The sequence below is a fragment of the Felis catus genome, chromosome B3, assembly GCF_018350175.1.
Source record: "Felis catus isolate Fca126 chromosome B3, F.catus_Fca126_mat1.0, whole genome shotgun sequence".
Taxonomy (NCBI): domain Eukaryota; kingdom Metazoa; phylum Chordata; class Mammalia; order Carnivora; family Felidae; genus Felis; species Felis catus.
The window spans coordinates 125409430-125659148 of record NC_058373.1 but is presented as its reverse complement, the minus strand read 5'-3'; the positions used below and the strand labels follow the sequence as shown (position 1 = coordinate 125659148).

Genomic DNA, 249719 nt, shown 5'->3' with positions numbered 1-249719 from the left:
CAGTGTTATTGGCTATGTCCCCTATGCTGAAGGTTACATCCTCATGACTTATTTAGAACTGGAAGTTTTACCTATTTTGCCCTATTACCACTTTTTAAGTAGCCTCTACTCCCATCATGGGGCTTGAACTCATGACCCTGAGATCAAGAGTCACATGCTCTACTGACACAGCCAGGTGCCCCCTCCATTACCACTTTTTAAATCTCTGAGATCTTTGACCTGAACCAGCCTGTGATACATAGTGAAATGTATCTAAAGTGTATTTTATGCATTGCCCTGTCCCAGAAAGTTTTTGAGAGCTTACAGAGCCTCGCACAGTGATAAAATTTACATAGATTAAGGTGATCTGAGTAAAGAGGAAGTAAAGAGGAGTCACTTGGTACCCAAAATGCATGTTAGAAATGAACTATGCAAATCTGGCCCTAATTTTGTAGCAGCCAACTCAAACAGTAAATTGAGCCAAAATGTACCAGTTTAGGGGCATCGGATCCTTGGATAAAATGTCTGGATGATGCAAATTGTGGCAAGTGAGAAATTGGATCTCAAATTTTGCTTCTGGGAATGCAATCAGCCACCCAACATGACCTTGACTGACCTTGGCTATAATTAACGTGGGGATGTTGGACGTCAGAGCTGTAACATCAGGGGTTTGACCATGCAACTTGGGGGTGATGCTTATTTAGTGCCTATTCTCTCTCACAAGTCGTTAAAATGGGTCCTTGGTCTGCAACTGGGTGAAAACAGCCTCGCTCCTTTAACTTCCTTTATGATACTATACTAATTTTGATTGGTTATACTAGCCCTGACATTTGCCAACACTATGTAATAGCATATACATGAATATATGCAAGTAAATAATTAGAAGCAACTTCTTTAGTAGAAACTCAAAAAAAAACATGATTTTTTTTACTTTTTGGATATTTTTAGGCAAGTAACAAAGAGGTTTAGAATCTGTCCGTTCAAAAGGAGGTGCTGTGGTGTTACAGGTTTCCTATTTTTCTTCCTGCGTCATTTCTGCCACTACTTGGAAAGTCATCGGGTTAACCTTATGATTGAATCCTGAAAATTCTACCAACCTTATAACTTACTGTTAGTATTACATTTTGAGCAAAATTCTTGATCTTCCTAGTGTCCACATATTTTTTTTTTGGATTAATTTTTTAAACATGATCTAGTGTTAATGCTGAATTGTGTATTAAACTTTTAAAACCCCACATACTTTTTTCTCATATAATGTGAGTGGAATGTGGCCAGTTACTTGACTTCAGAACATTCGTATAAATTTCTTCTGTTGCTGCTGAATGCATTTTCCCTTTGCCTTCTTCCTACCTCTCATTAGAACTCTGTTAATTAGCCTGACAGGATTGAAAAGAATGTCTCAGAAGTAAGTGCTAGGTATGAAGTTCAAGTATCATAAATAAGGATTCTTAACTTTGAACATAAAGCCGTCATTGATGTTTTGCATGATTCAAGATTTAAATGTGAACAACAGAAACTTCCGTTCTTGGAAGCAGATTTATTTCAAGATCTGACAGCACAGCTGTGGGTTTCAGAGTCGGCACATCTGGGTTTCCCCACTTGCCTCCCATGCCCTTGCCTGTAATCTTTTTTCCTTAGAAAAATTTCATTCATTAGTTTTTTTGTTCTAAATGAAATCTTTTGAAACGAGTAGAAACTAATCCTGCTTGTGCAAGGGAAGAGAGGGAGGGGAGGTCAGGGAATCACCCAGCCCCTCGCTTCCCTTAGGTCCTCATAAAGAATTTACTTGAATTTTTCCAACCTATACAAATATGTTATTTTCTTTTCCATACTATTTGGAAAATGTTCTTTGGTGACATCTTAGATGATGCCCAGAAGTTTGCTGCCAGAACACAGAGGTGAAAACAGTGCACTGTTTGTCTACGGTCCCTATTTTGACTCTCGGTGGAATAAGTGTGGTAAGTGGAACTGTCTACACTGGAGCAGTGAGCCGTAGCCTCTAGTATTTCAAAGGCAAAGGGGAAAAAAAGTAATTGAAGAAGCCTTAAGTTTGTTTAATTGGTATCTGTATCTCCTCACTCATTTGAAACGTAAAAGCAATTAAAACTACATAACTAATTTACCTGATGCTTTGTGTCCTCAGGTTTGCTAAACCGAAGATGAATCTAGTAGGTCTCACAGACACAGGAAAGCAGGTTAGAAACGGGACGTTTATGCCGTAAAGCAGTGAAATAAGAGAAGGAAGGCCTAAGAGCTAGGATGAAACCCCAATCTTAATTACAGAAAAATTAAGTTGCATCCCAGAAGACTTATTACTATGACTAATAAAGGGACTTCTTGTGAGTCATTGTTCTGGTGCAAGTCATGATGATGAGTGGGGACAGATGCAGAAAGGAAGGGTTCCCCACACAACCTGCATGGCCTGCAGGTGGGGCCTTGCATTCCTGATAGGTTCTCCCATTGGGTCTCCCCAGGTGCCCAATCCCTTCAAAGAAGAGATTAGTGATCAGTCCTGACCGCACTGAATGGCCCTGAAATGCCAGGGAAGAGGGTAAGGATGCCGTCACCATCACCAGCATAAGGGGGAAGGAGACTACAGGGAGCTCTTGCGTCCACAGCTAGTGGGTGGCCTGGGGCAAGCCACTCACTTTACATATGCACCGTGAGAGGGGGCGCCAGGGATGGTCCCTAAGGTCCCATCCAGCCTTTGGAGGTCTTAAATGCCAAAAGTAATTGAATTGACTTATTTTTCCACTGACACCCAGCTCTTACAGGACTTCTCAGTAGAAATGACATATTTCACTGACCTAAAGGGTTTGGCTCCAGAGAATTTATGGGCAAAGTTATCCTTTATGTTAAGAAGATCAGTCTTCCCTCCCCGCTCACTCTCTCTCTCTCTCTCTCTCTAAAATAAACAAACATTAACAAAATTTATTAAAAAAAGATCAATCTCAAAGTTTATAACATAGGATTTTGTTTTGTCATTCATGCAACACCCTTTATTAACCACTATTTCAGGCACTGAAATGTACATTGAATTTAAAGATGAGTAAGAGAAGGGGCACCTGGGTGGCTCAGTTGTTTGAGCGACGACTCTTGATTTAGGCTCGGGTCATGATCTCATGGTCGTGGGATCAAGCTCTGTGTCAGGCTCTGCGCTGACAACGCAGAGCCTACTTGGGATTTCTCTCCCTTTTTCTCTGCCTATCTCTCTTTCTCTCTCTCTCTCAATGAATAAACAAACAAACTTACAAAAAAACAGTAAGATCAGGCTCTTGTGCTCTGGGGATCACTCCCAATCACCATTGATTAACTGACCACAAAATGTGAATACATAACAGGCCCTGAGTGCTTTACATGCACTATTAATCTCAAATACTCCACGATGTTGCGACTATTTGTATCATTCCCATTTAACAGATGAGGAAACTGAAGTCCAGGCTAAGCAGTTTGCTCAAGGCTGCTGAGCTAGTGTAAGTTATAAAACTGGAATTCAAATGAGAGACTGTCTTAGCTATCAAATTCAAGCTCTTGAGTAGTGTGCTATGCTGTCTCCTCAGTGCAGCATGGGGGGGTGTATAGTGGAGATGTGAACACGCTGCTGGGTGGGGGGTGGGGGGACAGGAAAAAGTAACAACAAGACGCACAACGTTCTTCAGTGCGCCTCAGCCTTGTTCTGGTTCCTGCTAACATGCTGTTCTATTTTCAGCATGTGTTGCTAAAGCAGTGTTTGCAGGCATCTACTGCTGCTTTACAAATGTAAAGGCACAAAAAAACATCTAGAGCACATGGAGGTTGGCTCATGCCTGTTCCACCTGTCTGGGGCTTCTGCTGGGGTGGCTTGAATAGCTTCTGTTTGACATATTCCAGAGCCAGCACATCCAAGACTGCTCCTTCACTCACACCTGGTGCCTGGGCTAGGATGGCCAGAACAGCTGGGCTCTGGCTGGCCTCACCCACTCTGTGTGTGGGGGTCTCAGGGTCACGAGCATCCCAAGAGCCCGGGGGGAACTGTAAGGCTTCTTAGGACCTGGCCTTGGAAGTCCCAGACAGCATTTCCACTGCATCCTATGGGTCAGTGAGTCACCCAGGCCAGCCCAGATCTATCGGGTGTGGTGCAGAGGAGAAGATGCCACCTCCTAGCGGAGAATCAGCTGGGCGGAGAGAGAGGGAAGGAAACGATGGCAGCCATCTTGGAGACAGGCGTCCACAGTCACACATTTGTTCTTCGAGGCATCAGCAGCCTTTGAATTTAATAAATAGTCTGTTATGGAAATACCAGAAGGTGACCTGCTTCTAGATAACTTCTCTGTATAAAACTCCTGCTATTAATTATGGGAAAACGAGGGGACACGATAAATCAGACATCAGGCCCATCCTCAAGGACTGCATTTAAAAATGGCCTCCAAGGGGCACCTGGGTAGCTCAGTCAGTTAAGCATCTGACTTCTCTCAGGTCATGATCTCACGGTTTGTGAGTTCAAGCCCGGCGTCTGGCTCTGTGCTGACAGCTTGGAGCCTGGAGCCTGCTTTGGATTCTGTGTCTCCTTCTCTCTCTGTCCCTCCCCCACTTGTGCTCTGTCTCTCTCTCAAAAATAAGTGAATGTGATTTTTAAAAAATGGCACCTTGGGGCGCCTGGGTGGCGCAGTCCATTAAGCGTCCGACTTCAGCCAGGTCACGATCTCGCGGTCTGTGAGTTCGAGCCCCTCGTCGGGCTCTGGGCTGATGGCTCAGAGCCTGGAGCCTGTTTCTGATTCTGTGTCTCCCTCTCTCTCTGCCCCTCCCCCGTTCATGCTCTCTCTCTCTCTCTGTCCTAAAAAAATAAACGTTGAAAAAAAAAGTTTAAAAAAAATAAAATAAAATAAAAATAAAAAATGGCACCTGGATGACTCCATCCGTTGAGTCTCCGGCTCTTGATTTCAGCTCAGGCCATGATCTCATGGTTCATGAGTTCAATCCCTATGTCCGGCTCTGTGCTGAGAGCACTAAGACTGCTTGGGATTCTCTCTCTCTCCTTCTCTCTCTGCCCCCCGACCGGCGCTGCCTCCCAAAATAAATTTAAAACCAATATTTTAATGGCTTCCAAGAGCTTCTCACAACCAAAGCTTCTTTCCCCAATTCCAATTTTTAAGAGCTTCTAATGTAATTGTAGATGCTCCCACCTGATTTGTCTACAAATTTAGCACAAGACCTCCCACATCTACTTTCCTGAACAGCTGAACTGGTGAAAACAATTAACAGAGCCAGTGTGGATGAGTGTGTTCCTGTGCAGCGTTCAGACCAGGCTTGGTTCAATTCCTTGCCTATCTCCCCGTTAATTTGGGTACGCCTGTTATGCATCCCCCCGTATTTTCCCTTTACAGCACTTCTTATCATTGATTATTCGCAGAGGTTGTCCATTCTAGGTCTCCCTGCTGGTAAATCCGAGGAAGACAGACACCATTTCCCTCGTATTCACCAATGTGTGCCCAGAGCTTGGCATGATGCCAGACACACAAATCAATTCAGTTAATGTTGGAATTCGTGGATGGACTTAAAAATAACATTGTAAAAGATGATGAAGATCCAGAGTCAGCTCTTGAGAACACTTGCTTAAATGCCGATGTACTTGAAGGGTTTATTAGTGTGTGATTTACTCACTTGGAGTAAGATTCCCCTGTTCCCCCTGCTCTGTTCTCCCAATTGCCACCCAAGGAGGAGAAATCCCTACTAGAAAGCCGCCCTTAGGGGAGGGAAAGCAGTGGGTGCTTTCACGGGCTGTGGAGGCCCCACAGAGGGGTGGCTGTGCTCCAGACAGAGGGCTGGAGGACGCAGCACTGAAGGCAGCCCTTTGAAGTGATGGAGCCCTTTGCGAATTGAAAAGCAGAAAACATTAGTACAAAAGCCACAGCGCAGCCCGTGTCCTCTGCCTGGGACCGGTGCTCCGAGGGTGTACAGTAAGTTGTGTTGGGTTATAATGTAACAGCTCCAAGTCTCTTCCGCTGTGGTTTAATTGGTATTCTACGGCTCTCACAGCTAATCATTTAAAATCGGATTCTTTTCCTTGGAAAATTAAGACTTCGTTGTTACCACAAGATCCACTAGAGGGCGCCCAAGGGCCACACCAGAGGAAAGGGGGCAGAAGTCTTCTCTGGGGAAAGTCTGAGGGGTCTATCCTCCTGGCTTCCCCCAATAAAATCAGAACTTTAATAATCGCACCAGACCAGCACTGTGAGTTGTGAAGTGTTCACAAAGCTTTCTTGCTTCTGCCACCTAAAATATTTTACTGTAGCAGGTTCAGTGGTGCTTCCCAAAAAGACATTTTCATATCTTCACCCTGGCACCTGTCAATATGGCCTTTTCTGGAAAAAGTTAAGAACCTCGAAATGAGATTATGGATTATCAGGGTGGGCCCTGAGTCCAGTGACAGGTGTCCTTCTGAAAGACAGGAGATTTGACGCAGATAGAAGAGGGTAAGACAGAGGAGTGAGTCCATGGGAACTCAAGGCAGAGATTGGAGTAATGCAGATACAAGCCAGCAAGCGCCTGGAGCCACCAGAAGCTAGAAGAAGCCACAGAAGAATTCTCCCCTAGAGCCTTGGCGGGAGCACAGCCCTGCTGACACCTTGATTTTGGACCCCTGGGCTCCAGAACAGTCAGACAATAGATTTCTGCTGTCTTAAGCCGCCATGTTCGTGGCAATTTGTTACAACAGTCCAAAGAAACCATTACAATCACCCTATACCATGTATTCTCAGTGAGGATGACATGGCCCCCAAAGGGGAGACAATTTTTTTAAGTTTATTTATTTATTTTTGAAAGCACATGAGAGGTGGAGAGAAAGAACCCAAGGTGGGCTCTCCACTGACAGTTGGAGCCCAATGCAGAGCTCGAACTCGCAAACCATGAGGTCATGACCTGAGCAGAAATCTAGAGTCGAGAGCTTAACTGACTGAGCGACTCAAGTGCCCCCAATTTTTTTTTAATTGGGGGAGGGAGTATGTGAAAAAAATCTTAGATATTACAATGGGTTGTCACCTCCATAGGACCACAGTGCATACACAGAGTGTGTGTGTGGCATTAAGATTGTATTCATGGGGAGCTGGGAGGAAGACGATTAGGAGAAAAATAACCTAAAAAAAGTTCCACTGGGGAATGATAGTTTTTGAAAAGTTGAGAATCCTACCCTAACCCCTATGCTGCATATACATCAGTACTGCTTTTACTTGCTAAGATGACATCTGGAAAAATTAATGTAACAAAACAAAAAGAAAGAAAATTAAAAAAACAAAACAAAACAAAACTAGAACCTATGAGGTTTTCCCCCCTCAGAAAAAAGGATTTTATTGTATTTTTTAAAATGTGTATTTATTTATTTCGAGGAGAGAAGGGCACTGAGAGAGGGAGAGAGAGAGTCCCAAGCAGGCTCCACACTCAGCGTGGAGCCCCATGTGGGGCTTGGTCCACGACTGTGAAATCATGACCTGAGCTGATATCAAGAGTTGGACACTTAACTGACTGAGTCACCCAGGCACCCCTATTTTATTTTTTTAAAGTAGGCTCCACACCCAATGTGGGGCTTGAACTCATGACTCTGAGATAAGAGGTGTGTGTTCTTAGAATCTCCTGCTAACTAGAGTAATGTCTCCCATCTTCTCCAATGGATGATATTTCTTTTGTATGAGCCAGGCAGCCATCCCATAAAAAGTGTTTTAGACTCTTCCCTGTTTTCTAGCTCCATAAGTACACATAATCTGCAGGTTAGGCACCCAACGTAACACTGAAAAATCAAGCTCACTGTCCTTGAGAGAGACACACAGTCCAGAGAGGGGACAGACCAGGCCATACTTCCAACTCAGTGAGTAAGGGGGGTGATGGAGGTGTGGCCCCGCCGCTCCTGGTTGGCGGAGGGAGGTGGTAGTTAGGGGGCTTTCTGAAAGAAGAGCTGCCGTGTAGAGGACAGTTTGGAGTCAGCCAGGAAAGGGGGAGCTAGGGGCTGCAGGCGGAGGAGACACCCCTGTCTGAAAACAGATGCTTCCTCCGCCACCCTCTTCATTCCTGCTGTTACCGTGTTGGTTAAGACCTTCCAATCTACCATTTAGCATCTCCATGCCATCTCTGCTCCTCTCCCCTTCGATCTCCGCTGTATACCAGACTAATTCCTCAAACAATTTACAACACACATTTTATCTGCTCAAGAACCCTCCATGGCTCCCCATTACAGGCTAAAGCCCTCCCCGCACTTGCTGCCAGAATCCCAACAATTTGGCCCTTCTTACCTCACCTGTCTCCCATCTAACCAATCCTGTGTTTTCACAGACACAGGCACGCTAGAGGTAAAAATATTTTCATATTGACACTATTTCTTTGGCTCCAGCTCCCCCCTCACTGTGAGAACCCTGGACCCATCGCAAATTCCTTCCATTTAGTCTTAAGAGTCTCCAGGCAGGCTCAGACATGGTCTTGGAATCTCCTGCTAACTAGATGATGACTCCTGTCTTCTCTGGTGGGTGCTACGTCTTTTGTATGATGTGGGCCCCTGCCCCCAGGTGCTCTGAGTTAGTCCCCGGGGAGAATGTGTCCCTCAGCCCCATCCATTCACTGGCTCCAAAGCAGCTTCACAGTGTGCTCCCACCGTGAAGAGAGATGTTCAAGAAGCATTTCGGGCAGTTTTATAGTCACCCTTCAGACTCTCGCAGGAAGCTGGGACACAGAGACACAGACTAAGGTCCAGACCCTAGGCTGTACTTAGATTTGTCTTCTCCTCCATCTCTAGTCCGTTGTCCTTGGTACATATGTTTATTTTTCCAATGTTTATTTATTTTAAAAAGAGAGAGAGAGTGGGGAAGGGGCAGGCAGAGAAGGAGACATAGAATCTGAAGCAGGCTCCAGGCTCCAAAATGTCAGCACAGACTCCGATGCAGGGCTCAAACTCACGAACCGGGAGATCATGACCTGAGCCAAAGTCGGATGCTTAACCAACTGAGCCACCAGACACCCCTCCCTGGTACATATCTTCATGCTTCAACAGCTCTCAGTGAGTTCTTTCCCATGAAGATCCTGACACAGGCAGGATCCTTAGCAAACACAGCTTAGATTCTTAATCTGAGGCCCCCCTGCCTCTGCACATCTGGCTCTCAAGGCGCGCAGGTTGAAGACTTCCTTTACCTCCACCCACAGGTATTTTTCCGCCCTCCAAATTCCTTGCCTTTATCGTCTGGGCTTCTCTTTGTCATTAGTGCTGTCTCCTTGCCCCTCTTGTGTCGTTTTCTTTTGTTTTTTAAATGAATTTTTTTTTAGCGTTTATTCATTTTTGAGAGAGAGAGAGAGAGACAGAGGACGAGCAGGGGAGGGGCAGAGAGAGAGAGGGAGACACAGAATCTGAAGCAGGCTCCAGGCTCGGAGCTGTCAGCACAGAGCCCGACCCCGACGTGGAGCTTGAACTCACAAGCCATGAGATCATGACCTGAGCTGAAGTCGGACGTCTAATCGACCAAGCCACCCAGGCGTCCCTGTTGTGTTTTGTTTTAAAAAACACTGAGGTAGCAGAGGACAGAGGCTGTCTGACATCAACTGGACAAGTCGTCCTGTCTACCTGGCTTTGAATACAAGGACACAGGACACAAAGACCAGCTCCCAGGGGCCCAAACATTACGCCGCTTCCTGAGACCTCCTTGTCCTCTGTCTTTCGTTCAGTCTTGTTCCTTCCACGCCCTCGAGAAGCTGAGAAGCAGATAGAACCAGGCACTTGTGGGTGTAAAAGAATTTCTATCTAAAATAGAACCGGAAGAAACAAAATGAGAAAAGGTCCCACGTGTGCCCTCAGGAAGACAAAACTTGAGGACTAAGAGACAGATTTCCCAGAGGTGCCCGATTTACAGAAAAGTGATAGTGTTGGAATTTTCTTGGATGATAAGTTGATCAAGGGTTGTCTCCCATCAACCCTGGCAAGCTTTGCCAGACGTGTGAGCAGGAGCTGACCAGGTCGGGTTGCTCCCACAAAGCATGCTGACTTGAGCCTTGTTTGTGTGACTGCACTAGTTTTGTCTGCTCAGGAAGCTTTCAAAGCTGGTTTCCATTTTTTTTTTTTTTTTTTTTACTTGAACTGAGCTCTCCTTTCTTTCCATACCCTTCCCACAAACACGGCTAGCCCAAACTCTCAGCAGACTCACCCACAGTTCACTTGTCCCAAATTGCAATTCCTCTGCTCTTCCTGAATAAACTCATCTTTCTAAGGTTGCCTCAGTTTACCTCTTTGTGCACAGGAAGTGAGTCTCGCTACAGGTAACTCACAATGGGCGGGGAGAATGTCTGCCATTTAAGATGTTCTCATTTTCCCAGTAAGAATCTCCAGAGCCTCCCAGAGCCTCTCAGTGTTGTTTTAGCTTGCATTCCTGTTATTTCTTTTTTTAATGTTTATTCATTTTTGAAAGAGAGAGAGAGGGAGGGAGAGGAGGGGCAGAGAGAGGGGGAGACACAGAATCTGAAGCAGGCTCCAGGCTCCAAGCTGTCAGCACAGAGCCCGATGCAAGGCTCGAACCTACGAACCTTGAGATCATGACCTGAGCTGAAGTCGGACGCTTAACCAACTGAGTCACCCAGGGGCCCCAGCTTGCATTTCTTTTATGAGTGAGACTGACCATCACCATGTATCGGAGGTCACATGCAACTCTCTGTGAACCATTACTTATTTCATTTGCTTGCTTTTTCTAGTGGGATTGTTGATCCTCATTGATTTCTATGAGCTTTCTATATATTAAGCAAGTTAACCTCTTGCTGTAAAATGAATTCATTTAGAGAATAGGCTGGATGGTGGAGAGAGCGAAGGTGGGAGGCAGCTCAGCCTCCCCATACTGTCCTGAGCAGTTCTCGCCCTGAATGTGCATACCTCACTCAGGAAACATGCTCTATGTCAATGAGACCCTCCTCCCTGGAAGGCAGCTGGCGGCCACCAGGTCTCCTGGAGCAGGTGTCATGGGCAAGGTAGGGGTCCTCCCCCTCCCTCCAGATGTACCCTCCCTGAGAGGAATTCTTCATCTGGTTGCATTTCATGGGTGTTTTTAGCATTTTGGTGACATTTACTTGCCCCTTGTGACCTGAGGGATTCCCCCCCCCCCCCCCACCGCCACCCTCTGGCCAACCCTCCAACCTGGCTCTGCTCCTGATGAACAAAAAGAATAGACACAGGTCAGAAGCAGGAAGCTGGTTCAGCTCCAGGAAGGCTGGGCAAGGGTTGGCAATCATTTGTGAGGAGAAAAACAAGTGTGATGGACTGAGAAAGGAAACAGCTGGGTGTGGTGAGGGAAATGCCCCCTTCCCCCCATATGTGCCACAGAAAGGGAATCCAAAACAAACAAGGAGGCTCACATATGTGTGAGCCCCGTATGTCTTCAGGGGATAAATGCTGTGTTAACCAGCCCTGAAGTGGAAAAGGACTCACAAGATATTTTTTTTCAATTTGAGCTTTGTTGAGGTAAATTGCCATATAAAATTCCAAGATATTTCGGGGCTCCTGGGTGGCTCAATGGGTCGAGCATCCGACTCTTGATTTTGGCTCAGGTCATGATCCCAGGGTTGTGGGATGGATCCCCACATCGAGGTCTGTGCTGAGTGTGGGGCCTGCTTAAGATTCTCTCTCTCCCTCTACCCCTCCCCTGCTCATGCTTTCTCTCTCTCTCTCTCTCTAAAATAAATAAAATGGAAAAAAAAAAGTTAAAAATCTGAATGCAACAGCATTTATACTTTTTGGTGGATCTTCTTTAAACATTAGTGCTTGCAAAATTAGTAGGGTTCCACTTTTGCATCACCAAATGAAGGATTCTCTCAGTAGCTAGATTTAAGGACCCAGCAGAACAGCAAGTGGCTTTTGTCTCCATTTTCTATTCCTACAATGTAGGAGTAAGATTTTATCATCGCAGGGTTTTCCATCACACGTCCACACCACAGAGAAAACTCTGTGTGGAGCCGCAAATGGAGCTCCCCAGACTTCTATTTTCATCTCTTTGCCCAAGCACACAGGTAACTCCCAATGGCCAGATGTGGCTTGTCCCCATTGTTGTTGACACAATGACTTTTCACACTTGCCACAGTAAACTCTGGGTAAAGAGTCCCTGCATGATTTGGTGAATATTCTGCAGTCAAAATTCCCCCCAAACACTCCTGCCTTCAATGACTCGGTTTCTAGGCATGGAAAATCGTAAGCCAATGAAGAGTTCCTTACACGTTCAATTTGCTGGATCCTTCCCCTTTCTGTCATTAAGGTTGTCACCCATCTGGATGAAGCTTCACTAAGCTCTTCTCTAAATTTAGTCACCAGGTTGCCATCAACAGGTATTGAGTATTAAGTATGGATTCATGAACTGAGTACTGGTTCCACTCTTAATAGAACCCATGGCTTAGTCAAAAAGCCACTACTAGAGCATTTTGTTGACAATTATATAAAATCATGAGCAAAATCCAAAAATCCCATGGAGATCGCTGACATTCTTTTCAGAGGGCATGGAAGCACTATGAATATGGTAGCTTGTCTACAGCTATTAGCAGTCAGCAGTGGTGACATCATTGTGTTGGTATTGTTGTCTTACCACCTTGAATTTGTCAATGTTCGATTTTTTTTTAATACTTAAGAATATGGTCTTCAACAATATCTCCGAGCTGCCACCTTAGCTTTGGTGGAAGGACCCAGATCTTTCTCTGGTCAATGGAGCCTGGCCAAAAGTGGGGACAGAATCTGAGGATCTGTGGGTGGAGGTCAGGATGTGGTCCTTCCTGCTGAGGTGTTAAGGTTAGTGGAGGTTGTGGTGGGTCAGGAGCATGGGTCCAGTAGGGAGGGAGAGGTCATAAGGGGTGGGTGGGACCCATAGGGTTAGCAGAGAAGCTGACCTCGGTGGATCTCTTTTGAGTGATGGAGGACCTAGTTCCCCAAGTCAGCCTGCTGCAATCATGGTTAATGAAAAAAGGGGGTGCAATGTGGCTCCGTCACCAGGAGCCTAAACTTCTAGTCTTCCAACTTCAATAGGTACCAGTCTGAAGCCATACCACTTTCTTCACAAGGGGTCTCTCATTTTCATCATCCAATAGGTCTGGCTGGTGCCCCAAACCCTTAGAGACTATCAAACTGTAGTCTAACATTTTTATTTTTTTAATTTTTTAATGTTTTTATTCATTTTTGAGAGAGAGAGAGCACAAGCAGGGATGTGGCAGAGAGAGGGAGACACAGAATACGAAGCAGGCTCCAGACTCTGAGCTCTCAGCACAGAGACCGACATGGGGCTCAAACCCACGAACCATGAGATCATGCCCTGAGCCGAAGTCATACACTCAACCGACTGAGCCACCCAGGCGCCCCTAACATTTTTTTTAAAGTAGGCTTCATACCCAGTGCAGAACCCAACACAGGTCTTGAAGTCACAACCCTGAGATCAGGACCTGAGCTGAGATCAAGAGCTGGACGCTGAACCAACTGAGCCACCCCAGTGCCCCTACGAGACAATTCTTATCAAATTAGTTGTCAGTTATCATTTTGATCTCCAGAGAAAAACAGCTAGCTGTATACTTGACAACTGGAAATCTTCCATTCCTTTGCCGCTTATGAGAACTTGCTCAAATCTCCAAATGGAAGCAGAATTAGATTGAAATGTAATATATTATATTTTAGATTTATTCTGTAAATAATGAAAAATAAATTTATCATTAGGCTGTGGAGTAGGTCTCAGAATCCTACTACAAAAAACTGACCCATCAGACAGCTCTAAAAGTCTAGCTAATTGAAATAGCCCAGCTGTTGAATATGAAGTATTGCCCCTGTCACTCTGTAAAGATCAAAGCTCTAGGCCCACCTGTCAACTAGGAGAAGCAGGGTATTGATTGACAGCCTCACTAGGGGCTGTGCAGTTGTGGGGGGTTTGGGGGGGAGGTAAGGAAAGGATTTTCAGCGGGAGAAATCAATAGATTCCATTACAAATGCCATATTTATTTTGTGCTCTTAAACCATCTTTTCCCCAGGCAATCTACAATATTTTTTCAAGTGCCCAGAGTGTCCAGAGCCATAAACTAAGACTTCAAGTCTTTCCCCTAAGGAGTTGACAGCCTAGCTGGAGTATAGGCACATTAACACACCCATTAGTGAACTTAAAAACTGATAAATGACCAAGTACAATCACACACGCTTTAAATTTAAAAAAGAAGACATATCTGAGGCAAAACCTGCAACTATTCACTGTTTGTGACTGTCCCTCTGATAGTCTGAGACAAAAAGAATCTATTTCAATGATTCCCAACTTCTCCCAGTATGAGGAATAATTTTTTTTAATTTCCATGACCTTTATGTAATAGTCATATTTTTGTATTTTCGGTTCATGAACTAGGAAGGCCCTCACAGGCGTATCTAGCGGCTTGCAATAACTCTGACTTCCACCAGGAGGCATCAGCACACATGTTTTTAAACACCAGTCTACCGAACGGCTTACTGTTCAGATTCCATTGAGGATGCAACTTCTAATAATTCACTTAATTTGTTACCAGGTCTCTCTTCACCATTAATGTAAGAATTGACTTTGAATAACTGTCATCGAGAGATCTGTGGGATTAAAAAAAAACATAGGCCCTGAAATCTGAAGACACAATTCTCGTTCCACCCCTGTGTTGGTGGCTCTGTGATCTACACAAGTTATCGACCTCAAGATGAAACACTGGGCATCATAGTAACCATGCCCTGCCTTCTTCATAGGGTTGTTATGAAGAGACAATGTCTTTAAATTGTTCTTTTAAATGTTTATTCATTTCCTGAAAAGGAGAGAAAAATAGAGCAGGGGAGGGGTAGAGACAAGGAGACACAGAATCCAAAGCAGGATCCAGGCACTGAGCTGTCAGCACAGAGCCTGATGCCGGGCTCGAACTCACGAGCTCAGAGATCATGACCTGAGCCAAAGTCGGATGCTTAACCAACTGAGCCACCCAGGCACCCCTGAAGAGACAATGTCTCTAACTTGAAATATTATTCAGCTTACTCTTCTGCAGAAACCTCACCCCTCAGTTAACAATAATGAATGTTAAGTGCCCCTTCATGGATAAGTAGATTGTGGCTGCTATATAATTGTTTGTTTCTTGTCCCCTGTAATTATCCCCCCAGTAAAATAAAAGATCTAGATCTGCACTTTACAATAGCCATTTGCCCCATGTGACTGCTGAACACTTGAAATGTGACTAGTTTGAGGTGAGGTGAGGTGTGTTGTCAAGTGTAAAATTCAGACCAATTTTCAAAGATTTAACATATCAGCTTAAATAAAAGATATTATTAAAATGAGCGTGGGTACTGAAAATTTAATTTTATTTATTTAATATAATTTGTTGTCAAATTGGCTTCCCTACAATACCCAGTGCTCATTCCAACAAGTGCCCTCCTCCATGCCCATCACTCACTTTCCCCTCTCTCCCAACCCCCCACGTTACTGAAAATCTTAAATGATATATGTAACTCACATTATATTTTCATTAGACAGTGCTGGTCTTGACTATGCAGGTTTTCAGTTTCTCTCCTGCTATGAGGTTCCATGTTTCAAACATAAACACTCTGAGATGGGAAGAGAAGTTCCAGGGAAGCTTGGTACTTAGGTATTCTGCTCCTGGGAAACTATCCTTCAGAAACACATGCGTAGGTGCCTGTACAATATGCAGATGTTTGTAGTATTGTGTACAGCTTGAAGAAAATACTGGAAACAACCTAAATGTTCAATGATTGAGGATTGGCAAATAAACAATGGTACATCCTTATGTCAGACATGTGCAACTATTAGAAAGACAAGACATTTTGAACCATAAGAACCACCTGAAATGTTGCACCTAAAACCAATACAATGTTATGTATCAATTATATCTCAACGTAAAAAAATTAAAAATGAAGTAATCTCTACACCCAACAGGGGTCTCAAACTCATGACCCTGAGATCAAGAGTCGCATGGTCTTCCAACTGAGCCAGCCAGGCACCTCTAAAATTTTAAAAATTAAAAAAAAAAAAAAAAAAAAGGTCCGCCTTGGTGGCTCAGTCAGTTAAGCATCTGACTCTCGGTTTTCGGCTCAGATCATGATGTCACAGCTCGTGATTTCGAGCCCTGCATCAGGCTCCATGCTGTCAGTGCAGAGCCTGCTTGGGATTCTGTCGCTCGCTCGCTCGCTCGCTCTCTGGCCTTCCCCTGCTCATGCTCTCTCTCTCTCTCTTTCAAAATAAAAAAATAAACTTAAAAAAAATTTTTTTTAAAGAACCACCTGAGACACTTATTAAAACTACAAATCTGTAAGAACTTCTCAGGCCTCTTTCTGAGAAATTCTGACTCAGCAAGTCTGGGGTGAGACTCTGTTTAAAAAGTGTCCCCAAGATATTCTGATTTCCAGACAAGTTGGAGACGCACTAAAATAATTTGTGTGTGTATATGTGTATGTATGGAAAATATAACCCAAGATAGTGTTGGAAAAATATCACATGATGATTTCTGTTTATAAAACAATATTACGTGTGTGTGTAAATATATACATTTTATGCACAGCAAAAGGTCTGGATGGATATGAGCCCAATGGCTACCTGTGGTCGCCTTTGGGAAGCATAAAGGGGAGAGGAGAGTACTTTCCATTTTCATTTGTGTGCTCCAACTTTGGTTTGTTTATACATCATTTAAAGGGAGGAGGAGAACTTGTGATTTCATCAATTCCCAAGTGATGAGGAGGGAGGCAAGGGCGAGGCTGCCAGCTGTGCTCACAGATGGGCCAGCTGGGGTCCCGGTGCAGCAGAATCCTTCCCAGGAGCCGCAGCCCCCCCCCCCCCCCCCCCCCCCCCCCCCCCGCTCCGCCCGCCCCAGCCCTACGGCTCCCGCCTCGTGGGGGCTCTTCTCCCTCCGCTGCCCGGCCGCAAGGGGGAGCCCGAAGTCGACTAGAAGGAACGACTGGGGGAGGAGGGCTTCCCAGATCGCAGCTCCGCCAGAAGCAGAGCCAGGGTGGTGAGGTCACCAGCACAGCTGCGAACTATTTCAAGGAAACAGGTGGCGGCTCAGGGCTGGTTCTAGGCTGGGAGTTTGCTGAGAGAGGCCTCTGGAAGGGCGACCTCAAAGCCCAGCCATAGAGCCTCTGTTGCTGGGAAAGGGGAGCGCCAGGTGACCCGGGAGCCTCAGGACCCTGCAGCTATCCCCCACCCCAGGGAAGGGCTGTCTCAGCCCTGGTGGCACACGCAGTCACTAGGGAGTTTTGGCAGTCCTGTGCGGAGTTGTACCCCGTCAAATTGGAATCTCTAGGACCGGGCCTTGGCATCAGCATTTCAAGAGCTCCCAGGCGATCCCAATGTGCACCCGAGGTGAGAGACCACTGGCCTTACCCTTACAGTTAAAGTCCCTGGATATGCAGCACCCCCAGGAAGTCTGTTAGAGATGCAAAGTCTCGGACCCTATTCTGGACCTAGTGATTCAGAACTTTGCACTTCCCCAAGATCCCAGGACATCTGTGCACTCTTTAGGGTTTGGTGAGGCTAGGAGATTGAACACACGGGCTCTGGGGGGCTTGCAGAAAGGTGTGGAATGCTACCAAAGCCCTTGACTCCCGTGTGCCCCTCTCCGAGCCTCCTTCTCCTCACAGATACAATGACAATAAACACTCTTAGATCCTTGTAATGATTAAGCTTGACAATGCCTGTAAAGTGCCTGGTCCTCAGCACTGGGTAAATACGAGCTCCTAGTTAGGATCGTACCGTTTTTCATCCTGAAACAGAACCCGTTCAGTTGGCCAGCCTGGGGTGAGCATGTTCTGGCCATGCTTCTTGTCCAGTTCATCCCCCCTCCCACCCCAGCATCAGATGTCTTTTCTCTCTAGGGACTCAGACTCGGAGACCAGAAAGTCTGTGGCTCAATCCAGACGGTTGGTCTCTGATTCCAGAGTTGTTTTTCCTGTTGAAACCATGTGATTGCTCCATCATTAGAAAAAGAAAAACAATAAAAGGGAGTAGGTTCTTGTAATTGCCATGGAAGCTGCAAATGTGAAGCTTTTCTGGGCCAGCCGGAGAGGGGAAGGGTTTGGGGAAGGTGTTTGCCAAATGTCCGCCTGCCTGGGCTTCTTGATTGCAGATTAACCCCAGACTGAGAGTCTGAGAAGCTGTGTGAAGGCCTCCCTGATGGTTTGGGGAACGACATGCTGATAAGGACAAGTCGTGGACAATATCAAACAATGCTGTGCTTTCGGGAGTAACACAGTTTCATCCAACGATGGTACTGATGTTTTGGGTTTGTTTTTTGGTTTTTTTTTAAGAACTGTTCGTTCACGTAACAAACATTAATTAAGCACTTTATGTTTGCCAGGCATTGCACTATCTCATTTTATCATCGAAATTACCCCCTCGAGGCTGGTATTACTCTAATTTCATAGGTAAGAAAATAGGCTCAGATGTTTTGCATGAAGGCCAACCAGCCGCTGAATGACAGATCGTGGATTCAGATGAAAGCTCTCCTGGGTCCATAGCCCACTCAGGTTCACTTTAGGTGACGGTTGCGGCTCTGGGAGCTGGAACTCCTTCCAGTTCAAGGTGGGATTGTTTGTTATTCTTAGCATGTTTCCCTCCGGGTGTTTAGAGGCACCGTCTCCTGCAGTCCTCTGCCAGTCCCTTCATCCGCTGAGAGGAAGGGGGTCCATTCCACTCTGAACCACAATTCTGTATTTGTCTGCAAAATACAAGAGTTTCTAAAGCACTCCCCTTAGTCTCTTTCACCTTTCCATTGAAGAAACACTTACCGAGAGCGTCAGGAAATACACAGATGACTGAAAAGAAGACTTGAGTCCTGTTTGAGAGACGGGAGCAGGAGGGAATGAGCTCTGGCCTGGGGGCAGTGGAGACCAGCAGCAGTTTCATGGGGCCAGAGGAGACACTTCAAGGGGGACGGCACAGTAATGGCACAAAGACAGGGCTTGTGTCTCTGTGCTTTTTTTTTTTTTTTCCTCAGTCGCCAAAATGCAGGCCCCTTGAAAATAAAAGCCAGTTGGGATTTTTAAGAACATACTTTATTTTGAATTTTAGATGGATTCAAAATTACAATGTTAATAGCATTGAATAACTTCTAACACATGTGCCAGCCATGATCCTAAACACTTGATGTACCTTAACTCATTCACTCCTCACAAGGACTCATTTTACAGATGAAGAAATGGAGGCACAGTGAGAGGCTAAGCAACTTGCCAAGCATGACAACTTGTATCTGTGACACGAGTGAGCCAGGATTCCAACCCAAGCCTCCTGGCTCCCAGCTCTGTGCTCCTACCCACCTGCTGCTATCTTGTCTCTCAAATGCCAGATACCCTAACATATCAGTGCAGTCCCTGTCAGTCTCCTTTTGAAAATGCCTTCTTGTAACTTATTCCTCGTGCAGAGCAGGGCCGTCATCCAGGAGATCTGTAGCTCTGCGACAAGTATCTGTGTAGTAAAATAGGAATAATAGTTACTATTTATCAGGTACCCACTATGCGTCAGGAACAATGTTAAGTATCTTCTCATTTAATGCTTATCCAAATCCTCTGATGTAGGTATATTATTACCCCACTTTATAAATGTGGAACTGAGGCCCAGAAACCAAACTAGCATCCCACAGCAGGGAGAAGGCAGAGCTGAATGTCAATACCAGGTCATCTGAAATCAGAATACTCCCTCTCAAAAATACTCCCATGTTGCCTCTTCATCTTGGTGGAGGTGGTGAGGGGTGGGGGGAGTGTCACTTAATTTTCTTCCTTTTTAGTTTTCTTATATTTCAAGTGAAAGTATTAAAAATAACTAATATCTGTGTGCACTTATATAGGCCACAAAGGAGTCTCAGGGGCTCAATTTCATTTGACCCTCCCAGCAACCATATCAAGGTAGGTTCTTCCAGCCAGGTCTTCCCTTGAACCCCATAGAATTCCTAGAATGTGATCGCTTTCAGTGTGCACCACACTCCTACCTGCACACACTGCCCCCCAATGGGGAGGAGGGGGTGGATGAGAAGAGCCCAAGGAACATCCATCGCCTGCTACATGGCTGAAGACTGACCAGGGAGGGCATGATGTCACCACATTGGTCAGAGGCAAGACAGGACCCCACCCAGAAGGGTGTGCTGGCGTCGTGGAGCAATGGGTTGGAAATCTCCAGGAGGACATAGGTGTGAGCACTCCTGGAAACCTGGCGGGAAGCCCATGGAGAGGCTGGGGTAACTGCCCTGGGTGCCAGCACAGAGTGAAGGATGCCTGCCCCCGCCCCAGCTGCCCTCGGGTAGAGCAGAGGCAGCACTGCAGTTGGAATATGGCCAGTCAAGACCAGCGTGTGGGCCCACATACACAGCTCAAGCCAACATGTGCAGCCCAGAGCCCTGAATTCATCTTGTGTATGATGTGAGAGTCGTCCCAAATCGGCAGGCCAGCACCATTCTGGCAGCCCAGTCTTGTGCGATCCTGCAAATTAAGTGACACACAGGCCAGTGAGGCAGTCTGTGCTACAGGTCACCCTCCAGCCACATGCAACTAAAAAGATCCCATGGGTGTGAATCTAAGTAGCTCTTCAGGGTCTCTGGTCAAGTCCATGTGCAGAATAGAGGGTCCAGGAGTGCCCACACCAAGAAGTGGTAATGAGGGGAAGAGGCACATCCAGGTCCTAGCCTCGGCTCAGAAAACCCCACCTAGATAGTGCTGTTAGCCCCAGCCAGTCTGGGGGACAGAGAAGAAAATTGTGGGGACGGCCAGGGCCCTGGTTGTCTGCCTAAGGGTGTCACTGCCAGTAGTGGTACATGGCAATGTCCTCCTCACAGTTATGGCTGGCAGAGTCCCAGACTGTGCTAGTTCCTCCAGCCTCTCTTGCAGCCAGGTATGGTCACGAGCTCATTTCCAGCCAATGGGATATAAAGAGAACTTCACCAGATGGGGAGGAAGGGCTGTTTGAGAAAGGTTTTCCTCCCCGACAAAGGAAAATTTCTTTCCCAGCTCAGTCCACTTCCTTTTTTCCTTGTACATGCTTTCCTAAAGATGAGAAACCTGGAGTTGTGGGAACCATGTTGCATTTACAAGACAGCCAGCCTAAGATAAAGCCAAAAAGCCAAGGATGGAAGAGCAGAAAGAGCCTAGGTCCTTTAGATGTCATGGAACACTCAACCTTGGGGCTGCCAGCATCCAGAATGTTCGTGTCCAATAATTACTTGTCTTTACTGCTTGAACCATTATAACTGGTTATTCTGATACTTGCAGCTGGGAAGCATTCCTAACTTAAATACAGACTATAAGCATCAAAGTTCAACTCGAGACTGGGCTAGATGCGGATGCCCAGCATGCCAAGATTGAAAGAATCTCTTTTGAAAAGGAGCTTCCAGTCCAGAAATGAGATAAATATACAGATATGACCCCAGGCTGCCTCTTAACACTTGAAAGAGTGTGTAGGCCCAATCAACTACCTACAAGAAGTTAATCTTATTTAGCCAAATATGATCACAGATGGAAGTTCATGGATGGTGGAAACCATTTCTTTAAGGGGCTGCCTTTTCATTCACAGAGATTCAGTGACAAATGGGACTCCTAAGGTTCCTTCTTTCCCAGACCTCCCTTTTTCATCTGACCCTCCCCTCCATGTGTTCCTCAGTCCTTCCTGCTGCATATCCAGATGCCACCTCCCCCTCGGTGGTTGTTATTTATGGAGTGTATTTCTAGTTCCATCCTGGTGGGGCAGCAGAGGAGCGGAGCGTTCTTGTAGTTGGCACATTTTTAAAGTTCTTCTTAGGATTAAATTTGGTTAAAAAAAATCTTCATACTGGAGCAGCTAAAACTTAAGAGATTTTTCCCCCTCAATATTGACTTTACTTCTGGCACAATGTCAATAGGTTGCTATGTTCTAAGTTTCCCTTCCCATCAGGTGGTAAATGGAATAATCAAAACTGGCAAAGAGGACAGAACACACTATTTCTCACACCAAAATGTCAAGATTACAAAGATACTTGCTGGTCATGGGTCCAGTGTTACAAGATGCAGGAAGTTATACGAGAAGAGGCACCTTTGTAGGCCTGGAAGAGTCAGGGAGGGCTTCACAAAGGAATATATTTGTGTTAGGGCTTCAAGGGTGATTAGGACTCTATTAGGAAGCTTGGTTGTAAGTAATAAACTCAACTCAGAGTAGCTTAGGAAAAAGAGACTTAACTGGGTCTCTTTCACAAAATAAAAGGAAAAGGTGAATGACCTTAAAGAAGGAGGGACAAGGAAATGGCTGGTCTGCTGCACAAATGGAGTGGAGACTCTGACTCATACTTTGCTTGCCTCTGTTTCTCTCTGCATCTTAAAACAGAGAAAGAGTGACTCCAACTTTTTGCTCCTGGTAGGAAATTATCAGCTGGGACTTCACCTTCGTTCTATTGCTCACCTATAGGCCAATCAGTTGTAATAAGGGGTGCAGAGTGGTTTGAGAACTTGTCGGTGCCTTGTAGAGACACATGGGTGAGGCAGTGGAGGAAGATCCCCCAGAAGAAAGAGGCAGGTGGTTTTGGAAGGAATCCTGTTATAGTGTGTGTGTGTGTGTGTGTGTGTGTGTGTGTGTGTGTGTGTGTGTGCAGGGCACTAAGCAGATAAGTAGAATGAGCAGAGAAGGGAAATGGAAGATAAGGTGCATGTAGTAGGGGAACAGCATACCTGGCAGAGGGAACAGCACAGAGGCATGAGAATATATGGTACATTCTGAGAACTACAAAGAGTTCAGCATTGGTGGCATAGAGTTAAAGAGTAAGATGACAAAAGTTGAAGGTGGAGAGGTAGGCTAAGCCTGATCCAGGAGGACCTTGTATCCCATGGTAAGGAACTCAGATTTCTTCCCTTAGGTAATGAAGAGCTATTGAAGGATTTTGAGTAGGAGGGAGAAAGTTAGATCATTCTGATAGGGATGGATCAGAGCAGTGTTTACAAGTGTGTGGTACCCAGGATGAGCACAGACTTTTTTTGGTGCTGAAGCTGGTTTTAAAAGGAATGCAAGAGGGACATTAAATTTCATTGGCTCATGTGAAGAGAGAGTTATTCTTTTTTCTTTTTTTTTTTAATTTTTAAAAGTTGATTTACTTTGAGAGGGAGGTAGAGAGAATGAATGGGGGAGGGGAAGAGAGAGAGGGAGAGACAGAATCCCAAGCAGGCTCCACATGGTCAGCGTGGAGCCCGATGCAGGGCTCGAACCCACACACTGTGAAATCATGACCTGAGCCCAAACCAGAATCAGACACTTAACCGAATGAGACACTCAAACACCCTGGGAGTTATTCTTTTTTCAATTCTCTTTCAGTCAATTTGATTGGACCAAGGAGAAATGTTTGGTGCTGATATGTCTTTAATACTCTTTAAGTCTTGATAATCTTTTTCTTTATGAAAGAAATTGCAGGGCCTCAAACTCAGAACTTTTGGCAGCCAACAGTATCCAGCTAAGATGAGATAATGTGGTTTTACTTTCATTGTATTATTTTTGTGGTTAACATTCTATTTATGGCAAGTGATACTAGTTTTTCACTGATGATAACGAGATACAAATTCCTTTTCAATGAAGTTGAGCAAGATGAGAGCCAATGTAAAGAAACAAGTACATGATGGTGCAGATGATACATGGATATGGAAAGGCTGGTGACAGTAGGGCATGGTGACAGTAGGGCACAAACAACTGATATTTGGGATAACTGGAAAAGAAGAAAATAAGGTTAAACACAAGAGACTATTAAGAAGGATACTGCAATAGTAGAGGTGAGATATTTTAAATTCCTTGAGATCAGAGAGCCTACATATATTCACTCAGGAATAAGCCTTGAGAGCAGTAAGAATAACTGTCCAGTTAGTACCCTTGTTAGCAATGCAAAACGTTGTCACAGATATTGAGCTGGATCTTGTTGCTAATTTATTCTTTCAAACACTGTTCTCTAAAACTTCTAACATACTACCTCAAATCCAATTTTGGAAAGTGAACAGTATAAATGAATTAAATTTAAAAAAACGTTTTAAAAACTCTTACTCATCCTTCAAGTTCCTTTAGCTTAAATGTCACCTCCACTGAGAAGCCTTCCCTGATTTCTCTGTGTACACCCACCTGCTGCTTGTCCTGTGCTTTTAGTGAACTTCCTACACATTTAGGCCAAACTTCACAGAACAATTTCTTTGTGTGCCTCTGCATAAGGCTCTAAACTTCCCAGAGACCCTGTCTTTGTTTTTATCCACAGCTCCTAGGACTGTTTGGTACAAAAATAAGCAGGAGCTCAATAAACATTTGTGCAACAAATGAATCTTGCTGTGGGGACACCACATTAAGGAAAAACACTTAGAAAGTCATTACATTCTATCGATTTCAAATTCAGTGAAAGTTCAAAGAAGGGAAAGATCAACATAAAGTGAAAGGGGTATTGAAGGAGTTAAGGATGTTACAAGGCTTAAATTGGAAACAGGAAATCCAAATAAAGATTCTTCAACATCACTTCAGCATCTTAATAGCAAGATTTCCCACTTGAAAGAGTATGTGTATGTGTTGTTAATGGGGGATGTTGGAGGGAAGGAAGTAAGGAGCCAGGTCCCTATAATGGATTTATCTTGTCCCTTCTCCATGTCTGCCTTCTCAAGACCAACCCTTTGGAATTTGGCTGACCTTGTCTACAATCCTTCCTCTTCTCAGACTTCCACATAGTGCTTGTTCCATAAATATTTTTGGAATGGAAGTTTTGCCATAAAGACAAAACTAAATGCTGTATTATTGACTGAAGTTCATTAAAAGTTCATAGAAGGGAGAAGGGTGGGAGCAGTGAGATCCTATTGAAGGATTTCTAGTGGATACAGGCTTGAGTCAGGCTATGGAACATATAGACATTAACTCTCCCACTCTCCAGTATTATCCCAAACTGCCAGTTAAGATGGCTCCAGTCCTCTAACCAGCAAAAGCTATACTGCCAGTAGAGTAGCCTCTAGCCACATGTGGCAATTTAAATTTAAACACAATTAAAATTCAGTTCTTCAGTTGCACTAACCATATTAGTGGCTTCCATATTGAATAGCTCAGATAAAGATTTCCATTATCATAGAATATTCAATTGGACAATGCAGATCTAAGGAGTAAATCGCCTCTAAGTTACTGAAGGTGGGAGCATGAGGGAGAGACAAGCCAACTTTTTAACTATGTTTTACTGGCTTTTCTGTTCCTCTACACTTTTACACTGTTAGCTACTAAACACTTTATGATTTAACTAACATTTCCTTCATTGATGGTTTCTAAACTTTCTGAATGCCTGCTGTGTGTATTTTGTTTTGTTTTTAATAACTCAACCATTTTTAGTATATTCACCAAGTTGTGTGCCCATAACCACCATTCAATTCCAGAACATTTTCATCAACCCAAAAGGAAACCCAATATCCACTAAGCAATCACTCTCCATTCCTCCTTCCCTGACCCCTTGGCAACCACTAATCTACTTTCAGTCTATATATATTTGCCTACTCTGGATATTTCTTCTAAATGGAATCATACAATATGTGGCTTTTTGTGTCTGGCTTCCTTCATTTAGCATTATGTTTCCCAGGTCCCCCCATGTTGTAGCATGTATCAGTATTCATTCCTTCTTATGGCTGAATAATAATATTCCACTGTATGGATGTACCACATTTTGTTTATCTATTCACCAGTTAATGGATATTTGGGTTGTTTACATTTTTCAGCTATTATAAATAATATTTCTATGAATATTCATGAATTTTTTTTTCTGTATGGGTATATGTTTTAAATTCTCTTGAGTATGTACCTAGGAATAGAATTACTGGGTCTTATGGTAACTCTGTGTTTAACTCTTTGAGGAATTGCCAAACTATTTTCTAAACCAGCTGCATCATTTCATCCTGTGTACACTTAAGAGAGACATTATTCTTTTTACCTGACAGTGCCTCACATACAGAAACTACCTATTCCCTATTTGAGTGGATAGATGATCACTTTGACTCACATCAAACACCCATCCAGCCTGGAACTGGAGGATGCCCTGTTGAATAGCAGAGTGGTGTGGCCCCAGTCTCCTTAATGCCACCCTATTAGCCTGTAAGGGATTTTAGTCAATCAGTTCAAGTTTATTGAGTACTTACTACTGAGTTCTATGAACTAGGCCAGGCGTTGGTAACAATTAGTTGGAGGGATGGCCATGTAAATGGATCACTAGAATACTGTTGCTTTGTGCCGTACTGAGAATATAACATGGGCACAGGGATCACTATTGTTGCCTGGAAGAGTTAGCGAAAGCCTCACAGAGGAAAGGACATTTTAGTTGAGTTTTGAGTGATAAATAGGATTTGCCACAGAAGACATGCAACACAGGAGGCACAACTAAGCAAAGCATTTTTGGGGGGATGAAATGGGGATAGGAGCACCTTGGGGGGGGGCTTGGTTAAGAGTCCAACTCATGGTTTGTGAGTTCAAGCCCCACACCCCGCTCTCTGCTGTCAACACAGAGCTCACTTGGGACCCTCTGTCTCCCTCTTTCTCTGCCCCTCTCCTGCTCTGTCTTTCTCTTTCAAAAATAAATATACATTAAAAAGGTTTAAAAAGAAATAAATTAGGCATAGACAGATACATAACTAGTTCCTGCCCACAAGACCATTCCAGAGGGACATGGTGGAATCCAGATTCTTCTTTCACTTCTCATCCTTCAGAAAGCTGAGTTTAGTGTGATCCAACCAGGGCTATGAATTTAAGAAATCATCTTGGGTCAAGCTAGTTCTCCAGCTAAAATAACCTTTCTTCTTTGGAGAGATATGGTGACCAATCCAAATGGAACTTCTGCTTTGGCAAAAGCCACCACAATGGAAAGTGAGCAACTGGAAAGATAGGCTGATGTCTTCATGTGTTTCTGAAGCTTGGAGATGGATGCTGGTATAGGAACCATTCTCACAGTCTATTTTGCTGTGGTGTTCCTACCAGGTAAGGCTCTACTCATGCCAGGCCATCTTTTCAATACAGAATGAACTACTTGCTTGTCCGTTGATATAAATTGGGAACAGTGAGCTAATTTCCTCCAAGGGTCTTGGGATCCTCAAAATAAGTCACTTTAAGCTTACACGAAGGTAAAAATCAGGCTGTTCAGAGTAGGTCAAGCTGGTTTTCACTCAGGTGTTTATTTCTCTACCAACCCAAATTTCTCCCTCTAGGTTCTGTCAACATAGGAGAATACAACGAGGGGAGATACTTGTGGAAAATGGCTCCATACTTACTTCCAAGGTATGAATACACCTGGAGTCATAAGTGCTAGAATATAACATGTGCTGATTATTTCTACTCACTGTTACCTGAATGCTTAGAGAGGGCTCCTTTTATGAGTGGCAAAACAAAGTTCTGGTGGCACCCTGATTTATAGTGATTGTTTTTATTCTTTAGAAAGGCCCAGTGTAGTTGAGAAAAAATGTTCGGAGGGCTACAGAACTGTGGGAGAAGAAATCGAAGATGGAACAATTTTATTCATTTTATTTTATTTTATTTATTTTAAATATGAAATTTATTGTCAAATTAGTTTCCATACAACACACAGTACTCATCCCAACAGGTGCCCTCCTCAATACGCATCACCCACCCTCCCCTCCCTCCCACCCGGCATCAACCCTCAGTTCTCAGTTTTTAAGAGTCTCTTGTGTTTTAGCTTCCTCCCTCTCTGACCTCTTTTTTTTTCTTCCCCTCCCCCATGGTCTTCTGTTAAGTTTCTCAGGATCCACATAAGAGTGAAAACATATGGTATCTGTCTTTCTCTGTATGACTTATTTCACTTAGCATAACACTCTCCAGCTCCGAAGATGGAACAATTTTAAATCCCAATGCTCTCTTTCCGTTCTAACTTGTGCCTTTGCACTGCGGTGTGGAATGACTGCTGGGGTGTCTTCCAGATAAAAACCTCTCACACTCAGAACTTATATCACTTGTCCACACGTTTCACAGGACATGTGAACATCCTTATGTCAGCTGTTTCCTGTATTTCTGTATTAATATATGTAAAGCACTTAGAAAAGTGCCCGGCAAATAATAAGAGCCATGAAAACGTTAGGGTCATCATTATTATTATAATTACTATTACCATTATTATTCAGCCCCATCTCCTTAGTTAGGTATTAAGTTCCTTGTAAGTGAAGATCTATGTCACCATTTTTCTCGCTCTTACTAATTTGTTGACAAGACGAGGACCTCGCACAAGTTGCTTCCCTTTCGCAAACTCTAGTTGGACCACATAAAGATTATGCATCAAGCCCAACCTAAGACCACAAACACATTTTGGCGCCCACTGTTTACAAGCCACTGTCTTGCGTCCTATGGCCTTTTTATAGTAAAAACTGTAAGAGTAAACACGCGGTCAAAACCGCATGTAGGAGTCCAGCCTTGGCAGGGGGTGTAGGAAAGACTCCAAGGCGATACCCGCTCCCCGCCACCCCCCTGCTACTCGTGCCACTTTCCGCTCCGCCCGGTGCCTGGACAACCGACACCACTCGGCGCAGAGGGCAGGATCCCGGGTTCGGCGCCTGGATCGCGGCCGCGAGGTGCTGCGGGAACGCGAAGCAGTGGCGCCGGGGGCACCCAGAGCAGGTCCAGGCGGCGCCGGGTCCGTCCCCCCGCCCCGGCTCCCGGCTGCCCAATCAGGGCGCGGCTCGGGCGCGCGCCGCGGCCAATCAGGAGCTGCGGGAGAGGGGCCAGGAGCCGGCGGGCGCGGAGAGAGCCTAGAGAGTCGGGAGCCGGCGGCGGCGCTGCAGCCGCGAGGGAGGGCAGCGGGAGCAGTGGGGCTGGGCGAGGATCCCCGGGCCAGCCCAGCGGGCTCTGCCGTGGCGACGTTCCGGCCGACACTTGGGACCCTGAGGGGGGCGTCGCAGGTAACCGCGCCCGCGCCCCGCGGTGGAGGGCCAGCGTGCCCTGCCGGAGGGGCTCCGCAGGTGGAGCCGGCGAGGGGTGGGGGTGGGGGCGGGCCGGCCGCGAGGTCCTAGCGCCGCGGGGGCTGCCCCTCGCCCCGTGTGTCCCCACGCCTCCGCGCGTGCCTCGGCCGGAGCCCCGCGGAGGCGCGACATTTCCACTGGCTGCCGGCGTCCAGGGGTGGGAGGGGGTGAGGTGAGCCCCCCTAAGGCGGAGAAGGGGCGGTGGGGGTGGGGGAAGATACTTGCGACCCCCGCTCCCGTACGCGGACACTGCAGACGGGTGTCCTCCCTGAGATGTGAGTCCCCGCGACGTCTTCGTTGGCCCAAGGCGACAACAGGTGTCCCTGGGGACGGTGCCTTTCCCACCCCTCCCCCCCACCGCTCGAAATCCCGGCCTTGGCGTTCCGCCCCACCTTCGGGGTGTCGGAGACAGGACCCCAGCCTGGTCACTCAGGCGCGCTGCCCGCTGGACAGCGCCCAGAGGCGGCCTGGACCCAGCAGACCCGGGCTTTGGATGGAGTTTCCTCTGTGTATTGCCAAGCAATTTGCTGGACACCCGCCTCTCGCTGGGTGAGGAAGAGTTGAAGATGAGAGATAGAGATAGAGACAGAGACACCGAGAGAATGTGCCTGTGTTGCCCTTACTGAAAGGAGCTCCCCGAGGGCTGTGGGTGAATCATTAACTGTCGTCTTGTGCAGCTACTGACCTCTGAAAGGGAGAGACACCCTTTCTCTCAGGCAGGTCCTTCATGCTCTTATGTGCCTCACTCTCTTAATCTGCAAAGTGGCCATAAATGGTTGCACCTGCTTGATAGTCTTGTTTTGAGGATTAAATAAACCAGTGCCTCAAAAACACTGAGCACAACACTAAGTACCCAGTAAATGCTGGCTCTTATTATTTGTTATACGGAGTGGATGGTTTTTTAAAGAGTAAGTCAGACGTGTTCTCACTGGCCCAGTGACCATTTGGAGCTCTGAACAGCTTTCTAAACTCGAAGGGGAAAAATGCTATTATTAATGTTACCGATGGTATCATTTAAATGTAATAATGTCCTTTGAGGGAATTAAAAAAAACACAAAACTCCATTGGAATGGTGAGAGAGATAAATGGATTCCAACAAGTAACTGAGAAAAGCTTTGCAAACCCTGAAAAAGTTGTTATGAATGTTGTGTGAGAAGAATATCTTGGTGTTTTGTTCAATGCTTATCTTTCACTAATATGGCTGATGGGGGAGGACTTGAAGGTTCTTATACTTTCCAAACTCCTCCCTGAAACAACTTTAAAGAGAGGGGGAAGATGAGAAAAACAAATAAAAAGCTCAACCACACAACAAAACGCCAGCAGCTCACAGAAACCTAAAATTGCAGTTCCTACTTTAGGCAGTTATTTTGGTGTCTGACTTGGGTGGTCTGGTTCAATTCTTTGCCACTGTGTCACTTTATTATCCTCATTTTCTTTTCCTTGTTCATTTACTTAAAATATCTATATGTAGCCAACTTGCTTGGAATTCTGAACCCTCTGCTACTTAACCTCCTACCTTGTGGCAAACCCAAAAGGGCCTTCCCACAGGTTCCCAAGGGCAATGTCAGTGGGAATCTACCTGTCTTAACACACCACACTACCTGGGAAAGGTACAGACAGAATGCCCCAGTTCTCCAAAGGCTCCAGTGCATTTACTTGCCAGGAGCCTTCGAATAAATCCATCCACTTAGAGAAAGTGATTATCTTCTCAGGGGGTAAGAAGCCCACTTCCAGATGCAAGTCTTTCAAGTGTCAAATTAATTCCACAACCTTTTAGTTGTGGATAAGGAGACTTTTACTCTCACAACCACAGTGGGAGGATATGAAAGCTTGCTGATAGAGGAGGGAGGGAGGTGAGTGGGGCACAGGAAAGATTGCTACGATCAGAGCCATACCCACACTTGGTGAAAACTCTGTCTCTGTGGCTGATGGCTGGGAAACCTGGACAAGTCGCTTTGCTTTTCTGTGCCAGAGTCTCCCACTCTGTAAAATGAGGGCTTATTTATTTATTTATTTTGAGAGGAGTTGTTGTAAGGATAGTGCTAATAAATGGAAAGTCCCCAGCAAAGTTCCAAGGACATAGTTACTGGTCTGTAGCATTCAAAAGGGATCCTACAGGTGAGAGTCGATCGGTTATGTCTGGGAATAAAAAAGACTTGATTGAGGAGATGACACCTGAGCTGAGTGAAGAATGATGAGCAGGTCTCTTATGCAGATAGGATTGAGGTGGGATTGGAAGGAAAGGTAGAGCAGAGGAGAGAGACATTCCAGGCAGAGGGGATATGGGAGATCCAATGTGCTATAATGGTCAGCTTAGGCAAAATAACAAATAATTCCCAAATCTCAGTGGCTTACGACTGAGGTGTATTTGTCACGATTGCTGCATGTCCAGTGTAGGTTAGTTGTGGTTCTGCTCCTTATCTGGTTCCTTCTGAGATCCCCAGAGGCTTAAGAAACAGCCTCTTCCTGGGGCAATACTGATCTCGTTTATGGGAAGGGGGAAAAAGAGAATGTGATAAAACAAAAATATGGCACTTAATACCTGCTCAGAGATAGCAGACATCACTTCAACTCTCATGCTGTTGGCCAAGGTAAGTCACACAGGCAGACCCAATGTCAGTGGTAAGGGGGAGTCTAAGCCTCCTGCAGACAGTGAAGAATGGCTGAGTAGGAGGGAAAGTGCAGAAGGAAACAGGGCAAGGGAGGTGGCCCAGAGGCAGGTGATGAAGGGCCCTGGATCATGTGCTGGGACTTTATCCTATGGGCAGGGAGCAGCCATTGAGGGTTTTAAGTTGGGGTTTGACATGGTCAGATTTTTCAGGCCAAACACATGTCTCTAGTGGCAATGTGGGGAGAAGACCAAAATAGGTGGGATTAAAAGGTAAAGATGGTGAGTGCCCCAACGAATTCAGCAGCCTCAAATCTCCTTCACTATCTTTCACATGACTCGAGATTCAACTGTTAGAAAATTATTCCCTGGGCACTTGAATGATTCTCCTTTGTCCTCTCTTAAAATGTATATGCTCCTTCATCCTAAAGTATTTTATGGTATCATCTAAAGCAGCAGTTTTCAAACTTTAGTGTGCCTCAGAATCACCTAGAGCCCTTGAGAAAACAGATTTGTGGGTTGCACCGCCAGAGTTTCTTAATAGATCTGGGGTAGTACCTGGGAGTTAGCATTTCTGACAAGTGTTCAGGTGATGCTGATGCTGCCAGTCCAAAAACCACTGAACTAAAGGGAGAAATTAAGATGTGGTTGAGGAGGGCACCTTGTGGCTCAGTTGTTAAGCATCTGACTTTTGCTCAGGTCATGATCTCACAGTTTGTGAGTCCCATAGTGGGTGAGCTCACCCACTTCAGGGGAGCACGAGCCCCACTACTTTCTCTCTTTCTCTCTCTGCCCCTTGTGGGATTCTCTCTTTGCTCCTTGCTCACTTGAGCACCCCCCACCCCCAAATGTGGTTGAGGGAAAGGCCTGAATAGAGGGGCCTAATGGAAAGGGGAAGAAGTCTGGAAGGTCTCAGCATTCTCCATTTGGCAGATTTGCTGAAGGCTGGCAGTGGCATTGGGGTCTGTAAGAGTGACTGAGTCTCTAGGTTTATATTAAATTGCAGATATAATTCTCACAGTAAGGACATGAAAGGAGCTTGGATTCATAGAAGAAACATACAAGTGCTACTTTATCCCCTCCTTTTGTAATTCTGCCCCACCCCCCACCATCCGGCATGTCCTTGAGCACACACCCTTTTGTCTGGCTCCAGCCCTCTCACTTAAGTCTGTCAGCTCAGCGTATTCCAGTCTCTGATCCATCACACTTCTTGTCCTCCCAGTTTTAATTTCTTTTGGAACTGGGGTTTGCCCACTGGGTGGATGTTTGGCTGAATTGTAAAATAGACCGAGAAATTTCTTGCTTTACTTGAGGTCATCTTCATGAATACACATCTGTACCATATGATCATGCAAATTGTGATCAACCCTCCCAAGATAACTAACCCCCTGAGAACTCAAGATGTCCATAGTTTAGCTTATGCTAATGGGTGGAGCGAGTCCCATCAATTCCTTTCACTGTGACTCACCACTCCTGTAATGAGAGAACATTCCAAGAATGGACGTTAAGGAGAAAATATGTTGGCGTGTACAACATGACACAAGAAATAGAACATAGTGAGCGTTTGTTTTCTTTTTACTATTTTTTTCTCAATTCTAGATGTGGAAAAAGTTTTGACTCTACCGGGTCCAGATAATCAGTGATATGCCTGCCCACACTGTATGAATACATGAAATACTTTCAGAGTCAACATTTTGAGTGCTGGCCAGCAGGTTACAGTATTTGTTTCTAGGTGGTGTGAGTCTAAAATGATCCATTGAGACGTGGATACACTATCTTAGAAATACGCATAGGAAATTTGTATAAAACAAGAAATGTCATGGTAGGCCCAAGCTATAAAATGAAATGAGTAATATTTGAAAAGACCCTTTTTCCTAATTGAGATTTGACAATTCACACCTAAAAGGTGTGCTTTTTGAAACAAGAGAATTCCCTAGGGTTCTGCATACCTCCAGAGGTGGATGAGAAAATTTGGAACCATGACCTCTGGCCAGGAGGCCTGAGGCCATCTCTGTTGGTCTGATTCCCTCTCCAGGTAATTTTGGAAAATCAACTGTTTCACTTCCTCCTGCAGACGTGACCTTCCCTTGGTCAGCTCTGTAGTGGAACCCTGTAGGTCCCTCGGTCTCAGGTCTCCAGGAAACTTGATCTAAAGTTGTGGGGCACCTGGATAGCTGTCAGTTAGGTGTCTGACTTCGACTCAGGTTATGATCTCATGGTTCCTGAGCCCTACATCAGGCTCGCTGCTGTCAGCGATCTCCGTTGGATCCTTTGTCACCCCCTCTCTCTGCCCCTCCCCTGCTCTCTCTCTCTCTCAAAAATAAATAAAACATTAAAAAAAATAAAGTTGCAAAAGATGTAGCAGACAAAACCCTAGGCCTGAGTGAGAGCCAGTGAGGGAAGGGACTTAAACTAGCCAGGAGGGATCTAAAATGCTGAATATATTCACTAGAAAGTGTTACTCTTCCCCATTGGATAGCATTTATCCAGGAATTTGATATTTAAAAAAAATACACATTAAACCAATACATAAATAGTATATTCTCTATATGTTTGTATTTAATAAATGTTAAATGTAATATATATATATATATGTATATTTTCACATCTCTAGCAGTTTCAAGAGGTAGGTTTCTTGCACTGTCATTTTTCTGAATCGTGATTACTGAGAAACAGTTGGCCAAAATTCTATAGACAGATGGTGGAAGGGCAGGATTGAAAACTTAAAGTCCTTTGAATTTTCTGTTCATTGTGTCCACTCCCATCATCCCAGCTGGCCTCAAACTAACCCAGACTTATGCTCTGAGGTAGCCTCACTAACAGGTAACAGCTAAGAGAAGCTTATTGTTCTTTGAGCAGTGTGATCATGAGTGTGAAGCTACTTTGCAGATTGCTGATGGCCCAGTAAAATCTTTGGAAGGTGGTTTCACAGGAATGGCATTGGGTATCTTCTGGGTGCAAGGTTCTGAGGACGCTGTGAGGAATTCAGAGAAGTGTAATGCGTATTCTTTGGACACAGCCTCTAATCTGGGAGTGAAAGGGCATAATATTTATACAGAATTAATAGTAGTCAAATAATAGTGGGGCCAGCCATATAATTAAAGGGGGCACTGCAAGCTGTGAATTCAGAGACAGAATCTTTCTGAGGTGTTGCTAGGCTGGGAAGGTTCACGGAGGAGCAGTTGCATTGGATTGGAAGTAGAAATGGAGTTTAGGTGGGCACATCAGGTTTCAGGGAATGGACCTCAGCGAACCATGGCTCTGACGGTCCACACAAGCTTGTTCCAGGTCTGTGGCTAGACTTCTAGAGCAAAGGAGTCAAGTAGAAGAGGACAGAGAAGTCTGAGGTAGACAGCTTCTTAAAGTCTTCCTTTCTTGACTGCCATCTGATTGTCTAATTCCAATATTCTGATGGCTTGTGTCACCTCCTGAAAAATGAAGCCATCTGGTGATTTGTTAGCAAATGAGTACTCTGGACTCTAATTTGTCCTCTTAACATGTTCACTTTATTAATAGGAGAGCACTTTGGAGCTAAGAATGTCAAACCTCTTTATAAATAAAATTTAATCCTATCATAAACTCTGTCAAACTGGCAGGCGGTTGGTCTCACTCCGCTTGCAAGGTGACCTGGGAAGGTCAAGCAGCTTGTTTAAAGTCGTGCAGGTATCCCCTGGCACTTCTGTGCTCATTGGTCCCACCTCCCCTGGTGTCCAGCTTAAGTTGCTTTACAGATATTCACTAAGCACTTGGGGACCCTTCCATCCAATTAGGACTTTCTCCATCACTCTTTTATCCCATAGAGGCCCTCAGCCTTAATCCCAATGACCCTCATTAATTTTAATTTGGAGGTGGGATGATTACACCCTTCTCTTTCAGGCTTAACAGGGGCTCTCGTTGAAAGAGGTACCGTTTTAGTGCTGTGGGTCTGTGTGCACACACCATCTGAATGAATTGGTATTCTCAGCAGTTTTCATGCCAGATGCCAGCCAGTATAGCAGGTCTATCAGTGGCTTTCAATCTGCCTAAACTTTGAAGTGAGACACCAGACCCTTGCCAGCTTGATAGAATCACTGCATTGGTTGCCCTTTGAAGTTAGCTAATTGCTTTAAAAAAAAAAAAAAAGTGAGATGCTTTAAATGAAAACAGATTTTATTCCTCTGTTTGCTTTAGAAACTATATTTGTCTGTCTTTTTCGACTTAAGTTTTTAAAGAAGAAAGAATATGATACCATAGTGAAGTGGGTAAGGTTAGTGTGATCCATAGTGAGCTTACTCAGTTAAATGTTATTTAAATGTGTGAACTGTCACACATTAAAAAAAAACAAAAAACAAAACAAGACATAGCTGTCACAAATACAGTTTTCCTATTGTATTTTCCCACCCTTGCCAAACATAAAGTATTAATTTTTCTCTGCGTCATTCCTTGTCCCTACATTTCCCTTCACTTAACCCTCTAAACACTTGAAGGGTGTGAGCAACTTTTATTATTGAGATTATCAAAATTACCATAAGTAGCCATCATTCATGGAGTTTTACTGTGTCCCAGGTCTTCTGCTAGCATTTTACTCCACATTAGCTGAATTTCTGCCTCAACTCTGTGAGGCGGGGCATTAGTAGTATCTGCAAGGGTAAGTAATCTGTCGGAGGTTGTGGTGGAGATAGGGCTTTGACCCCACCTCTTAATCTCTCAGTTCTAGAAGCTGTGCCCTTAGTCACTATTCTATCTGGAAACAGAAGGAAAAGTCCTCTAAAGAGTTAAGGGGTGGGGGGCGGTCTGTGCACTCCAGGCACACCCACAGAGATCCTGCCAGAACTGTCCTTGTTTTTGCTCCGTGGCTTCACTGTCAACAGGGCTGTTGAAGCACACTTGTTTCTCTTCTTTTATCTATTTCTTTCTCCTTAATATTTTTGGTATTAAAGTAACATCTAAAAGGGGGGTCTTTTGGGGGCATCTATTTGAGTACATTCAGCACATCCCAGTCACTCACCAACAGCCTAATTGGCCCAGGTGGGCAGTATCCTCTGAAGCAGTCCCTCCAGCCACACCATCCATCACATTCAGAGGCCCTGGAGCTCTCATGCTCTGCTGTTGGTTGGTGTTCAGCTCCTGATCCCCGAGCAGGCCTTGGGGAGGCAGTTCCAAGGAGGCAGGGTCATGTGCTGTCATATCTCAGATTCAGCTAGATGACTTGGCTGGTCACAGCCCAGTGCTCATGGGACAAGGGGCTTTGGTCTCTTGTCATTTAGTTGCCACTTTCCTGTGAAGAGGACAGAGAAGGTGCAGTCAGTCCTGGCCAGGAACTTGGCAGAGGTGGGCCCTGGCCATAAGAAAGCAAGATAAGAGTATAGGTTCCTTTCTGTACTTAGAGGAAAAAGTATGTTTCATGGATGGAGCATGGTGAAGTGGTTAAGAACATGCACACCAGAGCTAGACTGTCCAGGTTTGAATCGTGTGGTGTTGGGCAAGCTGGTTAATCTCCCTGTATCTTAGTTTCCTTATCTACTGAAAGAGAATAGTGGTGTCTACTTCAGAGAGTTCCTATGAGGATTACATGAATTCTCTAGTGCTAATTAGCTGTAAAGCACTTTGAGACCACTGTCTGGGAGACAGGAAGTGTTACATAATAGCACGTAAAAAAAAAAAAAGTGGTAGGTGGACATCGCTATACGTGGGTAGGCAGTGCTATGGTGGATGAAGCTCACCTAACTGCTTTGGGAAAGGTGCTCCTGCTGAGTTGTGTGCAAATGAAGTCTTACTATGTGTACTAGGGGAGCTTGCTGTTTTAAAGAAGCATAGGAGAAATCTATTTGTCTGCTGCCTAAAATGAACATGAGAGAAACCATGTAGGAAGAAGAGGGGAGTCTAGGATGACTTGATGTTGTGACCAACGCCACTGCCAAGATAAACTGCCATCACGTTGGATGCAGAAGGCTTCTGGTAGAGCAGCTTTGGAGGGAGCGTCGCTATCCAGTCATGGATATGTGACCTTTGAGAGGCCTATTAAACGCTGTCGTGAAGGCAGTCGGTGGGCATCAGGTGAGAGGTCAGGGCTGGACACATTGATATAGGGGTCCTTGGCTGTAGATGAGAGTTAAATTCGTGAAGGGATTAAATTAGACCAAGAAGAGAAGGGGCTCTGGAGCTGAACCTGGGGGCATTCCAGCTCTAGTGGAAAAGTCAAGCCGGCTCTACTTTTCCAGTTTGCTTTCTTGGCTTGCTAGAGGGAAATGAAGTGTGGACCCATTTGATGCTGGCATTTGCTTTGGATAGTTTATCATTTGAGCTCTATAATGCTTGGACTTCTGAGTCAATAAACTAGGGTTAGATACCACTTGACCTCTTCCTACCTTTGTGCCCTTGGGCAAGCTACTTACCATCAGAGTCTCAGTTTCCTTATCTGGACATGGGAACTGGTAGTAAAAACTCCCATCTCGGGGGTTTGAGGGGTTCAGTGAGTGCAGCTGTATCAGTGCTATGAAGCTGTTAATCGTTTGATCATTGTAAAATTCTCACTGTTCGTGCCAGAGTGGTTGGAAGTAAGGAGCGGTAACAGCTCACACATTTTTAAAGCTCTTTGAGTTTCCCCTGAATTGCAAGCCACATTTTAATTTAACCCATACTGCTACTATTTTTTTTGTTCTTATTAAAAGTAAAAGAGGTCAAGAAGATACTACAATAAATTCCACACACATATGTCAGCCATTTATGCTTTCCCTGAAAGCATAACTGAAACACTGCATCCAGAAATCAAGTCTGGCCCGTGTATATGGCAGTTGGTACATGAATCCCAGATACACAAGCATTCAGAGGAAAGCGAAACACAGAAGAAAATGGATATCCTAGCAATGACAGTATTTCAACATCACATATGCTAACCTCATATGTGCTCTTTACCACTGTGAGGCAGGTGAGAAGGTTCTCACTTCTCTAGTAAACTAACTGATCCTCCCTTACGTTTTTTTTTTTTTTTAATTTTTAATGTTTATTTATTTTTGAGAGGAAGAGACAGAGCATAAGCTGGGGAGGGGCAGAGAGAAAGGGAGACACAGAATCCGAAGCAGGCTCCAGGCTCTGAGCTGTCAGCACAGAGCCCAACGGAGGACTCAAACCCACGAACCACAAGATCATGACCTGAGCCAAAGTCAGATGCTTAACCAACAGAGCCACCCAGGTTCCCCTCTCCCTTACTGTTTTAAATTCCAGTTTTACACTTGGTTGGAGAAAGTATTCGAGACACTTGATTTCTCTCAGCAAATAATATGATTCTGAATCTATTTTTTAAAAAGTCTCCCTCTCAAAGCTACATAAGAATCCAGAGGCAGGGGAAATCAAATTCTGAAGTCTTTTCTCTGGATTCTTTAATTAGCATGTCTGCTGTGTTTGCATTTGTGGTTTATATGCTTTGAACTTGTGGCTTTTCTGTTTTGCAAGAGTTACTGTCAGTGAGACATTCACCAAAAGAAATACAGCTATTAGTGGTGGCAGGACCAAATACATGTAACGGTGTGGTTGGTTTCTAAATCCCTGCTAGAATTTTTGAGAAAACCTCTCCAGATGGCGGTGGGTGGTGTGAGGGCTGAAAGAAAACATTCGAAATACCGAAGCAGAAAAAATAATAGGAAAGAGCTTCCAGTGATTAAATTTTTCTTTCTGGTCTTTCAGGTTGAGGAAGTGAAGAGAATAGGCATAAATGGTGGGAAATTTCCATCAACTTGGAAAACACAATAGAATAAATAATTCTTGGCCACGAGGTGAGAGCCCAGAGAGTCACAAGGTCAAAGGATCCTGTCCCATTTGTCTGTGGTGACAGCCCCCCTCCCCCCAAAAAGGAACGCCTCACCCTTGAACAATGCAAGTGTCCCTGGGAAGCTGAAAAGGTACATGCAAATGATGAAATAAATCACATCATTTCAGAAGTAAGTGGTGGTTATACTTTTCTATATTCCCAAATTTTCTTTAGTGAGAGTGTGTTCCTTTTATAATAAAAAATATATAAATAATACAAAAAATAGATGCAAAAGAGGGAAATTTACTAGGAGTGTGGAGATGGGTGAGTTGTCTTCATTTAAAGGTGCCGAATTCCTTGCATTTTATAACAGGATTATTTTGCCCTATAAGTCGTAACACTTCCTAACTTACCTGCTGTCTAAATTTACAATCTTCAAGAATGTACTGGGTGTCAGCCATACCTGTCACCCATCAAAACCCAAGACCCTGCTCTAGGAGAGCAGAGCCAGCGCTCAGGCAACAGATATTTATTTGACTCTCACACTGTGCCAAGCCCACCCAGTGTGGCTATATTCCTGGCCACTATCCCCAGCGGTTGGAGACCCCCTCTTGCCCCTGTCTCAGCAGACATGAACTAGGGATGTTTCTTGTTTACAGGGGGATGGCTGCATGAGAATAATGTCACAGTCAGCCTGGGGCCCTTGGAGCTGCTCCTCACGAGGCCCACTGTGGAGGCCTGAGTTTTTGCGTTCAGCTGTGTTGTTTTGGTTTCTGTGCCTGAGGTCTATTTTGTTGGGGGAAGGACAGGGATTCTTAGAAAAGGGAAGGAGATATCCTCTGCCTTACTGAAAACGGAAATAAGGAATTATCAGTTCAGGGTCAGTGGAAGCCACAGTGCCTGGCTTCCTTTTGCTGTGCTCTTCTGGAATGAGTTGGTTTTGTTTTGAACTTTCTGAAAGTGACATGAGCTAGATAAATTGTTCTAGGGTGGAGCTTTCAACAGGGAGTCCAGAGACCCCTAGGGGATTCATGGAGGGACTTTGGCAAAGGTGTCTGTGAAGCACCTGAAATTTTAAATATGTTGCATGTATGTGTATTTACTCGGAGATGAGGGTCTCTGGCTTAAATTGTACCTCAGATCCAGAGAGCCATACTAAAAAAAAAAAAAAAAAAAAAAAAGGCTAAGACCCAGTTCTAGGGGGAGATGTTCAAGTTTGAGTTACACATCTTGGCCTTGACTCTAACTAGAGAACTCTTCCTAATGGATGATGTGTTTGTAGTTGAAGTATTAGTGTAAATAGGCACATCTCAGGTGCACCCACAGAAGCCTGTGCTGCAAGAAAGGTGAGGAAGGTTTCACTACTTCAAGTGCTGGAAAGCTGGAAATCCAGAAATGCACAATCCCTGCAGTTCTAATGCTTCCTATTCTCCTCTTTCTGTTGTCCTTGAGCCCACACAGAGTTCCCTTAACTCTCTATTACCTGAAGAGTTAGCTTGTTGAAATGAACACTAATACCTCTTTTACCTGTTTTTCTCTGGGCTCTAAGCAAACCAGGTTGATTTTTCCTGCAATGGAAGGCTGGATTCGGTGCAGGCCTTCATGATGATGATGAGAGCAGACATGTACAGTGAGTGAACTGCCACGTGGCTGTTTATCCAGTGCCCCACACATGAGTGTTGACCTTCCCACCCTTGCTTCTTGTTTCTCCTCACATTGCACATTTTCTCTAGGTGACCTCCAAACCCTTGGCTGCCAATACCTTTTAATCTGTAAAATCAATACCTCTCTTCTTCTGACTTCTTGACCTGTTTAATAGGCCCTAAGACGTCTCTGTGGTTGTCCGACAGGTGCATCAAACTCACTGGGTTTAAAACTGAACTCATCATATCCCTACCACCCCTCAATCATTCTTCCCTATGAAGTCCTTCTGAAGGCCGGTGAATGGCCAGAAACCTATCCAGTCTTCCAAAGATCTTTTTCATCCGCCGACCACATCACTGCCTCCCTCAATCTAAATGAGCTTCAAATAGACTTTATCCCCATGTCTTGATGATCTTTCATTTTAAATGGCTCATAAAAACATCCCTCCTGTTTATCCTTCATCTTGCAATGCCTGATCACTATAATTACTAGGTGATCTTCCCACCCTCCAGTCCATCTTCCTCATTGCTTCCAGAATGATTTTCCTAAAATATGATTGAATCGTATTATTTCTTCATTTAAAATCGTTTAATTGATCTCCACTGCCCTCCAAAACCCAACCTTGGCATGGCTTACAAGACCCTTCTGACTCCTCATCTTTCCAACCTCTTCTCTTCTCTTCTCTTCTCTTCTCTTCTCTTCTCTTCTCTTCTCTTCTCTTCTCTTCTCTCTTCTCTCTTCTCTCTTCTCTCTTCTCAATTCTCTCTACTCTCTTCTCTCTTCTCTGAGCTGCTTGTAGTTCAGAAAGCACAACATGCTTTCATTCATCTCCTACACTTTGTATGAATGTATCACATTTTATTATAGCTGTTTTTAAGTGGGGGAACTTATAAAAAAAAACTGTCACACTTCAAGGTTCTAAGTCATGTACAGAACAGTCTAGCTTTGCATCACCCCCATCCTTGTCTCCTGCCCATTCCTAATACCACCCCTAAATCTCAGGTCATCCTTGAACTTGAACCTCTTTTCTTAGCCTCATCTTCACCTCACGCCATGCCTTACTTGTATCTCCAGATCCTACCCCATCACTGATTCATACGTACTCCAGGGGTTGAGGTCAGTGATGAGTGATGTTCAAGAATGGGTTAGGTAGGCAGGAGGTCTGGGGATGATGTGAGAGACAGGGATGTCTATTGCACATACTTTTTGGTACCAAACTGGTTTTGCGTGTTAACACAACTGTTTAAACATGGCTAAGTAAAATGGCACCCTCTAATTAAGTTGCATTGTCCTGTTTTATTCTTATAGATGCTATGCTGCCAGCTTGGAATTTCCCTTTTCCCTGCCCCCAACTAATTTCTGTTCATCTTTCAAGCCCCTTCCCAGGTATCACCTTCCCTCAGTTATTCTTTACTGACCCCAAGATTGGACTGGGTGCCACTCCTCTGTGTGGTAATGGCACTGTTGGGTTCACTGTATTGTGATTGTCTGTTTATTTGCCTGTCTCCTTCTCTCTCTCTTAGTCTTCTCTCTATCTCTAGAATTTCACTAGGACATGCCTAGCAATAGGAGATGCTGTAGAAATGCTTACTGAATGACTGTAGAATGGATGATGTCCTGTGACAGAATTCTAAGAACCTGCAGAAGATCAAGGAGCACAAATAACCCACAGTCCAAGGAGACTTATTAGATCATCTCTTCCACTTTCTGTGAATGTGAAATTGCACACCAGTACTGGTTCGTCTCTAGGTTTAACCTTCCTCTGTTGGCTGCCCCGTACACACCATCTGAAATCCTCTTAGCCCCACTTTCTTCTCAGTTGCCTTGGTGACCAGCTCTGCTGGACTGTACCATTCTACCATCCAACGCCATGTTGGGCTTACTCCCACCACTTCTGGACTCAGATGAAGCACCACCCTGTAGGTATGGGATCTAGCTTCCTCATTTGCTGCTGAAGGAGCAAGACAATACACCCCAAAAGTGTGGGGGATGTTGGGTCACCATGGAATGAACTTTGGCCCAGTGGGGAATAAGAGAGAGTCAGGTGATGGCAGACATTTTCCCTCTCAGAGTATCGCTCCATTTGATGGAAATTTTTGGGAGGCTGTAATCTCTACCAGCCTCTTTGGGGGTGTCCCATATGACCGAGTGAGAAGTTTTGTTTATTGTGAAGCCATGATTGGTCCTGCCCCATTTGTTATTTGATTTTGCTGTCTCACTTCTTTTTCTAAACTCAAGCTTCCTGGGATTGTTAAAATGGCCTAGAAGTTTGGTCTCAGGCTCTCATTTCTAAGCAACACAGCCTAAGACACATTCACACTTACCACTCTTTCCCTAGAGAAATGGGGGTCAGTGAAGGTAGAAGAAGAGGGAGGAACACTACAGATCAGGTGGTCTCTAGGGAATGGATCTGACAGGGCATGACTGGGAGTCTGAACCTTCAATCCTCCATCCCCTGTTCTCTTTCTGTAACACTGGCTGCCCTCATTTGGAGGAACTGGGAAGATGGGTCTATCAGTAGTAAAAGATCCATCATTTGTAACCTGTGGATCTGGTCCCTGTGTAGGCTAGCCATCTGTTCCATGGTTTCCTATTTTTAAAAATATTTCTAATTAAAAAAAAAAACACATCAGACATCTATCTTTGAATGTCAGCAATACAGCTGTGAAAATTGATCCCGTGAGGATGTGTGATACATTATGGGTTTAAAGCTTACCTTCACCACTTCCAATGTGTGTAGCTTTGAGAAAGTTAGCTGATCCAAGCTTTAGTTTCCTCATCTGGAAATAGGCATTAACAATAACATTCCCCTAGAGTGGTTGTAGAGATCAGGTAGGACGATGCCTGTAAGACCCTTAGCACAGTGCCTTACAGAGTAAGCTGTCAGAAGGTAGTTGCTATAGTTGTTATCCTGTCTTCACAGTACAATTTGAGAATGAGAGAGGGTTAATCTCTGGATAGGAAACAAATGTAAGGTGATATATATAAATTTTTTTTAGCCCTTAAACGTTTTATTGGGTTTTCGGGAGGGGCTTTTTTGGTAAACCTCAGGCCAGTTTTATACTTGTTGAAACAGGTGGGAAGGCATGCTAAAACCCTTGCATGGAAGCAGCGGTTACCTGCTAGGTATTTTATTTTGTGCAACGTGTGAGAATCACATACGGTTTGAGACTAGTTAAATATGTTTCCTGTCTTTTAAGTATTTTCAAGGTTGCAAATAAGTTTATACTAATCCCAAATTAATACATTTGTGGAAACAAAAGCGGAAAGGTTTTGCAACTTTGCTGTGGTCATTCAAAGAATTTGTGGCAGGGAAGATCCCAGGAAATCTCTTGCTCCTTATCTGAGGTGAGTTTCAATTCATGCCAGGTAAAAAAGAAAAGTACTTCCTCCATAGAAGTTTGTAATGGGGATTAACAGAGTGTACACTGTTAAAAAAAAAAAAAAAAGTAATTTTTTGCCTTCCTTTACAAAGTTGTATTAAGAGTCATTAAACTTTAAACTGTAATTATGGTATATTATTAACTCCTTACAATAGGCCTTCTAGTCCAGCTCTTTACTCTGTTCCACAAACACTTGCTGCTTTCCTTCTGTGTAGCTGGCCCTGAGCATTGGGAATACAGTGAGAAAGGGCACAGACCATCCTTCAAGGAGCTGTCACTGCAGTGAACCTTCTGAAGGGTCAGACAGTGACTGTCCAAGCGCCTGTAATGTCTCTCTACAACATTTGACACTAGAGAAACCCACCTTCTTAAGACTTTTCTTTCTCTCATGACCCCAGTGGCCTGTGGTTCTTCTCTTCTCTCACATTTGGCTCTGTCACTTTGGGCGCCCACTTTTTTCCTTCTCACCTCCCCATTTTCCTATATATAAAGACATGCTGCAGGACTCAGCCATCTTCTTTTCTCTTCTTCTTCCTCGGTTGTAACCTGTTCCTTTCCTTGGCTTCATGTATCCTCTTTTTTGGGTTGTGTGTATGTGTGTCTCTTATCTAACTTTCTACCCCTTACTTCTCTAGGCCCCAGACCTCCATTTTCTATATCCACCCTTTTGTTTCACAATCCTCGAATCTCAGCATACCCCCAATTAAAATTCTCTGCCCACCTCCACTGCCAATTAATCCCACCCTCCTCCTTTCCTTAGAATACTTAGCAGGCCCTTCTCTGCCCTCTGTTCAGCTGTCATCCTCCTGATCACCCAGGTGGGATTGTATTTCCTATCACTGTGGTTTCTTTTGTTCTGTTGAACGAAGAATAATCACAGGGATCCCTATGGCTATAGACATTTACTTCCATCTTCTTTCCCAGTCAGGGTTTTCTCCCAAACATTTATCATCTCCCTGCTGTTTCTTAAGCGTGGGTGAGTGGTGAATGAGTACAGGCTGCTGGATTGCACAGCTCTGGGAAGGCATTGGGGCAGCATCCCCTTAGGCACCGTTCCCTTCACATCGTGTGTACATGAATGGTGCCTCCCAGAGTTGTGCAGCACAGTGTTGTGGGGGTGTTAGGGTGCCAGGGGATGGAGTGCTGGTGAGGGCTTCTGGGGGGAAGGGATGCTGAAGACTACAGTGGCCGGGACAGAGTTAAGGGGGACTGGCAGTGCAGCCCAGGAGGAAAGTCCTATTTCTGTGAAAGAGGGAAATATGGGGAAATAGTTTTTCTCTTTGCCCTCTAGCTCTGTGAGAATAAAGCTCTGTGTTTTTCTAGACAAATCTGCACTGAGCTAACCTCATTTAGAGCCACCCACCAAGCTTGAGATCTGTGGCCAGGAGCTTGATTTTCCTCTAATTTTTGTCATTCTTGATACAGGGAGCATTGGCAGGAGTTTCTAAAATGAAGGTCCCACATTGCTGCCACTGTACTGATAGATTGGGATAATCCCAGATACTCTTGTCACAACTGGACCCTTTTAGATATGGTTTCCATGTGGCCCAAAGGGGTTGGTGGCAGTGCTGGTTGTGCTACTGCCCCGTTTACCGAAGCAGCCCAGATGATTTGGACACACCAACAGTGGGAGGAGCTATGTGGCAGCGGTGGCCAAGGGGCAGGACCCTTGGAGCACCTGCCCAGGCCAGTTGCTGTCTTCAGCCACACGGGTTGTGCCACGCACCCTCCACGGACATTGCTCACGGAGAAGATCTGCAAATGGAGTCCCAGAGTTGTCCTGTGTAATGTCCCTGCGAGGCATTTCCAGGCCAACTAATAATACCTCCCATCCTGCTGGCCGGGCCATTTCCTGCATCATGCTGAAGCTCACACCACTACTTCCTTTTTTCCCCAAATTTCTAAGGTCTCTCCTTTCCTTCCACTTTCACTTCCTGAATGCCATGACCACAGGAATGAAATCAGCAAGTTGTTGCCTGGTCTCCTTGCCAGGCTAACTCCTACTCATCCTTAGAAATAGTAATATAGTAAACTACTCTTTATTCAGTGTGCTGAAAATCGTACATGCAGCATCTCTTTCTATCCCTATAGGACTCTCTGAAACTGTTAGGTAAAATTCAGGTTTGGAGAGTTTGAGATATTCCCATAATTACAGTTAACAGTGACGGGCTTGGCCTGCATGACTGCACACAGAGCTTGTGCTCTGAATCCGTGTGTAATTCAGCTTCCTAAGACCCAAGATAGGCCTCTTCTAGGAAGCCTGCCTGAGCTCCTCCACCCCTGTGACCTTTGGTCATCCTCCATAGTTACCCATGCTGTCATTCAAGTTCAGTGCCTCTTAGAGGTAGTAGAGAGAGACCTATGTTCCTTCCTTTTTCTGAGGTTCCCAATACATTAAAGATTGAAAGAGTTCCAAGACAGGGTTAGAAAAATATTATGACCTTTCTTGTATATTTGCATTTAACCAAATTAAAACCTTTAATGCATATTCTTACACAGAAAAACACAGAAACCCATACAGAAACACAAAAAATATAATTTTGCTACACGCAAGATAACTATAGGAGTTATAAATGATATTCGTTGAACTCTCTAGGCAGAGTGGTTTGGTAATGGGGCATGAACTGAAGGTTGTAGGAGGCACCTCTTTCAATCCTTTCGGTGTATTCCTGTGACTAAATGTGTGCTTCCATTTTTTTTTAATGTTCATTTATTTTTGAGAGAGAGAGACAAGTGGAGGAGGGGCTGGGGGGCGCGGGTTGTGGACAGACAGAGGATCCAAAGTGGGCTCTGTGCTGACAGCAGTGAGAATGATGTGGAGCTTGGTTTCATGAGCCATGAGATCGTGACCAGAGCCCAAGTTGGATGCCCAGCCAACTGAGCCACCCAGGTGCCCCTGTATCCATTTTTAATAATATTAAAGTCCTTCATGAGTATGAGGCGGTTGGCTAATTATAGCCTTTCTGGATTCTGTCATCTATTTCTCTATCCCTAAAACTAGCACAGTCAGGACTTGGCACATCATAGGCTCTCAGTGCTTGTTGGTTGGCAGAATGAATGAGTCAATGATTGTTAGAGAACAGTCTCAGAACTTAGAACGATTTTGGTTAGAATCCCAGCACTACCATTTACTAGTGTTCTGACATGAAGAAGTTACTTAATCTCTCTGTTCTCAGCTTTTGTCATCTCTAAAATGGTGATATCACTAATAGTACCTACCTTAGAATGTTGGTTGGAGGAACAAAGGGGATAATGTGCCTCATCTATGGGATGACAGAAGTGAGCTTGTACATGAAGGGTGCTTGGGTATAGACTGGGAGAGGTAGGAGATAGGTCTGTGGGCATCATTGTTGATAAAGGAAGAGCCACTCCAGCTGCTGCCCTTCCCTGAGCCTGTGCCTCCCCAACCAGCCGTGTGGAAGAATGATTGGTGGCTCCAGGAGAGTTGCCAAAGCACCTGACTTTGTTTTCAGGGTGCTGTTTCCTCATTCTGCTGCTTGATTGATAACGATGTGCAGACCTTACTTTTGGAATAACGCTGCAATCTACTGACTACTCTCACCCACTTTGTTTCACTTAAGAATTATTCAGAGTTGTAAAATTGCCTGTGGTTTCAGGAAATTCCTACCTTTGTTATAACATGCCTGGTACCTGCCCCTCTCCTGCTGACAGAGTTAGCACTGAAGATATTTGGATTTACTGAGTTCTTTAGAAGCATTTTCAAGTTTTTTTTCTCCAAGACTGGGATTCAAAGCATTTCATGGAGAAAGCCCCACTTCAAACTCTTTTTCTATTTCCACATGGTCGGGTATAGAATGGCCTGGTTGGTTTAGGACCTCTGTCTCCCACATGCCCATGTATTGAAGAGCAGAGTATGGCAGCACCCCCTAACTTGGGCTCCCTCCTCTTTTCTTTCCAGTTGGAGTCACTGGGCCCTGGGACTTGAGTCTTGTGGTGTACCTCCACACTGGCCATGCATATAAGAACTTTAGCCACCCTTCCTACAGTCTCTCTCTAGTAGACTTGATCCATTCTGTGTAGTGATAACTTTTCAATGTATATCTCCAGCACTGAGCTCCAGACTCGCATGTTCAAGTTCACAGTTGATATGTCTCTTGGATGTCTAATAAGCATCCCAAATGCATCATGTTTAAAAAGAAATATTTACTTTACCCCGAAATTCTCTTTCCCTCAACTCAGTCAATGGCAGTGCCCTCCACCCAGTCCTCGACCATAATCCAGGAGTTAACTGTTCCATCCTTCCTCTCCCTATGTATGACATCCATCAGAAAGTTTTATAGATCCTACCTCCACCATCTATCTCAGATATGCTTCATTCTGTCCATCTTCATTGCTCCCATCTTGATTCTGGCCACTATATATTTTTTTTCTTGATAAAAGAAATCACTTTAATTTTTCAATGACAGTGTACTAAGTGATGTTAGTTTTGTGATTGTCTTTATTACCCTATACATTTATAATCAGTAAGAGAGTTCTTAATGTTTTGACAAAAGGTTTTAAAGACCACAAAACAGTCAAATTTTTCTCTTTGATTATGAAAATTGCTTTGCGTAGTTTCAGCTTACATGGTCATTTTTTATGAAAAATTTTATTTTAAAAATTGTGTTGAAATACATATGAAATTTGCCATCTTAATGATGGTTCAGTGGGATTAAGTACATTCACGTTGTTGGGCAACCATCCCTACCATCTGTTTCCATAACTGTTTTCATCTTTGAGAACTGAAATTCTGTACTTTTTAAATACTAACTCCCCAGCCATTTCAGCCACTGGTTACCATCGTTCTACTTTCTGTTTCTGTGAATGTGACCACTTCAGGGACATTATGTGGAATCAAATGGCATTTGTCCTTTTGTGACAGGCTTATTTCCCTTAGTGTGTGTCCTCAATGTTCATCCATGTTGTATGTAGCAGAATTTCCTTCCCCCCACTTTTTTTGATGTTTATATATTTATTTATTTTATTTATTTATTTATTTTTTTTAAAGATTTTTTTTTTCAACGTTTATTTATTTTTGGGACAGAGAGAGACAGAGCATGAACGGGGTAGGGGCAGAGAGAGAGGGAGACACAGAATCGGAAACAGGCTCCAGGCTCTGAGCCATCAGCCCAGAGCCCGACGCGGGGCTCGAACTCACAGACCGCGAGATCGTGACCTGGCTGAAGTCGGTCGCTTAACCGACTGCGCCACCCAGGCGCCCCGATGTTTATTTATTTTTAAGAGAGAGTGTGAGCAGGGGAGAGGCAGAGAGAGGTGGGAGACAGAGGATCCAAAGTGGGCTCTGTGCTGACAGCAGTAAGCCTGATGTGAAGCTTGAACTCATGAACTGTGAGATCATGACCTGAGCCAAAGTTGGACACTCAACCGACTGAGCCACCCAGGCGCCCCAGAATTTCCTTCCTTTTGAAGGCTAAATAATATTCTGTCTTATGTAGATACCACATTTTGTTTATCCATTCTTCCATGGAAGGACACTTGAGTTGTTTCAGGCTGCCATCATCTTTCATCTCAGCTATGTGACAGCCTCTTAATTGTTCTCTCCACTTCCACTATTAACCCTCCCAATCTGTTCTCCACTCAGCTTCTGAAAAGGCAAATTAAATTTTATGGTTCTTTAAATCCTTCGTTGACTTCTCATTGTACTTAGAATAAAATCTAAATATCTACATTTGGCTGATAAGACCCATATTCCTAAAAAGGAAACACCTTTATAACCATATCTTAGGCTTCTGTCCTCCTGGCTCATTCTACTGTCAGTTTTTTTCTTTTTTGTTTCTATCTCAGACTCTGCCTTTGGTTCCCTCCACCTTGAATGCTTTGTACTTCTTGCTGGTCATAGTTGGCTTCTTCTTACCCTTGAAGTAGTAATTAAATGTCAGCTTTTCAGAGAGATCTATCACCCTAATAATTAAGATCCCTTGTTATTCCTGGTCTTAACCTTGTATTGATTTGCAGATATTGTACATGTTTACAGTTGATTTGTTTCATCCTTGTTTTCCCCTCTTGGATGTAAGCCCCTTGAAGGCAGGGTCTATATTTATCTTGGTCTATATTTATCTTGATTACTTTTGTATCCTGAACATCTAGCAGATGTTTGCTAACAATTTGGTGGATGAATTAGTAAATATCCTATTTTTTAAAAAAAGTTTGAGAGGAGATTCCACAATCTGTTCTACTTCTCCTTTCCTTCCTTTTTGCTCACTCTCCCCTTGGCCGACTTTTAATACATTCCAAAATGTTGACATCCCTATTGTTAGGAAGAGGCAATGGTATGATATCATCATTACTGCACCAGTAAACTGGTTGAATGTTCATTAGCCTCGTGATGTTCAAAGGAAAGATAAAATTGTAATTTAACTTTTTGTTTTAAAAACAATCACCCTTCCAGCCTTGCCCCATGTCTCTGGAAAGGCAGGCTAATTTTGCAGTAGTCTAAGTAAGCAAGGCAGAAAAAGACAAACTTTTTGGAGAGAGATCCTATGTAATATGTTCCAAAATGCTACATGTATAATTTTGTGTTCTTTTGCTATTTTGTATTATTTTTTTAATTTGTTTCCTACTACTCCTAGTAGTTGATATCAGTTGAGGTCCAGTCCCTTATCCACACTGGGAGGTTATGTTAGAAAGTCTTTGTTCCTCAAGATTTTGAACTCTCAAATTTTCCTCCCATTTCTAAACTATGATGCTAGCACAGGATGGTTGGGTTCTCTATCCAGAGTAATTTCAACAGGGTTGAAATTAAGGATTGGCCCACTGTGTGCTCACTTGGAACTCAGAGACTTCTCCAAACTTATGCTTGTTGTTGGCAGGATTCAGTTCCTTGTGGTTTTAGGATTGTAGTCCCCCTGTGGTCATCTCCATCTGAGCAATGGAGAACCTTCCTCTCCTGCTTTGAACTTCTCTGAACTACCTCTTTTGCTACCAGCCAGAGAAAACTCTCTGATTTTAGTCACCCTATCTTAATGGCAACTGGCTATTATCTGAAAATCTCTTTTACCATTCAATATGACATAATTATGGAAGTTGCACCAGGACATGAAGATCATAGGGATCATCTTAGAATTCTGATTGCCACAGTTAACCTAGAATTGCATTCATCTGCCTGTATCAGAAAAACTGATCATAATAGTTTAAACAAAAACATTTTTTTTCATCTAACAATAAATAGAGTTAAATGATTATTGATACAGGATCAGTGGCTCAGTGACATCAAGGCCAATGACTGTGATTCGCTTGCCTTTTCATTTGTGGTTGCAGTGTGATTATCACAATGCAGCCATCATGACCATATTCAAGACAGGAAAAAAGAGAAAAGGAAAGGATCAGGCCTGCATGAGCATTATCCGTGTCCTTCATTGAGACATGCAATACAAAGCAAGACAAAGCAAAGACAGAAACCACTTCTCAGAGCTTTAGATCTCACCATACCTTCATCTATGTCTCATTTGCCAGAACTTGGTCAGGTGGCCACCCCTAGGTGCAAGGGAGGCTGGGAGCAGGAATAGAAATTTTTGTGATTGGCTTATTAACCAGTAACAGTCCATCCCCTGGTGCTGGATGAGGAGAAGAAATGAATGTTGGGGATTCAGCCAACATACCTGTTATACCTATTTTCTGAAAAGCACAGTGTGGTGGAGGAGAGAGTATAGAAGTTAGAGTCAGAAGACTTGTGATCCTGACCCAACTCTGTCGTGGTTCTCTGCGTGACCTTAGCCTAGTCAAGCAACCTCCCTGAGCCAGTTCACATATCTATCAAATGAGAGAAATATTTGCTTTACTTATCTCAGGGTTATTGTAAAAATGAATTGAAATAATTAATGAAGTTATTTGCATCCTGGAAATACATACTAATTACAATTTTTGGTCAGTATTAAGAGTACATTTCATTGATGCAAAGAAATGTGTGTATATATATGTATGTGTCTATATATATACACATATAAGTATTCATATTTAAAAATATTTTATAATCTCTAAAATGAGATGCATTTTATAATCCATGGGGCCTTAGTTTCAATGAAACATGATAATAATATTTTGCTTAGCTTCTTGGAAAGTCTTAGGGTTACGCCTAGGAAATATGGCCACCATTGGGATCCATAGGACTCCTATAGACACCTAGGCAACGGACATCAACGCCTTATGATGGAACATCTAAAGTGATAGATTCATGGCTCTAAAATGTAGATGGAAAGAAATTATCCACACCAACGTCCTACTTTCATACAGGCAAAATAGTAGTATTCCTATTCCAAATATGAAACTAAAGTGAGCAAGATGAGTTTACCAAGATGGAGGAAACTAGATCCTTCTAAGAGTTGGAGGTACTAGAAAGTGTTCTGCAAACTTTAAGGGGTGACCTGTCAGGGTTATTCATTACACTCTGTATGTAACACACTGTTCAAGCACCTGGGGATGTCCTTCAGGGTCACTGCCTCAGGAATGCACCAAAGATCAGAGATAACCTGTTTTTCAGGCCAAGTGTGACTTAGATCCTTGACTCTGAATGTGGAGTCATAGAGTTCTTTAATAACACAGCTATCAGGATTGTTTATTTTGAAGAAAAATCACACAATAGAATATTTGTAATTATAACATTGGGATATACATATATGCATGCATGTAAATATATACGTGTTTGTGTACGTGTATGTGTATACACACACATATAATGTGACTTTCGAGAGGACAAAAACAGATATCTAGAGATAGGGAATTATGATGTATGTGATTGAAAGAAAAATAGTGGAGAATCATCGATACATACTGACATTAGTTGAAATATGACATATATTCCTTTTGGAGTTCTTATGTATGTTTGACTTGAGGCTGGGGTATTCATTTTATTCACCAATTTCCAGTGGAAGAGGAGTGATCACTCTTTTTAAAAAATTTTATTTATTTATTTTTATTTTTAAAAATGTATTTATTTTGAGAGAGCAAGTGAGGGAGGGGCAGAGTGAGAGAAAGAGAGACAGAGAGACAGAGACAGAGAGAGAGAGAGAGAGAGAGAGAGAGAGAGAGAGGGAATCCCAAGCAGACTCCTTGCTGACAATGTGGAGCCTGATGCGGTGCTTGAACTCACAAACTGTGAGATCATGACCTGAGCCAAAACCAAGAGATGGACAACTAACCATCTTAGCCACCCAGATGCCCCATTTTAAAAAAATTTTTAAAGAATATTATATTTAAATGAAAGAACGAAAGAAAAAAAATGGTGAAAAGATAAGAGCATATAACCAAAGCCCCTTACCTTTTCCCTTGGGGAACATCAAAGCACCTGTTAATTAAAGGACGTGTGTGTGGGGCGCTTGGGTGGCGCAGTCGGTTAAGCATCCGACTTCAGCCAGGTCATGATCTTGCGGTCCATGAGTTCGAGCCCCGCGTCGGGCTCTGGGCTGATGGCTCAGAGCCTGGAGCCTGTTTCCGATTCTGTGTCTCCCTCTCTCTCTGCCCCTCCCCTGTTCATGCTCTGTCTCTCTCTGTCCCAAAAATAAATAAACGTTGAAAAAATAAATAAATAAATAAAGGGCGTGTGTGTATGTGTGTGTTGTCCAGTGTTCAGATTCTGTTAAAATGAACTCTGTTCTCTCCTAAAGGAAAAGACTTTAGAAGAAGGAAGAAAAGCAGTGTTCCAAGTCCTGAATCTGATATAGGTCTTTGCCATAGGGTAATTGTGCCTTCTGGGCTTCTGTTTATTTTAAGAAGTTATGAAACAAGTGGCAGGGTTGCTTTAACTTTGTGATTAAATCGTTGTGGTTTCTTTAGCCCACTGTGACAGAGGTCTTGGAGTATAAAACCATGCTTGGTATTATTTTGTATTCTACATTGCAAATGCTGAGTTCATAGTAGACGTTCAGTACGTTGGTTGAATGTCTTGCTTTGGAAGAAAGCTTTACAGAAATACATATAATCTATGCAGTCTTAGTTTTTTTTTCATCCTTTCTTTCTTCCCAGTTTTCTTTTTGACCTTTAGATGCTTGTCTTTGATCAGAAAAAAGCTGAGGCCTGCTTTGGGGTTTGGAATGGGCACTAGGATCTAGTTTGAGATGTTTCTGCATAAGCCCCAGACAGATGGCTGGATAGCATTGCCAGTAGCCTCAAAACCCAACAAGTGGGTGCAAAGATTTCCAAAGTAGCCATCTTGTTGAATATATATGGCAGAGAGATACAAGAGGGAGATGGTTAAATTCTCAGATTTAAATTACCTTTTTGGATCACTAACCGAATAAGAATTATGTTACAGTAGTATAAACCATGGCTCCTCTAACAAAATAAAAACATTTTCTCAGCTCTGAAGGGATGGAATTAATCCATATAGCTACATGAAACTCTCCTTTCCTTTTCATATGATGAATGAAAGTTTTCTAAAACTTCTAATTAACATTTCCAAGACATCACTATAAAATCACCCTAATGTAGATTATCTGAACTGGACTTCTTTTTTCTTATTAAAAATGATTACAAGTCAGAAAGGAGTGTTTCAGGGGAGGACTTTCAATTTTGGCTATAACTGGTAACATACTAGTCCTTGTGCAGTGAACAACCATGAAACTACTGGACAACTGTATGAGGCAACTGTTTTTAAGTATTGGTCAACAGAAAGCACAGTATTTCAATCGTGAGAGAAAGAAAGCTCGTGAGGTGAACCTGATGATCACCTTGGCTCTCTTCCAGGGGAAAGTTTTCTGACTGCAGCATCGTATGCTGGAGTCTGCACTGAGCACAGCAGTCCTGCTGAGCTAAGGAAACAGATCAGAGTCTGGGACAGCGAAGCAGCTGGAATCTGCTGGGCAAGGGCATTAGAGAAGAGAGAATTGCATGGGGAATGGGGAAACAGAAGTGTGTCTGGGTGTACCCAGGGAATCCTTGGCCTGGCTGGAGTGCAAATATTCAGACTGAAACTATACGAGATTTCTCAGAAGTGGTGGCTCCAGGGTTGAGAATGGGACAGAAATACTAGAGGTCAAGCAATATTGGGAGATAGTAGCAGTCCAGCCTAGCCACATTGAAAAGACCTCCTTAACACATTCTAAGCATCTAGGAAAGATAGAAAGTCTGTGTCTTAGGGGTAAGAAACATGCTTTCAACCAAGGTTGATAATTTTTTAAATAGATTTAGGTAGTAATTATTCTAGATCTTATGAGCTATACAGCATCTGTTATAACTACTCAATTTTGCTATTAATAGGACAAAAGCAGCCATAGACAGTATGTAAATGAATGGGCATGGTTTTGTCTCAATATAATTTTATTCATAAAGAAAGGCAGAGGGCCAGACTTGGGTCATGGCTGTAGTTTGCCAGCTGCTGCTCTACAGTAAGACCTACTCTAAACCCACCCTAACAAAGCCAGAGCTGTCAAAGTTTGCCATGGAGATTGACTTTGAAAGTTGAGATCTGCAGTCAGAGGAGCTTAGGAGACATCTTCGGCTTTTCACAAATTCATCCAACAAAGTGGAAGGCCAAGCCCAGACAAGATGAATGTGAGCAAGCAGTTTGACTTCTGGCAAAAATCAACTCTGCAGAGTTGATTGTCTTCAAATTCAGAAATCTTCTGTGTATCATCAACAATTAGTAGGCATGCAAAAAAATAGGTAAGTATTACCCCTAGTCAAAAACAAAACAAAACAAAACAGTCAATAGAAACTAATCTCCAAATGGCCCAGATGTTGGGTTTGGCAGACAAAATCTGTAAAGGAGGTATTATAAATGTGTTCAAAGAACTAAAGGAAAATATTGTTGTAATGAGAGAATATATAGGGCATCTTAGCAGAGAAATAGAAACTATAAAAGTATCTAATGAATCTATTCTAAAATAGAAAAGTTGAGTAACTGAGATGAAAAATTCACAGGATAAGCTTAACAGGAAATGAAGATGATAGAAGAACCGATAAACTTGAAAACACATCAGTAGGAGAGGAGATAGAGAAAGGGGGCAGAAAAACGTATTAGAGGAAATAGTGACTGAATTTTTCCAAATATAACAAAAAAAATGACAGATTCAAAATAGTACACAAACTTTAAATAGGGTAAGTTCTAAGAAAACCACATCTACACATATCATAGATAATTGCTGACAACCAAAGAGAAAGGGAAAAAATTAACAACAACGTAAGAATCAAAGTCAACTCCTCATCAGAAACAATAGAGACCAGGGGCTCCTGGGTGACTTAGTTAAGTGTCCAACTTCAGCTCAGGTCATGATCTCGTAGCTCCTGAGTTCGAGTCCAATGTCACGCTCTGTGCTGACAGCTCAGAGCCTGGAGACTGCCTTGGATTCTGTGTTTCTCTCTTTCTCTGCCCCTCCTCTACTTGCACTCTGTCTCTCTGTCTCTCAAAAATAAATACACATTAAAAAAAATTGAGAGCAAAAGATAAAATACTGAAGAAAAGTCAACCTCAAATTCTCAAATTCTTCTATGTCTACTGAAAAATATTCTTGAAAAAAAAAGATAAAATAAAGAATGGATTATTTTAGAGCCATGCTGTTCCATAGAAATATAGTCCAAACTTTTCCAGTTGCCTCCATTTAAAAAATGTTAAAAGAAACAGGTGAAATTAATTTTAACAATATGTTCTTTTGGACCTGGTATATCTAATATATTTTTAACATGTCAATATAAACATTATTAAATAGGTATTTTACACATTTTTGTATGCTTTGAAATCTGATATATATTTTATACATAAAGAACAAAATTTATTTTATTTTATTTTTTTATTTTTAAAAATTTAAATCCAAGTTAACATATAGTGTAATAATGATTTCAGGAATATAATTTAGCGATTCATCACTTACATATAACACCCAGTGCTCATCCCACGAAGTGCCCTCCTTAATGCCCATCACCCATTTAGCCCATCCACCCACCCAACACCCCACCAGCAACCCTCAATTCTCTGTATTTAAGAGTCTCTTACGGTTTGTCTTCCTCTCATTTTTGCTTCCCTTCACTTATGTTCATCTGTTTTGTTTCTTAAATTCTACATATAAGTGAAATCATATTTGTCTTCCTCTGACATTTCACTTAGCATCGTACACTCTAGTTCTATCCATGTTGTTGCAGATGGCAAGATTTCATTCTTTTTGATCACCGAGTAATATCCCATTGTATATATATATACCACATCTTCTTTATCCATTCATCAGTTGATGGACATCTGGGCTCTTTCCATACTTTGGCTATTGTTGATAGTGCCGTTGTAAACATTGGGGTGCATGTATCCCTTTGAATCAGCACTCCTGTATCCTTTGAATAAATACCTAGTAGTGAAATTGCTGGGTTGTAGAGTAGTTTTATTTTTAATTTTTTGAGGAACCTCCATACTGTTTCCCAGAGTGGCTGCACTAGTTTCCATTCCCATCAGCAATGCAAAAGGGTTCCTCTTTCTCTGCATCCTCGCCAAGATATGTTGTTGCCTGAGTTGTTAATTTTAGCCGTTCTGACAGGTGTGAGGTGGTATCTCATTGTGGTTTTCATTTGTATTTCCCTGATGATGAGTGATATGGAGCATTTTTTCATGTGTGGGTTGGCCATCTGGATGTCTTCTTTGGAGAAGTGTCTATTCATCTCTTTTACCCATTTCTTCACTGGATTATTTGGTTTTTTGGGTGTTGAGTTTGATAAGTTCTTTGGATACTAACCCTTTATCTGATAAGTCATTTGCAAATATCTTCTCCCATTCCATCGGTTGCCTTTTAGTTTTGCTGATTGTTTCCTTCATTGTGCAGAAGCTTTTTATCTTGATGAGGTCCCAACCGTTCATTTTTGCTTTTGTTTCCCTTGCCTCCAGAGATGTGTTGAGTTAAGAAGTTGCTGTGGCCAAGATCAAAGAGGTTTTTGCCTGCTTTCTCCTGGAGAATTTTGATGGCTTCCTGTCTTACATTTGGGTCTTTCATCCATTTTGAGTTTCTTTTTGCATATGGTGTAAGAAAGTGGTCCAGGTTCATTTTTCTGCATGTTGCTGTCCAGTTTTCCCAGCACCACTTGCTGAAGAGACTGTCTTCATTCCATTGGATATTCTTTCCTGCTTTGTCAAAAATTAGTTTGACCATATGTTTGTGTGTCCATTTCTGGGTTCTCTGCTCTGTTCCATTGATCTGAGTGTCTGTTTTTTGTGCTAGCACCATATTTTCTTGATGATTACAGCTTTATAGTACAGCTTGAAGTCTGGAATTGTGATGCCTCCAGCTTTGGTTTTCCTTTTCAGGATTGTTTTGGCTATTCAGGGTCTTTTCTGGTTCCATAGAAATTTTAAGATTGTTTGTTCTGGCTCTGTGAAGAGTGCTGGTGTTATTTTGATAGGGATTGCATTGAATATGTAGATTGCTTTGGGTAGCATTGACATTTTAACAGTATTTGTTCTTCCAATCCATGAACATGGAATGTTTTTCCATTTTTTTTGTGTGTGTCTTCTTCAGTTTCTTTCATAAGCTTTCTATAGTTTTCAGTGTATAGATTTTTCACCTCCTTGGTTAGGTTTATTCCTAGGTATTTTATGCTTTTGGTGCAATTGTAAATGGGATCAATTCCTTGATTTCTCTTTCTGCTGCTTCATTATTGTGTATGGAAATACAGCAGATTTCTGTACATTGATTTTATTTCCTGCAACTTTGCTGAATTCATGGATCAGTTCTAGCAATTTTTTGGTGGAGTCTTTTGGGTTTTCCACATAGAGTATCATGTCATCTGCGAAGAGTGAAAGTTTGACTTCCTCCTTGCCAATTTGGATGCCTTTCATTTCTTTGTGTTGTCTGATTGCTGAGGCTAGGACTTCCAATGCTATGTTGAATAATGATGCTGAAAGCGGACCTCCTTGTCAAAGAACAACTCAATTTAGACTGGCCACATGTCAGTACTTACTTTGTGTCAAGTGGCTACTGTATTGAAATTGGATAGCACAGTTTTATCTATCTCTCTATCTACCTATCTATTTATTTATTTAATGTTTATTCTTTTGAGAGAGTGTGTGATCAGGTGATGAGAAGATAGAGAACCCCAAGCAGGCTCTGCACTGCCAGTGCAGACCCTGATTTGGGGCCCAAACTCACAAACTATGAGATCATGACTTGATCTGAAATCAAGAATTGGATACTCAACTGACTGAGCCACCCAGGCACCCCCTAAATTGGATAGCACAGTTTTAGATCAAAGAGAAAAGGGGATGTATGTGTTGCCTTATATCTAGAATGTTCCTGAAGCTATCTTATGTAAAGAGGTTAAATTAACCTTACTAAAACATTTACCTGCTCAAAGCCCTAAAGAGTGACAAAATAAGTTAATTTGTTCATTCACTAATTTCACCATCTACTCAACATTTAATAAATGCAAGACCCTATTCTAAGAGTTGAAGACATCAACAACAAAATAGTCCCCTTTTCCAGGGAGCATACAGGCTAATTGGCATGAGACCCACATCAGCAAGTAATTTCATTATAATTTGGTAAATTAGTGTAAGTAAGATACCATCAGCACGTAGAAGATAGGGACAAGTGGAATTAGTGGAAGTCAGGGAAATGTACCATATATCAGAGTTCTTGATTATAAGCAACCGAAACCAACTCTGGCTAACATAAGGAGAGAAGGAGTCTGTGGCTATGAGGGCCATTGAGGAGTTTGTAAGCAGAGCCATGGCATGGACGATTCAGGTTTTAAGAAGAGTACTCTGGCATAATACATTGGGTAATAGGTTGGAGGTGTGTGACCATGAAGGCAGGGAGACAGGTAAGACACTGGTGATTATCTGAATGAGAGACAATAAGGGGATGAATCAAGGCATTGGCAGTGGGAATGGGAAGGGTAGTTTCATGTGTTCAAACTCATTCTAAGATTGAGAACTGTCACTATGCCAGCTCCTCCTTTTCCAGTGCACTCAACACCACTCCTACCATCTCCTGTAAACAGAACGTAACTCACTGTCAACTAGACATACCAGTCCTGTTCCCCCTTCCTAAAATGCCTTTGCCCCTCTGCTGTCTTGCTAAGAGCCCTCCCTTCCAGTTTAAGGTGTAGCTCATGACCACCTACTGCTCAGTAGTCTCTTAATACCTTTATGCTCTGCTGTCATTGTTTTGAGGGATCACCTGTCATAATAGGTTAGAGAGCCTACTGTATTAGTGTCTTATGTTGCCGCCATACCCCCCCTGCCATCTGCTTTGAACTACTTGAGGCCAGTTCTTGTTTTTCCTTGTACGTTCAGGCCCTAAAATGGGCCCAGCACAGAGAACTCAGTACATGTTTCTGATGATACTGCCCCCATACTTTGCCAGGCACACTGAGGTCCTGTTGTGACCAATAGCTTTCATCTCCAAGCTCCTTGTCAGTGTGGTCCAAGGAGCATTCATCTCCTGTAGGTATATTTCTTCGGTCACTCTCCACTCAAACCTTTGGCAGCTTAACATTTCCCACTGAACTCTTCTCCTCAGCTGTTAAGGCTACCAATTCTCTCTCCCCACATTTCCCCAGTAAACACCTCAGCTCTCATCAGACTGACCTCTTCACCCACCTAGAAACAAGCCCACAAAGGTCTGACTCTTAATCTTCACTTAATGGTGATCCTTTGTCCTAGGGATGCCCTCAAATATCCTTACTCCTCCCTTCCGGTGCCCAGAACCAAGGATGTCCTTCAGATCCAAGAAATCTGCTCAATTCTTTATGGCTCCAGCCCTTAGAGATCTCTAAGTGGCTGAGCAGCATTTTTGGTGTGTCCTCCAGCAGGATTATTCCTGGATTTGTTGTGTTTGCTCTTCTGTGTCTCCAGCTAGATTGCAAGCTGCTTGTGGGTCACTGTTTCAAAGGGTGCTTAGTACATTTCCAAACACGTAGGACTCATGAATGTGTATCAGAGGATTGGCACAAGATAGATCTATTTCTGCGACTCCCATCTTTTCAGCCAACTGTTCTCCACCCCCAGATTTTAGTGTGTAAGGCCGCCGAGAAAGAAGCTGTTCTCTGAAGTGGCAAGCCAGAGACTGCAATGAAATTTGCAGTGTCTCTTGGTCAGTCCTGCTGCTGATACTGAGTCACTACCATTTGTGGTGATTTTCAGCCTAACTTTATGATTCACATTCTAAAAATGGGGTGAGGTTTTTATAGAGAAACTAATTCTAGTGTGAACTTAGCCTCACAATTATTGGGTTCCTCTGTGGTTTCTAGCTGCTAGCACAGCACCCGCAAGGCCTAGCATCTCATGATTTATTAGATGTGGCTGTTTTGTGGCAGATAGCTAGAATCCATTTCACTGGGTTATGATAAAGGGTTCCCTGTAACAAATTTGTTCCACCAGGCTTTCTTGGGACTGCTTATTATCAACAACCAGCTTGTATCTAGATCTGAGATGGACAAGCTAAGGAAGGGTAGATAAATCCTTGGGACTCTTCTTTCATTCATACTTTCTGAGTAGTGGTCTTGATTCCTCAGCCAAAGTGTGCTTGTATCTCTAAAGAGGAGGTTGAGTGCTTGACTCTGCTTAACATCTGGGAGAACTTCTCTAAAAATGATTGAAAAGAGAAATGACTAAAGCCAGAATGTGTAAGTGACAGAAAAGGGTGGTTTCATGAATTTGTATTCTAGTCCCAAGACTTCTACTAACGAGCTGTGTAACTTCTGGCAAGTAATTTAATAACAGCAGTGGTTATAGCTGACATTTATAAGGTGTGTGGAATGGGGCCTGGCAGGCATATAGTAAGCCCTCTCTAAGGTCACCTGCTATTATCATTGTCATTGTTACAGAGTGTTTATTACTCCCAGTACTAAGCACTCAGTATGTATTATCTCTCTTAATCCTTAAAATTATGAAGTGAATTTTGTTATTCCTTCTGTACAGAGGTAAAATGAGTCTTAAAAGCTGCAGAGGATTCAAATCCCAGGCCCATGCTTTTATTCTCTGTTGCTACATTTGATTTCCTTGGACCTCAGTTTACTCATCTGTGAACTTGAGAGCTGGACTGTTGGTCTTTAAAACCTTTGAGCTCTACAATTTCTAGGTATTTTTTCCCATTATCCTCGCCCTTTTCCTTTTCCTCTTCCCTTGTCCCATCCCCCACCCACACTCATCTGTGAATTTCGCTGGATTCATCATCACGGGGTCAGGAGGATGTTTTCCCCATTGAGCTATGATGCTGCATGTGTCAGCACATGAATTTGTATTGTGGCTTTTTTGTTGCTGTTGGATCTGGTTTACATACTGCTGTTATTGGGAGAGGAGGAGTCTGACTCTTCAATTTTGCTGTCTTATCGTGGCCTGCAGCCATTACCACACTGAGTGATGCTGATGTCTGATGGCACTTGAGAAAGGCTTTATGGGAGAAGCCTGCTGGTGTCAGCCCTTAGGGTCTTTGGGCTTCTGCGTGGTTTTCTGGTGAGATCTGGGTTTGGAGCATTGCACTCTCTGGGCTGTTTGCACATGTCTGGTCTTGTGGTTGGTAAGAATCTTAGGAGAGGGACTTGGAAGAGAGATTTCCAGGCTTTCCATTTTCTGTACAGCTGGAATGCCCTGGCAGATTTCCACATGGGGAGTTCCACTGATCATTTCATTACGGTTCCATTGCCATTGATGTTTGTAAAGTGCTTTAGTTGGATGATAGTCTACATATATTCTAGTACTGCTTTGGTGGCTTTGACCCAAAGATCAGAGTGTTTTGGCACCAGAAGACCCAGGTTTAAGGGTGTCATTGATAGCTTGGTGCATTGAACACACCTGCTTAATATGGCCTCTAATTGATCATTCTGTGGATGGGATCTTATAGAGGAAAAAAAAGAGTCCATTTGTCACTGTCCTGGGATGTGGGAATTCTTCCACTTGGAATCCTGGAGGAAACATCTTAGGGCACCAAACAAAGGCCTGGAAACAACAAAAATGTTGGATAAGTCACTCCTCTCACCCCAAATTTCTTCATCTGTAAAGGAATATATAGTTAAATGTCTTACTCAACTAAAATGGCTATCAAATCAAATGAGGTATGGTATGAAAATATGTTTCTGAAAATTATAAATGTCTGCAAGCAGTTATTTTTAGGGAGTATTGTACAGCAAAACTGTTTTAGTTACCAAAAAAGGCAAAAACTATTACATATTTCTATTCAGATTAAGCCCAGCATAGATGATTTATAGCAGATAATAATCTACACTAAAATTTCCTCAACATGTTCTTTGTGTTATACACCGGTCAGAAGACTGTGAGTTAAATTGTCCTAGACTAAAATGAATATTGTGAATATTCCATTAATAAGAACTGGTAGTGTTCAGGGCAGATGGTAACTCTTTTGTGGAAACACATTAATTTTGCATTAATTCAGATTTCATTAATTTATTATGAGAGCAAGAGCTAGGTTCAAGTTGTAAATGGACATTAATAGTACAAACAGAATTATAAGTCTATTAAGTCTATTAAGTTCTATATACATAGAACATAATTGCAATGTGAGTAAAGGCTAGACCTTTATGTACTATTTCATAGTAGATTGAAAATGGGCTAGATTGAAAATATGTTTCTTTAACTCACATGTTTCACTAAAGCAAATATTCCCTCCCCCTTTACTCCAAATGAAAAAGATGACTCCATTTCTGTTTTTCTTGATTGGTAAACCATGCTTGGAGGTACCATCTGGAGATGGTTGGGTTTCTGCCAAGAATTTAAATCAGGCCTGCTAAAAAGCTACCTGCCTAAGGCAAGAAACTGCATTGCTTTAATAGGAAAAAACAGGCTTTTATTTTACTGTCCTGTAAAAGAAAGTGAAAGTACTTTGAAAAGTTTTAACTTTTGTTTTACCATAATGGTATTATATTACAAATAAAAGTATGTCTAAAATATGATAATTGGGGAAATTTGGGAATCTAATTGCTGAAATTTGCATGATTATTTGCAAATCTGATATGAAGTCACGTACAGAGATCTGGATGCTAAAGGCAGATACAGTAAAACCTTGGATCACGAGTAACTTGTTCTGTGAGTGTTCCGCAAGATAAGCAAACATTTCTAATAAATTTTAACTCGATGAGCAATCGATGTCTTGTAATACAAGTAGTATGTGACACCAAACGTCACATGATCACAACTGAACCAACGGATCTTGAAATTTGTTTTGATAGACAAGTTCTTTGGATTACAAGCATGTTTCCAGAACAAATTCTGCTCACAAACCAAGGTTTTACTTGTACGAGAATTGGGGACAAGACAGGGCAGAGAGAAGGAATACAAGTTGGAAACTCTCCAGACCCCACTGTGGGCAATGTTGAAAACCCTGGACCTGTGTGTATTGGATATAAGGTGACAGTTGTCATTTTAACTTTTATTATTTTTTTACACAGATTTCTGCTTGGCAGATTAGCCAGACAAGAAGGGCCAATCTATCTACGTTCTGAGTGCCGCTGTCTACAAGATCCTCATAACAGAGCTGAGGCCCAAGTCCAGCGTGCCACCATACCCCACCCCAGACATTACTCTGGGGTCTGCCCGAGGCCATCAGTGTGAAGATGACCAGTGCCTTCCTAGCATGACTTCCTTGGACCATGTGATTGCTACCCACCAGTCAGAGTGGGTCTCCTTCAATGAGGAGCCACTCTTTCCTGTTCCTTCTGAGGGTAAGGAACACTTTCATTTCTTAGGTGAAAAGATTAGCAAAGAACCATAACTGTTTACAATGACTTCTACTTGATCATTCTTTGGGTGGGATCTTAATATGTACAAAAGAGCCAGTGTGTCACCTTCCTGAGGTGCAGATTCTTCCACTTGGAAGCCTTCTTAGAAGCCTTAGGAACCTTAGAATCCCAAACAAAAGGGTCTGGAAACAGCAAAAGTATTGGCTGCTTTCTTCCAAGGAGCATAAACTTCGTATTTACAAACCACTCTACACTTGGCCTTTTAGGGTGTTCCTCCCACCAGCAATTTGGATTTCCTCAGTTTCTAAAGCGTAGTTGTGGAGAGTGACAGGCGTTAGAGCCAGACTGCTTGGGCCCAAATCCTGGCTCTGTCACAAATAAGTGATGTGCCCTTGGGTAGATTGTTTATTCAACTTCTTTGAGCGGTAGTTTATCTGAGCAGTAGGGGCACTCACAGTCGCTTCCTCGGGGTGGCTGTGAGGGTTAAATGAATTAATATATGTAAAGGACTTAGACCAGTTCCTGGCACACGGAAAGAGCTCAGTTAATTGTCATCCATGATCATGATAAAGATGGCTAAATGACTTCCAGGGAACTGGTGCTCAGGGATGAAGGTCAAGGTAGGGGTCAGGAGATATTTGCAGAGCCTTGTCAGCTGGTTCTGTTCCACTGCAGCTGCTGCTGTCAACTGGTATCCGCCCAGCTTCACTTACAGCACCTGGAAGGTGTGAGTGTACAGGTGAGCTCTCCAGGATGGAGCCACATGGCTCTTGAGTCCTTGAAATGTGGCGAGTCCAAATTGAAATGTGTTTGAAGTATAAAATACCCACATTGAATTTCAAAGACCTAGCGAAAGTAAATATTTCATTAATAACGTTTATATTAATGACCTGTTAGAATCATACATTTTCAACACACTGAGTTGAAATTTATATTAGTAAATGTAGTTAACCTCTTTCTTTTTACTTTTTTTAATGTGGCTACTAAAAAATTTTAAATTACATATGTGGTTCACCTTTTATTTCTCTTGGGCAGCACTAGTCTAAAGGGTTTGGTCACATGCAGATGGACTAGTTTGGCGAAGGATGAGAGAAAAAAGTTTTCATGTAATAGAGCTTGACTACTTTTGGTACACATTTGATAAACTTTAACACGTGTATAGATTTGTGTAACCACCGCCACAATTAGGACAAATAGTTCTTTAAGAAAAAAAATTTTTTTTGAAGACTGTGAAGTGTTCCTGCACCAATAAAGTGCTAGAAAGCTAGGGGAGAAGCTTCTGGGCCTCATTCAGCTTATCATTGGTACGGAGTTTGCACCTGGCGGTCTGCAGACATGTGTAGTTTCTACTGCACAGAGGTTAAAGTTTGAATTTCAAGGTGTTCAGTCCAGACGGATGCTTTCTTGTTCAGTGTGAGTGTCTACCAGTCCTTGTTGCCTTTTGCTTTCCTCATTTGACTCAGTTATATTCCTGTTTGGCCTCTATAAACATTTTTGTTTGTGACTGCCAAGCACTGGAATAGGCACTGGGGTCAGAATAGTGAGTAAGACTGGAAGTCTCAGCCTGCCTGGATACTGACTGTGGACATGCAGAGGTTATCCTTTGTACCCATTATTAGGGAAACGCTCCTTGGGCATAGAGACAAATGGGCATGGCTGTTTCTTCACCCTCACCCACCAGAATGGTGAGTCTTGTGATCACCCCTTACCTATCCTTGGTTTTTCCTCCATGAGACAGTTTTGAAGAGTGGCCTCCCTCACATGATTGATGGCAGTGTCTGGTATCTGTTTCAGGGGGCACCGAAGAGCACCTCCCAGGACTGTCTTCTTACTCAGACCGGTCTGAGAGCTCCTCCGGGGAGAACCATGTGGCACATGGAGGCTCTCAGGAACTTTCCCACTCAGAGCAGGATGACTCCTCTGAAAAGTTGGGCCTCATCTCTGAAGCGGCGTCCCCTCCTGGGAGCCCCGAGCAGCCCCCACCTGACCTGGCCTTGGCCTTCAGCAACTGGGTTCAGTTTGAAGATGACACACCCTGGGCCAGCACGTCACCACCTCATAAGGAAACAAGGGAGACAGGTGGGAGGCTGCGAAGGGTTCTGACTTACGTCTATGCTCACCGGGGAGAAGTGGGTGGGGGCTGCCAGGGTGCTGGTTTACCAGAGCCCTCTGGCACTGGCCATACAAAAGAGCTGGCAGAGATCTCATCTGACTTAATTCTACAACTAGTTTTTGTTAACAAAGCATATGGAAGGATTAATGTGTTCTGGGCCATTTCTTGCTTTTTATACTTGTCCCTGGCTGTTAACTTGTCTTTGGAAGGATGAATATTTACTTATCTCTCTATTAGGTATTGCAATTATATTTACCCAGCACCTAAATTATAAGCTCCTTACAAGCAGAAGTGAATGCCTTTCAGAGCATGGACCACCATCAATTTCTAATAGAGTCACTAGTTACATATGGATATTCTTGTGTCCCAGACCTGTTGAATCTAAATCTTCAGGGGTAGGGACTGCTGTTAATGATCATTCTCTTATTTTTGTGGCATTTAAACAGCGAGAAGCTGCACTGGGGAGCTTAGTGAAGCCAGAGGAGTTGTTAGTCTCCATCCTGGTGACCTGGCTGCTTATTTGATTGTGTACCAAAGCATACCAGCACTGATTGGATAACCTTTGTGACTATCTTAGTTTTCTGTTTGCTGCATAGCAAACTACCATAAACCTAGTGGTTTAAACAACATAAACTTTATTATCTTATGTTTCTGTAATTCAGAAGTCCAAATGGGCATCACTGGGCTAATTCAAGGTGTTGGCAAGGCTGCATTCCTTCCAGGAGGTTCTGGGGAAACCAGGAAATCTGTTTCCTCGCTCTTTCTAGCTTTTGGATGCTGCCCACATTCCTTGGTACATGGTACCTTCCTCTGTCTCCAAAGCCAGCGGTGTTGCAGCTCTCTGTGCCTTTCTTCTGTAGTCACATCTCTAACTGATTGACTTCTGCCCATCTCTTCCACTTTTAAGGACCCTATGACTACATTGGGCCCACCAGGATAATCCAGGATAATCTCCCCATCCCAGGGCCCTTAATTTAATCATATCTGCGAAGTCCCTTTTGCCATGTAAGGTGACATATTCACAGTTCTGGGGAAGGATGTGGATATCTTTGCGGGGGTGGGGGGCATTATGTTGCCTACCATAGAGCCCTACTAGAAAAAAGCATGGTTGATATTATTTTTGTTGGTGGCTTAAATGTTTTGCTAGTTTTAATTTTTTTTTTAATTTTTTTTTTTCAACGTTTATTTATTTTTGGGACAGAGAGAGACAGAGCATGAACGGGGGAGGGGCAGAGAGAGAGGGAGACACAGAATCGGAAACAGGCTCCAGGCTCTGAGCCATCAGCCCAGAGCCTGACGCGGGGCTCGAACTCCCGGACCGCGAGATCGTGACCTGGCTGAAGTCGGACGCTTAACCAACTGCGCCACCCAGGCGCCCCTAGTTTTAATTTTTTTTTCTTAAATTTTTTTTTTTTTTCAACTTTTATTTATTTTTGGGACAGAGAGAGACAGAGCATGAACGGGGGAGGGGCAGAGAGAGAGGGAGACACAGAATCGGAAACAGGCTCCAGGCTCTGAGCCATCAGCCCAGAGCCTGATGCGGGGCTCGAACTCCCGGACCGCGAGATCGTGACCTGGCTGAAGTCGGACGCTTAACCGACTGCGCCACCCAGGCGCCCCTAGTTTTAATTTTTAAAAATAATCCTTTTTGTTTTCAAACATGTTTTCAGCACCAATAAAACAATTTTAAGAAAATATAAAACATAATTTTATATAATAAATACTTCAATTTTTACATACCAATTTGCATGCTATATATACCTTTTCACATTTAAACATCAGATTTCTCAGTGAATCATTGGTGAGAGAGCCATGACACTCAGAGCAGCAAGGATGAAATGACAGGTCCAGACAGGCTTCCCAGACTTGCTGGTGGGAGGAAGTAACCTCTACTGAACACCTAATGCTGGCAAAACAGTGGGCTGATTAAGCATTTATGCATGTGGGGAAGAGTTACCCGACATTGGGGAGTGAATCAGTACAGAAATATGTTCCTTATTTTAATAAGATATATTTACCAAATACTTTCTTGGGCACCGTGCTCAGTGTCTTAACTACATCATCTTAATGCACCTCTTAACAGCAATCATATGAGGAAAGCATTAACATTATATTGGACATGAAGAGACTGAGACAGACAGTGGTTTAGGAATTTGCCCAAGGTTGTATGCTGGCAAGTGGCAGGGGAGAGCTTCAAAGCCAGGCAGACTGGCCCCAGGATCTTGGAACAGTCCAGGGATGCGCCATGACTTAATTTGCTCCCATGTCCTGCTGTTCCTGGTATGGTTTTCTCTGCTCCCTCATTCTGGGAGGCTGGGGAGTTGAGGATAGGTGCAATGGTGTTTCTCTACTCACTTGCCCCAAAATGGCCCTGCTTTCAGGTCACTGCTGTATTCATGGCATTCAGATTTGCTCACATCTTGTTCATACGTTACCGTTAGCCTCAAAGATTTCTTGGTGGTTCAGAATTATGTAAATGATGGTCATATAGATGGTCAGTTTGCTTCAACTCTTCACCACTTATTTTTGCAAAACTAACTCTGGGGTTAGTCCTAATTACGTTGCCTCCATCTGACTGAGGATCTTAGCTTGCCATTGATAGTGCTTTTGACATATTTTTAAAACCTTATCCTTTAATGCAGCAGTTCTCAAAGTGTGGTTTATAGATCACTGGGATTGCCCAAAAGTCTCTCAAAGGGTCCTTGGGGTCAAATTATTTTCATAATAATTCTAAGATTGCCTTTTTCACTGCATTTGAATTTGTATGGTACAAAAGTAATGGCGAGTAAAGATTCTGGCCACCATGTACCCATACTAAAAAAAGAAGTCAATTTCAACATAATATCCTTGATAAAGTAGTAAAAATTATTAATTTTATTGAATTTTATTAAATCTTGATTCTTAAATACATCTTTTTAATATTCTCTGTGACAAAATGGCATAAAGCACTTCTGTGCCATACTCAAGTGTAACAGTTATCTTGAATAAAAATGGTTGTCTTGGAAAAAAAATTGGGTTAAAATTTTTTTTTAATGTCTATTTATTTTTGAGAGAAAGAGAAAGCATGGGGAAGGGGCAGAGAGAGAGAAAAGGGACAGGGAATCTGAAGCGGGCTCTGTGCTGACAGGAGACAGCCCAATGCAGGGCTAGAATTCACAAACTGAGACGTCATGATCTAAGCCAAAGTCGGACGCATAATTGACTGAGCCATCAAAGTGCCCCTAAAATTTGTTTAATAAAAAAATTCATTTAGAAAATCACAATTATTTTAAAGTTATTCAAATTTTCATTCAAAAATGAAAATAATGCAAAAAAAATCCTTGATGAACAAAGTATCAGTATTTTAAAAAATAAGATTCAACCTATACTTGCATGACTGTCTCACTGGTACCCTTATCCTGGCCCTAGTTCCAATAAAATTTTATTTACAAAAATAGGTGGCTAAGTCTGTGGGCCATAATTTTCTCATTTGATATTTTTAAAATACCGCATTTAAAATGTTACTTGATTCCTGATATTTTTGTTACCCCCTAAATTTTGTACCCAAAGGGAGTTCCTCACTTGCCTTACCCTAGTCCCAGGTCTGCATTGTAATAAGGATATGGGATGTATGGATATTACTATAGAACAAATCAAGAAATGATAGTTTTCAAATGTGTTGAAAGCATAATGTTGCCTTGAAAATTGTTCAGACAACATTTCCATATGTTTCCACATATGAAGATTTAACTCAGCCTTATAGAGGTAGAGCTCTCTGCCTTAGGGGGAGCCTGTAGACTGGTTTCACAGCAGACTTGAGGCTCAATGTGTGGGCAACAAGCAGGAATAAACCATGTTTAGGGCCAGCCCTAAATATTACCTCAGGTAGTATTCTAGGGACCCAAGAACCATGTGTTAAGCATCAGAGTGGTAAAGAAAATGGTAATAAATCCAAGGCTCCAATCCCAACTCTTCTGCCAATACCCAGCCTTGACACATCAATATCTCTATTACCCAAACCAACCTCACCCATGTATGCTAATTCCCTCGTGGATTTCCTTACACAGATTGGGTTTGACAACAAGGCAGAGTGGTTGGTAGAGCTAAGGTCACATGATAAGGAGAAAGGAGGCTTCCACCCTCTCAACACAGATAATGCAGATCTCTCCCAAGATAGTTCCATTCTGACAGCTGTCGGGCAGCTCAGATTTTGATTTAAATTCAACAGATTTGAGAACTTGTGCAATGTCAATAATATCTCATATGTAACTGCAGGCATTACACCAAAATAACACAGATCTGTGCAGCAAGTATCCTCATAGTGATAGAGACAGTCTGAGGTTTCTTACAATCACTGCTGCCTGCTCTATTCTTTTGGTAATACTCAGTTTGGTAATACTCAGCTAAATAATGGCCTCCAAAGATATCAGGACCCACTCCCTGGAACCTGTAAATGTTATCTTATTTGAAGAAAGGGTCTTTGCAGATGGGATGAAGTTAAGGATTTTGGGGGGCACCTGGGTGTCTCAGTCAGTGAAGCATCTGAGTTGGGCTCAGATCATGATCTCATGCTTCATGAGTTTGAGCTCCGCATTGGTCTCTGTGCTGACAGTGTGGAGCCTGCTTGGGATTCTCTCTCTCTCCCTCTCTCTCTGCTCCTCCCCTATTTTCTCTCTCTCTCTCTCTCTCTCTCTCTCTCTCTCTCTCTCTCTGTCAAAATAAATAAATAAACTTAAAGAAAAAGTTAAGGATTTTGATAGAGAGAGAATCCTGGATTATCTAGGTGGGCCCTAAATGTAATCACATGTATCCCTTATAAAAGGGAGGCAGAGGGAGATTGTGCCCACACAAAGAAGACAATGCAAAGACAGAACAGAAGGGTGTTTGAAGATGGCAACCTTGTAAAGTGGAATGTTGAGGCCACAGTCAAGGGATGCTCACAGCCCCCGGAAGCCTGAGGCCTACGCAAGGAATGTGTTCTTTCCCAGAGCCTATGGAGGGAGTGCTTGCCAGGCAGGTATCTTGATTTCTACCTAGTGATTCTGACTTCAAACTTCTCACTTCCAGAACTGGGAGGAAACAAAGTTCTCTTGTTTTAACCCACCAAGTTTGTTACAGCAGCCACAGTTAACTAATGGACCAAGTGTCCAAAATCCTAAAGCAGAGCCATTTGCATAAGGCTGAAAATGAGTCAGTCTGGGCTAGAGGAGCATCTGTAATAGTGCAGGGCATTTATTAAGTAGATGTGTTAGCCGGTATGTTTTACTTTCAAACTTGACAGCCTTTTATAGTTTATTCACTGAATCACCAAATATTTATTAAGCACCTCCTCTGTGTAGTTGTCATAGATGCAGACATTCATATACAAAGCTGAGTAACATAAGTGCTCAGAATTGAACAGAAGCCCGTTGAGTTTCTTCCTGGGTCCTCTAGTAAGAAACCAGAGCCAGCCTGTGCTTCCATGATTTCTCCATCTGCCTCCAGTTGACCATCTTTCAACCACTGCATGTCTTTAAAAAAAAAAAAAAAAAAAAAAAAAAAAGCTTTCCACTTCATGGTAGCTAAAAATCTGAGACTTAGCTAAAAATCTGAGGCTTCTTTGAGAAAACAAAGGAAGAAGTGGATGTTGGGAGAATTGCTTGCCTAAAGGGTTCATTTTATAGCCAGGCCTGTCTATCATCTCTTCTTGGGAAGGATGAAAATTAGAACTTAAAGCATTTCCCCTTGTTATATATCCATTGATTGTGGGTCTTCTCCAGGGCTCTTGTTCAGTTTTGCCCTAGATCAATGGTGCCCACTTGGTGAAAGCTATGTGTTGGCTGGGTGGCCACCTTCTACAAAATAAGTGTCCATCTGGTTCTTTTCAGTTTAATCTGACAGTATAGAAATGGTTTGTCCATCAATTTCTCATTTATCCACTTTAAAAAATGCTTCTCTTAGTTTATTAGTTTCCAGCTAGCAGACGCTGGGCCTGTTTTCGGCCGTAGCTGTGTGTGAACTTTTTTTAGTATGGGCAGCATGTGCGTGAAATGGAGAGATTTTTGCTGTGCTGTACTGAATGTGCAGAAATTGGGAATCTGTTGGTGAACTATGGAATATGTCAGCGTGTCTCAATGCATGTAGGTGGTGAAGTGCAGCCACAAATAAGGAAAGTCTGAGTAAACTGTTTATGGCTTCAGCCATTTTCTCATTCACAAGAGTATCACATCAGTATCAGCAGAGCAACACTCATTCCTAGAATGTAGTTGCAGCTTTTCTGTTTTTTTCCCATTTTATTTCCACGTCCTGTTTGCTTCTGTTACATGCTTAGCACTTTCTGATTGGACAGCTCTGTGTCAGGAGAAAGGGGAAAGTGTTTCCTCTACCCCTCAAAATTTCTTTGGGCTAGTCTAAATTGACATGAGACAGGGGCGCCTGGGTGGCTCAGTCAGTTGTGTCTGACTCTTGATTGTGGCCCAGGTTGTGATCTCAGGGACCTGTGATCGAGCTCTGCACCGAGGTCTGTGCTAAGTGTGGAGCCTGCTTGGGATTCTTTCTCTCTCTCCCACTTCCCCTCCCCTACCTCTCTCTCCTAAAAAAATTGACATAAGAAATTAATGGGAAAAAGTGTAACTTTGTGTTACATATACAAGAGGCTCATAGACTGGTAAAATGAGGTGTATATGCCATCCTGAGCTAAGGAATGGGATAGGGCCTGATGCTTCAAAGGGGAGGAGGGCGATTCACAGGATGGTAAGAAGAAGAGTAGATGCTTAATAATTAGATGCCTGCCCTGCCATGCAGACAGGTCACTCAGATAAAACTTATCTCTGGTAATAACTCTTATTCTGGGAAAGATACTCCATTTATTTATTTTCTTTTTCTTTTTTTTAATGTTTTAATGTTTAATGTTTATTTTTGAGAGAGAGCGTGTGCTTGTGTGTGAGATGGGAGAGGGGCAGAGGGAGAGAGAGAGGGAGACAGAGGATCTGAAGTGGGCCCTCGCTGACAGCAGAGAGCCTGACATGGGACTTGAACCCATGAACCACCCATGAACCATGAGATCATGACCTGAGCCAAAGTCAGACACTTAACCGACTGAGCCACTCAGGCACCCTCCATTTAGATTCTTCTAGGTGGTTAAGGGAGGGGCAGACGTTTCTCTTGAGACTTCAGGGTCTCAATTGACTTTAGCTCCGAATAGTCCACATGCCAAAGTGACACATTTTGAGGAGACTTGTTCTGAACGCCCTCAGCCCCATCCCATGCAGCCTCTTTGTAAATATGTTTTCATGAGACAACCATGATGTAGACCTAAAAGAAATAGGGAGGATAAGAAAGGAGGATATGTGGAACTGATTAACACCATTGCCAGTCTGGATTTCTGGAAGCAAACAGTGCAGCCTTACTTAGCCAGCTGTTCCGTGCCTTCACGTCCGGGCTGGCAAGGAATAGTTGGGAAAGACAGTGCACGTGTGCACACATGGAGGAGTTAGGTGGAGAGATGTTATCTGGGATACTCCTTTTCCATTCCCCCAGCTCCTGTTCCTCTACTGTCCATAGTTTTTCTGGCAAATGAAGAGCAGAAAACAAAAGACTTACCTTTTAAGTTATGCCACCTACGAATAAACCAAGGGAGCATTGCATTTCAGCCTGGAATGGGATTGTATTATTAGCCCAAATAAAAATGCCAGGAGGCTGTAGGCACCGTGGATTAAAAACAAAGAGACCATCATTAGTGGTAAATCTCTTATTTTTGTGGCATGTAATTGTCAGAAGCTGCACTAGGGAACTTCAAAAAGCCAGGGAGCTGTTACTCCCCATCTTGGTGACCTACTTATTTTATTGTGCCCTGAAGCATACCAAGGTTGATTGGTAACGGAGGAGCAACAGCTGATGGGGAAGACAACTCCAGGAATGTTTTAAATCCATCAGGGGGACAACTTTGTTTTGGACTTCAACTGGTGCAGGATTTGAATGATAAAGTGCCATCCTGGTTGGTCTGGGAAAAGGGAGACACACATGATCTCTCTCGTAAAAATATGAGTAAAATCACTTAATTCAGTGACAAAGCCTTTTTGTAACCAAATATATAAGAAAGATTGCTGGCATCAATTCTTTGGACCTGAGGATCCTGGAGTGAGGGTCATATAAAATCAGGCCCCTTTGGTAAATGTCGTTTCCTCCATTAAAAGCCCTAAAATTTGGTGGAGGCCCAATATGGAATTTGTACCCCTTTATTTAACAAGACCACTTAGGCTCAGGCCATGTTGTTGATAAATATTCTCTTTAAATGATTTTTATTAGAAACTTAACTGCCAGATACTTAAACTTAAGACAAAGTAGCCACCAGAATACTGTTCACATCTTGAGTGTGAAAATGCTGTATGATCCATCTGGGTTACCTGGTAAAAAAAATGTCAAGAAGTTTAAATGAAAACTTGTTTGCTGAACCCTGAACCTTAATGCATAGATATCCTGCTAAACCTTTAAAACAGCAACAGAACACAGCAGATCCAAAGTGTTAAATAAGAAAAAAACAAAAGCAAAAAAACCACAACAAACTTCTGATGAATCTGTTCAAATCAAAATTGAATCTCTATATAGTTCTCTAAAGAAATATTTTTGAATATGAACCTAACCCCAGGGGGTATTTTATTCACATCGAGTCCCTTAGCAGTAGTGTTTCTGAGTTTCCCTGGTAGTAAGAAGCTTTCCTACTTTAGTATTTTGTCTCCTCTGTTCTAAAATTCCACTCTGTACCAGGAAGAATGTAGCAGTCAGCTCATATAACACCTAAATTCTTTATAAACATACTCTCAGAGCAAGGCTGATTTCATGTGCATTTTACAAGTGTATGTGTGTGCTTTGAATATGTTTGTAAATGCATGCAGATAAATTGAAAGAGCAAAGTTCATTCCCAAAATTAAAAGAAAAAAAATTATGGCACTATTTTCAGCGTGAAGCTTCCTGTTCAGTCATCATGTTATGTGCTGACCTTCCTCCACAGACATGGCAATTTTGCGGCAAGGCCAAGACTGAATTGGACCCATTATGCAGATGATGCAGGATATGCATAATTACAAACACAAAAATTTTTTCATTTCCAGAGCATTTGTTCCACAGCCCAAGAAAAACACTAATATTCCCTTGTGCTTCAAATGTCTTCCCCAAAAGCTTGGGCTAAGGCCTTCCCATTGTGTCTGGGGAAGCTAATTATCTGGGGCCAGAGAAAGAGCCACTTGTTTGGGGGGAAGACCAGAGATGATGTCAGCCACTTAAGAGGGAGGCAGGGGTGACAGCTGAGAGACTTAATCCTGAAGAAGACTAGCCCAGTGGTTAATTTCTATTATACTTTTTATTCTAGCTCCTGAGGGTGAGTTGGTGGGTGGGGGTGGAATAAGATCCCAACCATTTGGTGACTGTGTAGCCAAGGCCCATTGCTTTTGGTATGCATATGTATTTCCCTCTTCAACAGAGGAGGTTTTATTTTCTTTTAATACCTTAAATGTTCTCTGCTTTTAAGAATAATTAATGACCTTTCCGGAATCCATCTCAGACAGTGATATACTGAGGAATGGATTCTAACAAAGCCCTTCTTCCTTGGGGCCTGATGCCCTCTGCCCCTGCCCACTGGGCACCACTCTGCTGTAATCACTACCTCTTCTGCTGTTCCTGACAAGCTCATTACTGCTCTTGCTGTTCCCTTGGCCCCCAGAACTCTTCTATGTTTTCAACTCAGAGCTCTGCTCAAGCATCATTTCCTCCTGCTCCCACCCCCCCCCCCCAACTTTTTCCTGCATTAAATGTCTTTACAGCCCATGTTTTTACCTGAAATTAGGTTATAAGTTTGTTTATTGTCTCTTCCTCACTAGGGGAAAGAGACTATCTCATTTAATCTCAATAGTATAATATGGAGCATGGAACTTAGTAGGTACTCACTTAGTATTTGTTGGATTAATGAATGAAAGATGTATATGAAACATACTGCAGAATGACTGACTCCCATTTATGGAGTGAATGAGCTATTAGGTGGAAGTTGAGGCATGGCTTCCTCTGTGAAGTATGTATATTTTTTAACAAACTAGGCAAAGAAAATAGGCCAACCTCTTCCCTATCATGTCACCAGCTGACTATCATCAGTTTTGATTTCCCATCATTATACACAGAGTGCACACACACAGATTCATATACCTGGCACACAGATACACATGCAAATATACATATACACACATAGTGTATGTGTGTAACATATGCACTTACATATACATGCATATATAATATAGGCATAACATATGTACATATGATACATATATTTATACAAACACACACATATTTTCCCCCTGGGAGCTACCTTAACAAGTGCAATTAAACCTGTCCATTATATTTTTGTCATATTTGAAACTACTACCGTCATGCTATGTGGGCAGGGGAGAGGATCTCTTGAAAATTACTTCCAGTTATGTAAAATGGGCCTTAAAATATTTTATTAAAGCTACAATATTCTCCTCATCCAAAGAATGTGCTAACTCACCCAGGGGGTCCTTGTGGCCTATCTCACCCTCAGCGTGGGACATAAAACACAATAAACTGCCCAAGCATGCATTAATTAACTAGTTTATTCATGCAAAAAATATTTAGGTGCTGGGAATGCAATTATGAGAAAGTTGGCCATAGCCCCTGCTCTCCCCACGCTGAGGTTACCTAATGGTTGGGCAGTCTGTTACTAGTAAAGCCTTCTGGGGTAAGCAAGGGCCCTCTGAACCAGTCCTGGGACCAGCTGTTTGTATTGCCAACTATGAACTAGCAGGGGAGCCACAAATGAGGAATGGAATTAGATCTATTTTGTATTCATGGATGGTCATGTTTATAGCATTGGAAAAATCACACAGCCCTAGTGAGTAGATACCAAAGTATAAAATAAAGGATGTGATATCAAAATATACATAAGTATTTAAATTTTAATCTATTTAGGATCCAAAGGATAAAAACAAAAATTTTGTCTTTGCTGTATTAATTGTTTTAACTGACAACTTATCAGTTTATTGTTTATTCAACCAGTGGTGTTTTGAATTCCCACTCTGTGGCAGTCACTGTTTAGGGCACTGGGGATACAGTAGAATATTCCTGCCCCATGGAACATACTTTGTGCTGGAGAAGACGTACCAGAAACACAATAAAGGTGTAGATACAGTGTCAGTGTGTGAGACAGTGGTTAGCAGGAAGGAGAGACACATGAGGGAAAGAAAGAATAGAGTAGGGAGGATGTGAAATTTTACATAAGATCAGGGGGTGACTCTGAGCAGCAACTTTTGGGTAAAGACATGTGGGAGGCAAGGAGTGAGCCTTGCAGAAATTGGGGAAGGAGCTGTCCAGGTGAAAGTAACCACACATGACAAGCCTCTGATGGGTGTCTGTGTTGGTGGTATGTGACTGGAGTGGAGGGACATGGGGAGAAGGGAAGGGGATGAGGCGGACAGGTCATGAGGAATCAGACCGTGTATGTGCTTGGAGGGCATGGGGAGGACCTTGACTTTTCCTGTGGGTAAGATGGGAAGCCATCAGAGGGTTTTGAGCAGAGGTGTGGTAAGGTCTGACTTCGATTTGAACAGGTAATTCTATTAAAGCTATGTGGCTGCTCTGTTGAGAAGACCAAGAAGAGGAAGACACTTGGGGAAGCGGGGTGACCAAGTGGGAGGCCCCTGTAACTATCCAGAAAGGGATGGTTGTTCCCTGAAAGAGACCTGTGGGAAAACATCTTCCAAAGGCCAAAGGAGCCCTAAGGCCAGAGACAAAGGCTGATAGGTCCAGTTTGACAACAAATGGTTTATTAAAGGGACTTAGGGACAGAGGCAGGTCTTGGGCAGCTATAAGCTGAGTAGATCTCTGTGACCCCACCTCCTATAAGACCTTCTTTCATAGCCCTACAGGCTGGGGAGTCATGCTGGTGGACCACCCCGGAGGGACCGTTGGGGAGTAGTTGTGTGTCACAGTCCTATCTCCTGAGCTGATTGAGGACTTCATGCCCCAAGGGTGCACTTAAGTGAGGTTAGATGAGAAAGAATGTTGGGAGAAGGGGGCTGCACTCAGGAAGGCTTCAGGTCATCACCCTCGAGTCTGGGTCACAGAGCAGTGTGTTCGGCCGGTGGTAGCTTGGAGATGGTGGGAAGTGATTGGATTTCAGATGTATTTTGAAGGGAGGACTAGCAGAAGCTGTGGTGGACGAGTTGTGAGACGAATCAAGGGTGGCTCAAGATTTCATTCTGAGCGCCTAGGAGGATGAAGGAGCCCATGTGGAGAGGGTAACAGGAACTTGGTTTCCAATAGAGACCTAAGTGGAGATTTCAAGTAGATTTGGACGTAAGTTTATATCTGGATGTAATAACTACCACTTGACCCTCTTTCAGCGCTTCCTTTGTGCCAAGCACTTTTCCAAGCGCTTCATCAATATTAACCTAATCCCCCTGTGAAGTGGGTACAACTTTAAGCTCCATTTGCACAGGTGAAAACCCAGCAGAACAGGTGGATTAAGTCACTTGCCTCCGGCTGCAGGGCTGGATACCGAACAAGACAGGCAGTCTGGATCCAGGGGCCTTGTACCTAATCTCGTAGGAAAGGAGACAGTTTCTATCCTTTTTTCACCTTATTCCTTGCTGGATGGCTGTGGCTGTGAAGAGACCTGCTGACAGCACTGTCTGGCCCAGGTATCAAAGGCCTGGCGCCTGGGAGAAAAATCAGCCCCAGGCTCCACACTTCAACATTTCAACTAATCTTGTGGCCTGAGGACACTCGCTTCAGAGCCCAAGTAAAGTGATTCATCCAAGATTTCTAAGTTGATAGATGAATAGTATTAGAGCAAATGAGAACAGTGTGTGAGGTGTAGGGATTTTGCCTCTCCCAGCTGTGTTATTCCTAGCTTCTCTTTCAGGGGAAGTACTGCAAGTTTTATCCAACAAATGTAAAACGCCAGTGTGAAAATACAAATAATTAAAATAGCTTTCTTTCACAGCATTAGAGTCTTTTGATATGTGGTTTTAATAAGCTTTATTATTGAATAAATATAAAGGAACATATTTAAAATGTATATTAAATTATAAAGAACAGCAGTACAACCCCATCACCCAATTTAATAAATAGAATATTGTCATCACCCACAAGCCCTCAGGTTTTCCTACTGACCATATCTTCTTTCTTCCAGACATCTCACCCCTCCCTCCTATGTCACCACCTTCCTGGGGTTTGTGATATTAGCTACATTATTTTTCTTAACAGTTCTCCTGCCTACACATGCATCAAGAATGATATAATTTAATTTCACTTCTTTTTGAACCTTGTGTAAATGGAATAATACTGTATGTATTATTTCATAGCTTGCTCCTTCAACACATTATTTGTGACATTTTCCCATATCATTACCTGCAGCAATAGTTCCTTTGGTTTTTATTGCTGTGTTTTCCATTATGCTGATATACCACAATTCACTTATCCATTGTATTACAGTTTGTTATTTGCCTTGTTTCTAGTTTTTTGCACTTAAGAATGTCCTTCTATGAGCATCCTTTTTGTTTTTGTTTTTCTGTGAGCATTCTTTTTTTTTTTTCTAATGTTTATTTTTTCAGGGAGAGAGAGAGAGAGAGAGCGAGCAGGGGAAGGGCAGTGAGAGAGGGAGACACAGAATCCAAAGCCAATTCCAAACTCTGAGCTGAACTCACGAACCTTGAGGTCATGACCTGAGCCAAAGTTGAAAGCTCAACCAACTAAGCCACCCAGGCGCCCCTCTGTGAGCATTCTAAACATACAACCTGTGAACATGTGTAAGCGTTTCTCTTGAATTAAAAAGTCAGAGGAGAATTGCTGTGCTGTAGGCTGAGTTTATCCTCAACTTTCTCACTTAGCACCAAGGCGTTTTCTTAAGGTGGTTCCAGTTTACTCTTATCAGCCATATATAAGATACTGTGTCTGCACTTCCTTGTCTGCACTTGGGATTGTCGTATTTCTCTATTTTAGTCAGGGAGATAGGGAAGGGGGAAGAGTAATGGACTCTCATGTGGTTTTAATTTGCATTTTCTAGATTATTAATGAGACTGAACTTTATTTTTTGCCATCTGATTTTTTTTTTCTTTCATAAAAGTCCAGGTATATTCTTGTTGAGGTCTCTCCCCTTTTGTTGCTGATGTCTAGGACTTCCTTGCAGATATGATGCATGGCAGATATCTCTTACACATGGATGTAGAATAAATTGGATGGTCTTTTCATCTCTTTATGGTGCCTTTTGTAAAAAGTTCTTAATTTTAATGATATGAAATTTGTTTTTCTCTTATGATTGGTGTTTTCTGTGTCTTGGTAGAGGAAATCTTTCCTTACCCGGAAGTTGTGAGGATATTTGGGTATATTTCTTCTAAAATATTTCTTGTGGAGCCTTTTATACTTTGATATTAAATCCACCTAGAATTGATTTTTCCATTTGGTGTGAAGTAAGAGTCTACTTTCAATTTTTTCTATATAGTATTTTACCATTATTTCTATTATCATTTTATTCATTTTAAATGTATATTATTAACATTCTATTTTGTTCACATCTAAATAGTATGATTCTGCTTATTAATACAAGGAAAAAATACGTAAGGTTTTTGATTGAGAATTAACATCTTTACACACTAACTTTTTAAACCCTAGTATAATATCTCTTTCCAGTTATTTAGATCTTCTGTACAATCTGTTAATAAACCTTAAAAGTATCTTCTCTGAGACCTTGTGCATATTTTGTTAAATTTATTACTATATAGATATTTTTTGTTGCTATTATACATTTTTTTTAACATTTATTTTATTTTTGAAAGACAGAACACAAGCAGGGGAGGGGTAGAGAGAGAGGGAGACACAGAATCCAAAGCAGGCTCCAGGCTCCGAGCTGTCAGCACACAGCCTGATGCGGGTCTCAAACCCATGAACTGTGAGATCATGACCTGAGCTGAAGTTGGACTCTTAACCAACTGAGCCACTCAGGTGCCCCTGTTGCTATTATAAATGTTATCTTGTTTTAAGATTAATTTTCTATATATTCTTTGTTACTTTTCAGAAATGCAATCACTTGTATATATATTTAAAAACAAATACTGTGCTAAATTTATTAATTTGATAATTTATTAGGGTTTTTTTTGCATTTTATGTACACAAAAATATCATCTGCAAAGAATGAGTTTTGTTGTTTTCACTCTCTTTTACTTCCTGCCTTACTGTGCAGGTTCTGACCACAAATAGGATGTTGAGCAGAAGTGGGAGTAATGGGTGCCCGTCATCTTGATGAGGATCTCCGAGGGAAAGTTCTCCCTTGCATGGTGTTTGCCGTAAGGGTTTGGGGTTAGCTCTATTAGGTTTAGGGAGCTTCTTCTGTTTCTAGTTTGCCAAAAATTACTACCATGAAAAGATACTAAAATTTATTCAGTGCTTTCTCTGTATGCATTATGATGATAATATGTTTTTTATTCCTTTAATGTATTATTATGGTGAATTATATTAACTGATCCAGTAATGTTAACCCACACATTATCAGCAGAGTGATATTACCTCCAATGGGGCTAAAAATAGTTCTTGGGGGGGGGGGAGAAATCTTATTCTTTTTATATGTACAGCATAGCTATATATACAGTACATGATAGATATACAACATATCTTCCGTGTTAAAATTTAAGAGGGAATTGATACATTGGACTTCATCAAAATTAAAACTTTTGCTTTATGAAAGTCCCTGTTAAGAGGATAAAGAGAGAAGCTATAGCCTGTGACAAGATATTTGCAAACTACATATCCAACAAAGGACTGGTATCTAGAATATATAAAGAAAACTTAAAACTCAGTAGTGAAAAAACCAAGCAATCTAATTAGAAAATGAGCAACAGACATTAAACATATTTTTCACTGAAGAGGATATATAGCTGGCAGATAAGTATCTGAAAAGGCATTCAGTATCGTTACCAATAGTGAAATGCAAATAAAATGAGTTATTGCTATACACGTATCAGATGACTTAAAATAAAAATAGTGGTAATATTAAATGCTAGTGAGTATTCAGAGAAATTAATTGCATGTTTAGTTTAATAAGGAACTGTCAAACTGTTTTCCAAAGTCATAGTTACAGTTTACATTCTCACCAGCAATGCATGAGTGATCTACTGTATGACCCAGCAGTTGTACTCTGGGACATTTATCCTAGAGAAATGGAAACTTAGGTTCATACAAAAACCTCTCCATGAATATTCAAAGCACTGTTATTCATAATAACTAAGAACCAGAAACAGCCCAGATGTTCTTTGACAGGTGTAAACTAACTGTGGTTAGTCCATTCCATGAAACACTACTCAGCAATCAAAAGGAATGAAATATCAATACATTTAACACCTTGAATGAATCTCAGAGGCATTATGATGAATGATAAAAGCCCATCATAAAAGGTTACATACTGCATGATTCCATTTATATAGCATTCTTGAAATGACAAAATTATAGAAATGAAAAACAAATTAGTGGTTGCCTGGGTTTAGGAACAGGGCATGACAGGAAGAAATAGAAATGAATATAAAAGGCAACATTCCTTGTGGTGATGGCACTGTTCTGCATCCTGACTGTGGCTGTGTATACACAACCTATTATACACTGATAACATTACATAGAACTAAATACACACATAAGTACATGTAAAACTGGGCACATCTGAGTAAGATCAGTAGATTGTATTAATATCAAGTTCCTGGTCATGTTATTCTACTGGAGAGGAGGGGATTCAAGGGAGAGGATGATTGGGGAAGAAACCTGCTAGTGGGGCAGTAATGAAAAAAAGTTGAGAAATACCATGTTAAATAAACTAAACTCGTATTAACTGGATAAATCCAATTTAGTCATGATGTAATTCTTCTTTTCATTGATCTCTAGATTCTCTTTGATGATAATTTATTTGAGATTCTTATATCTATGTCCATGATTGAGGTTGACCTATAATTCTCATTTTGGAGAATAGAAGTATAAATGCAATGTACTTTGTCAGGTTTTGATGTCAGGAAGTTCTGACCTCATAAAATGACTTGATGGGTGGTCTCTTTTTTTTCTGAAAAAAATTTTTTCCTTTAAAGTTTGATAGAACTGTTCAGTAAAACTACCTGGTCTTACATTTTCCTTATGGGAAGATTTTAAGAATTCCCTTTATTTGATGATTATTGGACAAGTCAGGTTTTTAACTTTCTTCTTGGATCAGTTTTGAAGTTATACTTTTTTAAAACTTCTGTAGTTCTTTTTTCAAATATGTTGGCATAAAGACATTCATTATTTCCCTCTCATTGCCTTCTAGATATATACAGCATGTATAATTATGTACCCTTTTTCATTCTTAAGGTTATTTGTGCTTTCTTTTTTCTTGATTTTCCTAACAATTTTCCAATTCTATTACATAATCTTCTTAAAGAATTTTTACCTATGTGCTTTTTAATTTTGATAACTTCTGCTTCTATGATTATTATTTCCTTTCTAGTATTCTCTGATTTATTTTGCAGCCCTTTCTGTAACTTGATAAGTTAGAAGCTTATTGTATTAAATTTCAGTTCTTCTTTTCTAATATAAGCAATGCACCTGTCCCTGATAATACTGCTTACCTCCATTCTTTCTTTTTTAAATTTTTTAATGTTTATTTAGTTGTGAAAGAGAAAGAGAGAGACAGAATGTGAGTGGGGGAGGGGCTGAGAGAGAGGGAGACGCAGAATCAGAAGCAGGCTTCAGGCTCTGAGCTGTCAGCACAGAGCCAGACGCAGGGCTCAAACTCACAAACGGTGAGATCATAACCTAAGCCAAAGTCAGACACTTAACCAAATGAGCCACCTAGGCACCCCTGCTTACCTGTATTCTTAAAGTTTTTACATATACTATTTTCATTTTTGTTTGGTTCTGGATATTTTCTAATATTCATTAATATTTCTTCTTTGACCAACAATTCATTTAAAAGTATGTTTCTTAGTTTCTAAATTTTTCAAATTGTCTTCTATCTAGTTTTGGTAAGTAGATGCTAGTTATATCTAGATAACTGGTTTGGATAACTAGAGACATCATTGTATTGTGATCAGTGTTCATGGTCTATTTGATACCAGTTTTTTGGTATTTGTTAAAACCTGCTTCGTGTCCTAGCATCTGGTCACTTGCCATAAGAGTTTTAGGTGTGGATTATGAAGAATATGCATTCTTCACCTGTTGGTCTATGTATGACCATTAGATCAGCTTGTTCATTTGTTGTTTATATCTTCTGTTTCCTTGGTAATTCTTCTCCCTCTTTGATCTATCACTTACTGAGAGAGGTGTAATTAAAAATCTCCCATTATGATGATGGACAGTTCTTGCTTTCTGCACTTCTGTCAGTTTTTGTATTAATAATTTTGAGGCTAAGTTATTAAATATATACCAACTTAGAATTATTATTATCATATATTTCTGATGAATTAAAACATATAGTAATTTTGTTGTAACTCTTTCTAATAATGCTTTTACTTTAAAGTCTATTTATAGGCAACAATATATCAGGGGTTTTTTTTCATTAATATTTTGTCTTATATGGATTTTTTATCCCTTTACTTTTATCATTGTTGAATCTTCGTATTTTTTTAAAGTTTATTTATTGTTGAGAGAGAGTGAGCATGAGTGGGGGAGGGGCTGAAAGAGAGGAGACAGAGAATCCTAAGTATGCTCCACACTGTCAGCAGAGTCTTATGTGGGGCCTGAACTCATGAACTGCGAGATCATGACTAAGCCGAAATCAAGAGTCAGACACGTAACCGGCTGAGCCACCCAGGTGCTCCAAATCTTTGTATTTTAGATGTGTCTTTTGTGAACAGCATGTTGGATTTCATTTGATTTTTCAGTTTGATAGTCTTTTTTTTTTAACTGGAAATTTTAGTCCATTTATGTTTATTATCAAGTACTGATATAGTTTATTTCTATAATCATGTTTATTTTTCTTGTCTTTCCTTCTTTTACATTAATTGTAGTTTGTAGTTTTTGTTTGTCTAAATTGTCTTTATTTTTCCCTTGCTCTCTGAACATCTCCTCACTGAATAAACAGTCCTATTTGGTCATTTTCTGTCAGCTTATTGAAGCATTGGCTTCTCTTGTTGAGAAGATGGTAGTCAGTCTAATCATCATTCCTTTGAAAGTAGTCTTATTTAAGATCTTCTCTTTGTTGTTGGTCTTGTATAATTTCGATGTCTATTTGCACAGTTATTTTTGGTTACCCTGCTTGAGATACCATGAGATTTCTAATCTGATGAAGAAATCTTTCATAAATTCTGGAAATTCTCAGCCAGTGTTTTTTTTGTTTTGTTTTGTTTTTTTTGTTTTTTTTTTTTTAATATTGTCTCTCATTCTCTCCCTCTTCTCCTTAGGAATTCAGGTTAGATAGTTACCTATGAGCTTTTACCACTCTGTCCAACATGGGGCTCAAACTCACAACCTGAAGATCAAGAGTTGCACGTTCTACCATCTAAGCCGGGCGCCCCTCCCATGTGTTTTAATCTCTCATGTTTTCATCTCTGTCTCTCTATGCTATCTAGATAATTTTGTATTTACGGTAGTAGTTTTCTTCTCCAGAAGCTCATTCAGTTCTTTTTCAATTCTGTGTCTTCTTTTCTAATATTTTCATTTTCTTTCGTATTTTCTTGTTTCCTTAAACATATTAAACATACTTATATTTCCTGCTAAATAATTCTAGTGTCTGAATTCTTTGCAGGTCTGATTCTGGCTTCCCCCCATCCCTGGCCCCCTTGCTGGCTCTGGTTTGTGTTTATGGTAACTTGATTTCTTATGTATTTCATGGTTTATTTATTTTTATTTTTTATTTTATTACCATGTGTAACTAAGGAACATTCTGTCTGGGAAGGCTGGCTTTGAGGTATCTTCCTCCAGAAAGGATTAGTATTTGCTTTTCCCAGGTGCCCGAGGCCACTACCAACCTGGAAATACTTCAGCTATGTTCTCAGACTGGAAGGTTTTCAGACCACACAAGTAGTTTCAGCCGTAAGCCCCTATGTGGGACAGCTTATAGTTATAAATTCTTAGGAGATTTCTTTTCTCTACCCTGCACCCAGGCTTAAGGCAGACAATTTTCCTTGCTGTCCTTAGCTTGGGGGTGGGGCTTATTGCTAATTTACCCTTTAATTGAGCCCTTTAGGAATTCAAGCTTCAGGCATCACATCTTCTGTCAGATTTCCCATCTTGGGTTAGCCCTAGGTTGTTTTCCTTCTTTGCCTTCTTCACAAGACCTTTAAAAAACTCAAACTCAGAAGTCTCCTTGGTTTGTTCAAAAGCCTCGGGGTCTGAAAATCAGGATGAGTGCTCTGTTTACCATTCTGGATTCCAGCTTGAACTTGGCCTCTGATAATTCTTTCTTGCTCACCCTCTAATATATTTTAAATAATGTTATTACGTTTTATTTAATTTTTTTCCACAGTAAGGTGTCTAATCCATTATATTGTAGGAAATGGCAGTCCTATAATAAGCCTTTACAAGTTCAGTTTTGCTTTGGGCTGTTTGTTTATTTTGTTCTTCTTTATCAGTTTGATTTTTTTCTATGTTTGTGTAGGAGTTTTATAGGTACAAGTTTAGTTTTAACAGTCTGTACTTAGCATAGACTGTTATGAGTGCTTCTCATAGACTGTTAGGAATGTTTCTGGTGCTTCTGTTGATAAAACCAAAAATATTGAGTACCTATTCACACCAGACAGTATTCTAGGAATGGGGATGCAGAAGTGAGTAAAATGGACCAAAATCCCTGCCGCCCCAACCCCATCCCCAAGAAGCTTGGATTCTAGTGGGGAAGACCCTGCATTATGTAGTACATTAGATGGTGATAATACTAAGGAGAAATGAAGGAGAGAAGGGACTTTGCATTTTTGGAGAGAATAGCTCAGGAATACCTTACTGGGAGGGTAATATTTTTAAAGAATAGGGGGTGTGAGCCATGAGCACTCCAGACAGAGAAAAGACCTTCATGTCTTATAAATGTCTAAGAGAATATGGAATGAAAATTCTCCGTGGTTTCATATTTGTTCTATGTCACATATATTGCTATTTATTATTTTTTTCCCTCCTAAATCTCAATTTTCTCTTTACCCAAATTTCTCTGAACCCAACTCTCAGTAATTTTGATTCTCTAGCTAGGAGAACTGACTGTTTTTAAAATTTTTATTGTAGTTTATTAATTTTGAGAGAAAGAGCACATGCATGTGCGCAGGGCAAGGGCAGAGGGAGAGAGAGAGAAAGAGGGAGAGAGAATCCCAACAGGCTTCGAGCTGCCAGCGCAGAACTCCACGCATGGTCTGAACCCACAAACCATGAGGTCATGGCCTGAGCAGAGAGCAGGAGTTAGACGCTCAACCACCTGAGCCACCCAGACACCCGTAGGAGAACTGACCCTTCTTGAACGAGCTCTTTAACCTCTTTTGAGGTGGTTTCCCCTTGTGTCAGATGAGACCAGTGCCTGTCTCTCAGGATTGATAGTGAAGTGAAGTAACATTTGTATAAGTGTCTGACATTTCATGAGTACTCAAGAAATGCTAGTTCTTTTTCTTTTGTTTTTCCTTCCCTGTCCACACCGCTTTCAGCACTTGTTTTTAGTACTTATCAATTAATTTGCAGTAAGATTCTCATGCAATTCCATGGAGAAACCGTGTGGTAGGCAATTAACTGAAGACAAATAAACATTAGAAAACTTCATTTTAAAAAAAGAAACTTTCCAAAGTGGTTTTGAAAGGCTGAGTTTGCTGCTCAGCGTTCAGGAGATAAAGTCAAGCCCTGTGCATTCCTCCCTTGAAGTTTGTTCATTATATTGCAGATCAGCAGCCCCAGGAAATCTCAATTTGTATATGTAACTGTCTGCAGAATCTCCAGTTACAGTGAGACTCCAGAGGCATATCACCTTCCTATGCGAGTACATATATATTCACCTATCTTCTCTTAGCCATTAACCTAACCTAGCTGTAATTTTGCAGTATATTTTGGGAAGTTGGCATACCACTAAAAATGGATTCATGAAGTTTTCGTTTGAATGAAACAAATCTAAGTTTAGAAATAAAAGTAGAGCCGAAAATCACTACTTTTCTTTAGTGAGATTTTCTTTGATTTGAGAGTCATGAGAGCCCTTATTTGTGGTACTGGTTTTGATACGGACTTACAATGTGGGGGCTCAGTCAGTTATTTTGCCCTGTCATAAGTGATATTTCCATCATTTCCTTCCCTTGTATGGCTGTTGAGATTTCGTAGGACCTGAGCACCATCAAGGTAAGACAAGCACTAAAGATCAACGAGCACAACCAATTTATATTGTCTGCTTTTGGTCTGTCCCCAGCCATACCATTGACCATGCCCTGCTGGACGTGCCCTTCCTTCGACTCCTTGAGGAGATGCCCTCTGACCTCTGAGAGCAGCTGGACCACACATTCTGAAGACACCAGTAGTCCTAGTTTTGATCCCTCATACACCGACCTGCAGCTTATCAATGCGGAGGAACAGATGAGTAGCAGGGCTTCTCAGGCTGACTCGACTGGTAAGATGGAGCCCACAGGGCTTTGAAGATCACTTTTGGTGACCTGTTGCCACTCCTAAAATCTCTGCAGCTTTGTTTGCAGAATGAGTTCAGATGTAGTAGTCCTACAGTCAAAAAGCTAGGATAGAGTGGTTCAAAATTGCATTGGGAAAAAACACGTACACAGATTGGCTGATTAGTTGGCAGGATGTTAATACTGGGAAACCATTTGACAATATATCTTAATGTGTTATTTTCTACTATTCGGTACAAGTACTGTTCCTTGTCAATTTATTTTCTCCTTGGATGACTGAACTATACATAGTATGCACAAGGCTGAATCTTTCACCCAGCCACCCATGCATCTTTCGTTTTCAGCAAGAGGGAGGTAGATTTGAGCAGAGAAAAAGCAAATGTTATGTCAAGTGGAATGAGTCAGGACTCAGCCACTGTGTCCAGACCACAAATCATTTTGCAGTTATATTTTTTCTTTTGTGCTTGAATTGAGCTATATACATCAGTCTGTAACATCCTGTGCTCTCATTTATTAAATTTCTAAGAGGTGTAGGAAGGATGCTGCCTGGCTTAGCAGGTGAAATAAGGGCCTATTAATAAGCACTGTATCTGGGTTAGGTTTAGAATGGCATTGGATAGATGTAGTGCATTCTTGGTGTTTTGTTTATTTGGCCCAAGGGTTTATTTTCCTTTGAAAGTAATAAAGTTACTAATAATTTCTCTGTGGATAAATTTTCCAGGTGTATCCAATAATTTTGTTTTTCTCAAAAACATTGTTTAGGAATTTGTCTCTGGATCATTTTTCAAATTTGGGTAACATTCGTCCTTGTGCTATATGTTATTGGAGGATTCTACACATGGAGAGAGAGATTTCTTGCAGACTAAAGGGTTCAGACAGGATTTGGTTTGGTATTTGATAGTATTGCAAAGAATCCTAGTTTATCATAGTCTGCCTTCACGAGCCCCAGTTCTTTATAGCATTTTGTTTTTACACCCTCTCCGTTCTGTTTAATCTCTATGGCTGAGGATCACGGTCAGTGGCTGAACTGTGACAAGCCCATCTCCACTGTGGGGAAAGTTTCATGTTGGGAAGGCACCATCAGAAGCCAAGGCAATTAGGAAAAGAGGCTGTACTCACCCCTTCCTTCGCCTCCTCGCCCTCAACCACCAGCCTTCCCATAGAGGACACATAGAACAAACACATTGGTCAGGAGTACTCAGACTCTGGGGTTAGACTGCTCAGATCCTCATTCTTCCATGTACCAGCTGTGTGACTTTGGGCAAGATCCTTAATGTCTTTTTGATTCAGTTCCCTCACCTGGAAAATGGAGATAATAGTAGTACTTACCTTACCAAGTTGTTAATAGCTCCAAGTGAGACAGTTTAAAATTTTTTTTTTTCTTCAACGTTTATTTTTTTGGGGGACAGAGAGAGACAGAGCATGAACGGGGGCGGGGCAGAGAGAGAGGGAGACACAGAATCGGAAACAGGCTCCAGGCTCTGAGCCATCAGCCCAGAGCCTGATGCGGGGCTCGAACTCACGGACTGCGAGATCGTGACCTGGCTGCAGTCGGATGCTTAATCGACTGCGCCACCCAGGCGCCCCGTGAGACAGTTTATATACAGCAACTTATATGATGCTGGCCACAGAATAAGTGATCAGCAAGGATCTGGTTGTTTTCCCCTCTCTCGCCCCAGGGTTCTTACTGTTTCAGAGAGGTGGAAGAGGGCCCGTCACAGTGTGAAAGTCAGGACCTCTAGGCTCAGGTTGGTTTTTTTCAGTGGACTCTCTGCTTAGATGAAAATTGCTTTAATTCCTAAAGGTTCTAGTGATGAAAATCAGAGTTCTAGTCGGAACTGGACATTATTAATCTGTCTCCAAAGCGTATAATTGTTTTCAGTATCTCCCTTTTCTGAAGCCATGCTAACAGTATTACAATTCCCACTGAGAAAACCTCTTCTCTCATTGTTTTGATCAGGGTCCTGGCAGGTGGCAGATGGTATCCTCAAAAAGGTTTTATTTGAAGAGGGTTTAATGAAACGACTCTTACAGAGGCAGCAAGAGCTAGAATCATGGGAAGAGGGGCTGGCCAACAGGTGCTGTGGCTGTATGAAGGACAGAGCCACTGCCAGAGATTTGGTGAAGTGGGGAGTAGGGGGGAATAAATGCCCAGATCTTGTGCTCGTGCTTCCCACTGGCAGATCCCAGCTGGAAGTCAAAGGGCACAGGGCCCTGGTGAGGCAACCCACAGAGATCAGCCCCCAGGGCATAGAGCTGTGGAGAAGGGTGGGAGAATGGATTTGGGGTGATGGTGCGGGTGAAGCATGTGGAGAATAGCCAACACACTTTCATCTCCACCAGGAATTCAGTGGCCTGGAGTCCAGGATCACTCTGGAGAAGCGAAGGCAAAACTAGGGCTGTAGAATGATGAGCGATGCTCCTACATCTCTCCTTCAGCACGAGATAGTTTCTGTAGTTACAGGAGGCTAGAGGTGTGGCCTTTTGGCAACCATCCTTTTTTACAGAAGCAATCATAATCATAGCCAGCACACAGCATGTGCTGTGTGCCAGTACATGATGTGTATCATCTCTGGCCTTTACAACAGTCCTGAGAGGGAGGAATCTTTCTCCTCATTTCCTAGTTGACCCTGAGTCTGGGAGGTTAAGATGCTTGTCTGAGACAGTACTACTAAGAAATGGATGTGCCTGGATTTCAACCAAAGTTCCAAAGCCTTTCCCCATGGTTCTCAAACCTAGTGGTGCCCCAGAGTCATCATGTTTATCATTTTGCTAAGTTACCCTCCAGACCTTCTATACAGATAGGGTAGAGGATGCGTATGAATATATAACATATTTTACCGTGGGTTTATGTTTAACGTAAATAGAATCAAAAGGTTTTTAAATAAGGTGTATAGTAGGTGGAGTCTGAGGAAACAGTTCATGTTCCCTTAACAGATATGAGTGCTGATAGATAACTGCTATGTGCCCACAGTATGGTGTTATGTAAACACGTTTCCGGACACTCCATTTTGAAAAGAAATCTCCTCATTCTTTAGTAATCAGCCAAGGGTCCAGGTTGGCCCAGAGGAATGCCTCCATCTGTGTAGGGTAGAGCCACCTCCCTTCCCTCTTCACCCGCCTATTCTTCTAGGCCCAAAAGTGGCAAGCAGTGTCCCTTTGGGCCCTGGAAAAATGAAAGGCAGGGTGGTGAGCGGCCTAGGCTGTGTGGACCGCCTCTGGATACAGCCCCAGATATAAGACCTCCATGAGCCTCTTTCTGAACATCCTGACTTGTGTAGTCATGTTAGAGTTCTGGCTTTGAAAAGCCTTTAACTCTTCCTGGATAAGTAAATACAAGGTTTAGGAGAGTGACCAAATATTTCTAACCCTGTGACATTTATCTTTCTACTTCAGTCGTAGAGAAGTTATAAATGCTTTCATTTGAGCTATTGAGAGCTTCCAAGAGATCTGTGCTGATTATTATTCTGTACTGACTACCTTCCCACCACCTGGCACCAGGGCTGTGTCTGTGGCCAACTCTTGGAAGGCTCTACTTGGAGGCTGGATCGTTCGGTCAGGATAAACGAAATCATCGTGAGGCCATGGAGCAGATCCTCATCTGTCCATATTTCTGGGCACAGCCCTCTCCCCGGAACTGTCGTTCCTCATCTGGGAAGTGGGGCAGAGGGTCCGTGCCCAGGCTGGGCAACAGGGTGTGTGTGAAGGTGCTTCGTACGGTGCAAAGTACAGTAGGAATTCACAAAATAAAATCCTGATTCCATAGCTCTGTGTCTCATTTCCCTCTGATATGGGAAATAAGGATAATTTCTGCCTACTCCTTTACTGCCCTAAAGAGGACGGTAAACTGTGTACGTGGTGGGATGAGACCTGAGGAGGGTTTTGCAGTCCTCCGAAGTGAGCCATGGGTGCATGCAGACAGGTGCTGTGGGAAGTTCAGTGTGGTTAGTTTCTGTACCGAGGCCTTGAGGGTCCTTGGGAGGAACTGCCTTGGGGAGACTTGAGGTATTTATCTGCCTCCCCTGCCCCATGCCTTTTAGCACTGCAGAGGGAGGTAGAGGGTGAAGAATTGCAGCCTCCATCAGGAGACCCCTCAGCCTAGCTGGCCCGGGCTTTCCCTGGCAGCATGCTGTGTGAGTGTGAAACTCTGTGATTCATCTTATGTGTGCAGGGGGTTATGGGGGCCCGGGTCCAGCCTGTGTCCCTTGGCCCCACTGCTCCATGCTGAGCTGCAGCAAGCCGCAGACTCCTCCCTGTCTTCTGTGGCAGGACTTCTGCAGGGATCCGGCAGCCCTGCAGGGCAATCCTGATTCCCAGCACAATTGTGGAAGGAGAGACTCTGTGATCAGCCTACACTTTCTTCTCATTTTCTCACCAAGGGGGTAATTAGGAGGAGGAAGGCAAACAAATCCCCTCACCTTGGTTACATCACAGGGTATGCTGATATTTGTTCGGGGATGCAGCTATCCAGAGCAAATGATGGGAGAGCTGAGAACAGGCAAGAGCTTTATTAACACTTGTTTCCTCTCTCACCCCCTACTTCCCGAGGGGACCCCCTTTCCCTAGATAACAGGCATGCCCTGTCATCTTCACCAGTCAGCAGAGCTCTGTAATGCCACTAATTTTACATGGGATGATAAACAGGAAGAGTGTCGAGGGAATAAAAATAAGCCTTCTGCCTTGGAAGTCCATTGCAACCAGGAAAGAGAAAACACAGAAATGTTTGCAGTAGCACAAGCTGTTGTTTAGGTGGTGGGCTTCCATTCTGATTTTCTTTTACCTATCAGGTAAGTGCAGAGTTTAAGTGTAGGATTAGAACGCTCAGGCATATATGCCAACTGAGGAATGTCAAGACTGGATAGAGCACACAGCAGGTGTTTAATGATTGTCAGTTGAGTGGGTCCTTGAATGAACGGAGATTGCAGGTGGGGAGGGTCATCTGCCTCCCAGACATCCGTGTCCCATTTGGGTTTAGGAGTCCAGCATTTCCCTCAAGTGTGTTCCATGCAGCAGTTCAAGAAAAGCCAAGATGCCGGGGGCCAGTATGTTAGATCATGCTTTGCCCTCTTTGTTGGAGAGTACTAGCAAGTATTAGGTTATGAAAGACTTTGAGAAGTTCTGCAAATGTATATATGTGTGTATATAGGTATACTTTATATATATATTTTTGTATACATACATATACACATATATTTATGTACATATAAAAATACATTTAGCCTTCCATTAGCCCATACTGACTACCTGGTCAGTAAAACCCGTACATAACATAAATTGGCAAATTTAACTTGGAAGTTCATGCCATTGCTAAAGTGTTGGGAAACCAGAGAAACCGGAAAAAAATATTTTGATGAATTTCCCTGGATCTACAAAGTTAGCCCTGCTGTGTCTCATGCTCTGCTACACCTCTTGGCCATTTTTTTTTTTTTTCAATTCTAGATTCAACAGACCCAGGACTACATTTTGCCAGACTTTGTGTTAAACCCTCATGGGTTTTAAAACAAATGTAGACCATATGTTCTTGATTCATTGCATTTAACTGATCGAAGTGGAATTCTGCCAGAGCAGTAGAATATCTCCAGGGATTCTTGACTCTTTGTCTCAGAAATAAGTGTTTATGCTGGGTAGAAAGCTATGGACTTAAGATCTCAATTTTTGTGACAAGAACTTTTTAGATGCTCAGAATGTTTCTCTGGTTGTTGTTAGTTAAGGATGGTGGGAGAGAATCATCAGGGGTGCGTGACTCCTTGCAAGATGTGACATGTTTCTCTGTTGTCAGTTTTGTCCTAATCCTGCTGCAGCTGGTAGAGCAGTAGAACGGAATTGGGGGTCCAGATTCCCGGGAAACGGTAATTATCATCATGCATGGTGGGGTAACAGGGGGATTCTTATTGTTCTCAAGACACGTTCATATTTCATGATTTTTTTTTTGCCTTGAATATATTTTCCTCGAAGACAAAAATGAATTAATTTGTTTTTTAAATTATTTTGCCTAGCTACAAATTTCATCAATATTCATATTCTTCCTGAACAATAGTCTCTTCCTCAAAATTAAAGAACAGTAGAATAGTTTTTAAGAAACAAATTACATCATTTTTCTCTTTCATTAATGTATCTAAATTTGGCCACATTTCTGTTTTTAGGGTGCCCCAGGATCCTTGATACTCTTGTCCCTATTAAGTTGTGCATTTTGGATTTCAGTCAGTGCTTAAAACAAACAAACAAACAAACAAACAAACAGGCAAAAACACCTCTAATGACTGGTTTCTTTGAAAGTTTCTCCAGAGAGGTTCCAAAGTTTTCTCAGAAACACAAATGCTTATTGAGTAAAACTGGTATTTGCCAGTTGTTATGACTACAGAAATAGGTAAGTTATATGTAATAATCTGCAAACAGATTCTTTGCCATTAAAAGGATTTTCATACATAATTTTAAAAATAGTTTCTATTTATGGAATATGGATTATGTGCCAGGAATGTGCTAAACACACACACACACACACACACACACACACACACACAATCTCTAATTTTCACAATCTTAAAAATAGATATTGATCCCTCATTTTATGGATGCAGAAACAATTGCTAAAGAGATTAAATGGTTTGGCTGAACTAATACAACTCAAAAAGGTAGTGCTGGAATTCAACCCAACTCTGTCTTGTGGGCTCACCTGCCTGGTGCCATGAGAGGCCAGTGTTTATGAACGCAGTGGGTTGTGAGAAGCGGTTATAGAGACCCTTTTGCACAGCTGTTGCTGCCTCCTATGCGTTCCCCAGGAGGTAAGTGCAAATGTGCCTTATGAGCTCATCTTATTGGACAGCAATGACTTGTTTGGGGGTCCCACTCAACTGAGGCCCTCTTGGAAGCAGGAACCACGCCACGTTCTTCATTTTACATTTTCAGCATGCTGCCTGGCACATTGAAATTATACGGCGGATCTTTGTGGAAGAAATCAACTATTCTCATGTGGGTCTGTGAGACCCTTTTCCCCAGACCTGCTCTCCATTTACCTATGCCTAAGTGTGTTCGCCAATTGAACTGTAGCTTCATGATGGGAAGGAATTAAGAGGACACGTAGGATCAGCTCATGTGGAAGGACGCCTCTTTCCCCTGTCTTCAAAAAATGTTGGGCAGCTCTCTGGCGGTCTCCATTCATTTTGTTTTTCCTGTTCTGTTTTGGGGGATTGCTGTAACCTTTTAAATGTTTTTTAAAAATTAATGTACATGGTTGTGTGTGGGTATGGTGGGGGGTACTCTCTAAGTTGGGTGTCTCAGAATCTCACCTGTCTTATACTTTGTGCAGTCTCTTCCCTATTTAGTCACCACAGTGCAAAGATGGCGAGTTGGGGAAGGCTTTTCTGTGCTAGTGAAATAGGTTATTGTGGCTATTAAACCAAATGTGTGGAGCAGAATCTGAGAAAGAGTGGCAGAGTTTAAGATGCTGTGTTCCAAACAGAGAATCTAAACTAGATATTGTGGGACCACTTAACTTAAAAACTGTGGCCTCCTGGGGCACCTGGGTGGCTCAGTCAGTTGGGGGTCCAACTTGGGCTCAGATCATGATCTTGTGGTCTGTGAGTTTCCAGCCCTGCGTTGGGCTCTATACTGACAGCTCAGAGCTTGGAGCCTGCTTCAGATTCTGTGTCTCCCTCTCTCTCTGTTCCTCCGCTGCTTGCACTCTGTGTCTCTCTGTCTTTCAAAAATAAATAGACATTTAAAAAAATTAAAAAAACAAACGTGGTCTCCAATCAAATTCTACAAGTCATTTGTAGAATTGCTAATGCGTCAATCCTAAAGAGGAAGTGACAGCTGAAATGCCTTTTATTGATTATCTTCTGTGGTGTTCTTTTCAGTCTTATGATTTTCCTTTTATAGATGAGGACACCAATGCCCAGAGCCACACATTAGTTAAGTGACAAAATTGAGATTGACACCGAGGCTTGTCAACACTCTGCAGCTGTATCCCTCTTGTGGCTAAGCTCATTGGAAGGACCACTTCTCTGTACCCAGTCCCAGAAGGCAGAGTTTAAGATGTTCTGTTCTTTCAGTTCTAAATAGGTGATCAATATTGGGGATTTGTGACCACTTAGAATCCAGAGGGGCCATGAATTTGGAGGATAGGTATTTATTGTCTTTCACCTATAGGGAAGTTAGTACAATGAGCATTTCCCTCAATTATGGATGCAGGCAACAAACCCCAGTGGTACTAGAAGTACCTCCCACTTAATCATCAACAGAAATCACAGGTGTTTCCATATCACATTATCATTGTGACAGATATCTCAAAGGATCACTCATCTCATTGCTCCTTGGGAATCATGGTAGTTATTGGTTATATTACTGGTAGTGCTAACATACTGCAGTAATCTGGGTGGCGTATATGGTGGTCTGGTCTAGGGGACTGGATTAGATTAGAGGAAACTGAACAGATTCAAAAGACATTTAGTATTTAGAATGGATGGAACCCCAATCATACTGTTTCTCTCATTATGCTTCAAAATGTTCCATTTCTTTTTTTAATGTTTATTTTTATTTATTTATTTATTTATTTATTTATTTATTTATTTATTTATTTATTTATTTTGAGAGAGAGGACAGAGAAAGAGGGAGACACAGAATCTGAAGCAGGCTCCACCCTTTGAGCTGTCAGCACAGAGCCTGACATGGGGCTTGAACCCACAAACCATGAGATCATGACCTGAGTCATGATTAATCAGACAATTAACCAACTGAGCCACCCAGGTGCCCCAAAATGTTCCATTTCTATTCCTCTACTTACTCCTGCTTTTTACCCTGAGTAACTCCTTTTTTTCCCCCCATATGACAAAGTCTTACTGATTGTTTAAGACAAAATTCAAAAGAAGTTTTCTCATGCAGAATCCTTACTTTGTGCCGTGTATGTTCCTAAAGATGGGGCATTCCTGAGTGAGCTACCCTGAGAAAGTTCTCTCCCCAGCTTTACTCTAGGTCATAGTACCTGTTCCAGCTCTTCTATTTTTGTCAGGAGAGGTCTTTGAGTGGTTCATTCATTTCCCGACGATACTCAGGTCCTTGAGGGCAGCAACACCGATATTTTCCTACTTGGATTGTTCCAACAGTCTGGTCTCCAGTACAGTGTCTGGAACTAATGAGGTGTCCAGTGGATGTTTTTAGTCACATCTCTTGTTGCCAGATTGCATCAATGTTATATCCTTGCCTCCCACCTCAGAAAAAAGAAAAATTTGCTTCCAGGTACCTTGGTCGCAAGTATACTCATCTAGAAAGAGAATTTGGAAAAATAGAAATGAGTTTATCTGGTCATAATTTTTAATTATCTTATGGAATATTTTAAATGTATGTCATCAGATTCCATTTAAGATGTTATATTCCACTTTAAGTAGCTCCCCGGGTGAGTGGTATAATATCACTGGTGTAAATGAGATTAGGGCTTGCTCACTGAGGCTCTTGTGCAAAGCACTCAGTACCCAGCAAAGTCAGGCTCCAAAAAGAATCATGAGCTGTGCTTTTTTCAGGTAATAAAATGTTAACTCAAACTCAACAAAATATCAGTGGACGTAAAAAGCTCAAACCACAGTGCTAGTATGCCATGCCCTCTCAAGTGTTGTCATTAGCCCAGAAGCTTCTGGAAATAGACGGCTTCGTATTTTGTCTGGGATCATAATGATTGGTTTGGATCCTTTAACTATCATAGACCTTTAAAGTTAGAGGAAATTTAAGAGATCACTTAGTAGAATTTCTTCATTTTATGGGGGGGGGAAAGCCAAGGACTAAGTATTAGCAGCAGAGTCAGGCCTTATAATTCCTTGTCCCTTACCCACCCTTTGAATCATTTAAAACCCTAAGAGATTTTTGGCCAGGCACAACTGGCTATTCTTCATTTCAGTCCTCTCTAAACGTTTTTTCTTCTTTTTTCCCCCCTGAAATAAGCAATGGATCCTCTTTCTTGAGGGTTCAGTTCACTCATGAACAAGTTAAAAGCCCCTCAGATCCAAAGAATCATGTTGGGGTTTTTTTGTTTTTTTTCTTAATAATTTTGGCACCTTGATGAGACATGGCCATGGAAAGTCTCTTGACCCCCAAGCTAATGTATTTTAGATCACACATTTATTTTCCTGGTGCTGAAGTCTAGGTGGGACAAGGTCTGGGTCTTTGTAATTCTCTTTGGGGGCTCTTTTGCAGTGAGTGGCAGGCCATCTTATTGAAGATGTGCTAAAGTGCTTTTTTCCTAACAGATCTGTTCTCACCTTACCTGACTTTACCACAGTGGCATCTCTTCCTTCCATTTGCAAAGTCCTCAGAGCTTAGAAAGGCTCTTTATTAATGTTTTATTAACATAGGCTTTCTTCAGAAATGGGAGTTAACTTTTCATGCTTCTTTCAAGGGAGAAAATGAATTCTCAGCTTAAGTGAGGAAATAGATTATGGATCAAGTGAGGAAATGGATTATGCTATTTCCTCTAAAAGGGCAGCTGTCTTTGGCAGGAGTCACATCTGCCATGAGCCTCAAGAACAAATTCATGTCACCATCTTACAGTTCATCTAGAAACAGAGAGAAGTGCTAGACACAGGGTTATAAATGTCAACAAGATGTTAGCCCTTCAAAGTGGAAGCACCAAGGGTGTTCATCAGCTCTTTTACTGTGAAATGGACAACTTATGTGGAGTGCTAATTGTATTTGTTTACTAGGGCGGCCATAGGCTGAATGGCTTAAACCACAGAAATTTATTTCCTCATAATTCTGAAGGCCATAAGTCTGAGATCAAGACATTAGTAGAGTTGGTTTCTTCTGAAGTCTCTGCCCTATGTATTCAAATGGTATTGTCTCTAGGTGTGTCTGTGTCCTGATCTCTTCTTCTTACAAGGATGGTCATACTGGATTAGGGCCCACCCTTGAGACCTCACTTTAATTTAACAATCTCTTTAAAGACCCTATCTCCAAATACAACCACATGCTGAGGTACTAGGGGGTTAACATTTCAACGTATGAATTTGGGGACACACAGTTCAGCCCATAACATGATGTAAACACAACTTAAAAGTCTTCTCCCTTCCCTGCCCAAGATATGCAGATTGACACTATACACTCGTCATCTATAGTCTTTCTGGAACCATCATTAGCAGTGTGACTTGCTATAGAAACTGGAATCTGCATCTGATGCTCCACTTAGAGCCTACTTCCCACAGCTATACTAAGGGGAAAGGAATTGCTTATGCTTAATAAATCCCTCGCTCAGCCTTTTCACCTGCTTATCTACAGAATGGCTTGGTGGGTCCTGCTAGACTCGTTGGCTTACATGCTAGTTCAAAAGTAAATATGTTAGTTCATAAAAGAAGAAATGCAAAGAAGTGATATAAAGAGCTGATTAATCCCTATTCAGTTGTACAGATGAAACAAGAATATCTGTTAGCTTGGTAAAGTGTAAATGATTGAAAGCATTCTTGTGTTGGGAGTGGAGAATTGTGACTTTGCATGCCTGGAGTGTGGAAAGACCTTTCTAACCCTTAGTATTAATTTAAATGTCACAGTCTGTAACTGTTATTTTGTCCCTAGAAAATAACTAGACATGTACCTGAGTATGCCATGCAGCACTGTTTATATTAGTAAAAGCAAACAAAACCCAAATATCCAACCAAGTAATCAAGTAAAATGGAATGCTATGCAGTCAGGGAAAGTGATCCAATTATATTGTTAATTGAAAAAGAGAGGTTGAAGGGGTGCCTGGGTGGCACGACTCTTGGTTTTGGCTCAGGTCGTGATCTCATGGTTTGTGAATTCAAGCCCTACGTCGGACTCTGTGCTGACAACTTGGAGCCTGCTTGGGATTCTCTGTCTCCCTTTCTCTCTGCCCCTCCCCACTTCTCTCTCTCAAAATAAATAAACATTAAAAAAAAAGAAAAAGGTTAGAGGATAGAATATATAATCATTTTGCTATATTGGCCTCTATATACTTTTGCTGTATTCGTCTGTGTGTGCATGTGTGTGCGTGTGTGTGTGTGTGTGTGTATCTAAGTATATAGAAAAAAGTTTGGCAAGATATATCCCAAACTGATAATATTGATTATCTCAGGGACTTTCCTTACTATATTTCTGCAAATCTGAATTATGTATAATATTCCAGATCACTCTAAAAATCAGAAAAAATAAAAAATGAAAAATGAATTTAGAAAATTAAATATGTTACAGAAGCTGTTTTGAAAGTTTTTATATGATAGATGTGTCTGTTTGGGGCAGGCTTATTTGTTGGGGGAGAGTATTGAGTGCTGGCCTCTTTGCTTTAGAGGGGGGTGGCTAGTATTTCAGATACTGCAGTCATGTACTTGTGTTTAAGTTTTCACTGATGTAATGCTAGTTGTTTATTCTTGGCAGGAGGTAGTTACAGTGTAATGGAAAGCTGTCGTTCTCTGGGTTTGATAGACCAAACACCATCTCCGCTACTCTCCTGCTCTTTGATATTCAGCAAATTATTTTCTTTTTAAATTTTTTTTATTGTTTATTATTTTTGAGAGAGAGAGACAGACAGGGAGAGAGCAAGCAGGGAAGGGGCAGAGAGAGAGGGAGGCATACAATCGGAAGCAGGCTCCAGGTTCTGAGCACTCAGGACAGAGCCTGACGCGGGGCTTGAACTCACAGACCGCGAGATTATGACCTGAGCTATAGTCGGCCACCCAACCAACTGAGCCACCCAGGTGCCCCGTCAGCAAATTATTTAATCACACTGACTTTTAGTGTCTCAGCTGCGGAATGGAAATAATAATGGTAATACTGACCTTGCAAGCTTGTTCTGAGGGTTAAATGAGACCAGGTCCATAAAGTTCCTGGAATATGGTAAGGAGTTGCCATTATGATGATGGCAATATAATGTAGTTTTTAGAATTCCTCCTATTTAAGAGCTAGCATCCAGTCGGTGGTAAGAAAATTTCTTAAAGTTGTAGAAAAACAGCTAAATCAAGCCCCAAATATGTTCTATTTTATGTCTGGCTAGTTTTTATAAACCACCTTTACAGAAAGGCAGTTTCTTTTATTCTCTCAGATCTCATTGGCTGAAGGGTGGGCTCACTCAACATGCCTGTGAAACTACTCGTGTCTGCCTTTTTTCTGCAGAAGTGAGATCCGGAGGAAAAGCTTTCCTGAGAAGAGGTGGGAGGGAGGACAGCGGGGGTTTCGGGAGCAGCTGCCAGGTTTACTTGCATGCCCCGCCTGCTCACCCTCCCCCCCCTCCGCCCCACCACCCCCGACTTCAGGATTGGCTTGTTTTGTACAAATTGGTTGCCTCAAGCAACACGTTATTAGTTTGAGCCAGAATGTATCCCGGGAGACTTACTGTTTTCCCTTTGCCAAGTAATTGTCCTTTTCCTGCAGAGGATGCTGGGATTGTGGGGGCATTTTCCACTTTGGCATATTTCAGTCCAGTTCCCCCCTTTTCACTGAGTGTTTGCTATTTGCAAGGCACTTTGCCATTTCACTGCGTTTAGAAATCAACCAGTTGTGAGCTGTTAATATTTATTTTCAAACTCCTGAATATTTTCCCCCTCCTTCCTTAAACATCCCAGTACTGGTGTCTAAGGAAAGAAGATGCTATTCCTGGTGAAAATATTCACCATCCCTCTCTCTGATGTAGCACCCCCCCCCCCCCCGCCCCGCATATACACTCCTGCAGAATGATATTCTATTCCTGCCCCATTGACATCAGGCTTGGCTGGTGAAATGCAGGTGGACGTGATACTTCAGGCACAGAGTTCCGTGTGCTTCCAACACCACTCCTTTTCCCTTTGTCAGAGCCCCCACATGTCACCCTCAGGCAGACCCTGGCTTGGACCCTGTTTTGGTGTTCCTCTGGCTTCACTGGTCCTCACTTCCCATCTTCCAGAGCACAGTCCCTGTACCCAGGACTCCAGGACCCTCTTCCTACACAGCCACAGGCCTGCTCCCTGGCTTCGTCCTGGACTTGTGCACCCAGGCACAGCCCACACTGCTGGTGTGTGCAGCCCCAGGCAGACGGGCTGAGAATGGAGCTTGAGTGTGGGGCCAGGGGGAGCCTCCCCAGTGCAGGCTGGGGTGGGCTGGGCTGGAGGAGAAGGAAGGGGGCAAGCCTCAGGCAGGGCCACTTCCTCCTACACAGTGATGTTTCTGTGTGGAGCCCCAAGGGGCCCAACAAGCTGCCATTCCATCTTGGCCTTCTGGTTTGTTATGAACACATACTCATCGAGGAGGATAGGATACACTTCATTTAATAGGTTTTAGCTTGGTCTGTACTTTTAAATACTGAGACCTATGTTAGCCAGCATCTGAATCCTTAGGGCAGTGCCCACCAATGCTTGGGGGTGAGTCTGATGGTCTAGACAGGGGCCGCTCTTCCGGCCTGGGCCTTGGAATGATGTGCGACAGAGCCATGGCGGATTCTTGACAGATGTGAGATGTAAATCGTGTAATAAGCCATTGAGATTCTGGGCTAATCTGTTAACTGTGGCATCGTTTAGATTAAGGTCACTAATTCCAAAATGAAGACGTGACATTCGTTGAAGTCGTCCTACTTTACCCACTTCAAATAGGATATTGGCACAACTTTTTGTTATGTGCATGGTAGCACTACCCAGGAGAGTCTGAAACAAATCCCAGGAGTTGACTGGAGTTCTTGAGTGGGCGCGTACAGGCCCCATACTGCTGTGATCCCTCTGTTGCTGCTGGTGAATTGTTAGCATTCAGTGACATTTCAGGTCCTTTTTCCAGTAGTGATGGTTTCAATTATCGATACATCTGTCTTTTGTCACTTCCCTTGTGACCTTCCAGAAATCAAATTCAGGTTCAGATTTTGGGGGGAAACTCATAAAATGAGAAAATACAAATGAAGCTCCTAATATGAAGAATAGTGGGTAGTAGGAGTGCCTGGGCAGCTCAGTCGATTAAGCATCTGCCTCTTGGTTTCAGCGCAGGTCATGATCTCGCAGTTTCATGGGTTCAAGCTCCATGTCAGGCTCTGTGCTGACAATAGGGCCTGCTTGGGATTCTCTCTCTTCCTCTCTCTCTGCCCACCCCCCCCCCAACTTGCGCTGTCTCTGTCTCTCTCAAAATAAACAAACACTTGAAAAAAATTTTTTAACAACAACAAAAAAAAGAATAGTGGATAGTATTTTTATTTTTTTTAAATGTATCCATTATCTATGAATTTACATTTGAATGTATCTACCCACGTGTCTCCCGTCTTGTACCAAAAAGAATGGTCCCCATGAATGGTCTTCAGATTCTGTCTTCTCATATCATATCAAGTATGAGGCACTTACTAGAGCTAAGGGTGAGGTCTTTCTGGCTTGGAACAAAGAAAAGTCACCTGGACCTCACTGGAAGTAAAACCATAAACTAGGCCTCAGGAAATCAAATAGAGATATTCATAATAGCAGTTACGGTAATTATATTGTAGGTGAAAGGTACGCTTATTTTCAAAAAGCTTTCACATACATAATTTTATTTATTATTTATTATAGCCTGTGAGATAAGCAGAAAAACCTTCTCCCTTTTCACAGAGGAGGAAACTAAGGCCTATTAAGTTTCAATGGTTTGCTCTCTGTTCTGCTACCAATATTAATGTTGGTATTAGGAATATTAATACACTGATTAATTTATTAATATGTACTATATAACACACTATACTAATGATACACTTTACATTATACTTTATAGGTTTAATAGACTGTATATTATGTTGCTAACTATTAATTATTATTATTTATATAATGTCCTTGTCTAGGAGACTAACCACTCTAACAAGTCCAAGATTTCAGTGTTTCTATATGGTTCCAAGTTTATTTCTCATTCATACCACTGTGAATGCAGGGTGGGGACAGGGTTCCATGCTCCAGAGTGCAGGGACCCAAGCTACGATGTGTCCTCAGAGTCTCCTCCAGTCAGGTAGTGGATGGGAGGGGAAGGAGAACATCGTATTGGCAGAACTCAGGGCCTGGCCACGCCTTATAGCCAGAGAGGCTGGAAAATGTGGCCTAAGTATGTGGCCAGAAAGCAGAGAACACCAATATTTATGAACATGACAAGTCTATGCCACAAAAGTTAAGAAATTCATATGATTACAGGGCCCCTGTTTAAACTCTACACCATTATATTTTCCCCCAGCTTTACTGAAGTGTAATAGACATAGACTATATTATGAATATTTATAATGTACAGCGTGATGTGCTTTGACACACATATACATCTGTGAAGTCATCACCATAATGAGGATAATGAGCATATCTGAGGAACACCCAATAGTTCCTCGTGTCCATTTGTAACCCTCCCTTTCTCACTGTCCCCCCACCTCCCGCCCCAGGTACCCACTCTCTGCTTATGCAGATTTGTTTGCACTTTCAAGAATTTATAGAAATGGAATTATACAGTAGCCTCTCTAATTTGGGTTCTTTCACTCAGCATAATTATTTGGAGACTCATCCATGTTGCATGTATCAGTAATTCATTGTTTTCTATTGATGAGTAGTGTTCCATTGTATTGGTGTGTTGCAATCTGTTTTATTTAAAACAAACAAATGCAACTTTTCAGTGTCAAAGGACCTGTAAGTCATTCCTTTTTGACTTGTCAGAAAGAACAGCCCCGGTGTCTCACACATAACCCCACTCACAAGACAAGGAGGAGTACATTGAACAGGTGCTGTGCTTTTCTTGTGTTTGAACTTCAGGTCAGGTAGATTATTAATCAAGATCTGACAACCTAATGTAGACCTAGCGTTGTGCCCTGTGGCCTTGGAAATACAAGAGAAATAAGACCACTAATCCCAGAATTTGATAGTCTGAGATCTGAACTGTCATTTGCTTGTCCCCTGGTCCTGGAGTCGCAGCCTGTTTCATCCCAGGGTGGCATGGTGCTGCCCATGTCCCTCCTGTGTTTACAAACCTTCCGTGATTTCCCCTGCCCAAACTTTGACCTCCTTACCTCAACATCCACGAGTCACACTCAGGTGTAACCTTCCCTAGCCTGTTTCTCACCTATAACATGAGGCTGACAATGTGTATCAGGAAGTATTTACTAAGAAATATATTGAAATAAATAAAAATTAAGTGAAATATTACAAAGTATCTATCCCCATGCCTAGTGGATAGTACATGTTCAAAAATTACATGTCTCCTTACCTTCTGCCATTTCTTGCCCACTCCCTCTTCCCTCAATTCTGGCCATGTCTTACCTTTCCAGTATGATTTTTAACCATTTCCCTCTATCAAATGTGCTCTCCATCCAAACCAAACTTTTTTGTTCTCCACACATACACCTTTTGCTTTCCTCCCTTTGGACTTTGCTTTGCAGTGTTCCTTTGCCACGAGTACAAATGGTGTTTCTCTATTAAGGTCCAGCCCAAGTGCCTACTCCTCTGGGAAGCCACCTTGGATTCCTTGTCATGCGCCCCAGAGATGCACCAACACCCCAAGGTAGGAGTCACTTCTCAGTAGCTCCACTGTGTCCCTACCAACTTCTTGTTTATCATATTCATCCCAGACTGGCCCACTTGGTGTTCTGTGCCTCTAGGCTCTTTCCCTTGCTGTTCCCTCTGTCTGCAAGGCTGTTCTTCAATAATTTCACACATCTTGCTCTCTTATTCCATTCAGGTCTCTGCTCGTTTACCACCTCCTTGGATCACCCCATCTAACACAGAGTCACCTGCACCCAATTTACTGTCTCCTTACCTGCTTGTGTTTCTCCATTGCACTTAACCCCACCTGAGGATATTTGCCTGTTTCTGATTGTCGTGCCCACATGAACTCTGTGTGTGCAGAGACTTTGTGATGTTGTTGATGTATCACCAGTGCCTGGCACATAGCGGATGCTTGATAATTATGTGCTGACCAAGTGAATATTCGCCACCCGATTATACTGTAGTCTCTATCAGATGTGCCCTGGGGGTAAGAGCAATGTCAATGTCTGATTCCTTATTAGATCACCTCAAACACATTGCCTAGAATAGTATCAGTAAACATTTCACCGAGAGACAAGTCAACAGTGAGGAGAAAACTCCCCAAGGTCCACGTGACTCAATTGCAGCTTTGGCCAAAGCTTATTGAGTACCTACCATTTGCCAGGCACCATCAGCTACTTTGATGTATGCTGTCTCAGCTGAAGCTCACAGAAGTTCTCACATCCTCACACTAATATTCTAGTTAGAATCTTGGGAAGGTTCCATGACCTCTTCTACCTCCTTTCCTGTCACTGATGGAACCCTACCACCTCTTGGCCTGAAATCTTGCTCAGCCGTGCTGTTGCTGATCATGTATTAGAGGTCAGAACCCTCTGCCCTGCTCCTTTGGCTTCCGTTCATTTATTCACTCACTAATGCATACACTCACTCTACCCCAAGCTGTCTTGTAGTTATTGAACCCTAGCTGCTGGTGAGGAAATATTCCTGCCTTCTCTGCCTGTATAGTGTGTTCCTCATAATTCCTTGTCCTGAAGGAGTCTGGCTTCCCCTGCTCTCTCAGTGGCCTTAATTTCTCAAACCTTGGGAGGACTAGTGTAATGCCCACTCCCCTAAATTACTTTCGGTGCCACTGTTGAGCTGCCATCATTCCACACTTTTAGGTGAACCTCCAGTGCCCCACTTCTACCACTGTCTGCCCAGTTCATGCACGTCACACTGCTGATGTTGGCCCTTGACTTATGTCCTCTTAAGTCTATCTTTCCCTTAATGATATTTCCAGTACTCTGAGGTTGTGGTGTAGTGAAATGAGCATTTGGAGGGCTTGCTCTCCAGCTTAGCAGCGATAAGACTTTGGCAAATCACCTCACCTCTCCAAGTCTCCATGTCTTCATCGGGAACACAGCAATAGTGATACCCACTCTACCTGACTACCTCACAGGATTTGTTGAGAAATAAGGTGAAGTAGGCAATGTCAAGTTACCTTATAAACCAGGAACATTATATAGATGTCAGCTATTACTGGAACTTGTCCTCTCAGCTGTTCTACGACATGCCAAGCTTCGGATCTCATTTTCAGCTGGAACTTCTTGGGTGATTTCCTGGTTTCACTTGCTTTCCAACCCTGGCTGGACCCCAAGGGCAGTTTTTTTCTTCAATACTCTATGAGTAGCCTTAGAGTTCTCAGTCAGAGAACCCTGACCTGCCACCATACCCTTGGACAGTTGTCAGTCCTGGGTGACTCCTACCAGATATTCACAGTCTCTATGCTGCTAAGCTCTGCTAAAAACCAAAGTTTTGATTTGATCCTTTTGCCTCATCAAGAACCTAGCTCCTTCAAGCACCACCCCATTGCATATTGTGTATTTGTCTCTCTCCCACATCACTAAATTCTCTCTCCCCTAAATATGCTTCATTAATTCTTACTCTTAACAAAACAGTTTTTTCAATGTTGCCTTTTCTCATGTTGACATTTAAAAAAATTTTTTTTAACATTTATTTATTTTTGAGACAGAGAGAGACAGAGCATGAACAGGGGAGGGGCAGAGAGAGAGGGAGACACAGAATCTGAAACAGGCTCCAGGCTCTGAGCTGTCAGCACAGAGCCCGACGCGGGGCTCGAACTCACGGACCGTGAAATCATGACCTGAGCCGAAGTCAGACGCTCAACCGACCAAGCCACCCAGGCGCCCCTCATGTTGACGTTTTTTTGAAAGACCTTCATCAATTAGGTTTCAAGTTGTAGTGTAAATTTTGGCAGGACTGACTCCATAGTAAATCCAAGAATATTATTTATGAAGCTTGTGGAATGCACAGCCGTGGTTTGAAATCCTGGTCTCCCTCTAATTTAGATCTTTTTCCCCTCCCTCCATTCTGTCCTGTATCTCCCTTGTAGATGCAGGGTTTTTCATGTAGCCACAGGACTGATAGTCCAGCTGTGTCCATGGAACCAAAAGAAAGAACAGCTCTTGAGAGGTGAAACAGTGGCTTTTCTTCAACCAGCACCTTCTTCTGTTTCATCTGTCTCTCCAGACCGTCCCTGAACATCTTGTTAGATGGAAACGGCAGAAATGTTAGGGTGGGGAAGACATACTTGGTCAGTTTTGAGAGCATCATGATTAGGGTTTGTACTAAGATCTCTTGTTCCCTACTTTCTTCTTTTCTTTCTCTCAGTTCTTTCTTCCTATTTCCTTTCCTTTCCATTACCACAGAGAGCTGGTTCTTGGAGAGTATCTCTTGTCAGTCTTCATACAGGGAAAGGGTCACATTTTTAGTGCTGACTCTTGTAGTTAAAATTGGCAGCCAGTCTTTTGGGAAGGAAGGCATTCTTTCTTTCCAGTTTTATTGAAAAAAGTAGCTGACTTACATCACTGTATAAGTTTAAGGTGTACCATGGAATGATTTGATATACATATGTTGTGAAATGCCTACTACAATAAGTTCAGCTAATATCCATCTTCTCGTATAAAAGAAGAAAATTAAAAAAATTTCTCTTTGTGATGAGAATTCTTAGGATCTACTCTCTTTTTTTTTTTATTTATATATGAAATTTATTGTCAAATTGGTTTCCATACAACACCCAGTGCTCAGGATCTACTCTCTTAGTAACTTTTCTGTATATCTACAGTGGTGTTAACTATGCTCATCATGTTATACATTACATCCCTAGTACTTATTTTAATTTTTTTTTTTATTTTAGAGATAGAGTGTGTGTGTGCGCATGAGTGGAAGAGAGGGGCAGAGGGAGAGAAAGAGCGAACGTTAAGCAGGCTCCATGCTCATCACAGAGGCAGATGCAGGGCTAGATCCCACGATCCTGGGATCATGACCTAAGCTGAAATCAAGACTCGGACGTTTAACCAACTGAGCCATGCAGGCACCCCAGTACTTAATAATTTTATAAGTGAGATGGCTTGAAGGGGCAGTACATCTTTATTCAGGAGAGCAGCCTGGCTCCCCGTGGTGGCACACCAGTTGCTGTCAGGTGTTTCCAAACCTCCTGGTGTGTTTATTCTTCACTGCTCTTCCCCTGCTCTATCTCTGCCTTCCACTTGCCAGGGCTTCCTTGCACCAGCCTCACTTGTGGAAGTAACAACAGCCCACGTGCTTCAGATCCCTAAAGGAAGATCCCTTTTCTTCCAGATGCCCAGGAAAGGCATTTTGGAGACATTGGCAAAGAACTGGAAGCAGAAAGGGAGACAGATATGAAGAGCTTGCTTAAGGGCTAGAATTTTAGTTGTGGGCCCTCAGAAAAATAAAAGGTGGTTGTTTTCACTATTTTAGAGGTTCTAGAAACTTGGTCATGATTCTTACCTTAATTAATTCATGGCTGGATGATGAACTCAGCACGTTATCAAACTCCTTTGTTTTGAAAGCTGTATAATGGGTGGTGAGACTTGAATGGTGTCCTAATATTTAAGTAAATGAAGAGAAGGAAAAAAAACAGGGAGGAAAAATGAGCCATCTTTCAACAAATATATTATTTCACTTCTCTTTTATAGGTACTTGTTAGATTCAGCACTTCCAACAGTGAGGACGTGGGCATTGGTTTGGCCAGTTACTAATGCTCTGGAGGCAGCACGGTGACTTATGTAAGGCTGGTTTAATGGAGTCTTACCTGGCCTCTTATTATCAGGATTATCTTTAGCCTCATGGCCGTGCTTGAACCTTGACATCCATTCTGACTGGAGCTTGCTTGAGAGTAATGTGCACTGCAGGTGCCGTGTAGCATCTTTCCCACTGCAGAGACTGGCTTTAGAACACAAACTTTGACAAGCTCAGATTGCCGTCCGCTTCCAAGACGAAGGCAGAGAGGCAGTTTCAGAACAGGTGTGCAAACCAAGACCTTTTCTTTAGATAGGAATTGGGATATCACCTGGGATCCCAAACTGATCCTCTGCTCTTTGAATGACATACTTTCTGACAAAGATGAAAAATCTATCTATAGGATCCATCCAAACCTAGAAAATAAAAGCGTGTTGATACTAAGTAGTGCAATGCAGTGGAATTGGCAGAGCTGAGTATCACCAGGGACCTGAATCCCAAGTGCAGCTGAAGTTCTCACTCTGGTAGTCATTGCCTGAACACCTCTTGTTTTGAAGGAAGCACTTCCTAGAGAGGTAACCCGTGCTGTGTTCATATACCGTTGCAGTGGATGAGGTATCACTTTACCATCTACTCACTAGTCCTTTGGAGGCTAGCTGCCTAATTTGAACACTGGCTTCCCTACTTACTAGCAGTTTGACTTTGTATAATGCACTTAACTTTTCTGAGCTTCAGTGTCTTTGTTTTTATTTATTTTTAGGAGGGGAGGGGCAGAGAGTGAGAGAGAATCTTAAGCAGGCTCCACAGCCAGCACAGAGCCTGACCTGGCTCATCTCATCACCCTGGGATCATGACCTGAGACAAAATCAAGAATCAGACCGCTTAACCGACTGAGCCACCCAGGGGCCCCAAGCATCAGTGTCTTCATATGCAAAATTAGACCCATCTAGTAACAGTTTTAGAGGGTTGTTATGAAGGTGAATAAAAACACTATAATACACAAAGAAAAACACTTGATATAGTAGATGTATTTAATAGATGTCATATCGTCCAATAAAATCATAATAATTTTTAGAGTCACTAATAATAATTAGAGTTATTATGATCATCATGTCTTAGACCCATAAAGGAAAAATCTATCTGTTTTCATGTGATAACTTCTTCCCTTTGTGAAAACAGCTAGACATGCTCAGTCCCAGAAATAGCCAACTTGTCGGCTTAGTTCTTCGAAGACGACAAAGAAGTTCAAGGCCCTTGGAGATATTAATAGTAAAATATTCTAATATCTGAATCATGACAGCTTCTTCCCGGGAAATTTCTCTCCCTGAAAGAGGGATTTAAAGAAGATTAAAAAATAACTTTAAGAAGAAAATGATTGGGTTTTCTTTGCTGGATTCAAAGATAGTATTTGCTTATGGTACTTATTTATTCATTCAGTTGGTCAGTCCATCAGTCTGCCATTTGTATGCTAGAATCGTGGACATTTTAGAGTGTGAATGTGGCTTTTTTTCAGAATCATGCCTAACTTGCAAAGAAAGCTGGATATTCTCATTTGCTGGTACACGGCATCAGGCAGCTAAGCCTGTAGCTTCAAGACCAAGGAGGTCCTGGCCTAAAAAGTGCCATCTGTATTAGTGGCACAGTGAAAGCCATGACCTCCACCAACTTTCCCTACCTCCCCAGTGGTGACATTGAGGGACTTCCTAAGGAGTTTCATTTTAGGGCTGGGAGAAATCCAGTCACCTCTCAGGTCTTATAACCTCATATACATGTTTATGACCCATTTTATTGCTGACTCTGGTTTCAAAGGCGGATCTGCTATGTTGTTTGAAAATAAAAGTCAGTCCCTTTCAGATAGCCACAGAATTTGTCCCTGGGAAGATGACAGGCCAAATCTTCATTAAGCTGTTGAGGAATGAAGGAGGGAGGGGCTCCCTTTTTCTCTTCCCACAGTGGCTGGCAGCAGTTAGGCTAGGCAGTGTGGGCTCCTGGGAGCCTTTTGTTTGGTTTCTATGGCTCTAACCTCAATTAGCTGCTGAGCATGCAGAGGAGGGAGGATGCAGCTTTTCAACTTACTTTGGTAGTTAACAGTGGGGTTCTCTTTTTCTCCTCTGTCCAAGGCTGGAGGTATGTGTAGAGGCCAGCCTTGTGGAATCATTTGATTCTCCAAAGTTCAGTGCTTCTACTGGTGAGCAATGGCTTTGGGTATGGAAGAAAAAAAAGGCTGGGGACTAACAGTTTTGCTTGATCCTGGTTCTGTCAGCACATATGGCCATAGTGTTGAACTGTGGTCATGCAGGAAGTCTTTGCTAGACTCACCAAGGCACGAGATCCAATCCTGGCTCTGCCCCTTCTGGCCAGTTTCCCAACCACTGAAACAGGGTCAGGACGACCTGGTAGCGCCTCTGAATGGAATAAATAAAAGAGTAGATGTGAAGAACTTAGCACAGTGTCTCACTTAATATGCCTGCCCCCACATTTCCGAGACGTGTGGGGCCAATTCTCCTTGTTGCTTCCAGCAAGTATCCCAAGCATCTGTGGCAGCCACAGTGGACAATAAAATTCTAAAGTCACTGAGAAGGCCTTTATTGGCTTTAGGCTGCAGGTGTTGTACACATGCTAGTGCACATGCACGCATGTGTACATGCATGCTCACATCTGTCTCCTGGGCACTGGTGCCTCATAGGTGGATCCCTTAGACCCACTCGCATGTTTTGCCCTATGCTCTCAGTGGTGCCATTTCAGGGCAAACCAATAGGAAATGATTAAACAGATCCTAAAAGTGAGCGGGATTCTTAGTCACAGTCTCTTCTGCCTCCTCCCTTGCCCTAACATAACCACTGGGGCAGCTTGTCATGGCTCGTTTTCTGGAAAGGTAGAAGTCAGTCACAGAGTTCCATCTGCAAGGCCAGCTAATCCTGGGGCATGGTGGGCTTTTGAGTAGGTGCTAACAGATGGTGTGAAAGGAGAGAATTTCTGCTCTGGGGGAGCTAAACTAGCACATCTGAAATAATTAGCTACCAATTAAGTGTGAAATCATGTGTTACTGACCCCATGTTAGCGAGCAGTGTGGGTGGGGGTAAATTGGAGGGCAGCACTATCTCCCTAGGTGCCTGGAGCATTGCCTTGCTGAAGGATTGAGCAGTGTTGTAAATATATACACATATATATTTGTGAAATAAATAACAAAACAGCTGCCTGTGACCGCTTTTCCCACATCTTTAAAAAAAAAATTAGATCTGAGTTTCAATTTTAAGCATTTTATTGTAAAACATTATTATAACATGAAAAGACATTTTAAGGAAAAAAGCCATCTCCGCTCCCACGTCCCATCCAATCACTTTATCGAAGACTGTAGCTCATTCTTCATTTTTCCAGTGTCCAGCCCAGTGCCTGGCACACAAAGGGGGCCCAGTGAGTGTTTGTGAATGGCCCCCATCACAATTTTCTGTTTACAGATATCCAGACAATGGTTTTGCAAAGGGTACCAAGCCAGTACCATCTGCGTGCCAGGTCCCCTACCACACCGTTGCATTGACTTCTAACTGTTGAGGGGTGGTCTGCTGGGGCTCAGCGTGATTAGGTGACTACCAGAGTGTTTGGGAGTGTCACCTTTAGACCATAGAGACTTCCTGAGATACACTAAGGATAGAAAGGTGGATGCCTAGGCTAGGGTGCTGTCCCCACCACGCCTGCCTGGACAGCACTGTTGCCCCTTTCCGCCTGCCAGATTCCACAGAGAGCATGCTCATTCCCAAAGTGTCAGTGCCAACAAGTTCCATGACTTCTGCCTACTTGCTTTTCAGGTAAAGCAGGCTTGCCTGCTGGTACTTGCATAGCTTTGAAGAGTCAGTCATAGGCCCAGTTGATACAAGATGAATTAAAATGGAACAGGTTCTCTTGTCTGGGATTCCCCCCTCTCCTTTCCTCTTTCTCACTAGACAGTTACAGGCACAGGTGGGCTGATTGGTCTATACCTTTGGTCTCGGTTCACTGGATGTATTCGTTTCCTAGTGCTGCCATAACAACTTACCACAAACTGGGTGACCTAAAACAAGAGAAATTTTTTCTCTCACAGTTTTGTGGGCTAGAAATCCCAAACAGCATGTCAGTGGGGCCATGTTCCCTCAGATAGCTGTAGGGAAAAGTCAGTCCTTCCTGCCTCTTGTAGTTTCTGGTAGTTACTGGCAATCCTTGCCATTTCTTGGTTTATGCAGCATAACTAATTTCTGACTCTATCTTCATCCCGTCTTTTTTCCTGTGTACCTTGATACCTCTGGTGCCTCTTATAAGGACACCAGTCATCAGATTTAGAGCCCCCAGCTAATGCTGTAAAATCTCATATTAACTTGGCTACATTCTCAAAGACTATTTTCAGATAAAGTCACATTCTCAAATCTGAAGCTTAGGACTTTAGCCTCCATTTCTGTGGGACACAGTTAAACCCAGCACACTAAGTGAGGCCTTAATGCACCTCAGGTCAAATATGATGACAATGCCGGTATATTTTCCTTTTGGTGAAAGTTGATGTCTTCTCATGTCTTCTCATGTAGTTGAGTTCGTCGTGCTGCCCTCTCATGTCCTGACCCCATGGGTTACTAATAGGACTTATTTTCAAAAGAGCCGACTAGAATAATTCCCCTGGGAGCAAAGAATTCCCTCTTCCATTCCTGCATAAATTCATGAACGGGACTTTTTGTTCACATCTGTATCCTCAATGTCTTGAAATATTAAAGTACCATCAGCTTGGGACAGAGTAAAAAGAATCAACACTTTTTCCACCCAGCATTTATTGAGCTACTGCTGTTTGCCAGGCACTGTGCTAGTTACAGGGGAGACAATGGTCAACTAGTAGTAACTATAATTTATTGAGCATCTACTATTTTTTCAGCCACTGGAACAGGCTCTTTGCATATTTTACCATAAATCCTCACAGGAGTCATAAGATAGGCATTATTATGCCTATTTTATAGATGAGAAAAGAGAATAAGGATGCCAAATGAAGGTAAGAATGCCAAAAACCTTGAGCAAAGTCCTAAAGCTCACAATTGTGGGGTGCCTGGGTGGCTCAGTCGGTTAAGTGTCCAACTCTTGCTTTTGGCTCAGGTCATGATCTCACGGCTTATGGGCTCAAGCCCCACGTCGGGCTCTGTGCTGACAGCTCAGAGCCTGGAGCCTGCAGCAGATTCTGTGTCTCTGACTCTCTCTACCTCTCTCTCTCTGCTCACACTCTTTCTCTCTCTCAAAAATAAATAAACATTTTTAAAAATTAAAAAAAAAACTCACAATTGAAGGAATCACATTTGAATCTGAATGATGTACCATGGACCAGTCCTTCTCTACCTTTTGATTGAAGGTTTCCTCATAAGTCGAGTAGTTTTTTTTTTTTAATTAAACTTTAAAATAATCTTTTCATTATTAATGAGATATGTAGATAGGAAGGAACTGATATATTGTTTAAAATATATCAGACAGGGGCGCCTGGGTGGCTCAGTCGGTTAAGCGTCCGACTTCAGCTCAGGTCACAATTTCACGGTCCGTGAGTTCGAGCCCCGCGTCGGGCTCTGGGCTGATGGCTCAGAGCCTGGAGCCTGCTTCCGATTCTGTGTCTCCCTCTCTCTCTGCCCCTCCCCCGTTCATGCTCTGTCTCTCTCTGTCTCAAAAATAAATAAACATTAAAAAAAAAATTGTAAATATATCAGACAAAAATGGTTTTCTTTTTTTGTCTTTCATTTCATTTCATGCTTTAATTTCAGTCAAATATCAACTTTTAATAATAATAGCATCCCATTTAATAAATGAAGACGTAATGGGAGAAAAAATCACCATTTTCCAGTCCCCATGAAGTAATGCCCTCGACGCTGATTCTCAATGCTGCCAAGTGCACACAACCAGAGGTAATCAAATATGAGTTGCTTCCCGATGGAAGTACACAAGAACACCTATCAAGTAACTATTCTGTCCAAAAACCAAACATGAATTGGGTCAAGCCTCTAGATTTAACTGTGAATTCACAGGAAATACAGGGGCAGATGAACATGTTAAATCACACCATTGTCAAGATGTGGTCGTGGGATAGTCTATATGACGAACCAGCTTCTTTAACAAATAAATCGCAAGGAAAAAAAAATAAAGATGGATGAAGAAGCTTTGGATTAGAAAAGACAACATGTATCTACCAGTTGCCTAATTGATTTGACCAAAGTACAAAAAAAAAAAAAAATCTTTCAAAAGGTTTGTAGAAATTTAAACACTAACCGGATATTGGATTACAGTAATATAGTAATTATAGTTTAGTTCTGATGTAATATTTTGGTTATGTTTACACACAGAATCCTTATCTTTTAGAGATACCTGCAAAAATGTATATGGATAAAATGATATGATACTGAAAATTTGCTTCCAAATAATCCAGAATGGGGAGGGAAATGGGTGAAACAAGATGTGAATGAGTTGGTAATTGTTGAAGCTGGTGATGTATACATGGAGGTTTGTTACACCTTTGTCTCCACTTTTATATATGCTTGAAATTTTTTATGACAAAAAGATTTTTTTTTAAGTTTATTTATTTTGAGAGAGAGACAGAGCATGTGTGTGAGCTGGGGAGGGGCAGAGAAAGAGGGAAAGAGAGAATCCCAAGCAAGCTCAGTGCTGTCAGCACAAAGCCCGAAGTGGGCCTCAAACCCATGAACCATGAGATCATGACCTGAGCCAAAATCAAGAGTCGGACACTTAACCAACTGAGCCACCCAGGTGCCCCTATAACAAAAAGTTTAAAGGCTTAAAGCAAAAAGGTTTATAATTATGCTAAAAGGAAGTAGTTTGGAAAATCTGATAAAGCAAGAATGGAGGAAAATGTCTGTGTCCACATGAAATTAAGCTGGTCTGTTTTCTACTGGATCTATGCTCACCTGCCAGTTAATATCGTGATGGACCTCCCTTGGGAACAGCAGCTGAGTAGGCCATGTGGTGGGAGAACAGAAATCAGAACAGAAACAACTTGGTTCCTCTTTTAAAGCGATTATCGTGCTCCACCGCCAACACATTTAGAGAGCCGGAAGCCGTGATGGTCACTATCTGATATTTGTGTGGTGCTGTGCCATTTACAAAATGTTTTACATACTTCTTTCAGTTAATCTTCAATCACAGCCTTATGAGGTAGATGATTCTCACTTTAGAGACCAGGAAACTGGAACTCTGACCTCTGACTTCATCAGAACATAACTAAACTGGGACCCAAGCCCTGTCTTGGATGCAATCGAGCACTGTTGTTCCTTCCCAACCCTTTTTTTTTTTTTAATGTTTATTTATTTTTGAGAGAGAGACAGACTGTGAGTGGGGGAGGGGCAGAGAGAGAGAGAGGGAGAACCAGAATCCCAAGCAGGCTCCCGGCTCCCAGCTGTCAGCACAGAGCCACAAACTGTGAGATCATGACCTGAGCTGAAGTCAGACACTTAATCAACTGAGCCCCCCAGGTGCCCCCTTCCCAACTGCTGATTGCAGAGCAGGTGAAGCAAACATTTCGTGTCTTTTAAGTGTATTCATATGTCAGAGCAGTGCTGCGCCATCCATTCCTGGCGTAGACTTCTTTCTTCGTGGATGGTCATGGCTGGATGTAATTGGGAATAAGAAATAATGCATTGGATGTGACGATTGTGCTAAATTAAGAGGGCAGGATGGGGGACAAATACCCCCCCCCCCAAACGAATAAGTTCCTATCACATTCTCAATACTGTGCTGTTGACCAGAGTCTAATATGGGTGTGAGAGTCACAGCTGGAGGAGGGAAGGAGTCAAGGCTTTCTTTGCTTGAGAAGGTAGTTGGGGAGGAAAAAAAGAAAAGCAAAGAATGAGAGAGAGATGGACAGGAGGATCGGGTCAAAGCATGGGCACCCCAAACTAAAGTTAAGGCCCAGGGTGATGCCTCAAACTGTAGAAGTGCTGCCACCACCACGTGTAGGGGAAAAGTACCCAGTGGACTAATTTTGAAGGCCTAGGGCTTCTATAGGAAAATATATTGAGAGAATAAGATGGTATTCACATTATTCCTAGTCTTTCTAGGAGAACTGAGTCAGTCACACCATTCCTGAAATGACCTTTAAAATTCTAAGGAGGCAGGGAAAGCTACTTCTAATTAAATGTTCGATGCTTGTTCTAACGTATGTATTAATGTTGTGTCAGATTTGTGATACGGTATATTTTGTATATACATATAGAATTATGTTGGAGTCCCTTAATCACATGGGTTTGAAATGTATGCACAATTAAAAATTGTTTCATGCTGAGAGAGTGTAACAAGGTCTTCAAGAAGACCCACATATTTTCTGGATATGGTTTCATTGATCAATAAAGAGGAGGGGTTGTAGCAGCCAGTCTCTCAAATGCTCTGAGCCATGGAACCTCATTTCGCTGTTTTGAATGATTATGAGATTTGTTGTAGCTGTGTTTCTACAAGACTTTATTATGTCTAGAATTTATAGTAAGCCAAGGTGAGGTTTGGGAACAGAACCCTTAATTATAACATTATTAAGGGAAAAATGGGATCCGCTTTACAGTGCCACTGTGAGGAGTATATTGTGTCAAAGCAAGGTTGCTGACATCATGTTTACTTAATTGATACAACTTCAAGCATTTATTGTGCACTTGTGTGCTGGGTATGCAGTGGGAGATGGCTCTTTCAATGTGTAAAATGGGTCTAATAGTAATACCTACTTCACAGGGTTGTTGAGAGCAAGGCTTAAATTAATACATAGAAGGCATTAAGAAAAATGCCTGGCACAGAGTAGCTGCTCAATAAATGGTGGCTGGGATGTCATTGTCATCATTGTTACTGATCCTCACGACAACCTGTGATATGAGATAGGGTTTAGGTTCTTTCCATCTTATACATGAGTGTCAAGTGTGGAGGTTACACAGAACCGGAAGGCGAGGCTGGGCATTGTGACTTCTAGTCTTGAGGTATACTGTGACCCAGGTAGGGGACCCTTTTATAAAGCAGTAATCCCATATTATAGATGTTCCTTTTGCTTTTCTCTGATTTATCAGTAGCAATTCTGTAGGCTGATATGAAAAATCTCAACTCTATCATTAACATTTTTTAAGTGCCAAATAACGCATTGTGGGTATGCTTTAATCCCAATTGTGATATCTTAAAAAGGGTGTTCATATGTGCTTCATATGCATAAAAATTTCTAAAGCAGATTCCTAAGAAATTTCTAAGAATGCTTACCTCTGGGGAGTGGGACTGGTGGTTACAAAGAATAGGTAGATCCTCACTTTTTCCTTTATACCCTTGTATGCTGTTTGAACTTTTTTGTCATGAATTTTTTTATAAATTAAAAAAAAAAAGATTTCCTGGTCTACTTGGGCTGCTGTAACAAGATACCACAGACTGAGTAGCTTGTAAACAACAGAAATGCATTTCTCACAGTTCTGGAGGCTGGAAATCTGAGATTGGGGTGGGAACGTGGTCAGGCAGGGGTCCTCTTGTAGGTGGAAGATTCCTTGTGTCCTCACATGGTGGAAGGGGCTAGGCAAGTGTGTGGAAACCCCTTTGGAATCCCTTTCATGAGGGCTCCACCCTTATTATGTAATCACCTCCCAGAAGCCCCACCTCCTGACACCATTTTGGGCATTAGGATGCCACATGTTAATTTTGGAAGGAAGCGAACATTCAGATTGTAGCAGAGGGGGAGAAAAGTACAACAGTGACCCATCTCTAGAAGTGTTTCCCCAACCCAAAATATCCTCTTTTCCCACTCACAAAGGCTTCAGGAAAGGACGTGTGGCACACTAAGTCTCGAGCTTGGAGGTGTACCATATATGGTAGTATACTAAAGATTGTGAAAAGCTACCATACAGAACACTATACAGTACATTGTTTTTAACCTTTGTTACACCTGTTAATATCCTGCAGAATTGTATTTCACGGCACATCAGTTTTGGAACTGATGTAAAAATTTAAGAAAATTTAAATTTTCTTAGGCTTAGGTGGATTGCAAAAGGAGAAAAGGTGACTATTTCTTCAGGAATTGTGAGGGACATACCTGGTGGATGAGTCTGGGTCTCAGATTCAAGCAAACCTGGGTCCAAATCCTGGGTCTTCCATTCCCTAGCTGGCTGAGCCCTAGCCAGGCTACCTAACGTCAGAGTCTCAGGGTGCTCACATGTGAAAGAGGAAGAATACTTCCCTCAGAAATGCATTTTCAGGATTAGGTAAGAGAAGTACCTCGTCCCCAGTCGGTACTAATAGGGTTAGTTCCGTCCTCTTCACCCTTGGCTCTATCTCCCCATCTCCTTCTATTGATAAAAGGACAAATTACTGAAGGGTCCCTCCATTTATGAAAGGCTTCATTTCAGGATTTATCAGAAGTCATGCTATCAGGTAACAAGGTCTTGCATTTTCAGTGGGAATCCATTTCTAAAATCTTGATTTCTGGATACCTATTTATTTCAAGCCTGTGTCTCTTATACAAGGCAAGGTTCACAGACTTTAGGAGACTGTTGAGAATCCTGTTTCTCTAAAATTTAGTGCCTAAAAGATAGAGAAATTCACTGTCTTAATCACACCCAGGTTTGCCTGCTCCAGGCATTTCCAGGCCCCTGCACCAAGGTTGCCCCCTTACTCTAATTTCCTGTTCTAGTGTTAATGCTCAAACACAGCGGAAACAAATTTCAGGATTAAATTTAAAAGTACGTGCACTAAAGCACTGCCTTTTCAAAGTAACCTTTGCATGAAGCTCTTGGAATCTAATTACCCAAGTGTTATTGGCCTCCCCCAAAATACCCATGTTGGTGCAGATTGGGTTTAAAGTTCAGGAAGTATTAACAAAAGGAATCAGAATCAAGATCTCAGGCATGGCCTCTGAAGAATCTCCCTGTCTGTGCTTGGCCTCTCCCTCCTCCTGGGTGTGCCCGCCTGGGAAGGCCAGTGAGTAACCTGCACATTTTTTTTTTTTTTTCATCTTGGCCCTTCCCACCCAGACGAGAGGACGGAGTGGCAGACAGGCAGGCAGACGGCGGTGAGTCCTGTTCAAGCATGCACGGAGCATACCTCTACCTGCACCCAAGTCCTGGACCCCTCACCACCCTTACCCCACCCCAGGAGGAGCCAGAGCCCCTGCGGGGGTCCGGAGGGGGCCTCTGCTCCCAATGGTAAGGGCTGCCAGCAGCGGGACCACTTAGTTCATTTGCTTTGGTGTTGGCTTTTCTTTTCAGTTATGTTTAGATGGGAGAGTTTCTGATGGAATTAAAGGTGTTTTGTTTGTTTGCTCTCAGTGGTCCCAAGACAAAGAAATGTCTTCCCCCAGCAGGGTTTATTAGAACTTGTAACCTGTTAGTCTGGCCTTGAAACAAAACTTAACATACTAATTATTTCTGGTTAGTACAGTTTACCCTTTTGGCCCTCCTAAAAAAAGAAAAGAAAAGAAAAGAAAAAAGAAAGGAAAAGAAAAGAAAAGAAAAGAAAAGAAAAGAAAAGAAAAGAAACCCAAAGAATATCATTTACCAGATAGCTTTTGAAGGAAGGAAAGTGCTAAGGATTGTGGCCATTTTAATACATGGGCACCTCTGACTAAATTGAAAAGTAGCTTGTTACTATAGCTTTAGAACAGACCAAGATGACATTTTGTCTTAAAATGAGCAAACAGAAAACCCTTTTTAAAAGATTTCAGTGTTGAATGAAGGATGCTGGCAGAGGGGTGTGAATAAGAGAGTTACAAGATAAGTTGGTCTAATTAAATATATATGAACATGGAAGTATTGAAGTAAATCTGTGCTGCTGTGGGAAGAAGAAAGTCAGATGTTCAATGTGGGATTCATGTGGTATTTAAGGGAGAAAACTGAGATCTTTGTGTAGTGTGTTGAGACTTCTTTGAGGGGAGGGTTGGAAGGCAAACGGAGGAGGCTGGGAAGCAGGTTTTTTTTTTTTTTTTTTTTTTTTTTGCATGGGGCTGGTGCCAACGACTTCTCCCTCAATTGCTGTGGGTGAGAGTAATTCAGAGTAATCAAGTGCTGCATTGTTAGCAGGCTTCTGAGTTTCAAATATTTATTCTAAACACAAGCCATTGATTGCACTGGCATGGGAAAGAATAAAACTGCTGCCTCTGGTTCCTGGCCTAGCCCAAACTTTACTACCTGGGGAGATTTCAGGAAAAAGGTTGTAGGAAAGATAAAGCTAGAAGTGTAATGTGAATTTGAAACTACACCACTATAGTATATTTGAGACGGCCCCATTCCTTTAGGCTTGAGGAATTGTATTGTGGTTACATCTGAGCTAAGGGGGTTTTGTAAGAGAATGGCTTAGAAACTGCAGTAGAAACTGCCCAAAGCTGAGGCACTCCCATGACACATGTGGAAGTTTGGCCTGTGCCCGAGTGTCCCTGCAAATGTAGTACAGGTTCATTCTTGGCACCACTGTGCAGGCAACTTAAGGATTCTCTATAAGGAGCAACCTGTACATCACTTAGGTAGGTTTTCAGAGCAGCGGTAAACAGTAGCCCTAAAAAGTACTGTACCAAGAAGGGTATGAAGTTGTGTGTGCATGTGTGTGTATAAGTGGGGAGGGGCACAGGCAGGGTGAAAATCCCCTTCTTAGATTGCATACCCTACTTCTGAGTTTCAGGACGATACATTTTATCTTTTGTTGAAAAGAAATGAGTAATTCGTCATCATTATCATTATCAAGGTTCCTGTGGTGATCATACGAGTAGTTTGTTTTCTTATAGCTTTGGTTTCCTCTTGGCTAATTAATCAAAAGCATAGTCTGACTGCAGCCCAATCAGCCCGCTCATTAAGAGACCATCCAAGAATGTCACTTACTTTGTCGTTTTTTTTTTTTTTTTTTTTGCCTAGTGAGGGTGGGCACGATTATGGTAATTTTACCTGGGATGCGAAGTTTATATTTTCGACTCTATTGAGTTGTGATTGAGAAACAGACGGATGCCACTCCAAGCCACCCGCAGAGTTGACCGCGCTTGGTAGCGCTTCTAGCCTTCACGAGTGTTTGTAGTTTGTTTCCTACGTGTTCAGGTCTAAAACATCACCAGTCCTACCATACCTGCCTCACTCCCCGATCAAGTGCTCGGGAGTGGAAGACAATTTGGAGGGGTGCAGCAACATTTCCTCCTATTGATGGCCTGTCCACACATTTTCAAAACTTTATGTAGTTTTTTTCTCAAACTAAATTAAATGCAATACCTTCTTGAATTTGGCTTTTCTGAGGCATCTTTCTGGTGAGTTTAGCATTTCTTTTCATTTCATTGTGTTTTTCATCCAGTCCTGTTGCTTAGTCTTTTGAGCAGTGATAGCAAGCAGGTTGAAGACTGGCCACATGCTTGGGGACCAAATATGCACTTTAGACAACCTTCGTGTGAGCAGCACATGCTTCCTCCTTCCATTCTTTGTATCCACATCCCTTCCAAAGAGCCTCCACGCACTACTACCCAGCCCTGGCCACTTCTCTGCCATCCTGTGTTTCCTGGTTGCCGGAATTCTTTTCCCTACCACCCCCTGCTGTCTGAAACCTCACAAGGAGGTGTTTAGAGACTTCCAAAGGTCGTGGTGGTTTTTCTAAAAAAACAGGAAGCAACACCTTTATTGTAGGGATGCTGTAATAAGTGGCTGCTACATAACCCCAGGCTGCATACATCTTAGGGCCTGGGTCAGGGGCACGGTTGTTGATCCAGTCACCGCCCTTTTAGTGCGCTTCCTAAGTGATCAAACACCGGCGAGTGAAGTAGGAGTGGAGTGAAGCAGCTGGCGGCTAGAATATAATTAGCCTCCGTCTGGAATCTTCAGTGAGTGCCAGTTTCCTACTCCTCAGGGCTCTTTTCTGGTCTAGTGTGTTATCTTTTTCCTGTAATATTTCTTAGGCATTGGTGCTCTTCGGTTAATGCTGTGGGGTCCTTTGCGGGATGTAGCCCTATGATCATTTGGTCACATTTCGTCTGTAGACACATCCTAAGCCAAGAAGAGACATCATGGAAAGACTCACCCTGAACAAGTCCTCATAAGGATGGCATGTCATCCACATCATCTTTAAAAACCTCAGAGGATAATATGAAAGTGCTGAAAGGAATGAGACCGAGGTCTTGAGGAGTAAGTAAGGTGTGTGAATGCAGGCAGGAGTAGAAATGAGGAGTATCAGATGAAACTTCACCCTAACAATTGTATAACTTTTTTTGAGGTTAGGGTGAAAACCTTGGCCTGCACTGAGAAATCATATTTGACTTAAGGCAACCTTTTTCTCCCTTTGGTTGTGTAATAGACTTTGAAGCTAATCTCTTGTGTTATGACTTTGTAGCTCCTCTTGTCAAGAGGTAAGGTCTAATTACCCAGCCCCTGAATGTGGGCTTGGCCTTGTAACTTACTCTGACCAATAGAATGTGCAGAAGTAGAAGGGTGAATGTGTACCAGTCCCCAGCATAGGGCTTAAGCAGCCTCTCACACTTCTACTTGCTCACCTAGAATCTAGCCCGGTCACCATATGGACACTCCTGGACCCATTTGCTGTGGCCCAGAGACCCTTGTATCCCCAGCTGATGGTGGTCTTGAGCAGATATGTGAGGAGGAAATCCTGGACCAGCCAGCTGACCTGACATGTGAGTAGGCCCAGGAGAGGTCACACAAATGGGTCCGAAGACTCAGGAGCAATAAGTAGTGCATACTGTTTTCAGCTACTGAACATTGGAATGGTTTGTTACGCTAATAATAACGAATGAATTCGTGTGGTCACCTGGAGATAGTGCTCCTGTGTTCACTCCTTGGTCTGCTAACATCACCACAAATGCTTGGTGCAACTCAGCATGAGAAATTCAATCAATGGAGGAACTCTGTTAGATGGGGGACATTTCCAATTCTTGTGATCATCAACATTACTTTGAGAACTTTTTAACAGCACATATACCTATGTCAGATTATTCAACTAAATATCTATAGATGGGGACTAGGAATCTGTAATTTAGAAAGCTCTGGTGATTGGCTAGAATTGAAAACCAATAAGCCAATGGTCTTGTTAGTTCCTTACATTACGGAAAGATGCAGTGATTCCAGTTCCTCTGTACTTAGGCAAACAACACTCCAACGGTTCAGAGTTCTTTACTGATTTGATATATGTACAACCTTGGATCACGAGTAACTTGTTTTGTGAGTGTTCCGCAAGACGAGCAACATTTCTAATACATTTTAATTTGATAAACGAGCAATGTCTGGCAATACGAGTAGTGCATGATGCTGAATGTCACATGATCACAACTGAGGCAATTCTCAAAATTCGCTTTGATAGACAAGTGCTTTGGATTACAAGCATGTTTCTGGAATGAGTTTTGCTTGCAAATAAAGGTTTTACTGTATCTCGAGCCACATAAGAAAAGTTTATAGTCACCTTTGAGCAATCACATTGACCTGATCCTGGATGAGAAAAGTTCACAGGTGCAGATTGATGGCTGCAATTATACACTTTTACTATTGTATCCCGTGAGATTTAGAACATTGTATAGATTTCCTGAATAAGTCTTTGGCATTGGGGATGTAATAGGGCCCTTACTTGTTACTTATTAAGAAAACAAGGCAAACAATGTTTTAGCCCTTAAACTACAGGTGAATTTTTGCTGTGGTGGGTGTATCAGTTGTTGCTACAATAATGTTACATTACAAACAACCACAAAATCTCACTAGCACACAACAATACGCTTTTTAAAAAAAGTTCATTTATTTATTTTTGAGAGAGAGAGAGAATAGGCATGAGTTCATGGGGGGGGGGGGTGGGGGGGAGCGGCAGAGAGACAGGGAGAAAGAGTCCCAAGCAGGCTCAGCACTATCAGCACAGAACCCTACCTGGGGCTCAATCCCAGGAACCATGAGATCATGACCTGAACCAAAACCTAGAGTAGGACCCTTAACCGAATGAGATACCTGGGTGCCCCACAACAATATATTTTTATTAACCCCTATGTCTGCAGGTTAGGGTGGGAAGAATCAACTGATCTTGACTTAGCTTCATCGGGGGTGGCTTTATTTTACATGTCCCTCAATTTTTCTCTCGGATCAACTGTTTGGGCACGTTCATCTCACAATGATAGCAGACATAGAAGAGAAGAAGCCACAATGAGCTATAGCTCATTTCAAGCTTCTGGGTTATGCCATTGACTGTTAACATCCTGGTGGACAAAGCAGGTCATATGGTCAAATCTACTGTCAAAAGCTAGGGAAATACAAATTTGCAGAGAGAAACCGCAAAGTCACGTGGCAGAGGGCATGGGTACAGAGAGAAGTAAATAATTAGGGTCATTAAAGTAAACTCCCATGATGGGGGAAGGACGTGTGAGGGATTTATATTTTTTCCTTCTTTGAAAAGCTGGTGAAGTCAAAACTGGGTTCCAGAAAGTGTAGAAGTAAGTGTCTTTGCTGCTATGATCTGCAATGGAGTGTTAAAGGGAAAAAAAATTCCTATAATTACCTCAAACTTGATAGATAAGAAAGATGGCACTAGAATGCCTCCATTTCTATTCTCACCCCATTCCCTGAAGTGTAAAGGGATCATGAGTTCACTGGCCACTTCCAGGAAGGGCATGATTTGGGGTGAAGTCATTGTGTTAGGTCACATCACATCCCTTTGCTACCATCACTTCTTTCCAAGGCAAAAAGAAATGAGTTTCCATCTAGTCAGATCATTTGGAACCTTTTCCCAAATACTAGCCCAATGTTGCAGTGGTTAAAAGAGAGTTTTGTGAATATACTTTTTGATTGCCTGTCTCTTTCTGGATTGCTTAATGAAAGATCTATAGTCCTGTGCCTCTGGTCGAGATAGGAAACCCATGTTCCGAAATATGATTGAGCTTCTCAGATATTCTCCACAACAGAAACTATGTTTTATGGTGTTACTAAGAATAGCAATGGAGTACAGTTGATGTTGAACAACGTGGGTTTGAACTGCACAAGTCCATATATACATGGATTTTTTACAGTAATGTAAATGTATTTTTCTCTTCTTTATGATTTTCTTTTTTTTTTTTTTTTTAATTTTTTTTTCAACCTTTATTTATTTTTGGGACAGAGAGAGACAGAGCATGAACGGGGGAGGGGCAGAGAGAGAGGGAGACACAGAATCGGAAACAGGCTCCAGGCTCTGAGCCATCAGCCCAGAGCCCGACGCGGGGCTCGAACTCCCGGACCGCGAGATCGTGACCTGGCTGAAGTCGGACGCTTAACCGACTGCGCCACCCAGGCGCCCCTCTTCTTTATGATTTTCTTAATAACACTTGCTTTCCTCTAGCTTACAGTATTAAGAATACAGCATATAAAACATATACAAAATATGTTAATTGATGGTTAATCTTATCAGTAACGCTTCTGGTCAATCATAGGCTATTAGTGATTAGGTTTTGGAGAGTCAAAAGTTAGATGTGGATTTTTCAACTGTGTGGGTGGTCCGTTTCCCCAACTCCCGGGTTGTTCAGGGGTCAACTGTACTTTATTTCAGGCCACAGGTTTATAGGCATTGCTATTGACCATTCTGTGCTTTTGGATCTGCATAGTGTATTAAATTTACTTCCGAGGAAACTGAGATACAAAAGATTATGTAACTTCCATGAAGCCACATCTACTGGCCATCTGAGATTAGAAACCTGTCCTCTTGGTTTTTCAGCTTTTTCTTGGCAGTCTTATCGATGCTGCCTTGTTTCACAAAAAGCGGATGAGGCTACGATTACCTAATGAGTTTCTCTTCCTAAGAAGCCCCTCCCTCCTAGTATTTATGCTCCATGGGAAATAAAGAATTCTAGCAGGAAGGTATTCAATAATATAAGATTTCTGTATTATAATGTTAAGGAAAATAAGTTGGATTATAGGTCATTTCTAAATTCTATTTCCTAAGGTTTCTTTGTTACTGTTTTGATCACAGAAATAAATTGGGGTGGGGACTGTTTAGATAGAAGTCCTCCCAGGGTCCCTGTGACTGTACTTATTTCATGTATTTTCTGAGCCCTCACCTGCCATTTCTGTTGCCTAGTGACTGTTCAGCAATTGCTTGCAGTGGTTCTCTAACAAACAACGCTCTTTCTATTTTATGTGGAAAGCTGATTTGATTAAACAACTCACTTAAACTAATGCTTCGTAGGAGCCATGATATGATTGGAATAGGCATTTCTAGGGATAGTCTTGTCAAATTAGCACATGCAGACAATCAAGTAATTGCAATGGCTCTGAATATATGGAGTCTGCTACCATTACTGTATAAGCTGGTTCTCTTGGATAGGTTGTTTCCATTCTGGTGATGGTTTTGCTGGAAACTTCTTGTGTCTCCCATATAATGCTAATGCTGCATAATATATTGTTATTTGAGCAATAATTTAATATCCTACACCTCCTCTTACTCAGTCTCAAGGGCCATAGCTGCATTGTTTACCACCAACAACCTAGGATCCAACATAAGAGAATCTAATTAGGTACTAAGTGAATGCATGAGTGAGTGGATGCTGAGAGTATGATATCTAGTGCCTAGGACAAATTTAGGATTCTTCCCAGGTGATTCTGCCCCCAAGAAGGGGTAGTGAAGGGTTAATGTTCTCTTTGGGAGCTGGAGGGATTTGGATATGGATCTCAGCAGAGCTGCCTGAATCACATTCTTTCTGCTACTATAGCAACAGGTTGAGAATTCTGCAGGCTTTGTCTCCTGCCTACATTGGAAATGCCTGTATGCAGGCGACCTCATTGTCTGAGCGACAACTGTGTGTGTGTGTGTGTGTGTGTGTGTGTGTTTTCTATGATGTTTCAATGAAGCAGCTTCTTTGCAGACACAAAGAAGCCAACACAAAGCAGGGGCTAAGAATCATGGAAAGGCTGAGAGAGATCTTGTTTTGATTGGAGGGACATTTCCAATCTTTTGTCCCCTGAAGAGATGTGAAGTGGAGAAGGATTTGAGGTTTAGAGGTAGTCTATAGTATCTTTCCCTGCCTTCTTAATGAGACCTGTCTTCTGAGAGATGCCTCCTGGCAGCTTTTGGAAACCTTTCTCTCTCTCTCTCTTTCGGGAACCTTTCTCTTACTGTCTTTGCTTAACAAATAGGTGGTAGTGAAGCTCTTGGATGATTGCCCGTGTTGTGTTCACTTCTAAGTTTGGAGATGCCAGAGTCGACCAGAATGTGGGTCTTTCCCTCTGTATTTACCAGTCCTTCCAATCAACTCTGTATCTTTGTTGAGAAGGAAGGACAAGTTAACTGAGACTGAGAAATGGAGGTGTTAGTCTTTACTTGCTGTAGCAGTATTGCAAAGAGAGGAACGAAAATGGGGAAGCTGCTGAGGAAAGTCACTTAGGTGGTATTAACTTCCCAGGAGGTGTCTGTCACTGGCATTTAAAAAATGCCCTGCCTGTTTACTGGGGGCTGTTCTCAGGTGGGTTAAGATTAGAGGTTAGGGCTAATTGTAGTTCTTGTTGGACTAATGGGTGAAGTCAGCAGACCTTAAATACCACTTTGTATTGATTAATCACATCACCACAGTAGTGTTTTCACTTTGCACGCAGATGGAGAAGTCTGCCTGGTTCACTCTTTGTTGCTGGTTTACGAAAACGTTTTGGTCAGAAATATCTGAACGTCTCCAGCCATTCTTTAGAAGCAGCACTGAGTTCTTAAAAGTTCCATTTTAAAAACGTTTATGGCGCCTGGGTGGCTCATTTGCGTTGGGAGTCCGACTTTGGCTCAGGTCATGATCTCACGGTTTGTGGGTTCGAGCTCACATCGGGCTCTGTGCTGAAAGCTCGGAACCTGGAGCCTGCTTCCGATTCTGTGTCTCATTCTCTCTCTGCCCCTCCCCCACTTGTGCTCTCTCATTGTCTCTCATAAGTAAATGTAAAAAAAAAAAATTTAAAAACTTTTATCCCTGACCCACTACATACCATTTGAATATGGGATAAGCCCTTGGTCTGTATGTCTCAGAGTTCCCTCAGCACTGCTTTTTAAGTCTGGTGTGGCCACTGAAACTTCCAGTTCTTGTGGTGTGGTCCAGTGGGCTCTGGGCTGGGAGCCAGCAGCCCCTGGGGGGTCTAGTCCTAGCCTGAGTGGCCTTGGGCAGCTTAAGTGGGGATTTTAATTCCACTGCATATAGAATGAGAGATGTGGATGACATTGCTAGCATTTCATTCACGTCTCTCATACACACACAAAAACTGGAACTCCGGTTGTTGGAAAAGTAGAAAATGCCTTTGCTTTTTTGAAGGGCTTGTAATTTGCAGCTCCTTTAACTCCTCATACTTTAGGTCTACACTTCAGTGTCAAAGATTCCTCAGGGAAGACTTCCCTGACCCCCCAGGCTAGAGCAGGGCTCCAGGCATATGCTCCCTGCTAAGCGTGTTCCTTTATTTCATCATACTTAGTATAGTTTGTAATTATCTTTTTTTTAAAGTTTATTTATTTTGAGAGAGACAGAGACAGAGTGAGTTGGGGAGGGGCAAAGAGGGAGGGAGACAGAGAATCCCAAACAGGCTCCACACTGTCAGTGTGGAGCCCGATGCGAGGCTTAAACTCACAAAACCGTGAAATCGTGATCTGAGCCAAAATCAAGAGTCGGACACTTAGCTGACTGAGCCATCCAGGCACCCCATTTTTTTTAAAGTCAATTTTCTCTCTCATAATGAGGCTAAGGTCTTTGGGAGGCAAATACCCAATCTGTTTTGTTCACCATTGATTCTGCATAGGAGTCACTCAGTAAACATTTGTTTTAGACTGACAGTGCTGCATTTGGCTGTCTGGAGGGTACAAAGATGATCACATCACAGTCTGTGCCCTTCAGGTTCATCAGATTTACTTGTCCTGTTTCTCTTCCCTACCATCTCAACCCATACCCAGAATATGCTGTAAGAAATTAACAAAAAACCCAGGGCTCTTGTCATTGATCTGATCGTTAGATAGATTTTCATTTTCCTTGATGGGACTGGTTAGTCTTTTGTGACAAAATCCATGAACTGAAGCAAGGTTCTGGAAGGAGGTTGTTAGAAGACAGTATAGAGAATAAAAGCAGTGGATGAGAAAGAAAAAAAAAGAGAGAGGGAGGGAGGGAGGGAGAGAGGAGGAGGAGGAGACAGAAAGAAGAGCTTTGAAATCATGTGGTTCTATCTTTTTAATTAATTTGCCTGTAAGTATCCTTATGTGACTGACAGGTTTTACAAGCAAGGACATGTTTCTTAAACAGAATTCTTACCTGAAGTGTTGAGTAATGGAAACACAAAGAGTTTGCAATCAAAAGGTGATTATAAGCACACAAAGAGTTGACGGGACTCCAGAAATCTCTTTGCTTTAAAAACCAGGAAGATACCAATTTTCCAGAGGATTGGCAGGTTCCTGTAAACCAGCACAGTTAGGATCAATACAGGCCTTCGCATTATGAAACCAGAGCTAGCATTGCACATTTGAACAGCAAGCCTAGACCAGATGCTGCCAGGAGGGAAAAGCGAGAATTCATCAACCAGGTACAGGAGGAAGAGGGGGGAGTTGATTAAATTAGAAAATACAACTAACTCCTTTTGGTCTCACTGAGTTTGCAGTTTGGAGGAGAGTGACTTAGGGAAGTTATACTGATTAAGCTTCTGTAGAAAGCATGAAATCTCTAGCTTCAAAAAGCCAAATAACTTCAATTTATCTTGAGAACAGGTATAGATAGAGAGTATGGATAGCTGAGAGAGTTCAGCTTTCCCGGCAGAGGACAGCCTTTGCCTGCACACTTGTTCCTGCTTCCCTTTCTCACCCAAACCCACAGGCCCAGAGGGTGTCAGTCGCCAGCCTTTAGGCTTGGTCCACCGGGGGGTTAAACCCCAGCCAGACTACAGGCCTCCCAAAGCCATTCCAGGAAGAGAAGAATGACTAAAACAGTCACATAATCCCTCTTCTTTATGGGGAGGAAGGAATTTTAGCCAAGAATGCAAGGTGTGCCTATGGGCTTTGTGCCTACACTGCACACATCCTACACACACACACACACACACACACACACACACATACGTGCGCGCGCACATGCACACGTATGTCCACTCTGCTTGTTCACTTACTTGGGCAGAGATAGTACGGTATGCCATGTTGGCCAAAGACCAGGACGTAACTGTGTTGAGTTGACAAACAGCCAGGCCATCAGGCTCACGTGTCTCACGAGGCATTATTAACTGGCCCCTCCTTCATTTACAAAACTATGCTCAACAAAGATAATATGTGGAATGTGTTGCCTTTCTATTTGATATCCCCTTGCGAGGTAGTTTCAGAGCAGGTCAGCTCCAGGCGTCTCTTGGTTTCCTAGGAATTTGCCCTTTTCTAGCACTTTCACACAATTTTCTAAATCCCTTTGTTTCCAGTGGCAAAGCTTCTCTTAAATCTCAGCTCTGCCAGCTCCTACCTGTACAGCTTGGGCATGTTATTTAACATCTCTGTGCCTCATTTTCTTTGTCTTTATATGGAGTTAATAATAATGTCCCTCTCATAGGAGCCTTGTGGGAAGGAAATAAGATCATCTAAGAAAATTTTTTTGCACAGTGTCTGGCATATAGTGTATGTTGGACACTTGTTGCCATTTTTAATATGATGACGAGATTTCAGCCTTTTTTCTTCTTTCCTCCTCCTGAGTTAGAAACACCCCTTGACATTTGGTAGTTCTCAATATCAGGGTTTATTCCAGTGTGGGCAGAAGAGAGGGGAGCAGTGGCTGGGCAGGAATGGGGGTGATGGAGACCTGTGCCCATGTTCTTCTACTCCCTCCTATTCCATTGCTCTTTCTGGTATATCATACTGATTCTTTACCTGTTGATGGCTGGATGCAAAACTGAGTGCAGTGCAAAAAGGAATGTGCATTCAGCTCTGTCTTCTAGGAAGTGGTAATCTAAGTTCCTGACCCACTTTTACCTATTCTGCAAGTCTACAACATGTCTTGCTGTAAACGCTCAAATCCTAGCTCAAACTGACCACACCAACTAATGTCTAACAGCAAGCGCCCTAGGGTTACCACTGGTACCAGTTGATTTGATCAAGGAAGACAGGAGTAGTCATGGAACAATTTGGCACCTAGAGGAAAACACTGTTTAAAAGTCAAAGACCAAGTCAAGTGTCAAACTTTCTGAGCTACCCAATCTCTCAGGAGTGAGAGGAAGGAATATGAATCACTGGACCTGGAAAGAAGGCACAGGAGAAAGGAAACAGGAGGTCCCCGGTTCAGCCCCTCTGTGAAAGAGTGGCCATTACATTATAGCTGAGTAGCAGAGCTGGGACCCTAAGCTTCTGTAGCCCTAGCCTCCTGACCCACAAAGTACAGGTGGTAAACATTAGGTAATGTATATAAAGCACATGCCTATAAGCCCTGGAATAAATACTCAACAAATGTTAAGCTCATGCAGAACACCTCTGTATTCAGCAATTTGGCTGCCACTTTTGCTTCCCAGTTCAACATGACTTAACCTCCACCACTTGTTCCTGATGCTGCCTACAGCTTACATGTTGACCACAGTTAGTGGGGAGGAGGCATCGCATCTGTCTGCAGCCCTGGTTAGTCTTGACAGTTCATAAGTTGGAATTAAATGAGCCATTTTGAGGATTCACAGATAGTGTTCTGTCATTCACACAAGGGGCAGGCAGCTCTCTGATAATGACTGCAGGATGGCAGTATGTGTGTCTCTGTGTGTGTGTCTCTGTGTGTGTGTGTGTGTGTGTGTGTGTGTGTGTATGTTTTATTTTATTTTTGAGAGCGCACACCAGCAGGGGAGGGGTGGGGAGGGGGTGGGGACAGAGGATCCAAAGTGGGCTCTGTGCTGACAGCAGACAGTCCGATGCAGGGCTCAAACTCACATGCTGTGAGATCATGACCTGAGCCAAAGTCAGATGCTTAACGGACAGGTTAAGATGCCACCCAGGTACCCCAGCACTGTGTATATATTTAACTTGAATTCATATTTTATCATTTCTTTCATTTTTATGATCAAAGCCATATTTTATTCTTCATTCTGGTGAAAGTGGGGTGGTTTCCATTGGTGTCTTTCACAATAAAAAAGTAGAAGAATGGGTATAAATTATACAGTTTTAAACACGAGACAAATTCAGTGTTATTTAATTCACCCTACTCACTTTACAGATGTGGAAGTTGAGGCCCAAGGGTATTAAATGAATTCCCTGTGTGGCAGAAGGACAGGTCTTCCAGCCCTAATTCAGGGTCCCCTGTGTTTGGTCTTTTGGTTTATTGCTCTTCCAAAGTGACCATCGCCATAAAACAATTGGAGAGCCATTGTTTTTGAAGCGTGAAGGTGGTCATCTGTGTGGAGAAGTCTCAAACAAGATAATGACGCCTTTGACCCAGTCTCTTCCTGTCTTTGGCACATTATCCCTGACTCGCTACAGGACATACACATCTATTATGTGAAAGAGACAGTGATGACAGAATGAACAGTTCCTGTTTTTCCCCTCTGAAAAAGAACTCTTCCACCAACTCTGTGCTGTTAGGTATACAGTCATGATCACAACAGAAACAGACCCCCTGTACTCCACACATGGTCCAGGGGATTGATTGAAGGAATATTTCATCATCTAGTGAGTATCCATCCTCTGTGGAATCTCATCCTCTAGCTCTGTAATTCAAAGAAAATGTCAGACCTGTGGAGCACAAGACCTGGATTTTCATGAATAGATTTTCTCAAGGATAATTGGTTAAGTGGCTTTTAATTCTTTTAATAAAGCAAAATTGTAAGATATATGTAGATAAACAAGGATGTATAGAGAAAGTATCTGGAGAAAATATACATTAAAGATATAATAGCAATTGTTCAAAACCAAGATTCAGCAAATTGTAGAATTATCCAGACTAGACTAAGTTTTTCTCTCAATCTATAGATTATCTTCTTAGTAGTTCAGATGCAACATTTTGCGTTTGCTTCTTTGTTTCAAGCCAATAATAACTTATTCATCAAGCAACTACTATGTGTGAGACACTATAATGATGCTTTTGTGAGATCACATTTAATTTGCATAGTACTGTGAAATAGGTGTGATTTTCCTCATCTTATTGACAAGGACACTAAGACTCAGGGGTCAAGGTAACCAGATTTTGTGGGGGTATTTGATGACCTATTTTTGTTCCCAGAGAAGTAGAGCAGAGTAAGGTTTTAGGCAAACACCAAGGAAAGATTGTTAACTCAGTTGCTGAAACAAATGAAGCTTGACCATCAGAAGACCAAGTCTTCCTGGCTAGTACCACCGTAGAAAACAGCCCTTCTGAATTTTGAAGATGCAGCTTATTAAAGCAGCCATCCTGACCCTGATCCTCCTGCAGTGCCTTAGTGTATATGTCTATGGGTTAAAGATGTCCTCTGAGTGAATCCGGTTTCCCTTGAGAACTTCTCCTTCCTCCATCAGTTCTTTCATTTTCCCCTGCACCAAAAGCTACCGTCTCTGCATGGACCTCATCATGGGCATTGCTAGGGATGGGTCAGAATTAGAACGTGAGCATCTAGGCCTCCTCTGACACCAAGAGGCACACCTGTGAATAAATGCTCCAGCTTTAGTACTTGGACTCTGTCATTGTATTTTGTTCTTAGGGTCCTTTTAGAAATAATTTCTGGGTCTGTGCTGGATTGCATAAATCCAGAGACAGTGCAAGTTGTGTCACTCACTAATGGTGATGGCTAAAATTTGTAAACTGTTTTGTGGCAAGTCGTTTCAGAACCTGTTTACACTCAACAGACAAAAGCCTTCTCCTTCCTTAGTCACAATAATAAAAGCTAAAAGCTAAAGATATAATAGCTTCATATACATTATCTCATTTACCAACTACACCCATCAGACTGTTAGTCCCTTCTGACATATAAGGATATTGGGACTCAAGTAGGCTGTCTTGTGTTCAAGATCATATACCAGCAAGTGTCAGAATAGAAATTTCTTGGGGACCCTGGGTGGCTCAGTCAGTTAGGCGTCTGACTTGGGCTCAGGTCATGATCTTGTGGTTCACAGGTTCAAGCCCCACATCGGGCTCTGTGCTAACGGCTCAGAACCTGAAGCCTACTTCGGATTCTGTGTCTCCCTCCCTCTCTCTCTCTCTCCCCTCCTCCTCTGCTCGTGCTGTCTCTCACTCAAAAAAAAAAAATAAAACACTAAAAAAAAATAATAATAATACAGATTTCTCTAACTCCAAAACCTACACTGTGTTGTGTTACCATTTTTTTAATTCATTAATTTTTTTTTTTTATTTTAGAGTACAAGCGGGGGAGAGGGACAAAGGGAGGGAGGGAGGGAGGGAGAGAGAGAGAGAGAGAGAGAGAGAGAATCTCAAACAAACTCCATGCTCAGCATAGTGCCCAATGCGAGGCTCTGTTCCACAACTCGGGGATCATGACCTGGGCCAAAATCAAGAGTCTGATATACAAGGAACTGAGCGACCAGGCATCCCAATGTGTTTGTCCCATTTTTTAAAAAAGGAAATATATTTATAGAAATTTACTCACTAGCTTTGACTCTGGGTTTTGACTGTTTTTGAGAATCCAATCCAGTCAATGTCCAGGAATAGAGATTTGCCACCATTAAGGTCATGCTGAAAAAAACACCATAGTTTCTAAAAACACATTACATCTCAAAAAGATGTAATCCAGAAACGCCTAATGTTACAACTGCATCAGTGCAATATGTGTATGACTTGCCAGCTTAGACTCATTTGGAGATATAATTTCTTTGTTTTTAAAAAAATCTCTCTTGTTCATGTTGACCTGTGGTCTGATTTTGTGAAACATAAAGGGTCTGGGTGCATGATTACTGAGCTGGTTCCCCAAACACCCTTCCAGTTATAACAGTGCTTCTGCAGATTGCCACCCCCTTCCCCCATGCTTCCTACTTAGGATAATTTGATTTTTAGAAGTGCTCGTTTAAGTAGTATTCTACAAAGTATTGTTTGCTCTTCTACTTATATTATCAATGCTCATTATTATAGCTATCAGTGAAGAAAAGATAGTAATTAGACTTAGGCACAGCTGCAGAACAATCTTTGCCTGATACTTTGTTGAGGGTAGTTAATGCTCTCTCAGTTATACCTTTTTATTGTCTGGGTTTTTTTTTTTTTTTTGAGAATGTCCAGATTTAGCTAGATTTCCCCTTCTTCATTTCTCCAGGAGCCAATGAGTTGAAACTGCCATTGTTTTTCTTGATGTAAGTGTCACAGCAGAACCATCTCTGGGATGTCAGAAAGCTCATAGTTTTTGAAAATAGTACTGCACTGGGGCACCTGGGTGGCTCAGTTGGTTGGGCATCCAACTCTTGATATTGATATCAGCTGGGGTTTTGATCTCATGGTTCATGGGATCGAGCCCCATGTCAGGCTCTGCGCTGACAGCACAGAGGTTCTCTCTGTCCCTCTCTCTGCTCCTCCCCCACCTGTTCTCTCTCTCTCCCTCTCAAAGTAAATAAGTAAACATAAAAAGAAAAGAAAAATCACACTGTGGTCACAAAAGAATTGAGGACTGAGTTTCAAGAAGATGAAATTTCTTATTTGCACAGTGTAACTGATCAAGCTATACTTTTGTGGTTAGTGCCACATTCCCATTGTTTTTCCATGGCAGAACATAGAGCCATATTCCCAGGCATGGGAATATGCATGCCTGAAGCCAGGTTACTCTTATGTTCCATAAGTGTGTTGCCTGTGGGGCTGTTGTTGACACAGTAGTTGGCTGTGCCCCAGACAAAGGGGGGTGCTGCTCTGTCCCCATAGATCTTAATCCCAGTCTTCACCACAAGGAAGGCACTGCTATGTGCTCTCAGCCAGAGTCTCCTATCCTCTAGGGTTCCTGGTTTGGTTGATAACATTCTTCTCAATACAACTTTTATCATCACAGCTTGAGATGTGATGACTGATTTTGGCCCAAGGAACCTGGTGAAGGGACAAGTAGCCAATTGGTTTGTGACGTCAGGATGATTCTTTCTGCACTTGGTAAGATGATAGAGAAACCTACAGGCCCTGATCTGGTGGTTTTTATCATAGGGGCATTGTAATAGCTTTTCAGCATCCAGGGAATCCATGTACGTTTCTTCCATGTGGGAAATGAAGGCGCTGAATCCAAGTGCCCAGTTCAGACAAGCTCTCCCCACGTTCAGAATGCATTGAACTTTAAATGTGTGATTTATATTGTCTTTTTTCTACGGGTGTTTTATATTTGAATAAAAATGTTAGGAGAAGAGAAGAGAATAATGAAAGCCCTCCCATTGACACATGCCCTGGAATAACAATGCCTGGGTTTGAATCCTGACTGTCTCTCTCTGACTGTTTGACCTTGAGCAAGCTGCTGCTTTGTGCCTCAGCATTGTTATTTGTAAAAGGGAGGCAATTGCAGTACCTACCTCATTGGACTGTTAGAAGGATTAAATGAGATAATCCAGGTAAAATGCTTACAACAGTGCCAGGTACACAGAAAGCAAAAGTTAACTGTTAGGTACATATATTGTGGAGTCATTTCTCCATGCAGGACGCACCAGGGGAATGCAAAGAAGTATAAACCCTTAGCCTGGAGGAGCTTATAACAATAGTAATTAGAAAGACAAGGTATGTAAAAGAACAAATAATTGACACTACAAGAGGGTATTAGGAAATTACAGATAAGAAAAATCGAAGAATTCAATGGAAGGACAAATTACAATATTCCAGGCAAAACTCAGAGAGTTGTGAGAAGTCAGAAGAGTGGCTGCCCTTGGAGTGGGTGTGATAAGAAAGCAGTACGAGGGGACTCGTTTCTTCAGCTGGAACTGCTTACGTGAATATAAAAATTTTTGATATGTACGCCTTTCAGTATGTGTGTGTTGTCCTATAGGATTTTGAACCTGGTTGACATTTGACCTTAGGCAAGGTACTTAACCCCTGTGAATTTCATTTTCTTCACCTCCAAACTATACCTAACACCTTCCATAGGGTTGTCAGGAGGATTATTGAACGCAGTGTGTGTAGGATGCCTAGTCCAGGATGGGACAAATATTTCATGTATCTGATGTGCTAACTGGGATAGAAGGTGACTGACTGGGACAGACCTTCCCTGTGTTAAGATTTGGAGCCTTTGTTTGGGGCTTATTGCTTTGTTGAGGGAATGACCTCATGTCATTATTGGTGTTGTGAGTGGAACCTGTTGCAGTGTGTCAGTGTGAAGGCGCGGTGACTCAGCTGCTGGGACAAAGGGCACTTCTGCTTATCAGAATCACTGCTGGACAGTTGTCCAACACCACCACTGTCCATTTCCTTTTCCTGCTTAGTCAGAGCCACACCTGCGAGCGAGAGTCAGTGTCTGATCCAGGTGTGTATCAGTAAACATTTGCCGAGTGTCTACTGGGTGTCAGGTGTTGTGGTAGAGTCTGATGGAGTTTGTAGGGATGAATAAAAACAGGGTAAAAAATAACATAAAATGAAAGATAGGCCTTGCTTTCAAATAGCTTATAGTCTAGTAATAAGATACAAGTTCTTTTTCTGAAAGTCTTTTTTCCCCCTTCTCTCCCCTCTTTGTCCTGTTACCCTCCACTCACCCAGTACATGTTCTCATTTGCACACCCCCCTCCCCATCACATGCAAACCCTTCCCTGAAATTCACCCCATGTAAGCAGGCTAAAAGCCATTGAACATGGCCTCTATCCAACAAAAGCAGTCAACTCGTAGCACGTATCTTTTCCTTGGCTCCCCCCAAATTATAGAGTGCCACGCCTTAGGTTAATTATGATAACAAGAATAACCACTTATTAGGTGTCTGGTACATGCAAAGAATTATGCCAGGCACTTGCCTACATTATCTGTAACTCTCACGGCATCTTGCAGGGCATCATTATTCCATTTTATAGGTGAGGGACCTGAGGCTTGAAGAACTTAAATAATTTGCCCAACATCATCTACAGCCTGCTTGTGGCTGCCACAGAGCAAGCCTGTTGTCTCCCACGTGCCATGCTCATTGTCAAGCTGTTTGCAGTGTTTGCTCTGATGATTAAATAATGTAAACACCCTTCTGAGTCAGTTCATCAGTCAACTGTGCACATATAAACCTATGTGGTTAGGAGAGGTTGGTGCCATGGTCACTCTTGCTGTAGTTATTCTACCTTGACTGGATATGTCAATAAAGAGCCACTCAGCCTTGCAAACAACTTCTGAGCTCTTGTTTTGTAAATGCCTTAATATTCAGCAGCGCTAGCCTGCTGTGCCATCGGAAGGGATACTGAGCCTATTTCATGATCTATATTAAAATCTTGGATGCAGGTGCCACAGGAAGAGCCTTTATGTATTGAGAAAATTCTGCCATTTTGGTCTTCCCTTACTAGGCTGTCTCTCTCAGATTGATTTCTTACCACTAGCCTCTGTTCTAGAAATCTGTACACCAATAGGGGTATCTCATGCAGATTAAAGTGAGCATTGCTGTGAGCTGGGCACAGAGGAGACAGTGATAAAGTACATTCTGAGTGGTTTTGTACAAAAAGGAACAATGCAGAGTGACTGCTATTCCCACTAGTCCAAGTGTTTTTGGGTCTTGGCTTCTAACCCTGTATAAGCCACTCAAACTAAGATAGCCAACTCTACTTAATCCCAAGTCTCATGGTGTATATTGGGCACAAGTCATGTTCAAACGAGGAGGGAGATCAAAGTCAGCAAATCACTATGGGTTTGGGGTCTAATCTTAAGCTTTTCAAGCCTAGAAAGTCAATCATGTTCTTGTTTTGAGAGGTAAGGCTTTCTGGAGATCGACACACAATTTACAATAGGAGATGTATGTTGGCAGTATGAGTAACACCAGTTATTTGTTCAAAAACTGAAAGCTACTATAAATTGAGTTTCTTCTGCATGTGCTTAGATCCTTAGGTATTCACAACCACCCCGCAAGTTTCTGAATAGTTACTCACATTTCACAAATATCAGTACTGAGCCAGCATCCCAACCAGGTGGACTTAGTTCCACATCTTATACTCTTTCCACTCTTCCTCAGTGCCTGAAAGCATTCTATCTGCTGTTATATTATCAGCTGAAATGCCCGCCCTTTTGCCAGTTTGGCTTCAGCCAACTCAGGCAGAATTATCAGTCATTTTTCATTTTGGGATCACACAGCACTTTGCATAAACCTATGAGAACACTTTGTATTGTATCATAATTGCAATGACAGTGTCTTACACATTGTTTTTTTTAAATGTAGGACCTGTTGCAGTGCCTGGCAGTGTTGTGTAGTGGAAGGACTGAGTTTAAATCTTGTGTCTAATTTTGCTAACATTATATCCTTAGCATGTGACACACCACCTGTTAGCAAACCGTATATGCTCAGTAAATCTTGAATGAACTAATGAATGAGTAAATACAATCTTGGGTATTAGTTTTCCTCTGTGAATCTTTTTCATTATTAAAACTGATGGATAATAGTATCTACTTTGAAGATTAGAGATTAGATGTGTGAGATTAGATGAATCAATGAACCAGGGTAAGTGATGGTGTGCTAGTGACTTTTGAGATTCAGGTAGTGGTTTTAAGATTTATCATGTTGATCCATGTCTAAATATTTAGGTTTATCATAACTGTAGTCCTCTATTATATGAATATGATGCAATTTGCTTATCCATTCTCTTATTGATCGATATTTGGGGTGTTTCCAGTTCTTTAATGAATAAAGTTGCTGAACATTCTTGAACAAATCTATCTGTGGACATATTTTTCACTTGTATACAAACATGGGAGTGGAATTGCTGGATCATACGTTAGATGAATGTGTAAATTTATTAGAGGCTGCTAAACCATTTTTCCAAGTGATTTTACAACTTTATACTTTAACCAACAACATAAGAGAGTTCTAGTTGTTCTTCATCCTGTAACACTTGATATTATCATGCTTTCCAGTTTTAGCCATTCTAGTGGATGTGTGGTATCTCATTGTAGTTTAATTTACACATCCTTGATGTCTAATAACCTTATCATGTGCTCCGTGGCCATTCATATAGCTTCTTTTATGAAGGGCCTGGGTTTTGGGGGGGGTTATTTCTCTTTTTATTATTATTTGTGAGGATTCTTTAGGGATTCTGAATATGTCTCTTTTCAGTAGCTTGCCTTTTTACTTTTTAAGTGATATCTTGATAAATTGATTTAAGAAAATCAACAATAGCCAAAGTATGGAGAGTCCAATGTCCATCAATGGATGAATGGATAAAGAAGATGCGGTATATATATACAATGGAGTATTATTCGGCAATCAAAAAGAATGAAATCTTGCCATTTGCAACTACATGGATAGAACTAGAGGGTATTATGCTAAGTGAAATTAGTCAGAGAAAGACAAATAGCATATGACTTCACTCACATGAGGACTTTAAGACACAGAACAGATGAACACAAGGGAAGGGAAGCAAAAATAAGATAAAAACAGGGAGGGGGACAAAACATAAGAAACTCTTAAATATGGAGAACAACAGAGGGTTACTAGAGGGGTTGTGGGAGGGGGGATGGGCTAAATGGGTAAGGGGCATTAAGGAATCTGCTCCTGAAATCATTGCTGCACTATATGCTAACTAACTTGGGTATAAGTTAAAAACACAAAATTTAAAAAAATGAAAAAGAAAAATAGATAAATTGACAAAATCAATTTATTAATTTTTTTTCTTTCATGGTAGTGCTTTCTTTGTCCTCAGAAGTCATTGCTTACCACAGGTCATGAGGTGGGTTTTTTATGTTTTCTTGTAGAAGTGTTATAGTTTTGTCTCTCATATAGATCTGTGATCTTTCTCAGTTTAATTTTAGTATATATAGAGAGAGGAAGAGATTAAGGTCAATTTTTGTTTTCCATATGTATGTCTAGTTGCTCTAGAACATTTTATTGAAAAGAACTTTCCCGTTGAATTCTTTGGCACTTTTGTCAAAACCCAAATGACTGTATATGTTTGGGTCTACTTCTAGACTCTCTATTCTGTTCCATTAACCTATTTGTCTTTCCTATCATGCTGTCTTAATTACTGAGTGTTTATAGTAAATCTTAAAATTTAGTAATGTAAGCCCTCCAGAATTTTCTTCTTCAAGATTATCTTGGCTATTGACAGGCTTTAATAAAAATTGACAGCTTATCCATTTCTACCAAAGGGGAAAAAAAAGTCTGGGGATTTTGATTGGAATTGCATTGACTCTATAATTCAATTTCACAAATTTTTCCATCTTATACATTGACTTTTCAAATCCATTAACATGAAATCTCTCCATTATTTATGCCTTCTTTAATGTCACTCAGCAGTGTTCCATGGTTTTCAAGTATAGAGAGCTTCTGTATCTTTTATTACATTTACTTCTGTGTATTTGATATTTTTATCATATTGTAAATCATAATTTTTAAAATTTCATTTTCTAGGGATGGCTGGGTGGCTCAGTAAGTTAAGTGTCTTACTCTTGATCTCAGCTCAGATCTTGATTTCAGGGTCATGAGTTCAAGCCCCACATTGGGCTCTGCGATGGGTGTGAACCCTCCTTAAAAAATATACATAATAATAATAATATAAGATAAAATTTTCCATTCATTTGTTACTAGTATTTAGACATACAATTTGTTTTTAGGTAATGATTTTGTATCCTGAGACCTTGCTGTATTCACTCATTACTTCTATGATTTTGTTGATATTTTTGGATTTGCTGAGTACATAATCATGCCACCTATGAAGAGTTTTAACTCTTTATTTTGCTTTTCATTTCCTTTCCTTACCTTGTTGCCATGCATATGCACTCCACTACAGTATTGACTAGAAGCAGTGAAATTGGGAGAAAACATTCAATATTTCATCATTATAATATTAGCTGAGTTTTTTCCTATATATACACCCTTTAACAGATTGAGGAATTTGTCTTCCATTTCTAGTATGCTGAAAGTTTTTATCATAAATGGGTATTAAATCTTATTCATTTATTGAGATGGTCTCACAAAATATTCTTATACAACACATTATTGTATGCGTGTGTAAATAACATCTGTAATATTCCAAGGAGGTTCAGAGGACTTGCCTAAGAGGACAGAAGTCCAGGCACATATTGTAAGGTGACCACCAGGTCCTAGTACAGTTTTGTGTCCCATGATTCCCACCTGAGTCCTACAGTTAACTATGTTATTTTCAGTTTCCCCTTCATCAACCTTTATAATAGTACAGATGTCTCTTATTTTGATGGTAAAAGTGGGACTTTGGATGCTTTTTATTATTTTTTTTGCTTGCCTGTATCTTCTAAATTTTCTTCAGTGAACATGAACTGCTTATGTTAGAAGGGAGTTTTTAACCTTTGGTGTAATTAATGAGATTACAGATTAGTAGACTTTAGACCCATTCCTATCAATTCTTTCTGAAATTATACCCAAGTCACCTTTTAATTTAATGGTAGATGACTAAACTCTTCTTTGTTGATCTTTCTATTACTTAATTTCTGAAGATGTTCATTTTTTTCTGCTTTCCCAACTTAGGGTTCCTAGATGAAGTTCCCAGCACAATTAAATTCAAAAGACTGTAATGTAGTAGCCAGAGTGGGAAAATAAACACAAAGAGATCATGCCTGTGTGTGCTCTGGCAGAAGTGTAGATCAGGGACTTTAGCCCTGCTTGAGAATTTAATGACTTCCAGCAGGTTGGTCTGATTCCAGAGTGATTTTGCTCAAAGGTAATTCTTTCTAAACTTTTTTTGTAATGTTTGTTTATTTTTGAGAGAGAGAGAGTGAGCATAAGCAGCAGAGGGGCAGAGAGAGAGGAAGACAGAGAATCTGAAGCAGGCTCTGCCCTGTCAGTGCAAAGCCTAATGTGGGGCTTGAACCCTCGAACCATGAGATCATGACCTGAGCCAAAGTCAGACGCTCAACTGACTGAGCCACCCAGGTGCCCTTCTAACCTTGGTTTTAAGTTCTGGCATTTATGTCTATCCAAAACAGTTGGGGATTTGGAATCCTGGAGCTGGAGAAGCCTCTGTCAGACCAGACTGAGAATGATAGCTCTAAGATATGGAATAGGGACTAGATAATAACAGACAGGCTGTTATTGCCAGCTGCTGTGCTTTGTTTTCATGGAACTGGAAGTCATTATCTGGAGAGCCACAAGTCCTTGAAAGTTCATTCCACTTCCGGGAAGTAAGAGTCACTTGCCTGCCAGCAGTTAGAACAGGCTTTTATCACTGGAGATGCAGAGCACCCCCCCCCCTCCGCCCCCCACAAAGTCATTCTAAGTCACTGCCTGGTCAAAATAATCACTATTTTTTTTTTCTTTCTAGTCACAGGTTCCTGATACAGGAATGTTTTCTGCTTTTTCTCAATACCTAATGTGCCTACCAGTGAATATTTGTTATTTCCATTGCTTTATGTTGATTATTAAAATTAAAATGTTCATACTAAGCAAAAACAAGAAAAAACAAACCTCAAAATGAAGAAATAAGTGCCCTCTTTCTCTTCTTTCATCAGTAATAATGAAAGTAATTTAAAATGTGTAGCATGCCATGGAGTACCTGGGTGGCTCAGTCAGTTAAGCATCCGACTCCTGATTTTGGCTCAGGTCATGATCTCATAGGTCATGAGTTTGAGCCCCGCATTAGGCTCTGCACTGACAGTGCTCAGCCTGCTTGGGATTCTCTCTCTCTCTCTCTCTCTTTCTCTCTCTCTCTCTCCCTCCCTCCCTCCCTCTCTCTCCCTCCCTCCCTCCCTCCCTCTTTCTCTCTCTCTCAAAATAAGTAAGTAAATAGATAAATAAATAAGCTTTTAAAAAAATGTGTAGCTTGCCGTATTTTACAAGTGACATGCACATGTCTCGTTTGGTTCTCACAACCCTATTGTGATAGATAGATCAGCTTATTTTTATTATCCTTTTTAAAAGTGAGGAAACTAAGACTTAGAAATTGAGTAACTTGCTCGAGATTAGCTAGTTCTACAGATGTTGAGCTGCAATCCTAGTGCTGCTATACACGAGAGTGGTCAAGCTGAAGGTCGTGAGCTCTGACCTCCTGGGTTCAGATTCTAGCTGCACCACTTACTAGTCTGTGACTTTTGTCAAGTCATCTAACGTCTGTGCTTCAGTGTCCCCATCAATAAAAACGGGAAAAGGTAGGATCTATGATATATAGTGTTCCAGGATCAAGTGAAAAGTTTCCATACAGTTCTAGCAGGGCATCTGGCATATGGTACACGATTGGGGAGCGTCACCCAAGCCACTGCTGTTGTCTTGAACATAGGGGCGGTGGTGGGTTATTCTTCCTCTCTCCTTCCAGCTCCCTCTCTTGCCGTAAAACCTCAAGTCTGCTCCTCAAGTCACCAGAGAACTCTAGACACACTCCAGAAGTCACCAAGGGCCATGTGGGGTTAGACAATCCAATCCCAAATGAAATACTTTAAAGAAAAACTAACACCATAAAGATCTCTTTCCATGGCTCAATTTTGCCCTGATTTCTGAAGACAGTTTGTGCTTATCTTCTCTTATTCTTAACCATACCCCTCTTATTCTTAACCAGAAATCTTAAGGTGTTAGATAGAATACTTCATCCTCTCTAAATATTTTTGGGACCATTTATTCTTTATTTGCTAACAACCTTTATCAAATGCTGACTCGTGTATTTGCCCCAGTCTGCTCTTGAAGATAGGGCAGAAATTCCTTTGCTCTATAGTGCATGCTGTTGAAAGGTCTTTGAGGAAGCAAACCTCTGGTTTATGTTGTGCAACCTGCCCTATAAAGTCACCAAGGTTCATGCTTTGAAGTGGGTGGGTGGATGATTCTGCCTTTATGACTTGACTTCTCTCATTTATGCGAAGACAGGGCAACAGGTCTTCTGTTGCATACATACCAATCTGCTGTGTGTCCAGCTGCAGAGGATACTCGATCTGACACTTAGGAAATGCCCTCAGTGTGGGAAACAAAGGTTACTATTTTTAAAGACTGGAAGGCAGCATGTTTGTCAACATTTCAGCATGTCACAGCCAGGCAAGCTTTAGATTTGAAAATAGAAGCCCTGATCCCATGACCTCATCTCTGTCTACTGAAGTCCCTGACTCTAAATGTCAGTGGGAGTCATATTTACTTCATGAAGCAAATTATCAGCATCGATCACCCTTTATCCAGCATCTCAGTTTCTCATGACCCTTCATGTCCCCTGCATGTCCCCACCAAGGCAGCCAGACACTACATGTATATCCTGGAATTAATACAAACTGCCCTCCAAACCCGTTTAGCATCCATCATGCTCGTCCTAACAGCGTGGTCAGATACTGCCAACAGCTCCTGGCACGTACTGTCTTCCACACTGCCTGTTTTCAGTGTTGTCCCATGAAAACTCTGATGTGCGAATATTAACAACAACAACAAAAGTAGGTTCTAAAACCGTATATGCAGAATACTCCTGACTTTTAGATAGGTGTGTGTTCATGAATGTGTACTTGCACAGTGAGACAACTTGAAGGAAACACTAGAATGTGATGTCACTTACCTCCGGTGGCAGCAAGATTCAGGTGCTTTTGATGGTATGGGTTTCTGCACCATCCAAATTTTCTAAAATGTAACTTGTTCCTTAAAATTATCCAAAAAAAGTTAATCTTTATATTACAGAAACAAATCGTTAGTTATATTAGAACTTGGTGACTGGAACAATTCAAAAAACCAGTGTGCTTTAACATGAATTCACATATGAGTGCCTTGGATTCACTGGGCCTTAAATCCCGAGTTGTCCCCGGCTAAGGCAAAGAACACTCAACCCTGGTCCTGTGGACAGGTGGGGAACAAGTTGATTAGGCGGCATCCGTCACTTCAGAATGTAGAAAGGTATGAGTGTGTTTTTGGTCTTCCACTTTCCCTGCTCTCAGGTTACTTGATGCCATTTATATCCTCAGAAATACTGATGGTCTCTGGGACAGTTTTGAAAAGGCTATGACCTCTTTTTTTTTTTTAATGTTTATTTTTGAGAGAGAGAGAGAGAGAGAGAGAGAGAGAGAATGCATGGGGGAGGGGCAGAGAGAGAGGGGGACAGAGGACCCAAAGTGGGCTCTATACTGAGAGCAGAGAGCCCCATGTGGGCTTCATACTCACGAACTGTGAGATCATGACCTGAGCTTGTGAGATCATGAGCTGAGCCAAAGTCACACGCTTAACTGGCTGAGCCACCCAGGCACCCCTAGGCTGTGACCTCTTTGATCTGATATGTAATCAAGCCTCTCAACATACAGGGTTTTTTTCCTGTTATTTATTTAATTTAATTAATTAATTTGTTTGAGATAGCATGAGCCGGGCAGGGCAGAGGGAGAGAGAGAATCTTAAGCAGGCTGCACAGCCAGTGCGGAGTCCCATGTAGGGCTCAATCCCACCACCCCGAGATCATGACCTGAAACCAAATCAAGAGCTGGATGCTTAACTGACTGACCCACCCAGGCACCCCTCAACACACAGGTTTTGGTATAATATATCTGTAAATAACTCTTTATGCCAAGATTGCTTTTTGCATTTCTGTTTCTCTGTCTAAATGCAATAACTCTCCACCTAGGACCTACTCAAATGGCATGAGAAATTGTAGGACTTATTTGGAACCTAAAACTACCTCATTATCTGAATAATAATCATAGACCTTACCAAATAGCAATTGAGCACTTTTGAATGTTTAGAAACATGTTCACGTGTGTTACTTCATATTTGCTTCCAAACTAGAACAGGGATTATGATTATCCCATGTTACAGATGGGGAGGGAAATGGCACAAAGAGCCTTGCCCAAGACCATAGCAGGTTTGTGGCAGAGCCAGGACTAGCAATAAAGCCTTCTCTTCCATGGCTTTTTCCAAGCTCGCACAATACCAAATGTCTTTTTCCAAGATGTTCCCCAAGGGAACCTAGACTCTAAGGAGTAATCATTATAATAATAATAACAAATATTTATGTAATGTTTGCTGTAAGAGGTAAATATTATTATTATCTCCATTTTACAGTGGAGGGAACTAAAGCCTACTACATTTAAGTAACTTGCCCAAGGTCACCATGTTAATAGGTAGAGTAGCCAGGATATGAACCAGGCTAGAGCCACAGTCCACAGACCACTTGACAATGCAGTTAGAGCCTAACTTCTTCCCACCTGTTTATGTCTAGGGTGACCCAGACCAAAGATGACAGCTCTTCAAATAAGAGTCTCAAAATTCCTCCCCTCTAAACTTAGAGTTTGAAGTGTGTCTTATATTATTTCAACAGTAAGAATACTATTCTATTTCCTTGTGAAAAGAATAAGGGAGAATGGAGAGGAGCAACAAAATAGTTTTGCTCAAAAACCAGACAAGTTTGGGGGCACCTGGGTGGCCCAGTTTGTTAAGCATCTGACCCTTGATTTTGGCTGAGGTCATGATCTCACAGTTCGTGAGACTGAGCCCCGTGTGGGGCTCTGCACTGACAGTGTGGAGCCTGTTTGGGATTCTCTCTCACTCTTTCTCTCTCTCTGCCCCCCACCCCCCCCACACACTCATGCTTTCTCTTTCTCAAAATAAATAAATAAACATTAAAAGAAAAAACAGACAAGTTTGGAAGTTTCTGGAAATTTATATTTGCCATGTTTCCTACAAAGATCTGGTCATCTGTCTCCTACCTGGCTACTAAAATAATTTCAATTGCAAGCAACAGAAGCCAACTTTACTAACTTTAAGTAAAATGAATTCATTCTAAGGATATGATAGTTTACAGAATTAGAAGAAAAGCTGAAAACTCAAACTCCAGGAAGTTGGTGTATCAGCTTTTACTGTGCTACATAAAAACCACATTGAAAATTAGCCCCCCGCCCCCCGACACACACACATACCCAGCTCCCCAACAATCATTTGTTTAGCTCAAGATTCTGCACATCCACAGTCCGGGCAAGCTTGAGCAATTCCTAGTCTGTGCCAGGCTAAGCTGTTCACCATAGGAGCTCACTCATGGGTCTGCAGTCACTGCCTGGTTGGCTAGGGTGCCTTGCATCTCCTCCACATGGTCATTTATCCCCCTGCAGACTCACTGCATCATGGTCTTGGGGTTCCAAGTACAGCAAAAGAGGGCAAGCACCGTCACACAAGCACTTTTCAAGTTTCCATTTGTGGTGTATTTGATCCTGACTAAAATGAATCCCATGTTCCAGCTCAGAGTCCACATGGAAAGGGACTGCCCAAGAGCGTGGAGAGAGGAAAGAAGAATCTGAGGCCATTTTTGCCATCTCTCAGAGATGGTCAGAAATCTTGGCAACTTTAAGCATCAAGCCAGCAAGAACTAATATGCAGGCTCTTCAGGGTGCCTCTATCTGAATAACTCAGCTCCCACTACTTTCCTGCGCTTGCTCAGTCTATTCAAGATTTCCAACAAGTATCTGACTTTGCTTGGGTCATATGCACCATGGATGGGGCACACTGAGTGAAGATCCATGAAGACTTGAATGGGGCGGGGGGGGGGGGGGGGGGCGGAGTCTGATTGTGAAGTGGTTACCCAAAATAGGGGGGGTGGCGGTTGCAGGATAGGTAATACAGTATTTCTTCCATCGGTATTGTTGACTCCATTGATTTTGTCCTTCTGCTCTGAACCATGTAGGTTGAATTTTCCTCGGGGCTTTATTGAGAGCAAAGGTAACAGTCGCAACCTGTTACTCGAACAACAATTAAAACATTTACTTTGAAGACACTTGCTGAGCTGGTGATGTCCTTGGCACGGACCAGGATCTCACAGACATCTTCCTGCCATTGCTATTTATTCCCTGGGCACCAAGAGTGTAAACAAGAAAGGGAAATGAGGAGACTGGTGTTCTGATATTGAGGTCACACAGTCTTTGGCCCTGGCATCGACTCCAACAGTTATTTATTTAGGTCAGTTTCATAATTTCTGCAGAATTGGAAGACTGTTTTTAAAACTTTCTAGAAAGCAGGGAGGAGTGGTGATGAAGTCATATTTAGCATGATTCTAGGGAAGAGGGAAAACCTGAGATAGGTTGTTAGCATGACTACAGGAGCACTGGGGTATTTAAGATTGAATTATTGCCCAAATAATAGAGTTTAAGGGAATAAAAAATCTTATTTGGCAAAATACTTCTCTCTTTGGACTGATAACCAAGACCATTTTTTTTCTGGTTACAACAGCCCACTGTTATAAAGGACAGGGAAGAGGTGATATCTTTGTGTGTATGTGAAGTCATGCTAAGTATTTGAAACATGCCTAGTGCACTATAACAATTTTCTCCAAATGTTTGGTCACGTTTCTCCAAAGACTTAATCATGAGCCTCTAATATTTGTGTGTGTGTGTGTGTGTGTGTGTGTGTGTGTGTGTGTGTGTTGTGTGTATATATATTATAAATTTATTTATATATTACAAACATACTAGGTATTTTAGTAAATGTTTTATAACATATAAACAAAAATTAGAAATGTTTAAAGGATGGGTTAAAAAGTGAACAAAAATAGAGGTTCTGGTGTTTTCTTCCCACACCCCAGTGGATCATTCTGGATACCTCCTTGAGTGCATTCCTCTCCACTTTGAGGATTACTTGTCCAGAATACAAAAGCATCTTAGACCTGCCCTACAATTGCAAAGGCACTTCTTTGTACCAGAGGAATAATAGAAAGTTGGATGTTCTGTCTTGACCAAAGTGTACTCAAGACTTAACACTTCCCTCGTGTGATAGGCTAGTGCTGCTGTTTTGTAGTCACAATGACTTTGTGAATGCAGACCCTCAGATCCCTTATCATTCCCAAGCCTTTGGGGATTTATCTATGCAATGATTGTGGAAAGATTTGGACTCAAGGAATCATAACCTGAGATATTCTTCTCTCTCCATCCCCCTTTCCATTTCTTCCAGTTTCTTCCTCCTTTCCTTCTTCAGTCTCCCCTTCAGTCTCCATCAGATTGATAATACAACTTCAAAGGCATTCTCTCTCCTCTTTTCCTTCCCTCTTCCTTTTGCTTCCTTGAGAATTCTAATAATATTTACATATTTTTATTGTGATAGCTAACATTTATTGAGCTGAAGCCCAGTTAAATGCAGTGTCCGTTAATGATCTCATTTCCCTTCACAAGTGGGTACTGTTATTATTTGCTTTGAGAATTGAGAAATCCTGCAGTTTAGAGAGGGTTAAGTAACGTGTCCAAGATCTCATAGTTTTCTAATGGCAGAGCCTGGACGAACTGACTCCAGAGCCCAAGCTTTACCCTTTTCTGTCTGCAGTGACACAAAACAGGCAGTAGAGACCAGCGTGAAGCCAGGAATTCAATCCATCATTAGTACAAACCACTTTAAAAATTTTTTTAATTTTTTTAATGTTTACTTATTTTTAAGAGAGAGAGAGTGAGCGCGTGAGTGGAGGAGGGGCAGAGAGAGAGAGAGAGAGACAGACAGACAGACAGACAGAATCTAAAGCAGGCTCCAGGCTCTGAGCTGTCAGCACAGAGCCCTACATGGGGTTCAAACCCACAAATGGTGAGATCATGACCTGAGCCGAAGTCGGATGCTTAACCAACTGAGCCACCCAGGCGCCCCTGGTACAAACCACTTTTAAACCAGCCTTTCCCTTGTGAGCCTTGTGTCCACCCAGGAGATGCTGGTGTATATATGCCAGATGGTGGGAATGCTGTAATAAGTCAGGAAAAGTACCAAGTGTGCAAATCATCTGGAAATAACACTTCACTGTTTGCCTGCGGATTATCTACCTCATGAGGGCTTCTGAAAAATTTGAGACGTTCAGAAACACAAATAGAGCTCCACCAGCTAGAATAAATTTATTGTCATGCTAGAAATTAGTTGCTATCCTGTTTTTCTAAAAAATTACCTTAACTTGATATGTTTACAGTTTGTAAGTTTCATCTACCCTCAGTCTACGTAAGAATGTCTCCTTCGATCTTGATAACTAAACAGAAGCTGGATAAGTACTGAAATGAAATGAAATTACCAACTCCAAATTCAATTGAGAAGAAGTGGCTTACTGCACACAGGAGCTGTTGGTTATTTTGTTACTGTCATTGCTGAAAGTCCACATGAAAAACAATGAGCTTTGGGCAATATGGGTGAAAAGGGAGTGATTTACAGAGATTTTTTCAGCTATTGTCAATTGCCCTTAACCTTTCTGTGGGTGATCTTAGACTGGCTAACGGTACCCCTACCACCAACAGACCTTTAGAACTTCTCCTGGAAGCTGTATTATAGCCTAGCAGAGTTAACACATGGAGCTAGGAGCCCGCTCTGCTCCTCATCCCCAGCACACATGTACCCAAGCAAGCATCTGTAATACTGTGTGAGAGCCCCCAGCTCTGTTCCTTTGCCCTTATCACAACCCCCCTGTTGAACTCACCGGGTCAACCTTGGAGAAGTAACAGTCCCTGTCACTAAGACTCACGTGGGTGGTTGCTGGGGTCTTACCTCACATGGTAGCCGGATGCATAGTGAGTAAGGATATGGGGGCACACATGAGTGACACATCCACAGTGGCAGAGGGACAGGCGGTCCTAATGACTCAGCTATCCTGGTCACAGTAAGGGCATGGGCACTGTAGGCTTGCCACTCTTTCAGGACACTGTCCCAGTGGCCCTGCAGGTAGTCCTTGTCCTGGTCCCCACCTCTGACACTTCCTGGGTATGCAAACCATGCTGCACTTAGAGAGTCAGGATGGAGACCCTCTTTTTTCCTTGCCGTTCCCTTATGTTCTCCCTTAGAGTAACTTCTGGATGCCTCTCCTCTTTTAAGCTCCTAAACCAAAAGAACCTTTTCTACTTCTCATCACACCAGAGATGAGTTGTTGTTGTTGTTTTTAATTTCTATTTGAACATAGTTGACGCATGAGGTTACATTCGTTTCAGATGCGCAACATAGCGATTCAATTTCTCTTATACCTTACTATACTCACCACAGTGTAACTACTATCTGTCACCATACAATGCTACTATAGTACCATTAACTATATCCCCTATGCTGTGTTCTTTGTTCTCGTGACTTACTCATTCCATTCCTGGAGGCTTGCATCTCCCAGTCCCCATCATTCATTTTGCCCCTCCCCCCCGCACTCCTTTCCCTCTAGCAACTATCGGTTTGTCCTCTGTATTTATAGGTCTATTTTTGTTTGTTCATTTGTTTTTTAGATTGCACATATGAGTGAAATCATATGGTATTTGTCTTTCTCAGTTTACTTATTTCACTTATCATAATACCTTCTGGGTCCGTCCATGTTGTTGCAACTGGCACAGCCTCATCATTTTTATGGCTGCATAGTGTGTGTGTGTGTGTGTGTGTGTGTGTGTGTGTGTGTGTGAGAGAGAGAGAGAGAGAGAGAGAGAGAGAGAGAGATTCCTTATCTGTTCATCTGTCTGTAGATACTTAGGTTGCTTCTAGATCTCAGCTATTGTAAATAATACTGTAATAAACATAGGGGTGCATCTATCTCATCAAATTAGTGTTTTCATTTTCTTTGGTTAATACTAGTGGTGGAATTAATGGGTCATATGGTAGTTCTATTTTTAATTTTTGGAGGAACCTCCTTACTGTTTCCACGGTGGCTGTACCAATTTACATTCCCACCAGCAGTCTGTGAGGGTTACTTTTCCTCCACATCCTCACCAATGCTTGTTATTTCTTGCCTTTTTTATTTTAGCCATTCTGAATGGTATAAGGGAATAACTCATTGTGGTTTTGATTTGCATTTCGCTGATGATTAGTGATGTGGAACATCTTTTCATATGTCTGTTGGCCATTTGTATGTCTTCTTTGGAAAATGTCTATTTATGAGACCATAGAAGAGTTTTATGGTCCATTAAGCAGAGCTTCATTGCCCGTTCAAAAAGGCTTAGACTCTAGAAAGTCCTTTGTTCACCCCTCTTTGGTGTGCTCAAATAGTTGAGGAAGGAAATACAGGAGCTTTTTGCTATGGCAATGACAAATAAAACACAGGTTGGGTTCTCAACAGGCCTTATTACTAAGTTAAGTCTTTGATATACCTCAGTGTGTAAAATATTAAGAGATTAATTTATAAAATGGAATGTTGATTTTTCAATTTGTTATAGATATTGGCATCTATCCCTGTTCCCTGCCTATGACCTCTGCTGGGGAACTGGAGTGACTCTTTCAGACAACAGCAAGGTGTTTTGGTAGGATCTCTGCCCTGACGAGAGTTGAAGAATAGAGTCTTCGTCTAAGACAACATGAGAAGCTGATATTAAGCCAGGGAACCAGTAAGCCAGTTGAGTGGAGATTTAGTTGTTAGAGGAAAGGAGCCAAAAGCAGGGATCCAAAGGTTGAGTACCGGTGAAGTGGGGGGTGATAACGCAGAAACAAAAGTTTAGAACCAGAGAGAACAGATTCACCAAGAACACACAGGTTCCTGAGACAGTCATCAAACTTAAAGTCTGATGCTTGCTTTTCTGAGCAAGAGATGATATATGTTGCTTTTCTGAGCAAAACAGAGATGAGGAGTGTTGGGTGAGCTCATCTTGATAAGCAGGGGTGGGGGGAGTTGGCAGAGCAATTGAGTACTGCTTCATAGGTCCTCTTAGCAAATAGAAACCAGAATGTAGTGTCAAATGCTCCTGCTAGGAAGTCTGTCAACTAGTGGTGAAGTACTAGTTTGATGAATTGGCTTCTTCACTTTGGGGATATCCCTGACCAGGTAACTTTACCAGCGCCAAATCATCCCGTCTCCTGGATAATGCTAAGGACAGATGAAGAGACTCAAAAACCCTCTGGCTCTCTTTATCAGTGTATTGTGATGACTAAGCAGGTCTCAGCTTGCTTTATCCAAGTTGGAAGCTCCGTTGATAAGGTTCAGATGACTAACTCTTTTCTCACCCTTACACATTCACACATCAGGGGCTGACATCACCTGACCTTATGCCCAGAGGCTTCTTTGTGTAAATGGATGTAAATCCTTGTTTAGTTAACTTCTTTTCCCCTACTGAACAGTGCTCCCAAAAAGCTGTGTGTCAAGGTAACTGTTGCCCATCTCAAAGGCAGTGGGAAAAATTAACCAGATTTTAGCTTAGAGAACAAGCATTAAGAAAATAACAGAGGTAGTGAACATTGAAAGCAGGACTTTGTAAATGTTACCTTGGGTACTTTACTTAAACTTCCTGAGCCCCTCAGTCTTCCCAGCAAAATGAAGGTCAAGTTTTATTATTTCTAAAATCTCTTCAAACCTGAAAATTCTGTGGTCCTCTTTTCACTTTCTAGATCATTCCACAAATATGTAACGGCCTGCTGTGCATCTGAGGCTGCTTATACAGTTTTAAGTATATGCTCTTGTGTAATAGTGACTGCTGTCTCATCTGGAGAAGACGGCAATAATCTAAGAATATTTGTTCTTGCCTCTGCAAATAAATTTAATGAACAGCGCTCAGTTTTTGCATTTGTCATTGCATGAACAAATTAGGTTAACAAATGGAGAAAGAAGAGGGCGGAGTATCTGCTGTATTCAAAATATAGAAACTTAGTCTCCCCCATAGCTCTTACTTTTTCTTCGGTTTGGTAACTTTGACTACCATTGTAATCATTTAACTGAGTCTTTGGGGCACTTAAAATAGATTGTGGTCTAGCATTGAAAGAATCCGTCTTTTTTGTTGGCATCAGTAAAGACATTAGGAAGCTCGTAGGTACTAGCTAGCTCTCCCAGTGGGCCGATGAGAACCTGATTTTTATACATGGCTTTGGTTTGGCAGCAGCCCAACTCATAATAAAAGTAATTTGGAGGTAGCAGGTGGAAGAGATAGTAATTAAAATTATGCTGGATTTTTGGCTTTGGTTTTATTTATTTATTTTTTTTAATTTTTTTTTCAACGTTTATTTATTTTTGGGACAGAGAGAGACAAAGCATGAACGGGGGAGGGGCAGAGAGAGAGGGAGACACAGAATCGGAAATAGGCTCCAGGCTCCGAGCCATCAGCCCAGAGCCCGACGCGGGGCTCGAACTCACGGACCGCGAGATCGTGACCTGGCTGAAGTCGGACGCTTAACCGACTGCGCCACCCAGGCGCCCCTTTGGTTTTATTTTAATAAGTCAATAAAATGAAATTCTGGATGATAGTTAATTTTGTTCTGAGCATAATTAGTTTTTGCCTGTTTCTTACTGAAGAAATTTGCTGGCTTTTTTTTTTCTTTCTCTCCCCTCATTGTTCTCAGTACCAACTACATTAGTCATAAGTGTCATGGGAAAGATCTAACTGCTGCTTTATCAACGTGGATTACAGCTAAACTGTTCTCTTTCTCTAAGGTTAATTAGCAGGAGTGCTAAGGATGTGTTTTGACCTTTTACTATTTATCTTGTAAGCAAACAGCATTTTCTTAAAGAATACAGATTTAATATTTTTTAAATCGCCTCTTACCCCACAGGAGACACTGGTTTTCACATCAAAATATTTTGAAATATTATATTCCAGTGCTTTTTTAATATATGTATACTTTATATGATGAAAATGTATCCTTCTAGTAGGAGTAGTGATTGCAGCTAACACCTACTGAACACTTACCATTTATTACTTGCCAGGCACAATTCTAAAATCTATATTAAATTTTCCCAACAACCCTGACAGGTAGGATTTAATATATTTTTTTAATGTTGTATTTATTTATTTTGAGAGAGAAAGAGAGCATAAGCAGGGGAGAGGCAGAGAGAGGATGGGAGAGAGATAATCTGAAGCAGGCTCCACGCTGTCAGCATAGAGCCCGACACGGGGCTCGATCCCACGAACCTTGAGACCATGACCTGAGCTGAAATCAAGTCAGACACTTAACCAGCTGAGCCACCCAGGAGCCCCGGGATTTCATATTTTCTTAATGTCATAGATGGGAAGACTGAGGTGCAGAGAAATTTAAAAACTTGCCCAAAGTCACGTGGCTAATGTGCTACAGGTACGGAATTGAAACCAAGGCAGTTTGACTCCAGATTGTAGGCTCTTGTTACTGTTCATGCAAAATGTATGTCATAATCAGCTTCTGTGTGAATAAACATGTGTCAATAACATTTGCTTAATAGCTGCATGGGATTCCATTTTAGGAGCATAATACTCGATATAAACAATCCTCCATCACTGGGCATTTATGTTGTTTTCCAATTTTTCTGATACAAACATTGCTGTGGTAAACCTACACTAAATGTATCTCTGCATGCCTGTATTGTTCTTTCCTTACAATACAGTTGTATGAGTAGAATTTTGGGGTCACATTTTTTGAGACTTTTGTACAAATTTTCAAATTGCCCCCAGAAAGATTTTTTTTAACTTTCATCAGAGTGTAAGTTTCCTTGTGTCACCAATAATGATTATTATTCTTTCCAAATTTTTGTCTCTATGACACAGAGAGAATTGTATTTATTGTTTTATAAAAAGGTTGAACTTCTTTTTTTTCCAAATAGTTATTACACATTTATATTTCTTCATTAGTGAATTATTCCTTTTTAAAGACATTTTTAAAATATTATTTACCTTTGAGAGAGAGAGAGAGAGACAGAGTGCAAGCAGGGGAGGAACAGAGAGAGAGAGGGAGACACAGAATCCAAAGCAGACTCCAGCCTCTGAGCTGTCAGCACAGAGCCCGACATGAGGCTCGAACCCATGAACCACGAGATCATGACCTGAGCCGAAGTCAGACGTCCAAACAACTGAGCCACCCAGGCGCCCCTCCTTTTTTTTTTTTTTTCAAAGTATCTTTATTTTAAGAGAGAGACAGTGTGAATGGGGGAAGGGCAGAGAGAGGGAGAGAGAATCCCAAGCAGACTCCACACTGTCATCACAGAGCCCGATGTGGGGCTCAAACCATGAACCATGAGACTATGACCTGAACCAAAACCAGAGTTGGATGCTCAACCAACTGAGACACCCAGGTACCCCATGAATTGTCTGTTCTTATCCTATTTTATTTTACTTTATTTTTGTAAGGGTGTGTCGTTTTTATTAAGAATACACCATACTATTATATGAAGGACGTCAAGTTTTTATCATATATGATATATATGTTTCCCCAGAAATTTTACCTACAGATAAGTTACTTTTTATATGTGAAAGTCTCAAATAATGTAATAAAGAGGTTTTAATTAAAAGAGACTCAGAAAATATATGACCTAATCTTTGCAAAAACCATTGAAAATCTCAGTGATAAATGACAGAAAGTTAAGAGCTTACAAATAGAGAAGTCAGTGTTAATAAGGGATAGTTTTTCAAAGTAGTGTTTGTCAGTCCTTGGGTTTGCCCCAAGAAATGCTTTATTTTCATGTGAGCTAGAGACACTTTTGCTTTTCATCTGTAAAAGTATCTTTATTAAGACTTTTTTTATAAATTTATTAATTTTGAGAGAGAGAGAGAGCACACAGGGGAGGGGCAGAGAGAGAGGGAGAGAGAGAGAATCCCAAGCAGGCTCTGCACTGTCAGCACAGAGCCCAATGTGGGGCTTGAACCCTGAGATCATGACCTGAGCCAAAACCAAGAGTAGGATGCTTAGCCGACTGAGCCACCCAGGTGCCCCTAATTCATTTTTTATTTAATAAATGATTTTTTAGGAAAAAAAATCTCCAGAAATTTGACTTATGTCCCACTGCCGTGCCAAATGATGGATTTTTTAAAGCAGTTTGTAATCATGGGAGATGAAACTGTCAAAGGGAGAATATTTTGTAACAAAGTCTTTTAATACTTTTCAATGGCCATCAAAGAGAATATAGAATCTCTAGAAATTAATTTAATTAAAAACTTTCCCTCCAGATTTAAAGAAGATTCATTTAAATTGTATCCTAAGTCTAATGCTTCAAAACTGTCTAGGACTTTGTGTGATTTTAAATAGCTTCATTTAAAAAGAAATTTATTGTAAGAAAATTGTGTCAAGTGGAGACAAAGCCTCTTTTTTTTTTTTTTCCACCCCCCTTCCTTTTTGGCTTCATAGAGGAAAATGAGAAATGCTATTTTGGGGACAGGATTCCCAGCAGAAGGGAATCCTTTGGCAGAAAGAATAAACAGCTTTGGCAGAAAAGCACCCTCCAGAGGAAAAAGACGTGGGCTTGTTTAAATGAGGGAGTGGTCATGAACCCCAAAGCAAAAAGGATATCCTTCCACAGGGACTGGGTCAGTATCAGGCTGTTCGGGTGGGAGCACTAAGGTTACAAAAGCTCCTTAGAGTGGCTTCATAAGAAACTGATGTTTTGAGATGCAACCCCAGTTGTCTAGGGAGGATCAGTTACTGTTCCAAGGAAGTGATTGTATTTTACTCCGGGCCACACTGTTCCCTTTAGCCTTCATTATGATAACAATAGTAGTTGTTGCAGTAATAGTAGTAATAAGGATAATGATAATGATAAATAAAATAATACATAAATCCTACAAACCTGGGTTTTCTTGACCCCTTTCCCTTCATTTTTTCAGAAAATAAAGCACACATCTACAAAAGTGTATTAATGATTAATTTGAAGGGAAGTCTCATTTTTAATTTTAAAATGCTTTGAGGGACACCTGGGTGGCTCTGTCAGTTAAGCACCTGACTTCGGCTCAGGTCATGATCTCACCCAGGTTCATGGGTTTGAGCCCCACCTCAGGTTTTGCACTGACAGTGCAGAGCCTGCTTGGGATTCTCTCTCCCCTCTCTCTCTGCCCCTCCCTCACGCTCTCTCAAAATAAATTAAAAAAAAAAAAAAGATGAATGACAAGCAGCCATCCCACCACATGTAATTCTACTTCCATTTATGTGCAGCATTACTAATTTGGTTTGGTCGGATATGATATTCGTGACAGTTAAGGGAAGCGGTCGGAAAACTCAACTACTTGACTCAACCACTGAGCATCCATTTCTCTTTCGTGCCACATTACTGGAAATAGAAACAGTGGGTAAAGTGGTGGCAGAGGTCCCCCCTCGACATTTCTCCAGGAACAGAGTAAATAGAACTGCTCCAGTGCAAACTCTTCTCTCACTTAGTCATTTAACAAACTTTTACTGAATATCTACTGGATGCCAGACACAGATTTGTTTTCCGTGCCACTCCTTCATCAGAATCCACTCCTTGCTAAAGGCTTCACTTTCCCCTCCCTTCCCACAGTCCCCACAGACACGCAGGGTCTTGATGCTGACTGAAAGGTTTGGATCTTTCCCTTATGGAAACTCGAGTCCTGCCTCCCCTTCCTTGAAGGCCCTGCCAGGGTGGAGTTTTATTTGTAATAATACTTTTTTATCTGCATAAAATAAATAAACTCCAAGATGGAAAAGTATTTTAGAGAAAATAGAAGAAATTATAAGTATTTCCTCATGTTATTGCATACTTGTAAACATTTTAATGGCTGGGTATTCCATTGTGTACCTCGGTTTCTTAACATTCACCCAAAACTTCGTTCACAATTTAGATTTATTTCCTTAGGGAAGAATTACAAAGTTATTATTTATGCACATTTGTAAGGCCTTAATACAAATGGCCAAACCACTTTCAGAGAGTTTGTAGCAACTTAGAGTCCCATTAAAGGTCTATTTACTGTTCATATCATAGTACCCTTACCTTCATTGAAGAGTAAAAACTTTAAGAATCTTCACTGATTGTTTTTAATCTGCATTTTTTTCTTATTTCCAGTGAGATTGGACATTTTCACATGCTTATTAGACATTTTTAGTTTCTCTCTCCTGAGCTTTCTGTATGTGTCCTTTGTATTTCTATTGGAGTTTTTATAGCCTTCTTATTTACTTGTATGACCTTATTCAGGATGTTAACACTTTGTTTTTAATATTTATTGATCACATTTGGACAAATTCCCCCCAATTACATTATTTGTAATCATATTATCACTTAGAGCAGATAACGTGTCTTGTCTAATGAGATCAGCTTTATATCATTTTATGTAGGAGGTGGTTTTCAATGTCTAAGAATTAAGAACGCATACTTTATATATAACACAGTAAAAAAAAAATCTATTCTAGAAACTTCTATTAAATAAAGGGAGAATGTATAAGAGTTAAACTGCAAGGGACCTTGGGCCTATCAGTGCTTCTGTATTGACAGACCTATTTGTATTCTTACTGCATTTGATGTGTGGCCCCTTTGGTGTGCTTATTACAAAATTATGAGATTCTGTGCCCAGACTAGCACTTGAGACAGGTAGTGAGCTGCTTTTGAATTTATCAGATTCCAGATAAAATTCTACTCATCCTTCATTCCCATACCTCAGTTTCCTGTACTTGTAGAGGCCCTGAATAGCAGCCCTCATAAGCTCTCCTTTTTCTTGCAGACAGTTCTTCCTCACTCCAGGAAGATGAAGAGGTAGAGATGGAGGCCGTCAGCTGGCCGGCCAGTAGTCCAGCCACGAATGGACACCCTGCAACTCCAGTGACTTCTGCTCGTTTCCCCAGCTGGGTCACTTTTGATGACAATGAAGTCAGCTGCCCTTTGTCACCAGTCACCTCTCCCCTGAAGCCAAACCCACCACCTACTGCATCTGTGATCCCAGATGTACCTTATCACCCAGCTGGGTCATTTAAGAAGAGGGAGCGTCCCAAGAGCACATTGATGAACTTTTCCAAAGTTCAGAAGCTGGACATTTCCTCCTTAAATCATCCGCCTTCCATAACCGAGGCTCCACCTTGGAGGGCAACCAATCCTTTCCTGAATGAGACTCTGCAGGATGTACAGCCTTCCCCCATCAACCCTTTCATTGCTTTTTTTGAGGAGCAGGAGAGACGCTCCCAAAACAATTCCATTTCCAGTGCCACAGGCAAAAGCCAAAGAGATTCTCTCATTGTCATCTACCAAGATGCCATCAGTTTTGATGATTCAAGCAAAAACCAGTCACACTCTGATGCCGTTGAAAAACTCAAACAACTCCAGATTGATGATCCTGATCACTTAAGCAGTGCGACACTACCAGATGATGACCCGAAAGCCTGGATTGAACTAGATGACCACCCACCTGGTTCAGGGCTGTCCCAGCCCAGGGATGGATGGCCAATGATGCTAAGGATCCCTGAGAAGAAAAACATCATGTCATCTAGGCACTGGGGACCCATCTACATCAAACTGACAGACAGTGGTTACTTGCAGCTGTATTATGAGCAGGGCCTAGAAAAGCCATTCCGTGAGTTCAAGCTGGAGATCTGCCATGAAATTTCGGAACCCCGGCTCCAAAACTATGACGAGAATGGCAGGATCCACAGCTTGCGAATAGACCGTGTCACCTACAAGGAGAAGAAGAAATACCAGCCCAAACCTGCTGTGGCCCACACAGCAGAGAGGGAACAAGTGATCAAGCTGGGCACCACCAATTACGATGACTTCCTCAGTTTCATCCGAGCCGTTCAGGACCGGCTCATGAATCTGCCAGTGTTGTCAATGGACTTAAGCACAGTGGGCTTGAACTACCTTGAAGAGGAGATTACTGTGGATGTCAGGGATGAGTTCTCTGGCATTGTGAGCAAGGGAGACAACCAGATTCTCCAGCACCATGTCCTGACACGGATCCACATTCTGAGTTTCCTCTCTGGGCTTGCAGAGTGCCGCTTGGGCCTCAATGATGTCCTTGTCAAAGGGAACGAAATAGTTTCCCGGCAGGACATCATGCCGACCACCACCACAAAGTGGATCAAGCTCCATCAGTGCCATTTTCATGGGTGCGTGGATGAGGATGTATTCAACAACTCACGGGTTATTCTGTTCAACCCTTTGGACGCCTGCCGGTTTGAGCTAATGCGGTTCAGGACAATATTTGCAGAAAAGACCTTGCCTTTCACACTCAGGACAGCAGCAAGCATCAATGGGGCAGAGGTGGAGGTGCAGAGCTGGCTGAGGATGTCAACCGGCTTCTCCTCTAACCGAGACCCTCTCACCCAGGTTCCCTGTGAGAATGTGATGGTTCGTTACCCCGTGCCCAGTGAGTGGGTGAAAAACTTCCGCAGGGAAAGTGTCCTGGGGGAAAAGTCTCTAAAAGCTAAAGTGAACCGGGGGGCAAGTTTTGGTTCAACTAGCGTATCTGGCTCTGAGCCTGTCATGAGAGTAACTCTGGGAACTGCCAAGTACGAGCATGCCTTCAACTCCATTGTGTGGAGGATAAACCGACTGCCTGACAAAAACTCGGGTAGGTACAGGCTTCTCTTCTGTGAAAACTGCCACATGGTTACAGAAGAGCAGGGGTCCAAGTTCCACACTCTGTTCCCCTATGAAGTGCTGGTTTTTGTTGGGTGACAAATGGTAATGGAGGAATGGGACCAGGAAATCAAAAATACTTGTGCGGAGTAAGGAACAAACGTGAATGACCCAGTTCGCAACATGTTCTCACCCCTTTGTTATCACGCTTCTTCCAGAGAACTCTGCATTATTAGCGGGTTGAGCCGCTAAGCACGTTTCCAGGACAGCTTATGAGTTTGTATTCTTTTCTGACTCATATAAGTATTATATGTGGTGCTGGAAGCTGTTTCCAGATCCTAGCAGGCTTCTGGGTTCTGAAGAGGTATCTTTCTCAGTTAGATTTAAGATTCGAGTCACCATGTGCAAGACCTGTCAGTCATAACATCTCCAACTTGGAGTTGGGATTTGAGGATGCAGGAAGGGGAGAAATGGCCTCTGATGAGACTGAAGATCCAGCCAGGACCAGAAGGTCCAATAGGGCTGAAATTCTGTCAGACAAAAAAACCAAATCAATAAAGGAAGGTATGTTTGAATTACACAAAGAAAGCAAGCTAACCAGCCCTAGCTGGCTTGCTCACGGCTATCAGGGGTGCTTTTGTGCTTGAGTGAGCACAGAAGGCAATGACTTTCCTCAGGGGTCCAGTGAAATTAACGAAATGACAAAACTAGGGAGTGATCCAACTAGTTCTAATAGCCCTATTTCTTAGAGGAAGTCCGAGTGACTCCAATGACAGGCAGTAAGCTCATGATCCTGTGATCCTTTAAAGCACTTCTCTTCTTGTTTATAATAAATTGTGCCCATGTGTTAGCAAATAGATATCCAAGCTGAGCAAAAGGAGTAAAGTTTAGAAAAACTTGACGGAAATGTCCTTCTCTTATGCAGATATTCTTCCATTCTACTATTAAATCCTAGTGGTGTGTTTATAGAGTCTTCATTTCCTGGTCTGAGGGTGGAGTGGTCCTGTCATCGTACCCAAAATGTATCGTGATGTGATGGCAAGAGGCAGTATTATCTGGTCACCTCCCCAAGCAGTCCAGGGGGGTGGAACACACCGGGGCATTCTGTGTCAGACACTGGGTGTAGCGGTGCAAAATGAAAAGACAATTGGACCTCTGTGTTTGAGGCTGGGTTGGCCATCCCCCGCCCCCCTGCCATTTCTAAACTGACAGGATTTTTAAAAACAAAGTCTTCCTCTCTGTGCTTGCATATTCGTTTCTCCCCGGTCAGCACTGTATTCTCCTAGTGATAGCACGGTGATCTCCACCTCAGCCATGGGGCCCGCCCTGAACTGACGGAGGAGAGGAGAAGCCCTGAACTGTCCTTTGGCACAGAAGCCCCTGACACGAGAACTGAGCCGGTAGGAAGCAAATTACTGTTTAACCTGCTGGAGACTTGACATCAGAAAAGACAAGGCCTCAGGTTTATGTTTATCGGAATGCTTAGCTCTTCAGTTTGTTACCTATGGATTCAGATAACTTCATTATGGGATTACCGAGTTTTCAAGCTGGAAGGGGCCTTGGGAATAACTTGAGTCAAACCTCTTCATTCTACAGATGAGAAAATTAAGGACCGAGAGTGACATGACTTATCTGAAGTCACAAAGCCACATCCAGGGGTCTTTTCTCAATACCACAGCTGCCTCTTAGTAGAGGATACCAAATAGACACAAACGTGAAGTAACTTCCTCTAAGGGAAGAGAGATTTTCAGTTTTCTCAATGTGTACACCTCTATCTCATTTGCTTCAAAGTTCTTTCTCTCAAATATTTAAAAGTACTGTATGAGGAGTTTTGGTTATAAGCAGCAAAAACAAAACGAAACAAAAGATTGTTGGAGGATAGCTCAGAGCGCTGAAGGAAAGGCTGGAAGGGTTGAATGAGCAGGCATAGAAAGGATGGCTCTTGAAAGCAGAGCTGTGAGATGCCTCCTCAGGCCGCAGCTATTGGCATAAATCATCACAAGCCGTTTTCTGTCAAGAGTCAAGGGGAAGACAGCGCATTTTGACTGACATGACCTCCAAAATGACATGCAGTGCTGGGGAAGATTATCTCCCAAAGCAGAGGGAGGGGAAAAAGATTGTTACCAGAAGAAAGGGGAGAATGGATGCAGGACACGGGTAAATATAGGTCTTCAGCAAACACGTTCTTTAATGCTTTCCCAGCAAGTGAGTGTTCAGTAGGCTCAAGGCCAAGTTAATGAAGCTTATATATTACAAATGTATTTCCTGATTACTGGAACCTTTGTGAAAGATTTTTGAAATCCAGAACAGCATAAGGATATTTGGGAATGTTTCTCAGTTAAGCTACCCCCTCATCCCTGCTTTTGTTATTCATGGTTATGCATTTTTAGTAGCAACCCCCCACCCCCACCCCGGCAAAGGTACTACTCCTGACCAATCGTATATTTCTGGATCTGTTCAGGAAATTGATAACACCCTTTTCTGGCAACTCAAGACACACGGAATCTGAATTAAGTCAGACAGCAGGTTCTTAGCGTTGCTGGTGTTCTCTGGGACCAGCTCCTCCTGTTCCCATCCAGTGTGCCCTCCATGAAACCACCAAATTGATGATCTATTAGTAATCATCCCTTTCCTGAGCTCCTCTATCTTGGTCTTCAGAGAGCCTTGGGAAAGTGCCTTTTACAGGTTATTTTCCATAATTCTCACACCTCTGTTTACAGTAAAGGAGGCCTGAACCTCTGCGTGCTTACTTCTACCGGCAGTGGCCCTGTATCCCTAACTTGCAGCAGGCAGGACAGTCAGACCACAAGTAGCATGGGTCTGTAGGTCTGTACCCCTGGCTTTGCTGGCATCTGAGGCTGTAGTCACAGAGGGCTTGTCCCAGTCCCAGTCACCAAAAGACTAACAAACTGCCACTGGAGTCCCACGTGGCCTGAAGTGGTGGGCCTAGCCCAGCTGTGTGCATGTACAGTCATCCCCTCCCCACGCCCCCTGCCCCCTCACCTGCACTCTTCGGGGACCCTTTTCACCCTGACCCCAAAAGCTTTTCTTAATCCTAGAAGGCACCAGAACAAGTCCTACTGCTTTCCCAGATCATCCGCCAGGAAACAAAGCATTCTGTCCTGCACGGGTAGCTTTCTTTGCTGGAACTCCAGTTCTCTAATATTAGACCAAGAGAAAAGCAATTTCAATATAATTCACCTTTTATGGAAAGTAGAAATCTAAATTTTAAATTAAATTTTCTTGGTTTCATCAAGGAAGATGACAAAATGTGTGGGTTCACATAGTTCATTACCATAAATCAAACTGTACTAGCTTTCAGAATTGCATATCCCTATCTGTCCCTCAGCCCTATACATCGTGGGCGTCCATTAGTGGACGCCTGGAACCCAGAGGGAATACTGCTTTCATAGGGTTTGCTGTGAATACACTTTGGAAGGTGAGAGGAGGCATCTGCTTTGTGGAAAGTAATGATTTCTCAGGATTCTGACAATGTTTAAATAAGGGTAACTGGGTAAAACTGTTGTTCAAGTTGCCATTGAATTAAAGTAAACTCCTCTGTGTACTTCAGAGTGATCTAAATCTCTAGCAATATATTGAGAGGAGTTTAGGACATAATTTGGAATCTGTCAGATCTGAGTTTTATTCCCAGTGCTGCAATTTAGTGGCTGTAAGACCTCAGGCCATTTACTTAAACCTCTCAGAGAAATCTTATTTTCCTCATTTACAGAAGAGGATTATGAATACCCAGCTCATTAAGATAGAAATTAGATAATGCTTTTAAGTGTTTAGCACAGTCTCTGGCCTGTAAGAAATGCTCAGTAACTGAAAGCTGTGTAATCACAATTGTAATTTAAAATAAATCACCTGGGTTCATTTTTAGATAACATAATTTTTACTAACATATGTATCAGATTTAAATTTCTTTCCTAGAAACCAGTGCAAGTTTCTCAATTTCCCAAAGTATTACTCTTTAGAAATAACCACTGAAATATGTTATTTATGAAATAGAGCAAAACAAATACTTCACTGCGTGGTGTTTTCCTTGGAGAGCGGGGGTGTGTGTCCTCACTCTCCGAGATTAAAAAGTCCTGTCCAAACCAATAAAGAAAATTGAAATTGTTTATTTGGGGAAGCTCAGATAACTTAGGACTCTTGCTGTTACATAACAAAGTCAGAGCCATGTCACGTTGTTTATCCACGGTGAGTTGTATGGGGGTTCTTACAGCTCACTCCTCTACTCATGTCACCCTGCAAAACCTGGTCTTGAGATGGGAGACCATGAGGGTGGCTGTGACTCAGACAAAGTGGCTAAAGCACTTTGGAGACTGACTGCTTGGGTTCAGTTCTCATTCTGCCACTTTGCAGTTCTGACTGGGCGGCTCGCTTTACCTCCCCGAAGCCTTGGTTGCCTCATCTGTAGACTGGAATGGCTATGACCTCAAGGGATTGTTATGAAGATGCGGGGAGAGGGTGTGCACACAGCAGCTGGGACAGTAAAGGATGCTCAACAAACAATGATGCTTCAAAGGTTATAGTCACAGAACTAAGCTCTCTTTTCACTCAGATAGCTAATCGGTCCTCAAGTTTTTCAGCCACGTACAGTAGAACGAACCATAGATTTGTAGAATTAAAGAACAGGAAAGGACTGTGCCTTGCATTGACCTACCTCCATTTCCCCACTTCCCAAATCAGGACTTGAAGCTGGAGAGAACAAGGATGTGGGTGCAAGATTTCTGACACTTAGCAGGAGAGCTAGAAGTCATACTCAGTGTCCTGTTGGCCTGTGTTCTACCCAGCATACCATGTGCTTCCTGAATGCAAAGCTGTTGTTTATAAAGGCTTCATCATTTACGTGTGCCATTTACCCACAGAGACATTCCAAAAGCATCTTTGTAAAAATATGAGATGATTAAGAAAATTCATCTTCTGGGTGCCTAGGTGGTTCAGTTAGTTAAGTCTACAACTTTGGCTCAGGTCATGATCTCGCGGTTTGTGGGTTCGAGCTTCGCATTGGGCTCTGTGCTGACATCTCAGAGCCTGGAGCCTGCTTTGGATTCTATGTCTACCTCTCTCTCTTTCCCTGCCTTGCTCGCACTCTGTCTCTCTGTCTCTCTGTCTCTCTCCCTGTCTCTCAAAAATAAACATTAAATTTTTTTTAATTAAAAAAAGAAAATCCATCTTTCAAAGGGAATTAATTACTTTGCTCCACATGGCTGTCATTGATGCTCTGTTAGGTGCTAAGTGCTGATCCCTTTTATTCCTTCCTGCCAATTTACAGCCTCTATTACTTATTATTTGTGTTGTGTTCCCATTATCACCCTGACCTGAGTGCGTTTTTCAGGCTGTGGGTTTTATTGCTAGGATACAAGGCTACTGTAATCAGCAGGGTCTGAGGCACAGGCAGTGTGATTTCTGTTGTAAGTCCTCCGCTCAGCATTGGACCCTCAGAAAGACTGCCTGGTGCTGAGCCTCCTTTGCTATTGAGTGGCTCTTTTCGCCTCTTCTTCCATGTCCTCCCCAAAGAACCTAATGTCTAAATTCTTTTCCTTTCATAGCTTCTGGTCACCCACACTGTTTCTTCTGCCACCTTGAACTTGGCTCTGACCGGGAAGTGCCTTCCAGATTTGCCAGTCACGTGAATGTTGAGTTCAGCATGCCCACAACTTCTGCCTCTAAAGCTGCCGTAAGATCCATCTCTGTGGAAGACAAGACTGATGTCAGGAAGTGGGTCAATTATTCTGCACACTACAGCTACAAGGTAGCCTCGGGAGGCATCTGGCTAATGTTTCCAGGTCCATTTGTTCACCCCCTTCCCCTCCCCTGTCTTGTTCCCTTTAGCAGTGCCTGCCTTGAATTCAGGATGTTCTCTTACCGCCTTAGAGAGAGGTACACCATGCATAGCTGTGGATGAGTCTGCTCTGATTTGAATGAATAGTCTCAGTGGTGGGCAAGAGAAAGGTTGGGAAAAAATAAAGAGGTGAATGAAAGAGGAGAGTATAATGTTTTTCAGTCGTCATGAACAACAACAAAAGAGTCATGGGGTAAAGGAATTAGTATTACTCATTCATAATATATGTGGCAGAAGTTGTGAACTTGAAAGTGGAGGGGAGTTCAGGAAAGTGCTAACCCAAAGCATGTATTTCATTCAGCTTCAGAGTTGGTGAAGTAGATCTGAGTAAAGTCAGGACACCTATGACCTGGTCACTGGGCTATACCAGGACAAAATTCAAAAGCCAAGCAAGCTTCTGTAATAGTAACAGGATCAGGGCTGTGGAAGGAGGAAACTAAGTTGGAGTGTTCTGATATAAATAGTGATTCTATCTTCAGGCATTGGAAATTCAATAGCAGATTAAATGCCAAAGATAGAAAATGGGGGTTATTGAAGAATTATTTTGCAAACGGTTTAATAATTTCTTTATTCATAATAATATCCTTGGTTTTTCAAGGTTATTTATTGTTCTTCAATGTTTACTTAGTTGTGTGATCTAAAACCTTAAACTACCAAAAAGAACACATACTCCATCTTGTGGCCAGGGAAAATATAGCACTTTCATCAAGCATGACCCTCATCTGTTTTTTCTTTAATTGTTCCCTTCATCATAAATATCCAAAGTGGTGAAGAGAAGAGCAGTTTTAATTATGAAACTCTCTAGCTTGATAGATTTCCTTTCTGACTTGTCAAAGGCTTCAGCGTGTGTCACTTTCAAGGCAAGATGAATTTATTAATCCCTTCATAGTTGTAGCTGCCGTATTTTGCAGGAGACACAGGAAGAACTATAAACACTAGAATACTTAACTTTGGAAAGAGATAAAGTAATGGAGAGTATAAACAGCCAGATGGAAAGGAATTCAGTCATTTTGATAAACCTTTGTGCTTGCCTGCTGTATACCTACATTATTGGAGTACAATAGTCAACAAGGGCGTACCCCTGTCCTATGGAGCCTGTGGTTGGGGGGGAGCCGGGCAGGTGTACCAGGTACAGTGGAAATATGCCCAGGAAGAACGCCTCACTCTACCTAATGACTTGGGAACATGACTCAAGGTGACCTTTGAACAACTATGCAAGACAAAGAATAAGAATTTTCCAGGTGGACTGTGAGGAAGGGGGATTCCAGAGCAAGCAAAGAGCATGTGCAAAGAGATAATCCTAATATACTCAGGGCCAGTATCTTCAGTGTGGCTAAAGCCCAAAACATTAACAAAATTACAGGGAATCTCAACGAGCATGGTGAGGTATTCTCTTTGAGATTATTTATTATTGGGATGTTTTTCTCCTCTTTCTGATATTTCTCTCCAACTTCTATTCTTGGCAGGTGGAAATTGAGCAAAAAAAGAGTTTGAAGCCAGACTTTGAAGGAGATGAAATGGAAAATCCCAAGGAGTGTGGGGTCCAGTGACAAAGCCCTACTTGGGCATGACCCAAGTTCTCATGAATAGCTGAAGTTCAAGTCAGTACCTACCATGACTACTCCATGTTGGGAACAGTATTTTGGACCTTCCTTTTGTAGTTACCTGTATTTTAACAGGAAACCTTGAGGTGGTTGCTTTGGAGAGACCCTGATATGCCTGATGATGCACCTAGTTCACCTGACTTTTGGGGCTTATTGTCTAATTAAGCCTCCTTTTCTTCACTCTGCTTATCTCAACAGCTGTTGGGTGTGGTTTGTTGTCACTGTTGGAGTCAGGAAGAGAACCTTCCACATGAGTGTTGGCCCCATTTCCTTCTGATGTTCATCTGTCACTTACATGGTTTTCTAGAAAACACAGTCTTGAGAAAGTTCATTCAGAATCCACCTCTGTCACTCCCTCTAGAAAAAGGTTCAGAAGAGGTGAGGTACAAAACAAATTTCCTCTTTGGGTCTACTAGGCTCTTTGTACATGTCTCCATTCTTTACATGTTAACACTATGCAACAGAAGTTTTCAAGACGTTTCCCTCTCAGTTCTGGATGGTTTTGATTAAAACACTTTTTCCATCTCTCTGTTCCCAGGGTTCACCACCCTGAGTCACAATAAACAATGGAAAAAAGGCACAATAGGATACTTTTTTATTCTGTGATTAGCCACACATTCTGCAAAGGGTGGCTATTGAAGGGAAAGCAAAACTGAGGTGATTTTTCTTCATTCTGGGGAAAAGGGCCATTAATTGTAACATAATATTCAATTCAGGAGACAACTTCAATCTCAGAGAATTCCCAAATTCACACTGAAAAATACAGGCCATTTCTGTTTCTGAAACAAATGGATGGAGATATATATATATACACACACATATATATACATATATATATATACACATATATATACACACACCTATATATATATATATACATATATATATATATATATATATATATATATATATATATATATGTATGTATGTATACCTCAGGCATTTGTCAGGGCATTTGGGAGCTCTTTTTATACCTCAAGCCTATAGACAGTTGCATGTCTCTTTAATTCAGACTTTACAGGAAATATAAGTGGAAAAGATAATTTTAAAAGCTGTTTTAAAACTAAGCTTTTAGTATATGAGCTCTCCCCCCAAATTCAGAGTTTGATAATTACAATATTGTAACAGATCTAAAAGGCGGAAGACTCTAGGGTAGAAATGGGGGAAAGGCCTATTTTTCTAATGTTGGGAACATTAAATCTGATTCCAAGAGTCTGGGACACTCGATCTTCTTTCCCTTCATATGTTCCTGCTTATATTCTGTACTTCTACTTCTTATTTCTATCTTGGTGTCTCCTTACCATACAAGGAACTATATTGGCCATCCCAAAGGGAATACCTGCTCAGCAGCTTAAAGGCCGGTTCTATCTGCCTTCTTCTCCTGTGAAGAATAAAGTAAGGGGACAGAAAGCATACCTGTAAGATTTGTCAGATGACACAGGAATAAATGATATATCCAGTCTCAACTGGCAGATTTGGGATTAATTTATCCAGTGAATTTTCACTGAATTGTAACTACGTACTGACACTAGAACATAGACATCATTACCATTTTTTTTGAAATACCTGAACATAAGACTGAAACTAAAAGGATAAAATTCAGTAGGCATTAACGAGACACTATATTCTGAGTTGCTTAAACACTATATTCTGAGTTGCTTAAATACAACCTTCTAAATACAGAGTGGTGTTACCTACGTGTGTGTTGACAGGAAGGTTGTTGAAAAATCATGGTTTCACAATGGTTCCTATAGAAATGTTTTCTTAGGGAAACAGGACTTCAGTTTTGAATTAGGAGTGTATGGTGACTATCACAAAGTTAATGCATTCAACCTGTGGTAACAGAAGCCCAGGGATCCCTGCATGCTGCACTGGTCAGTCCACATTTGGATGGAGGGTTGGATTCAATGGTGGATGCTATGTTTTGAGAGAGACATTAATCAGTTGTGTCCAGAGGCAGGTGACCAGGGTTGTGAAGGGTCTAATTATATAAGGGACAGGGGAATAGAATAGGAGAGAATAAAATAATATAGCTGCCCTGAAATTTCCGTTGAGTTTTAAAAAGGGAGAAGAATAAGACTTACCTGTGTAACTTCAAAGGGCAAATATAGGAACAAAGAGGAACTTTATAGATAACAGATGTTTGCTTCAACATAAGAAAGAATTTTCTAATAAGAGGTTCTAAATGTGGTGGTTCTAAAGGGGAAAAGACTTGTGTAGTAATATTTCCTATTGCTGCAAATGGCCAAAGGTTAAAATAACCATTCATCCCAGATGCTGTGAAAGGGGCACTGGATTTGGGCTAGATGGCTCCCAAGATCCCTTTTGCATATAGGCTAATCTCAGTAGTAACTCTCTAACTCTAGTTGTTTTCTCCTTGATAAGTGGTTTTGTAAACTTTGTGAAATACATTGGGATTTCCTGAAGGTCTCTGTCAAGTGAGGCAGAGCCCTTCCCCTGTTGTACGAAAGGCACATGAGATTCCTCACAGAAACATCAAGATGCGCTAAGGAACTGGCAAGGTGAAGGTCATTCTGACACCTTCCTTACCCAATGTTAGCACCTGCGCACCCTGTCAAGATATCTGCCTCACCTGCCAGCATCACATGTGTGCTGCCTGTTGGACGATTTCTCCCCATCTTAGTTAATTCTCATTGCCTTTGTGCTTTTACGTGGATTTTTTTTTTCTTTCAACCAAGGGTTAGGAAAATCCTTTCCATGCTATCTGCATTCAGCAAGCAAATTATTATTAATAATAATTTTTTTAAAAAAAACCTACCACCTTGATTTCATCAAATTTGCTTTCCCACTACTGTTTTCGGGAAACTGATTATGGGTAGCATTTGGGACTTTGGGGGATATAATACTATCTATTTTTAGGCCTAGTGTTATGTGAATAGCCTACATAGAAAACACAGGCAAATTACCTTTTTGGTGTGCAGATTCTTTTACTACCCTGGACCTGGATTGTGTGTATGTGTGTGGTCATGAGTAGTCCTTGTCTATGTTATCAATAATGTGAAGATATTAAAAGTAAATTCACTTTACCAATACATAGTATTACTATTAGAACATAAATTAGATGTCACATGATGTTAAGAGCTATGCTTTCTTTTGAGTCTCATGGCTTGCTTTGTGACTTTATAGTAAAAGAGGATAAGAAATGTACTTGTCGTGATATGTCAAACAAGAGAAGCTAAGGTATTTTGTGGTGGGCCATTAAACCCCCTTTGCCACTCTTGTAAACATAATACTAGTTATTTTTTCTCAAAATTTTACATTTCACTTAAATATCATCTGGACATTTTTTTTTTTTTCATTTGGTTCTTTCCCCGCTCTCAGCATTCCTGCATTATTGGCAGGACTCATAACCCTTGAGAACATTTTTTTTAATGCAATATATTTCTTATTTGAAATGGGAGCAATTTCTATTCAAACCTAGTGGGTGAGAGCAAGAGTTTATTTCCTTAGAAATTAAAGTCCCCAAGAAATATGATCCATGATGGCAAGGAATATATCTTATTCTTTATGTTCAGTACCTAGGAGAAAGCTTGGGAAAGGTTTCAAGCCACCTTAAATCCTTGCTGATAGGACAAACATATATTAGTGAAATAAAAGGAAATTATTAGGGGGTGCCTGGCTGGCTCAGTTGGTAGAGCATGCACCTTCTTTTTTTTAGATTTATTTTATTGATTTTGAGAGAGACAGTGTGCAAGCAGGGGAGGAGTAGAGACAGAGGTAGAGAAAGAATACCAAACAGGTTCTGCTCTGCCAGCACAGTGCCCAACAGAGGGCTCAATCTCACGAACCGTGAGATCATGACCAGAGCTGAAATCGAGGGTTGAACGCTTAACCAACTGAGCCACTCAGGCACCTGGAGCCTGCAACTCTTGATCTCAGGGACATGAGTTCAAGCCCCATGTTAGGTGTAGAGATTACTTTTAAAAGAAAGAAAAAAAGAAATTATTAGGTATTTAATAAATGTTTGTTAAACGCACACTCACCTGAAACTCTAAGAAACTTAGCCCTTACTTATCATCAAATACTTCTATTAAAATAAGCAAGCAAGCTTTATTTCCTGAAAGACTTAATTTTTTTTTATTCCTGCTTCCACTGTCAACTAATGACTGTCAGCACATAGCCTTCACGTGCAGCTGAATTTAAACTACAGTTTTTCTCACTCATATTGAAAAACATTTTTGTGCCCAAAATACAGTAGCACAGATGCTATCCATGAGTCAAGATTATTGATTCAGTTTTGTTCCTTCAAGTCAGACATGTCTTGCCCATTTGAATAGTCAGCAGGAGGAGAAAGCTTGGGCCAATCTTGGTGTGCTATGTCTTTGGTTTCCCCACCATTAACTACTGACTGGTGTTACTGTGTTTTGTCACCATAGGCAGATGGAGGACTGAGATGGTAAGGATGAAACTTGTGAAATTAAATCATGATTTCAGAGCTGCTTTCAATCTCTTTATGAGGTTAGTTGTGGGAAAGCACAGAAGGATCTGAAATTGTTTAAAAGCCTTGGGAGTATTAAATTAATTTCAGTAGGAAGCATTGCCACCTAGCCTACTTTTAGAATTCTCCCACTTGGGACTGGTAACTTTAATGGTTCTCCAGATGATAATCCTAAGTGAATTCTAGCATATCTAGAGTTTTAGGTCATGTTAAGAATGCCATTTAACAGAAAATTCAAACAAAACTGACCAAAAATGTCCACACACACAAAAAAAATCACCTAGTAAACAAATCATCTTTAACAACTTATACCAAGTCCCATTCAAACCATGACTGCTCTTCATATAAAAATAGTCATCTCATTCTCCCCAAGTTTTCAAGATGTTTTCTAAACATTGCCGATGTCTGCCAATTTCCTACAAGTCACCATTTCTCCATCATTTCTTAATTGTGCTTTTTGTAAAGGAAACTTGCATTGGGTATTGTGACTTATATTTATGTATTTAAGGAATTAAAAAGTAAACAAGATGTAGAAAATAAATGTATCAGTAATATTTCCCCACATATTAACTCAAAGAAGGAATACGGAGTTTTACATTTCTTCTAGTGTGCCTTAGCAAATCTGACTGAGAGTCTCATCTTTTTTTGTTTGTTTGTTTTAAGAATTGGGGGAAAAATAGATCTCTGAACTTGCAATTCCAAGCCTGTACAGATAGAAACTATCCATAGGAAGGTGTTTGGTAGTGTCTACAGAGAGGCAAATAATAGTGGGTAATGAAAAGCCACAAAAGAGCAGACTTAAAAATGAGAATTTCAACATGAAAAGGTAAAGTGGACAGAGGTGACAAACAGCACTAGCCACCAAACTTGAACTAGAGGCTATCCCTTAAAAGTAAGGGACAAATAAAAGGTTATGCAGCAAGGATAAACAGAATGATTTCAGTTCAACAAATGTTTATCAAGTGTCTACTCTGGTCAAAGTGCTGTGCTATCAGCCAGCTTCCCTAAAGGGAGGTAACGTCAAAGCCAAGGACACTGAGAATTGTTGATGTGAAGTCATCAGAGGGAGTGTACTTTATCAAGGGAAAATTGGGGTTTCTATGACTCTTTGAAGGACATAGTCATGGAGACAATCACCATGTGAAGTAACCTGCTCTTTTCCCAATAAGGACTCAGTAACCTCACCTAAAAAAGTGAGGAAGCTGGACTAATTGTCCCCTTAGGTCCCTGCCCACTTCAGTTTCATGGATTATTTTATAAAATATCCTTTGGTGCCACTGTCAGTGATACTTCATGTCATGGGTGCTCTTCATATAGTCTTAAGAACCAAGAAATTTAAAATTTGAAGACTGGGAAAATCAGCTGGCCCATCTTTTTTCTTTTCCTGTCTTCATCCCTTACCATCTGCCCAGACAACAAACACAGTCCTCTATTATGTAATTGTGTAGTTGGAGTATCAAAAGGATGGTGAACATCAGTTAGAACACTGCCCTGTACGTTCCACTGGCATCACCCAGCACAACAGTGGTATGAATGTGGAGAGGAACAGACCAAACAGGTGTCCGAAATGGATGTTAGGATTTGAGTATCACTTGAAGCAGAAGTAGATCTAACCCTCCAAGGTACTGAGGGGCCACGTTACAATGATCTGTGATTCATAGATATGTCCTTTTACACAACAGACTGCAGAAATTGAGGGAGGGGGGGAAAAGTGCTCCGTAAATATGCTGGGACTATTTGTAAAACAGTTAAGGCAAAACGAGATGAGAGAAAGGGTCAGGCCTCTTTATATTCTCACTGTCTCTTAATAACATGAAAATGTAGTTTAAATTTTTTTAAACATGCACAAGCTACAAAATACCATCTTTTTAATGTGTTAGTATGACTTTAGTTTCTTATACTTAGAATTGGGTCAAATGTGATGGCTTGATTCTAACTGGACAGAGCAAGACGTTCTGGCATCCCCTTCCTATTTAGCTCCATGCTGTGCCTCGGATCAAACCCTCAGTGCCAGTCATAGACACTATCTAGCCACCATCATCGTGCCTCCATGTGCTTCAGGATCAGCAACTCCATGTAGTGTCCAATGTGCGCAGTTCTGGGAAAGCAGATGTGCAGTCAGAACCTGACAGCAACCTATTGGACCAAAGGGTTTAAGGGTTTAGAAGTATGGGGGTGAAAGAAAGGAAGATTATGAACACCTCTGACCCTAAGCCAGCATTCATTTAAACCTTTGTGTCCACCTGCCAACAGAGCCTGGAGAAAACTCTACCATATTCAAGAAATTAAACAGAATCAGTGTTTTAGCTAGGGAGTGTGATAAAAGAGCACTCCTTCTCACCCTCCATTTTTGTAATGTCTGTAAGTGAATTTCAGTCTGTTAGGATGATGGACCCTAGATCCAATGAGTGATTCAGCTGATCCAAGGCTTGTATTTTTCCTTCATTCATCATCCATCCTCATTTGATATAACTTCTTGTACTATTGTGATTAATTTTATGTAAAACCAGTTTACTTTAAAAAAAAAAAAGAATATGTGCCTATGTAATAAAGTCTACACACTGGCTAACTTTATAGAGGTGAGGTTTTATTTTTAATTGTTCTGCTGATTCTCATTTGTAATACCCTTTTTTTGAGCTATGAAAATGAGCTATTAATAAATTTTTTTTATTGTTTTTAGGAGTAGAATTTAGTGACTCATCACTTACATATAACACCCAGTGCTCATCATAACAAGTGCCTCCTTAACAGCCATCACCCATCTAGCCCATCCCCCACCCACCTCCCTCTATCAACCCTCAGTTCATTCTCTACTGTAAAGTCTTGTGTGGTTTCTCTCTCTCTCTCTCTCTCTCTCTCTCTCTCTCTCTCTCTCTCTTTTTTTCCCCCTTCCCATACATTCATCTGTTTTGTTTCTTAAAATCCTATTAATACAAACTTTTTAACAAAATCTGTCACCATGGAAGATTTAATGAGGTAAGACATAATGAAAAGTATTTATTATAAAGAAGGCCTATCACCCAGTTAATGTGGTGTGATCATAAGATGACAAATTAACAAGTGACACATTAAAAACTGCTTATCCTAGTTAAGTTTATCATATATATAATTTAGTCAATTCAAGATATATTTATTGCATTCCAATTTTGTGCCCAATTGTGCGAGAAAACAAATTAAAATGATATAACCCTTAAGGTTTTCTTGGTGATAAGTGCAAATGCATACAGTAAGTGAGAAATAGAAAAGAATACATAAAAAATATCATTTCTGCAATATGTTCCTGACATATTCCTGTCAGCGCTCAACAAATAACTATTCAATCGATTGATGAATCCAAATGACTAATGTCAACATAAATTCAGATTGGGGAAAAAAATCAATATGGACTAGAATACTTGGAAAGTTTTCAGAGGAAAGATCACGTTTAAGTGATACCTTGAGGTGGGGGCAAAATTTGACTCAGTTGCAAGAGGAAGTGAGTTTAGAACTGGAAAGAGTCAGGTGTACAAGTGGCATGTTGGATTGGCAGGAGGTGAGCCTGACCTGAGCAAAGGGTTCCTGCCCATCCGAAGGTTGATAGTGAAGCCAAGCTGAGATCTAGTCTAAGGTTGACTCAGTCTAGTAAATGCTACAAAGGCATTTTAGAATCTTACTAATAAAGCATTATTCTAGAAAGGCTAATCTGTCTACAATGTGCCAGATATTTTGGACTAGAGGAAAGCTTAAGGGCAAAGAAAGCAAAGTTTTTTTTGGAGTAAACAAGGCAAGAAAGAAACAGCTTTGTGTTTAGTTCAAATAGACCACAGACATCTTACTGCAAAATACAATGATCTATTAAGAGGAGAACTTAGACCAGGTCCATGGTCCCCTGCCAGTGAAAGAACTCTGTGCTGAACAGAACACAGAATTGTATAGCCTGGTCAGTCTGAAATTAAGACTGATATTAGTAATTGATAGCAGATGCACAGAAGGGTTAATGGCCAAATAACAGCATAAAATTTTCTTAGGTTGGGGAATCTGAAGAATAATATACTCCTTCCCCCTATCCCTGTCTGCCAAGAATCCTCTTGAACCAAGTTTTGAGACCTGTCTAGGTTCCACATTGGCACAAGGTTTCAGTCTGCTAAGGTCCCCCTGTCCTTTAATCTTCACATGGAATAACTGTGCAAGTAGCTGTTTGAAGCCAAGCATGTCCTTAATGTTTCTCAGCATGTGGGGGAGGAGGAGTTGAGAATGAGAGGAAGTGAAGATGAGAATTTAAATATCCTCAGTGTCATTTGTCAGCACTTTTCCAAGATCCTCCCACCTCCTCTCCATCATGATCCTCTATTTCCTCTTTAGTCCTCTATGCTGGGCAACTTTCTGTATTCCTGAAACATAACATGAGCTAGCATTTATGTAGGGCTTATATTCTGATGCGACCATGTGTGTTAAGTCTTTTAGATGCATCCTTATCTAATGAAGGCAGCTCCCCTCTCCATTCTGCATTGTACTAATAATTCAAGGCTGATGGTACAACTGACATTTATTGAAGGTTGGCAGTTAATAGTGAGTGCAGCACAAAACAGGGAAGAATTTAAAACTGAATGCCAGACATCCCTGCACCTAAAGTTCATGGCTCACACCCCACAGAGGGAATCGTTAAACATCTTTCTCCCTCGTCTCTAGTCTGAGTACATGGAACCAACACCTCAAGTCCCCAAACTACTGTCTCCCTGACTGCCAAGGGAAAACTGAAAACTTCTTAAAATCTCATGTTAAGTGGAGATTAAGTTCTAAAGTCAACACTCTTGAAAATCAAAGTAGCCATAGAATAGACAAAAGCGTAAGTCTTCTTTAATGAAAGTTGCTCCATGACCCTCAATTAATTTTTCAGTTTCTTCATTGAGAATTACTGACAGAGTCATCAACGCCCCAAATCCCAGCTACCTGAACAATGTGTTCCAGTTCATGGTCAATGTGGGGAAGCCATTAAAATGAGTCACAATTATTTCCTGAGTTTTACCAACATGAATTGACCATTTCAGGCTTGACAGCATCTTTTATCTGCCTCACAGACCCACTGAGTGGAGTGGCAGACCGAATAACTTGAATAGACGTATAATGAGTCTCCATTATAGTTCACTTTCTTATGCAAAACAATTTTTAGTTCCACTCCATTGCACCCTGTAATGGACCCATTGAAGTATCTTTCCAAACCAGAGAGAAGTCTATCTTAGATCTCCAAAAAGAATTTACATAAACACATTTTTTTTCTTCAGAGGTCTCAAAAATGACAGATAACATTTTCACAAGAAATTAGAGCCAAAACTACCTGTCCTTTCCTCCCCCATACAGTCTAGGCAGCAGAAATGGATAAAATCTGTTTTACACCTGTTGAGAGCAAACCCCAGGAGTTACATTTTTTAACCCAGAGACCACATGTAGGCATTCCACTCAACAGTCTTAGCTAAGGTCTCAGCTCACAGCTGGAATCAACGAAGACACACAGGTGCATGAAAATTTAGAGGATTCTAGCCCTCACACTTGGAGTCTTCCAGCTGAGGCACCCAATGTCACAGAGAAGAGACAAGCCATTGCTGCTGTACTGTGTCCAAATTCCGGATCCTCATAATCCCTAAACCTAATAAATAATAGTTTCAGGCCAATAAGTTCTGGGGCAACTTGTTACATAGCCATAGTCACCAGAACACTAACGTTAATTGAGTATTTAAGAAGTGCCACGCACTGTGTAGGATGCCTTGTATTTTATATCACTTAGCTATTTCTGTGTAGCAAGCCATTGGAAACCTCAGGGGCTTAACACAATAGTTCTTGATTTTTATAGCTCAGAGATGTGTGGTCTATTGAGGATTGGCTGACCAAGGCTAGGCTCACTTATGTGTTTTAAGTGTTACCTGGGAGCTCTGCCCAGCCTGTGCTTGGCTGGGGCATCTTAGCAAGGACAGATCCTAAGACCTAGGCTTCTTAGGGCCTAAGGTCAGAAATGGCACACCAACACTTCTACCAAATTCTATTGGCCAATGGACTCACATGATCAGGCCCAGATTAAAGGGGTAAGAAAACAGACTCCATCTACTTAGTATACTGCAAAGTCACAGGCACGTGTGTGCACAGAGGGAGGGGTGAAGAATTGGAGCCATTCAATCTGCTGCATATTTAATCTCCATAATTATCAAGTAAGTACTATTGTCATCCCCATCCCACTCATTTCATAAACTGAAGCACAGAGACTTTAAATAACGTGAGTTAACAGAATTCCTGGAGCTTCCAGTGAGACTACTGCTCCTGTGGCTGTCTCATCAATGCAAAATGTCCATGAGACCAAACTCTCAGAAGATGTCTTTGCCTTTGGGTGCTAGACCACAACTGGCTGCGCTGGGTCACCCATGCTTCCTGTCATAAACCAATTCTTGACCTTCCTGTAATTGGAACTGAGGATCACTATACCAATATGTGTTTCCGTGAGATTCAGGAACCACTAGAAGTCCAAATCCTTTTCAGTCTATCACCCCAATTCATCCATAAATATGACTCCCTCTCACACTCCTCCCTAACTCCCTGGACACTTTCTGTGCCTCTAAGACTCAAGACCTATCATCAATACTCTTGATCTGTGATATCCTCTCTGGACAGTTCCTTCACTCACATCTCCCTTCATTCCATCCTGTTATCCCCTAAGAGCACACTGCTCCCACTGCTGTGCATGTGGGACATGCTTTTTTCTCAAAAGGACATGCTTTTTTCTCTTATACCATGTACCTCTGGGCTTGAAGATGAGAAAACAGTATCCTACTTGCCTCCTATTGTAGTTTCATCAATCATTCTCCTTCCTCTTCAAAACTTAGATCCTATGAAATTCGTGCTATCAGACACTATAGCCCCAAATACTGTCATCTCATTGACCTTCAAGTCACACAAACAAAGCTTAATTTAGCTTACTTTGCAAGACTAACTTGACCTGGGTTATTTCTTAATTATGCATCTGGAAATCATAAGCAAAACTTGAACTGGTTCCCAAGGTTAATATGTAGTCACTACTGACCAATTCCCTATCATTTAAGAAAATTCTAATATAACCAATCACTATGAAGTATAAATAATCAGTTCCTTTCCACTCTATAAGCTACCCCTTACAGGAGGGGCATTGTCATCCAACAATAGCTTCATTCCATGCTTTGGTTTGCATGCTCCCAGTTTGCAAACTGTATTTTGGTGTGTGCTCAATAAAGCTTTGCAAATTACTACTTTGCTGATTTATTGGTTTTCTGTTATTTATGAACTATTTATGAACTATTTGTCAATAGTCGCTCACTGAGGTCCAAGGCACCTTTAGGAAGATGTTCCAGAAGTTGCCCACATCACATCTTATATCCATTGGATCAAATGTAAGCACAGGGTGACACCCGCAAAGGAAGCTCAAAAATGTAATCTCTTGGGGCGCCTGGGTGGCGCAGTCGGTTAAGCGTCCGACTTCAGCCAGGTCACGATCTCGCGGTCCGTGGGTTCGAGCCCCGCGTCGGGCTCTGGGCTGACGGCTCAGAGCCTGGAGCCTGTTTCCGATTCTGTGTCTCCCTCTCTCTCTGCCCCTCCCCCGTTCATGCTCTGTCTCTCTCTGTCCCAAAAATAAATAAACGTTGAAAAAAAAAATTTTTTTTAAAAAATGTAATCTCTTGCTGAATAAGACCAGCTAAAACTCAAGGAATTCTATTACTAAAGGAAAGGGGGAAATGGTATTTGGGGATAGTGATCTTTGTCACATTAGTTGAGCCTAGTATGATAGGGAAAGATAGGATTCAGTAGGCAGAAAGGGAGAGGCTAAGTCTTGAAGGTCCCTGGGTGGGGAAAAACACAAATTTTAAAACATTTCTTCTGGGAACATCTGACCTGGAGCAAACTCCCTCAGGCATAAAGTTCCTCTTGAGAATGTGACAGACCCCACCTACTCCTCCTCAGGTTTCCCTCAGGAATTTGACAAGACTTGGTTAAAAATAACAGACCCACAAAGCACCTATGGCCATAGACCACCCCTCATACAATGGAAACAAGCCAATCAAAAAGGAATGACTAGGCATTTAGAGTTATTAAGCCAATAATGGTAGAACCTGAGAAGGAGCAAGGGGGAGGGGAAGGGAGGGCTGACCCAAACCCTATAAAGCAAAGTCCCTTGCCTATAGTCATGGGCATTCACTTTGGAACACCCCCTCTCTGCAATGAGAGTTTTCATACTGTTCTTACTTTCTTAATCTTATACTCTTATGAACTTTTGCCTACTGCTTATTTTATTTTGTGTCCACCTCTTTATTCTTCCAAGTGGCAAGAGAACAAATCCTGGGTATAGAGGTAAAAAAAAAAACAAAAAAAACCCCCAAAAAACCTGCAACACTATTATTTACCTATTCTATGTCTTCCACAAGTAGCTGACTGAGACCAGAGAAAAGCACCATAGCCATAATGATTCTTATCCTAAATCTCAAAAAAGCAATTGCTTTTCCATAACAATCTTACACACTTTTTAAATACATCTGATGTTCTACCTGCAAAAAAATGACAATTTCATATTTTCTCCTCTCTTCTCAAACCTTCAACAATTCCTTCCCAATTTTACAACTGCACTCTCAGCTGATAACCGTTGTATTTTATTGAAAAATTTTAAACCATCATGGGAAGTTCTTTCATTTCTGACCACCAAATCTATCAACCCACCTACACATTTCCACCATCAATTCTAACTTTCTTTGTTCTCATCCTGTTTGTTGCACAGTTTGTAGAAGCTCTCTGTTCCCAGCAGAGATGAACAGCTCCCTTTTTGCTCTGAAGCCTATCCTCACTGGCGTTTCTCAAAAAGTGATGACTGCAATCATATGCAATTTCTCTTGTGTCATTATGTGTTTTTTTTCTGTTGACTATTCCCAGCAGCTTGGAAATAGTTTCTAATAAATCCCATCTTCAAAAAATGATTTGGAGAAAGGACTCTGGTAAGTTGGTGGAGTTGAAGCACCAGGAATCTGTCTCCCCACCTAGACATCAATTGCATTGGCAGAATCTGTGGGATATGACCATGTTGGAACTCTGGAGTCTATTGAAGGCTTTCAACTTCCAGGCAAAGGCTTGGACGGTAAATTGCAGCTAGATTCAGTCAATGTCAGCTCTTCGCACAATAGCAGCTCCCCATTTCCCACCTCCCAGCCCTGTGGCAGGCAGCCTTGTACATCCTCCAGAAGCTGCTTGCATGCACTTGCAGGAGCCAGAGTAGACACAAAGGACCCTGTTCCCCAAACATGGGGAATCTGTGCTCTGACTGCTGATTGCTATTTCTGACCATAGAGATACAAAGAAGATATACTTGTTCTCACCATTTTCTCATTTTTCTTCTCAGTTGCCTTCAATTTATCTTCCATCTCCATTACTACATGATAATGACTTTTGTCAATGTCCTGCAACTTGACAAATCTAAGATCTTTTATTTGACAGTTTTAACTATTCTCTTCTTGCAGCAATCTCTTCCCTTGGTGTCCACCCCCACCCCCACCCTCACTAATGTTCTCCTGGTTTATGTGCTACATCATTGCCAACTCCTTTCGAGTCTTGTTTTTTGGCTCTTGGTTTTTTTCTCCTTGGTCCATTCTCTAAACATCAGAATACCTCTATTCTCTTCCCTTATACTCCTCACAGGATCTCATACATTACCATGGCTGTAAGTACCTATATATGTTAGATGATTCCCAAACATTTATTTCTAGGTCAAATTGCTGGGCTCTAAGCTTGTATTCACCAGTTTATTTGACTCTCCACTTGACTGCTCAACAGACACCTAAACCTAACCATAACAGAACTTTTCTCATCTAAACGTGTCTTTCCCTCAATTTCCCCCAACCTATGTAAAGGGCACCAACATCTTCCCAGTTACCTAACAGAAACCTGTGAAAATCTTTGCTCATTTTTCTAAGACCCCATGTTCTATCCAAAGCAAGCCTTACAGAATCCCTTTTCAAAACAGATGATGGGAGCTCCTGGGCAGCTCAATAGGTTAAAGATCTGACTCTTGATTTTGGCTCAGCTAAGGATGTCACAATTCATGAGTTCAAGCCCTGCATCAAGCCCCACATCAGGCTCAGCACAGAGCCTGCCTGGGATTCTGTCTTCCTCTCTCTGTGCTCCTCCCCCACTCTCATGCATCTGCTCTCTCACTCTCTCTCAAAAATAAACATTAAAAAAAATCACTTGAAAAAAACTAGTTTAAAAATATGATGAATCTTTCTTTTTAAAAAAAAAAACTTTATTATTTTGAGAGAGAGAGACAGAGAACCCAAGTGGGGGAGGGGCAGAGAGAGAGAATCCCAAACAGGCTCCACTCTGTCAGCACAGAGCCCAATGCAGGGCTCAATCTCAGGAACCCTGAAAATATGGCCTGACATGAAGTCAAGAGTTGGAGGCTTAACCAACTGAGCCACCCAGGTGCCCCTATGATGAACCTTTCTTACCTCCACTCTACTCACCTGGATTTCTACAAATGCCTAATGTGTAACATTTTACTTATTTATCTTGTCTATTGTCTGTTTCATCAGTCTCATGAGCTTCATAATGGAAGGGGATTTGGTTTGTTTTCTCTTACACTAGTGCCCTCATAGCCTAGAATAGGGCCTCATTCTCAGTGAATATTTTTGAGTGATTGGAAGAAAAGTCTAGTGGGACTCAGACGTGCAAAACTGGATCATAATACATTCTTTTAAATGGGAGTGTGTACAAAATTTAGAAAGGGGAATATTTGGAGATCTTGGGAATTAGACACAACTTTAGTCTTTCTTTTTGGATGAAAGAAAAATAAGCCAAGAACAAAGAACATTGTGAAAACATTTGTCTTACTTTTCCTTTTAGAATGTATGTTGAAGCAAGAAATTGTATCAAATATGATCACTTCCCAAATAATTTACAAAAATAAATATAGAGAAACAATGATGGGGGAAATAATGGAAGGAATTAAAGCTTCCAGGAGCTGGATTTTTCCAGAAAGGAAAAAAGGTAAGTGGAGAAAGACATTGTAAGTGTGCAATGTGAAGAAAGATAAAGAAACAAATTTTTAAAAATTCCTTTTCCTGGAGGAATGAGAAAGGAGTTGGTCTCAAGTTTACAGGACAGCTACGTGGGACCTTTATAGAGTCAGAGAGCTAGTGGGGACAACCTGTCCATGGACGGCTTGTGACTATCGACTAGTATTTAACTTGTAGAAATCCTAAGATCAGTCAACTTCATTTCTAAGACTCTATCCTACAAAGATAATAGCAAAAGTATATAAAGGTACCTTCACAAGGACATTGTTGCAGCAAAATTTAAAATAGCACAAAAGGAAATAGTCTATTCCTTTATGCACCTACAGAGGTGACTTAAAGTCACTTGAGACAGCATAACATTTACTGGTCTAGAAAGAGGTCTGTGATATACTGGGTATATGAAAAAGCAAATCGTATATAAAATTAAAGGCATGATTTCTTTTTTGTAAAAAACAAAGTGTAGTCATATTTATCTACATATATATATCCAGAGATGCTTTGTGGAAATAGGAAAAACATGTGATTGAGAGATATGATTGGAAAGACAGAAATACATGGATTTCATCTTTTATATTTTTATTTGATGGATTTGGGTAATCTAATTTTTCTTGTTTTGTTGTGTTTTTTTTCCTTCCAAATATTTTTTTAATGTCATGATTGTTTAAGGATAAAATTAAGAGGGCTAAATATGGAGACTAAGAACATACTGAGATTTTGAAAATGGTCTGTATTTGATAATCATTATCCATTTTTAAAAAGTCAGACAGATTCTGATTTGATTTTTTAAGCCAATAATGGAAGGATGAAAATACATGAAGGGCATTGAAAAAAGGCTATGTTTGGTATTCTGTAACTACTGTATTAAAGAAGAAGAAAAGGGGCGCCTTGGTGGCTCAGTTGGTTAGGCGTCTGATTCTTGATTTTGGCTCGGGTCATCATTTCATGATTGTGAGATCAAGCCCCACATTGGGCTCATGTTGGACGTGGGGCCTGCTTAGGATTCTCTCTCTCTCTCTCTCTCTCTCTCTCTCTCTCTCTGCACCTCCCATGCTCATGCATGCACATGTGTGCTCACTCTCTCAATAATAATGATAATAATAAGTAAAAAGGAAAGCAAAGGGACAAATGGAGACAATGAGGAGGCAAGAAGGAGGAAGGGAGGAAAGTAAATGAAGGGAAAGGGGGAGACAGAAAGAAGGGATTTGAAATTGATTGTGTTGTTCACCAAAATCAGAGAAAAATTAAGAAGCAATTATATAATGAGTTCTATCGTTTGAAAATAAGACCATGGGGTACTTGGGTGGCTCTGTCAGTTAAGCGTCCAACTTCAGCTCAGGTCAAGATCTTGCGGTTCATGAGTTTGAGCTGTGCATCGGTCTCTGTCCTGACAGCTCAGAGCCTGGAACCTGTCTTCAGATTCTGTGTCTCCCTCGCTCTCTGCCCCTCCCCCACTTACGCTCTGTCTCTCTCTCTCAAAAACAAATAAACATTTTAAAAAATAATAAAGAAAAGAAGACCATAGTTATTTATTACTAAGGAGGCTACAAAATCTATGAAGAAGAAATGAAACACCACTCTAAGGGACTGTGGTTTCCTGGTTCTACGTTCTATCTGGGCTCAGGTGTATTTTGTCATCCTGTGTCCAAATAGCAGTATTGATTGTCTTTTATCACACACTACAGTATATCTGAGGGCTGAAAAATCTATCATTTCAATTTAACATTTATTGAGGAATGGTAATGCATTCTACACTTGACAAATGAGCAACTGTATCTCTTGGCTAGAGATTTATATAAGGCTTCTAGTTTTAAACAGTCTGAGTCATTTCAGGAAGTAGATGATTTTCAACTGATGTAGAAACAGAAATCAGTTATTCAAATGATTTAACCTCAATGAAACCGGTGAAAAATTTACTACTTTAGAGTGTAGTATGTGTTTCATCTCAAACTTGGAATTGCTTCCTTCTTTGATTCTAATTTTATAGACGGGGGAAAAAAAAAAACCTTACATGTGCAGAAGATATATACAGCTTTGCTTTATTGGTGCACTCGGTTCAGAAATATGTTCTAATTTCTATTTGTTCTGCTCCACTGTTCAACATGATCTAGACAAAGACAAAATGGAACCCATTTAATTTTCTGTACCATCAATATTATTATTGTTGCTATGGTCTTCAATATTTACTAAGGACCTACTTTGTGCCAGTTATTGTGCTAAGGGGCTGCACGTGGATCATTTCTTAATCCTCACATAATTATCTAAAGTAGGTAATATTACTAACCTGCCACTCTACAGATGAGGTCACTTGCCCATGGTCAGAGCAAGAACAAGCATGTTGGTCTACCTGACACCCGAGGTCACATGCTTGGATACTTGCTAGACCAGTATAGCTGTCGATATATACTACCTCTTCTAATTTATTGTGCCATGACATTAGCACATGCCTAATTTACTTTTTTTATCTACTTATTTAGAGTTATGCCGCTGGCTTATTAGATAAAATAGAAAGAATTCCCCTTCCTAATGTTCTACCTCTAAAAATGGTCATCCTTTATTTTCTTGTCTTATGAAAGCATTTAAAATGTAAGGATAAAGCTAGACATAAATGTTTTGATTATAGACAATCTTGCTAGAAAATGGCTGCTCTTGACAAATTCAAGAATTGAATTGAGTCATTCAACTGAAATGAGTAACTGAGTAGATGCTATCTGAAATGGAAAATGGATGATTTTCAAGTGATGTAAAAACAGAGGAATTGGTTATTTAAATTATTTAATAAATGCTTCTTGATGATACTTTTATGAAGGCAATTATATTTAACCAGGGCAAAGTCTTGGTTTCAGGGCTCAATGTTGCATAGAGTTTCTTGTCTCCCAAATGAAGTTTAACACATTATATAATTAACATATACTTGACAAACTTAAGGAGTGACATGATTTGATTCAAAACCGTTGCATTCTCCTGGATTGACAGCTTCTTATTTCTAAGACAGATGGAAAGAGCCCTGAATTTGTACCTCTAAAATTTCACAGGTAAACAGCAATATGACCTTGGGCAAGTCACTGTTGAAGGTAAGTCTCAGTTTCCTAATCATAATAAAGGCATAATATTACTTATCTCATTGGACTGTTACAAGCTTTGAATGAGGTACTGTGTGATTAAAACTTTTACAATAAATCCATTATTGTTTTTGTTGTTGTTGTTTCTTAGCTTGGCAGGAACACAAAGTGGCAAATTCCTCATCTTTTTTTTTTTTTATCTCCATTTTTCCTGCTTAAGCATCTATTATTTTTTGCCCACTGGCTATCTCATTACTTTGAAGAAACAACCAATAACATTAACCCAGAGCTTTGTTTTCAACAAGTTATTTGAACTACACCCCTTGATTTTTCTCACAGAAACCCATTAAAAGGAAGACCAGCCCTCAGTAGTTAAGCCAATTCCTTACTTCCACTCTGGTCTGGAATCTATGATAATCTTTCTGCCACCTCCCCTTTTACAATCTCTACCACCTCTGCTACCAGAGGAAGGTAGATTCTGGAGAAGAACTGAAATGGGTCCATCTAGTTCCAGTTACAGTAATAATTCTCTAAGATAGAGTTTACAGATAAACTGCAGATTTATCTTCTATAATGTATTATTTTAAGCTTATTTATTTATTTGAGAAAGAGAGAGAGAGAGAGAGAAAGTAAGAGAGAGAGAGTGTACATACAGGTGGGGTAGGGACAGAAAGAGCAGGAGAGAGAATCCCAAGCAGGGTCCATGTTGTCAGCAGAGAGCCAGAACCCAACTGGAAGCTCGAACTCACAAGACTGAGCCCTGTGATGTATTTTATTATAAAGTTATCTATGTAGGGGTACCTGGCTGGCTCAGTCAATAGAGCATCTGACTCTTGATCTCAGGGTCATGAGTTCAAGCCCCACGCTGGGCATGGAGCCTACTTAAAAAAAAATAACAACAACAACAATAATAATAATAAAGAGGAGCTCCTGGGTGGCTCAGTTGTTTAAGTATTCAACTCTTGATTTTGGCTCAGGTCATGATTTCACAGTAATGTGAAATCAGGTCATGATTTCACAGCCCCCTGTTGGCTCCTGGTGTGGAGCCTGCTCAAGATTCTCTCTTGCCCTCTGTCCCTCCCCTGCTAGTATGTGTGCATGCTCTCTCCCTCTATCTCTCAGAAAGAAAGAAAGAAAGAAAGAAAGGGAAAAAAGGAAAGAAGCTTATCTATGTAGAATTACCTGTCATATCAGGAGGCTCTATCTGGATGAAGGTATATGAAGAAGATAAAGATGGCATGTAAATCAAAGATAATTTCTCCACTAGAAGAATACTTACATAAAACATCAGAGCACATTTTCAACATTTTTTTTTTAATTTTTTTTTTCAACATTTATTTATTTTTGGGACAGAGAGAGACAGAGCATGAATGGGGGAGGGGCAGAGAGAGAGGGAGACACAGAATCGGAAACAGGCTCCAGGCTCTGAGCCATCAGCCCAGAGCCTGACGCGGGGCTTGAACTCACGGACCGCGAGATCGTGACCTGGCTGAAGTTGGACGCTTAACCAACTGCGCCACCCAGGTGCCCCATATTTTCAACATTTTTAATTGTTCTAAGGCACAGCTGTTCAACTTGTGAATCAAGATAAGGCATATGTAGGGCACCTGGTTGGCTCAGTTGTTAAGCATCTGACTTTGGCTCAGGTCATGATCTCATGGTTCATGAGTTCAAGTTGGGCATGAGGCGAGCCTCACTTTCTCTCTACTTCTCTCTCTCTCTCTCTCCCTCTGCCCCTTCTCGGATTCTCTTTGCACCTCGCTCACTTGTGCCCCCTCCCCCCAAAAAAAGGCATATGTGGCTGAGGTCCAAAAAACAGAGAAAGAGAAAAACCTATGTAATTAAAGTGTTTAATATTAATTACATTTGTAACAATACCAGGCCTTCTTGGGAATATCAACTGTCTTTCGATAGAAAGACAAGTTGTCTGGATAAAGAATCATCACTGATTGTAAAATAAAGCTTCATTGGCTTATTTTTAATATTTTACATGAACAATTTCATTTAATTCAGTAACTCTTTAATTTCATCAAATATCCAATAGTGTTCAAATTTCCAATTGTGTCATAATTGTCATTTCTTTTACAGTTTATTTGCATTGGGATCCAAATAAGTTCCATACATTGTGATTAATTGATATGTCTCTTAAGTCCCTTCTAAAAAATTTATTTATTCATTCATTCATTCATTCATTCATTCATGTATTTAGAGAGAGACACAGAGAGAGCACAAGCAGGGTAGGGGCAGAGAGAGAGGGGGACAGAGGATCCAAAGCAGGCTCTGTGCAGACAGCAGAAAGCCTGATGAGGGGGCTCAACCTCACAAACCATGAGATCAAGACCTGAGCTGAAGTCAGACACTTAACTGACTGAGCCACCCAGGCACCCCTCCTAAGTGTCTTTTAATCTGTAGTTTCCTCTCTCCCTGAATTTATTTATTGAAGAAATTGGACCATTTGTACAATAGCTTCCCAGGGCCTGGCTTTTGCTGATTGCATTCCTGATATATAGTTTGATATGTCCTTGAACCCTCTGTATTTTTTGTGAATTGCTAGTTGGGTCTACAAACTTAGATTCTGGGTTTATATTTTTGGGTGGTGGTCATGAAGGTAAGACTACCTTATAGGTGGTGGCATGTTTTTTATCAGGAAGGCACATGCCTCTGGTTGTTTCCCTTTTTGTAATGTTGGCAGATGTCAGTGCTTAACGCCTCCATCTCTCAATTCATTAGAGGTTGCCCAATGGTGATATTTTATCATTCTTTATTCGGTTATTGGCTGGAACACTTCTCTTTTTTTATGTTTATTTATTTATTTTGAGAGAGAGAGAGAACAAGCCGGGGAGGGGCAAAAAGGGAAAGGAGAGAGAGAATTCCAAGCAGGCTCCCCATTGACGCTGACCCAGTGGAGTTCAAAGGGGGGCTCGATCTCACAAACCATGAGATCATGACCTGAGATGAAATCAAGAGTCGGATGCTTAGCTGACTGAGCCACCCAGGTGCCCCTAGATGGAATACTTCTTTAATGAGAAACTTCTTTTCATCTACTGTATTAGTTTCCTAAGGCTGTTGTAAGAAATAAGCATGAACTTGGTGGCTCAACACCAACAGAAATTTATTCTCTTGCAGTTGTGGAGGCCAGAAGTCTAAAATAAATGTATTTCCAGGACCACATTCCCCCAAGAGGCTCTAGGGGAGAATCTGTTCTTTGCTTCTTCCAACTTCTGGGGGCTACACATTACCTGTGGGTGCATTGTTACAATTTCTACCACTGTGGTTACATTTCCCTTTGCTCTTCTTTTTACTCACTTCTATGTATCTCTTTTTTAAAAATTTTTAAACATTTATTTATTTTTGAGAGAGGGAGAGAGAGAGGCAGAGCATGAGTAGGGGAGGGGCAGAGAAAGAGGGAGACACAGAATCTGGAGCAGGCTCCAGGCCAGAAGTGGGACTGGAACTCACGAACCATGAGATCATGACCTGAGCCGAAGTCAGATGCTCAACTGACTAATCCACCCAGGCACCCCTATGTATCTCCTATAAGAACACTCACCATAGGATTTAGGGCCTATCAGGGTAATCAAGGATAATCTCATCACAAAATCCTTGACATAATTACACCTGTAGAGACCCCTTTTCAAGTAAGATAACATTCATAGGTTTTGAGGATTAGGACATGGTCATTTTCTTTTGGGGGCCACCATTCAACCCACTGAATCTACTATTTGGTGCTTGGTGGTACAGTTCATGTAGGGAAGGTTAGATAAATGCTTATTTTTCTCCATTTATCAATCTTCAAAATAATGAATTAATCCCTAGCATCCTCCAATAGTGACCAATTAGAATTTTCATATTTTGTTTTGTAGCAATATTATAAATTAATGGAAAGTGTCTCATATTTGTCCAGTGGGAGCCTCTTCATGTTGGCTCCTAAATTCTTTTGACATGACACTAGGAGTCTTTGATATCTTCTCTCATGGGCTGGATTGTGTCCTCCAAAAAAGAGATGTTGAAATCCTAACCCCAGTACTTCAGAAAATGGCCTTATTTGGAAACAGGGTCTTTACAGAGGGCGTCAAGTTAGAATGTGGTCATTAGAATAAGCCCTAATCCAATATGACTGACATCTTTACAAAAAGGGGGACTTTGGACACAGAGACAGACAGGTGCAAAGGGAAAACAATGTGAAGACACAGGGAGAATGCCATGTACAGATGGAGGCAGAGATTGGAGTGATGTGACCTTAAGCCAAAGACAGGAAGGACTGCTGGCCACAACCAGCAACTGAGAAGAGGCAAGGAAGAAGTCTACTCAGAGTGTCAGGGAGAGCATGGTCCTGCTGACAGCTTGATTTCAGACTTCTAGCTCCCAGGACTGTAAGAGCATGAATTTCCGTTATCTTAAGCCACCCAGTTTGTGGCACTTTGTCACCGCTGCCCCGGCAAACTAATACATCTTCCTTGCTATCTGTATGAAAAGATATTCTAGATTCAGTTTGTATTAGGTCGGGCAATAATTGGCAATTTCATTTGGTTCAAACTGATATTTTTCTTGCTCTAGTTCTGGAGTCAGCAATATCTGCAAGGAGCCTTGATTCCTTTCAGTGGAAAATGGTATTTCAAGATCATAATCTGGGAGCTAGAGATGCTCACAGTTACTAGATTGGTCACTGTGTTTAGGCTCTTTCAGAGCTATGTGTCTTTCATAGGCTAAAATATATTGGGTCTGGGTTTTCATTATTTAAAAAAAAAAAGACATTTCTTGCTCCTGATGTGGATCAGAATAAGACATTTATCCAAGGAGTGCTGGTCTTGAAAGGCCATAATCTATGTACTAGGTATACTCACTGCCACTGGGTTAGTTATTTCTAGGCTTCTTCAGAGGCAGGGAAAAAAATAAGACAAAATGCATCATGAAACTTAAAAATTTTTTTTTCAATGTTTATTTATTCTTGAGAGAGAGAGAGAGAGAGAGACAGAGAGAGAGAGAGAGAGAGAGAGAGACAGAATCTGAAGCAGGCTCCAGGCTCCAAGCTGTCAGCACAGAGCCTGATGCAGGGCTCAAATCCACGAACCATGAGATCATGACCTGAGCTGAAGTCGGAGGCTTAACCTAATGAGCCACCCAGGTGCCCCTGCACAATGATACTTCTAATTCAGATTCAGGACTACAGAATTTTTACTCTTCCCGCTTCTATCTTATATCTGTATTTCCTTTCCCCCATGTTGGGAATCTCAGTTTTTAAGAATAATTGAGATAATGAAACTAGAACATCACATAATTACTCATTTTATTTATCCCACATGCCATTAAAAAAACAGGATATACAAACATTATCATCAACAATACAGAGAAGAGCAAATATTTTTTTTCACATTTGTTTTTAGAAAATATCTCACTAAAGATGCAGACTCAAATTACTGTGTTTTAAAGTCACTTGAAAAGGTTCCTTCCTCTCTGTGTGTTATGAAATACTGTTAGCTTTATTTGATTTATTGTCTTTCAGTTTTGAGACTAATTAAAATTAATTTTATTTTATAAATAATTTTATTTTATAATTAAGTGAATGTTTCCAGAGTAAAATATAAAAATATATTTTCTAGTTTCTATTCCTGTCATCATATTATTTTCTCCTTGTCTTCATAGGTAACCTTCCTTAAAAAAAAAAATTATGGCTTATCTTTCCTTTTTTTTTTTTAAACATAAACAAGTATGTATGTATGTACACACGTTTTTATAGTTCCTCTTTTCTTAAATGGTAACATACAAAGAACACTTATCCCTACTTGTTTTTGTCACATAACACACTATACTGAAAATTAGTCTAGTGTGCCTGGGTGGCTCAGTCAGTTGAGCGTCCGACTTCGGCTCAGGTCAGGATCTCACAGTTTGTGAGTTCGAGCCCTGCGTCGGACTCTGTGCTGACAGCTCAGAGCCTGGAGCCTGTTTCAGATTCTGTGTCTCCCTCTCTCTGCCCCTTCCCCACTCATGCTCTGTCTCTCTCTGTCTCTCAAAAATGAATAAATGTTGGGGCGCCTGGGTGGCGCAGTCGGTTAAGCGTCCGACTTCAGCCAGGTCACGATCTTGCGGTCCGTGGGTTCGAGCCCCGCATCCGGCTCTGGGCTGATGGCTCAGAGCCTGGAGCCTGCTTCCGATTCTGTGTCTCCCTCTCTCTCTGCCCCTTCCCCGTTCATGCTCTGTCTCTCTCTGTCTCAAAAATAAATAAACGTTAAAAAAAAATTTTTATAAAAAAATAAAAATTAAAAAAATGAATAAATGTTAAAAAAATTAGAAAAAAAAGAAAATTAGTCTACAGTGGTAAATAGAGATATTTCTCATTCCTTGTTATAGCTGCATAGTATTTCACTGTGTGCAAATACCGTGGTTTATTCAACCTTATAAAGACATATAAGGGTGTTTCCTTTCTTTGGGTGTTATAAGCAGTCCCATAATGAATAGTCTTGGGCGTACACTTTTCATATTTTTGCTACTGTATGTGTGAGATAGAGTCCTAGAATTGGCGTTGCTGGGTCAATGGGTAAATTCATCTGTAATTTGCTAGATATAACTGTACATGTGTGTAACCAAGCAACCTGATTAATTCCAATGATAAATCAACATTTTGCTTAAGGAACCTTATCTCATGACAGCATATATTATATTTACATACAAAAGTTATGCTATATACTAGCCACTTAAGGTATCAAAATTTAGCCAAAATTTAGCCAAAGGTAAATTAAGTAACAAAATTAAAGTAACAAAAAAAATTAAGGTAACAAATTTATTTTGTGAATATATTCATCATCAACCACTGGCATAATTATTAAAATCTCATACTAGTGTTCTACAAAGTGAGTTAAAAAGACCTTCCCCCTACGTTGATGTAGCTGTTAATACACTTACCATTAATAATAAATACATCCACCCAATACTTATCAAAACACTTTCTAGTACCCTTGATCTTCCTAACAATCATAGGTGGTGGTTACTATTTCATCTTATCAGCACAGAGAGGTTTAGTTACTGCAGAAGGTCCCACAGTAAAGTAATCACATTGTCAAACTTGATTGCACAGACTCTGCACTAAGTTATTTTTGCTAAGCTGCCACTAACTGACTTATATTTCCATATACAAAAAAGAATTGCAAGTTAGTTGCTGTTTTAAGATATGGAGTAGCAATTTTAAAATTTTTTTTTTTTTTCAACGTTTATTTATTTTTGGGACAGAGAGAGACAGAGCATGAATGGGGGAGGAGCAGAGAGAGAGGGAGACACAGAATCGGAAACAGGCTCCAGGCTCTGAGCCATCAGCCCAGAGCCCGACGCGGGGCTCGAACTCACGGACCGCAAGATCGTGACCTGGCTGAAGTCAGACGCTTAACCGACTGCGCCACCCAGGCGCCCCTGGAGTAGCAATTTTAAACTGCAAGTTACAAGGGAGGGAGAGAACATTAAAAAAAAAAGATTTAAAAAATCTCCACCTCATGTGTATAAAAGTAATTTGTGTGAACAGTAATTTCTTTTTATATACTACATCAAACATCACTGCATATGGAAACCAACAGGTTTGTTGTTGTTGTTGTTGTTGTTGTCTTGCAAAAGCCTAAAAAACAGGTGAACTCTGAATATTATTTTTTTGGTAGGACTGAAATACATCAGGGCTTCTAAGATCTTGAATAAATGCTGTAACTATGCACTAACTTTACAATAGGGGCTTTCATTAGGATTGGTAAGCTTGAGCAACAAGATCTTTCCTCCTCACTTCTATATTCTCCACAAGTGCCCAAAATTATTGAGCATATAAGGGCTGCGTGATGCCTAAATATGCCAGAATTAGCTTTACTGATCTATTATTTTAAGAACATGGAGACTGCAGGTAAGTTATATAATGAGATTTTAATGCAATCTAACTTCCAGGCGCAATCTTTTTAGATTTTTTTCTTTCTTGGCATTGTTGTTAAAATAGTCATGTGGACAGTAAAACATTTTAATGTTTGGACATACAAGGTTTGGTGTCATTTTGTTTAATATTAAAATTCATGCACTACATTTTTCCTCTGCTTTTGTTGTTTGGCAGTTATCCAGTGGTTTAGGCAGAATATTAACATTAAAAGAAGTAACTTTTTCTCATCCAGTAAATTTTGAAAAAAAAAAAAAGATTCATCACAAAGAAAGAGAGCACTATTATGTATCTGTTTAAGTATATAGTTGATACAAAGTATGAGTTTGCAAACTGATAATCCAGTATAAATACTTCATATATGGTACAAGAAGTACTAAAATTAGAAAAGATATTTAAGCTCTGCTCCTCCCCAAAAAGTTCATATAAAAACAATTTAAAAATAATGCTAAATCTAGTCTTATGTGAGAAGAGATTTCTGTTCACAGATTTCCAGTTTTGTGAATTAAATGGCTGTGGCCTTCAAATTATTCACACCGACTATTTTGGTGCAAGATCAGGTAATATCTCTTCCTCAAATTAAGCTGGCTGGCACACATATATAGTGATTGGAGGCATATTGCAACTAAATGAGCATTTGGAAAACAGTAAACTGGAACGGAATACATGGTGGTTACTTAGGTGCCACGCACACTGGAGGGAGAGGGAAGAGTTAGTTCTAGGTAAATGTTAGCCAAGTGCTTTTAAAATGTGTGAAAGAGGCCATCCCAGAGCCTCTAGGAAGTATGAAGGTCTTAAGGAGTGCAAGGCTGGGTTTTCTGCCTTTTTAATCCAAAAACTATATTTTGTTACTTCATAGATGAGACTCAATCAGAATATAACTGTCACTAATACCCCTGGGAATAAGTCCATGGAGAGTAAATCTAGATTCTAACCCACGTTCTGTATACAGTGGTCTTAATCTTAACTGATGGCAAAACATCTTATCATTTAGTTAATACCAAATGGTTAGAGAAGAAAATGAGGTGGAAGGAGAGGGATTCCATGTGCAAATTACTCGGTAGTATGTACACATAATGAGGTAAAAAGGAGTCCTCTTAAAATAATAAGCGGTGAAATTTACCAGGGTCTGTACTGTTTAGAATACCTTGTCGGGCTAATGGTCACCTGAATATTAAATGAATTACAAATATTGATGGAACCCCATTTTTATGTATCAAGAGCACTGTTTTCCTACGACTTTTTTCTTTAAGTTTCCTCAACAAACAGGCAGCTGTGCAGGGAACTGAAATGCACCTGAGTGTTAAGGCAAGAATTTAGGGTCAGGAGGTTTTAAAAGAAATCTCAAAATTATTTGATATTCTCTCTGCCCATCACAAACATACCGACAACTTCCCATTTTCTGAGTATTAATGGCTCTGCTTTCTCTAAGTTCTTCCTTCAGGTCCTGGCAGGTCGCATATTTTCCTCTCTGGTAAGCTGCCTTTGATATTCTCCAAATCTGCATTCAGAGGCATATAACTGTGACATTTCGTTTTGCTTTATGAGGATAAACTCCTTCACTTGTCCAGACTACATTCCGCGTGTCCCTCAAAATTCCTACGGACAAGAGAATTAGGTACTGTGAGTTCTGCCTTCCAAACAGAGCATTCTCTGTTCTGCGTGAAATGTTGCCATAAAGGCGTGATTTGCCTGAGCAGAGCAGGGCAAACGCCTATTTAATTACACTCCAAGACATGGACTTTTTCTGCCGGCTCTCTCACAGCGAGAGGCCACGAGAATTGGTGGGTCAAGGGCAAGTATTTTAGGTGTTAGTCACTGCACGCAGTCCACGTGGAATCACAGAATTTGGGCAGTATTAAAAAAACAAAACAACGAAGGGGGGAACGTTATGGTGCTGTCCTAATCCGATGGTTCATGTTTCATTGTTGTGTGTTTCTGGCATTTCCACTACCGCAACAAATCACTTAAAGTACACGGTCTACTGGGTGGACTAACCTTGAGGGAAATGAAACCCAGAGACTTTTAGCTGTACTGGGGGAGACAACTCAGTCGGTATCAGAGGTTACTAATTCTGCAATGTGTTAACAGTGGGCCCAAGCCAGCTTTCCTCCCCTTTAGGAACAGGCACACAATTTCGCAGGCCAAAGGCCCACCCTCCGCAAGTCGACCGAAAGCCTCGGAGCTCTAAGTACAAGACCAGCTCACTCCCTTGAGATGACTCCGCATTTAAAACTCTGCCCGGAGTCCGAGCGCCTCCAGGACCGGAAGCGGGGTCACGTGACTAGTCCTCCGCCGCAGCCATTGCTAGCGAGGCAGCTTGCCAGCGCCCCTTCCATATTTCTTAGCTCCTCCAGCTCAGGGAGATGCAGAAACACCTGACAAGAGGGGTCCCAGGTAGCTTTGAACTCGAGTGTCACCAGAACTCACGGCGTTTCCAGCAATACTTTAAAAGCCTCTTATCCCAAAAGAGCTGTTGGACACTTCCGCCTGTGGGGGCCACCACGTGATCACGCGAGACTTGGGAAACCTGCGGGGCGACTTCACTACTCCAGGCCACAAGGCTCCGCCCGCCCAGCGCTCTCCACGGCGCGTGACGACGCGGCCCAAGGTGGCCTCCGCCCCGGCGCGCCTGCGCACGCGGCTCTCGCGGTGTCTCGCGCTCAGCCCCGCCCACCTCTGCCCCCGCCCTTTCCGCCCCTCCCTCCCCCTCCGCCCTGTCTCTCGGCGGCAGCGGCGGCGGCGGCGGCTCGCGCAGCTCGTTGGCTCACTATATAAAGGGGAGAAGCGGGCGGACCGGACGGCTGGAGCTGCAGCCGGTGGCGGCAGCGGCGGCGCGGGGAGCGGCGACCGGTGGTGGTTTCCCTCCTTGGCGCGGGGTGGGGAGCGGGCAACGCCCCCCGGACCCCACGAGGGTCGTGGCTTTTTTCTTAAGGGCGATTCTCGAGGTTTTTTAGCTCCGGGAGGACTGCCCCCCTCCTCCTCCTTCTCCTCTCACCGCTCCCCTCTACTCTTTCAGGATCCGATTTTGTTTGAAATTTTTACCCCCAGTCTTGCGGTGGCTTGGGCCACCCTCCGGGTGTTTTGGTTTTCTTTTTCTTTTTTGGTTTTGTTTTTATCTTGTTTTCTCGGGCTTGCCCCCCTCTTGTTTGTGTTGTGTGTGGAAATGGCGAACTCGGCAAATACAAACACCGTGGTAAGGACGTGGTTTGGTGGCCGGCGGGGGCTTCGTTCAGGCGGCAGCAACGGCCGGACCGGGCGGGGGCGGGGACGGCGGCGACTCCCGGCCTCTACTCTCCTCAGCCGCCCGCGCGGCCGCCGCCGCCGCCACTTCCCGCCTCGGGCGGAGCGGGCCGGGGCGGCGGGCGCGGGGGGGCGCCTCGGGCTCGCGGCGGCGGCGGCGGCAGCGGCGGGGAGGGCGGGGGCGCCGGCGGGGCCTGGGGCCGCCGCGGGGCGGTCCGGGCCTCGAAGGCCGTTGGGCCGGGGCGAGCGCGCGGCCCTGGCCCCAGACCCCGGCCGCCGGGAGGGAGAGAGGGCGGGTGGGAAACCGCCGCTTCCCCCCGAGACGGGTCCGGCCACACTGGCTCGAGAAGGGCTCCCGGAGCAGCCTCAGAACAAAAACCGCGTCTGGGGAATTGGGCGAGTCCCCAATACCCACCGTGGTCCACTTCAATGCGGTGGATGGTGAACGGCTACTTTGGGGGTTACTTGGGGTGTTTCTGGCGGTTGTGCTTAGGGAGCCTTCACTGGGGCCATTTTATATTTCTTTAAAAAAAAAAAAAGGACGAAGGTTGAAAAGCACTTATCTCGGTTCCTTCCGAATCGGTAAAATGGCGAAGGGGAAGCAAAACCCCCATCGTATCTTCCACTAGCAAAAGCACCAAAGCAAACAAAAAAAAGCCTACAGTGGTCAAAGTGCCCCCGCTTTCGCCTTGAAATTTGCCTACTTCTCCCATTGACCCTTTTTGGTTACTTGCGATCACGTAGGTTTGCAAAAAGCAGTCACATAAATAACCTTTTCAGTCACGAACGCAATATGATCACTAGTCCACCCCACTCTTATTTTTATTCTGACAATAAAACACGTTTTTGCCCGGTCCCAAATGCCGCAGACAAGCCCGCGGCCGCCCGACTCCGTACCGTTGGCGACTCGGGTCGATCCATCATGGCTGCGGCCGCTTACCCTGCTTTTCAGTCCCTGAGCCTTGTGGTCCTCCTCCCTTTGGCTGCCCTGTTTATATAGAGCCATTGCCGCTCTCTAATATAGACTCTGCCAGGATGGGAAGGTGCTTTTCAGGCCTACGTCACCGCCTCTCCATTTAAACACTAGATCCGGCTTTAAATAGTGAGAGCTGCTGAGAGCGGGGCTGGGAGGTGCGTGCTCCCGAGGCGAGAGGCAGGAACGTGCAGAGCTCAGTTTATTTCTAGGTCCTTTCCTTACCCTGTTATTTCGCACCCAACAGGGCCGCTCTCAGAGCCCCAAGTTTTTCATTGTTTTGATGCAGTAGCTAGGATTTCCTGTCTTTGTTAGGGGAAAATAGAATTGGTGTCCATTCTTTTCATTTTATTTTTATTTTTGCTTTTAAAGAGAATTGTAGCTCAGATGTCAAATCGTTTTTGTATTGGAAAATAAGTGCGTTATTGACGGGGATTAAAAAAAAATGCTTCCTACATTAACTGTTGGCTTCAGGGGACTTTGGTAGTGTTTTGATCATTAAGTATTCAGAAAATATGTTAGAAACAAAGCTTCTGATGTGTCATGTTTTTCTATTAAGTGTTGGAGACAAAAAGCTTTTCGAAGAAATAGTTAAGTGCCTAAAAGCTGCAACATAGGACCTTATGCCCACGGTACATTTACCTATAAGGGAATTGTAAGTAGTAAGAGTGAAGAAGTTTAGTGCAAACTGGATTGAAAAAAATTAAAATTCTAGGTAGATAGTGTTTTCTGTTTCATTGCATATCGATATCCCATACAGAAGTTAGTTAATCCAGTTTATTTCCCAGTATTACCTCAGGGGACTAACACTTTTGAAAGGAACCTTCTAATTAATCATTGGGTACTGCCACTGTCTTGGCTCTTTCATTTACCAGTTTTTAAGTTTGGAGTATCTGTGTTAAGAAAACCAGGACAAACCTAAATTACTTGGTATTTTGTAGAAGGCAAAAATTTTGGCTCAAGTAAGGTTTAGCATTTTAAATAATAACTTGGAAATTGCTTGTTTCAAATAGTGTGTTTGTACCTCCATGCTTTTAAAAACATCGGTATTTTGAGGGCTTATCCACTTCTGAACAATAATGCTAAATTATTCTCTGTGTGTTTATACTTCATGAAGAATACACATTTCCTTTCAGCTACAGTGCTTTTAAGAATCCTTTAAATGGTCAGGTTGTGGGTGATTTTGCACATAAGCAAAATCCTAAAACAGAATGGTTTCATTAAATGGGGAGTACCTGAAGAAAACAAATTTTGTACTTGTAAATGCCTGGATCTCCAAGCTGGAGATTTTTAGGAGCGATTGACTTCGGAAAACACCAAAGTATCCAGTTGGCTGAAAAAATAATTTTCATCATCAATTTAAGATTCTGAGTACCGATTTAAAGTTTCACCACCTCTTTATAATGCTTTAAGGATCATTGCTGGCTTAAAACGACTTTTTAAATGTTATTTTTGTAATTCAGTGGTTAAGTCACCATGGATAAGGTGATACCCATAGTCAGTTACACTTTCCTTATATATAGAATCAATGTTAAACATAAGGAGGCCGTGTAGGGTTTTACATTTTGCATGTGAAAATTTAAAGTTCACAGAGGCAGATTTGGCAAAATAAAAGGTTAGTGAGTGGAATAGCAAAAGTGAGAACCCAGATATGTGAATTGCTTTTCTGGTTGTAATGAAGAGGAACGAATAATTTTTAATAGTTGAGGTAAATTGTACAGAGGAACTCATTATTTATATTTTGGGCATTGCAGGGACACATTTTCTTAGAGGGTTCTCCTGTGATAACCATGTTGTTGATAGAGATGCTAACGAAACATTTAAATTTGTTTGAGCTTTGGTTATGAAAGCAAACCCTTGGTTTTATTGGGTAACCAGTAATTTTTACTAGAAGCAGGATATAAAACACAAATGACAAACATTAAAAGAAAAAGTCTGATAATCTTAACTGTGTGTGATAATGGGTAGGATTTATAATGAGGCACCACTAGTTTTGTCCCACTGACATGCAAACTTTTTGCCTAACATGTTAAAAATAGGATGTGGGTTGGGCAAATTACTGTCTATCACCTTTTGATTTTTAAAAAATACTTTATGCTTTTGAAAGTGCTTTCACATCTGTTTTCATTTTATTCTTCTGGCAACTTTCTAGAAGTCATCTTTCCCTCCAACCCCTCCCAAGAAATAGCAACAATAATAGTAATAATAATTTAAAAAACAAACATTGAGGCTGTCCATGATTCCATTTCATAATATCATTTGGGTAGTGGTTGAAGGAAAGAAATCTTGGGAAAGAGATCAGTATGCCTTGTTTCTCTGGGACTTCTGAGACCTGTTAGTGTGGGTATATGAACAGTATAATGGTGTAGCTTAAAGGCACAGACTGGTTAATAACAACAACAACAACAAAAAATTAGGTGGTACTTAAATTTGAATGTTTTTTAGGTTGCAGATGTCACAAATAACTGTAGGATGAAGGTTCTCTAGTTTAAAGCTTAATGAGGAGGTTCTGAGATAGAAGAGGAGTCAAAGGAAAGAATAATGGGAACCAGACATAGCAACCCATAAAGCTGTTATTGGATCACATTAGGTGCTTTGAGTATAACAACATAGGAAATTATAACTGGAAATTGTGTGGACCTTGTATGTGTAAGGATCTTCCCTATACAAATTACATTAAGTAGTCTACGCCTTTTAAAAAGATATGCAGACATAAAATAATTCATTTTAACTGAAGCAAATGAGGTTTGTTAAGATGGTGATATCTTTAAAGTTGTATCTTCTAAAATAAGTTTTAGATATTTGGAGAAACGATTATATTTAATTTGTTTTGAATTCGTGAAAACGTGTCATTTAATATGTAAAAAATGATCTTTTTCAAGTCTTTTATTTTTCCTTTAAAGCCTAAATTGTACAGATCTGTGATTGAAGATGTTATTAACGATGTGAGAGACATCTTTTTGGATGATGGAGTTGATGAGCAAGTTCTGATGGAACTGAAAACTGTGAGTTTGCCTCTCTCTTTTTGTTGTTGTTTTTAGTAGTCATACTTTTTCCTTCCTCCCTTAAAATACTCTCTTCAATCCACGACTGATCCCTAATTTTTCCATGGGATGAACGTTCAACTTTGCTGCAGGAGGCAGTATAAAGTTAGGTGAAGGGTGCTAGTTTTAAATCCCAGCTCTACAGTCCATCCACCCTCTGACTTTAGGCACATTGCTTATATTTCAGTTTCTTTGTATGTGATAATGGAAATTAGTAGGACTTAACTTTTTTTTTTTTTTTTTTTTAAGTTTATTTATTTTGAGTGAGAGAGGGAGAGAATCCCAAGCAGGTTCTGTGCTTTCAGTGCAGAGCCCAGCGTGGAGCTCGATCTCACAACTGTGAGATATAACCTGAGCCAAAATTGAGAGTCCGAGGCTTGAGCAACTATAAGTCCCCCTTATAGGTTTGTTTTAGTCCATTAATGGATGGTTATGGTCTAATTATTTGACAGTGTTTTTTTTTTCTTCCTTATTTCTATGGTTTTAATGTACATATATTCTAAAATGTATTTATGTTGTACAAATTAAGTGCTGGGTGAAAGAATTTCACATTCTTAAGTTTTTGTTTTTTTTTGTTTTTTTTACAGGGCCAAATATTGGGTTTATAATCTATTTTACTTTGGAACTGGTTTTCTGTCTCTTGGATTTTTTTGGATTTAAGTGGAAGCAGTTCGATATTCTTATTTAGCATTTATGTTTTCTTGGTATTGTAATGACTCATGAAATCATGCAATCTTTTTGCCATATTGCTCAGAACAGTGGTTCTCAAAGTAAGGTCTGTGGAGTCCTGAGGTTTCCTCACAGATTCTTTCAGGGGGTCCATGAGGTTGGCCAAATGCCCAACTCTGGAAATCATAGTTTGTCATATTTCCAGTAAAAGTTGTGTTCTGACAAGTGGCCAACTAAAGTAGCTACTCAAATGCACAAGTGCTTTTCCTTGAGGTAACTGTTCCATATGCACAGTGCTTTATGTATGCATCCCATTTTGATGCAGTGAATATTAAAACGATGTTTACTTAAGGGTCCAGAGGAGATCACTGTTACTATTAAGAAGTGCCATTATTTGATACTCTTTAATGAAATGTATTAACATTTGGAATATCTGCATAATTCAGTGAATTTGTATTTTCCAAATGACCAATGCATGATGTTGCAAAATCCTTTCAAAGTGAAAGATAAATTAATGGATTTTGTGTATGGTTTCAGATTCCACATTATAGCTAACTTTTAAGAAACCATAATTTAAAATACTTTTTCTTTTCCCAACTGCTTAGCTGCGGGAAGACAGATTTTCTTCTACTTCAACCAAAACAACAAAGTAGATGTAGAAGCAGATAGGAGAATCCAGCTATTTTTTCTTTAAGCTACTTGTCAACTAAATTTGATCTGGAAAATATGGTTATTTTTTTTAAAGATATGTTATTTATGTTAACATGTAATGGATACATTGCTGTTTTTAAATGCATTCGTAAACATAAACAACTTAGTTATAATTTCATAAAAGCTTTTTGAGGTCCTCAGTAATTTTTGAAAGGAATAAAAGATCCTGAGACCAAAAAGGTTTAGAACTGCTGGCTTAGAAATTGGATATTGAGTTCCTTGAGGACAGTAATCACAGTGCTAAGAACATTTGTTTTGGCATTATTTATCTATTCAGTGGAAGTGTGGAGGCTGCAGCTTAGCAACTTATTTTATTATTTTTTAATTTTTTTTAATGTTTATTTTTGAGAGAAAGAGAGACAGAGCACAAGTTAGGGAGGGGCAGGGAGAGGGGGAGACCCAGAATCAAAGCAGGCTTCAGGCTCCGAGCTGCCAGCACAGAGCCTGACAGGGGGCTCAGACCCAGAAACTGTGAGATCATGACATGAGCCAAAGTTGGTTGCTTAACAGACTGAGCCACCCAGGTGCCCCTAGCAACTTATTTTAAATAAGGCAAACCTCATATTTATTATGGTGATAAAATGTGTCTTAGGGTGTTTAGGCATCTGTGGGCAACTTCTGTAGAGTTTTTAACAAGAATCTGCCTGTGGGAGGAAGGAAAAATATATAGATTTAAGTGAAATGAGGAAATTTTTATTTACCTTGAGAGAAGTGTAATGGTTACTAAAAGTAAAGAGTAGGTATCCAGAATTGCTAGTGAAAGAACACCAACTCTTGAGGCATGAGTTGGAAGAATAGCAATATAAACTACTGAAACAGCATAAAGTATCTCAGGGTATGAATAAGAAAAGAGTAAGATTAGTTTGATTCCTTTGTGTTCTGTGGAGCAAATACTATGCTGTTTACATTACACTGGTGTAATGGTTGACCTTAAAGTACTTTGAACTTATGTAGAAGATGCAACATTTTTAAATGTAGGAAATCAGCTCCAAAGACTTACCTTAAGTCATACTGGCAGTTAATCCAGGTTGTTGGTTATCTACTCTTGCTTTTCACAAAGTGTGGGGAATTGGTTTTTCTGAATGGTTCCAATAGAATCAAGGCATTCTCTCAAAGAGAATGAGTTGTCTTTGAAATTAAATAGCTCTACCTGTATTTTTATTATATTTGGCTGTTTAAATATATATTAGTGTAATCTATACAATGGAGTATGTAATATATTGAATAATATATATATATTATGCACCTTTTGTTTGTTTAGTGGCTAGTTTTTAATAACAAAAATTGTGAATTACTCATCTTTGAATCCCTAGCCTCTAACACAGTGCCTTCCATATGTGGTTGGTATTCAGTAAATATTTAATTAAATTGGTTAATAACAAACATGACTCCATAATCTAACTGAACAAAGTACTGTAATATTTTTACTGTTTTTCCAAATGGGGCATACTCTTCTTTTCTAGATTGTCACTGGATTTAAAAATAAACTGTTAGACTAAACTGAGTTTATGTTATTTTAATTCTCTGTACTAAATTTCTTCAGAATCTCATTAGAATTTCCAAAATGTGCCCTGTCTGTGGTGATGAAAACATTCCGTATCTGTGTTCTCCAGTATAGTAGCCACTAGCAGCATATGGCTGTTAAGCACTGGAAATGTAGTTAGTGGAACTGAAGAACTGAGTTTTTAATTATAATTCCAATTTAAATCACCATGTGTATGTGGCTAGGGGATATTGTATTAGATTCTACAGGTTTAGACATTCTTGCTAATAAAGATTAACAATTGATTTTGTGTTTTATGTTTTACAAAGAACTTTGTCATTAATTCTAGCCCCTCCTCTCCTCTTTTGGGCTATTTCACAAACTTTTATCAAAAATTTCCCTACTGCTGTGAAGGATACATGGTGAATTAGATTATGAATTAAGATGAGTAGTGACTGTGCATGTAATTTAAAGTTTAACTAGATAATGCTGGAAGGGAAGTGATGGGAAAAAAAAATCAACCTGGGCACCAGGGTGGCTCAGTTGGTTAAGTATCCAACTCTTGGTTTCAGCTCAGGTCATGATCTCACAGTTCATGACTTTAAGCCCTGCATTGGGCTCCACACTGACAGTGCAGAGCCAGCTTGGGATTCTTTCTCTTCCTTTCTCTGTCTCTGCCCCTCCCCTGCTTGTGCATGCTCTCTCTCTCTCTGTCTCTCAAAATAAACTTAAAAAAAAATTCAACCCAATTTTCTAGGTTATCTCTTGAAACACTATAGGCCTACTTTAATGTATAAACTATGGGAAATAAAAAAAAAAATCACCACAGTCTTGATTTTTGATCTATCTATACATACATACTTTAAATATATGTATTTAAAAAATGTTTTTAATGTTTGTTTATATGAGAGAGAGAGAGAGAGAGAGAGAGAGAGAGAGAGAGAGAGAGAGAGACTGAGCGCAAGCCAGGGAGGGGTAGAGAGAGAGGGAGACAGAATCTGAAGCAGGCTCCAGGCTCTAAGCTGTCAGCACAGAGACTAGTGCTGGGCTCAAACTCAGGAGCCATGAGATTATGACCTGAACTGAAGTTGGATGTTTAACCAACTGAGCCACCCAGGCACCCCTTAAATATATTTTTTTACTGTTTATTTTTGAGAACTAGAGACACAGAGCATGAGTGGGGTTGGGGTAGAGGGAGAGGGAGACACAGAATCTGAAGCAGGTTCCAGGCTCTGAGCTATCAGCACAGAGCCCGACGCGAAACTCAAACCCATGAACCGCGAGACTGAGCCAAACTTGGACCCTTAAACAACTTAGCCACCCAGGCACCCCATTTTTAAATCTCTATTTGAATGTAAGTTGTGATTTGGATTGGTGAGTGATTATGGATGGGAATGACAGTCTAGAAATCCTCTTTAAAGGGAATGATAAAATCATCTTTCTTTCTACACTGTCAGAGCTCCCCATATCTCAACAGCAAATACTATGGGAGATATAAAACATGGGCTCTCCTAAAGTTAACAACTCAGGAAACAACAGATGTTGGCAAGGATGTGGAGAAAGAGCAACACTTTTGTACTGCTGGTGGGAATGCAACCTGACACAGTCTCTCTGGAAAACAGTACAGATTACTCAAAAAATTAAAAATAGAACTACCCTACAACTCAGCAATACACTACTAGGTATTTATCCAAAGGTTACAAAAATGCTGATTTGAAGGGACACATGCACCCCAGTGTTTATAGCAACACTATCAACAATAGCCAAATTACTGAAGGAGTCCAAACGTCCCTCGAATGACGAATGGAAAAAGATGTGGTTTGTGCACGTGTGTGTGTGTGTATGTATATACACACACACACACACACACACACACATATAATATTCCACACACAATGGAATATTACTCAGCAATCAAAAAGAATGAGATCTTGCTGTTTCAACAACGTGGATGGAACTAGAGTGTATTATGCTAATAAGCAAAGTAAGTCAGGGAAAGGTAGATATCATATGATTTCACTTATGTGGAATTTAAGAAAACAGATGAACATAATTGGATAAAAAGAGAGGGAGGCAGACCATAAGAGATTCTTAAATATAGAGAAGAAAGGAAGGGTTGCTGGAGGGGTGTTGGGTGGGGGATGGGCTAACTGCATAATGGGCATTAAGGAGGGCACTTGTTGGGATGAGCACTGGGTGTTACATGTAAGTGATGTATCACTAAATTCTACTCCTGAAACCATCATTACACTATATGTTAACTAACTTGGATTTAAATAAAAAAAAAAACAAAAACCATGGCCTTTTTTTCTCAATAAAACCGCGAGAAAAAATTTTCTCGATTGGCGACAAATCTGAAACTCACTTTGTCTCTAGATCAGGTTTCTCAACCTTGACACTTCTGTCATTTGTTAATTCTTTGTTGTAGAGGGCTGTCCTGTTCATTGTAGAATGTTAGCAGCATACCTGGCCTCTACCCACTAGATGCCAGTAGCACCCGTCATTTCTGACAACCAAAAATGTGTCCATGCATTGCCAAATGTCCCTGGGGGCAAAACCACCCCTGATGGAGAACGATTATTCTAAATATATTCTAGTTATATATAAATACTTGGGTCATAACTTGAACAATAATCCATTATTCCACTTCATTTGTCCTTGTGGAAAACTCTGTTCCCCAACCCCAGTTCAAGAGAGCCCATATGTAAATGAATTTGTCTTCTGTTTTATTCAGGAGCTAGCTATTTTGTGGAAGTAGAATCCTTCAGAATTTCTAGCCTAGCAGACTGCCAGGAAGCGGTAGATTAATAAAAATATATAGATCAAAAAATAGACTTGGAGAGAATATGCTTTGACGGGGTCATTTATCATGGGCTAGAGACTTGAACCTAGGCCTTTGTCTCCAGATGACATTCAGTACTTACCGGTAAAAAGAAGGTACCAGAGTTGTGACTAGGCCTGCTCTGATAACAGGAATATAGTGTAGAGTTTAGAAACTTGGACCAGAGCTGGGATTAGGGTGAGGCAAGCAGGTTGCCTAGTGTGCCTGCTCACTCTCAGAGTCCAGCCCTGACTGGAAATAGTGGAGTCAGACTGCCTGGATTGTTCTTCATTTTTGCCTGCTTTTAGTTGGTGGTCTTGGATAAATTATATAACTTCTTGTTCCTTGGGTTCTTTTGCTGTAAAAAGGAGCTAGTAACAATGTCAGTGTTCTAGGATTTTGTAAAAATGAGTCTGTACCTATAAAGTACTCACAAAGTGCACAGTTAGAATACAGTATTAGTCTAGTTAACATGATACACAGGTGTATATCTGAGTTATTTGGGGAACAGAAAAAGAATTTTCTCCGTGTCTAATTTCAGAGACCTGGCAAAGATGGCTGAAGTAGGATTGCCAGAAATAATAGCTACTGTGTTGGAGGGAAAATAGTATTATGAAAAGGAAGAAAAATAGTTCTTCCTATTTCCTTAGCAAAATAAATAAATAAATAAATAAATAAATATGTAACAATTCAGTATTCTTGGTTGTTGTTAGTATTAATGTTATCTCTGTTGATGAAAGTAGGTATTGTTTAGTTTAAATAGCTGATAATTTAAAAAATAGAATATTTTGATAAATACAATTAAAATCATATAAAAAATGAAATTGGAGAGAAAACATTCTGCCAATTTGAACTTTATATTATGTGATGTTAAATTTTAATGTTAAGTATTTAGGGTACTGTATTTGTATTTTTTACATTACCTAGTATTTGGTGCTTAGTAAATGGGGATTCTTTGTGGACTACTCCCATCACCCCTTTCTTCTGTCTTCCCCACAACCCCCAGCAGTTGGAAACGTATGGGGCCATGTTTGCTTGTCTTAGTGACTAGTGGACATCCTTGGCATTTAGTAGGCTACAGCCAGGAATGCTGTATTTTCTGTACACTTCCTATGGCACTACCCTGTATGATAAAGCATTGTCCTGGCCAGAATGTCAGTAGTATCCTTACAGAGAAATATTATGCTGGAAAACAAGTTTGTTTTCCCTTCTCTTCTTTGAAATTAATACTAAATGTCTGATAAGCTCTTAGTCATTTTGTTAGCTTCTGAATAAGACACATAGTCTCTGCCTTGAAGGAATTCATACTTTAGTAGAGATGATAAACTTAGTGTGAAAAGTACAGAAGAAATATTTCTAGGGTATGGAGGCAGTCAGTGATTTCATTGAGGCTGTGTGACTTTGACATTTGCATTGTTTGGGGAATTGTGAGGAAAGACTGTCAGAGGGAGTAGTTTACTAAGATTTAGACATGAGATATGTATGCTGTATTCTGGGAACTGCAAGTAGTTGGACACTGTTAGGAAAATAGAATACAAGTTATAGTAGCAGCTAGGAGAGGTGACATATTCTGTACTAAGGAGCTTGATTTTTTCTTAAAGTGAGAAAGATTTTCTGGGATGCTAGTTAAAATGCAGATTTTTGGACTTCTGCTCCAGCGAGTAACTTGATAGAGAGGTAGTCTGACATTTGCTTTTTAATTCAGTTATATTTACAAAAAAAAAAAAAAAAAATTAAATTTTAACAGCCCTTTAAACTAAAGGGCTGCAGTATGCAGTTTGAAATGCATTAGTTTAGACTTTAATAGCATGCATTAAAGTGACCTGGACAGACTATTAAAACAGATTTTTGGCTCTATCCCAAGAGTTGCTGATTCAGTAGGTCTGGGGTGGGGCCTGAGAATTGGTATGTCTAACAGTTTCTCAGGTGATGCTGATGCTGTTTGTCCTGGGACCACATTTTGAGGACCACTGATTATTGTAATAGACGATAGATTGGAAGAACAAGTTTTCACTAGAATGTAGTCTCTGTGAGGAGAAGGATATTTATCAGGTTTGTTCACTGTCTGTTCTCAATGCCTCTACTAGTGTCTAGTAGATAGGAGATCTCAGTAATTATTTGCAGAATTTATGACTTGATGAGGGGAGCTCAGAGGACTTAGTCATTACAGTTTACAGTAATGGGAGGAGAGGACTTGAAGCAGGCCCATAACAGTAAACAATCCTCTGGAAAGGATAGTGACGATAGTGATGAGGTGTTGGGTGGATTCTGACCCATAGGCCGTTGACTTCAGAGGACTCACCTAGTACCTGAGTACTACTAGGTGAGTAGTACCCAGCACTTAGCACATGATACATAATTACTAATATTTGCCATTACCATGGAAGTTTCATTGAAGTAATGTGATGGATCAGATTGCAGTGGGTAGATCAGTTGGAGGTGATAAAACTGAAGCTTTCAATTTAATAAAAACATGGACTAAACACAACTGTTTCTTAAAGCATTAATTAATAGTACTTTTTTTACCGTGATTTTTGGCTCACCAGAGACCAGGTTTTGTTTTGTTTTAGACTCTTTTTTTTTTCTTTTTTTTTTTTTTTTTAATGTTTATTTTGAGAGGGAGGGGAGGGGCAGAGAAAAAGGGAGACACAGAATCTGAAGCAGGCTCCAGGCTCTGAGCTGTCAGCACAGAACCTGACATGGGGCTTGAACTTACGGACTGTGAGATCATGACCTATGCTGAAGTCGAATGCTTAACCAACTGAGCCACCCAGGTGCTCCAGTTTTGTTTTAGAACAGACAAAAGTATAGAAGGTTTGGGTGAGTGCAGACTGTTTGGAAGCCTTACTATATGTTAGTTGGAATGTGTTTTATTCAACGTGTAGGTGTCCATTTTGCTCTGCGTGCTATGCTAGATGCCTACTTCATGGAGATGAACCAGATGCAACTTGGGCTCCCAGAAAGTCATTCTTTGTTACCCTAGAAAGATCTCTAGCTGTTTTCAATCTGAGATTTTTCAGAGACTTAGATTTCTTAGCTGAAAGTGAGTTTAGAAGTAATTGAACTTGTTCTCTTTTTAGATGAGGAAAATGCCCAAGAAAGATATGTAATTTGTCCACAAAGCTAAATAGTGGCCAGACTAGGACTAACTGGGTTTCTGACTTCTGGTGTCATGTTCTGTTACACAATTAATAACCACCACCACCATAATAATGAAAATAACATTTATTAGTGCTGACTTTATGCTAGACTGTGATAATTTACAGGAATATGTTATTTTGTCTTCACAGCAAACCAGGAGATAGATATTGTTACTATCTCTGTAAGAATAGTCTTCAGGCAAGTTTAAATACTAAGCCTGTTAGGGGAATGGTTGCTTTGGGAAATTGACTGTTAATTTACTTTTTCAGCAAGCCATTAGAGCTATGCTGGAATTGTAATTAGCATGTAGCTACAAATATAGAATTTCCAGAAGTTGGAAGTGTCAGGAGATTATAAAAATCTTTGTGAGTATTGGTAAAGGGAGCTTCTTGAAGGATCTGATAGAAGCCTCAGGTGAGTTAGGCAATATTCCAAGAGCATATCTTAGGGGAGAAAACAAAGTATGTGTAGGTGCTTGTGTACAAAATGACTGAATTAAATTTCATTTGTATATTTAAAGAACAGTTTGTTCCTTTCTTGGGCAGTTTCTTATAAGGGTTGAGGCTCTCTAGATTGAACACAGTCTGGTAGAGAGGAAATGTGTTAGGAAGAAGGATGAAATAGTCATAAATACTTTATTTTCTGTGTTCCTTTTGCCCATGTCTTGATCTCCCCCCCCCCCCATCATAAAAGCTGTCCTATGGTGTGATGAGAAAAGAGAAGGGGAAAAGCAGAAAAGGGTTGTCATTTCTTGTCATGATGGAAGACAGAGGGGAATTTCAAAAGGTGTAGAGGGTTGAGAGTGCCTCTAAAAGCCTTAGGCATTGCTGCTGCTTTATCCTTGTGTAGGATTGGACAGATGGAAAGTTACCCTTTTCTAACTTGAGGATTGCCTGTATAATGTTTCTCGTTGTTCAGATCAAGAGAAGATGAATTTATGTTTTGCATATATAATTTAAAAGATATTTCATTAAAGAAAGATTTCCATAAAAATAGTAATTGATTTGGTGTTACAAAAGGATAATCTTTGATTATTAAAAACTTGCTTCTGTGAAACTGAGTGGAATTACTAAGGAATTACTGTAGAAAGTTTGAAGATATAAAAAGAAAATTCTCCAGTACTCTAAGATAGCAAAAAATGAAATTTGATACTTTCTTTAATGTTTTTTTGTTTATTTTGAGAGAGCATATGGGCATGGGAGGGACAGAGAGAGAGAGCAAATCCTAAGCAGGCTCTGTTCTGAGAGTGTAGACCAATCCGTGAGATCATGTCTTAAGCCAAGAGTCAGATGCTCAACTGACTGAGCCACCCAGACCCCCCCTGAAATTTGATACTTTAAAAATTAGTTTTGGTTATTGCATACACTTGGATAAGAATTAGGGGTTGGTTTATTTTGTGGTTGTATCAGTTTTGAAAATGGAAGAATTTTATGAACAGACTAATAAAATATGTTTTGTCTATGTCTGGATTTATCTTCCTTGATGTTCACTTAGAATGTTCTTTTCTTTACCTTAGTTGTGGGAGAATAAACTAATGCAGTCTAGGGCAGTCGATGGATTTCATTCAGAAGAGCAACAGCTTTTACTGCAAGTTCAACAACAACATCAACCTCAGCAACAGCAGCATCACCACCACCACCACCATCAGCAAACTCAACCACAGCAGACGGTACCTCAGCAAGCGCAGACCCAGCAGGTCCTTATTCCTGCCTCACAGCAAGGTGAGGCTGGGTATATTTTTCTACTTACAACTTGGAATTGAAATTTGTCATTTTCAAAGAAGAGAAATACTCTAGGTTTTTCCTTTCTATTGGCCGAGGGATTGGTATATATATATATTTGCCGACAGATTTTATATAAAAAGTGGATTTTATTTTTGTAGTAATGATAAACAACTGGTTAACTAATTGAGAGCCTAAGATGATATTCAGGTAAGTGTATTAATACTTTTGAGAAGTCTACATAATGCTGGATTTCCTACAATAAGTCAAATCTATAAAGGTTTATTTAAGGGTTTCATTATTTTAATTGGGAAAATCATCTACTTTCGTAATGAAATTGATTTATTCCTCCAAAGACCTATTTAAGTTTAGTTTTTATAAATATATCTGAAACATTGGAGAATTTTTGTAATGATGGCAATCGGAAATTTCAATTTCCTAGTAATTTAGTAAGTGTAAATTGACTGAATTAGATTTCTTTTAAGCGAAGAGTGTATATATAACATACCTTAATTTATATTACTTGGTTTCAAGGTAAGAAAAACCAAGTATTTATAGATTGTGTCCATAGTGCTTTGTACTGTGCAAGTAATTTCATAGATTTTGTGTCACTGAAGCTTTACAAAAGCTTTGGGAAGTAGCTCTTCGAACATTTCAATACTCAGGAAAATTTGGGCCCTGAAAAGGCTAAGAAGCTTGGCCTGTTGCATATAACAAGTAATTTCTGTCGTGACAAATGTGTTCAGTTATGAAACTTCCGAGCATTTGAGTTTTATAAATCTTGTTATTGAAAAGGAGAACGAAGGTATATGAAAAATTTTATTTCAAAGTAACAGTTTAGTTACCCATATGCCTCATTTGAGAGTATCTGAGAATATACTTAAGACTTAAAATTGATAGTGATATATGGTAAATGATGTACAGTAGAAATGTCTATTTGGGTTATTTTACTGTTATGCCAAATATGAGTTTTAATATTTGATTTTATTCTGTATCTGCATCAAATAATTTTATCCTTTTAATCTTTTTTTGTTTTTTGTTTTTATTCCTTTTAATCTGTTTTGATGACTGTTCCTCCTATTGCCTTCAGGTCTGGCACTAGGATTTTAGGTCATCATAAATTAAAATTTGATTTTCTTCACTCAGAGAATATTAGGATAATGGGATTATCATTTATTCTCTGAAATTTGCGGAATCAAACACTTAATTCCTTTTATACTTCTGTAATATTGCCATTATTTCTGATTTATATTTTTAAAAACATTGTTGGAAGTAACTTAAGATTCTGGCAACTGTCAAATGGTACAAAAGGGCTCTGTAGGTTTAAAAAAAACTAGAGTTTTTTTTTTTTTTAGCTCATTCTTAAGGGGTTAATAATTCATTCCAACAGTAGCATCATTATATCGATAAAATAGTTCATGCTGAGTTACCAAGACAGGATTAAATTGTGTTTGATGATTTCCAGTTTAAGAATGCACAGAACTGTATACGTATAAATATTAGGTGTCTCACTACTCCATGTTCCCAAATTCTCTTGTGTCCTTATGTATTGTTACTTAATTCTTTTTTTTCATTGATGTTTTCTAGTATAAGATGGGTATGTCACAGCTGTTATTTATAGATATTTATAACATTCTGAGATATCAAATGGGTGAATGCATTTGAATGCAGAAAAGGTGAAAAACTTTTTCAGCATTGTATAGCATTCTTAGGATTGTGAAACAACCTCATGGTTCCTTGTTTGCATGTGTCTTTTTTTTTTTTCTTTTTACTAGCTGCTGCACCACAAGTTATAGTTCCTGATTCTAAGCTGATACAACATATGAATGCATCAAACATGGTGAGACTCAAAATGTAGCACTTTGCTTGGCTCTACTTTAACTCAAAATTGTGATTATGCCTGGGTATGTTGTGTATTAACAGTCTGAAGTTTATTCAAAACTTGAGCAAAATGGCTGTTTTATTTAGTTTCCTAAATATTGGATTTAGCAGCAAATCTAAAGTTTAGCTTGATACTTAGACATTGAGGTTCATAAAATTATACAGTTTTCTGTTGAAAATACCAAAAGAATGGTGCTTTGTGAGAGCTGTTTTATTCCATGCTATTTTTGAAAATAGGTTTTGAGACCTACCAGACATACTGTGCCAATTATAGTTCTGTTTCAGAAGATCCATTAATTGCAAGAGGTCAGGAATGCTGAGAATTATAAGCTCTAAAAATGAAAATGAACTATTTGCATAGTTCAAGATAACTTTTTAAGATCAAACTTTTAAAAAGTTTTGCTCTGATTTAACCATAGCATAGCCTTTTAAGATTTATTACGACGTGTATGCTACTACTTTAAAGTGCATTTTAACCAGCTGAGTTATGTATTAGTCTTTTGATATTTCTAAGGGATATTCACTGAACATAAGTCCTTAAATTTTCACATTTCGTTTAGGGCATACAGTATTTCCCATCAAAAATAGTACCATATAACTAAAACTCAAAAAACCTTTTCAGATCCTTAGAGAATCCTTACCTATGAACTTAAAGCTTTTTTTTAGTAAAACATTAAAATGAAGTCTTATTAGAATAGTTACTCCAGCACTTTCTTATAAATGACTTTTCTTCTGTTTACAATATATAGACTGCTAGTGGTGTCTCAGTTCTAACATTTCATTCTTAAATTCAGCCAGATCTTTTATTTAATGATTAAAGAATCATTAAATGATTATCATTTAATCATAAGAGTCATTTAAATGATTAAAGAACCATTTAAAAAAAAAAAATCTTAGCCTAACGCCAGCAATGAGATTTCTTTTCAGATAGTTTTTTTTTTTTAATGAAAAAGGAGTATTTTAATTTTTTTTTTTTTTTAATGTTTATTTTTGAGACAGAGAGAGACAGTGAATGAGCATGGGAGGGGCAGAGAGAGAGAGAGGGAGACAAGAATCTGAAGCAGGCTCTAGACTCTGAGCTGTTAGCACAGAGCCCGAGGTGGGGCTTGAACTCACGAACTATGAGATCATGACCTGAGCTGAAGTCGGACGCTTAACCGACTGAGCCACGCAGGTGCCCCTGAAAAAGGAGTATTTAAAAAAAAATCACTTCTGGGGCGCCTGGGGGGCGCAGTCAGTTAAGCGTCCGACTTCAGCCAGGTCACGATCTCGCGGTCTGTGAGTTCGAGCCCCGCTTCAGGCTCTGGGCTGATGGCTCGGGGCCTGGAGCCTGTTTCCGATTCTGTGTCTCCCTCTCTCTCTGCCCCTCCCCCGTTCATGCTCTGTCTCTCTCTGTCCCAAAAAATAAATAAACGTTGAAAAAAACAAAATTAAAAAAAAAAAAATCACTTCTGTTTGGTGAGTGATGAGTAGTGAACCTCAAACTCATTTGTGATTGATAAGCCAGATAGGAAACAGGGCTCACCTACTAGACAAATGATTCCTTTTAAAATATGCCAGCCTTATAAATTTATAACTTGACAGAATTGCAAATTTCTGCACTATAGTGGAAATTACAGTTTTTAAATTCACAAAAAAAAGCATATCTATTTGTACTTCCAGTTAAAGTTGCTGGAATTAATTTTTTCTGCATGAAAATCACAAAATTCCAGTCTATTATGGAATCACAAGAATTTTTATCATTCAAAAATTCCATTTCAGGTCTAATACCCCCAATTATTTTTTTTTAACCTCCACCCTTAAAAATAAGAGTCTAACTGTACGATATATATTGCAGTTGGTACTATTGAGACTGTTTCCTAGGGAATAACTTGTGTCATTTTAAAACCAAGTTTTGTAGAATCACTTGGAGTAGGCCCATCTTACTTAGATTTTCTAAGAATTTTAAGTGTTTGCGAGAGAATTTTGAATTAAAATTGTGTTTAAAGAGACTGGGGCAAAATCAGTAGCCCATCTCTTACCTGTTTTTTACATCTCCTTGATTCCAAAAAGCATGTATTTAAACAGATCATGGGTCAGAAACGTCAATCAATAAAATGCATTAGCATATATATGTATTTTAGTATTTTATTTGATGTTGTCAATCAGTGTTTGCCTCATACATTTTATATGTTCTGAAACATAATCACTGTGGGCTCCTTACCAATAAAAGGTTTTTGGGTTTTGTTTGTTTGCATTATTATTCCTGATTAGAAGATAGCCATTAAAAACAGTTTTGGGGTACCTGGGTGGCTCAGTTGGTTACGCATCTGACTCTTCGTTTGGCTTAGGTCCTGATCTCACTGTTTTGTGAGTTCGAGCCCCATGTCAGGCTCCATGATGACAGTGCAGAGTCTGCTTGGGATTCTCTGTCTCTGTCTCTCTCTGCTCCTCGCCCACTTATGCTGTCTCTGTCTCTCCCAGAATAAATAAACTTAAAAAAAATTTTTTTCTAAAAGTTCTAATTTTTTTTTTTAAAAAGGATTTTATTTTTAAGCAATCTCCACACCCACCATGAGGCTTGAATTCTTGGGTCACATGCTGTACTGACTGAGCCAGCCAGGCACCCCAGTTTTGATTTTTTTAATAGTTATGCATGCTTTGGAAATGAACACATTGAAAAGTTAAGTAATTCAGTAAGAATGGAGGATAGTGGTAATATATTAGGTAGAAAGGTATTTCAGAGAAATTACAAAACAAGACCAGGGTACCAGGGTGGCTCAGTTGGGTATGTGTTCGACTCTTGGTTTTGGCTCAGGTCATGATCTCCTAGTTAGTCAGCTCAATCCTCCCATCTGTCAGCTCTGTGCTGACAGTGTGGAGCTTTCTTCGTATCTTCCCTCTCTCTGCCCTCCCTGCTTGTAGTTTCTCTCTCTCTCTCTCTCTCTCTCTCTCTCTCTCTCTCTTTCTCTCTCAAAATAAATAAACTTCAAAAATATTAAAAACAAAACAGGATCTTCTATCAAACCAGTGTTGCAAGTTCTCTTTATGAAATAATTGCTCTAATGCATTATTCTAATGCTATTTCATATAATACGAGAATAAATTTTCAGTAGATATCAATAAAGGATGGTTTGTGTATGGTATGTCACTCCAGAAATATTTATTGGTAGCAACTTGAACGTGCAGAGGTGTGTAGGTGGTCATTGGGTCATGTGTGATGTGTAGAAACTAGAGTTGTCACTTTGCCAGTATAGGGAGATCTATTAATCTTATAAAATATGAATTATAAGCCCTTAATATGTTTTTTTAATGTTTAGTTTGAGAGAGAGAAACCGAGTGGGGGAAGGACAGAGAGAGGGAGACAGAGAATGCGAAGCAGGCTCCATGCTGTCAGCACAGAGCCCGGCATGGGGCCTTAACCCACAAACTGTGAGATCGTGACCAGGACCGAAGTCAGATGCCTAAGCGACTGGCCACCCAGGTGCCTCTAGGCCCTTCGTATTTCTAAATAATATTTCTCAGTAGTAAATGGCTGTTAACTTACTCCTCAGACTTAGATTACCTTTCATTTGCCTATACAGACAAGATTTATTAAAATAAATGAAATGCAGAACCTGCATTTCATGAAGAGAACCTGGTGGGGCTATAGCTGTATTCTGGGGACATGGTGGGAATTTGAGGCTTTAGGTGTAGAAATTACTTAGGCCTATTAAATGACAAGAAGAAACACATTTTCTTTCTTTTCTTTTTTAATGTTTATTTTTGAGAGAGAGAGAGTGCGCTCTGTGAGCAGGGGAGGGGCAGAGAGTGGGAGACAGAGGATCCAAAGTGGGCTCTGTGCTGGCAGTGAAGAGGGGCTTGAACCCACAAACCATGAGATCATGACCTGAGCCAAAGTCAGACACTTAACTGACTGAGCCACCCAGGCACTTCATATTACTCTACTTAGTGGAAGTACTTACGCAAAGCATTTAGGCTAGGTAGTCTTTATTGTATCATTTTATAAAATGGGATTTAGTCTCACTAGAACTTTTAGTATTAGTATACACTAAACAATAAACTTCCAAATACTATTAAAATGTGCCAGAGTTAAACTGAGGTACTCTTGTGCCCATATGTGGTTTTGATTTTTTTCCTTTGCTTCCCCCCCCCCCCCCCCCCCCCCCCAGAGCGCTGCTGCTACAGCTGCTACCTTGGCACTCCCTGCAGGCGTGACTCCTGTTCAACAGATATTAACAAATTCAGGTAATTAGGAATAACAGCACCATTATTTATATGTATAACTCAGAAAATTGTACCATCTAGTCTTTGTTTTGGCCTCATTGAAAAAAATCAGTGTTGGGGCGCCTGGGTGGCGCAGTCGGTTAAGCGTCCGACTTCAGCCAGGTCACGATCTCGCGGTCTGTGAGTTCGAGCCCCGCGTCAGGCTCTGGGCTGATGGCTCAGAGCCTGGAGCCTGTTTCCAATTCTGTGTCTCCCTCTCTCTCTGCCCCTCCCCCGTTCATGCTCTGTCTCTCTCTGTCCCAAAAATAAATAAACGTTGAAAAAAAAAAAATCAGTGTTTCTTTTGTGATTTAGCTTATTAGGTTATTAAAATAAGATCAAGTACTACTGCACATTAAATGATAATTATTGCTGAGGATGCAGTAGGGAAGATGAAAATTGCACTTGAGCTTTTGATCTGTGAATAAGAATCCTATTTATTGAATGAAGTATAATTATATAGAAATACATAGATTTTTACACCTTTACATAGATTAATACGTACATAGATTTAATACTTACATAGATTAAACACCTTTAACTTGCCAAATAAATTAAACTTGACTCCTTTGAACAAATTTGTGATATCAAACTAAGTACTCTGTTTTATATAGCATGTCTGCATAAACTGACAAAATTTACTTGGGATTTTTGGCATATTAACGTTGGAAGAATTTATGTGGCTTTTAAGTATTCTTTCTGTAATCGTAATTATATAATTTCTTATTATTTTGCCAATAAAATTCTAAATTTGTAAAGAACTTTCTACATATTTTTAACGTGTAATTGTTGCTTTTTAATTATTTGAAGATTCTGCATCATCTAAAACAACAAAGAGAGGGATTCACTTCTGTGTGTATAAGCCATGCATACAGTTAGGATTATGTGGCAATGATAATTGGTTCAGCAAGCTTTGATTGTTTTTAAGCATTTTGAAACTAAGTACCCTGGTGCTTTGGCTCAAGATACTAATGAACTGTTACGCTTTCATGTCTTGAAGCTTTAAAAACAAAGAGCCCCTGAAAACATCTGATCTTGCTTACTGCTCTTTCATGACTCCTAACATGTTAGTAAAGATAATTTAAACTTCTAATCAATTCTCATAATCTGTTGTTAAAACTTTATTGGAAAAGAGTTTTATGAGGATAAGTAAGGAAAAGAAAACGTTTTAAAACATTTATAAAACATGGAGAAAAGTGAAGAAGGTAAGTTTACTGTGTATGGGTGACAATGCTTAATAAAATCGTTAGACTTCTTATTTGAGAATTAATAGGGCATTTTGGTGGTTTGACATTTACCATGAATTCATTTATTTTGAGATGGTTACTGCTAAAATGGTAACTTGTAATATATATGTTTTGCTTTAGGCCAGCTTCTTCAAGTAGTCAGAGCAGCCAATGGTGCCCAGTATATCTTCCAGCCTCAGCAGTCAGTGGTTCTACAACAACAAGTTATACCACAAATGCAGCCTGGTGGAGTACAAGCCCCTGTTATACAACAGGTAATAGAGTCATAAGTTATGATCACAGTGGGGTTCTTTTTTCTTCTTCTGTTTGAATTCTCTGGGTGGTTCCCTTTCTCTTTCTCATGGCTTTGTCTATACGAATGTTTAGACTATTCTCTAATACTATACATCCTGTCATTCTAAATTACTCCTGTATACGTCACAGCTTAACTTACATTCAATATGTTTAAGACTAAGTTGTCATTATCCTTGCTTATCTTTCATCATCCCTCCGAACATGTTTTTCAGTCAGTGGCACCACTTTCCAGCTTCCTAAGCCTCCCAAGTTATCTGGTATTCATTCAACAAATATTTACTGTGTGGCTGTGTATCAGAGTCTTTGCAAGGGACTAGAGATTTAAGAGTGAACAGAGCAGGCATGAATCTTATGAAGCTTATACATTTTCTGGGAGTGGGGTGTGGGATCCTCCCCCTCCTTTACCTTTAATATGCAACGTATCACAAATTCCTACCAATTCTTAATAGCTTTTTTTTTTCAGACTGCAGTTTTAACATGTTTGCAGTTCCTTAATATGTTTGAAACTAGTTTTCTTTTCTCAGACTCTCTTATCATTTCCTTAGTTCATGCTTTCTTAATTTCTCACTTAAAATACAATTATCCTCTCAGTACTATATATATATATATACACACACGCTATATACTATGTGTAAAATGTGAGCGGGGCACCTCAGTGGCTCAGTTGGTTAAGCGGCCGCCTTCGGCTCAGGTCATGATCTCGTGGTCTGTGAGTTTGAGCCCTGCATCAGGCTGTGTGCTAGCAGCTCAGAGCCTGGAGCCTGGTTTGGATTCTGTGTCCCGCCCCTCCCCCCAGTAGTACTCTGTCTCTCTCTGTCTCTCAAAAATAAATAATTGTTAAAAAAAAAATTTTTTTTTAAATGTGAAGGTGTGTGTATATACATGTGTGTATATATAGATATATAATTACACACACTATATACATATATATACACACTTTAATACTATATGTTATCCTCCTAATTGATTTCCCTGACTGTAGTCTTGTGCCCTCCTAACCTGTTACTCTGTATTTGTAGTTATTTTTCTAAAATCCTTAAAATAATGATTTCTCCTTGCCTATTGGAAAAAGTCTAAACTCCTCAGCATGGTTCACAGGATCTTTGGGTTTTTTTGGATCTTGTTTTTTTGTTCTCTTCAGGTTTATTTCTTGCCATGCTTCTAGTTATCTGCTTCAGCTGCTGTTTAGATCAAAGTTAAATATTTGTATCTACTTGTGTGCCAGGTGTTAAACTCTTATACTATGAAGACAAAGAGGAAAGAGAAATGGTTATTTTCTTGAGGAACTTAGGTACTTTAAAAAAGAGACACATAAATACATAATGTTTGTATAATAGTATGAAGATAGAGGTAAGATCAGAGAAGCATTAATCCATCTGATTTACAGCTTTCCAGATTTTCTCCTGCTATTACTTTTGGGTTTCACTTGATATTACTCTTCTACTTAGAATGTCCTTTGGCCTTCGTTCCAGCAACTCCCTCCACTCCTGCTGCCCCCCCGGCAAACCAACCAACTGACCAAATGGAAAAACCTGGCTAATCTTCCAAGCACAAATGAACTCAAGTATTAACCTATTAGGAAGGCTTCTCTGACCATACCTTGTCCCTCAAGCTGAATTTAATACTCTGTCCCGTGTTTTCATAACATCATATCATACTTCTGTTACACCGTCTTTTTTTTTCTTTAAAGTTTGTTTATTAGAGCGTGCAAGCAGGGGAGGGGCAGAGAGAGAGGGAGAGAGAATCCCAAGCAGGCTGTGCACTGTCAGCATGAAGCCCAGGGCTTGAACTCCGAAACCAAGAGTTGGACGCTCACCCAACTTGAGCCACCCAGATGTCCTTAAGCCTTCTATCTTCTTGAGTTGTTTTATTGCTTTGCCTATGCACCATTAATCTGTAAACTTCTTTTAAATTTTTTTTTTCAACGTTTTTTATTTATTTTTGGGACAGAGAGAGACAGAGTATGAACGGGGGAGGGGCAGAGAGAGAGAGGGAGACACAGAATCAGAAACAGGCTCCAGGCTCTGAGCCATCAGCCTAGAGCCCGACGCGGGGCTTGAACCCACAGACCGCGAGATCGTGACCTGGCTGAAGTCGGACACTTAACCGACTGCGCCACCCAGGCGCCCCAATCTGTAAACTTCTTAAGAGAAATATTGTTTTATTTTGCATTCCTTGAAACTAAAGGCAAATAATTGCCATTTATTGTTTTTATTTATCACTAGGAAGTCTCTGCTTTTTATTTATTAAGAAGTATAATTATAAATATGTTTATTATAAAAGATATAATTAATATTTGTTGATATGTTCTTTTTGAGTTGTGGTTTACCTTAGAATTCCAGATGCTGAAAGGAACTTGAGAAATTGTCCGATCTGGTGTGGTTGCATGGTTAGAATCAGCTGGGGAGCTTTAAATGATTACATTTCTGCTCACACCAGTGAAATCAGAATAATAGGACTGGGGCCCAAGTACCAGTATTTTTTAAGTTACCAGGTGGTTGTAATTTGCAGCCAGGGTTGAGAACCATTGATCCTAGTAACAGTGAAGTGACAAAAGCCAAGGGAGGTTAAGTGACATGCCTCTGCTACATCTCTATCTGGGATCTTAGACAAAACTAGGACCTAAGACTTCACATTTCCAGTGCGGTGTTCTCCACAGGGAGGCAGTGTAAGATAATAATTAGAGCAAAGTCAGAAAGTCTAGCTTAAGATTTTGCCTTTTAGTGACTGGCAGGTTGGTGAGTTACTATACCTATCTATACATCAAATAAATAAACTTATATGTAACTCTTAGTCCAGAATCTGCCACGTACATATACATAGCAAGTGCTCAGTAAATGAAACAGTTATTTTCAGAAAATCTTTTTTCCTTCAGAAATTTGAATGGTAAAATGGAAGTGGATCAGTATACTAGTTAAACATTCCTTTTATGCCTTGGTAGTTTTAACGGTGTGAGATACGGTCATTTTTGGTGACTCTTCAGCTTTTAGGTCTGTCTGTGTACCACATGAAACTGAGCTGCTTGGTCCTCTGACTAGTTTCTAATATGGGTTTCTTTTGCCTTAGGTACTGGCCCCTCTTCCTGGAGGGATTTCACCACAGACGGGTGTCATCATTCAGCCACAGCAAATCTTATTTACAGGAAATAAGACTCAAGTTATACCTACAACAGTGGCTGCACCAACACCGGCACAGGCACAGATAACTGCAGCTGGCCAACAGCAGCCACAGGCCCAGCCTGCTCAGCCACAAGCTCCATTGGTGTTACAGGTTGATGGAACTGGGGATACGTCATCTGAAGAAGATGAAGATGAAGAAGAAGACTATGATGATGATGAAGAGGAAGACAAAGAGAAAGATGGAGCTGAGGATGGGCAGGTAGAAGAAGTAAGTTTGTAGTAAAAGACTTGAAACGAGAAACTATTAGTTTCTTTTACCCGGTGCCAAACTGATGAATTATATTCTATTTTTTCAGAGGCCGTTAGGGTATTATACAATACAGATTTTAATATAAAGTTAGATTTTTAACCTAATAAGGGTTTTAGATTTTTCTGGTTGTATTTATCTTCATGAAGTATTGTTTCATATAGCTGACAATAAAAAATGTGTATCAAATTGAGTTGTATTTATAAAGGGGGTGGAGACAGTGCACGTAATGCTAGTTTTCTGGCTTATGCATTCACGATATGGTTTAAACATACGACATTGGTAGAACAGATAAATATGGTTAATCTTTAGCTTCAGTAATTAGAAAGGTATGGCAACATTTGGGAAGAGAGGAAACTTGAGAAAAAAGCTGAATGTGACTTCCTTTTGGTCTGTATTCCATATCAGTTCCTTACATCACTTTATCTACTCTTAGTGTCCATCATGAGTTAAGCAAAGTATTCTTTCTTAGTCTTTCTTAGTTATGTATTTCTAGAAGCGTATATCTTTGTTTATATATCTTTGTTTTCCTTAGTGTTCTTGCTTAGTTACTTGTGTTCAAGGTGACATTTGTCTTAACAGTTTTCGTTGTTACTGCTTTCTGCAACCTAAGATGTAAATTTGTTTATCCTAGTACAAATTTCTTTAAATTATCTAATGTTTTTTTAAAAAATATTTAAGATAAAAACATCCTTACATCCACCTCTAGTTAAAAATAATCCCATACTTTGTTCAAGTCCCTGAGTCCCTCGCCCCAATCCCCATTCTCTTCCCTCTTTTTCCGCTCATGAATTTTGTGTTTACCATCTGTATTTATATTCCTGAAGAGCATATTGTTTAATTGTGAATGCCTATTTATAACATAAATGGAGTAATTTCTGTATTCTTCTGCAGGTTGACTTTTTTTTCCCTCAAGGTGGTATTTCTGAGGTTCATCGAAGTTACTGCATATACCTAGAATTATTTTCACTGTTGAATATACCATAGCTTATTTATCCATATCTGATGTGATGGGTTGTGTCTACTTGTTTACTGTTATAAAATATTTTGGAGTGTGTCTTCTGAGGACACACGCATGACTTTCTTTTAAGTGTTATACCTGACCATTGAATTACTAGATTCTAAGGCATGCACATCTTCAACTTTGCAATAAAATGCCAGATTGTATTAATGTCTTCACTGATACTTGATATTGTTAGGCTTCTTAATTTTTGGCAGTCTGATAGGTAGAAAGTGGTGTTTCTTTTTGGTTTTAATTTGCATTTCCTTGATTAATCATGATATTTATCATCTTTGATTCTTTCATGTTTTCTCAATTGACAATTAAATATTAAAAAGGGCACCTTTTCTTATCTCATTGGCTAAACCTTCCAGAACAATATTGATTAAAAATAGCAGGCACTCTTATCTTGTTTTTGTTTTTGTTTTTTAAGTTTATTTATTTTGAGAGAGTACGTGCGTGTAAGCAGGGGAGGAGAAAAGAAAGACGGGGAGAGAGAATGCCGAGCTCCACTGAGTGTGGAGCCACGTAGGGTTTAATCTCAGGACCCTGGGATCATGACCTGAGCTGAAATAAAGAGCCACATCAAGAGACGCTCAACCACTGAGCCACCCAGATGCCCCTTTCTTATCTTATTCTTAATCTTAAAGGGAACCCTTTCTATGATTCACTATTTAATATAATGTTTACTATAGATTTTTTATGGATATGTTTTCTCTGGTTAAGGAAGTTCTCTTTTATTCAAATTAACTAAGGGCTTTGCTTTATTTTTTATATCATAAATAAATATTGAATTTTATTAAACAGTTTTTCTGCAACTATTAGATCATCATACAATTTCTTATCCTTAATCTGTTACTTATAACTAATTGCACTAATTGGTTTTCTACATGTAAACCAATTTTGTTTTCCTGGGATAGCATGACTTGAGTATTGCCCTTTTTATGAATTGCTGAATTACTTACACTTAGTTCAGGATTTTTACATGTATATTCATGAACAATACTGTCTGATTTTCTGTTCTCATACTCTTTTTACTAGGTTTTCAGGTTTATGATAGTCTTATAAAATGAATTCTGGCAAATATTCCATCTTCCTTGGACTTTTTTTTTTCTAAGATTATACTTAATTGTTCTGTGAATATTTGTTAAAGCATGCTGTTAAAAATATCTGATGCTAGTAATGTCTTTACTCTGTTCAAGTATCTTTCTTTTTGAGACTGAATAAGTTACATTTTCTAGTACTACATATTTAAATGTTTAATTAGCATAAAGTTAATGATAATCTTTTTGGTGTCAGAATCATATGTAGTCATTTTCTTTTTTTTAATATTCTCATTTCTGATATTATTTGTGTATTCTTGCCCTTCTTTTCTTGTTCATTTTTGCCAGAGGCATATTGATTTCATTGATGTTTTTTAAGAATCAACTTTTAGCTTTATTCTCGTTAGTGTATTTTTTTCTATTTCATTAATTTTTGTTGTGACTAAACTGTTTTATTTGTAGAGAATATGATCTGTGTGACGGGACTTGCTTTATGTGGTCACTATTTGCATATGCTTCTGTATATTTGAAAAGACTGTTTTCTGCAGTTGTTTTGTTGTCTTCTGTATGTACCATTAGAATTAGATTGTTAATCATTTTCTTTGGATAGTCTACTTACATATCTAAGGTAAGATATGTCTACCTTACTGAAATTTTTTGTGTGCTGACACCATCATTGATTACTGAGTGAGATATGTTCAGATCTCCTACTATGATGGTGGATTTGTTTTGTTTTCATTATGCTTTTTATAATTTGAACCTAAAAATGGATGTACATAAGCTTAAATATGTGTTTTCCAGTGAATTGAACCATTTATGATTATATAGTTTCCTGTTTTATCTACAATTTTTTTTCCCCATACAGTCTGTTTTGTGTGACATTAATAGAGCCATGTCAACTTTGTTCAGTTAGAATCTGCCTGCCTGGTATGGCTCTGTTCATTCTTTTACTTCGACATTTTTTTGGATCCCTAAGTTTTAAGCGTGTCTTTTTTATGTGAAATACTGCTATGTATGCTGTCATGTTACAAAATTTTTATATGGGCCAAGACTATTCAGTAGGAAAGAATGGTCTTATTCAACAAATGTAGCAACCAAATATCCATCTGCATGCAAAACAGTGAAGGTGGACCCCTACCTCACACCATATACAAAATTAGCTCTTAATGGGTCAAAGACCTAAATGTAAGAGCTAAAACTATAAAACTCTTAGAGGAAAACAGGACAGAAGCCTCACAACACTGGTTTTGTTAATAGTTTCTTAGATGGGACACCGAAAGCACAGGGAATAAAAATAATAATAATAATAACATGGATTTAATAGATTAAAAACTTATGTGTGTCTAAGGACTATGTCCAAAAAGTGAAAAGACCGTCTACAAAATAGGGGAAAATATTTGCAAATCACATACCTGATTAGAGCTTAATATCCAGAATAGAGAACTTTTAAAATTCTACAACAAACAACTCTAATCCAGAATGAGCAAAGGACTTAAATAGACATTTCTCCAAGGAGGATATACAGGTAGCCAACAAGCCTGTGAAAAAATGTTTAATATTACTGTTTATTACAGAAATGCAAATCTCAAAACCACAAAGAGATAGCACTTGATGTTTACTGGGATGGCTGTAATCACAAAAGAAAAAAGGGAGACAGATGTGGGGCACGCCTGGGTGGCTCAGTTGGCTAAGTGTCTGACTCTTGATTTTGGCTGAGGTCATGATCAGACAGTTGTGAGATCGAGCCCTGTCTCAGGCTCCACACTGAGCCTGTTTGGGATTCTCTGCCTGTCTCTCTGTCTCTCTCTGTCTCTTTGTCTCTCTCTCTCTCTCTCTCTCTCCCTCTCTCTCCCTCCCTCCCTGTCCCTCTCTCTCTCCCCCTCCCTCTCTCTCTCCCCCTCTCCCCCCCCCCCTTGCTCCCATGTACTCTCAAAAAAAAAAAAAAAAAAAAACGCTTATAAGAGAGAGACCAGATACTGTTGGGGATGTGGAGAAATTGGAATTCTTGTGCATCGCTGATGGAGATGCAAAATGGTGTACCTGCTGTAGAATATGGTTTGGGGGTTCCTCAAAATGTTAAGCGTAAAAATATCATATGACCCAGCAATTCTTCTAAGTATATGTATAGGAAAATTGAAAATAGGTATTCAAACAGAAGCTTGTGTGTGAATGTTCAAAACTGTTTACAAAATCCAAAAAAATGTAAATAACCCAAATGTCTATCAGTTGGTGGAGGGACAAATTAAAATGTGGTTTATCCGTACAACGAAGTATTATTTAGCCAGGAAAAGGAACAAAGTACTGGCTTACGCTACAGCATGGATGAACCTCACACATTATAAGTTAAAGAAACCACACCACAGGTTATATGTGTATATTGTATGTTTCCATTTATATGAAATATCTAGAGGTAAATATATAGTGACAGAAAGCAGTAAGTCGGGGGCTGGGAAGAGGTGGGAATGAGGAGTGACTGCTTAATGGTAAAGGTGATGAAATTATTCTGGAATTAAATAGTGGTGATAATTGCACACATTGTGAATGTACTAAGTATGATTGGTTGTACACTTTAAAATGGTTAAAGTGGTGAATTTTATCTCAATAAATTGCTTTTACATTTACATTGGTGATATCTATTTTAAATGAAAGAATACATATACATACACATATATGTGAGATACAGGCCTAGTTATAGACAGAGACTTAATATCACCTTATTATCCTTTCCACTTTTATTTTGTCCTGTCTTCTCTTTCTCTGTTAATTAAAAATCTGGGTTATATCTTTTATCCTCTCAAATAACTGAGGTCAAATTTAATATCTTTGGTCATTTTATACACTAGTTAGATCTTGGTCTTTAATTCTTTTGGGGACTGAGATCCTTTCCCACCCTTCCACAGGTCCCCTTTTCATTTGAATGCCTTAGGTAATTATACTGCAAGCCTCCACCATTACCATCAGAATGGTAGACCTGCTAATATTATAAACAGTCTTAGTCCTCAGTGTTGTATACACAAGCCAGACTCCTAGCCTGTTTTAGAGCCCCTTTTTCCTCCAACTTCACCATTTTTTTCCCCTTTTACTCTGCTACTTCTGGTGGTACATAATGCCATTATCTCATTAAACCTTTGTATTTTCTTAGGTCCCCTTTTAGGCATTTAAACAGTTATTGAAGAGAATATGTGCTATTCTGAAAGAATGAAGAAAATAAAATCTCTTTTCAGACTTTAAAGTTATGTAGCTTAACTACTTTAATTTTTGGTTTCTTGCTGGCATTTCAGTAACCTTGGCAAAGTCTTAACCATAGCTGATTAACAATATGTTTGTGGTGTATATGTGTGTGTGTGTATGCTTCTATCTGACCCTTCATTCTCGAAGAACATCAAAGTCATTGTGTATTAGAAGGGGCTTTTTCTAGTAACACGTGAAGTATAAATAAATCCTGTTCTTTCTTATTTGTAGGAGCCCCTCAACAGCGAAGATGATGTGAGTGATGAGGAAGGACAGGAACTCTTTGATACAGAAAATGTTGTTGTATGCCAATATGATAAGGTAAGGATTTTATCAGATTACTGACATTTTTTTGTTATGATTTCTTCCCTAAATATCTGTTCTACCTTGTTCAAACATTTGGGCAGCTAATTGATGCCTCTTATATTCAGTATAAACAGTGAATGAAAACATTGTTATAGTTGATTATTTTAATAAAATGAGAAATTATTTATGTAGCTGTACATTTGAAAAATGTTACAGTAAAATCAGGAGAGGTAGGCGTTTTCCAATTTACTCTGTCTTCCACTTGTTAACAAAGTAAACAGAGCCACTTTGAGGTTGTCCTTTAACATTAATAATCTAGTGGAATAACCCCATTTTCCCTTTAGCTTCAACTACTTTAAAACTAAAAGGCTTTAATTGAATTCTGTCACTTTTTTTTTTTATTACTAAGGACAGAACTAGGGCAATAAGCAGGACTGATAACAAATAGATGTGTTTTTACTAAAAATCATTTAAAAAATTATTCAGCTTTGCTTTATTTTGGTAGCATTAGGTATTTTTAAACTAGGTGTGTGAGAATTGGTTATTGAATCTTTGTTTTCCTAGTTCTCCAGAAGGATGCTGCCATCCAAATATCTTTGTTGTAGTTACAGGCATTATTGTTGAGATTTTGTTACTTGCTGAAACATTTAATTTGGAATAAAATTGTTTGCTGATTATAATCATCAAATTTATAATAAATCTACAAAGTATATTGCATTTATAATTTAATTTCAGCAGTGGTCTTTACAAAATGATGAAAACCCTAACCGAAGCAATTGGGTTTTTGTTTGTAAGCACCACTCATTCATGAAACAAATACTTACTAAGTATCTACATGTGCCAGGCACTGGAGCTGCAATCGTGATTATGCAAAATTTGTGCTCTGCATTAATTTCCTTAACAAATGATGAAGAGCTTAAATTTGTGTTGCTTCTATAGAAATGAATTTCCTAAGTAGCCATGCTTATTGCAAAGAGAACTGTAGGGAAATGTCAAAACAATGAATCTTAACATTTTGTAATGAAAAGTAGTCAAACCAGTTAACTTATCAGAGAGATTACAGAATAAAGTCTGTGAGGCGGGGCGCCTGGGTGGCGCAGTCGGTTAAGCGGTGACTTCAGCCAGGTCACGATCTCGCGGTCCGTGAGTTCGAGCCCCGCGTCGGGCTCTGGGCTGATGGCTCAGAGCCTGGAGCCTGTTTCCGATTCTGTGTCTCCCTCTCTCTCTGCCCCTCGCCCGTTCATGCTCCGTCTCTCTCTGTCCCAAAAATAAAAATAAACGTTGAAAAAAAAAAATTTATAAAGTCTGTGAGGCCATTGATACCGCATTACCAGAGCATCCACTCTTGTACTGTGTGACTTTTGGATAAGCTTCTTAAAACCTTATGTTATAATAAATGTAATTTCTTGTTACATTTATGTAGAGGAAGAGTATTAAGGTTAAAATAGATACCAATAAACCTTTGTTGTCAGGAAATGTGAAAGGAACCTTATACAACTAAATTATCCAGAACACAATTTCTTTTTTTTTTTTTTTAATGTTTATTTATTTTTGAGAAAGAGCTTTCAAGCATGCAAGCAGGGGAAGGGCAGAGAGAGAGGAGATAGACAATCCCAATCAGGTTCTGTGCTGTCGGCGCAGAGCCTGACGTGGGGATCGAACTCATGAAACATGCATGAGATTATGACCTGAGCTGAAATCAAGAGTCAGACGCTTAACTGATGGAGCCACCCAAGCACCCCCAGAACACAATTTCACGATGACAAGAGGTCAGATTTATTGGGCCAGGGAGGCCTTTACAAACCTAGCTAGATTGAAGAATATACTTCTCAGTATTTTCATATTATAAGAATGGTTGTATTCTCCTTTGTTATAAATTATGCATATAATATTTGAAATGTTCAAATTGGTTTGATTTGCTCCTAAGGACATTTTAATGTTTTAAACAGAAACTCAAAATAGCTTTAAATAGTATATTGAATGATAAACAATTGTAAAGTTTACAGAGATCTAATTTGTAGAATCAAATGAGTTCTGGAGGGCTGGGCTTGATGTTTTAGTCAATGATAAAGAACGCTGGTGTTTTATGAATTTGTTAAAATAGGGTTGGATATAGTTTGAGCAACTTGTATTTTAGGATTTTATATTTGAAGCCTAAACTTTAGAATTTCAATAATGAGTCAATTTTAGAATACATTATCTTATTTATAGAAAGAATAATGAAGTCAATGTTGCCAATCAAAACCGTAGTTAAACCTGATAATGAGGCAGAGTTCTCTCTTGTTATGAATAAAGACTGATGGCATTAGGTGTTGAGGTTTCAGCTTTATTGGTAATTTTACTTAATATGCTTGAAGTGTTGAGTATATGGACTATTATTTGATCCTGAAACTTTTCTACATTTGCTTTTTGCATGTTGTCTTACAGCAGAATGCCATCCATTTCTTTACTTGTCTGGGGAATTTCTTTTTCTGGGCTACTCATCACTTTCTTGTTTATATAATCCCATTGTCTTTCAGGTTGCAGTCACTTGCTTCATGCTGGAAATAAATTTGTATACCCATTTTTGGATAGCTACTACTTTCTCTGTAGGAGTGGTAAAGAAAAGAGGAAACAGAGGTCTTTTCATTCAACAAACAGAGTGTGTATGATGTACCAGGAAACTGTACTAGGAGGTTGACATACTCTAGTGAACAAAATAAAACAGTTCCTGCCATTAGGAAGTTTAGTCAAGGGAAACATATGCTAAAACTTAATAATAAATTATTATGGTATGTTAGAAGCTGATAATTGGTATGGATAATTGGTAGGAAAGGGACAGGTTACAGTTTTTAAAAGGTTAGTCTTATTAGATCTTTTGAGAAAATAACATTTGAACAAGACTTGAAGAGAGCTGCGGTGCCTGGGTGGCTCAGTTGGTTGTGTCTCTTGATTTTGGCTCAGGTCATGATTTTCAAGGTAATGGGCTCGAGCCCCACAGAGTGGAGAGCCGGCTTGAGATTCTCTCTCTCTCTCTCTCTCTCTCTCTCTCTCTCTCTCTCTCTCTCTCTCTCTCTCTCTCTGCCCATCCCCTGCTCACACTCCCTTTTGCAAAATAAATAAACTTAAAAAAAAAAAAAACAACAAACAAACCTCTTGAAGAGAGTTAGCCTTGTTATTATCTGGTAACAGAGCCTGCCTGTTGTGTGTGAGGGTTGGACAGGGGCCAGACCAGAATTGTTGGACTGGGGATGCAGGGGAGGGGATATAGTAGTAGATTAAGTCAGAGGTAAGTGGGGGCAGGTGGTATGAAACTTCGCAAGGATGTGGGTTCTTGTGCGTGAATTGGGAAGTTACTGGAAGGTTTCAAATAGATAGATGTAGTTATCACTTACATTTTAATTCTAAAAGGATTACTTTGCTTTCTTTATTGAGAGTAGATTGTGTAGAGGAAGCAGAGGTGAAACAAGGAGACTAACAGGATGTTGTAATCCAAGTGAGAGACAATGGTGAGTCAGGCTTGGGGGATAGTGTTGGAAATGGTGAGAAGCAGCTGAATCTTGGATATGTCTTGAAGGCAGAATCAGCAAGATTTTCTCTTCCTGGCTATGTGGTAGAAAAGAAAAAGAGGAATCAAGAGTGATTCCAACATTTTTTGATGAGGACTCAGAAAGAAGAATGGAGATGCCATCAGCTCAGAAGGGAAAGGCTGAAGATGGAGCAGGTTTGGGAGAAGAGAGTGATTGGTTTGGGATTTAAGTTTGGTATGTCTTTTGGAATTCAAATCATCCATCTTAAGATGTGAGGTTTAACATCTTATCTACATAGTGTATTTTTCAACCAGAGCTATAAGACCACTTAATGCAAGAGTTTCTGCCCAGTCTACAGTTTTAATTTTATGTTGCTCTATTTTCTTGTAGAAAAATTTGGTAAATATTAAATGTGTATATAGTTTAACTCCGTGATCTAGGGGAAAAGTATGACAGTTTTCAAATACATGAAGGGTATATATATATATATATGTGGGGGGGGGGTTGTATTTTGTTTGTTTTTTGTTTTTTTAATTAAGTCCCTGAAGGTAGAGTTAGGATCAGTAAGTGGAAGTTTCGAGAAAGCAGATTTCAGTAAGCGGTAAAATATGAAAGACTTGTAGAGAGCAGCCCCAGAATGGAATAACTTAATTTGCAATTCTTTAACACTCCCCCCCCCCCCCCCAATCCTACTTAAGCAGACAGTGAACAGCAGTTTGCCAAGAATATGCTATGGAAATGTTTGCATTGGGAAGTTAGACTGTGAATTTTAGGAATGAGTTCTCAGAACGTATCTGTACAAGTGAACATTTCTGGATAATTATATGAAATGACCTGATTTAGTAAAAAGTGTGTTGGACCAGAACTTGAGAATCATCTTTGTCACTTATTAGCAATATACCCCTGGTCAACTCATTGAACGTCTCCAGGCATGATTTCCTCTTTTGAATATGAAAGCCTAACCTACTCAATTTTGAAGTCCCTTTAAACCAGAGAAGAGGGAGAACAGTTGGTCTTTCTTTGAAGATGTGGAGCTTGAACCGGAAATTGAATGATGTATGGGACTTGGAAAAGGAAGAAAGGTCATTTCAGTTGATTAAATTTTGTGACTTCTTTTTCCCCTTAAATCCATGAATTGCAAACAACTAAAAACTATAAATGAAAGTAAAGATGGGAGTTCCCAAGGTCTGGTCCAGTTTGAACACTGCCATTCCCCCTTTGGCTTAATTGCAGATATACGTAGTTTTTGAAATCTAAGTAATCAGATATATTTGTTAAATACTGCCAAGTATAAGGTTCCACGTTAGGTCTTGAGAAAACGATGTTTTACTTTGGTAGGAGAAAATAATTTATATATATATATATACTTAGAAATGATACTAGAAATGTGTTTAGGAATACCACTGAAAATTAACAATTAGACTACTTTTTGAGGCACCTGGGTGGCTCATTTGGTTATGCATCTGACTCTTGATTTCAGCTCAGGTCATGATCTCATGGTTCATGAGATTGAGCCCCGCATAGGGCTCTGTGCTAACATTGCAGAGCCTGCCTGGGATTCTCTGTCTCTCACTCCACCAACCCCTGCCACGTGCATGCGTGGTGCTCTCTCTCTCTGTCTCTCTCAAAATAAATAAATTAAAAAAAAAAAAAAAAAGTACTTTTAGCTGATGTGATTAGGGAAAGCTTTGAGAATAGTTATTTTTGAGGTGGATCTTGAAATAGGAATTGAATTTGTAAAAATGGGAGCAAGGGATGAGACTTCTTTTGATTGAAATAAAGTCTTTGAGAAATGTGGAGGTAGGAAATGAGCTTGGAAGGTGAGTTGTTACCAGGTCATTTAGAAATAGAAATAGTCAAGCAGAGGTGATTTTTTTTTTTTTAGGTTTTTTTTTTTTTTTTAATGTTTGTTTATTTTTGAGAGAGAGAGATAGAGTGGGAGTAGGGGAGGGACAAAGAAAGGGGGACACAGAATCCAAAGTAGGCTCCAGGCCCTGAGCTGTCAGCACAGAGCCTGATGTGGGGCTTGAACTCACGAACCACAAAATCATGACTTGAGCCAAAGTCAGACGCTTAACTGTCTGAGCCACCCAGGCGCCCCTCGAACTCTTATAAAACATAGAAGAGGGAGCATTCTACTAAAATCATTTTATAAGTTCAATATTACCCTGACACCAAAACCAGACAAGGACACCACAAGAAAAGAAAATCATAGTAGGCCAATATTCCTAATGAACACAGATGCCAAAATCCTCAATAAAATAGCAGCAAGCTGAATTCAGCAATGTATGGAGATGATCATATACCATGACCAGGACCAAGTGGTCTTTATTTTAGGGGATCCAAGGATGATTCAACATACACAAATCAATCAATGTGATAAAAAAATTTTTAAACTTTTTTAATTAAAAAAAATGTAAAACTCTTAAGATCATTTCAGTAGATGCAGAAAAAACATTTGGCTGAATTCAGCATGCATTTATGATAAAAACTCAACAAAGTGAATATTAGAGGGGCCGTATGTACCTCAACATAATAAAAGGCACTCAAGACAAACGTGCAGGTAACATACTCAAAGATGAAAAGCTGAAAGCTTTTCCTCTAAGATCAGGAACAAGATGGGTGTTTAATTCTTGCCATTTTTATTCAACATAATAGTAGAGGCTCTAGCCAGAGCATTTAGGCAAGAAAAAGGAAATAAATAGCATCCAAATTGGAAAGGAAGAAGTAAAACTGTCACTATTTACAGATGACATAGTATTATATATTATATATAGAAAACCTTAAAGACTCCACCAAAAAAACTAGTAATTCAGTGAAGTTGCCAGGTATAAAATCAATATACAAAATATGTTGCATTTCTGTATGCTAATAAACTATCAGGGAAGTCAAGAAAACAATCCCGTTTATAATTGCATCAAAAAGAATAAAATACTTTGGAATGAATATAACCAAGGAGATGAAAGACCTGTGCACTGAAAACTGAGACATTGGTGAAAGAAATTGACGAAGACACAAATAAATGAAAAAATATTTTGTGCTCATTGATTGGAAGAGTTAATATTAAAGTGTCCATACTACCTAAAGTGATCTACTGATTTAGTTCAGTCCCTACCAGATTTCCAAGGGATTTTCATAGAAATGGAACAAAAAATTCTAAAATTCAAAAGACCCTGAAAAACCAAAGGTAACTTAAGAAAGAAAGAGGCATCATGCCTTTTGATTTTATTCTGTATTACAATACTGTAAAAAAAACAGTATGGTATTGACATAAAACCAGACGTTCAGATCAGTGGAACAGAAGAGAGCCCAGAAATAAATCTACATATACGTAGTCATTTGATTTACAACAAAGGAGCTAAGAATATACAGTAGGGAAAGGACAATCTCTTATATGAATGGTGCTGGGAAAACTGGGCAGGCACATGCAAAGGAATGAAACTGGACTGCTATCTTACAACATAAGATGGATTAAAGACTTGAATGTGAGATCTGAAACCATAAAACTAGAAGAAAACATGGAAGTAAGTTCCTTGACATGGGTCTTGGTGATGATTTTTTAGATTTGGCACCAAAAGCAAAGGCAACAAGAGCAAAAATAAACGGGAATACATTAAACTAAAAAGCTCCTGCACAGCAAAGGAAACCATCAACAAAATGAAAAGGCAACCTACAGAATAGGAGAAAATACTTGCAAATTATATATCTGATAAAGAGTTAATATCCAAAATGTATGGAAGCTCACTCAGGTCATGATCTCCCGGTTTGTGAGTTTGAGCCCTGCGTCGGGCGCTCGCTCTCTCTCCCTCTCCCCCCCCACCCCCCCTCCTCACTTCTGTCTCTCTCAAAATAAATAAACTTAACAAAATAAAAAGTAAATAAAACATGGGCAGAAGAACTGAATAGATGTTTTTCCAAAGAAGACGTAAAATGGCCAACAGGTACATGAAAAGGTACTCAACATCACTGTCTGTCAGAAATACACATCAAAACCATAATGAGATACCACCTCATGCCTGTTGGAATGACTATTATCAAATGATAAGAAAAACAAGTGTTGGTGAGGTTGTGGGAAAAAGGGAATCCTTGTACACTTTTGGTAGGAGTGTAAATTGGTATAGCCACTGTGGACAACTGTGGAGGTTCCTTGAAAAATCAAAAATGGAACCACATATGATCCAGCAGTTCTGCTTCCTGGGTAGTTATTTGAAGGAAATGAAAGCACTAACTCTGAAAGGTTTATGTCCTCCCATGTTCATTGCAGCATAATTTACAGTAGTCAAGACAAGGAAGCAACCTAAGTGTCCATCAGTGGATGGGTGGATAAAGAAAACATGGTATATATGTTTATATACACATGATGTATTTGTATATTATTGTATGCAGCCATAAAAAAGGAGGCTTGTTGTTTATGACAACTTGGATGGACCTTGAGAGCATTATGCTAGGTGAAGTAAGTCAGAGAAAGGCACGTACTGTATTATTTCACTTATTTGTGGATTCTACAACAACCAAGCAAAAATAAACCAAAAAACAACTGAACTCATAGAAACAAAATGGTCATTGCCAGAGGCCAGAGGTTGGAGACTGGGGCAAATGTGTGAAGGGGGTCAAAAGTACAAATTTGCAGTTATAAAATAAGTAAGTCCTACAGGTGTGAAATACAGCATGTTGATTATAGGTAATGCCATATTATATATTTGAAGGTTTTCAAAGAGTAGATCTTAAAAGTTCTCATCACAAGAAAACAAATTTGCAACTATATATAGTGATGAGTGTTAATTAGACTTATGATCATTTTATAATACCGGATCATGTTGTGCAGCAGAAACTAATGTGACCTGTTACCTGTCAATTAAAAATAATTTGTAAATGCAATAATGTACAAGACAAAAATTTTTTTGATGTGAATGGGTTTTCGTTTCCTATCTTTTGTATCTCTTACGTTCTTTTTTTGTTTCTTTAGATACACAGAAGTAAAAACAAATGGAAATTTCATCTCAAGGATGGCATTATGAATCTTAATGGAAGAGATTATATATTTTCCAAAGCCATTGGAGATGCAGAATGGTGAAGAGTTGGTTCTTTTATTTTATAAATAAACAAAAGAAACTTAAAAAAAAATTTTAAGTGGACAGTTTGAAACTTGGGACATACACCAACCAAAACTTAACTTCTGCATGTCAGAAAAGTGCAGTAGAATCAAAGCTACTGGAACAAAGAGACCTTGACAACATAGACACTACTTCTAACTGGCAAGCCATGGAACTGTAGCACCTGGGGTTGTTGGGGTGGGGGAGGCTGGGGTTTTGGAAAACCATAATTGTCGATTTTAAATACAGGTACCTGCCACCAGTAATTAGCATGTAAAGCTTTGTCTATATTCCTTCCTCCAACTTGGGTTCAATCAGAAGATATTTGTTGGAACGAACTGAAGAAAATTCCCTTTTGATAGATTGACCTGAAACTGCTTATTGTATGTGGTTATATTTGGTAAAAATTGCGTGTGAGCTTTTTACAAAAGGGTAAGAATTATGGTGTTGGATTTTAATTCACTTGTATAAGGAAACAATTTAGAACTCTCATAATAGGTCTTAAATATTTTTACTAGCTATTCTCCCTCAGTAATATATACCTCTTCCTTCCCTGCTTTATGAAACATCTGTTTAAGAGTTAAAGGAAGTAATCAGTGATCACAGTTTGGAGACAAAATTTGACCCAGGAATGGATATTTATTTTAATTAGGTTCTCATTAAATGTAATTTAAAGACTTGGGTCTCATTGAGTTGAGCAGAATTAAAATGATGACTTCGGTTTCCTTCCAGAAAAATCATATTTGTTTTTTTTGTTGTTTTTTAGTCCCATACCTTAAAAAGAAACCCCGGAGTGGCTCCTCAGGAATACAGTTTTAGTTCACAGAGGTACCATCTAGCTGAAATTACATACACATGAATAGATAGATTTTTTTTCCTGTTGGACTGAAGAATATGCTTATATATGTGTTTAATCTTTAAGCTAAATATTCAGATAATACTCTATTGATTGAAGCATTCATTGGGCAGGTGGTGAGGACCTGGGTTTTTCTTAAACGATTTAGTAACTATTAAAGTTTCCTGTATTTACTAGTAAAGAATTTAAAAACTCTTCTAATTGGGGGGGAAAAAAAAAACACTTTTAATTGCAACTTTGTAATTTGAGGGGAAATTTTGGGGGTTAGAGGGGGATGGGCCACTAAGTACATATTTACCTCTCTTTGATTTGGTGGCCCTTCCAGGCCATTGATAATGTATACATGGGCTCCAGTTTGCACATCGAGAAGAAAGCATAGAAATTTGACTTGTATATTAAGAATAATAGAAATTTAATATGTATATTAAGAATACACAGCTCTGTATTCTGTAAGGGGCTCTAAAGAACAACGTGGCAGTGCTGTGTTCCGTGTGAACTAGTTGCCTGGGAGAACTGTAGGATCACTTGTCTTCACCTATATTTTCTTATAACTAATTCTTTTCATGGTCTATCTTGGCAAAATTCACATGTGGTAAAGTTACTCATATATTGATTTTTTTTTTAAGTCTTCCATTTTTGTCTTCCTTTTTATTTGCCTTTATATGTGTTTCTAGAAGTAACATAGAAACGCTTTACATTGCAAAGAGAAACTGTGAGCTATTATATGTTTGTTTTTTTAACACAGATCTTTAAACTTCTCAAAAAGGCGAATCAATTTGTGTGTGTGTGTGTGCGTGCGTGTGCGTACTTACTTCCCACCCCACATACCATCTTGGACCCTTTAACTTATGTTCTGAACTTTGGTGTAAATGATGGTTTCTAGCATGCTAGTAGTTAGGTTTTATTTAGATGCCATTAACTGGTAATACGGTTTTAATTTTTACTCTCTTTAGTTTTTTGGAGGCGAGGTTTATTTACCCCACTACTCTCAAAGCACACACAGGTTTTTTTCTTTTTGTTAGTGAGACTGGGAGAAGAGAAGGGAGGGGGTGAAATCACAGCAGTCCTGTTGTTCATTTGTCCTTCAGTATAGTTGTTAGTAGGTTTATATTTACCCAATGAAGAAGTCAATGACCTGAACTACCTATAAAAGTTTAGCAGTGCTGCAATGTTGATTGAAACCCTTTGGCTATCGTAGTTCTGCTACTGAACTTTGGATTACTATATGATATTCAGCTCATGTTTTGGGCCCTCTATGTAGACAAACATTTGTATTCATAGTAGAATTGTATACTGGCCTGTTTTTATAACATTTTCAAACATGAACAACCACTGCTTTCAGAATGACTCACTAGGGCTATTTTGAAGCAGGAAATAACCATTTGTATTTGCACCTGTATATTGCATATTAATTATGGCATACTTGGCAAATGCTTTTCTTTTACCTGTGAAAATTCTGAAAGCTGGTCCAAACAACACTGCATACCAAATTGTGCTCTTATATATTACTGCATCGTGTTCCTTTTTAATCAAATAGAATGTTTTAGTTTTATTATAGTGGCTTGCTATAAGAATGCCACTTGCTTCTCTTTTACTGTACTTGAATTCTTAATCATGCTTTTAATGTATTTAACAAATCATTTCATTAGGTTCCATAAAATGTCATTCCTTTGAAAAGGCAAGGATTCCCACTTTCAGATTTTGAAAATGAAAATAACATGTTACTTTAAAGAGGGAAAGTAGTTCAGACTTGGTATTATGAAAATAAGTAAAGGTTTCAGAAGAAGATTTGTTTAGATTTGCACAGATGGTGATGGCACCTTTTATTCCAAAAAAAAAAAAAATTAATGTTAACAGTGCTAAGGAAAATTTACACAAAATTCTAGGTAAAGTGGGGAAATGTGTGCCTTTCAGTATATGTACCCTTTCTTGGTGGTCATTTGTATAATCAGACCATTTGAATTGCCTGAGAGCACATTTAATTTCTGTAGAGAGCCACGTTTGGCTAAACCAACTCTAATGTGCAATTAGTTTCTAGAGTAAAATGTCTGTTATATGAGGGGGATCTTTATATTGGGCTTTTATATTTTTTTTAAATGTTCACATTTAACATTTCTTTCTGTTAATTAAATGCCATCATATCACATTTATATTGTTGCCTCTTAAAATCAAAGCCACCTTGATGTTATTCTTAGGAATACATCAGGATCTGAGCGATGTGTATAGTGATTAAAATGTGTTCTTGAAGAGCGTATTCTAATAGATTTTCGTTTTAGACAGCAAGAACATAAAAATATAATAGCTTTTGTATAAAGATTTTCTTTTGCTATATGAAAATCAAGGATTTGGTTTTCTTTTTTCTGGCTTTTATGGAGGAATAAAAAGGGTTGACTCCCTCTAAGAGTAATTTTTGGTTATCTTATAGCAATAATGTCACCATTCTTTTCAAAAGGTAAATATGCCTTGTACAGGAATGTAGACATAATTTCCTCTTGGGAGTTCCCTTTATAACTTTGCATTTTCTTCCACTTGAGAAAATTCCTATATTTTCAGATTATTTCATCTTGAACTTTTTTGAGCTTTTGTGCAATGGAATATTTTATTGATCCATCTTTGTACATTTTCATTTTATCTCATGTCTGTTTCCCATCTATCTGTCAGCTATTTCAGATTTTGAATTCATTGGTTAAAACATAGTTGCTTTAAATAGTTCCTCATGAGTTTATGTTAAATAGTTTTGCATTTTAATCTATTATGCTATGGAAATTATTCTCAAGTTTATAATTCCCTTTTTAAGCCTGCCTTAGTCTATCTTTTGTCATTTTTATGATTTAAGGAAGAACTTTAAACACCGAGCTTACTATTTTTGTTTATTTTGAGGAACAAGAGAACAAGTTCTTCCCTTAAGGGAAGAACTACGTGGAATTAGTAATTACTATTTTAGTCAAGGTTCCTTAAATCAGTCCAGTATGTGTCAGGGCTACAATTTTGGGGGAGGGGCTAATCCTTTTGCTGTTCTGAGCTACTATTGTCAACTGCTGTTGTACATACTGTTATGTGTAAGGGCGTAAATATATTTATTATGTTTGTAAAATTCATTCTGTACAATTGCAGATCAAGGTTGCTCTTCTGTGATATACAGGATATTATGTTTTAAAGACCATCTTGGAATACAATTAGAGAACTTAGTATTTTGATGTACTAAGACCTATTTTAAGTTTAATATTTTACCTTTGCAAAAACTTTAATTAAAGATGTTATTTAAAAAAGAGTAATGTTGCTTGCTTTGTTTACTAGTGTATAATATTATGTAGCCAACTGAATAAAACTATACAGTTTAGAAAGGAAAATACATTGTTAAGTTCCATTTATCAAAAAAAAGGGTATCATTAAGTTCTATACCTTTAAGTAGGGTGGGATGACAATCTGAATTATTAAACTGTATTACAAATTCAGACTAGCTTTAAAAAGAATAGTTGTATTTTCCAGGCACCAACAAAATGTAACTAAAATTGATAAAATTGACATATTAAGTAATTCTCCAAAGAATAGATTACTTACGATAGAATTATATGAGGACATGTTTTTAAATTATTCTGTTTAGCTAAATCTTTTCTTTAGTTCAGAGTTTGTAAGTAAATGCATAACAAGAGAATTGAATTATTGAGGTTTGTATTACATATTATATATATTTTGTGTTATTTTAGAAGGTATTAAATAATTAGGCATTTCATTTTACAGTTAATCCAAATGAATCATTAAGAAGCTTGGGGTAGTTTTTGTTTGTTTTTGTATTTTTTGAATTCTGCTGCTACTTTAGGAAACCAAGTTTTAACAAAACAATTCTAATAAAGACATTTATTGCCAGCAAATCTTGTATTTTTGCAGTTTAAGCTACTATGTTGATCTTAACCATTTTGGCCTCAGTTTCTCCATCTGTAAAATGATGACAATCTGGTTTTGAAGACTGAGGTACAATGCATGTAAAGCTCTCCGAATTGTGCTTGGTAACAGCAAGCACTCAGATGTCACAAATTACTAATTTTGTAATTACATTTAAAATGATTGGTGGAGCTGAAAAACGTTTTTTTAATGGTGGCAAATAGCAAAAGAGAATGTCATCTGATTAAGCTTGAGGCAGTGAAAGATTTGGTTACAACCAAACAAATTAAACCTGGGAGGTTGAATCAGTAAAGCAAGGGCTGTAGCAGAAAGTGCCTGCGGGAAGAAAAGTGAAGGATAGGTATAGGGCATGGTAATGAAACATGGTGTGAAGGCTTTAAGCAATTTTTTTTCTCCCCACAAGTAAACATAGTCTGAATTATACGTCTAAAATTGGTTGAATTTTCCCAAAGCTAAAACTAGTAGAATTACAACATTTGTAAAAATTATCAATGGATTCTTCCCAATTCATTTATGGAGAAAAAAACATTGATATTGAGATATCGTTATAAAAGATTTGAAGTTCTTCATTTTGTTACCTGAGTCTGACCTGAATCTTCTAGTGATTGTTGGCAGTCCTACTTCTGGAGGTAAGTGGCCTTTGTGTCAACCCTCCTACTACTCCTCAGCCAAGGAAGAGGCAGATAGAAGTAGTTGCTTGCTTTTGTTTGTTTTGAAATGCAATTTTCTTAGTCTGAGAGGGTATTGAGCACAAGCATATATTAACTCTCTCATTCAATTCACTCTGTAGTGACCTCCCATGGGCCGGGAACTGTGATCAGTTCTGGAGGACCAAGAGATAAGACAGTTGCTGTCTTTGAAAAGCAGTGATGTTGAGGAGTGCCTGGGTGGTGCAGTTGGTTAAGCATCTGACCAATGATAATCTCATGGTTTGTCATTTTGAGCCCTGCTTTGGGCTGTGTGCTGACAGTGCAGAACCTGCTTGGGATTCTCTCTCCCTCTTTGCCCGTCCCCTGCTCACTCACTCACTCTATCTCAAAAATAAACATAAAAAAAAAAAATGTTGAATTGTGTGCGTTCTAATTCTAGTATAGATTGGATTAAGAGCAGTGTGAACTTGGATGTGTTACCAAACCTGACTACCTCTGGGTTGTTGTGAAGGTGGTGAGATAATGCATATGTTGCATTTAGCACACTCTTTGGCACATGGTAACTGCTCAGTAAATGTCTATATACCCATATATTTTAGTAAAGAATAATGGCCCCAGAGGAGTTCTTAGATGAGCTAGGTTAATTGTGTGAGTTTTCCTAATCTTCCTATCTTAATAGAAACAGGTTAACAGCCTGTGACGATGCCTCTGCAATTGTATTGAGGGATCCAGAAGAATTAATATTTGAATTATATTGGGCACTGAGTTTATCAATAAGAAATAGAGAATTCTAGAAGCATAACTATAGTTGCAGCCTTCACATTGGAAACAAATTTTGTGTTCTTGAATCAAGAATGTTCTGAATCTTTGCTTACCTTCAAACTTCACCTTTCCAAAGGTGGTGGAATTGAAATGATACCAGTTACCTCCTAAGCACTTCTCGAATAGCCCACTTCCTCAAACACAAGGTTGTAGAAACAATTCATTCCTATTTCTATTTCCCTATTCAAACCTGGTGCATCAGTAACTATTGGGATTTGAAGCTTAGTGTCATCTGCATCTATATCTTCTTCCCTAGCCTTCTCCAATATTAATAAATGGCTCTACTGCCTACCAGGTGCTCAAAACAAAACTCAAGAGTCATCCCTGAAACCTCCACCCCGCCCCCCTCACTTTATCACATTCAAATCTATCAGCAAGTTTTGCAGGGTCTACTGTCAACATGTACATGGGCAACTTCTATTTTTGCTGATTACCTAGTCTAAGTCACCCCTAAGCCAGAATGTCATCAGCCAGTCTGACAAAGCTTTGTTGTACTTGACCTTTCATATGAAGGGAGAAAAAGTGGGTCAGGCTCCCTCAACCGGATTGCAAATGTATCCATCAGAGACCCCCCACCACGGCCTATCTCTCTGTGAGAGGATGGGGGCCCCTGCCTGTTATTCTTTTGCTTGCCTTGACTTTGGTAGATTTGTCTCACTAAAGCCCATTGACTCATATCCATGTGGAATTCATTTAAAGTCCTGATGCACAAGTGGCAACCACATAGGGACCCATCTGACAACACAACCATGCAAAATTCAATTCCTAAGCAAGGCATTTGCACCTGATTTTGCCCTTTGCCTGCAACACTCTCCCTTTAGATCTTTTAGAAGATTTAAAAAAAATTTTTTTTAAATTTTCTTTATTTTTGAGTGGCAGAGAGAGAGCGTGAGTCATGGAGGGGCAGAGAGAGAGGGAGACAGAATCCAAAGCAGGCTCCAGGCTCTGAGCTGTCAGCACAGAGCCCGATGCAGGGCCCAAACTCACCAACCGTGGGGTCATGACCTGAGCTGAAGTCAGACGCTCAACCAACTGAGAACCCTCCCTTTAGATCTTTATAGTCTGAGAATCAAGAACATTGAGACCATTGAGACCTCCTAATGATTTGTCTTTTCTTGTTCCAGGTTTGTTCTAACTTTCTTTTATTAATACAGACAATTGATATTTTCCATATATAATGGACTCATACAGATTTATAAGATACTCCACAAGGGAAAATGGACACATAGAACAAAGAAGTCAGTTCTTCAAAGAAGAAAGGCAAATGTCAATTAATTGGCCTTTTTCATAATTGAAGGAATACAAAATAAGACAATAAGAAACTATTTTTTTGTATCTGTCAAATGACTAGAAGAAAGAATGACCTGTCATGGTCAGGGTGTGGGTAAATGAGCTGTAAGGTAGATTGCTTGTGGAAGTGTAAACTGATACAAACTTTCCGGTGGACAGAGGAAACAAAAAACACAAATGCTTAGAGTCAGGAAAGAGGGATGATGTAGAAAGGTACACATGTTTATCCAAAGAGGCTTGATTGTA

General features: G+C 40.8%; 2 protein-coding genes, 4 long non-coding RNA genes, 1 other non-coding gene and 1 pseudogene across 13 annotated transcripts; 4 read left to right on the top strand and 4 right to left on the bottom strand.

Annotated features, from left to right (window-relative positions):
* Positions 1 to 17020: 17020 nt before the first annotated feature.
* On the top strand, positions 17021 to 18678 carry LOC123386349. Its single transcript, XR_006600135.1, has 2 exons — positions 17021 to 17297; positions 18061 to 18678. It is a non-coding gene; the product is annotated as an uncharacterized LOC123386349 (long non-coding RNA).
* Positions 18679 to 28667: 9989 nt separating this feature from the next.
* On the top strand, positions 28668 to 172985 carry STON2 (stonin 2). Of its 6 annotated transcripts, none has more exons than XM_045060334.1 (10): positions 28668 to 28825; positions 39156 to 39244; positions 64578 to 64850; positions 66663 to 66947; positions 89315 to 89512; positions 106875 to 106955; positions 121963 to 122133; positions 163104 to 164942; positions 170509 to 170711; positions 172268 to 172985. In XM_045060334.1, the coding sequence occupies exons 3-10, from the start codon at positions 64763 to 64765 to the stop codon at positions 172349 to 172351; spliced, it is 2949 nt and encodes a 982-aa protein (XP_044916269.1). In that variant the 5' UTR covers positions 28668 to 28825; positions 39156 to 39244; positions 64578 to 64762; the 3' UTR covers positions 172352 to 172985. The 6 variants fall into 6 exon arrangements, with proteins under 6 accessions (XP_044916269.1, XP_044916268.1, XP_044916266.1 ...); XM_045060333.1 differs by having other exon boundaries at positions 39156 to 39370; XM_045060331.1 differs by having other exon boundaries at positions 39156 to 39409.
* LOC109500954 lies at positions 98170 to 111390 on the bottom strand. Its single transcript, XR_002158855.3, has 3 exons — positions 111054 to 111390; positions 110750 to 110844; positions 98170 to 98784 (listed from the first exon to the last, which is right to left on the bottom strand). It is a non-coding gene; the product is annotated as an uncharacterized LOC109500954 (long non-coding RNA).
* On the bottom strand, positions 138490 to 139009 carry LOC123385928 (annotated as a pseudogene).
* LOC109500956 lies at positions 170279 to 203143 on the bottom strand. Its single transcript, XR_002743209.2, has 2 exons — positions 203012 to 203143; positions 170279 to 170649 (listed from the first exon to the last, which is right to left on the bottom strand). It is a non-coding gene; the product is annotated as an uncharacterized LOC109500956 (long non-coding RNA).
* Positions 173663 to 201482, bottom strand: LOC109500955. Its single transcript, XR_002158857.3, has 4 exons — positions 201302 to 201482; positions 200257 to 200470; positions 189924 to 190019; positions 173663 to 173786 (listed from the first exon to the last, which is right to left on the bottom strand). It is a non-coding gene; the product is annotated as an uncharacterized LOC109500955 (long non-coding RNA).
* On the top strand, positions 201605 to 246079 carry GTF2A1 (general transcription factor IIA subunit 1). 2 transcript variants are annotated; one of them, XM_023255911.2, is made up of 9 exons: positions 201605 to 202067; positions 205991 to 206092; positions 216473 to 216677; positions 218453 to 218517; positions 222710 to 222785; positions 224171 to 224304; positions 227411 to 227731; positions 233276 to 233365; positions 241826 to 246079. In XM_023255911.2, exons 1-9 carry the CDS (start codon positions 202038 to 202040, stop codon positions 241931 to 241933), a joined length of 1131 nt encoding a protein of 376 aa, XP_023111679.1. In that variant the 5' UTR covers positions 201605 to 202037; the 3' UTR covers positions 241934 to 246079. The 2 variants fall into 2 exon arrangements, with proteins under 2 accessions (XP_023111679.1, XP_044916271.1); XM_045060336.1 differs by lacking the exon at positions 201605 to 202067 and adding an exon at positions 203701 to 203719.
* On the top strand, positions 217740 to 217882 carry LOC111561232. Its single transcript, XR_002743586.1, has one exon. It is a non-coding gene; the product is annotated as a small nucleolar RNA SNORA79 (small nucleolar RNA).
* Positions 246080 to 249719: the final 3640 nt, after the last annotated feature.

What these genes read in the sequence shown, in the direction of transcription:
- GTF2A1 (XM_023255911.2), top strand. Translation starts at nt 202,038, where the DNA reads ATGGCGAACTCGGCAAATACAAACACCGTG. An exon ending in CGGCAAATACAAACACCGTG is followed by an intron (nt 202,068 to 205,990) that starts GTAAGGACGTGG and finishes TTTCCTTTAAAG; the next exon opens with CCTAAATTGTACAGATCTGT. An exon ending in AGGATGGGCAGGTAGAAGAA is followed by an intron (nt 227,732 to 233,275) that starts GTAAGTTTGTAG and finishes TCTTATTTGTAG; the next exon opens with GAGCCCCTCAACAGCGAAGA.
- STON2 (XM_045060332.1), top strand. Translation starts at nt 64,763, where the DNA reads ATGACTTCCTTGGACCATGTGATTGCTACCCACCAGTCAGAGTGGGTC. An exon ending in TAAGGAAACAAGGGAGACAG is followed by an intron (nt 66,948 to 89,314) that starts GTGGGAGGCTGC and finishes GTCTGTCCCCAG; the next exon opens with CCATACCATTGACCATGCCC. An exon ending in CTGCACACTACAGCTACAAG is followed by an intron (nt 170,712 to 172,267) that starts GTAGCCTCGGGA and finishes TATTCTTGGCAG; the next exon opens with GTGGAAATTGAGCAAAAAAA.